Raw genomic sequence first — 263,948 nt, 5'->3', positions numbered from 1 at the left:
GCATCAGCTGTGTATGTTGGAACGGAATCGATACCGGATCATACAAGATTTAAGGTCATGGCGCCAACACTCGGAGGAGAACCCAATAAAAAGTTTAAACGATATGGCCCAGGGTGATGGAAATAGGATTCTGTACTTCCCGATCCAATCATGATACAAACGTGGTTCTTTCTCCGTGACTCTATCGAGTGTCTTTTTCCTCTTTTGATAAGGACTGTTTTCGGTTTCTTGTCTAGCTGCACACGTCTCTGTCAAGGTTCCGATCTTTCGGTCATAATATGATCTCATTTTTTCTGTTTTAATATGCATCATGAGATCCATTGTAGCGATGACTTGATGACTAGATTCAATGCCAAGGTTTAAACTACGGGGCTAACCTCTATGCACTTGATATGAGGGTATTATTTCAAGGTTGGGAATGGAATCACGAGGAAATCCTGCCTATACCACTTCTGGTCCCCGACAATCCTTATCTAGGAACTTCTGCCGTAAGAAATGCCAAGGGGAATAACCAGGGATCTAAATGCGGGGGTATAAGTAGCCCGGAACAGAATACATCTTTGAGATTCCTGCATACCAATCTACTCCCTCGATATATATATATTCACCAGATCAATCCAAGATGACCAACCTCTCAGACTACCGCCTCCTCTGCTTCGACGTCTATGGAACTCTAATAGACTGGGAAAGCGGCATCATCACCGCACTAGGACCAATACTCTCAAAAAGCACCACCCAATTCACCCGCGAACACCTTCTAGAAACCTATCACGACCTCGAAAGTACCCAACAAATCGCAACCCCGGACCTTCCATACTCAGACCTGCTATCGGCAATCCACCCCACCCTCGCCGCACGTCTAGGCCTCGACCCGCCAACCGAGGAGGAAAGCCGCCAATTCGGCAACTCCGTCGGAACCTGGCCAGCCTTTCCAGACACCGTCGACGCCCTGCGTCGACTATCAAAGCATTACAAGCTAGTGGTACTATCGAACGTGGACCGGGCTTCATTCGCCAAGTCCAATGCCGGTAGCTTGCAGGGCGTGCCGTTTGATATGATTCTTACCGCGCAGGACGTTGGCAGTTATAAACCTGATCCGCGGAACTTTGAATACATGTTGAATGCTGTGCAGCGCGAGTTTGGGGTTGACCCTGAACAGGTTCTGCAGACGGCGCAGAGTCAGTTTCATGATCATCAACCTGCGAAGAAGGTTGGCATTAAGTCAGTTTGGATTGAGAGGCCTGGGGCTTTGATGGGGAATCGGGGGGAACCGATCTTTGATTGGCGATTTGAGACGTTGGGGGAAATGGCGGATGCTGTTGAAGCAGAGTAGAGGGGTATGGGTTTGATATCAAAAAACGGGGAGTATGGACGTATTCAATGTCAAGTACTTGGTACTTCTAGATATATGTTGAATGCGGCTTGTAACCAGGTACTGTCTACCCCCACACACGTGGCTGAGTCAGTCAAAACATCCCTGGAGTCTCGTTGCCTGGAGCCTGGATGGCTTCGGCTTGGCAATGCAGAACACCTGGCTGCGTGCGTGGAATGTGGCTTTGACCGCTGGGAATATTGACTTTATATACCACTGTCCTGGTTTTTCGACCCCTTAGCGAGGGCGCTTATTGTTAGTTCCCTGCGGTGCTTCTAGGCCGGCAGTTGGCCCCCGGCAAGAATCATTCTTTGACAATTTGAGCTATTTTTCCTCCTCAAAATTTCCCCCTTAAAATAACAGACTGTGCGATCACCATGAAGCGCTTCCTGGGATCTCTGAGCAGGCGCTCAAGTGAGTGTCTCACCGTCTCCACGTCTCCGGGGCCCGCAACCTCGCTGACAGGTACCTGAACATAGGCTCTAGCGACAGTGTCGAACACCGTGAAGACTCACCAGAAGCCATTGTCCTGAAAGAATTGGTTTGTGTTAATTTCAGAAAAATTAAATTGGACACACTGACATCTTCAGACTGCCTTCTGCGAATCGAATACAAATACAAATGCGAATGGTTCTTCGCGTGACGCGGTATGTGCCTCGGAGATGACAGGAACCCCCTTTTCAAGACTGACAAATCGCATTTGCCCTCCAGCAAGGAAATGAATTCGTCCACCTCCCCAGAATCGTCGAAACTGCCGAGTCGAGCCCCAATGCCGCCAAGCAAGCGGCTCTGCGCATTCGCAAGTATCTCGCAGATCCCGCCGGCACCCCGAACCAGACTCAGTACAATGCGATCATGCTCATGCGCATCCTGGTCGACAACCCGGGCCACACCTTCACCCGCAACTTAGATGCTAAATTTGTGACGACCATCAAAGAGCTGTTGCGCACAGGACGCGATTGGCATGTGCAGAGCTATCTCCGCCAGTATCTAGATCTCCTTGAGCAACAGCGGTCATGGGACCAAGATCTCAAACTGCTGCTGCAGATGTGGTCGAAGGAAAAGATTAAAGCTTTCCGCGGTGTGGTGAGCACATGGTATCTTCGCGCGCCCACCATCCAAGACTAACCTAGCCAGATCGACCCTTTTCCGATGAATACCATCGTCCCACCGCAAGTCCCGCCCAGGCATCTCCAGCAGCAACCATATATCCAGCCCCGCGCGCCGGCAAATACTCTCCCAGATCTGGTAGAACTAGCGGCGCGCATCGAGGAAGCGCGCAATTCGGCAAAGCTGCTAACGCAGTTCGTCCAGTCCACGCCACCGGTAGAGCTGGAAAACAACGATCTCATCAAAGAGTTCATCGACCGCTGCAGGTCCAGTTCGCGTTGTATTCAAGGATACATTCACTCGACCAACCCGGCTCCAGACGAGGACACTATGTTGACGCTTATTGAAACGAACGACGAGATCTCCGTAGCGCTGTCGCAGCAGCAGCGTGCCATGCTGAAGGCACGCAAGATTAGAGGGTCTTCATCGCCGAGTTCGTCCAATTTGAATAGCCCCTCGCCGACATCACCGCCTGTCGCATCAGGCCCTACGACTTTCTCCCCTCCCGCCAGGCCGCCCGTTCGGACTGCAACACGCAGCCCCGAGTCCCCTGCTCCCGTCCCGGCACAGTTGCCTTCGACGGCCACGACCGGTAGCCGCGCACCTGCTTCTAATCCTGCATCGGGATCTGCGACTGCGAGCCGATATGAATACAACGCCGAGGAATTCCAGGTGCGGAATCCTTTCGCTGATGACTATGCTACAAATGACTCGGACCAGGAGAGGCATCGGGGGCATGGTGATTCGCAGCCCCACAGTGATCGTGTGCGCTTGCAGCCCACTGAGCAGGAGCGCTAGGGTTATGCAAGGATTTTGATGTTTCTCTATCATCGCCTATCGCCTGGACTCTTTTTCTTTTTTGCGGTTATATCCAACCCTGCTTGCCGTTTTGTCTATTTTTGCAAGCGTATAGCTTTTGTCTGTTTGTCTTTTGGCTTTCTCTTAGTTTTATTTTCTTGTCTCTTACCTTCCATGATACCTCGCGCCGCACACATACTGTTTAGCTTTTCACTACCCATGTCTTCAGCAACACGTTTGATCTATAGGGGACCGAGTCCGTCTTTCCGCACCCTAGGTACCGTATATACCTACGAGTCTTACACCTTCCGTGGTCCATTGTTGTAGCGTGTGAAGGACATCGTCTAGGTATATACAAGGCCCGCACAAGCAAAAGATCCAATGCTTTGGTAGAAAGTCATAAACAGCTTGAAAGAGTCCAAAAAAGCACAAGGTGCCAATCCACGCTGGTGGATGCCAAAATAAACCGCCAAATATCAGACATCCTCCAACCTGCAAATGCCCGCGCAATAAAAACACCTTCATATCTTCGTTGACCCCAAAAACAGGGGATAATCCAGCCATATCTCGACAGCCGAAACTGACGTATACCACCTTTTACTCCTCAATCTTGATACTAACCTTCTCATCAGTTGCAGCCTGAGACTGGTCCCTCGCTGCAATCTCCTCAGGGAAAGGCTTCCTCGCCCACACACGTCTCCTGTGTAAAAGTCAGCCGGACCCCCAACACTTCCAGAGGAAAAAAAAAAAAAAAAAAAACTCACGCGCGCTCATAAATATGATAGCGAGGATTCTTAAGCTCATTCCTCAGCTTCGCAACATAAACAATAACCTCATCCTGCGACCAAGGCTCCGGAGTCCCGAATTTACAAAGCAACCACATAGCCCAGCCCTCCATACCAGACATCCAATGATGGTAGTTCACAGTGCCGGCCTCTTTATATTTCTGATCACGCGCCCACGGCCCGAGGGGCCACTTGTATTCTTTTTCACAGATATCCACGAACCCGGCCTTGCGGAAGGCGTCTTGCATCATGTCAATTGTTCCAAGCGGGCGGCCCGCACGCTCGCCGCATGCCGATAGCGCTGGTCCCCAGCTACGCAAGATGTTGTCTTCTGGTAGGCTGTTGTCGTCGCATTCGACGTAGGGACTTGCTTCTAGTTGTTCGATCCAACCGCCTGGGCGGATGTTGCTGTGGGTTTGAGTTAGATGAACGGGAGAAGGACGGAAAGGATGATGGCTTACTCGTAGCATTGCTGGTAGAGACGATCCCATTCTTTGTAGTCAAAGGCTCCGATCATAATGCGCATGTGGATCAGGTCTTGAGGTTCGTTCCAGGTCCATTCTTCGGCGATATTGTCGACTTCGAGGACGCAGTTTGGGGGTACCCATGTTACTGGTGGTGGGAAGAGGTCGACTCCGCGCACGCTGGCTGGGGATTTGGTTAATATGTTGATCTGCTATGAGTGAATTGAGTCCGTATTGGGCACTCACCTTCTGGGAACATGTCGGCTACATCGCTAGAACAGGGTGAGTGACGATCCTTTGCAAATAGAGGTGTTTTATCTTCACATACATGGCCCAGTTACCCACACCTGTTCCAAGGTCGAGAATATGTTTAGGATTTTTGACAGGCGCCCGGAAAAGAGGGTTATCGTGGTCTGAGTCCATAACGAGGGCTACTAAGTGGCTGCCATAGTGAGTTATTTGAAAAAAAAAAAAAAAAAAAAAAAAAAAAAAACCATATATAAGAGGATGCATACCCAGCTTCGTATGTCTCGAACTGCTTCTCGTCTGATGGAACCCTGATAGAAAGTAAGCAGGTAGTACCCCTTGCAGGAACCCTATGCGTACAGATATTCTTTGTGGCTCAGTGTTTGATACCGTCGGCCATTCTCCTCTAGCCCTCGATAAAGCGAGGAGCCGATCGAAGTGGTTTCCCTGAGATTGTGTAAGAGATCTTTTTCGTATAGGACAAAAGATAATATTTACGATTGCCAGTCATCCCCGTAAACGGTTGTGACGTGGGTCGTTGGATCCTAATACTAGTTAGAAAAGAAAAAATATCAACATAAAAGTAGATGTACCACGGCGATTTCATCCTCTGGCTCAGTATGTATTTTATCCATAGTTCAGCTCATAGAAAAAGGTGGAAGATGAAGAATCTGAAACCAAAACAGGAATTGGCCATCAGACCCCCCGCTCTGACATCTAGTTTTACTAGTCGAAAGTTAGATGTCAACGGCCATAGAACAAAAGAAACCATAGGCTGTTTTGATATATGTGGGCTTGTGGGGTGGAATCCAATCCCGGTCGCTATGAGCCCTCGGATTGGATGTTGAGGAAGTTGCATGTGAATTTGCAAAAGTACGATGATCTACCAATAAGAACTCTTTTTAAAGTCCATTCTTCACAGAAATGCTGCAGAAATATAGGCCAAAACTAACTTCACCCTCTGGATTATGATCAAAGCTTACCTAGACCTTTCAGACACCATACTCTAATCTAATATCTATCGCTTTTATAGATTTATTTGACCTTATATGGTTATAAACTTATCCACGGCTCTACGGGCATTTATGATTCGGTGTCCGTCCGACACGAGAATACGAAGCTTACATCAGGTTAGTTCTGTTCAAATGTACAACATAGGTACATTCACAGTACTCCCCGTACTCTCCGTATGCTCCGTATACCCCGTAGCTTATGGGGGAAATAGGCTATCAAATAGGCTATGTGGGAACCCAGATGACGCCTCGACATTTGAACTATATAGCCCACATTGCTAACACATTCCTGACCATAAACCATTCAACGCAACATCTCATATTTACAAGTTCCAAACATGTCAAACCTTCCCCTCAAAATGCGCAGCATCATCCAACCAACCGCCTCCTCCAAAACCCTCACCCTAACAAACACCCCTCTCCCAACCCCGAACCACGCACAGGGAGAGCACATAATTCAAATAAAAGCCTGCAGTCCCTGTGCCGGTGAGCTCCTCTGGCCAGCAAACTTCCCCCCGTCCACAGCGCGCACTCTAATCCCATGCCCGGACATGGCGGGAATCGTCACCTCAGCACCGGAAGACTCGCCTTTCCAGCCCGGCGATGAGGTATACGCGCGTACAAACTATGTCCGACCAGGTAATGCGTGCGAGTATTCCATCGCCGTTACGGCTGAGCTGGCACACAAGCCCAGGGGTCTAAGCTGGGTCCAGGCTGCTGCGGTTCCTGTCTCCGCCGAGACGGCTTGGCAGGTTCTTTTTGTTCATGCCCTTGCTGGGGGAAATGGGGAAGAGATCGATATGGACGCCGCCAAACTTGCTTGGAGTGGGAAGAGAGTGCTTGTCACTGGTGCTTCTGGTGGCGTGGGGATTTGGCTTGTGCAGCTGGCGACTTTGCTTGGTGCGGAGGTGGTGGCGACGTGTGGTCCCCGGAATGTGGAGTTTGTGGGGTCACTTGGGGCGAAGGAGGTGCTTGATTATCGGGTTGTGGACTTGAAGGAGTGGGCACAGTTGCCTGCAAATAAGGTGGATGTTGTTGTTGATTGTGTTGGGGGGAAGGCTCTTGGGGATGCGTGGTGGACTGTTAAAGATGGCGGTGTTGTGCTGAGTATCTCCCAGCCACCTTTGCAGGTTTGCCCGGATGACTTCAAGGGCGAAAGCGTAAGAGACTTGTTCTTTATTATGCAACCTGTGAGGAGGCAGTTGGAGGAGATTTCCAAGTTGATTGAGAAGGGGGTGTGTCGTGGGTTGGTGGATAGTGTCTGGCCTCTTGAGCAGTACGAAGAGGCATTCAAGAGACTGGATGGAGGCCATGCGAGGGGGAAGATTGTCTTTGATCTGTCACTGAATCACTAGAACTGTTTCTCTATCTCTCCACTGTCGCAACCCAGATATGAGAAATAGAACATCATAGTCATTCCTGGAGGCCTGATCCCATTGGGGAGTATACGTCAAATATTATTTGCTATTCCATCCAATCATATACAGAATAGAAGACCCCCTATAGACTCTACCAAAGCAGACACTATAAAGTACTTCTAAGCGCTTTCATGGTTGGTGCCATTTTCGGCAAGCGGATGCCGATAGCTTCGAGCTTTATTCATATGATCATTCCTTTCTTGCTTTTAGTGAACATAGAGTACATCAACTCGTATGTTTTTGCGTTTTATCTCCAACAGCAATTTGAATTGCTTCATTCTCCATTTACTGCAATACTTTGAGCTCCATAATTTATAATTGCATACCAAAACCTTGAACTCCTACGGAATTGAGATTGGGCAGTTTAAATTGTCATACTTATACTTCAATATCAGATCATGTTTGGAAGCTCTCTCCTAACTATATGTCTAGTATACTTTTTACTGCACAATTCAACACTTTGGTAACACTTGCGGAGTCTCTCAACAATCATGTAATATGGCGACCTGCCTCTACTCCCTTTCTTCCCTATTCAGGATTCAATGGCATATAGCAACCAATGTAAACGAAATATTCTTTTCTTTTTCTTCCTTATCTTTCTCCCTCTAACAAAACTCAATCATTATGACATAAGCCGTATGCATATCACTAGCGCGGGTCGACTGATCCATTATGTTGTACTTGTAGGGATCAACTGCACCAATGTCCTCGTTAGTACCGTTCCAGCCTGAGATGGGACGCCAATGCATGTGTGATTATTTCTTTGCCAGTAAGGGCTTATACGCTTAAGTTCATATTCCTAGGAAATAAACCACGGATACAATGTGTGGCGATCAGTAGTGATCCGGGCGATCAGCCTGCATATACGCAGTGGTATAAAACTGGGTATAAGGGGGCCAAAAACCCGCTTTTTGTGGAGCATTCTTCATGTCTTCATGTCTTAATCAACGCCCTGTACTGTAGATCATTTATCAATACTAGTATCAATGAAGCTTTTGATCTCTATGCAAATCCAGATATCTCCGTGGGTTCTAAGTCCAAAGTAAAGGGTTTGATCCCATACAAATGCAGATATCTCCATTCTTAGAGGTTCGTAAGTCCATAAAATGATTTATAATACATGTATAGAGCGGTGCTAATTAGGGCAATCAGGCATGAAAAACTCTCCACAAAAAGCGGGTTTTTGGCCCCCTTATACCGCTGCCTATATGCATGCTAATTGACAATGTGATATTGGAAATAGACGTTGTATCGTGCATAATAACGGGGTGCTACGTCAACACGTGTTTCCAGGCAAAACCTATTTAAGACTGCATAGCTCCCAGTCTGTTTCTCATCAAACTCATCATTGTCTTCAATTCCCCAGTCAATCTCATAGAACAAGGTCTCAATCTTGTGAATATTTCATATATCATGCAATTATCCAACATCTTCTTCGTCCTAATGGCCGCCCCTGCCTTGATTATGGCCTCGCCTATCGAAGCCACTGACTCAGGTGTTGCCAAACGTTCCACTCCTCCTGGAGGATATCAAAACGGATCCGGAGTAGGTGATCTGAGGGAGTGAACAGCACATTTTCTAAAACTTTGATATACAGAAGTGCAACGGGACTAGCTGTAACGTGTCCAACAGCTTGATCCACAATAACCAGTGAGTAATCTACTACATTGAGGTGAGCTCTTAGACGAGGCTAACTTTTCAATCAATATAGACCTTGCGATCATGGAAGCGTGAGTCTTTTCCTCTTCTTGCTTCGGTATTTCTGGTAGTTCTATGACAAACTGACCTAACGACATTGGAAATAGTGTGGTGGACGTGGTGGCGGTGATGGAAAACCTTGTGGCTTTGCTAAGGCTAACGGCGAGATGTATTGTCCCGGCAGCTTTTGAAGGAGGTCAACTTGCTTGATTTGAAACGGTCAAAGCCGTTGAATGGGGTCTCTGAGGCGGGGGTTTTTTGTACCGGGGCTATTGGATCTAAATCCAGATGCTTTATTCACCGGGCTATCTAGGCTTATTCCCATTGATGCGTACTGTTTTCCGAGTCGGGCCTGTTTGCGAGGTAGCGGTGGTTTGCCTTTTGATAGCTCAAGCCCCTAAAGGCTCTCAATTCCTAAACCGGCAGGGGCTTGTCTCTGTAACGCCAATATCCCCTGAACCACGATATACCTAGACAGTGTTGCTAGCATATGGAATTCATCCTAGAGAAAGACAAGTCATCTCATCTAGACAGGGGTCTGGATTTTGGAGGGGATTACACAGCGCTTCCACCATCTAGACCTTGAGTGCTGCAGCACCAAGTCTTGGCAGCACCCTCTGGTCTTGCACTGCACTATAAACAATGCGAACACTAAAACGTAACTTGCATAAGTTGGTGACAGAAATATGGCGCAACAATGAAAGACATTTTTAAGTGATATACAACTTTTTGACTAATTATGACAAAAGAAATGCGACTTGGCGCCAATAGTCTTACTAGGCTTCGATACACCCCTTAGATAACACCTTAAATGTCGGTACTAGTTGTCCAGTATGCTCTGACGCCTGGAGTATCAACTCCAGACCGGCTGAAGAACAGCCCAGACGATGATAGGACGTGGTTTTTATCTGTCTCGTACAGGTGGATGCGCGGTGCTCCAGGACGAAATAATCACGCGATGGTATGATAAAGTATCATATACTAAAATGGCATGAGTCTTGTATCACACTGGCTGGGTAAAGATGAGACATACTGGTTGCCAACGCACGCCCTCGAGCCCTTGGAGAAGGCAACAAAGTACTTGTGCATTTCCGCTAGTTGGGTCTCAGATGATTCAAGTCACCGTTCGGGCGAAAAGGATCTTGGAGCTGGGAATACGCCTGGGTCTATGAGCATCCAGTATATGGTCATGCTGACGGGCGTCTGCGCGGCTGATTCTGAGTATTAGCATGTGTCTGACTGGGATGTTTGAGGTATCAACGCACCTTCTTCAGGATTTTCCACCACTTGTAGAACATATCCTGGTCTGGAGAGATGCGTGCTGCTCGACGAAGATTCCCCCCGCCCAATCCAATCTTCAATCATCTAGTCAGCTTTATGTATTCAATACGGAAGCGGCACATACCTAATTTCCTCTTTCATGTAAGCTGAGAGATATGGGATCTTCTCAAGGTCACCCAAAGCGGGAAGACCAACCGAAGCGATTCACGCATTATTTCCTGTTGCTTTTCGTTCATAGCTCTCCGAGCTATGGTGTCCTCTAGTGTGCGATCCAGGTTATGGGGAGCTGCTTACTGTACGGACTGTACATGATTGTTTAGAACAAAAACGGTATTACCTTCCTTGAGTCGAGGTTGAGGTCAAGGATGGGACAAACGGTGTTCGAACTTACCTGGGCAACTTCCCTGGTTAGGTCCGAGCCGAATGACACCTTGGATGTGTTTTCAAGCGACAATTGCCTCTATATTAAACAAACCCCCATAGAAGATCGAATGGGCATTCATTAGACCTAGTAATTTAAATGCTTTTGAGCCTCAGTTCTGCGATAGTCGGATTTTACCCGCACCCCATCAAATATACCACCAACATCACTGATTTACATATAATAAACATCAATAAATAGCTAATTGATCCGGGTATTAGTTGATTCAATATTGGGTGCATACAGGTAGGTAACAATTTCACTATCTGCCAAGGCCTTCCAGCCTCAGGCATCAGTGCCTTCGTAGTATACCGGTGTCACTACGCCGACACCTTTTTCTATAAGGTGCTATTCATCCCACTGGTAGTGGAATATCATCAGCATTCCTAGATATCATTACCCTCTTCTTATTTATCTCCAATTGGGGGGTATACTCAGGATCTTGTACCTCCGCTTCCTTATCCGCTTCCATTCTTATACTTTCAATATCAGATTTTGTTATACGAAGTATCATAAAATCTTAAATTGTTGTATTAAGAGAATATTTTCCTATTTGACTTGACTGTGAACCCCGAACCCCTTGATAGGTGGAATCAAGACGCACCTAGTCAGTTTCATAAAATTTAGTTTGGTTTTCAAACCGAGTGGACCGAGGATAACCCTGGAATGAAATGAGATAAACATCCAACTGCCAAGTCAAGTTTATTCTACGATCTCCACGTTCTTAATCAAATCAAAGTACCCAAATGTCATGTCTTACCTGTCAGCCCCTCCTTGGCAGGTCCCAATCAACGTGAAACTCAGCGCATCCCTGTTCGGCGCGTGGAGCAAGGCTTGGCAACCCTAGCCTCAGGAACGTCGGGCTTGTCTCGGGAGAGCAGATCACCGGCCTAGTTCAATATGCATCCGAGGACCATATTGCCCCGATAGGATCCGATCTAGACTTACGACCAGTCTCACCAGTCGCTTCCCGGTGGGGGAGCGCTGTCCCTTGGGTATATCCGATGTGTTTCAGCGTGCTACGTGCATTTGACCTTACGCGCTGTTTGGTATGTCTCTGATAAGTGTGAATCTAGTGTTTGTGGTTGATTAATGACGCATACAGCTCAGTTAGAGTTTCTTTTGAATGTGCCTACCTACTATATAAGCAGCGACATTCTGGCGCGACACAGGACCAAATGAGCATGCTGGTCAGTCTTTTTTGAATTTTCATTCGCATTCACATTCATTTCCTCCGGTTTGAGACCGTGCAGACTTTCATTCAAGTATACATTCATTCCTCGGTCCGGTTTACCGATTATTTACATTCACTTCCACGACATCCCAACTCAAACATGAAGCATTTCACCCCCGCTCTGGCTTTCGCCAGCATGATCTCCTTGGTTAATGGCCATGGTTTTGTCACCAGCCCCAAAGCTCGACAGCCCGGTACCGAAATGGAAACCGCCTGTGGCAAGCAAGTTGTGTCCAACCAAGGGTCTGACAAGTACGGCAACATCCAAGGCGAGCTGCAAGTTGCCTCTGGCCAGAGCGACTACGAAGCTGCCGCGTGTGATATCTGGCTTTGCAAGGGCTACAAGTTTGCCGACAACAAGGATAATGTCTACTCGTACAAGGCAGGTCAGAAAGTCGACTTCACCGTCGACATCCGCGCCCCGCACACCGGTGTCGCCAATGTCTCTGTCGTCGACACTTCTTCCAACACCGTTATCGGTGCCCCCCTGATCTCTTGGCCTGTCTATGCATCCGTTGCCACCGGTGTCAAAGCCGATGAGACCAGCTTCAGCGTCACTATGCCTGATGATCTCGAAGACCAGTGTGTCACCGCTGGTGACTGTGTGCTGCAGTGGTACTGGTACGCACAGTCAATCGACCAGACATACGAGTCGTGTGTCGACTTCACTCTCGGTGGATCTGGCTCCAGTGGTGTCTCGGCTCCGGCCCCGTCGGCGAAGGCCCCGTCGATCGACAGCTCTACGGAGGCTGCTACTATTGCTACTGCTACTAGTCCGGCCACAACTGTCGCTGCTCAGCCCACTACCACTGTTGCTGCTCAGCCTACTACTTTTGCTACCACTGCCCGTCAATCGACTACTCCTGCCGAGGTGCCAGTCGCTACCACCGCGGCAGCTAACCCCAGTGCCACCGATGCTGCCGGTGCTGCCATGCCTTTCCCCACTGATAGCGCTGCAGATGTCTTGGCCTGGATCCAGGCCATGTTCGGCAACTTGGCGGGTAACTAAATGTGGAGGACGCGAAGAATGACCCACTAAAAAGTGGGCGACGTAATATCGGAAGTACATCGTGTTCAGTTTTGGACCTACCTGTACCTCCTGTATTAGATAGTAGCTAGATATACTGGCAATCAAATGTCAGATTTACCATGCTTTCTCCATCATCCTGGGTTCCAATGCAACGCTGTTAATAGCGATATCGGAGAGATCACCGAGTATCCGATATCGCCACTTCATCCATTCATTCCATTAAATATCAGATATTAATATAAAAACAAGTATTCCCTACACAACCAACATCTCTAGTATTTCAAATTACGCAAACAATGTACTGTCGTCTAAACTTCACAGCGACCAGACTATTGAACCAACCCCTAAGAATCCCTGTCCCACCAGTCTACAGACACTTCACCACAACAATGTCCCAACAAAGCAAAGACTGGAGCGCAAGTCAATACCTCAAATTCGAAGACGAACGCACTCAGCCCGCCCGCGATCTCCTCTCGCGCGTGCCCCTAATGGCCCCCAAAAGAATAATCGACCTAGGTTGCGGCCCTGCCAACTCAACAACAGTCTTGGCAAACCAATACCCGTCAGCAACGATAACAGGTCTAGACTCGTCGTCCGACATGATCGAGCGCGCGAAGAAAGTCCTGCCAGATCGGGACTTTTACATCACAGACCTAAACACTTACACGCCAGACCCCGCCAAGCCAGTCGATCTCTTTTTTTCAAACGCGGTGTTCCAGTGGCTGAAAGCCGATGACCGTATTGCGGTCATTAAGCGACTCCTGCAGCCACAGCAAAAGGGCGCTGTTTTTGCACTCCAGGTCCCGCATAATCTGAGCGAGCCTTCGCATGTACTTATGGGCGAGACTGCTGCTGACGGCCCGTGGGCGGAGAAACTCGCTGGTGTGCAGAGAGATGGGTTCCAGTCGCCGCAGGAACTTTATGATCTGGTTAAGCCGTTTTGTAGTCAAGTTTCGATTTTTGAGACGAGTTATTATCATTCGCTTGAGAGTCATGAGGCTGTTGTTGAGTGGGTGAAGGGGACGGGGTTGAGGCCGTTTTTGGATCTGTTGGAGGGTGATGAGAAGGAGGCTTTCTTGAAGGGTTACTTGAGAAGATTGCAGTCTGCTTATCCTGTTTCTGTTGATGGGAGGGTCTTGTTGAAATATCCGCGGTTGTTTATGGTTGCTGTAAAATGATCTGGCTGAAGGGTTGTCTTTTTGTCTTCGATGGAGCTCTACTTGTGTATATGGTGTACCATGTTGTTACTAGGTCTTTTCGTGTCACGGAGTACATATCGGCAACAGAATCTCCCCTGGGACTTTTAGTGTTTGTACTATCTAGCCTGAAAATCTAGAGATAGAAAAACGTGACATGTACGGATCTATGGAAATGAACGAATTCACATCTACATTGCTACTCAGTAAGCTGCTTGGATACAAAACAGCACCATTTCCCAATGATAGCTTAGACGATTCCTGAAGAAGCAATCTTAATGGTACCGTCAGTCCTTCCAGAGCTATCCAAGCTCTTGCTCTCCATCTTCTGGAGAATATCCTGACCGGAGACAACCTCTCCAAAGACAACGTGAGCGCCATCCAAATGGGGGGTTGCCGTGAACTAATCTAGTCAGGAAACACGTCTTTCATTTATCCTTTGAGCATAATTTCGACTTACGGTAATGAAGAACTGAGAACCGTTGGTGTTGGGTCCAGCATTTGCCATGGATAGTAGGCCGCCTTTGGTGTGCTTGACCTGGAAGTTCTCATCCGCAAACTTCTCGCCGTAGATCGACTTGCCACCCGTTCCCTAAAGAGAGAGTGGAGATTAGCCGGAGCTCGGAGGTTCTGTCAAGAGACCGTGACTGACATTCCCACGAGTAAAATCACCACCCTGGGCCATGAACCTGGCAATCACACGGTGGAATGCTGAGCCTGCATAGCCGAAGCCCATTTCACCCGTCGCGAGGGTGCGGAAGTTTCTCGCAGTCTTGGGAACGACGTCGTCATAAAGTTTGAACTCGATGCGACCCCAGTTTTCCACTGCATGGAGTTAGTGCCTTGTAGTGAGACAAAACAGCAAACTTACCCTGGCCGCCGGCCGAAGTGTATTCAATATCGAAATATGGGTTGGCCATGATGAAGAAGATGGTAAAGAAGTGCAAAGTCAAGGAGGCGGGGTAATAAATGAGAGGGGTTGGATTTATGCAGGAATGAGGTCATACAAGGGGTCCAAGGACGTATTCATTGGTTAGGGTTCTCACTGTACCCGTGACTTCCAGAGGTCTACTGCTTTGGAATATTGTTTGTAATCTGGTTACATTGAAAAAAAAAAGAGAAAGGAATCTCAGATGTCACAGTCATATGTGGAATGAAGTGAAATGAAGTCTTGAGACCAGAGCAACATAGAATGAGAAAATTAAGAACAAACGGACCAGACCGCAGTAAGAATCCCGAAAAGGTGGCCCACCAAGACTCTCATCTAGAGTCTATCATCCTCCGCGTGTGTTGCCACTGAAATCCTCTTTTCATTTACTCAGTTTTGTTCGACTGAGCGGTCTGGACACCCTTCTCATTGGCGTCGTTGATGTCGTCGGATGCATCCGCAGGAGCGTCAGCGGGGTTAGTGGCGGCGATGTACTTCTCAATTCTGGTATTAAGTCGCCAGTACTGCTTTTGGACGGTACCAATGGGCTTTCCCGCATTTTTGGAGACGGCAGCCCAGTCAATCTGTGAAGTCGGTCAGTATATGACATAATCATGTATGGAGAGACACTCACCTTCATGCCGGTGGACATTCGGACACAGTTCCACAAGAACATTAGGTCCTTGTCAAGAGGGGCGCCGGGGCCAGACTTGTTAGGGGTCGCCTTGACAGGGGAGGCCTTGGTAGGAGTCCGCTTCGTGATCCCTCCCTTTGCAGGCTTGGCAGGCTTGGCCTTGGGGGTGGTTGGCGTTGTGGGTGCCATTTTGATGTTAATGAACTTAGGTGATCTGTGTAAGAGAACTCTGGGAGCAGGAGTGGTTTGGAACAATGGTCTGAAATTCGGAGGGAAAAGAAGAAAACAAGAGAGACAAAAGGGAGCAGCTTCCATCCATGGCGGGTGCGGACGCACTTGGGTTGCGTTGGGACTCATCACCCCGACGATTTCTGTTGTCACGACAAACAAATAAGGGAGCAACCGACTTACTATGTAAATATTCAAACGTTGAGCCTACAGCCCTCCCCTAATGTAGAAAATTACCTTATTCTTACTAAGAAATAATCACAAAGAAATAATCACAAGGTGGTGTTCTACATCTACTTATACGTGAACCAGGATGCATGGAATTCAGTACTAATGGCATACATACTAGTACATTATCCAGGTATCCTAAATACGCCTACTCTGTGCCTGAAGTATACATTGTCCCTATACGTACCGGACTTTCCTGGCGGGTGAGAAACTGTCGCCTCCGAGTACTCTTATAATTTCCCACTGTATCTCGCTTTCACCAAGCCTGCGGCGTATAGCTCTGAGGGTAGTGTTTCTTTCATGGCTGTAGCAACAGATGGTGTAGCGACGCTGTAGCGACGCTGGGGGCGCCTGGGAAGTGCTTCATGATAACCGGGCTACCTAGGTGATGGTCGCCGGGGAGCCGAAAGCGAAATATTAGAAATCATTCGGTTCATCCTATGATAAGCGTAATTGCATTTTAATTACTGATCATGAGTAATGATGGATCAAGCTAAGCTTGAACACCACCTGGGTAGGCTATTTGACACCCGAAAGAAGAACAAATGGGATTATGGATGAAGCAAGGTATTCTAACATACAATGATGTAAGGTTCTCTTACAACACTTTATATTACATAGAGCAAAGAGGAAATCTGAATGAACAATGGTCAACTTTACAAGTTTGCTGCTTTGGCCGGAACTCGCAAAATTGACTGTTGTGTCATCGATGCCACTAAATTCCCTGCCTCATCCCACATTTTACTCTCGCTATATGTGCGGCCATGGCCAGCACGGTGATTGATTACCTCCCTCAAGTTCCACTCATCCATTTTGGGCGGTGTGAAGATACGCAGAGCAAAGTCCAAGCTCGAACACGCACTGGCGTCCTCAAAAGACAGGTGATTGTGTGTCAACGGCAAAAATGATAAAAAACCATCCAGAATGAACGCCAAGCCGGCCACTTGCTCTCCTTCTGTCTGCAGAGGGTCTTTGACTCGAAGCCAGTCAGCTGATGACCTTGCTGTTGGAGGCATTGCCTCCTGACTGGTTTGGATGGTCTTGGCCATCCCCATGAGATTTTGGGCGGCAACTCCTTCCGGACACGGGCGGCCTTCGTAGATGTCTCGGGAGAGTCCGAATAGAGTGTTGAAAGTTTTGAACTGTGGCTCTGCTATTTTACCAGCTTTAAGCCAATCTTCCACAAGGCGGTCCCAAGGCATACAGTCCCGCCAGTGACTATAGCTCCGAGTGGGCTGATCCGAGAATGTGAGCAGAGACGGCTCATCCCTGTGAAAGTCGGCTAGGAGCTCCATGCATAGGTGCTGTCGGCCGCTGGACGGGTCATTCTGTTCGACGGCAACGCGGTACGTGACGAAACTCTTCGATTGGCGGAGTTGAACAGGTGTGCATATCAATTTGGCTTTAATATTTACTGCTCGGAGGTAATGTCCAAATGCCGAATATAAGTGAAATCCATCCGGGGCGGTCTTACACGCAGCGTGGATTGCAAGAGCGATGGCGTAGCCTCCGTAGGCGATGGGTGCTAAATTACCCATCTTTTGAGGAAGATGCGTGGAAATATAATGATCATCAATTTTTTGTTGCGATACATGTTCGGCTAAAGTGGTCGCCATGGTTCTGACTGGGATGAAAGTATTTGAAGCGATGTAAGGGTGAACATATCCAACTTATACAGAAATCCCCAAGGTTACAGTGTACCTCGGCTCAAACGGCCTCCTACGGTGGCATATGAGAGCTGAATTTTGTTATATTAGACCCACTTCGGAATATGTCCGGTTAACACGGCCTTTTTATCGGCATATCCTGGTATATCATCCAAACATAATTCTGTTGATCAAAACGAATATAGGCGGAGTGTATGAAAACTTTTGGTCTTTTTTTTACCAATAGTGCTGAGCGGCCTATGCGACCCAACGACGATTTCAAAGAGGAATGAAGGAGAAGCTAAATTTTATTCATTGCTCTCACCCTTGATTTGGCTATTCTTCCTTATTACAATTACATGCCGATTAATAGAGTGATAAGCATTCAGGATTCATTGTATCTTCTTCCTGCTCTGAGGTAGCAATGGAGCATGAATCTAAATGACTACGAGAAAGACATCAAGTTCATGTCAATTGAGATCTAGTAGTCAAAGTTTGAGTAAACTTCACACACAATGACATGTTTTTTCTACTCTCTACCAACGCTAGGAAATTCACATCATTTCACAAAGATATTCGAAGTCCTTTTTCCACATCAAGAGGTCGCGAAAAAATTGGAAGAAAACTAGTAGAAAGACGTTTGAAGGGTAATGAGGAAAAGGAAATCGAAATCGAAAGAATAAATATATGTATCGCTAGCCTTCTAGGTTACTGAGGTGAGGTAACTTGATAGTTTATGCCGGTATACTCCGTACCCCTGGCGCGCCTTAGAAACTGCCACATACGCCAAGAAAGGCCCGCCCCGCCCCCTCCACTTTTCCGGTATATGACGATATCCCGCCAACCCCCAATCCGGGACAGAGTCATGACGGAGGCCAAGAGTCAAATATGAAGATTGTCGCTACATCATGTTTTCATGAACCGAGTTACTTGGCATTGGTCCAGGCAACCACGTTGCTCGGATGTAGTCTGTCACATTTAACCTGACATCTCCCCAAAAGACAAATCACTAGATTTTCTACCACCATACCAACACCCACACAGTATGGATCAGACCTACAAGCCTTCGGAATCGGCGCCCGCCGTACGCATCATGGTCCTAGAGACCGACATACCCCACCCAGACACAGTATCTGCCCGCGGCTCCTTCGGCCAGATATTACACACTCACTTCGCCAAAGCCGGGCGCGCCCACCATCCACCTCTAGAGGTAGAGACAGATCAAGTGTTCGTGGTGACCGAAAAGGGTGGCCGAATGCCAACCGTGAATGAGTTCGACCGCTTCGACGGCCTCCTCATTACGGGGAGTGTGTACGACGCCCACGCGAACAACGAATGGATCCTACAGCTGCTAGACCTCCTTAAAACTCTGTGGATCAAGCGCCCCAACTTCCGCTTCGTGGGGGTTTGCTTCGGTCACCAGCTCCTTGCCCGCCTTCTCGGCGGCTCTGTTGCGCCTGCGCCCTCGCAGGATTGGGAACTCGGCCACTGTCGCATCACGCTTACGCCCACTGGCCAGCGTCTCTTCCGTTCGCGCGACAATCACATTCATCTCCACCAGATGCATCAGGATCAGGTCGTCGCACCGCCTACTTCCGCGTCTGCGGGACCTGATATGCTCCCCTCGAACACCGAGGTTGCTTGCTGGGGCCGTAGTGAACATACACCGGTTCAGGGATTGTATATCCGGAACCGACTATTTACTACGCAGGCGCACCTGGCCTTTGACGAGGATATGGTGAAGCGCCAGATTCAGATTAGGGTGGATAGCGGCGGGATCAAAGACCTCGAGCATGCGGATCGGGCGGCTGAGACGGCACATCTAGAGCATGATGGTGTTGAAGTTGCTAAGGCTGTACTGCGGGTGTTTTCAGATGACCATGACGAATGAGCGAGGGACTACTGCAGTACCTTCACCTCTGATACCGCCACATGACCTACTGTTCCTGTTATTCTTTCATGTACATATAGACGTCGTTAATAGCGCCATGTTCACTCATCCTCGTAATTTCAGTATTAGTGTAAAATTTTGAAGGCTAACAATAGATACCCAAATACACTGGCTATGTACATTAAACTTCAATTGTCATGTCAGTAGCTGACAAGCCCCAAATCGCCAGGCCCATTCTCACAGCGACCCGGGAAAATCACATCCTCGATAGATTGCACCCCTGGTTTCCAGACTCTCTGCCAATCTATCGAGGATGCCTGGAATTGCATTGTTCGTGAACCAGCACAGGGAGACGGCTTACTGTTTGGTGGTGAACGAATTCAAGGAAAGACCTCTTCTCTCTGGGGAATCCGACTTGAATATTGATATGCCTTGAAACTCTTTTATAAGATTATGCAATGATGACACTGGTTTTGACTAGTATGTCTAGGAATATATTTTTTTTAATCGTATCGTGAAATGACCCCATATCAAAAAGCTGGAGAAGTCGTATATCTTATTTGGTAGGTTAAAATGAAAGTAGCTGATAACTACACAGCGTCCTGACCTTTAGTGCAGATCATGTTATGCAATGATGATCACCTGGGCAAGTCAGGGTAGGGATGTGCTGATATGCAGTGATCAAAATGCGCCAAGAGATGAACACTGAGACAGCAGATCTTAAGTACCAGGAATCATCCGGTACCTACATATATGTATATTCGAATGTACATGCAAAATGCACAAAGGATGTGCCAAGGAGCTAAGGTGGGGCAAGATCATCTTGATAAGAGATTAAGTAGTGCACTGCCACAGGGGAATTAATTTCTCTCCTTGCATGAAATTCTTTCATCCTAGCCAATTCAACCCATTCACTCTTCATCTCATTCATCATGGAGGAACATCTGCGCCACAGTCTTTCCAACCATCCTCATGCCTTCCAGAGTTTGCATCATAGTCATAGCAACTCACCGTCACACCGGACCGACAGAATGACTCCGCTTTCTATCAATGAAGGTACCACGACCGCACTTGAACACGAACTCACCACCGTCCAGCAACACCGCAGTGGCAGTTCCAGCGATGAAGAAGGTCAACCCCCACCACGTTATACCCCCGAAACCGATCCGTTCCAGCTTGCCTCGAAGCTGAAGACCGAGGATGAGATTCGGCAAATGAAAGCCAATACCTCGCGGAAACGGGATTCTACTGCAAGCAAAAGCCGGAGAGTGGGATCCATAGTGAAAGACACTGCCCGTATTGGAAAGCAGGCGTTTGTCACCAAGAAGCTGCAGGGATTCTACGAGTCCCAAAATGAAAACATCGAGCGCATGCTGAAGCCTGTCGAGGAGCACCGACGTGCCGCCCGCGAGTTGAGCGTCGACAACCGTCTCAAGTACCGCATCGCTGTGTACGGTAGTTTTGCCGCAAATATCATTCTTTCGGTCATTCAGGTGTACGGTGCCGTGTCCTCCGGATCACTCTCTTTGTTCACCACAATGGCCGACGCCGTCTTTGACCCCATGTCCAACCTGACCCTCCTGCTCTGTAACAAGGCCGTCAACCGCGTTGATCAGCGCAAGTTCCCGGCTGGAAAGGCCCGCATTGAGACCGCGGGCAATATCTGCTTCTGCTTCCTTATGACCGCCGTCTCTTTCATCATCATCGCCTTCTCTATTCGCGAATTGACAGTGGGCTCCGAGGAAGATACCCAGTCTTTCCACCTCCCATCCGTTATTGCCGTCGCCGTCGCCTTTGCCACCAAGTTTGGCCTTTTCCTGTACTGCTGGGCCCTGCGCAACCAGGTCTCACAGATCCGCATTCTGTGGGAGGATCACCGCAACGATCTGTTCATCAATGGGTTCGGTATTCTGACCTCTGTCGGTGGTAGTAAACTGCGTTGGTGGATCGATCCCATGGGTGCTATTATTCTGTCCGTGCTGGTCAGTGTGCTGTGGCTGCATTCCGCCTATGGCGAGTTCCAGTTGCTCGTCGGCGTTACTGCCGACACTAAGATGCAGCAGCTCATCACGTATATCTGTATGTTCATTCCCTTCGGTTCTTCTGGGCTCTTGGTCACAGCATTCACTAACATTCCTATCAGCGATGACCCACTCTCCTGTCATCACTGCCATCGACACCGTCCGTGCATACACCTCTGGTCCTCGCCTGTTGGTCGAGGTGGATGTCGTCATGGATGCGGAGGCTTCTCTGCGTGCCACTCACGATGTTGCCGAGGAGCTCCAGATTAAGCTCGAGTCGCTGCCCGATGTTGAGCGTGCTTATGTGCATGTTGACTACGAGACTACTCACAAGCCTGAGCATTCCCTGAAGAAGGAGCTGTAGGGAGTTTGCTTGACACATGAATTGGACCGGTTTGTTTTATTTTGGATAGCGTTAACTTGAAGCCGACTTATTGCTTCAATTTTCTCAAGTGATATTCTATTGAAAATCACATACATAACTTGAAATATCATGTCTTTTTTTATTGTATTTTCTGTTGCCATTTTACTCTTGTAGTCTCTAGGTAGAGTAAGTAGCTGGCGGCCAATGTCGAGTTTGACTGCCTGAGCCATACGACCGCCAAGTGACTAACTTCCTCGAAGTTGTCGAGTCTTATATTCGGGCTAGAAATGCATACTGGCCTGCTATCAACAATAGACATATGAGTCTGCATGGGGTGCTTTGGGTTTCCCGTTGTAAACTCTGTAATGCTCAACTAGGACGTGCCTTCCCTTTCAAGCACCGGGTGCCTTCCCAATCCACCGGGTTCCTTCCCTTTTGGATACCGGGTGTCTTCCCTATAGATCAAAACTCGTCATCCACTCCAGTGTCCCCTATTACCTGCAGCTACCAAAATATAAATACCTGCCCCTTCCCACTTTCTCTCTTCTTTCTTTTCCCTCCTCAACTCCCCACATGGATCTTTGCTGCGGCACAGGTTAGGCTGACACTAGATGGGGCTTCGGCCCTGTCTAAAGGCACGAAGCATGTTGTGGCCGGGACACAGTCCCCCTACAGCCTCTGTGGATACTGACCGTACTTTCTTGGGTTCTCCATCGACCATCGGGAGTTTCGTAGCCCCCACGCCATTGTAGTCCCCTTGCCCCCATTCTGCCCATACCCCAGTTGCACGGGGCCTGTGTGTAACACCTGAGCAAAACTTGCACCTTTACGTGGTGTTCAGGATAAGTAGCCTTTATGGTGAAACCAAGCAAGTCATTATCCAGTACAATAAAGGATTCATTCAAAACATTCATAGTCTGTATCAAGTTCCCTAGTAAATCGGTAAACATTTCCACTATTCATCCTACTCACCATAGACATCCCTTTATAGCTCAACAACCAAAGCAATATTTCCTACGGTTTACTGTCTACACTGCAAATCACACGATAGACTTCATTCCTGAGCATCGGATCTGTATTGTGTGTCATTGTTTTGAGGTGACATTTATGTCCTCATCTAGCGCTGTAAGTACAGATACATCGACATACGAACATTCTATCCCAGTAATGGCACCTGCGTAAACACCACAGTTAATACACGCTGCAAGTCGCCCGACTTCCGTAGTAAATATGTATTCGACTGTTCACACAGATGCTTGTCACCTATACCCTCAGCAGCCTGTACTCGACGATCGAGAGCCTGACACACCTGTTCAGTGGTGATTGACGGAGATTCAAGCTGGGAGTCAAGGTATTCGTCGTGTTTCTTTCCCATTGTGTCAATAATTTGGCCGAGACAATTGAAGACCGGTACCAAGGACAGCTGTAGTTGTAGTTGGGCTGATGATGATTCGGGCCTGTGGGCCCGGATGGTGGAGCGAGAGTTGGTGCCGGCGGAGCTACCGGGACTCGAGACGAAGAGTGGAGCGGATGGGCGGTGGTCTTGTTGGACGGTGGTTTACCATTTCGTCGCGATCGTCCATACACGCAGTTCCGGCCGTTTTGAGCACAGCGGGAACAGCCGTGCTGCTCTTTGGTGCAGCGCACCTTCGATGCTGCACAGGGGTCGCATGAAGTTCGAAATGGAAGTCATTGGGGCTTCCTGGCATTTCTCTGGTTCTAGTGATGCAGTTGCGTCTGCCTCTCTGTGGAGGGAGTCAGAAACATGATCAAGGTGAAGATGGTCTTTCTCAAGTTCTTCGGGCTTCTTTTCTCTTTTGGGGCCAGCAATGGTCTTCAAAAGATTGGAGATAACCCTTCTCGTGAATCAGCCACAGCTTACGTTGATTCGATTGAATCAAATCCAAAATATCAGATCTGGCGAATAGCATCACAGTATAACAATCACCAATCTCCAAGGAGTCGGTGCTTATTAGTCCCGTCACCGCGTTCTTGGCCCCCTTTCCCTTCTTTTCCTATTTGTTCACGCTCTGCGGAGTGCTCCGTTAGACATCGCTCTACTGACTTTCAACGCCTTGAAAGCCTTGGAGCCTCATCTCATGTCGTAGCCATTTGTGTATAAACGAATTCGAGTTGCATCGACTCGGGAATTTAAGCATACAAGAACCACATGGCTTCGGGTTCCCTAACCCAAAGAATCCAAGATATGCAAGATAGGCTACCATTGGATAGACAATAAGAAGCTCGATTCCATGGCATTGTATATGGTCACATCGTTCACAAAAATGAAGAGAAAGTCTACTAATGATCTCATTCTTGAAACCTAGTCCGGTGGTATCAGGCAGAAGACCGTGTAAATGCAAATCCCGCACGAGGACGAAGTGTCTAGGACGAACATAGGGACAGGAAAGTAGGAAGAGAAAGGGGAGACTGAGTCCCATACAATGATGGGAAAAGTACAAAAAAAGGTAATGGTATTGTTTACATCAAAGAACGAGAACAGTGATAATAGAAATCATTCCAGGGGAAAGGAAAAGGAAAAGGAATCTAAGACTGTTCAAAGAGCGCAATGGTGGAGCAGTAGTTGCTCTTATTTGGTTTTCCAGGGACCAGAGCCTTGCCGTTGGATGAGGTAACCATGTTGACAGCGGCCTTGGTGCTGAGACCGTACAGCTTGACATCCGAACAGTCGACCTCGACCATGTTCTGCTGGCAGTCCTCAGAGTTGAGGCAGGATTGGGCATAATTCTCAAAGAAGCTGTAGAGACCGGCACCGTAGACGAAGACGTCGGAGGATTCGAGAACACGCAGACCCCAGGCCTTGCGACAGGAGTTTGTCTTGCAGTCTGAAAATTCGGGGTCGTTCCAGGATTTTTGCGCGGTGAAGGGAGTCAGCGAGTTAGGGTTGGACTGGTAGTACGGAGTCTCGGTTTGGATCAGGCCCATGAAGACGTTCTTGGCACTGGAAACCTGGTAGTTGTATAGCTGGTGGTGCTCCGAGGCGGTACCCCACAGCCAGACGGGGTTTTGCGACTCGATGAGTACACCGCGGCCGGTGTACACATTGATCTGGTTGTGATCCTTGAGATCCAGCTCGTGATCGGCGGTCCAGAACCAAGTGTTCTCGAGGTACGCGCTACCCTTTTTGGTGATATGCAGGAGCATGAAGGCGGCCATGCACTCCTTCTTGGGGGTGGTCTTCTCCTTGGGGGTCTTGGGGCAAGAGTCACTCTGCAGCTCAGTACCAGCGGCGCCGCCGATGCGGAAGTGAACATCCCACATACCAGCAGAACCCTGGGAAGAACCAGCAACGTTCCACTCCATGAGGATAGCACCAGCCGCGGGACCCTTGGTGGTGATGATGAGGTCGCTCATCTCGACAGAGCCAGTGTCACCCTTTTGGCCGACTTGGAAGACAGGAACAGGTTTATCTTGGTTGGCGAACTTGGGGCCATGTGCCATGAGCATGGGCCAGATCTCACCAGTGATCTTGATATCCTTGGGAACCTTGATGGTGGAGGTAATGACATAGGCACCGTGATCAAAGTAGATAACCTGACCATCCTTGTAGCTGTCGAAGATTTTTTGGATGGCCGCAGTGTCGTCAGTGACTCCGTCACCCTTGGCGCCAGCCGACTTAACGCTGATAAAGGAGGAGGCTGCAAGTTTCTCGTACAGAGGCTTGGAGCGTTCGAAGATAGCGCCACCCTTGAGCAGACTAGCAGGTTTGGAAGCAGTCTTCACAGTGCTTTGTGTACGGGCAGAGGTAACGGCGTGCGCGGCGCCGCAAGTGCCAGTGCTGCTATCACTACCAGACTCGGGGCCCTGACTGACTTCGGAGCCGCTGCCAGTACTCTGAGCAGACGCAGCAGTAGATGTGACCGGTACAGCAGGTTGGTGGGCAGAGACCACACTAGAGGACGAAGAATGAGCAGAGATGGCGGAATTGACAGGGCCCTCACTGGAAGGGGCAGCTGCGGGAGTGGGATCGGGGACCTGGGCGGGCGAAGAAGGCTTAGGGGAGCGATCGGTATCGCTGCTGGTACCGGCACCCGGAGCGGGCGAGGGAGCGGCAGCTGATCCAGCTGATGCAGTCTTTGCAGGAGCAGGGACATCGCCACCCGCAAGGCTGGCGCTGGGAAGGCCGTGGGAAGCACCACAGACTTGAACGGTCTCCGTAACGGTCTCGACAACGGTGACCACCTCAGGCTGAGCCTCGCTGGCACGCTTGTTGATAGTCTTCGACGGGGTGTAAGTGTTACCCTGGACCCAGTTGTCGACGACAGAGCCACCTGCCAGGATGGTGTTGCCACTGATACCAGCCACAGCAACCTTGGAGCCAGAGAAGTCCACGTTATCCAAAATGAGATCACCACCGCCAACGGGGATGCTCTTCTGCGTCCATGCAGTCACGATACCAGTGGGGGTGTTGGTGAGCTTGCTGTCCAGCATCAAGACAGAGCCAACAGTCTGATTGGAAGGCGAGGTGGACATATTCAGACCAACCTCGCAGTTATTGATCTTGACCGACTTGAAAGTCCACGCCCAGTTCCAGTTCATGTAGATGGCAGTCTGGCAGTCGTTGAACACCAAGTTACGGGTAGTGAACTGTTGGTTACCGAGGAACATGCCGTAGTTACCGCCGTTGAAAGTCAAGTCGGACATGAAACCCCCGGATCCGTTGTCCATGAAGATACCCTGCTGCTTGTTGGCTTGACCACCACCCTTGACCATCTCAAAGCGGATGTTTTGCAAGCTCGTGGCCTGGCCGACCTGCCAGTGGATACCAGCACCGGAGCCAGCGGGCATGCTCTTCAGGTCAATGACCAAGTTACGAATGGCGCGGAAGAAGTTGTTCTGGTTAGTGAACCAATTGTCGCCGTTGTCCTCGTAGGGATCAGAGTCAATCACAGCCATACCGGCGAACTTGGGGGAGGCCTTGATGATGGGCAGTTCGACAGCATCACCGACAATCTGGGTATAGTAGTACTGGGTGATGGGCTTGGAGACAACGTAGGTACCAGGTGGGAAGTAGACGATCGCAGGAGTGGTGGTAGAGGAATCACAGCCCTTGCCACAGCGACCTCCAGAAGACATAGCCTTGTTGATAGCGGCTGTGTCGTCGGTGGAGCCATCACCTATGATATAGTCAGCAAGTTGTCCGAGGGTATCGAGTTTGGACGAATAGCTGACCCTTGGCACCATAGTCCTTTACATTTCGGAAGATCTTGTAATCAGGCGTCTTAGCGAAGGGGATGATACCCTGACGCTCAATGTTGGCGACCCAATAGCTCGAGGCAGATGTCTTTTCGGTTGTCGCCAACACGTTGGTGACTGGTACAGCTGCGACCAAAGACGCTGGCAACCCGAGCAAAAGGATGATATGGGCGACGAAGATCGCGATAGAAGTCTGTAGAACGGCCATGATGAAAATGGATAACACTGAACCAGCAGCGTACAAACTCAAAAAGGACTAAAGAATGAAGATAGTTCAGCAAGTGCAGAAATGGAAATAAAAATCGAGTCCAGCGCTTGACCAGCAGCGATATGCAGAGAAGATTTAAAGAGTCAATCTTCAGATGCACTTTCCCAAAGAAAGAAAAAAACAATAGTCGAAACAAAGAGAAGAGGAAAAGGAAAACAAAAGGATAGGAAATAAGACACAATTGAGAGATGGGAATCATACCTATTAAGAAATAGGCGTTTGCACACTTCCCCTTTAACCAACCACGCACACTACAGCCCTGCAGTTCACCAACCCACCAATTAGGTACCCGAAGCTGGCAACCCTGAAGCTTGAAACGTGATAGTCCGGAGTTGAAACGCTGAAGGAGATCGGTGTTGCAGATTGACCCTAATTAGCGCCGGACAATGTTTCGAATTTGCCTTGGGCGATAGGCTTTCAATTCTGTGTAGAAACAGCACAGTTGAAACAGAGTACGGGTCTACGCGCTATATAAATTTCATCCTTAAAAAGGGTATGCTGGATCATCCATTCCAGTCAGTTGGGATACTGTTAGGGAGCATTGCAAACGCGTATCACTAGGCCCTTGGGTGGGTCCCCTTTGCAATAGTATACAATTCAATAGTGCCGATGATAGCTCGCGATTCCCTAGATTTGTCATGTTTGTAGATCGCGAGTTTCTTGCTTTAAACCCCATGTCTGTGTACTGTACTACGCATGTAGCACAAACTCGACGTGTCGAGTCCATGTGTATAGCCCAATATAGAGTGTGCCAAGGTCAGTGGCGTTGTTATGGATGAACATTCCGGAGGGGTTTGAAGGATTCTTAATGACGGAGGATAAGAAGTCAAAATTGTAACACGACCACGTCGCTGTGGAATTCTCCAACTTAAGGGTTAAAGAGAGAAAAGGAAAAAGTGTCAAGGCCAAGCTTTGTCCCCTTACCCAGCCCCCTGAAGAAACCTGAAGAGACCTGAGCAGACCTCGGGATTGGCTTCCCTTGTCGCGCGTCTTATTACCCCTAGAGAGGGATTATAGGTCTTTGAAGCTTAGGTGGCGATGTTGCCCTTTTGACTGATCCAGGGTCCAAAAATAACCCCTGCAAGCGCCCGGTCAACTCAGGCAATATGTTGCCTGTGCAATGCCCCGACGCAGAGCCTCATGTACACTGTACAGTATCCAACTTCGGTTTGTATGAGCAAGGCTACGTTTAAATTGTCTAAATTTTCTACTTCAAAATTTTATACGCCACGCGTCCATAGTGGACACGGTACGGACCGTGCTCTGGAACAGATGGCGCTATGATGTGGCGTCCAAATCCAGCGCATCAATACCTAGTCCTAGGTACGAATCATACGGTGGAGAACACGCGCTAGCCTACGCATTCCCTCGGTCAAGTGTCGTGGCTCTTCCCACGCAAAACACAAACGTAGATGATCCGTAAACCTCTCATCAGTCACCTGAGGGTCCGGGACCTGGAACAGATCACCCGCACACAAACGCAGATTTGCTTCGCTCTGAGCTCGCTGAACTACGTCGGCAGCGAGTAACGGCGCCGGGAGACCAATCCACATGAAATATCCACCGGCTGCGGTGGCAGGTGCTGGGACTGTGACGCCCAGTGGGACGAGATACTCCTGGATTGCCGATAACAAGGTGTGATAGCGCTCGGCGTATTTCGGTTGAAGGACGCCGCGGATGTGGTCTTGGATGATGCCTGTGGGAAACAGCTGGTCAATGATAGCGGCGCAAAGATGGGAAGGAGCGCCGCCCGAACGGGAAGAGCCTCTGTAAGCAATATCGGGTTAGTATGCGATTCGGTATCCGAGAAAGAAAAAAATAAAGGGTGGTCAGTCAAGTCATCCCAGTGCCCCGTACGTTTGTGATAATCCATAGGCAACCTTTTCCGACGCTTCCGCCCAGCCGGTGCGGGCCCCAGGGCCGATCAGCTTGCTGAAACTGCCGTTGCTTAGTGCGTGTCCCCATTCATCCTGTGGACCACCGTCCAAACAACGGTCCACGTCAACAATGCGCGGAACACATGCGCGGTCGCCGAAATTCTTCTCCCCTTCCTTAGGCGACCACTGAAGGAAATCGTACACATCATCCGTAACGATCAGCGCATCGTACTGACGGGCGAGGCGAACGAGAGCTTCGCGTCTACGCAGCGACATAATCTTCCCCGAGGGATTCGCAAACGTCGGCACGGCGTAGATAATATGCTTGTAGATTTTGCGCCAGGGCCTGGGCGGTTTCATTTTCTGCAGGGAAAGAGGGGCAATGTCAGTCCCGGACTCAATAAACGATGGCACAGTGGCATGGCACGGTGACGGTCATATCAGCTCAAACTGCTTATGGGCCTAGGATTATCTTACTGGCTCAGTATTCCCAGCGCGAAGGGCGATATCTTCCGCAGCGCGCAATCCGCTCTCCAGCACCGCTATGTCGACCCCCTCGTCATCTTCGGGGATTCCACGTAGGCGCCCGGCAAAGCCGGCGTCTTCCATAACTCGGGCAGCCAGGTGATATGTCGGTGCGATCATCCATACATTCCGCGTGTAGACCGGGTCTGTAAAGGTTTGCAGCACGCAGGCTAGGTTTTGACTGGCACCGCCGGTGATGCAGATGCGCTGCGATGAGACGGGCTCGCGCGGCTGATAGAAATTGCTTAGCCATGCGGCTATGTGTATGCGCAGTGGCTCGTATCCTTCATCGGGGCCGTAGAGTAGGGCTGGGTTTGCGATTGAGGGATTGGATAGTACGGCTGTGGCGGAGTGGCGGAGGTTGGGCGCGGGGAGGAGCGCGGGGTTGGGCCAACCGATTTGGAGGTCAATGGGCTGGTCGGGGGAAACGGTGAGGGTCATGGCGAGGATATCAATATATAAATATCAGATGCTTATGTACAGGCTGAAAATAGGTTAATACTTAAGAGCTTGGTCTAAGTTAAGATGTGGCGAGGTGGGCACCGAACGCATCCGAGATCGGGAACTGAATGGTTCAGGGGGTCAACACAGGTACAACACGAGATTTGGTTATATTGAGCGATCTATACATACATGTCGTACTCCGTATAGACATTGGAGTTCTATGGAGTATACATTTGTATTAAGTCAACCTTGGGATATATATATCGAGACATGTCATACACAACCTTGATACCAGGTATTGTATCCCCGACTGATCGTGTTTTGTATACGAACTATGGGGGATCGGAAATGCGTATGGGAAGTTAATTTCTACTTCCTATGTATGTAGCAATATCCTTTCCAAGATTTCCTCTACTCCGTACAAAGGAACTGTATATAAATGATGCCTAATAAGTATTTGAATGGGTCCACATCCAAGACATGCACAGGGAACTTACAAGGTTCTTACATGTAGTTCTATTATTGGCATCGCTCCTATTTTTTTTCGTATTATATATCAATGTATTGTAATATATTGAATAAAATCGAGGCTCCGATATTATTTATTTTTAAGTTAACTCCCCCCCCCCCTAATTCTCTTCGATTTTTTTTTTGCTCAGCTTAGCTTCTCTCATTCCCTGGCTGTGAGGTCAGACAAAATTTCCCTGTCATTCTTCCAATCCCTCCTGCCGATCCATTCCGCCCCCTAAACCTCCCCTCACCTGATTCCCATGCGGGATTGACCTTCTCTACCGGGTCTTCCCAACTTATCCTCACAACATATTTATCACCATGTTGTCAGCTCCCGTTAAGTCGGCGAAGCGGATCTCATCACTGTTTTCGTTGGGATCCAAAGATCGGGACTCATCCTCAACCGTGTCTTCGCCAGTTTTGAACTCAGAAAACATTGACAGCCGACGCCGGAGTAACTCAAAACCCACTCGCCATGTCTCGACCCCCAATCCGACCTTCTCTTCGGAGCCCCGAACCATGCCCGATAGGCTCGATATGGAGAGCCTACCTCCGCCACCGTCACTGCTGGCGGTGAACCAAGATTTGGCCAACAGCGCCCCCAGTTCGCCCGTTGGCCGGCCGCAGAGCAGAGGTCGTGATATGAGCAGGCCCTCCAGCTCCGCAGGGTTAGCTATCCCTGGATCGACTCCGGATTCTCGCCCCAGCACACCGTCGAAGCGCAGAAGTTGGATGCCGGGTCGTTCGCGCGCCAGCTCAATCGATAAGCGACCAACACCCATGCTGCCGGCTGCTTGGATCGCAGGGCTGGACCAGAAGGTTGTTTATGATCTGACGCCATTGTCCAGAGGAGAGCAGGTATGCATACAACGAAGTTTCGTGTTAAGGTGCTTTTGAAGTTAATCGTTTTTTTTGTTACTTTCAGATCCAGGAACTATGGAACGAACAAGGTGACACCTATGTGTATATGTTCCCCCAGAATACCGGACGCGCCCCGTCATTCAAGGTCGATTCCACCATATTTGCCGAATCCCCCTCTCTCACCTATCTTGCCCGCGGCACCGATGGCAAGAGCGGCCTCGAGCAGCCAACCCGAACATTATCACTCAACCCAATGTCTCCGCCTATGTCGCCGCTGGACCGTCAGCCCGAAAACGACATTGATAACGACAGTGCGGGAAGCCAAAGAATGGCATTTGAAGATGCACCCGAAGAAGTGCAGGAACTCCATCTCTATCTCCCCATTCCGCTAAACTGCGATGTGTCCAACCCCCAAGCGAGACTCACTCCAGATGACATCGAGACTCTTCTTTTGTTCCGCAACCTTTTCGCATTCCTGCTCGGCCAGTCTTTGATTGCCTCACCTAAATCATCTACTCTTTTCTCTATTTTCATGGATGTGGCGGTCCTTCTGGCCCGTTTCGAATTCTCCAACTTGGACGCGTCCAACTTCGGTGAGACTGCTACCTCCAGTTTCAGCAACTACTGTGAAGAATTGCGCCTTGCAGATGTCCGTCGAAGCAGGGAGAAGACGATCGAGGCCATCGTCTTGGGTGAACGTCTGCGCTACTATCCGCTGTATGTCGAGGGCTTTGTCCATGGTGTTGGAAAGCTCGATGAGCTTAAGCAACTGCGGAGCCCTAAATATACCTTCATTCACCCTATCACGCAGAAACGCATGGAGCGCGCGTTCATTGATCTCGACACCCGTCTGCGCGGTCTTTACGGCAAGCTCGAAGATTTCGATTTCCCCTCTGTATTCTCGGGTATCGCCAACTCGACTACGTCGGAGGAAAGCAAGGTGGTGCGCTTCAAGAACTGGAAGACGGGATTCCAGGAATTCCGCCGCTTTACGATCCAGTACTACCGACAGAAGTACGGCTCGTGGCCGCCCAAGGCTCGGTCGAAGAAGAACGAATTCGAGGAGAACGGACTCAATCGTCTTCTCCTCTTGGATTTGTATCACGACTTCACTGACCTATACGATCTGATGGTGGACCGCACGTCCCTGACGACGCGTACAATTGATATCTCGGGTGCAGGCAGCGAGTCAATAGATTCTTCTGATCCAAAGCAGATGACCGTTCGTGCTTTGCGACAGGTTCTCTCCGAGTATGACCGCAGCACACCACCAGTGCTTCCTCCCATTCCGTTCGATATTCCCCAGATGCCGTCCCTGCAGCCGTTGCATCGGAAACCGCTCGACGCCAAGAAGGAGGCCAAGCAGAGCGGCAAAAAGCTCAAGGACTCCGACATCAACGCTGTCCTAATGGGATCCTATACTCGAGAGGCTATGCGGCCCACTCCTTTTATCGAGAGCTTCATGCAATTCGAGCGTCGCTCCGCGCACGGCAAGAATGTGAATGACATTACTGACCTCCGATGTGGCCAGTGGATCTTCCTATACGCCGTTATCCAAGCCCTCCCCATGCTGGTGGTGGATGTCCCTGATGTCCACTTCAACGATGGCGTGGAGTATTTCCTCTGCATTGCCCCACGTGGCGGTGCTCCCTGGATTCACAACGACACCAAGACTGCTCGCAGCTGGTTCGGAGTTGCAGGTGGTGCTGGTGTTGTTAGCTTGCCATCTGATGTAGTCATCAACGGAGTGGAAGGTGTATACCGCCGCAGTCATTGCTGGCAAGTCGCCGAGCAGTGGGCCGAGGCGGGTGCTCTTCTTGATCCACCTATGGTGGAAGACGCTACATATGACGACGAGGAGTCCTCTATATCATCACCTTACCCGGGTCATCAATCGTCGGCTGGATCTTCTTCCGAACCTTACCCGAACCCTATGATGGTTCCCGGTGGGCTCACCCCGCCTCCTCCAGCCATTCCACGAACCCGTTCGCCTGCCGCTGCCCAGCGATCTGAGCATCGCCACTCATTCTACCCTGGATTGGAAGCTTTGCCCCTTCCTGCGGGAATTGCTCCCATCGAGCCCCCCACACGTCCGATTAGTCGATTCAACCCGAACATGAGTTTCGACGATATTCTCAAGGAAGTTCCGAAGAAGGACAAGAAGAAGCACTAAATACCATCGCCTTGTGTCTTTTCTTTAGGATTAGATTCCATGGCACTACGATACGGCTTGCATATTCAGAATACAAACTTGTTTTGTGACTCTGACTTTCCATACTCTTGACCGTTTCATTTTTCTGTTGATAGGCGCATTGTGTGACGAATTACTGGGCTGGACCGGTGCACAGGGAAGCGAAAACAAAAAGTAAGAACTTTTAATTCATGGGGCATGGAGAAGTACATCATAATTATCAGCATATCGGCATGAACATGTCCGGAGGAGGGGCTTTTCTTTTTTTCACCTTGTCATTTTAATTTTTCTGCTTTCTCTTCGGATTCCCCTGTAGTTTTGAGGATAGAAACATAGATTCTAATAACTGTACATTTCAGTAGTTTCCTTTGCGTAGAGTGTGTTCATAGTAGCCCATTGAGTTGTCCCGGATCCATGGTTCCGACTGGAGTTACCACGTTCTTAATTGTTTACTCTATAATTGAGCCTCTGGACCTTCCATCACATATAGATTTATCTGCACTTTTGCTCCGTACACAAAAGTCCTCTCTTTCAAAATATCTAATCAAGTCGTGAAAACCATGCATGTGCCGAGGCCAAACCCACTAAAGCAGGAAATACGAGAGGGATCAGCCACACAGCCTCTTTTTCCTTGATCGCCGTCGGTTACAGAATCCCCATGGGATTTTGAGCTAATGAAAGGACCTTCACGCCCGCAGATCTCTTCCGGACCAGGAAAAGGGCCATCTGCTGTCGCTTGAGCTTGATTCAAGTCCAGCCTTGTCCAACTTCTCCCAACTATCCATCCCCAAGTCCTTTGTTTATCCTACCGGGGGGAGGGGGTTAAAGGGAAAAATAAAAAAGTCAAAGAAACTCGACAACTCAATAGAACCGCCGACAATGCACTAACGACACTTTATACGCAACCATATATACTTTAATCATCGCAAATCCCTTCATCGCCTCAGCCTCTAATCACCCACCATGCCGCCCTCCCGCTCCAGCGTAACGAGCGACAGCCATGAGCGCCTCGAACCACGACTCCTGCGCGCTGCAGAATCAAACGACGTCGATTCCCTCAAAAAAACAATAGCCCTGGCCCAAGAGCACAACCAATTAACCGACAACTTCCTCCGCATCGGATTGATGCGCAGTGCAGAACGAGCATGTGTCGCCGCAACAGAATGTCTCCTTACCCTCGGCGCAAAAACAGATGTCTCCTCAAACCGCGCCTCACCACTCCTCCGCGCCGTAGAGCATGACCACTACGAAATCGTCCGTCTCCTCCTAGACCACGGCGCCAGCCCAGACTCCGCTGATAAAGAGGGTCGCACAGCCCTCATGACTGCCGCATGGAAGAATCACGCTGATATCCTACATATGCTCATTATGCGCCGCGCGGATGTCAACAAGCATGATCTGCGTCGCCGGAATGCGTTGCATAACCTTGCTGCCGATAAGGCTTGTCGGTGGGGGTGGGGGGACGAGGTTGTGAGGTTGCTGTTGAAGACGAAGTGTGCTCTTGATGGACCTCGGGGGCACGATGAGCTTGGTCGGACGCCTTTACATTGGGCTTGTGCGTCGGGGAATTGGAGATTGGCGGAGATGTTGCTGACGAGGACTGGTGAGGTGGATGGGGAGGCGCAGAAGCCTGCGGAGATCGATGCTGTTGAGTTGCGTGGTAAGACCGCGTTGCATATTGCGACAGCTCATGACCGGGTGGATATCGTGCAACTTCTGCTTGCGCACAAAGCGGCTGTGAATGCTGCTAGTGATGGTGGCTGGACGCCGCTTCATAATGCTTGTGATAAAGGATGTGAAGAGATTGTGCGGATTTTGCTGAGTGAAGGCGCACATATCAATGCACAGCTTTTGAATGGAATTACGCCGCTGCATCTTGCTGCCCAGGGGGGTCATAGTGAGGTGGTGAAGTGTCTTCTCGAGAGGCCGGATCTGAAGCGGAGGGTTAGGGATAATTTTGGCAGTACGCCGTTTCTGCGCGCGGCGCAGTTCAAGCGCAAGGATATTGTGCAGTTGCTTGCGCCGTTTAACAATGTCGAGAGTTTGTCGGATGATGTTAAGGAGGCTTGCGCCGCGTTCGATGCTACTGTTGTTGATTTTGGAAACTTTCATAATGAGAATCGGGTCAAGCGCATGTCGGTGTTTAATTTGCTCTATGGGAGGGACCAGGAGAATCCTAGGAAACAGGCTTTTACCACTGTGCCGGCTGATAGTCGCGCGACAAAATTCCGTTGGATTCACTTGCCGGCGAATAATATGGCATGGGTGGAAGCCCTGCTTACCAAGTCTTTTATCGAGGAAGGGTCCCATGATGTTGATGGATTCAAGGGGTTGGAGAGGTCTTTTAACTATCAACATCGGGGTCAAAGGACTCACTCGCACTTTATGCGGCCGTTATGTCAGAATACACCGCGGACGATGCTGCGGCGATATGAAGAGGGGACTTTAGAGGAGCCTGTATCTGATCAAGGGCAGCCCAAGGACATGGATAGCGCAGCCCGAAAGCAAAAAGGCACAGGCATCAAGCCTGACAAGGCGGATTCTTATTTCCCCGATGAAATACATGGAAAAAAGGGGAAAAACAATCCAAAGCGTGGCAAGTCGGGCAGCGCACCGGGAACTCCCAAGCAGCCTGAGACGAAAGGGAAGTCGCCGTGGGGACAAAGTGAGAAACAAGCGAGGTCATCACCTCTGGCTTCATCAACCTTTTGTAAAGATCCTCATCCTCTGGTCTCTGCATGTAATGTCTGCGTGTTCATGCCATATCTACACTTTGAGACCACGGAGCGCAGACAACAGATGCAGGATGCAATCTCACGAGCAGAAACGCTGGATTTTGTATCCAATGGGATAAAGCGAACGCGCACAAGAGATGTATTGCTCATCGACGCCCATCTATCATCCTCAACGACCTCCCTCCATGTCCGCCGAACACTGGACCAGTTTTTCTACCCAAACATCGACACCAAGAGCCGTGACCAAGATCAAGTGGTGTACCGGTACCAAACACAAAGTCCCGGAATGGGGGCAGATCCCAAGATATTCATGGTTGATCAACTGTGGATGTGGGTTCTAGGCACAAATTTGATTGTAACAGCTTTCCCACAGAGGTGGGATCAGCCCAAGAATGACCCGCTCAACGTCTTGGATGGGATTATCGAGGATATCAATTCCAAAACTCGAGACCCTGTCCAATCCGTCTACGATCTAGCCATGATAATCACTAATAGATGCTCGGGGGTCTTCGATCGACACCGTATGGGCGACGAGGAGTACCAGTTCCTAGATATGTTCGAGTCTTCCATCGGTATTGCTACAGACAAAGAGACCGTGCTTTTTAACCAATTCAACCACGCCTCCGGACAGGCATCAGATTGGCTGAAAAGCCACCGCAAGCTGAACGGCTCCTTTAGCTCTCCGCCAAAATCTGGCAGTGGGATAGACGATGATCAAAGCAGCAACTACTGCGACGAGGACGGCCAGCCACTATTTGTCGACAGACTCCTGGATATCGGACAGGAGACCAATCTTCTTGCTGAGACAAAGGACATCCGAGACGAGCTGAACATGATCCGGACCGTACTGGAGCACCAGCATAACGTACTGCTTGACTTCCAGGAAGTCATCTGCGAGACCTACCAAGGCCAGCACCGATCACAATTCGAGGTTAAGAAACGGTTCAAAGACCAGCAGCGCATGATTGACATGCATCTGAAGGACATTGACCGCATGGATAAACAAGCCGAGCGCATCTACCACTCCATCACGGATTTGCTCGATCTCAAGCAAAAACACGCCAATGCTTTCGAAGCGCGCTTTGCCCGTGATCAGGCCGCCGGTACAACCCGCCAGGGAAAGACAATCATGGTCTTCACCATTGTTACTATCATCTTCCTGCCGCTGTCGTTTATCGCCTCCATGTTCACGATCAACCTGAAAGAATTCGAGAACTTAAGTCTTGGCTATGTGACAAAATTCACCTTTGGTATCGGCTTTGCAATCTCTATCCCACTTGTCTGGCTCGCTCTCACGGTTGACGATATTGGTGGCTTTTTCCGCATGGGAAGCCGGCGCTGGCGGTCTAGCCGAGAGAAGGTACTTGCGAAGAGTGAACGAGGCGACGAAACGCTTCAGGCTTTGGAGATGGAGAAAATTATCAGTTTGTCGCGCATGCGGAGGAGCATCGACGTTGGATATGGTGGTAGTCTGTTACCTGTTTCTTCTCGCGGCACGGGGGCTTCGAGGCGGCCTGATCTATATGTCGGTGGATTAGGCAATGGAGCTGTGCGCAAAAGTTATGATCTGCGGTCTAGTGTAGATCACAGATCACGATGATATGATTTATGGCATCTCATGATTGGATATTTTGTCTTATACCCTGTAATTTTGTCGTCGTTTAGCTGTTTCGATATCGGGCAAAAGTTGGGTATACCCGTCTCTATATAGCGCTAAAAGTAATTGAACTTTTGATAAGAATTGAAGAAGCACTGGAGCAAAACTGAAGACCTTCTGATTAAGTAAATGCGCTAGCTCTAGCACTCATAGAGCTTGGTGTCTATTCAAGTTGCATTCCACCCGAATATTCCTGACTCCCAACTTTTCCATCCCCAATGATCTCAGCGGGGTGGTACAAATTCATCACAGCCATGGCGATAAACATCAGGAGGCCGTCGAAGATGTACATGAAAACCTCATGCGTCATGGTGTACCCATCGTAACCCTCTTTGTATTCAACCAATCGGAACACAGACCGGACCAGAATCAAAAAGCTGACAATGTACAGCGCGATCAGGATGGTAAACCAATTGCGCTGTTTGAAGCCGTCACTGCGGGATTGGTCACGATCTGACTGCGATTTGGAGGTTGGCTGACGCGAGATGCGGAAGTGGAAGACCGTTGTGACAACCACAAAGAAGCCGAAGAAGAGAAGCTGGATGACTAGACCGCCAATTGTGATGTTCGAACCGGTTTCACGCATGGAACCTGCTGTAGCCATGAGGCCACCACCTAAGATGAGATATAGTTAGAATTTATGTTTTTAGTCCATGGCTGGATGTCATGGACTTTACTTACCAGAGCACTGTAAGAGAAAGGAGAACACATCTCCCCCCACAAAGATCTTTGTCATCCATTTGACTGGCACCAGGCTCAGGTGCTCGGCGTGGAGATAGGTCATTGTTCGCCCAAGGATCATGTAGACCGATGCCGCGTACAGCGGTGGTGCGAGCAGGATAAACAGAGACTGCATCGCATATAGAGGGATTCCATAGAAGTTATCATGCGATGCAGCTCGACAGATGTATCCGATCACCTGGACTGATGAGTTGAGAGTCAGTGATGCTTTTACAAGGTCAAACAAGTAGCTTGTGCGGGTGACATACAGATTCCGCCAATCACGAAGGGAATGAAGTACCAGCATCGTGACTTTGTGAGTTGATAGCCATGGTAAGCGGTCGTGATGCCAAAGAGAATGATAAAGATGATAGCGGCAGGAAGAGAGGGGTTGTACCCGTAGATATTGTGCCCTTCAGCCATCTTGCGAGGAGATTAAATGAATGTAAGAAGGTAAGTTCATTTGAGCTGATTGGGGCCAAAATGAGATTTATATCAAACTGGGCAAGAGCCATCAGCTGGGCAACAAACATCGCTAGCATAGCCCATAGCTTTGAACCCGAAAGAGAATTCCTCCGCGATCCACTATAAATTTAGGTAACCTTCTAATTGAATCCATTGATTCGAGCGTTATTCTTATCATTTAGAGAAACGTCTTGGCTTTTGCACAGCTTTGACGCGATGTGGGGGCATAGGAAGCTTTTCGGCGTATTCGTCTCCGTATTCGTCTCCGTATTCGTCTCCGTATTCGTTAACCGTATCCGCATGATTTCTCTTGATCTTTTCTCTTGATCTTTATATCCTTTTGATAATGGGCCCAAGGAGAACACACCGGAAGTCACGAAATGGCTGTCCGCAATGTAAGGCACGAAGACTAAAGGTGCGGCGAACATCCCCGGATTGAGAATTTTCTAACCAGCACAGTGCGATGAGCAATATCCATGTACAAACTGTATTAAACACGCCATTCAATGTTCCTATGTTGATCGGGGTATATCAACTCCGACCGAGACTCCAGCTACTCGGTCAGAGCCATTAGTGCCGTCTTATGTGTCTTCGCCGTTGAACACAGGGTCATACCCGGCAACCCCTGCCGGGAACCCGGCAGCTCTGGGCGACGCCAAGCCCCAGCCAAAGAGTAGATCTGGTCTACTACTATTTTTGTCCGACTCACCAGACGAAATTCCGGCCTTAAACACGGATGACTGGGCGTCAGATCTTGAACTCATGCACCATTACTGCACCGTGGCATGCAACACTCTGACAATCCGCGAAGACGCACGGCATGTCTGGCGCGTTGTTCTCCCCGTGGAGGCATATTCCAATAAATATTTGATGCATGGACTACTGGCTCTGTCGGCTCTGCATCGCGCCTCTCTCTTCCCAACTCAGAAAGAAAAGAACATCAAGGCCTCCGCCTACCACCAGGCAGCTGGGCTAAAAGAGTTTCGGGAGCTCATTTCCTCTCCAGTCGACCCTAGCAATTGGCAGCCTGTTTTTTGCTTTGCTTCTATGATCATGGTGTATGTCTGTGCTTCGCCGATCCGACTGGGAGAGGATCGTTGGCCAGCTCCTATATCGAATATGGTGGAGCTCTTTTCCGTCGTCCAGGGATTGCAGACTCTTATGGAGCCATGGCTACACTCTCTTGGAAAAACCCAGCTCGCACCGCTTGTTAACTGTGTCTGGCTTGAAAGTGAAATGCTCATTGGAAGGTGAGCTTTTGAGTTCTCTTGATTCCACATCGGGGGGGAATGGTAATTGTTGAACAGAAAATAGCTGACCCCGTTCTAGCCCGGCGACCGTACAGCAATCTCTACTTCCTCCCGACATCCAGGTTCGGATAACACAACTCCGCCGATTTATTGATGATTATCCATTTCCTCATACACAACCCCAGTCGCACCAGAACTTGAGCGCCTCGGATGAATCGCCACGTCCTATCGATTACCGAGCAGACTACAAACGCGCGTTGAAATTCTTTGAGAACTCGACTCGTCAGATAGAGCTCGCAGGGCCCCACGTTGAGGTTGGAATGGTCCTGATGTGGGCATACTCACTTTCCAAACAAATCCGAGATGATTTGGAATTATCCCATCCTGCAGCTCTCGTCCTGCTGAGCCACTGGTGTGTGCTGCTGCATCTTATCAACGATGCCTGGTTCATCAAAGGCACTTCACTTCAATTGATGGAGGAGATTGAGAGTAAGATCAACCCCGGCTTTAGGGGGTGGTTGGCATGGCCAAGAAGATGGGTCTGTGGGAAATAATCCTGATCCACATTGTTTAATGATCCTCAAATACATATTTTTAGATTCTCGGCATGGGACTTTGGTCTTTAAAACCCTAAATCACAGAAATTCGACCTGTGCTCACTGCACATGAACCTTGACATACTCTCTCGCTTCACCATCCTCAACGTCGCTCCCTTCAGACTCCACTCGGGTGAGAGTCCTCTCATCCACAACCATGGCGTCTTTCCCATTCTCTAAATCACCATCCTCTACGAAAACTGTTTTCTTCCCAAGCTCAGGATCCTGAACAATCTTCGGCAGTGTAACGTTCAAGATACCATCCTCCAGCTTTGCCGAGATGCCGTCAACAATTACAAAAGCCGGGGCACCACGACTCCCAAGACGAATCTGGCGCTCAAAGACACCAATGTGCTGACCCCGCTCTTCCATAACAAGAGCTTGGTGCAGATCCTCATTGATGCCGGGGCGATAAACCACACCCGCCACACGCAGAACAGACTCATCGGCATCATAGTCAATGCTGAGATCACTCTTCTTGGCTCCGGGCAGTGAGACATGCACAATGTACTTGGCAGGGGTATCGAAGACGTCAACTAAGGGCGTGAAGTCAACACCCTCTGCGGTAGGCCCGTTCATGGGGAAACCAAGCCCTGCACCGAGCTGGCGCAGGAACTCGAACGGATCGCCGAAAGGAGGTCTACCGTGGTGTCTGCCACGGCCACCGGGGCCTCCTTTATGGTGTTGACCCCGTTCACCGGACCCGAAGCCGAAGGGACTGGGGTTGCTGTGATGGGCGGGGAAGTCGCATGAATCAATGCGGGGACCATATTTGTGTCCATGTCCATGCCTACCGTTTCCATCGCGCCCAGGGCCCCCGAAGGCACCGACACCGTGGTGGTGATCGCGGCCGTAATTATGGAACTCGTAAGGTCCAGCGTGAGGGCCATGGCCGTGTTTTCCTTTGCCGCCCTTGCCACGAAATGGGCCTGGGCCGTGGAGGCCATGGCCACCACGCCCCTTGCCCTTGCCCTTACCATGTCCGCAGTGGTCGCAGCGATGGTGGTGGTCGTCTGGGGAGTCAGAGTCCGATGCTGACCTTTCGTCTTTCTCCATGTTCCCGTTGGGCTCAGTAGTTTCGCCTGCTTGGGCATCTCGGGTGGAGTTGTCATTCGGCTGGAGGTTGTTCCATCCACGACATCCACGATGTCCGTGGTGTCCGTGGTGTCCGCGAGGAGCAAAGAAAGGATGGTCCTCTAGATTGCCGTTGACAAAGTCCCAAAACGGATTCGGAGGTTGGTTGAGTTGGTAGATGGACGCCATCTTGAAGTAGTAGATTGAGATAAAATATAAAACCTGCGAGATTGAACGATATATTGGAAGATATCGAAAAGCGAAAGAAAGAAAAGTGAAAGACACTTGTTCTGATACTAATGCGAGAAGCAACAGGTTGCTCTTTATATACAACAGGTTACACACCCAGGCAGTCGTGTTAACAGCCATCCTGCAAGTATACGTACGACAGCCCTGCCTAGCCATGTGCATCATCTTCAAGCCAATTCGCCATCAGGGCTCGGGGCCGAGAATTCGTCCCAATGTAGCAATACATCGGTGATAACTATGTATTACACGATGATCTCCGAGCCTATGAAATACCTAAAATCCAGAGGGGCGAATAAAGATACGATCGATGGGGCTGGAAGTATACCACCGAGACAAAAGATCATCCCGATTAGGCTATCTTCCCCTAAATCCGAGGGTTGAGTTAGATTCGGGCTGCGCCACTCGGGGCTCTTGTATGCGCCACAAGACGCCACGCATGATGTGTCATAACTCCGCGTTATTCATTACCGCCCAGTCCACCGCCTATGAAGTGCAGGCAAAATCTCGAAGCAGGACATGATGATGATCATTGATGAACGGACGAACAAATTCACTTTAGTCTCATGCCATTTCTGTGAAGAATATCGAGACACATATACACCGGAATGGGTTATGACTCAGGCCTCCTTTCGCAGTGCTCAGGGAGTTGGGTGTCAAGACCTCGATCAGGATGGCATCGGAAGACAACACGAGAAAACAATCTGGACCCTAGCATCAAAGCTTCCTGCTAGAATACCTGATATCCTTGAAATAACCTTGGAACTTATTGCATTTATATAATCCATGTGATTTTGCCAAGCTCTAGCTCAACCCTATCATACGACACCCCCCTCGAACTCATAATATCTTTATTTTCTCTTCTTTTCTTCACAACCCCTCAAACAAATTTACAGCTGATAGAGATCTGTCAAAACTCTTCAGTGCCATGTGAACAGCATGTGCCTGAGTCTCCCGACCGTCTCCGATGGCACGTGCAGTCTATTCTCACCGACTGCTCCGAAGGGTTCCGGGTGTTCACGAGCTTGATAACAATGGAGTAGCCACAACAGCTCTTAGGTCTAAACATGTTCACGGAAGCAAGAGTATCCGATTCATTATGGAGCCTACCAAGTGGACTAGGCACAAGATCCGTTCCGAGTATCTCCTTTCCTTATTCTGCCGATGGGTGAAGTCATCGGTGTGTCAGCCAAAGCGTGAACCGTGGAACCTTCGTTATGAGCAATGCCGCATTTAGATAGCAGGCGTTGGTACTAACATGGGATTATATTTTGACCATCTTACCTTCGATCCACTGATACACCGAGTTAGCTCTGCATTGCCATGCAAACCCGGCCATTGAGCGCAATGCTCCCTCTGCGGCACCAGGCCCTACGTATACGGAAGCTGTTCCCTTGCCTTGCCCAGACTCCCAACTCTACATACCTCTCTTCCTCTAGCATCGCGCTGGCAGTCATTGTATCAGGCCGGAGATGCCTCGCCACACACGTTGAACAGCCCGTCGCAGCTCAGCCGTCTGATAATAAAAAAGAACGAGTCGTCATTCTTGGATCCGGCTGGGGCGGATACACTCTTTCGCGCAGGCTTTCTCAAAAGACATATGCACCTCTCATAATCTCACCTCGCTCATACTTCGTCTTCACTCCTCTCCTCACCAATACGGCCAGCGGATCCCTCGATTTCTCCAACATCGTCGAGCCTGTGCGCGATCCACGCGCCAAGGTCGACTTCATCCAAGCAGCCGCGCGTGGAGTTAATCTGAAAAAGAAGACTGTTCTATGTGAAGCAACAGTCGTCAAAAGCGGTGTCACTGAATCACCTCGCACGGCCGAAAATGAGCGAGGAACCGAGGATGGCCCGCAGACCACGAATATGAAGCCTATGCAAGCACAACGTCAATGGGAACAGGGAGAAACATTTGAAGTACCCTACGATAAGCTTGTCATTGCCGTAGGCGCCGTCAGCCAGACGTTTGGAACACCGGGAGTGCGGGAGAATGCAATGTTCTTCAAAGATATCGGAGACGCAAAACGGGTTAAGCGTCGCGTGCGGGAATGCTTCGAGCTGGCTGCGCTGCCATTCACTACCCCAGAGATGCGAAAGTGGCTGCTGAACTTTGCGATTGTCGGAGCTGGTCCAACCGGCATCGAGCTTGCGGCATCGCTGCGCGATTTCATCTACTCCGATCTGATGGCACTATACCCGACTCTTGATGCACTTCCGAAGATCACATTGTACGATGTTGCACCCAAGGTGCTTTCAATGTTCGATGAGTCGCTTTCCCGTTATGCGATGGAGACTATGGAGCGAGAGGGTATTGATATCAAGACCTCTCACCATGTCAAAAGTCTGCGCTGGGGCCAGCCTGGTGCAGCTCCACCGTACCATATGGATCCGAAGCGTTGCCTGACTCTTACAACCGAAGAAGATGGTGAACTGGGCGTCGGCATGTGTGTTTGGGCAACGGGTAATGCCATGCCTAAGTTCATCACCGACTCGCTTGATTCAGTTGACGCATACCCCAGAGACTCCATCCATAGCGTTGAGAGCTCTTCACCTGTAGCGATAGATGTCGAACACGCATCGTGGAAATTCAAGAAAGCACCCAAGCAAGGACCCCTTCTTGTCGATGGACATCTGCGGGTACAGCTGCAAAACGAAACCGGCCAGACAGCCGTTCTTCGGGACGTGTTCGCATTGGGTGACAACGCCATGCCAGAGACCGGTGCCCCTCCCGCAACGGCACAGGCTACCAGCCAAGAGTCCAAGTGGCTAGCTGATCGTTTGAACAAAAATGACCTGGCTCAGACCCCGCCGTTCTCATTCCGTGACCTGGGCACGATGGCGTACATTGGCGACGAGCGGGCATTGATGCAAATACCCCACAAGGCTGGCCGTGGTTCCAACAGTTTTATGCCAGAAGGTATCAAGGGACGTACCGCCTCACTCATCTGGAAGACGGCATACATCGGCATGAGCATCAGCTGGCGCAATAAATTGCGCGTGGCTTTCCGGTGGACGTTGAATAAGTTCTTTGGGCGGGACGTTTCGCGGTTTTGAAGACAATGTAAACTGATCAGAATTGCATAACACACACATGGAACTTATTAGTCTGCCTCATAAACTGTGTGACTACCCTAGATAGCTGTACAAGGAAAGAGGATTTAACCATGTATTCCGTGGCATCTGTCGGACGGCTACTGAACCTCCAAAGCTCAGCCAATGACTTTGTCAAAGAACATGGACGAGAACTCCCACTTTGATTTAGGTGCGGACCTGCATAGACCTCAACAACTTGGTGATGTTGATATGCTTGCGTGTAGGCGAGGCACAGCCACGCGATCTCATGTAGGCTACGAAGAGATGGTGGTCGAGGGTTGGGGAGAGGAAGAAGAGAAGAGGAAGAAAGACGAGAGGTTTATAACCCCACGTACCGTCCTAAAGTGGACAGTCCCCTTGCACCTTCCCAATACATTTCCTTCAGTTCCTTCCAAATCCAGAGTAACAATATAAGTTCAATTTCATTCCAACTACCTATAGAGTATCACTCCTATCCAAATCTAGTCTCAAATGATCATAACTACCCACATTGGCCTCTCACTCGTTACCAACCCACTGGGCACTCTATATCCAAAGCTCAAGTAAATCTATATCCAAGTTAGTATGTAACCCAGAAAGCAGAGAATGAGATGCATACCTCATAACGTAAGGACAGATACTCTCCCCACCATAAGAAGTCCAAATAGCCTGCTCACGAACTGGCGTACCGGTTCGAGCAGCATTAATCATCAACTTATCGTTGATAAAGATACCAACATGGGCAACCTTGTTCTTGCAATCACCACCGGTAGCCCAGAACAAGAGATCACCAGCTTTAGCCTGTGCACGAGGATACCGCTTGCCCATGCTGGAGTCATACTGATCCTGCGCGACACGGGGAATCTTCTTATTCAGTGCCTGGCAAATGGCATACTGCGTCAGACCCGAGCAGTCAAACCCGCCGCCAGAGGGACCCTTACAGCCACCACCGCCCCAGACGTATGGGAGACCTTTCTTCTTCTCGGCTGCAGCGATGATGGCTTTTCCCGTGCCGGTACTGCCACCACTACCGCCGCCGCCGCACTTGGTGGTCACGTAGCCGCTGCTGCCGGTTTTCACATAGTAGTCGGCTACGTAACAACCGTCGGATGTCTTGTCCCAGATATCGTTACCGGAGACTGAGTCTCCAGTGGTTTGGCAGGTGACTTGGACATCGTGCGCCTTTTTGTACGCTTTGACGACCGCATGGCTTGTTCCGGGACCGGAGCGGCAGTTGACGGTCTCGCCGGTGATGGGGTAGGCGCTGACTGCCGTTATGGCAGTCGTGAGGGAGAAGGCAATCAGGGAAATGAAATGCATGACGAATTGTTTGGTTGTTTGCTTTTGTGATAGAGAGTTGTTATTTCTTGGTGTAGAAGGACTGAGTTGAGTTGAAAATGCATCCGAATAGTGATGGACATTGACGCCTTTATAGACAATCCGCTCATGCTATTTTGTGAGAAGCCTTTGACATATTGTTGCATTTTTCGTGTCTATCGAGCTGATCGTCGATTCGTATCTCTCCTGCAGCAGGATGCGACCCTTGACTCGTATTCTGGCCATGGGTCCGACACGATCACCATGGAAATTGCCTTACAGACCCCAACCGACCGTGATCTACAAGGTTGTTGGACAAAAATAACAATTTGAAGGGATCTAGCAGACACTAACTGGAGTTTCGGTTGATCTTTTCTCGTAATTTCGTGTTCCTGCGTTCATACTTCCTTAAGGGCCACTAACAACACAAGGAACACGAGAAGTACTATTTATAGTAGATGCAACCATAATTTAGCCCCAAATTAGATAGCCATTTGCTACTCGTAATTTCATTTCTCCGCATCTTAAGCCAATTGTTCCGTGCTACTTTTGGACCCCAACAATAGAGTATATGTGTTGTTACCCTAACTTTGAATACTCATTTCTCACAGGTAAGTATTGACAATGGTAGTTAGCGATAGATATTTAGTTTATATTCGCTCCATAATCATAGTTGTTTGGACGACGATATGTATGCAGAACAGGATCCTTTGGAGTTTTTTCTTGGATATGAACCCTTATGTGGGTGGGTATTAGCAGTGCCTCACATATTATGCTGTCCTTTTTAGACTGTATTTCTTTTCAACTCTGGAAGGTACTCTTGCATCTCTGGGTTCATCTGGATGCATGGCACTATACGCTTTAGTAGTAGAGCCGTTAAGAGCTTTGTACGAAATAAATCCTTATATTTCTTAGGAGCTCCGAGTTACAGATGTCTGGTATACAACCAGGGCGTGCAACAAGTACCTGCTGGATGATAGGAAGCTGATGGATCGGTTTGTATATTGGATCAAATGGATTGACTAGGAAAAACCTGCAATATGGGAAGCTTGGGTTTCAACAGCTGCTATTTCCTTACTAATTCTTTGATCATGCAGATGCCATCCAGCATATTTCGATGCGACTCGTCTACAACACCCGTCCTTTCCCTTTTCTTCAAGGCCTTGATGTCTCCAGTGCGCAGTTTCCAGATACCAAGGATAAACTATGCTTCTCAGTACATAATGTTTTAACTCCATTCCCTCCGGACCAGCTGAATCGATATGATTTGGTTCATGTTAGGTTCCTTCAACCTCGCCTGAAGGACTGTGATTTTCAGCTTGCCATGACAAATATCTGTTTTATTATTATTAAATATTATGCTCTGCAACAAGCTAGCTCTTACGAGAAGCCCCCTGACACTTGTGATCGGTAGAACCGGCGGGTTATCTACAGTGGGAAGAATAATATTACAGTAGATCATTCCGATTGATGACCAGCATACAACCACAATTCCAAGAAATTGTGGGAGATTATGTTGGCTATGCGAAATTTCATCGTTTTAGCCTTAACGCCCCCGAAACCATTGCAAGACAGGTATAAGCCCAGGCCTCAAGGTGATTAGCAAGACTTGTCACAACACAGCAGATGAGCCGCCCGACCAGCTTTTATTAGATCGTTCTTTCTTCAATCGTTGGAAATGGCGGTTCCAGTTTGCTACCTTGATCAGGGGCTTGCTTATGATGAAGGGGAATGGCAGGCTATGTATGACGGGAAGATCAGCCAAGTAATGAGGCTTTTTGGAGAAGGGCTTGTGCTTGATGATGCTTTCGCATGCATTCTTTGTCAGAAGAGCGTAGCCTTGAATAAAAGAACATTGGTTTCATAGAGATCGGCGAGTACAATACGCCATTGTAAACCATTTCTAAATCCGGTAATGCATAAATTTAGATGGTCTGAAAAGCTTCTTTTGAAGTGACATGCTGGACTAGCGCCATCATAAAACATGAAAAGGTTGTCAAATCACCCATCCGGTCATAATAAGCTATTAAATGACTTTCCCTTAGATAGCCATATTGGCACAAGTAAAGGCAGGCGTGACAGATCCCGAGTAGTCCGCAATAATCGCCTCCACAGCTGCATATAGCCCAGGGCCCAGCAAGAACAATCCAACCATCATGATGAGAACATTGAGCAGAGTCAAAGCAGTCCTTCCCAGACCTTTGAAAAGCGATCCTCGGTTTAGCTGCCAGTATGCGACAGCGAAGTAAATGAACCCGAAGAACGAGTCAAAGGCCGCGCTGAGCAAGGAAAGGAAATCGCCCATGCTGGGAATGATCTCTGCAAAAACAAACCCGAGTAGCCAGATCGCAACCATGATCATTCCCCACACGCTCCATCCAATCACCGTGTGGCTGTGTGAGTGTCGGGACTTGCCGAGGACGCGGGTATAGATGAATTTCCCAGTTACGTTGGCGTAGATCACGCCGATGACTAGGGTGGGGACGATCACGAAGCCGAAGGATGATTTCTTGTAGGAGACCACTCCAAGACTGCCGAAAGCTGGGGCGGTAGCATATTGGCCTAGGTAGCGGAACCCAATGGCCGAAGGGACGATGAATAGGATGGCGGAGATCGCGGCGAGAACGGCTAATGCTTTGGAGAAGTCTTGTGGCCGTTCCATTTCTGAGATGAAGGTTGGAAACAGGATTTGCGGGACCCAGAGATAGGTGATGTTCAGCACAGCGTTCATACACGCGACCCATGTGGTGCCTGGAAGAGGGAAGGCATAGGTTTTCACGGGGCCATCGGTCGGGTAGTTGCCCTTGTATCCGTAGAGGGGGGCTTCTTCGATACCGGCAAAAACGAGAAAGAGCAGAATTGCGATACCCATGCATGCAGCTTTGGGAGTGTCAGGTAGGGCCAGTTGGGAGTTAAGAGAACAATTAGCTACTCACATGAGAACATTGACATGAAGCTAATATGTTGCAAGGTCCGGGGCATGGACATGACGATTCCCACAATAGCCGTGATGATTGAGAAGACGGCAGTGCACAATGAGTGATCTGAGAGGGTATTCAAGACCTTGGCGCCAGTCAAGACGTGAAACCCAATGAGAAGAATATTATTCGCAAGCATCATGAATGCGGAGAAGACGTAGGCAGCTTTGCTCTGTCCAAATACGTGGTATCCGAAGTCGCCTGTAGGTGATTACACTGTTAATTCTTTTATTCGTTGTAAGTAGGAATGGGGATACTTGGACTCACAGATATCCCTGATATGAGGGTGCTTCATGATATACTTGTGCATCGTGATGGAGGTGACCCAGAAGAGGAGTCCGCAAAGGATCATAGTAATAATTCCCGGAACCCACCCGAGGACGCTGAGGGGACCCCTCCTGTCAGCTTCATTGAAACTCCAGTATTCGAAAAACAAGATAGTCACTCACGAGAGAGACCATGACTGTGCCATGATGGCCAAACAGACCTGCTCACCAGCAAGCAAGCAGGCCGTCTTCTGCCACGACATGGTCCGAAGCTTGATATCATGTTCATGGTCTGGACGAAAAGGTAATGTCAGATCAGCGGGACAGGTAACGCAGGGCAATCAGTACCTGCGGCAACCAGAGCAGTGATGGTATCAATGGAGTCTGTTCCATCAGTCTCGGTGCCCAGGACGTAGCCTGGTTCGTTCTTGTCGTCGGACATATTTCCTTTCAGGATCAAGATTAAAGAAGGTAAGATCTAAGGCAGGTACCCTGCATTATAAACAAATGAGAGACAATTTACACGTCGAAGTCTTTTTTTTTTCTCTTCTTTTTGGATTATTTTTTTCGGCCTCTTTTTATGGCCTTGGAACGTGGTATCTTTGAACCCAGAGAAGACAAAAGGATAGTGATGGCGCCATAATTAAGAGCATCGCGATATTGGCTTTAGCTTGTCAGGGCTTAGCCAACCTTGCTTATCGGCCGTTCCGTGGGTCTGGCCTAAGTTTAACCGCTGGAGGCTTTTGATTTTTAATCTGATTGGTCGAATTGGTTGAGTTTCATTAGCCAAAGCATGGAGCCTTGGAAGAGATTACCCTGAATCCTTGGCACGTTGCTTAATATATATTTTCATTTTCTGTCGATGCTAAGGACATGTTCAAATTACAGCTTTGCACTGGTCGAACCTTGCACAGCTCGATCAACAATCTCCATGGCCTGGAAAAGCTGATAATCATGTTGCTTAGGAGTGACAACCTGCACACTGAGAGGTGACCCGAGGTACACGCGACGATCAACTGTTTTCTCGTCCCCTATGAATCGAAGCCAATTAGCGAAGGACCACCGGTATGGGGAAACATCAAAAACTTACACAGCTGCCGATTAGCCTTATCCCAGCTTCCCAACACAGGCGCATCCATTTCCCGCCCAATCTCAAGATCGGATTCCGTGAATGAGCGGACAGGAACCGAGCCAGCCGGGTAGTCGAGCAGCACAAAGGTCGAGGTGTACCCAACAGCATTGTAGCGGTCGAGCTCTGGGACCGGGTGTGGCGCCACAGGGCAAATTATGGCGTCAACGCGTCGAGCAATAGACGAAGCCTGTGATGTCAATGTCCACATTTTCATCATCTCCTCCTCAATCTCGGCACGCTGGGCCTGCAGGTTCGCCAGTTGAATCACCGTCAGCGCTTTGCCGCGCTTCATACGGCCCTGCAGCCACGGAGTGAGCTCCTCGTCCATGCTCTCGATGAGGTCGAGCATATGGGACCCGTCGTCGATCCCCATCAGCCGACCTGCTATGGCCTGGCATTTAGATAGCACCGAGGGAATGGGGATATCAACGACCTCGACGCCCGGGGTACGACGGAGCTTGTTGGCGACTTCGTTCAAAATGCGGGTAATCGGGGGCAAAGGGGTGACGAGGCCATCTGTCTTGAGAACTCCGACAGTGAAGTTGCGTGGAGTAAGAGTGACAGGCACCGACTGTGATGGCCAGGAGCCCGGAATGCAATCTGCGCCGAATAACTCCGCGCGAGGCACGATCTCCGCCATGACGGCGTTGAGATCCGCAACAGAGCGAGCCAACGGACCAGCTACTGCTTGCAACCCTATCCGGCCCTTGCCTTCAATCTGGCCGCTCTGCTGGCCTCCATATGGCACGCGTCCAGTACTCGGCTTGAACCCGTAGATACCCTGGCACATAGCTGGTACACGAATGCTACCCCCGACATCCGTGCCAAAGCCGACCATGGACCCGCGCATGGCGATCAACGCGCCCTCTCCGCCAGTGCTGCCACCGGCAGTCCATTGACGGTTGAGAGGGTTCAGCGTGCGGCCAAAAAGGTGGTTGCAGCTGTCCAATGTTCCGAGTGTCTGTGGTATGTTTGTCTTGGCGATCACTACTGCTCCCAGAGACTGCAACAGGTCTACTAGCGGGGCATTTGCGTTGGCAGGCTTGAATGCCAGGGCAGACAACCCAATGCTGGAGTCCACGCCTTCTATATTAAATGTATCCTTCACTGTCACCGGGAGCCCATGCAAGGGGCCGATCGGGGCGCCCGTGCGCTGGAAGTGATCGTCCAGCTCCCGGGCTCGTTGCAAGGCGCGGTCGAAGAGGGGTTCAGTTAGACAGCGGGTGAGTTGGTGAGCGACAGCTGCCCTCTGCACTTAATCCCAGCTATTAGCAGCTTGATCGGAAATAATTAGTCAATATGGGATCGCACCTTGCAAAACCCTCGCATCACGTCCTCGGCCTTCAATCGACCCTCTGCCATCCCCGCCACAAGGCCCCGCACGTCGTATTTCTCTGTGATTTCCAATTCCTTGTGTGTAAGTATACCACAAGTTCGTGGAATATCCATCACCCCGACTCGTTGATAGCTTTTTGGACCAACGGTGATCGACTCGGAAATTGAGAGCATCCCTTCAGGAATGAGGTGTGCGGGTAGCCGCCATTCGTCAGGGATAGCTGTAGCCAGCTCGGCTTGCTTGCGCTGGGCAACTGCCACATAACGGGGTTCTTGGGAGGCCATCGTGACTGTGTTGAGAAAGACATGGGGAGAGGTGGTTTTTAGTTGCGGGGAGTGTGGAGAACAACAACCTCGGCCCAGACGTTGGGGGTATTCCAAGTTCGACTCCAAAAGGAGACTCAATTGGACGCCCTCAAAACCTATACCTATTTTACGTAACCCCGATCTTAGATAGGTACATATAGACAGGATAATGTCTGACAAGTTTTGGCTTTCCCTTTCCGTTTTAGTGCTCACCCCATGCCGCTTTTTGCTCACTGAGCGTGACTTCAATTGCAGATTCGACTGTGGCTATGTAGCAAGTATACTCCCGCTCGTCTACCTCCTGCTCCCCCAGGCCCTGGCCGAGGATATTCACTTACTCTACCACTTCGTTCCAGAACGAAACTGCATAACTGAGCCGGACGCTTATCTCGAGCGCTAGGCGAAGGACGCTCCTCGAAGGTCAAGTGGCTTCCTGAAGTCTGCGAGTGCTCAGGTATTAGACAAGAGGATGCCGATTAGGTACGCAACAAGCATCAAGGGCAGAAAGAAACCTTGGACAGGGTACAAAAGTCGAGAATGGATTTCCTGCCGCTTCCATCGGGCACTAGGCTTTTCCAGTGCAGTCTTGAAGTCGTCAAGGATGATAGTGTCTCAGAGGCACTTGAACATAAACCTAAAAAATCGTTCTTTCGTTACTCTGTATGGTTGAAGTCTCTGAGATTATCTTCTAGAAGGGGTCGAGGGTCTGCCGAGACTACCTCCATAGGCGCAACCCCGTGCCCGGTCTAGAGCGCCGGGCCATTACAGGGGTACCCCGCTGTCTGGGGTTGCGCCCGGGGGTTGGCTTTTCCTTGGCAAAGGGGATTTTCCGAACTTTCCCCGGAAACGTAGGGGCTTTTTGGGGTGGACAGACGACAGACCGTACCGAAGATCACTCGGCATCACTCTGCAGAATCAATTTTGCATTTTACGCCCAATATTGCAGCGTCGCAGAATTTTGATCGGCAGGTGATGGATGTGCTGCAAATACTAGCCACAAGTAGCGATACGCCCGAAGCACATCCTCAACCTAAGTTTGAATTAATTTGAGAAGTGGTGCATATTTGCTTTGAATTTATGTGGAGAGTTTCAATGCAGCATAACAATACTATAATTGTAAATTACTGTAGATGTTTCCCAGATCATAGTTCACTTCCATCCAACCTTGATGTTTAATATTCAGAGAACTGATATTGCCAAGAGGTGGCGAGGTCACTAAGACAAGCATAGTTGTTTTAATCTTCTTGGGTTTGGGTCTGTGGCAGGATCCTCTTCAGAGACCTATAATGACCTTTGATTGGAAACTAGAACGGGACTTAATCAAACTCAACTTGAGGAAACGGCCAAGCCAGGCAAACTTCCAACGTTGCTTGTTAGACCGAACGACGGAGTAAGAGAAGATCGGCGGGAACAGGTCGACGGCAAGCTTGCTATAAGTCAATGGTAAGTACGGTCTTTTACGCATACAACTAACTAAATACAGATGGGAGCTTCCTCGCTCTTGGCCGAAAGGTATGAAAACCGTGCACGATAGCCCACTCATTGCTGGCTGGTCTTGATGTCGCCAGATGGTAAGCACAAAGAGCGAGTGAAGCGAATGACATCAAAGCACTCGGGAGATGAGAAGAAGGATGCTACATCAGACCCTGGACCCACCCCAAACCATAATGAGAAAAACTCTTTTGAGCGCACTGTTATGTGCATCCTGGCTATCCCGTGCATTCTGTATATGGGCATGCCCGAACAACCCCCCGGCCAAAAAAAAGATGACATTACTATTTGGCTGCGTTTCCACGACGTTTGGGAGCAGGGGTATTACTTGCTATATATACCTCCTTGCTTTCCTATCACTCCTCCATCTTCACACCCTTCGCTCGCGATCGCTTGTACTTAAGACTCATCTATCATTACCACGTTGCTGTGTTTCGTTGCACGCTTCGCAAAGATGCTGGCGTTCCGTGGTTTTTCATTGCTATCACTCGCCTTGTTGGCCAGTACAGTCCCACTTGCTGCCAGCCAAGCCGTGCCTAGCTATCACATTACCCCCGAAACGAAATGGATGAATGACCCCCAACGTCCATTCTTCCTTGGGAATGAATGGCATTTCTATTACCTTTACAATTCCGACTTTGACAGCTCAAACCCCGGTTCAGGTGGGACAGAATGGTATCATGTCACGAGCACCGACATGGTGAACTGGACTCGCCAGGGTGTAGCGATCGAGAAATACAAACCCAATCCTCCCAACGGCGTGAACCTGGGTGACATCGAAACTGGCAGCGCCGTAGTGGATGCGGACAACAAGGCTGGCTTTGGCAAAAATGCCGTCCTGGCCATTCTTACACAGATGGCGGAGGGGGTGCAACAACAGTCTCTCTTCTATTCAACCGACAATGGCGACAGCTTCGCCCCCTACAAGGGCAATCCTGTTCTGCCAAACCCAGATCCGGATACGAAACCTGCGTTTCGAGACCCCAAGATCTTTTGGGATAGTGAAGCAGGCAATTGGGCCATGTCTCTCGCGGAGGGTAACAGGATCGGCTTCTATACCTCCCCGGATCTCAAGACCTGGAAGCATACTTCCTCGTTCACCCCAAACACTGGTGTCAACCTGGACCCCCTCGAGTGCCCAGACCTTTATCAGATCGACCTAGACGGGGATTCTAAGCAGCGCACCTGGATCCTGGCCGCAGGTGCAAAAGGAAGCACCCTCTATTGGATCGGGAAATGGGACGGCAATGGCTTCACGGCCACAGACGCGAAGCCGCAATTGATGGATGATGGGCCCGACTTCTACGCCACGGTCAGCTGGGATAACCCGAAAGATACATACGGCAGTCGCTATGCAATTGCCTGGATGAATAACTGGGAATACGCAGCTTCGCTACCTTATTACGGGGACTTTGCTGGTCAGACCAGTATGGTCCGGGAGGTTAAGCTCAAGACCATCAACAATTCTCCTACCCTTGTTAGCAGCCCAATAAAAGGGTATGAAGGGATTTTTGGCCCTGTCAAATCCGTGAGTAAGAAGACCATTACAAAGGATCCGAAATCTGCATCTCTGCCCAGCGGCCTAACGGGAAATGCGTACGCCATCCGCGCAACGATCTCCAAGGCAGACGGTGACGACGGCAACGAAGTCCGCTTCCGCATCAAATCCGACGGGTCTTTTAGCACGACTCTTGGCTATAACTTCAAGAATTCCCAAGCGTTTTTGGTGAGGGATTCCGACGGTTCCGCGACAGATTCCATGCCATCGGGTCCGAAGAAGGCATACGACACTATAGCTACGGCACCGAATCCTTCAGGAGGCAACACAGTCAAGCTGGAGATATATGTGGACTCGAACTCAGTGGAGGTGTTCGTGGATGACGGTGTGGCTGTGCTATCGGGGCTTATTTATCCGAACAAGGCGGCGGAGGGGGTTCTGGTTGTGTCCGATACGGGAAGCTTGACGTTGACGTCGTTTAGTTATGCTGAGTATGAGGGATAGCTTCTAGCTATGTCAGATACATGAAGCTGGACGTTGGTGTCGTTTAGTTATGCTGGGCATGAGGTGCAGTTTCTAGCTGTTTATACAATGTCTATCCACCATGTGCTGGAGATTTTGTGGAGAATGTTGAGAGATAGTTTAGATGAAATGGTGTGGGTATTGAGTAGTTGGGGGTACTAACCTCGAGACGAACTGGATGGTAATTCAAATTATATGTCATATTGCGAAACTAAAGCGCACCCATACCCTGAGGGTTCGGGGTATATTGATAGAAACAGCGTAATTTCATACATTGCATCTGTCAGAGTAGAAAATACTCAATTTGTTGTGCCGCCAGACCGAGCTAATAGGATTGGAAATCCGTCGAAACCAAGTAGTGATTTCGATTCAAGTCCAGAGTATGTACATGAAAAATATTTAAAAGAGTGAGACTTCTACCGTTGATATTCTGGTGGTTCTTTTCGTATTTAACCACCAATAATATATAAAACGGTGCGGATCCCAGGATATACATGGGGTAGCATTAACCGGCCCTTACTTTTTTTTACATAAGTTACAGACCCTTATACCAGAAATGGAAAGACCCGTCCCAATGAGAAAAGGTTAAAGGCTTTTTCTTTGCATAATATTGGATGCTTGTTCGCCGTGGAGAGACCTCACGCGAGCAATCAATGTGTGAACATTGTGGACAAATGACTGGTGAGCTATCTAATCGACGTGCATGTCGTACGCTTCTTCATGAGATGAGACGCGAAATGTCGAAGCTGCATACTGTCAGTCTTATCCCATCTCAATGGGAGAAACACGAACTGAAGTAGCTTCTCACTAGCTCTTCAACAAAGCGGACTGCATAGCGAGTGAAAAGGACAAGTATAAAGTACAAGGGAGTTGAGTGGAGCTGTCCAGGTTACCGGCAGGCAGCTGCTATGCAGAGGCTGAGACCATACTGAAACCGGGAAAAAAGACATCTATAGGAGAGACACCTGGGAATGGCTGTAGTAGAAATCACATCCCGTTTGGGGTAGGGTAGAAACATGATGATGATCACCTGGGGACAACAAGCTTCTTATATGTCAGAGGAATCGCTACGACAGAACTGGCGTCTCTTTCACAGACCTTGCATGTGTAAGTTCCATTGCTCTAAAAGTTCTATGCAGTATGCAGTATGCAGGCGACAGGGTCTGGAGCCCCCACGGCCCTGGAGATGCATTGTAGATATGGTTCTTAGAATGGAAGGTTTTATTATTCATCAACTTATAGGATCCAGCTAAGCCTCGAAATGGTATGCGTCATGCTTTCTTGTTGACAACTCACACTTTTTGGGATAGCCAGCGGTATCAGGCCCAAGTTGAGGCGATAGTGTAGATGCTGAGTTTGACCTTTTCAGTGGCTCCTCCTGTGGATATCAGGTGGGTGTGAATCGCGTCGCTGCTCGGGAAAATTTGAGCTGTGAGAGTAGTCTCGCCCTGGCCTCCGAAAACTTCAACGCTAGACCGATCGACGAAGATGGTCAGCTTTACTTTGCCATTGACAGCCGATGCAAGGGGTCCGCGGTATATGCTCGCGAAAGTATTGTCGAATGACACATCTCCAGACTTGGTGCGGTCAATGAAGACTTGCTTGTTGACGAAGTCGTAACCGATAAGGGTCTGCTCGGTGGAGTCGGCGGAGGCCCGAACAGCGATGGCAAAATCCGAAGCCGTCGAAGTAGCAGAGAAGCTTAAGTCGATCTTGATGGTCTCTTTATTGCTACCCACATAAACGGAGCCTTGCCTAACAGAATTGTAGGTGTGTGAATAGGCTGGGTGCTTGCTGACGATAGAAGACCATGCTTCCTGGGGCTGCTGAATGAGAGTTATCTTATCCTCGATAGTCTTGAGAGATAGATGTCGAGGAATAGACATAGCGGAGCGCCATGGGCTAGTGGGAATGTTCGGGCCATATTGCCAATTATTCATCCATGCGATGTGAGTGTAGGTGTTCGGGGAGAGGCCATTAAAGCCAGCTGAGGCATAGAAGTCTGGGCCCCAGTCCATCCAGTTGGCGGTCGCGTTTCCGGGATACACAGAATCAGCGTCGGGAGTGAAGGTGGTACCGTCGAAATCACCCAGGAAGTACTGGGTTCCAGAGCCGACCGTGCCGGGGGGCCCACCGGGGTTAAGTCCGCTCACGATGACCCATTTTGTGGACTTCCCACCATCAAGGGGTAACTTGAAAAGACCGGGACACTCCCAGATTCCGCCTTGGGCGTTGTAAGGACCAAACTCACTCGCCAGCGTCCAGTCCTTTAGGTTGTCGGAAGTGTAAATGACGAGCTTGTATATTGTGGCTAGAGAAGTGACGACGACCCACTTGTGAGACTCCTCGTGCCAGAAAACAAAGGGATCACGGAAATTTTGGTACTGGTCTTCGTATGGGGCTGGAGGGTTGTAGATGACCGGGTTGGCGGCATCGTACGTGGTCCAGGTTAGACCATCGTCAACACTGTAGGCGATGGACTGGGATTGCTGGTTCTCCCGGATGGTCTTTCCACTCGGCAGGGTCTGCGCAACAGGGTACTGTGGAAAGAGAGTGAGCTAGTTATCACCACCACGGTATCAATTCGCTCGTGGGTGAGCTTACGGCAGAAGTGTACATGGCGACCATAGGCGGCTTCCCGTCCTTCCCAAAGCCACTGGTATTGTTCACATCAATGACCGCACTTCCGCTGAAGTACATCTCCGTGACTTCGCCACCATATCCCCGAGCAAGAAGGGCGATAGGCTTCTCTTCCCAGTGGGTCAAATCGTTGCTGGTGGCATGGCCCCAGGACATGTTCCCCCACTGCATACCGCCGGGATTATACTGGTAGAACAGATGGTATACCCCATTGTGATACAAGAGACCATTGGGGTCATTCATCCAATGCTCCTGGGGCGAGAAATGGTATTGGCCACGGTAAGGCTGGTCGTAGTTGAAGGCGTTTGCTATGCCGGCAATGCCTGCTAAAAGGCCCGCCGCAAGGGCCTTGGTGAGATAAATCATTGTGAAGGAATAAGTATTTGCCGTGGAAGAATAATGTTTGTGACATGGCGGCACTACACAGTCTTATATATACAAGAGCTTGGTGCCTTGAGCCCTCAGGCAATGGCCCAAATATATCTGGAAATTCTACTAGCACATACTATCCTCCCTATCCATTCTCCATTGAGAGGATACGCTCCACAGACGGTACGCCCAACAGTATGTGAATTTAGCAATACCGATATTGTAGCATCAGGGAGTTTCTTCGGAGGACCTCAAACTCTCACCCCACAAATCGGCCAATGGAGGGATGATATGCATGAGACCAAATGAGCTAGTAATTGGGGCGTTCTTGGGACCTTTTAGAGCTACGTAGGTACGTGTCTCGAGGGAAGGTATAACCCTAGGCAAAGATCTGAATTTCACGTTGCCTCGGCACGCCATCGCACACTAATTACTCCACAGCAAGAACGGTTTGACCACTCAAAAGGGTCGAGGGATACCATGCGAATAAATTCGTATACCGGTGTGTCTCCCCATGGGGTCAAAACGTCTGGGCGTTTCTCAGCCCAGATCAAACTCTATTGCCATGAGGTGCCCTGGTCCTTTTTGCTGGACTGTAAATTCACCGAGCGTGGGGAAACTTCGGATTATTTTCGGGTGTGTCTATTCGGAGATGAGAAATATCCCGCGTTCGGCTAGGCCAAATGCTAACGCTACCCCGTGGGGAACCCGGTGGATCGGCGTTCCGGCTTCGGACTTCTCGGGATACTCGAAACCCTGAATTATCGAGAACAGTTTAAGGACATCGTGTAGATTTGACAAAAAGGGATCTTATTTTCAGGTACTGTTTGTCCGGCGGAAAATCTGCTTACGACTCCAACTGTATTCAGTTTATCTAGATTTCGCTCGGGTATCTTCTGCCAGACCGAAAGATCCTGTTAATAATCCTGTCTCGTGTTTGACCCACACAGCCCGCGGATGAGAGATGGTCGAGGCCAATGCGTTGTGCCCCTGTCTCCGATTCTACATCCGTAATGACCCCCGAAAGTATGCAAAACAAGGAGGTCGCTCTCGGAAGTGGCTGGTCCGACCTGCTAGCTCTCTAGGAAGACTCCCAACCAGCCAACTGAAACTGATTGGCTGTATAAGCAATTTGAAAGTGCGTGTCGGCGAAACCCCGCAGATATCAACTGTCTTGTACCGCTTGGACATTTTAGTTACTCGGCTTCAGTGCCCCAAATTCGTCCCCAAGACTTCCTTTGCTGCTCAGACCCCCAAAGCAACAGAATGTGGCAATCTATTCTACTTCCAGCCGTGTAATCGAACAATAATTGGTCTCTGGATTCACAAAGGTATAAGATGCAACATTTGGCCTCTCGTAGCACACTATACTGACCGAGATTTACGCTTTACACATTCCCGATTTACTCTACTCCATCAAAATCATGGGGGTTTGGCTAAAGAAGCCCGAGAATGTACCCGGAGCATCATGGCCAGCCATTGCTATCTCTAGCTTCGTCGCTTTCGGGGGTATCTTGTTTGGGTATGCTCATCATTTCCACAGGATGATATTTGGATGTACCTAACTTCCCCATCACAAGATATGATACAGGCACCATCAGTGGCATCCTTGCTATGCCGTACTGGCAAGATCTTTTTTCAACCGGCTATAGAGATGCCACCGGACATCTAAACATAACTTCTAGCCAGTCCTCTGCTATTGTCTCCATTCTATCGGCCGGAACATTCTTTGGTGCCCTCTGTGCGGCTCCCCTTGGAGACTCCGTCGGCCGTCGATGGGGCTTGATCGCCTCCAGCTGGGTATTCAATTTCGGCGTGATTTTGCAAACAGCTGCTACTTCCATTCCACTATTCCTTGCGGGAAGGTTCTTTGCTGGATATGGTGTTGGCTTGATTTCCGCGCTGAGTACATACCCCACACTTACAAAGCCCTGATCTTTCTCACTAATTAATGTATCAGTTCCACTATATCAGTCTGAAACGGCGCCAAAGTGGATTCGTGGATTCATTGTCGGTTCTTACCAGCTAGCCATCACCATAGGTCTGCTGTTGGCCTCGGTGGTCAACAAATCCACTCACAGTCGGAATGACACCGGTTCTTACCGCATCCCAATCGCCGTTCAATTTGCATGGGCTATTGTGCTGATAATTGGAATGCTTGTCCTACCTGAGACCCCCCGGTACCTTATCAAACGAGATAACCATGAGAGAGCCACTAAGAATCTTGCGAAGCTTCGACGTCTACCCGAAGACCACATCGCTGTCAGAGAAGAGATTGCCGAGATTCAAGCAAATCACGATTATGAAATGAGTCTTGGCCAGCCCAGCTATCTCGAATGCTTCCAAGGTGACTTGGGAAAGCGTCTGTTGACTGGTTGCGGTCTTCAAGCCCTACAGCAATTGACCGGTATCAATTTTATCTTTTATTACGGCACACAGTTCTTCAAAAACTCGGGATTCGAGAACGAGTTCACTATCAGCCTTATCACAAATTGTGTCAACGTCGTTTCTACTATTCCCGGCCTTTACGCTATTGATAAATGGGGTCGCAGACCCGTTCTCCTATTGGGTGCCGTCGGCATGTGTATCTCTCAGCTTCTGGTCGCTGTCCTGGGAACGACGACCACTGGCCAGGATGCTGCTGGCAACATTATTGTGCACAACGCAGAGGCGCAGAAAGCTGCGATAGCATTCATCTGCATCTTTATCTTCTTCTTCGCTGCATCCTGGGGACCTATTGCTTGGTAAGTCATCACTAGTTTTTTGGCCTTTTAAGGTATCTAATTTGAGAGTAGGGTTGTTACTGGCGAAATTTTCCCTTTGAAGATTCGTGCTAGGAGTCTTTCCATAACCACCGCCACTAATTGGCTGGTTAACTGGGCAATCGCTTATTCTACCCCCTACCTGGTGAATTATGGCTCGGGCAATGCCAATCTGCAGTCAAAAATCTTCTTTATCTGGTTTGGATGCTGCTTCCTTTGCCTTCTTTTCGTTTACTTCATGATCTATGAAACCAAGGGACTTTCATTGGAGGAGGTGGATGAGCTGTACTCTAAAGTCAGCAACGCGCGGGAGTCAGTTGGTTGGAAGCCAACTGTCACCTTCACGCAGATTGTGAACCAAAAGCGAGGCTCGGTCAGCCAGAGCCACCATGATGAGCACGTCGCGGAAGAGAAAGCTTAGGCCACGCGACCGCACCGTTGGAACTGTGTAATGAATCTTGATAGAACAAGCTATGCGGGTCTGAAATGATGGGGCATCTCTGTTGGGAGGGCTGATATGGAATTGAGGAGACTTCGGCGCTGTTTTGCTGTTCCGGATCTTTTGGAAGCCGAGCGCGAGACATGTCCTTGAGCTTCTTTATTCATAACAAGGATGGGATTACACCTAGGTATACTTTCGGTTTATATTAGGATTTAGCAGAAGCGATTTTCCTCCTTGGATGCATTTGCGGTTTCGGATGACAGGCTCTACTTCACAGTGAGCAATCTATGTATTCGAAGTTATCCATTATTCTTCAGCGGTACCCATCGAACTAAGTGCCCCCTCTGTAGTAAGGTGACTAGACGGTGATAATCGCAACAATCCTTAAGCCATATACTGTAAAGTAGAGGTTCAAGTATCGAATTAGACACCACCCATGCAAGTTCCATTCAAGCTTGGACGTTTCGCAGTTTTCGAGCAAACTAGCGAAATATCCGTTTATCTATCGGTTTGTTTGACTTCTTCTAGCTATTACAATATGGCTAGTCCTTATCGGCATTGATTTCCACTTACATTCCCATTCGGCCCGCAACCTCCCCACAAAGCCTGTCATTAATACGGGCCAGCAGCGCGATGTTGAGAATCCAAGACCATCGAAGAGCCCGTTTCTCATTTATGTTCAAGAAACGACTGCAATTAATTATGATGTTCCGACCGTCAACATCTATTAAAAGTTAATTACGGCTGCTCCAGTGTTAGGACACTACTGCAGCCGCCACTTATTTGAGGGCCGCAACTTGCAGATGGGCAACCATACTACACGATAGTCAGGTAATACGAGGAACTCTATCTTAAACACCACCCGCCCCTAAGAAGACAAGAAATATTCTACCCTATACAGATGGGTGAAAGACCGACCTGAGCAGTCCGGAGCACACAAAGTAGCCGTTTCTGGCTTCCTTTTTGCCAACCATGTATTACCTGGCCGGCACAATACTCATTGCACAATATACAAACATACCAAACAGTGGCGCGAATGCCGGAAATCCCGGATTGCCGAGTGAATTCTTGATTGAACCGCAAAGTCAAACGCCAATACAACCGATACAAAACATGCAAACATACAAACACCGGAGCTGAGGCTAGGAGTTCCGAGTCACCGCGCGCTTATTGGTTAAAAACCCTTGAGAAGGCAAACCATGTAAACATGCCAAACAGAAAAAGTTGAATTATTCATAGTTTATAGATGTGAGGATCATACTTCGGAGCACATGAGTTCAAAATATAAATATGCCTCGATTCCTAGGTGAGATCTACCAAGATACACTCTCTCGATAATCAAAGTATTTGCAACCAAAGGTAAATTTCCATCGCTCCTTGCCGTGTTAAACCTCCTGAGAGGCGTCTTTCCATGAACCCAGGTTCCGATCCATATTCTTGATTCCGATCAAACCATTTGTCTAAAATGAATTCATTTAATGGTGCATTTCACTGATTTTTGGTCTCAGAAACTCGGCGAAGAAAAGCGACTTCTATATCCTACCCTTTCAAGAAGACGGAATCACTAGATGTGAGTCAAAATTGAAGCCTTTCGTCTATTCTGTAAGGAAAAAATTAATGTGTTCTTCAAGTGACATCATGTCTCGCCCCCTTTTACAGAGGATGCAGCGATTTGTTGAGTTCATTAATTCGGGCGATGAAACCATAGGACAAGAGGTAGTTTCCGAATCAGCCGTGTTCCACGTTCCGTTTTCGGATACCCCACTAAAAGGATTGCCTGGATATATGCAAATTCTTGGCATGATGCGCTCCGCTTATCCAGATATTCAGTGGACACTTGACGACACAGTGATCGAGGACGATAGAGTTGTAGCGCAGTTCACTTTGCGCGGAACTCATGAAGGTGAATTCTTCGGTGTTCCGGCTTCCGGGAAGAAAATCGAGGCACGAGCTATGAACATCTATCGATTCACAGATGGAATGATTGTGGAGGAGACTGGCTTGCCTGATATTTTTGGGATAATGCTGCAAATTGGGGCTATCAACCCTTCGGTTGCTCATTAGAGTTCCCAGGCAGCTTTGAGAATCTCACTCTGAGATTCAACATTCATCGTGGATCTTGTACAATAAATAATGGGTACCTCATAGTAGGGTGAGAATATATGACGGAAGGCGATATATGACCAACATAAATCAAACCCTATTTCAGGCCCATCAGACGGAGTAGTACAAAGGGTAGATCCTTGGCGAAGAGGCGATAATGTACCTGGGACCCAATACACATAGCGAATTATGTTTAATGCTTCAGACATCTCAAAACACAAGGTCAAATACTCTGGAAGCCCGTCTCAGCTTGAATTAGATATCAGCTGTAGACAGACGCCGGTGATCAATGGAGTGATCGTGTCAGAAGTAGATATTTAGTTATCGAAATATCCAATAGTCAGGCCAGCGTGGCGAAAAGGCCCCCTAGCACTTTCTTCTTTTGCTCCGACCTGATTAATACACCATTCAAGACAGGAGCCAAAGCCTCGGTCGGGGTCTTCTGCATAGTAACTTCAATTACGTCTTATGACGCCTTTGAGCTCTGCAAAAGATCCTTCAATTGGGTTCAGCGAGTACGCAGGCAAATAAACCAATTTGACTCCCGCATCGGCACACATCTGCGAAATCCATTCGGAGTGGTGAAACGATGCATTGTCCATGATAAGAACAAACTTCGGCTCCGGCCATCTTCCACAATGACGAAGAAGCTCATTAATAAAATCTTCGAACATAGCTTGATCTGTCGAACCACAAAAGACACGAGTAAGCAAAATGCCATCTTGGGCATATGCAGGCAGAATTTAATAACGCTCGTCACGATAAAACTATGACACTTGTCGAGGTACTACACCAAAGTGGTAACTAGCCTATCCGTCGGAAACTAACCCGTTTATCACATCCAGACTTATCGACATAAACAAGATGGTATTATTCGAATTCCGACAGATTGTGGAGATAAATTTCGCGTAATTCAGCACTCTGTCTTGTGGTGTTTTTGGGCCAGTCTTGGGATATAAGGGCTCTCCTAATACTAGATGTGGTTACTAGCGACTGAAATTCATCGCATAGAAAGGTAGCCATTTCCTCTAGATACAGGCTTGGCTTTTCTAGCAGGTGGTCACAGAGTGCCTCTATCATCGGTGGTGTTATACTTCGTCTCCAACCGATACGAGTCGGGGGAGCATAAACGTGTCCAAACTGTCGCAAGTTTCTGCGTTCTTCTTTCCTCTTTGGGTTGTTGTCTCAAGCGAGTAGATTGTCTGTTTGTGGTTTGCACAAATCCTGCCATTCCACCAATGCTTTCCTTTCCTCTCTTTCTCCCCTCTGTACTTAGTATTTTCGTTGAATACACTCTTTTTTCATTAAAGAACTAGCTCGTAAGATAATACTAAGTACCATCCTTATTTCTAGAAGCTGTACGACTGTATAGATCATCATTGCGATTGATATTAGTCCCGCTTCGTCCCCACTTCCCGTTCCGTGGCGTCGTATAGCCAAGACCTGAACCGATCCCGAACCGAAATCCGAACCAATCAAAATGGTTCCACCGAAGAAGACCCCTACCAATCGCAGTAAGCACCCCGTCGTTAAGGTGCATGGTGAGCATGAAGATGATGCTCTCGACCCGAATATCCCGACTCCTGATCCCCCGAGACCAGTTAAAACTAATGATGACTACGATGAGGACGGAGAAGGACCCTCTATGCGTGACCGGTTACAGAAGACTCCGACTCGTGAACGTTTCCACGAACTTACTAACGAATATAATGTGAAGGGCTACATTGAATTGATTCAATTGAATGGTGCCTGAATGCTGTTTATCTAAAGCTTGAGGAAATGTAAATACAGGGGCAGTGATGTTGTATCCGCTTGAGGCGGTGAGCCAACGCTGCACGGGCAGAGCCCGGGCTCTAGTAGGGGCAGTGGCCCGATGCCTCCAGCGACCCTCCCGACCCTAAGGGTCGGTTGAGGTGCAAAGCCAGGTCTGCTGAGCTCTCACTGAGCACGCCGCCAATTAGTCATCCTGCACGTGACCGAACCAGAGCATGCTCGCTGAGTCTGAGCCCGTGCTGACATCTACTCACTGACCCTGAGCCTGAGCGCCCTCATAAAGCGGCGGCAGCCCAGATAGGAAAGGCCCCACCTGGCAGACATTATCCTGTCTATATAGGCGCATACTCGTTCTAAGACTTTTAGTCTCAAAAATCAAGATTTGCTAATCGGGGTACAAATTGTATATCTCGTACCATGCTTATAGCTCAATTAGGTTATGTCAAAAGGGAAGGATGATCATCACCGATAACAAATATTAAATCAAAAATTTACAGTCTCCCCTTAAGCACAGCTCCACCATCTGTCGCAATGACCGCTCCATTCAAATGACTCGAAGCTCTAGACCCGAGGAAGACAACCAAACCAGCAATATCCTCAGGTTTGCCAAGCCGACCATTCGGTGAGTACGCCTCAAGATCTTTCATACCACCTTTCGCCTCAATAAGCCCAGAAGCCATCTTCGAGGGATAGAACCCTGGTGCAATAGCATTGGTCAAGACATGACGTGGTCCAAGCTCGACAGCCAAGTTCTTCGCCAGGTGGATAGCAGCCGCCTTGGAAGCGGAGTAGGACGGTGTTGCATTATCGCCGACTGTGCCTATCCCAATACCTGCCACAGAGGCAGTGATAATCACGCGGGATGGATCTGCGATGGTTGCCTTTGCTGTGAGGAGAGGGGTGAATCTAGCTCGATGTCAGAATCGTGTCTCATCCCTTGTTTCGCCAAGCTAGTAACTTACTTCTGGATTGTGTAGAACACGCTCTTTACATTCAAATCCATAACCTTCGAGAACATCTTCTCTGGGTGGGTATCGAACTTCTCACCCCATGTTGCGCCGGCATTCGCGAAGAGGATATCAACACGGTCGGTTGTTTTACCCACTTCAGCGACAAGTCGGTCTAGCTCTTTCATATCTGAGCTGTCGGCCGGCACAGAGATTGCTTGTGCGCCAGGCCGTTTGTTGGGGATGGCATTGAGAGCTGCGACTGCTTCATCGCAGGCTGCCTTCTTGCGGGAGGTGATGTAGACTTTGGAGCAGCCGGCTTGGAGAAGACTGCAGAGGCATGAGAACTTGTACTGGGAATTACTTGACATAGTGCGAGAGATACATACCCTGAGGCAGCATGTAGTCCTAATCCCCGGGAACCACCTGTTACGACGGCAACCTTCCCCTCAAGAGAGAAGATGCTGGAGAAGTTGGAGAGTTTGACTTGTTCGTCGACGGACATTATGGATTTGATTGGGACTCAATTATGTTAAAAGAGTGAGTTGAGGAGAAAGATGTTAGGCTCCCCTAGCTATTTGTATTGGTGTAAGCCGAAATGGCCGAGGCTCATTGACTCTCCCCGCTTGCCCAGGCCCACAGTGAAAGGGGTTATGGCAGTATACTTTGTATGAATATTTTGTACATCTGAATACCCCGATATCACTAATTCGCTCTATTGATTCAAAATCTAAGTCTAATTCTCTGTGCATGATTTCTCTATGCCTGAAGGCCAAGCCACCAAGCCACCCCCAAAACACATAGTAAATGCGGTATTCTACAACCTTATATGGTAGTAACAACATCATTTGGTTTCATCGCCCGATAGCTATTGATAGGGCTTCTAACTACTACCTAGGTAGATAGTTATGTATATATCAATTTTAAGAAAATTGAAAACCTGTATAATGAAAATTACGTCGCTCAAAGGTAGAATTATATGTCAAATACCGGAGCCATATACCCCGGTCGGTTACAGTACTAAAAACCCCCGGATCGGATACAAGGTAATTTTACGTTGGATCTCCACAAACGTCGGTTCCATACAACTGATCAAAGTGCATTATTGACTAGTGATTTTGTCTATTTATACTCGCGCGTTTATGCTGTTTTATTGTTAGTCAGAGAGTTCCAATATACTCAGTTCATACCATACATTTTCATACAGTCAGGTTTCTGTCATCTTGTCTTGTGGTAGCCCTCAATTATTGCTAGCTATGGGTAAAGTGATAGTACCTTAGAAGTCATGGATCCTAGATGGTGCGCCTAGTTTCCCCTAGGTGGTTGACTACCTATTGCCCTAGCGATTTAATGTATTAATCTGCGGCTCCAAAAACGTTAACTGGAACGCACAGGAAGTCCCGATCTGGGACTACTAGTCACACCACTTCACTTTATGAAAGGTGATTCTGGTAATAAGGATATAGGCGATTCAAGACGAGACGTATAGGAAAGGCACAGAGATCCGAGGTGATATAAAAATTGATCAAAGCCCAGAGATGGGGCTCTGTTCTGTAAGAGCGAGAAAAATGATAACACCTGACGAACAGGCAATAGCCAATTTTGTTACAAACATAGCAAACTGAGAGGGTCTAATTGGTCGATACTCCGTAGGCAGCCAAAGGAGGTTGGCTTCGTTATAGGTTATCCAGGAATGATCATCATTCAAACCATACCCGTATTGTTCTGGGAAGTGAGAAGTGGACGTGACAGTAGATGTGAGTCCTATATCAAATGTACCAAATGATGTGTAGAGATGATTCAAATTGACTTTATCAAGATCATCTATTGTGTGCGCCCCCGTAATTAGCGCACTTTCGTTCACTGGGTGTTGCATTCCTCTTGCGTTGGCAGTCCCAAGAGTGATGCTTATCAGCGTAAAAGACGCACCTAGTTTCGTTAGAACAGGTGTTTCCTATATGACCATATTTCTGACAGTTATGGCATTGGCGTATACGCGCAGCACGGTCATATAAGACCGTGGTAAGCACTTCTGAATCCCAGAGAGTCCCAGTGTCGATTGCTTTGTTTGTAGTATGCGGTGAGGTAAATTTGACGATTAGGGACCCGGATTTCTTGCCTTCTGGGAGGACGAGCCATGATATCTAGGTGATTTCTGTATTGTCCCCCCAGTTAAACAGGTTCTCAGTAAGCAATTGCTTTGTAATACTCTGCTTCCGGCCCTACTCTCCGAGTCCAGCCGCTGAATTGATACCGAGAGACCGTACATTAACGTCGTGCATAACCACCCCCCAGCTCGGTAACCGCACTTCCGATCCCTTCCACAAATGCTTTACCCACGTAGTTCGATGGCATCTCATTATCTCCGCTTCCTTCGCAGTGCGAAGGCTGAGCGAGATATCCCCCGATTTCAGTTATCTGGCTGCAATAAATTTGGCCGACGCCACCGTCACCCCATACGTGGCTTTTGCTGCTCTCACACATGCTTTCTCCGCCAGCTTTGTGATCTCGGCAGGGATATATATACGCAATCGCTTGATACCGTCGGAATCACCCAGGTTGACGATGATCTGGCGATCCTGGATAAGATCAGATGGCGTTGCGGGGTTGGTTGACGCTAATCCATGGCTTGACAAAGAGTGCGTCGGCGGCGGCGCATTTTTGACGGCGTTCACGTATGATCTAACCCGGGTACTCGGTCCGGCAAACGCCGAGTGCACAACCCATTCATATCCACATACTAATATATCCATATCCACCAGCTACACCTAATCAGGGCTGTAATACGAACCCTTTCCTTCATTTCAAAAAAGTATATAATTAAAGCACCCATTGCGGCGGTTTACGCTCGTGATTGGACAGTCCCCGCATGTCTAAATTGGGCTTGCTCTGGTTATGATTTATAGATTAGTACTAATTTAGATTTAGTAACAGATTCTTCCTCTAAAGTCCGGGCCGGGCTGAATTCCCCCGAGAGGCGATAATACTTAGCACCTTGGTGATAAGCAATCTTTCTAAAGTCCACTCCGAGGCCTGCGATCAGGGCAAGGAGAGGCTTCGGGTCGAGAGGAAAGTATCTAAAAGTCACTTCACTTCCTCTGTTTGCTCCCAACACTTAGTTTCCAGTGGTGAGATAACTTTCTTCTCTTATTAAGCGATTTTCTAGAGTACGCTAAAGTTGATGGTAGACATTCTATATCATCTCTCTCGGGTTATAAGCGCTGTGACATTGAACCATGTACTTGATTTCCTCTGACATAACTTAGCTTTCCATTTCCGTTTTATTCCTTAAACCTCGCCGGTTTTTTCTCACCGCGTTAATTTGAGCATGCTCCTGGGCGCCCTGGTCTGCTCACTCGATACCCATGTTCTGATCGCCACCTAACTAAATAAAGTATCACGGAATAGACATCGAGATTTAATTCCCTAGCCAGAAGAAATCCAGAACACCAATCTAACTTCTACCGGAGAGGGGTTTCAATCCAAGTAAGATATTTTCGTGTGCAAACCATCACAGATGGCCGCAGCCGTTATTTGCGCCTCTGGGATATTGTGGCTCATATTATCATTAACCACAGCCTTCAAGCCTTTGCTATTTCCCTAGCAGGTATAAGCGATGAGACTTGGGTCAATAATATCGGATTTATTTAATGGGTACGGTTCTCGGGCGGCTCGATGATATCACACAAGACAAAACAAAATAATTCGGGTTCATATTGCCACTAGCAAAGCTGCAAATGATTATAGAGTATTTTTGACACGCTCCATCCCATTTTGCTCAATTTTCTCAACAGTTGATTGCTTAATCCTGACACTGACGCTTCCATACGTGATACCCCGTAACCCTAAGGCGGCCTCGGCACCTCCGCAGTAGATGGTGGCTCATTTGCACTATATTCTCTTAGCCATCCGCTATCATGTTTGGCCATATCTGTTTCTAGAAAAATCGTAGTAGCAGACTTACCAGTCCTGTGATAGAGCTTGGGTTCTCTCCAATACAGGTTCCTTGTCCTGAACAGCACCGAAATGTGCCCCCGAAATTGCAGAATTGTCCCTTCAAAGAGCACCCAGCTCTCGCTTCCAGATCTGGGCCGGCTTCGGCCATTGCGTAGGCAGCAATTGCAAGCAGGACAATGAAAAACTTCATGTTTGAGGAGGTAATTTGTGAATTTTGATTTGATATGTCGGAATTGGAGAGGTAATGTAGAAGGCAAACTCAAGTGTACTGTTAAGTGATTGTTCTATTACTCTGCTGGGCGTCGAGGTTTATATAGGGCCGATTATATGTTGATTATTTCTTTTAAATAGTTTGCAGGTCTTAAATGGTTGGGTGCCTAATAAAACTATGCCTTAGTGGTTCGCAATATAAGAACACATTCCGGGAATTGGATCAATCAAACTGCAGGTCTTCACCTAAACAGTAGAATAACTGGGTTAACCGGCCTTGACATTTTTAGAATGTGAGGGGTTATTCGTGAAAATTATTCCTGCATGATGGATATCATGTACGGAGGAGTTCAATCTCTAAGTATACATATCCTCTTCATTATTTACTCTTATAATTTTAGGACTATTACTACTTAATTGACCAATGTGCTTGATTTCATATCTTAGAATTCCTATTCCATATTAGTGCTCAGGTTTTGCCACTTTTGGCTGAGTATAACCGATAATATGCAGCGGTATAAACACCAGTTGCCAAAAGCCCCAATTTTAGTTAGTTAGTATATCATATGCGAGCTGACCATGTAAGCTGGCCACATCACCTAAAAGTGCCAATTAATTAACCCTTACTTCTTCTACCATCCACTATGCCACCAATTCGCTCCCGATCCTCTAGAAATTCAGCAGAGTAAGAGGGTAGGATTCTATTGGCTATTTAGGCTATAGAATAAAGAAATATCTTCAATTCGTGTTATAAATTTCGTGAAACGATACCCTTTAATATCGCGATACCCTTTAATATCGCGATACCCTTTAATATCGAGTCGATTCTCGAAAAGATATAATCATAAATATACGAAATATGAAGACCCAGAAACTATTTAAGAATGGTTCGATCTTATTTAAAAAAGCAATCCTTTAATTTGGAACCCATGTGTGATCCACTCGCATGTGAACTACGTTAGTTATTTTAATTCTTCTGTCGGTCTTAATTCAGGCCTCCAGGCCAAAGTCAGGCATTAAGGTATCAATATTTTCTAGAAATGGGGGTTTTGGCAGCTGGCGCCTATACCGCTGCGTAACTACCGATATATCACTGCCAAGAAGTATCTATACGTCATAATCTCATGAGATCTCGAACGAAGGAAGCAATACCAATGAGATCGGGAATAATTAGGTAGAGTATGCTTCCTGAGTGTGGTTAGTCGTGTTTGTTCACACCCCCACAATATATTATACCGCTTTCATATTTCAGCTTCTGCTAAATCCTTAGATTATATCTAGATGACATTACCGTGTTAGCTCGAATGCGATCCACATCCACTTGGGAAAGGGAACTACTCTATACAGAGCCTTCAAATTATCAAGATCTACGGTTCTGCAGGATAGTTAATCATCCCATTAGATCTAGTTATGAGATGATGTAACGTATTCCGAGCTGCGCACCCCAGAACACATAGTAAAAGCGATACATTATAACATGACATTTCAATAACTAACCATTTTATTTAATTTCACTATTCTCCGATAGTAATTGATAGGCATTTTTATTATGATGTATTAATTTTGAATAGATTCAGAACTTGCATCATTATGGTATCGAAAAATATATCGCTAAACTCCAGAAACATGAATATCTCAGTCACAAATTTATTAAATCCCCCTAAGCTCTGATAAATGGCTAGATATTATATAAAAAGCATTAAGCTTCAAGGAAAACCCCATAGAAATAACCGTTATTGAAATATTATGCTGTAATCAATCGCTTTTACTATGTGTTCTGGGGTGCGCAGCTCGGTGGTGAAATACCACGCGCTATACCCCGAGGCTATCACCACGTTATACATTCTACAGACTTTGATTCAGCTGGAGGGGATCCATTTTCGGCGTCATTTCGGTCGCCAGTGGAAACGAGGGGAACAACTGTGCAAGTCGAGCGTCAACATCAGAACTGGAGGATGACTAAAAGTGCTGGGTGGGTGCAGAATAGTGTGTTACAGGGTAGTGGGCAGTCAAGGGGCGACTGGACGTCCAAAATTACGGGTGGAAGGCAGCCGTTTCTGGCCTCAAAAGCGGTCATTTTCGGCGTCAATCCCACAGGTCCTCATATTCTAGTTGTAATCATAACACGAGAGATATTATCTAAAGTTCCCAGAGAAGCTATCATCTTAAAAGCACTAAGCTATTAGGAAAACTCCATATTATCGTTGTTGAGAGATTAAGTTATAGTTTATCGCATTTATTATGTATGTGTGTTGGGGTGAAATCCGTTATAGCGGCTTATGGATCGACCAGATTTGTGGGTCTGTAGCCGGCTCCCGATAAAATGGCCTAAAGCCTGGCGTAATCTAGTATTTAGCGACTGTCTCTCGGATAGCACCAGAGAGTGGAAAGGGTACTGCGAGTTCATGTGGGTCGAAGATGAGGTTTTCGACAACCCATACCTCTAGTCCTGTGGCTTTTTCCTTGAGAGATTCAGTCGGAATTTGGATCTAACCTCCGAATCGCTATAGCGGTCAGAGCCCACGGGTACCGGGGGTGACCAGTAATCTCCAAACAATCCATGCTACTACTATAACGTTATGATCTGATATTTGATTATCTGACTGGCGTTGATTCTCCGTCGTTTACTAGATCAAAGACAGTAGAGATTTTGTGTAGGTTCAGATTCAAAATGGCCAATCCTTTTAAGTTCGGGTTTCATGGTTATAAACTGCTGAGCATTCTTGAGTGCATACTTGTATTCAGTGAAATATAATTAATTTTATTCAAAGCGTGAGAATATAGAGAGCGTCAATTTTCCCCGGCTCGTTTCCCCGTCTTTCTCTCCGATAGTAAGATCATTGTATTAATATCATCTAGAGAGAGATTGGACTGCTCTATATAATTTCGAGAAAGGTCTAAAGAGGCAATGAATATGTCACATACAATGTATACCATACAACATTAGAGGTAAAGGAAAGAGAGCAGATTAGAGCAACTTTCACCAAAAATGTGCTCAATCCAACTCCACCTGTGGATATCTACCTTGGTGGCTCTAAGATCCGTGCTATAACGTCACTTAAGAGGGGCATCCAGCTGAGGGACCTTGGTGGTATATCTCTTGTCTACACTCCCGCTCTTCCTCTCACTATTCTCTACACGTTTACATCTACAATTCCACCATGTCTTCTCAAACTCACACTCTGCCTCCTCTCCCCTACGCATACGATGTAAGTCTTATCCGGTCATGAATCTTGAGAGTCTCCTTCCATGAAGCTAACAATGAACAGGCATTGGAGCCTATTATCTCTAAGCAGATAATGGAGCTGCACCATCAAAAGCACCACCAGACATACATCAACAATCTGAACGCGGCACTCTCCGCTCAAGCATCCGCAACTGCATCAAATGACGTCCCCACCTTGATTGCACTGCAGCAGAAGCTCCGCTTCAACGGTGGCGGCCATATTAACCACTCTTTGTTCTGGAAGAACCTGACTCCCCCCTGGCACACTTGGAAATGACATCGGCGGCGCACCCACTCTGCGCGACGCAATCATCTCCCGCTGGGGTTCGTATGAAGACTTCGTCAAGGCTTTTAACGCTGAGCTGCTCGGCCTTCAGGGTAGTGGCTGGGGATGGTTAGTGAGTAAGGGTGGTGCCAAGGGGCGACTTGAGATTGTTACGACTAAGGATCAGGATCCTGTCAATGGACCTGATGTGCCGGTCTTTGGTGTTGATATGTGGGAACATGCCTACTATCTCCAGGTGGGTTGAGTCTTATACTTATGTCCCTTTTTTTGTGTATTTGTCTGCTAATCTGCGTTGGGTATAGTACCTGAACAACAAGGTTGGCTATATCGAGGGAATTTGGAAGATTATCCACTGGGCAGAAGCGGAGAAGCGCTACACTGCTGGCGTAGAGAACCCGCTGAAGCTGTGAGGTCGGTGATGAGCTAAAGATTCCAGTCTCATATGACCCTGTACGCTACTAGGAGTCCTAGTATTTCCAACTCAAACGAAATGATTCATGTCTCCAATTATGTCTATGATGTATGTTTGTAGATAGTAAAATCTCGTCGCGCTAATTGTAACCCACCACTCCAATCCCCATAATCGAACCTCCTTGCTCTCTAACCGTCACCTGTCGGCCAATGACACCCTTCTCCGAGACGCCTAGGTCTAGCCTTTCGGGCAGCTCAAACTCGATCTCTCTCGAATTCGCCGTTTTGGAGCTCTTGTCCTGTTCCATATTCAGGTGGAATTGATGAAGCGGGGAGGTAGGTTGTGATGTAGTAGAGAGATCGCCATATTTCCTGACATGAACTGTAAGCCATTTGTTCATCCAAACAACTCGTAGGATTAAATCCACTCACTCGATGCGCATATCGACATTTTGACATCCCCTAAGTGCGTGGTATGTATCTGCATCTTCAGTTCGGAAGACTGCTCTCGTTTTACAGGTTGTTGCATCCGTTTCACGGAAGAAAAGAGAGTATGATGACATTGAGGCCGTCGACGATGACGATACAAATGAGGATACTGATTCTGGTGACGAGGAAAGTGATGCATCTGAAGCCCTCGAGCTTGGACGAGTCTCTCGAGGGAATATGACGGCAATGGTGCCTCCAAATGTTGGGCGGTTGGTGTCTCCACACATGGTGATCTATAAAAAGTGAAGATGTTGAAATGAGATGAGATGGAAGAGGGTTGATATACAAGTAACTATATTGACTGTAGGTAACAAAGACAAATACGAAAAGACAAGGCAGACCGTCTAAATAGGATTCCCAATAAACCCCCAAGGTGCTCAAGGTGAGAGTGATCGAGCACGAGTGAGCACATTAAGTGGATTTCCTCAAATCTGCTCATGTGGGGCCCCTTTGATGCCTTGCGGCCTTACGGCCTTACTGCCTCAGGGATCAAAAACTGCCCAAGGCACTTTTGTGATCTGTCACTATTTATAAATAGGCCCTAGTATATACTTCGTTTCACTATCAGCGCTTATCCCAGTGTCCAATGCGATCAAAATGGTGAGATGAGAGTCTGGGTAGGGCCGTATTGGGCAACCGTACCCCTCCTCTCCACTACAACATACACAACCCACCATCAACAAAATGGACCAGCCATCTCCTGCCGAGGACTACTATAACCTAGGTGACTACCGTCGCAATGTGACCACAACGAACGAAGATGCCCAACTTTGGTTTAGTCGAGGCTTGATCTGGGCCTACGCCTTCAATCACGAAGAATCTGCCCGATGCTTCGAAAAGGTCGTCGAATTCGACCCCACATGCGCCATGGGATACTGGGGCATTGCCCTCGCCCTGGGTCCCAACTATAACAAGCCATGGCAGATATTTGATGGAGAAGATCTCTCCGCCACCACGACTCGCGCCCATCGCGCGATTCTACAGGCGAAGAAACACGCTCCCGCCGTGACACTTTTGGAAAATGCTCTTATCGATGCACTGCAGCACCGATACCCCCAAGAACAGCCCGTAGAAGACTGCACAGAATGGGATAAGAAATACGCCGACGCAATGACATTAGTGTACAATGACCACCCGGATGACCTCGACGTGACCGCGCTGTACTGCGATGCGCTGATGAACTTGACTCCATGGGGTTTGTGGGACATAAAGACGGGCGAGGCTGCACCAGGGGCAAAAACATTCGAAACAAAAAAAGCGCTAGATAGAGTCTTGGAACGAGACGAAGCCCTCGATCATCCCGGCATCTTACATCTTTACATCCATCTGATGGAAATGTCCCCGACACCTGAAATTGCCCTGCCGATAGCGGAGTACCTGCGCGGCCTTGTGCCTGATGCTGGCCATTTGGAGCACATGCCCTCCCATATCGATGTCTTGTGTGGTGAGTACAAACGCGCGGTCGCGGCGAATACATCTGCAATCCGCGCAGACGATAAGTTCCTCGGCAACCAGCCCCTGGGCCACTTCTATAATTTGTACCGTGCACATGATTACCACTTCCGCATGTATGCTGCTATGCTGGGCGGCCGATCGAAGGTCGCACTTGAGTCTGGGGCCGAGCTCACGCGGATAATCACCGAGCCTCTTCTGCGCATCGAGTCTCCGCCGATGGCAGATTGGCTGGAAGGTTTTGTCGCTATGCAAATGCATGGATTTGTGCGCTTCGGTCGCTGGGAGGAAATCATTGCCACAGAGCTGCCGGAAGATGCAGAGCTGTACTGCGTCACCACTGCAATGATGCACTATGCAAAGGGCGTCGCGTTTGCTGCTACCAGCTGTGTGCCGGAAGCAGAAGAACAGCGAGAGCATTTCCTACGAACAATGAAGCTCGTCCCTGCTTCGCGCACGATCTTCAATAACCGTTGTGTTGACATTCTTGCCGTTGGTGAGGCGATGCTCGATGGCGAGATTGCGTATCGCCGTGGCGAATACAATGCTGCGTTTTCGTATCTCCGGGACGCCGTGCAAAGGGATGATGCATTGCCGTATGATGAGCCTTGGGGCTGGATGCAGCCGGCTAGACACGCACTGGGGGCATTATTGCTGGAACAGGGTCGCGTTGAGGAGGCTGCGGCCGTATATTCTGCGGACCTTGGAGTTGACACATCTCTGCCTCGTGCTTTGAGGCATCCGGGCAATGTATGGGCTTCGCATGGGTATCATGAGTGTTTGGTCAAGATGGGCCGAAAATACGAGGCACGTGCCATGTTGCCGCAACTGAAGATTAATTTAGCCTGGGCGGATGTGCCTATTAAATCGTCGTGTTTCTGTCGGCAGATAACTGAGTGATATCTCTTTCCTATTTGGAGTTATATCTTTGTCTTTTTGAATATTGGTTGAGATGCATTTGTTTGAGGTAGCCGGAATCCACTGTGATTCGTGAGATTGGCGATATCACTGCCGTCTACATCAAACATCTAAATAATTGGCTAGTATGAGGCGCCTGGGTCAGAAACGTGACATCGCAGTTAGAATTGCTGGCTGCCATGGATGCTTCTATTGAGCCATATTGTACCTGTGCAAAATGTGCGGACATTGGAGGATGATGCTTAGAGGTCATTATGGGGTGCCAACTCATAGTCGGCCATACTATAGAGCTCGTATCAGAGTATTCAAATCCGCAGGTTGTCCCTTGTCGACCGGCTTGGACACCGTTGTCAACTGATGTCTCACACTGTTTACGATATTAAATATTATATGGAGCCTTAAAAGTGTTCAAATAACCATGAAAAATTATTGGGAGCTATTTCATAACGTCCTTGCCATCAGACATCCTACCTGGAGGTTCTGTGAAACCGCCAGTAGGGACTAGCTGTGATTAGCTCTACGCTGGACCAGTCTGGCCCTTCGCTTCATGGAGCTTGACATTGTGAATCAAATTTGCTTAATATCAAACCTCATCTGTAGGTTTCCGACAATCGTCCATGTGTAAATGGCGTCGATGCGATGCGTGCCTCTTGCCCAGGCCCCTAACACCAGACGAGCCACCCCCCTTCCTAGCTTTGTACCCAAGAGCTCCTGATACTCTCTAGTACCGTATGTCCAGCACTGTGGCTCGTGGTCATTAAACCAATCCAAATCATGACGAGGGTATAGATGGGTTTCCACGTAGGGCCAGGTGTACAGGTTCTGAACGTTGAGAAAATAAACATACTGGAGCGTATCGATGTGGTTATTGAGCTGGTACTGCGCCAGAGCCACTTGAGCCCAGTATGGCCCAAATCGTCTTGTAATGTTCTCAACGAAGATAGCACCGGGCCCGGTGCGGTGCTGATAAACAGTCCAACCCTCATGGTCATAATTCCAGTGTCCATATCGCCTCAGGTAAACATAACGCCAATCATTCCCCGTCGAGAGCCCGATTGACTCGATCCTGCCCGCTTCCTCCGGTGCTGATCTATTATCGTCTAGATACACTTCGAAGTTGTGATCCTGGAGCGGGTGGTTGATTAAATCTTCCCAGGTGACTCTCGATCGTCGGATTGGACATATTGTTGCGCTTCGACCGGCTATCCACGCTTGGTATTGAGCTCCGATGGCTCGGTAATTGGTGATAGTATCATCCGAAACATATTGGTCCCAGGAGATGTCCGAAGAGGGGAACGGTGGAGGTTGAGAAGAACTCCCATCAGTACGTCGTCTGAATTCTATCGACATGGCGTCCGAGAGTTGCCATCTTCGCGTTCGAGATACACGGGGTGGAGGTGACGCCTGTTGAGATGTTTTGCTATCGGCGCTGCGCCATCGAGTGGATTGGTGAGAATGTGTTTCATCTCTGGTGCTGTGTGTTCGCCTACCACGAGATACTGGGGATGATTGGTAGCCTCCTGGAGCTTCGCCGGGTCCGTCGAGAGAGTAGTGGCGCAGGTCAAAGCTATGGATGCTAGTGTTGGTAACATGTCTCTGACATCTCAGGTGTGAAATCAAGGATTGTTGTGGAGCTATCGGGTTAGCTGTGGTGTTGACATTGTCACTTTCCGATCTGCCTTACCTTGTCTGATCCCGTCTTGGCCAGTCTCGTGTTGGCTGGACTCACCATCACGATGGGAGCGATGCGGGCCTATACGCACTGACAAAAGATGTTGCCGTATCATCTTTAAATCAATTGGAAGGAATTGTCACTTGGGTTGTGCCTTATGATTTGTTGGTGCAAGAGTGTAAGTTTGAAGTGAGCCCTCGACAAGTGATTGACAAAACTGGCGTGGATGCCCTCTATGACATTTTACTTGTTATAAAGAGAACCTCAGACATTGCCTACCTACTGGCTGCCACGCACTTTAAACTAGCAAATGTTCCTCGTGAGTATTTTGAAACTCGCTATATGTCGCCTGAGCGTGGAAATCCCTAGATATCATAGCCTATGAGAGCAATAGGAGTTTTGAATATTCTATAACTTCCTACTCCTCAAACAGCCGTCAATATTCAATCAGGAGCAGACTTCATCCTATCCTTCTTTTGGGCCTGACAAATAAAGGCCACGACAAACTGAATCAAACGAATATATGCAGTAATTTGCAATGTTCTGTATCTCAATTTTACATAGTGTATCTTTCACCTCGAGGTTCGAGGGTTTGAATAACTTCAACAAAGTCGTAGACTTCAAGTTGAGCTAATTTAACGCTCAAAGTTTAATGAAGAATCATTGCGCTACTTGATTCCTTCCTCGATGAGTTCGTTGGTTAGAAAAATGCGACTAAACACTCAGACAAATAGAAGATTGGAGCGAAAGGAAATGGGTAAGACTTTCGCTTTAGCCACTAGTAGGAACTATCAAACGTAAAAACAAACGTATTTATAGAAATAATTCACCTCAAGGCTCGATATGCCACTCCCTTCCTACCCGAGAACGCCAAGCGATGCCAAGACAAACACTTTTGACAGTGAATTACTGGCTGAATGGGTAGAAAAGAGGCTCAGTTTGGCGCCAGAGTGTGGATTGGACCTTGTTTAATTGGCCTGTTCATCGAGTCTACTGGTCCGAACGGAATTTGTGGGGTCGTCTTGTATAGGCCCTTGGCGTTGCCACCGCATCCTGAGGGCTGTGTTAGCATATAAAAGGCAATGATTAGCATGACATATGAACGGTTTTTTTCTAGTTGCATACAAGATATATAAGCGAATCATGGGGATTTCCGCATCGTCTCTTTTTTTTTATCTCGCTATAATCGCCATACCATTTGATATAGTATACCACTCATAACCATGTCTACAGCCTTGAACCATCAACCTTCCCCTTCTTTCTGTATCGAAGCAATACCGAGAAAAGAGAGAAAATGGCTCTCGCTTCTGTCTCTGCGGTTTGGCGCGGTACTATCTACCATGATAGCGATAATCTGCTTTGCCTGGGCCATGGTTCAGCATCGTGAAGGAGTCGTTTCAAGCGATGGACTAGGAGAAGCATGGTCTAGCATGAACCTGGGAACAGTGAGTCTAATAATCCTCATTATGATGTTACTCTCAGGTGTCACAAGGAACGAGTGCTGATGATATTCCTGTCTTGATCAGGCCTCATACGGATTCGTTTGGTCCACTCTCTTCCTCCTCGTCGTCTTTTGCAACTGCGTAGTCCACCCTGGTGTAATAGTCACATTCGACTGCATTGCTTGCATTGCTCAGTTTGTCACAGTCTGCTTTGATTTGCACGAGCTTGCCTATTGGAACCTTGGTGGTTATGGTTACTCCAGTACCCATGATGTCGGCCCGTTGTATGGGGCCGAGTGTTTGGGGTGTTCTATGATGCTTCTTGGAATGTGAGTTTGATATTCCTCCTTTTCTTTAGGCTTTTGTACCTGACAAATGATAATCATTCAGCCTCTTCAACCTCATCCTTTGTGTGCGTGCCTCCATAGCCTGCCATGAGCTGCGGAAGGCTGGAAAGCAGCTAGATTCCAAACCCCCTTTGGACGCATGATGGCCACTGGTGGTTGTTGCTATATGTGCTATGATTTGAAGCAGCTGTACGCCCTATTGACGGTCTGCTACCTGGTGAAGTTTAATGTTTAATGTTCAATTCGTGCTTGAACAATCTTCCTTTCTTTAATGTCTAATACTACTATATATGAACGTTTCACTTTCGGGTTTAGCTTTACTCCATGGTCAAGAAACCTCAATTATTGCTATCAAGTACAGTATGGTCACCAGAACATCTTCATTTCAGGCTCCCCAATCTCGACTATCACGTCAGCAACTTGATATTGGCGGTTGTAGCAGTCAGACTTGTCCGCGCAAGAGACTCCTCATTTGCATCAATAGCTTCAGCAACAAATCTAGCAGAGGAAAACAGCTTAAAAGTTGGCTTCCAAGTAAACACCGTCTCAAACGAATCCCTATCCACTTGACCAACCAGCGTCTTCTTCTGTCCGTTGACATAATAGAATCTCCAAGCCGAAGTCTCCGTGTCCCCATTCCAAGACACATAAAGGTCAACAAGACCAGAGTCTGTTTCCAGCGCAACCAGCGCTGGACTTTCCTTCGGCGTGCCAGTCCAGTGCGCCAAAAAGCCACGGTAGCTGACTGATCCCGTCTGGATAAAAGCATGGTATAGAATCTCATTATCAGCACCAAATTCCGTGAAAGCACCCTCCGATCCCCAGTTAACGAAGATTCGGTCGTTAGAAAGAAGCTGCGCATTTCCCTGAGACTGGGCCTGGAGATCATACGGTGCCGTTGCTTCGCGGATAACCGTCGCCGTGCTATCTGTGTGGTTTACTTGGACAAGCAATGCCCGGGATACCTCGTTGTATGTGATAGTTCCGTCGCCAGAATTGTCGAAGAACGAGATTACCTCAATCCCGGGCTGGCTGAGTTGCGGTTGCCAGTGAGCATCGTGTTGGAATCCGAAGGTCCAGTTGCCAGTTTGTGAGAAGCTGGGGTGCTTGCCGCCGAGCCGCCAGATAATTGAACCGTCCGTGCCGTTGATCTTGAATATCGTGCTCGTATGTCGAGATGAGAGCAGATAGTCTCCTTCTTCGTTTTTATCTAGGCTGTTGATGTGGAAGTAATCCCATGCTTCGGCGGAGGACAGTCCGCTATTGGCCTTCGTGGAACCTAGTGTCACTAGGCTTTCTAGTTGGAGGTTAAGTATGGTCTCTGTCGGGTCAAAGCAAATGATCTTACCAGACGGGTCAACGTGTTCCAAAGCATTCCACTCAAAGATCAACTCCCCCGTGGCAATATTATTTTCTATCAAATAATCGGAATCAGCAAAGTCATCATCCATTTTTCACAACCAACAAACCTTGAAAAATCCCATTCCCCAACCACTTTTGCGAAGAATTTCCACCATAAGCCGACAGATTCGCCGGAGTCGTATAGAAGACCTCAATCAAGGCCGTCTCTCCCTGGATTACATTGAATTCATGAATCGACGCAACACGGTGGTTCCCGGCAGTTGAGGTGGCAACGTGCTGATAACTTTGATCTAGCAGGACATGCTGACCAAACCCTTCACCGTGGGAACTATCCATATTACCCTGAAATGCTTGGAGAACAGGTTTACCCTGGTATGTGGTAGGATGGAAATTACCTACGAAACCGGCGTAGTACCCTGTGCCTGCCCACACCAAGTCGCCGTCTTTGCGGTAGATGTACGGACCGGGCCGCCCGAGGGTTCCACCCATCGAGTAAGGGGCGATAAAGACGTATTCAGGGCCATCGGAGCTTGTGGCGGGGATGGTGATGTTTAAGTGAGGTGGTGAAAGGTCGGGTCGGGAGCGGTAGTAGCTGTCGGTGGTTGGTTGGGGTAAGGACGTTGTTGCTAAGGCTGCTAGGAGGGTTTGCTTTAGGAAAGCCATTTTGGTGATAGCTTTGTTCAGGTTGTCAGTTTTTTACTAACTATTGTATTCCAGAATATTTCATACCCTTCTTATACACAGCGAACAATGAAGCTCTTCGGCATCTACTAGCAAGTTAGCGTTTTCGCGATACACCTCACGGATAGCATCATTATGTCTGTACTAGATTTACGGCCTATCCTAGGGGGCTTATCTATGTTTCATTGGATTTCATTCTGTAGCGACTCATTGTGTCACCGAATCTGCAAATGGCGCAATTTGATGTAGCCGAGCTAAAACCATTTGCCGGACTTCTTTGGTTTTTCCCATAAGAGACATAATGTTTTACCGCTCGAGAATAAATGAGCAATTGGCCAATGTCGCGTTCTCCTCTTTAGGTCCGCGAGTCAGCCACATGGCGTGCGTTCAGCTTTTAATTAGTATAGGCTATCCGGCTTCATCCGTAAATGTCGGGTGCCATTATGTTTAAAACGGCCAATGGAGTTGACAGTGTAGCACAGCGCACTAGTCTGATGCGGCATGTTTTCTTGCGACACCCTAAGTTTAAGGCCTTAGTTTGCAAACTGAGGGATTAGTATTCCTAGGCATGTTGCACATTATATAATAATGATTTTCAAGGCTACAAGATGGACTTTTCTTTCCATCAAATCCAATGACGAAAGATAGTATAGGCTTGACGCATGCACTATATAGTGTAGTGATAACTCAACTATCCTATCCAACAACCTAGGTATGCGCCACACGCACGGGATGGGCCTCAGTGTTGAACACAAACTGGTTCTTTCGGCCCTTCTGGACTTGCCATGGGGCATCTATACCAAATCCCGGCATTAGCAATGCTTTATGGAAAAGAATGATGGCAACTTACCCTCTGCATGTACAAGGTACGCATATTTCAGAACTTCAGCAAAGAGGAAGCTCTCCTCATTGTCGTACTTAGAGCCACCGCCAGCTGCATTCACGTTGCTTACACCAGCAAAGCCAGACCCAGTGCGGCAGGTAGAGTTGATTGCCTTGAAACCGTTCCACACCCAGTCACGGTACTATGTATGAGTCAGTATGGTTTGAAACATTAGCAGAAAAAAAGGAACGACTCACAATTTCATTACCCGTGACGCGGTACGCGTAGTAGAAACTCTCGATCACTTCAGGGCGCAAAACATATGATCCGCTATTGATGTAGAATCCGGCCTTCTCGTAGAAATCCTTTTGGCCGGATGGCACTTTCTTCGGATCCCAGCCCCAGGAGTCTGGTCCAATGCCCGTCAGGGTCTGATTGTAAGTAGCCTCGCAGCCATGCACAAGCTCCAAGCCAAAATCGATAAAGTCTTGCCGGTCCAGCACGGTGCCGCCCAGGATAAAACTGCCGCCGTCGAAGCAGGTCAGATGCTGTGAGCTAAGATCTTGTTGGCCGTTATAGTATGAGGCCAGCCAAGTTATTTCCGGGCGAGGGGCGGGATGCGATTGAAGATGTTTAATTGTCGACTCAGCAGCGAGGACCCAGCGGTCCTTGTATGACTTGAAGCGCTTGGGGTCGTACACATACATCTTAATCAGGTACTCGTAGAACGAGTCATCACCGCCGTTCCACGAGACAGCACCGTCGGTGAAATGGCCATTGGAGATGTTGATGTTGCTTCCTACCAGGCCAGGAAATGGTTCTCCGCTTGATGGGCGAGGATTCAGAAGGTACGACTGGGCCTTCTGGCTTAGCTTAGCATACTCGTCATCACCAGTCAAATCGGACAATCGGGTCCACTCCAGCACCAATGTTCCGGTTACTGCAAGACCATTGGTGCTCGAGCCATCATTTCCCTTGGAAGCGATGTCAAGATTATTATAGGGAACACCGGACGGTGTATCAAAGGCAAACTTCAGGATATCTCCGAGCTTTTTGGACTGAACAAGCAGGGTATCGACTTGAGTTGAATTGACGGCAAGATGCGCCGCAGAGTCCTTGAGCAAATCATAGCCGGACAACATGCCACCAAGGTATCGGATAGTAGTCTCAAACAGGCTGACCTCGTCCTTGGTCTTTGAGAAATCAATAGTTTCAATGTGGTCCAGGATCTTTTGAACGGCCTCTTGGTTACCCATGATAATGGCGGTTGAGAGAGCGTCGACGGCGGAGGCTCCCCATCCATTCCTATCGCGTGTCAATTCACAGCAAGAACTGTCTAATCGGACATGCTCACCTGGAGTCACCATAGCCATTGCTCACAGGATGCAATTCGTCATGAGGGAAAGCGTATTGAACATATCCATTCCATGCATGTTGGAAGGCTTCCTTGACAGCATCGGCTTTGGCCTGTTTGTCCGAGTTGCGGCGCAAGACCACCTCTGATTCATAGTAAGGATAGGCGGCAGTAGACCCAACAAGGCCCAACACTGCCAAAGGAAGTGACAGAGAGGAGATGCGCATGATTACGCGATGGAGGGTTGGGTATAGATATACGGGTTTACGTAGGCAGGATCGGTGCAATCGTAGGAATAAATTCAATTGCGAAACGAGGGACCACCTGAACTGCAACGCAGCAGGTCAATGCAATTGAATATGGGAGTGCCGAATGATATGAGGTTGCAAAAAGAAGGTGAAAGGGGAAGGCATGCGAGCGGACACGCGACCGCGACTTATTTAATATTTTTTCCCCATGTCGCTTGCATTTCTAAAATCACCGAGCTAATAGATTCCATTCCTGGGAAAAAGAAAAGGTCTCAGACAAGATTCAGGGGTTCTTGATCTGCAAGGGCACCACTAATTATTGACGCGCATCGGAGAATGCAAGCATCTTGGTTTTCACATAATTGAGATCTTTCAATGTTGAAGATACCTATTTGATATTCTAGACCTTGGACTCTTACACTTTCGCCAGACCCTACAATATACAGGTGATCGAGCCAGACGACCCCTTGATGTGACAGAAAAACAGTCGAATGCTCTGTGTTCCAGGATATCCTTGACTAGCACAGTCTTGATAAAAAGTGCTGTCACGCTAAGTGCTTTGACATGCAACATACCCCTCAATGTGATGGGTTTTGTCACCAGACTGGAGTGTCTGACCACATGAAATTCTCCTGGTTTTGAGAGTGATGGACTTGGCCCTGTTGGAATGTGTAGTCCGTGCTTGTGAATTTGAACTTCAACTTGTCTCGGAAACATAACCTCGCTGTCTTGTCAACTAGGGTCTGTCCTCAATACAGAAAGTGTTGATATGGCATTACCATATAGTAATCTTAGATTAATGATCACGGTTTAAAAAAATCCATATGTATAGAAGTCTAACTCTTTAACACTTATAGAATACTTAATATTTCTTCCTAAACCTACTATCAAATACGAAGGACTTATTTCACACTATATATGCACTACTATATCTTCCCTATTTTTTTCTAGGAGTGAGAGGTTTCCTATTATACTTATGCTATATTTATGTACCTTTTGTATAGATGTATAAAAGATACCATAACTTCTATAAGGTAATTTCTATATTGTGGGACCCATAAATGGGAAAATACTTAGTAGGCATATCCGATTTGACCTCGAGGGAACCTCCGATTTACCCGTGATACAATCCCAAAGTAATACAGCAGAAACAAGTAGCAGTAGCGCTGCGTTTGTCTAAGGCACAGTTGCGATTCCTATTTTGGGACTATCAAGACTCACAGGCAATGACACCATCTGAATTTACTATGATGATATTTATGCAGTCATTTCATACGGTCCGCTTCGGTGATTTATCCTCGAGACAACATCGGAGTTTGTATCTCCTTCAGGCGCCGTGTATACTGAAGATATCGAGTCGGAATCTGAGTCCGAGGGGTCCCCAACGGTATCTTGAGTACATTCCGAAGGCTCTTCGGGCCTCGAAGTCGGAAACTCACTTTCACGTCGAGGAGGAATTGTTCTAGGAACGCGACTCTCTTGACTATGATCATGTGACTGCACTGGCGTATTTCTAGCGGCAGAGCCTCCAGCCCTAGAGGAGCGAGACGGTATCCCCGAAGGTCTCTGGGGAATTTGAGAGGGAAAGACAGGGGTTTGCCGAGGAATAAAGGTGTCCGACACCGGTGGCTCTTCTCTGGCTGGAGGCTGGCTAAGAATCCTCCTAGCAGGATCCGGCTCGAGTTGACGTATAGGAGATACCGCACGAGAGTCATTGCGAACGGAAGCAATTCGCGCGTTTACTAGCGGTGGCATTTGCTCACTGGGTCGCTTACCAATATGCCACAAGGGGTCGATGGACTGTGGAGGTTCAGTCCGATGGACACGCTCAGGAGTTGTTGAACGACTGCTAGGTAGACCCTGCTCTAGAGTTGAAGGTAGCTCTTGAGGCAAAATGCTTTCGCGGTCTCGTGAATTGCGAGGCTGTGAATATTGAGCCGGATAATTCCCCTGATTCACATTCTGGAGCATACTTGGGGTATAACTTGGAGGCATCCGACCAGAGTTCGCCAAAGCCTGATTGAGAAGTTCTCTCACCCGAGCCTTGCAGTCCTCCGAGATAATGGCATCTGGCGAGAACACAACTGTCTCCGGCATGCGCATGACATCTGAAACATCCATGTCGGATATACTAGTGCGAGCTAAGAGCGCCTGAAGAATATCCAGATGGCCATGATATGCCGCGTAGCGGAAAGGCTGCCAGCCGCCCTCGTCCCTTTTGGATGCCGATGCGCCGCGCTCTAGCAGCAGCAAGACCACGGGTAGATGGCCTGCCATAGCAGCCAAGCATAGAGGAGAGTCACTGCGTGACGTAGCTTGGTCCTTCTGGTAGAGAGGAGATCCTCGATCCAACAGCTTTCGCACTGCAGCCACATGTCCGCAGCGACATGCTACACTTAGCGGCCGATCTCCAGCGCTGTCCCGGGCATCTAAAGAAGCTCCTTTGTCACAAAGAAGATCCACAAGGCGTATTGAGCTCCGCGCTGCTGCGATATGCAAAGGTCTCTGCTGGTTTTGATATTCTGATGCTTCGATGTCAGCGCCTTCTAAGAGTAACAGCGTTGCTATCTCGATACTGTCTGCCATACAGGCATAATGAAGCGGAGTAAGACCTGCTGCACATTGGCTGTTGAGGTTGGCACCCTTGCGTAGTAATGGCTCAACAACAGCAAACTGGGTTTGAATAACCGACAAGTGCAAAGCCGTTCGTCCCATTGCATCAGTCTTAGCCAGAGATCCTTTCTTCTGACTGAGAATTTCCACTGTCTCTTCGTGGCCACAGTAGGCAGCCCAATGCAGGGCAGTCATCCCCTTGTCATCCATACAACTTGATGAAGCCTTTTGTTTGGATTTCAATAGGAATTCGACAGCCTGGGACCGGCCTGCTTCGGCAGCACATATCAATGGTGTCTTGCGATCACGGCCGGCAGCTTCTATATTAGCTTTGTGAGCCAGAAGCACTGCCATGGCTTCGACATGACCTGCTTCGCACGCATAGTGCAATGCCGACATCATGGTAGCATCCTTGGCCTCGATATCAGCGCCGTTTGACACAAGCATGTACACAATTTCCGCATCGCCCTGCTTTGCTGCAGTGTGCAAAGCAGTCATTTGATTCTCAGCACGAGTGTTGACCTTTGCATTATGCATAAGCAGCATTTTTACGGCTTCGTGTTGGCTTCGGTCAACAGCAATTCGCAGTGCTGTACGACCTTGATAGTTTGGAACTTCGGCAATGTTGCCCTCTTCCATGAGTAAGCTTATGACACCGCAATGACCACGCGAAGCTGCAAAATGAAGTGCGGTCCAGCCAGACCCATCCGCCGCATCTAGTCGAGCATGATGTCGAATCAAAAGCTCAACAACATCATCTTTTCCGCAGTGTGAAGCAACAAGCAATGCATTTCGACCTGATGCTTTGTGTCGCTCTTCAATGTTAATGCCATATTCGATGAGCCGTGCTACCTCACCTTGGGAACCAGCTTGGGCAGCTTTCACAATCTGTGGAATAGAGGCAGCATCCGCGCCGGTCAGATCAATGCTGATATGGGAATTTTGCTCTCGTCTAGGCTGCACTCTTGTGGAAGGTGTACCGTTACCTAATTTCGGTGAGCCTTTAAAAGACGAAGAGGCAAGATTTAGACGACTAGAGGTATTCAAGCGAAGTAGAGAAGATATTCTTTCAAGCTTAGAGGGAGATCTCTCAAGTTTCTTCGAGGTCTTAGTATCTGACTTGCTCCGGGGCAAATTTTGCAAGCCTGGACGCGGCGCTTCTTGGTAAGATGTTACCCTCCTGTGCGTTGGATATACCGGCGCCGATGGACTAGTAGGCAAGAGAAGATGATGTTGGTGGGGTGGAGTAGCATCGAATGACGGCCTTGTAACGCTGCTATTGCGCGTAAGGGTGTCTGCATAGCCTTCGTCTGTGAACGAACTTGTGCCATTATTGGTGTCGGTCTGGCTACTAGGGGCCCCGATTGACGGTACAAGTTGCCGGGGTGACCTTCGATATATCGGCATATCTGCGAGGGCGTTGTTGAACTCAAAAACTCGGTCACTGGCTGTGAAACTGCTGTTCTGCGAGATGCTTGCCGCGCTAGATGTAGCCTGACTCCGTGCAGATATTAGTGTTTCGGTGTCGTCGCGAACCCTGCGCATGATGCGACGAGTTGTTGCCTGTCTTAACAAGCGGACCTGCTCTTGTGATGTATGACTTGAAGGTTTATAAGCTTCTGTGTGGTTTCCAGACATGAGGAGATATTCTCACCACTGGCAGACTTGGAGTAATAGCTGCAATGCCATCACTTGCGCATGTAGTTTCTCCTGGTGTCCTTTCATAATATCTTCTTTCCAAATGACTCTAATACGCAATCTGAATCCAACTGTGCCATCGTTGCGACTGTCATGAACCAAAGCCATCACATCCTCAGACAGAACCTCCGTGATGATTTGGCAGCCACCCATGGCTGTAACGAGCTGTTCATTGAATTCCTCCGATACCATCACATTGGAAGAACTGAGCCGATGCCATTCCTTCAGACTCGTGAGTGCTGTCTGGATACAACTAAGCTCCTGAATGAGCGAATGGATTGTAAAATCAGCATCGCTGAACTTCCCATGTAGTTCATAGAGACCATGAATAGTCGAAGTAAGTGCGCCTAGAATCTGAACAATTGCCGAAGCAAACCCGATCGCAGATATCGGGTCCATGGGGGACTCGAGATATGAAGGACAGAGACAATGCGGGGGCTGAGGGGGGCTGAGGGGGGCTGAGATGATTAGCGCCAAATCACGGGCTAATATGATACATCTCCTTTAGGAGATACAGGCACAGACGGGAAATGGCGGCAAACCCTTGTGGTTATTCTAAGGGTTATCTAAGCCTCTTCGGCAACCATGGAACGTGCTAATTTATTGATCTACAAGATATAGTTTATATTGATGATAGTGTATAGCGATAGGGCTATTCAGACCGGCCCGCATAGCCGCAAATACAGCGATGTGAAGGTATCTCATACACAGCCAGAAAGGAAAAGCAAAATAACCGACAGCAAAAAACAGCATGTGTAAGGCCGTGGTTACCTAGCGCCCACGGTTCGGGCATAGACGCTCGCTGCTCTATTTAGGGCACTCAGGACGGATATTCACCCACCTAAATATCCTTCGCTCGAATATTCAGCCCGTACAGCAACCGGTACAGTTTCTATTATGACAAAAAAAGCTACAAGTATCCTTCTTTTCCCCACTTGATGCAAAAGGTGAAGGTCAAGGCTTTATGGGTGCTCGTTTCCCTTTCTCTGATTCCACCGCCATATTCCTGTAAGTGGTAAAATGAGTGTAATTTCTAAAATGAGTAACTTACACAGCTAGATAACTCACTGTGTACTTACAAAGCGTACAAGCACCAGGTGGGTCTTGTAGCTTAGAAGTAAATGCAGTAGATGAGTGAAAAAGATAGGGACATTTCCGGCTGACATAGAACATGTAGGATTAATAAATCCTCCGGTATGTCGGCTTCATTACGCCGGTATCCGTCCCCATGCCAGTCTACCTAGACTGGAACCCCCTTTGAGATAGCACGGATGTATCAGGAGACTGTATCTACAAACCATCCATGCTCATCATTATACAGGTTGTATGGTGTCACTCCAGACAAAACGGGATAGCTTTGCTGCTCGTCTGTCACGGTGCAATTACCTGTTCCCTGCAAGCAATTTGCAATGAATTCGCCCACATATTTGCCTTCGACGTAGGCGCCCTGTAAATAGCCGAAGAATTCCTGACTGGTGGCCTCGCCTGCGAAAAAAAGATTGCCGACATTCGCACGCAGGTTTTGATGCGCTTGTAGAGTAGTGGAGGGAGGCCAGTTGGAGTAGGATCCATACGCCCTAGTGACGTTAGTGATGTTCTAAGTGCCTGGGTAATGTGATGCAAAAACATACCAAGGAGTTTGTGTCCAACGCTTGTACCAAAGATGAGTCGGGTCTGGGATTTCCGGGCCGTACATGTTGCGCAAAACTTCCATGACTTCATCCTGTGTTTCTTCAAAGGATTGCGCCTCTACTCGATAAGACTGGTCATTTACGACCGTCGCGATCATGAGACCTGATCCTTCCAACACACCCGGGAGGTCGAGGGGCTGGAATTCGGGATAGTAGCCTCGAGTTTCGGGATCTGCGTAGATGAGGTATTGCGCGTTATCCCAAAACGGCTCCGGGAATTGCATGAAAATCTTGGTGTATGTTCCGAGCTCGAAGCTATGGATGGCATCTTTCTTCCAAGAAGGGAATTGTGGATTGAATTCCACAACATCCTTCTGAAGAACTCCCAGTGAGAAGGTCATGATAGCGTAATCAGCATCGATGCAACCTTGATTCGTCCACACAGTCACAGAGTCCCTGTTGTAGTCGACGCCCGTGACCTGCGTATTCAAACGTAGACGGCTATCGTTTTCCGCCAGAAATTCCGCCGCTTCCTCCCGAATGATACTCGCAAAGCCACGCTGATCATATACGAAAAGATTTTCCTCGGAGAAATAGTTGAAGGTCGCGTTCTCAGCCACTGAGGTAAAGACTTCAGAGCTCTCACTAGGGCTGTAAATAAACTCGCCATCAAATAACCACCATTCAGCAGTTTGTCGGTAAGAATCGTCTTTGGCTGGGTCCCAGCCATGCAGGCGCAATCCGGCACGAAAAGACCGATCCTGGATGTTGTTCTTTAGGAGCGATCCTGCGTCAATGGTAACTTCGTGCACGGCATCTTGGAACTCGCGAATCGCATAATCATAGTCCGCTGGACCTTTTTCATCAAAATATGTCGTATTATCCTGGTCAGTTTCCCTTTAACAGCCATTAGCAACCCTTTGTCACATCTTTATTACCCAACCTCCATACATACAGGGTTATGATGTTGTTCTTCTTGGCCTATCAGAACGCCGTCAGCTGCATGGAATAGCAATATCCGCGTGGAGTGATTTACCAGAGTGTAAATTGGGTTCTCAGGGCCCTCCCCAGTGACTGTTCCTTGCACCTAATACCGGTAAGTCACCGACAACGCTCTTCAAATGGGCATAGCAAAAGCATACCCAGTTCGCTCCCGCTTCGACTGTATACGGATGGCCGTCTGGTCCGCTGCCGAAGTAGACATCATGCATACGCCCTCCAATGCGGTCTTGGTACTCAACCAGGAGAAAGTCATCAATCCCATTATCCGAGAGCGATTTCTGTTTTGTTCATCCATGAGCATTGAATATGTAACTAGGGAGGGATCTTTGGGATAAGGTCAAACTTACTGCAGCTGTGACTCCAGCCATACCTGCACCCCTGGGAATTGTTAGTCCTAGTTCGTTCCAATGGTCCATGTGGAAGACCTAAACGGTATGATCTTACAGTACAGCAACCTTAGTCCTTTCGCATGTTTGCGTTTCCTTAGCCTGCACAGCTAGTGCGACGAGGCTAAAAGTAACAAGACTTGCCACTCGTTTCATGACTTTATCATAGAGTATAGGTATGATGTGCTGAACAGTGCAGATAGACACAATTTCGTCCTCAGTTGGGGTTCGGTTGGGAGCATGTAGTGCCAACTTGAATTTTGCTTTATATAGCTTCCATCTAGATCTTAAATTATCATAATTATAATTCAGAAGCAAGGACACTCATCCCTTGATTTTCTCAGGTCAAGGGAGACCCTGTCCTACCATCAGGAATTGTTTAATATTCACCATTTTACCTTATTTCATTCTTTTATCTTTTCTAGTCAATTTTAGGCACTATTCCTATCGTGGAAAGGCTTATTTCTATTGGGTTTCTTACTGAGAGATAGTCAATTTGATTGTTCCTCCGATTCATCTTTTGGTTATGGGGTTGAATCAGGAAACTCCAAAGGAATAGATATGTCTCATCCACCAGAGATTGAATCCTAAATGAGATGGTTTGAATTCAACTATGTGTAGGTCGAGGGATCAGCATACACGTGTCTTGTGAAGGTATTGATAGTCAGACAATAAAGCCGTATCAAGTTGAATGGCGTTTATGGGACCAGCTGGACTTTATTTCTTGGTGAAGATCTGTGCAACATGTCTTTCCGGCAATTCCAGGTCGGCGAGAAAATGGATAGCAACTCACTAACCGACCCTTACATAAATTACATAAATTATCTACCCTCGTAAACGAGCGTCCGCTACCTATTTGTAGTATACCGCCCATACGCAATTTTACCTTTTGCTAGACAGACCATACAAAAGGTACAACATAAATGCTGGTTTTTCTCGACTAAATTATATGAAGACTTTCTATCACAAGTGTACAACTAGTTAATTTTCTAATGCTATACCAACGAATGCTTTTATAGAATGTAAAGGCATTCTGGGTTGCCTTTACAGTTAAATAGAGCAGATTGTTATATACCCTAGGTTGTAATAAATTCAAAGACTTTTCATAGTACTAAAAGTCACTATTTATATATGTATATACCTTTTGTATGGTCTGTCTAGCAAAAGGTAAAATTGCGTATGGGCGGTATACTACAAATAGGTAGCGGACGCTCGTTTACGAGGGTCGGTAATTTATGTAATAAATGCAAGGGCTGGTTAATCTACTAGAATCACCTAAATAATTGAACATATCTTCCTATGCGACGCAAGAATGGATAGGCACACACAAAAAAATAATCTTGGAAGCAAAGGGGGGCTACACATTGGATAATCTCTATTGTCTCGTCTTTATGCATCACATTATTCTGCTATACTACTGATCTTAGACGAATATACCTGACAGGAGCTGCACCTGCCGATTACGGAGGACCGTAATATCGTCGTGCTCTAGATACAAAAGGGATATATGGACTATATAGATAGATGATAGTCTAATGTAGTCTTTGCTAATAAAAGTTGTCGCCCCTGTGCCCTATTACAGTATACTGCATTGATTATACCATTATCTATTCACCCAAAGGTCCGGGAAACCTGCACGAGGGGTCTATAAGATTTATTGGTGACTAAAGTAGAGAGACTACGAAGATGGCAAACTAAGTAGGATGGCTAATGAATAATATTGTGTTGCGATCTATTAGAACCACCTAGCAGGATTTATGAAATATTCTCTGTGCCCGAGCAAATGGCCATAGAGGTTAGTTCCTTTACTAGGCTTGATTGGTTTACCGAAGCATTCAAGTTGTTAGAGAATTCTTAGGAAGGGCATGAAGGGGCAAAGTATGTGAACACAAGATGAATGAGGAAATTCCGCTCCCACCTCTCGAGAATTCTACCTCCAACAGGGATACCACGGTGGAAATGATTAGTCTGTCGCACAACCCGGGTCTGAATCGAGATATCCAACTCGGATCCGGACTCAACCCAGGACCTAGGCTGGGCTGGGGCCCCATTGAAACCCCAACTTTGCACAAAACCAAACTCTTGGCGTTCAAAAGCTGCTAAATAATAATATCATTCTCATAAACCTGGCCGGCATCCCCTTCCTATCTGCCCACCGTTAGAGGTTTATTTGGATGGTGGCCTACATTCGGACGCGTAAACCACTCGACACGAGCCCGAGCTCAATCACCGTACAACGGCACCATTGGCTTATTCTCTAATGCGTACTGTACTGCTTTCCTCAAAAATCGACAATATCTAACCCATTGTGGACCTGATAAGCATATAGATGTCTCGGAAAGCTGCCCTCCTTCTATCAGCAAGTAGGCGCTATAAAAGTCGAGAAAGCTAGAATATAGGATCAATTCTATGTAACAGATCCATTTAGTTCGTTATAAAAGAAATTATAAAGGAAATTGACAGAGTTCAAATTTCAAAGACTTCAATCAGAACCTCCCGTGGCAGTGAAACCCAGGAACAATATTTGTGAGTGGGCAGTAAAGTCTCAAAGGTATGGGGCGTTTAGCGTTAGGGGCTGGCAAAAGTACTCGAAAAGGCACCAGTTCCCCGCGAGGTGAGGTGGCCAGACAGGTTTCATGGGTTTTATCTCCAGAACATCGGTTCATGAAGATATTTCTGACATCCTATTCTCATATCGAAATCAGGAATACCAAAATGTTCGCATCACAGACAAATAGGATCAGAAAATGACACCGAACTAAATTGCCTTCCCAAGAACCAGGCCCATGAGCTCGTCGATGAGCTCACGGCCAAGGTCAAGACATTAGAGCGGGAGAATTTGTCCAAAGAGCGAGAGTTCATTACTCAATCACCGTAACCAGATTCTAGAGGAAGAGGTTGAGAAAGCGGAGGCCGCCCTTAAGGAGGCTAAGGATGCTGCTAGCCAGAGCCTTCAGCACGACACCCAGAACGAGGTTCTTGAACTGCTTCTGCTCAATAGAGCTTTGACTTGACTCGATAGCCATCCCTAGCCCCATGGTCTCAACTAAGCTCATGGATAACCCGTCCATTTCCCTTTGACTTGGCATCCATGGACCCAATCTCATGTATAGCATTGTGCTCCGACGACATCTCCAAAGCCTGCCACGCTAAATCACCATCCTGTATTGCAGGCTGCGTTTGTGGGGGTATATACATGGGCGGCGACGAGGCGTGCTCGATATCGACCACCGGGGTCTTAGCACCGCCGCAGCAACCCACGATTCTCTTGCGAAAGATGATGAGCAACACGATAGCGACGGCCGCGAAGGACACGACTACTATTCCAGTTATTGCGCCGCCTGATAGGTGGTAGGTTTTGTCTGTTGCTGTGTCTGGGCTGGAGCGTGGAGTGTGATGGATTTGTGTTCCAACTAACGATTAAAAGTATTGTTAGCAGTTGTTACGAGACACCTGGATGATTCGGCTATTCGTGGGGAGGTTGGTTCTGCCGAGAAGTTGCGTACTAGGTAAGTGGGTTATAGCGGTCGTCGTCGTCATGATGAATGTGTGGAATAGTGTTATTGTTCGAGTTATTAAGACTTGGACAGTTTACACTTAATATCCACAGTGGCAGCCAAGAATCCTAAAGACAGTTACAGCTCGGGTCGGAGATAGTATTAGGGGCTGAGGGTCGAATATGTCAAACCACTTAGGGTCTCTATGGGAGTGGGGCCTCATGGGTATAAGGCGTGCTAATGACTGTGGCAGCCCGTCCACGGTGGGGTTTGGGCCGCCTATTTTCTCAAACTAGCCGCCAGTCTGACCAATCTGGAGGTACAGTGCATCGCTTTCTCTACCCATGAATGATGGAGCCGCCGAGAAGTAGACTGGAGCATTGTAGAGGTGGTTTAGTAGTATCAAGGGACAAGAAATAGGAGCCAAGCGGTGTTTCTTGCCCCTTGCTTTCTCCTGATAAATATCGGGTTAGTAGGGTTTGCGTTCGATCTAATTATCTCCGATCCGACGATTGTGGCTTATACGGTAAGATATATGATATGCCAATTAAACACGAGTCAATGATTGGTTACTTGTTCGCTGCATGGGTCGGAGTTATACTGAGCTTGGCAGGTCTTTAATGGTTTAGACTTTCATTGAGTCTAGTATAAATACAGCCGGTTTTATCCATCGAACAAGACTCTTGGACACCACTTATTCATTTGGAAAATTAAATAAATCTTTAGCTGCCAAGGAGTATAATACCACTGTTTAAATTCTCCCGAATGTGGATAGTCCTGCCCATGGTGATCTATAACTAGTATATTAACCATCTAAGGGACGGCATCCTGTTCAGCAGGTTTTGTGAATGTTATTTTTAACTCGGGATTAAAACCGTCTCAATTCTCCCAGCTGTCTGGTGCTTCTAATTGGATCACCTTCGGCCTTGGCAATAACACTGTGCAAATCCTAATGATGGCTTTTCAGTCCGATGTGAATACGGCCATCTCGATTGTTAATATTGCACCTGCCGTGGCCAATCAATCTAGCGACTGGCTTTCTCAATTCTACACAGCCTATATTTGCCAGGATTTCTTCACTACATAAAGTTTCCATATATATCGACCAACTATTGAAGCAACCCAAGATGAAATAAATGATTTTCGCAATATGTATAACAATAAGCCTTTGTGAGTTACCGAGGTCGCGCCGGGAAATGCGAACCCGCCTTGTTCTTTCAGCTGGAACCAATCGATCGGGTGCATGCAACAGATCTATTCCGGGGGCGAGGCAACTGAATTCATATTTAGGTTATGAGTGTTAGCAATATATCTTTAAACAGACTGAAACTACTTGGTCAAGTACTAACCTAGGATTTAGATGGCATCGGACCCCTCCTGTTCTCCTCTTCTCTCCGCTGAGTGATATTCCGCATATCGACCGGAACCCTGTATACATCATCACAATTGCCATCTTCATTGTCCTGTCGGTCATAGCCGCGATATGCAAAAGGTATGCGGGGTTCCTCGTCGTGCGCTTCCTGCAAGGCGGTCTTTTTTTTCCAGACGACGCTCTTTCTCTGTCAACTGCAATTTGCTCGGTTCCTTAGCTCTTTCCTAAAATCGTCGTTAGGAAAACAAAACAAGATCGTAGGTGCGCAGAATATTAAACCCTGTAAACGACCAATTTTCTTCAAAATGACAGCCGCAAAAAGCCCCAAGTCTGTCGTGGAGTTTCTGCACGAAATTCTTGTGGCCCCCGGTTGGAATGACAGGATCTGGCAAGCTGCCTTTTGTTTGGCGTTTTTGTTCTGTTGGAGCATGACTACTGTGCTTGCAGAGCTGACCCAGGCTTGGACTCTTAGGTAAAGTACTCCTATTGCTCTCGAGATGGCTGTTTCAAGTCTACATATGCATAATTATTGACTGTCTACAGATTTTTAAGCCTGCACGCCCCTTTGAACCCCCCCCCCCTTCAACCTCACCAGCTCCACCAGCCCTACCAGCCCCAGAGTGCTCCGAGATCCTTGTTGTGGCAGACATACCCCCAGTACCCCCAATACCTCACAGGCGCCGCCCCTCAGGCGTCTGGCCGCACCTCTGGCCACCTCCACCTACGCCACTCTCGCAGTACTATGCAGAGTCGGCCGCCACAACAGGTCACACCCGATAATCATTTCGACAGCCTGCCTCAGATGGAGCGAGGATAAGACCGCATTGTAAGTAAAGACTACACTTAAGCATTAACATGATGCAGATATAAAAGCCATTTACTTGCTTATATAAAAGATACATACCAAGGCCCGAACACGGTGAAATTCTTTATCTGCACTTGCCTGTCATTGAAAAGGACGAACATGGTATCTAGGCAGAGTTCGACGAGAGAATGATGCCGGAAGCTGGCAGTGCCAAGAGCCGGTTCTTTTACTTTACTTTTTTCTAACTTTTTGTCACTTTTGTGGCCTTTTTCTCTCTTACCCTTACTTGAATGCAGTATCTATAGCCTTCACTAGGGCTCGTCTTTGACAATATTGTCACATTTTGCTTGCTTCCCGTATCACGGTAGCTCCCTCTCTCCTTTGATGAGAAAAAAAGACAAGGAACCTTGGTAGTATTCACGTCATGCATTCTGATGTGTCTGTTTCTTGTCACTTCTGATAAATAGGTTCACGTGTGTGCCACTCAAAGTTTTATCTTGATGTTGCAGAAGCCTATGTTGCCCGCCACTGGCTTTCAATTTAGCATACGCGTCATCTTGACGATTGCTCTCAACGGGTGATAGATCAGGATAATGACTAGCTGACCTTTTTTGGAGGCGGAACTTTGGCGTTTAGGTTTTTTGCTTTATGAAACTGACATTCCTGGCATTGTCCCCACGGTAAATACGAGGACTCAGCAGATCATCTTTTCGATTCCATATCAACTCCAATCCCGAGGTCCTATACCAGACCCAATATTCTTAAATAAAACGATATTTGAAGATGAGCTATTCCATATGGGGGGACAAACCCGATGAAGAGTTTGAGCTAGAAAATTCTGGAGATATATGTCTTCTCCAAAGATACCGATACGCTAGCTTCGCCGACAAAGCAAACACATGTCAATACCCCACCGATCCAAAGGAGTTATTGCAGACAGAGGTTGCACTTCGGGAGAATACTCAACTTGAGATAGCCTTGAATGGGAAAATAGAGGAACTTGCCAAGGAAGGTATCAGCGGGGCTGTTGTTCAAGATTTACAGGAGGACTTGTCGACACTTTCGAAGGAATATTGGACCTTGGAACGACGTTGGTGGGAAATAAGGTCTTCATTTGAGGACAGCCCGCTGACCAGAGGTATTGATTACTGGCGTTCCCAGCCAAAATGGTACATGCATCAAGTACTTTGGGAAGATTGCGTTGGGAGAGGAGGCTGTTGTGGCAGGGACTGTGGATGCTGTTCTCATCGCCAGTCAGAACGAAAATTTGCAGTTGGTCATTGCACTGTGGAGTGTTCTTGTTGCGAGAAAGCTCGGGGGTTTGCACTCGACCTCGAGCAAAAATCCCAAATACAGGATTCCTTCAAGCTTGATTACAATGGTCCACGTACATGGTATTACATTCGAATAGAAGCCGCTGCTCTGCTAGGCTTGATGGCAGGCAGTTACAAAAACCCTTTGGATCTCATCGTTGATCTGCCGCCAAGATATATACCTCTCTTTGAGGAACCACGAGGGAGCAATTAGAAGAACCATGAGCAAGGATCTTCCTGCTGACGTTTTCCAAGAGTAAGAGCCGGTCAATTGTTTCAGAAAGTTATATTTGTTGTTGCTCTGTTCCCGCTTTGTGTCGCCATTATCATTTGTTAGCTTACGATCCATGGATACAGAGATACTAAGAAGCAATGGAGGAAGATGGAGAAAGTGGAACTGGAAGGTTGAAGAGATATTTACCTGTCATCATTGCTCTACCTAGCTAGCTTTGCTTGTATTGGAAAGTATAGCCACCCAATCCGATTTGACACTTCCTTCGCTGCCGTACGTGTCTCCCACATAGTTCTCCAAGGCCACACGATCCTTATTTAAGTGTGTATCCTGTTGTTCCTCGGTGCGTAGGATGCTCACCTAGGGTGTAAAGTTATTGCCACTATCACCCCAATTTTTCCTACCCAGGCTAATGGGGTTTCATCGCTCCTTCACAGGGAAAGGCATATCGAATGAATGATCGAGTAGATGTATGGCTTAAGTACGGCTGAGCGGACGGGAAGCCCTGTTTTCCACTCCCTATGGTCGTATATTTCATCCTACAAGTGGGAGGGAATTATCCATAGAATAAATATTTATAATCAATCGGCAAGGAATGGGCGTTTTGACTTAGCTTTGCGCGACTTAGTGCGCTACAGACAGGGTGAGAACTAAGGTGAGAATTCCCCTGGATCGCACGTCCACCAGCCACACTATCACCCGTGTGAGGTCTTGGACTCCATGTTAGAGGCCAAAACCCGATTCCTAGCTGAAGATACAGTCTACAAGCGAACACACTCACGACTTGTACCGATTCGAAAGGTGGAATCTAGGCACTGAGAAATCCGACGTATCGGTGTCATCGCCAACATGTACCGTGCGTGTATGTGTATATAGAGTAGGCCATCTCATAGCCTTGACCATCTCATAGCCTTGAAAATCATAGGTATGGATCATATAATCCACGTTGGCAACCTAGAAAAGGATTGTGACAGAACTCTGGCTGTACGAAAAGCATGGTAAAATTCAGTATGGAACTCTCTTGACTAGCAATAAAACAGGACAAAACGTGCGACATTAAACCTTATACGCTGGCTCGACCGACCTTCCATCGACCTTGTTAATATTCAGTTTCCCAATATCAATGTCATGTAGTAGTCGGACCTAATAAACTTAATATTTGCAATACCACATTGGTTATTCGACCTACATTGACGGCAGAGATCGGTGGTGCTCCCTCTTCCAGAATACGGATGAAGCAACTACTTCCGCACTGCCCGCAGAATTGGTGCTTCGACTTGTGCCCGGCAAAGAGATAATCTTTAAGCGTATTGCCTTGTTCGATGGTAAAATCCTTGTTGAATGGGTAGACGAGCAAGTAGCCATTCTTTGTGCAGATGGAACAGTTGCAGTTATTAGTGGGATATTCATACAGAGGCGGGGATAATGTGAAGTTGAACCGCACAGCACCGCAATGGCACTTGCCGGAGTGAGAGCTGCTCTCGCCGGTAGGGGTGGGTGGGAATGACATATTAGAAGTTGATGTTCTTTCTGGGAGTTGACTGGCTTTTTAACAGCCTACGGATAATACAAAGAGATACTTCCAGGGGGATTTCTCCGCACTTAATCGTACACCTCTTAACCCGATATTAATATTAAATTGTTTTTCGGGTATTCTAGGAAGTTTTCACGGAATTCGGAGTTCAAAGTACGGAGTTCTGCTTGCAATCTTATTGTCTACGAGACCCCCGCTTCTACTTATATCAGATTTCGAGATATATGGATGTATACACGTGTGCAAATAACATTGAAATCACTCAAGTCTTCAATACCACTCCGGTAACAGAAGCCTAAATCGGTCAACTTCAGATACCCGGCACTGACGAGCGCAAGTCAAAGGTGTCGTATGTAGGACCTAATGGTATGACCAAGTGGAAAAAGACCCAGTCACCCGACTTACTAGGATGCCCGGGGCGGATACAGTCAATATACACCATCACACATGTGTAAGCCAACTCTTTTCATGGTTTCTGCAGGCATCTCGCAGGGGCAACCACCATTCCGCTTGCTACCATAACAGCGTAGCTCGCCTTGTTAGGGACAGTTTGAACGTCGCTCAAAAATTTAACACACTAGTGCTGGTGCATTGGTATAAGGTGACAGTTGTGAATGCTACTTTTGCTAGAGAATGCGTTGTTCTAGTTCTATAACATCAACGGGCTGATCGAGAATCGTCCGTAGTTGGAGGAATGTCAGGTCAAGACAAACAAGGCTAAAGTCTTCCTTGAATTAGATAATGTCAAGAATTCCAGGAGTACGTAGATAGTAAAATCTCCTATAAAATTGTGTAAATGGAACATATTAGAATGCAAAAATGCAAAAATAGTCACAATTTTATAGACAGAATAGAATCAACATCAAATCCCAGGCACGATAAAGGATCTAATCGGATGATTCAGCGTGCGGGCCGACCCCGGGGGAGAAAAAAGGTTGCAAGGAGTCATCGCTCTCCTCCACAATTTCACCCCAATTATTCAGGGACTTATTTAGGGGGACTCTCCTGTTCAGTCTTTCTTTCTACTCTTTCTTTCTACTACTGCTATACTACAGTTACCCCCATCATGGCGACACCCTTCCTCATCTCCCACCCCTCCTCCCCCACCTCCGGCTCCGGACTTTCGCTCAAGCAGATCGCCTACTTCGGCCGGGTACTGATCAAGGTCTCGAGTCTCGCCCAGGCCGAGCAATTCCTGCGCGAGAACTTCCGCACTCTCGATGTCTTCGTCGATGCAACGGAAATCTCCTCTGCCGGCGATCTCGTCGATATCCTCAACGCCGGTGCCGCCAAGATCTTGATCAACTTGGACCAATTGACCACCCTCTCCGAAGAACAATCCGTGCCCTCGTCCCGTCTGCTCGTCAACGCCCTGTCAGACACTGAATTGGATACTTTCCAGCAATGGATTGCCGTCAATGCCGAGCGCAATGAAGCCAGTGTCTGCACTGTACCTTCCACCGTCCCCGCCGCCGCCGAAAAGTTGAAGATTAGCTCGGACTCCCCACGACTCTTCACCACCTTTGGTACTCAGACAGTATCGGAGGATGCCATTACACAGGTCACAAAGCAGGGTGCGATTGCTATCATTCCCTCACAGGCTTTGACCGTTGAGCGGGATGTGGCTGGCCACATCTCTGCCGCTAAGCTTATTGCGTCGACCGCTGTGACTGACCAGGCTAATGGCCTGTATGCCACTTCTGTCACTGATGAGCGCGGAGCTTGTTTGGGCTTTGTTTGGAGCAGCGACGAGAGCATTATCGAGGCCTTGCGTACTGGCACCGGTGTTTACCAAAGCCGGAAGCGTGGTCTGTGGTACAAGGGCCAGTCCAGCGGGGATGTGCAGGAGTTGATCCGCATTGGCTTCGACTGTGATTCCGACTGTTTGGTCTTTGTTGTCAAGCAAACTGGACGTGGTAAGAACCAGCTATCTACATTGATGGAAGATGTCTGTATACTGACCACGGTGACTCATTAGGATTCTGCCACCTTGGTACTGAAACCTGCTTCGGCCCATCTACTGGTCTGTCTCGTCTCCAAAAGACTCTGGACGCCCGCAAGGCGGATGCTCCCGCAGGATCATACACCGCGCGTTTGTTCAATGAGCCTAAGCTCATCGATGCTAAGATCATGGAGGAGGCTGATGAGTTGTGCCGTGCGGACACCAAGGAGGAGATTGCTTTCGAGGCCGCCGACCTGTTGTACTTTGCCTTGACCAAGTGCACTGCCGCCGGTGTTAGCCTACAGGATATCGAGCGAAACCTTGACCTCAAGAGCTTAAAGGTGAAGCGGAGAAAGGGCGATGCTAAGGGACCTTGGGCTGAGAAGGCCGGCCTGGCCAAGCCTGAGTCGAAGCCTGCCCCTGCCCCTGCCCCCGCCCCTGTCGAGGATCGCACATCTCGAATTGAGATGAAGCGTGTGATCACTGCCTCTACTACTCCCCAGGTAGTCACCGATTACCTCAAGCGTCCTTCCCAGAAATCCAACGAAGCCATTGTCAACCTGGTCAAGCCAATCATCCAGGATGTCCGCGATGGCGGCGACGCTGCAGTGCTCAAATACACCCACAAGTTCGAGAATGCTACATCACTCACCTCCCCCGTTATCCACGCACCCTTCCCCGCTGAACTCATGAAGCTGTCCCCTGATGTCCAGGAGGCAATTGATATCAGCATTGGCAACATCGACCGCTTCCACTCCGCACAGATGGGAAGCAATGAAGCCCTCGAGATGGAGACCATGCCCGGTGTCGTCTGCTCTCGCTTCTCCCGCCCTATCGAGCGTGTCGGTTTGTACATCCCTGGTGGCACCGCTGTACTGCCCTCCACTGCCATGATGCTGGGTGTTCCCGCCATGGTGGCAGGCTGCAAGAAGATCGTCCTGGCCTCGCCTCCTCGCTCCGATGGCAGCATCTCCCCTGAAATCGTCTATGTCGCCCACAAGGTCGGTGCTGAGAGCATTGTCTTGGCTGGCGGTGCCCAGGCTGTAGCCGCCATGGCCTACGGCACCGAGAGCATCACCAAGGTCGACAAGATCCTTGGTCCAGGTAACCAGTTCGTGACGGCCGCAAAGATGTTCGTGTCCAACGATACCTCCGCAGGCGTCAGTATCGACATGCCCGCCGGTCCCAGTGAAGTCCTCGTGATCGCCGACAAGACCGCCAATCCGGCCTTTGTTGCATCCGACTTACTCAGCCAGGCCGAGCACGGCGTCGACTCACAGGTGATCCTCATCGCTGTCGACCTGAACGAGGCCGAGCTGAGTGCAATTGAAGATGAAGTCGATGCCCAGGCCAAGGCCCTGCCTCGCATGGATATCGTCCGCGGCTCCCTTGCGCACTCCGTCACCTTTGTCGTGCGCGATATCAACGAGGCCATGACCCTCAGCAACGACTACGCGCCCGAGCACCTGATCCTGCAGGTCCAGGACGCCGAGTCTCTTGTCAAGGATGTCCAGAATGCCGGTAGTGTCTTCATCGGCGCCTGGACCCCCGAGAGTGTTGGCGATTACTCCGCCGGAGTCAACCACTCGCTGCGTAAGTCTCTCTCTGCAACGACTTTTCCTATATCCTCTTTGATTCATGCTAACATCTCCTTTTACAGCTACCTACGGCTATGCCAAGCAGTACTCGGGTGTCAACCTCGGCTCCTTCCTGAAGCACATCACCAGCTCGAACCTGACCGCCGATGGCCTGCTCGGTCTCGCCAAGACGGTTGAGACCCTCGCCGCTGTGGAGGGCCTGGAGGCACACAAGCGTGCCGTGAGCATTCGTGTTGCTCACATGAAGAACCAGTCATAGGTTAGACCATATATAGATTTTCTCTCTTTTCGGGTTTTATGAAGGGATGTGCCATGAACAGAAGTACATATAAAAAGCAACTCGGTTACCAATGAATTGATGTGCAATTGAAGATTTTGCAAAGTAAATTAATTAAATTAATTCCGGCGGATCAACATCCCACTTATCTGATCCCCCAATGACGTTATGCTCCACTCGAGATTTCTGTCTACAATGAAGATGAAAAAGATGAAAAGATGAAAAGATGAAAAGATGAAAGTAGAACAAGGATATGATCAAATTAAAACCAGACGCCCCTAGCATAATTTTGTATGAAACCCCTCAAAAAAAATCCCAAAATCTCAGAGAAACCCAATGCAAGACCCAATCACCCCACTTTCGTCATGAAAAATTGAAAAGCCCACACTCGTTAAGTAGTTATGTCTCAAAGCTGCGCAACATCATTCAGAATCTGAACCTCCTGGCCAGGCTTAAAGGCAGGAAGACCCATGTAAGGACAGCCGTCACAGCGGAAGGCATCACCCAGAGCACAGCTTCCACAAGAACCGGTCTTGCCCTCAACGGTGAAGTCCAGCTCGGCCAAGTCGCCCGTATCCAGCTTCATCACGTTCAATTCTTTATCTGCGTTTGCGCGACGCTCTTTATCCTCTGCTTCAAGCTTGTCGGCTAGACCACAGGTACAATCTTTGCAGGCGCGTCGCCGACGGCCGGTCTTGGGTTGGCACTCTGGGGCTGCAAATGGTGTTAGATCATATAGGTCTTGTAATGACAATACTTGGAAGGGAGTGACATACGCGGCATTATAGGTCTTGTTAAATCCTCCTCGGAGAGAAGCGTATCTTCATTAATGAGCTCGTCATCATCGTCGCGGTCGTGATTAGTTGGCGCGTCAATCCCCATCGGCGCGGCGAATCCTGTGGGAATACTAGGGACTGCGGTTGGCGCGGTTGGCGCGCTAGCCTTATTCTTCTTCTTCAGACCGAACTTTAAAGGGACAGCGGCGGAGGGATCGAAGTTTGGTTTCTCGAAGCCGTTATCGGACTGCACGAGGCCAGCCAGAATAGCTTCCATGGCTTCGGAGGCATTTAGGGCGGAGTCTTGGGTTTGCAGCTTGGCGCCCGCCTTCATGGCAGGGACTAAAGTGGCGTATACATCTCGGGTGAGAAGTTGCAGCGCCTCGGAGCGCCGTGCGCCGTCTGTGTCGGTGAGAATGAGGACAAGGTCGTAGGTTGATGCGGGGAGGGAGACGACTCTTGAAGAGAGCCGGTCGAGCATTTGTAGGTCTGTGGTTGAGCGGTCGAAGGTGCTAAATAGGCCGCGGAGTTTATCCTCTTGAGTGGCGATGGAGGGGGGTGCCAGTAGGAGGGTGCGCTTGACCTGGACTGGCTTCGAGGAGAAATCCACGTCCATATCGTTTGCGTCAACGGTCACGAATGAAGGAGCCATTGTTAATTGTACCTTTTTTTTTTTGCGAGGTACTACGAAGAAAAGAAGAATTCAGAAGATAACCTCGTTGGAGGGGTGGCAAATGATTATTAAGCCTTGTGGATTTCCGCGGACGATTAGGGAGATTGTCCTATCAGCGATGGTGTGATTACTTGAATGACTCTTAAGTAACTATGTTTTTATCTTTTGAAGACATTAGCAATTGTCGTAATAAGGAGTATCTTGGTATAGGAATAACACACTTTGGCTCTATCATATTATTCCAACTCTTCCTAGGCAATCGCGCCCACCTACGCATATGGGGGATAGCGGGCTTGATCTAAATTTCATTTCCTCTAACTAGTTATCTTTTCAGCTATTAATGCCTTTCGTAATCTAAATTAGGACTCTTTCGAACTATAAAACCTTGAAGGGATGTGTCTAAACCCGAAATATTAAGTAGAAATAATAAGCCCTAACTAATTAGTTTACCAATTTTACCTCATGTTGAGGGGGGCTTCTTTGTAGACAGTTGAATGCGCATCGGCTCCCAAATTAGAAGCGCAAGGAGAAAAAGTTGGATGGTTTTATACTAACAAATATATTGTGAAGCCGATACTCTATGGTTTCGAGGATTGTCTCTGGCTCTGTTATAGATTCAAAAATCAAGACCTACCCTCGAAACTCCTCAGATTTTCGACTAACGGCGAGATGATCAGTTGAAATATCTCATCTTGCATCTGCTCGCTTTCCAGTATAGTTTCTTTGGTGCCAGACCAGAGCAGACATCGTCTCGCTACCTGTTCGTATTCTGCACCGCTTTGCTCCCCCACAAATTGCAAGAGGCAAGTTGCAGTCTTTAAATTCTGAAATACCTCCACGCGATCGTCATCGTCCGGTATACGTAGTGCCTCTAGTGCCCAGCATAAAGAGAGTTCGACCAAAACGAGGCCCAAGGGAAACAGAATCTCGCTCTGAATGAGTGAGAACATTAGTTTACCTTTACACAGGCTCTAGGCATCCAATTCACTGCCTACGTTCCAAAGCACGTATGGCTTATCAATATCCCAAGATGAATTCTTAGTAAACATAATATCGCGTGAGCTCCATTGGCTTTTTAGCCAGCGTCCGTGAAATTGAAGCACGCTGCAGGCGAGATTAACTGCCACGCGGAGACGGTGGCCCCAGGTGAAATGAAAGCTGCCATGATGCGCTTTAAAGATATCACTTGAGGCCGTGGTGAGCTCAGCGAGGGATTGCGATCTCATATTTCCGGCCAGCTTCTGCACATAATACACATTGTGGCGGTGGTTTTCATCAGAGATAAACCCAAGAAGTTCATTTGTCTCGCCATGGCTCCCCAGAGTAGACAACGTCGAACAGATGTCCACAATCGGAGGCACCGAAGACATATCAGACATTATGGATGATTCATCGAGTGCAAACTGCGCTTTGGCCTTCTTTTTCAGGGAGAGAACTTTCTCTTAACTCCCCAAAGGATTCACGCTCGACTGGATAGTATCCGATACGGCCTCAATCTTGCACCATCCATTAGCAAAATTTATGGAGCTACTAGAAGGGAAAATCATTCGAAATCGAGGGCCACGAGAGGGCTTATTAGCATCATTTATGTCCTCCGGTGGATAACTAAGAACAAAATGGATTGAGTGTTGATCCAGGCAAGCGCATTTCCAATATTTGCCCGTATTATTGCATTATGCAGACTGTGAGCTAGTTTCTGTGCTCTTTTCTGGTGCAATAGGGGTCGTTTTGATGTTCTCCGTTTTTGTATTGTGCTTCGATAATCGGACTGCTCCACTAAGGTATTCAGGGCTTTGTTGGCTGCGTCAATACGAGCGAAGAGATCGAGGTAGATGCTTTTCGAGAAAATGTCTTTGGATTTTTTTGATCTCCCTCTTGATAGCAGACTGGTCGACTCGATAATTCTGCAGCATGATCAAGGTGCTGGTTAGCCCTAGAGGTGAATACTAAAGTATGTAATCGTCACTCACCACCGCAACATTCTTGTCCAATCCTAATTTTCGTGACAATTCCTCTAATAGAGTCGCAATCTCTATCATCCTCTGGTCGAAGGGGTAGAAATCTCCCGTTGGGGCGCTGCGGCTGGAAGCTGCGAAGGTAGTTGGAGCTGCTTTTCGAGCTTTGTTGTGTTATTGTATAAGGGAGAGCAGCTGATAGACAACCAAACGTGCAAAGCAATGGGGATCAAGCAACACTCAGAAGTGCTATGTATCGTCCGCCAAACAGACCCTAGTCAAATGAGGAACTCTTCTGATTATGAAAGAGGCCATGAGAGTCATCCGCCTCACGTCCAATCCAAAATTATGGTCAATAAGAGCAAGGAGACCAATCAAAGTTCTCCTGTTCGCGGTGAAACTGAACCCGTATCATTGCCCTTTGTCGCATCACGACACACATCGCCCGCTCCACCTAGCAGCTCACTCCCGTTTCCGCCGGTACTGGAAACACTGGGTACAGCGATGGAGCAAGTGTCTGCCTTGACTGTGTGGTCGGAGCGTGTTATCATCCCAATTTGTGATAATTACGTGGGTCACCCGCCGGCCGATATCAAGAGGCGTGATTTCGAACATAACAAGCTGAGGGAGGCGATCGTTGCAGTGTTGGGCAAAGCGGATGGAATTGATCCAGGCGGCGATGTGACTGCACGCAATGCCCGCAAGTCCCTCATCAAACAATTGGAACATGCTTTAATTCGGGTGGATGAGGCCGCAATAGTATAGCTATATCGTTCATGTCCGGGATTCCCGTCTTCTGTGAGTTTGTAAGTACAGAATTGGACCCTTTGTGAGATCTGTGGTATTTATCACTGAAAGTGAAACCAGTTTTGATATTATTTCAACAACTACATCCAATTTAGGAGCAACACCACACTACTTTATATGGTTAAATCTACCGGTAGATCAGTCTTACAGCTATCGCCTGACACAAGGCTCTTGATGTTAGCGAGCCTTTTCAGGAGTCGATGGCCAAGACTGAAGTGGGTTCCTTGAATGCTACTGTATGCGCCGGACTGCCTCTATGGTGGTTGGTATCAATATGTACAAAAAAGATGATAGCGAGTCATCACTCATAAACTCCGTCGAAAACCAAAACACTCAGCGCTTGCGCTCACGGATCTTCCACTTGATTCCGTCCTTGTTGGTGCCTCCCACGGAATTTTCCATCTTGGCCCGCTGCCAGTCAAGCTCTTGCTCTGCGGTCCGGATTTCGGCGTGTTGCTTGTGCAAGGCAGTCAGCTTGTTCTTACGAGCCTCGATGGTTCGTTTCCGGAGCTTGCGGGCCCGTCGAGCATCCGCAAGAGCTTGCCGCTCAGCCTGAAGCTGCTTTGGTGTTTTGCGGGTCTTGCTTGACGTCTGATCTTCCTCCTCTGAATCCGAAGCAGGTTCTTCTTTTTGTATCCTCTGCTTCTTCATTGCCAATTGATCTTGTCGATCCTCGGCAAACACCATCCTGGTTGGTTTCGGTTGCACCGGGGCTCCGAAATCGAAATCGGAGTCGTCGTCGAACCCGTCATCCTCTTCATCGCTCTCCTCTTCGTTCTTCCCGTCCTTTTTGCCAAGAGCCTTGTTCATACCATCTTGCAATTCCACTTCGCGCTCCAGGCGCTCGATCTCGCGGCGCACCCGCTCGCCAACTGTCCGAAGATAGCCTTTATCTTGCGTCTTGAGCAGCTTGATTGCCTCGTGACTGAGTCCCTGCGCTGCGGCAGAGTCTCGTGCTGTTCCCTTGCCACGTCCGTGCCGACCCTGGGTTCGGTTCTTTTCTCCCATCATACCGAAGGCGAATTCATCGGGGTTGCGATCCCGCACCTTCTCTTCGAGGCGCTTCAGCTTAGCCTTCTTGGCATTGTAATCTTTGGCACGGAGCGAGTAATCCTATCGAAGTTAACACGTTTGTCGTAAAATTAGCATAAAAGAAAGCTTGGGTTATTGGTAAACATTCCAAGAGTTCTTCCACATGAACTGACCTTGTGCTTCTCGAGGAGACCCCATTTCTCGCGGCCCTGAACCTGGCCACGCTCTTTATGGTTCCGCCGTTGGACGGCGTTGCGCATGGACGACATGCTGAGTTTTGGTGTTGATAATTCCCAATACAAGAAGTCTAGTACGAGAAGTTGTAGAAGGAAGAAAAAAATAGAAAACCAAAAAAAAGCGTAGAAGTCTCCGGCAGAAGAGTGTAGTCTGGAGATGCAAAGTCGGAGAACTTTTTTTTCTGATTCTGCCAATAGTAACTTTCTCTCCGCCCGAGCTCGGCTCACTCGCAATCAACACTACCACTTGGTCTCGATCTTCTCTACAAAGCCATTCAGTAGAACCCTCCTGAAACCACTTCTGCCTCTCTTGTTTGCTTTTCCGAGCTTTGGAGCAGCACAGCTTACATCTTGTCCCTCAACAACCGGGACCAATCGCCCTCCAAAGCCAACTATCCGATCGAACTATCCCATACATTCAACCTGGTCAACTTCGATCTCAAAGATCGACATACAGTCCCAATGGCTACATCTTCCACATCTCCCGATACCTCTTCAACAAGTGTACCTAATAGTACACCGAAACAATATAATCTTCGCAACCCGCTTCCGCTCTCAGCCCCTCAGGAGCAAGAAGTGAAACTGCTGTACTACAAGCGAGTACGCGCCCATTGCGCTCCCGAAATTAAAGGTATGCAATTTAAATCGCTTTTTACGCTAAATACATCACCTCCTTTGAACTAATGCATAGCTTTGAACTTGCAAAAGCTGGTCATGAGTTTCAATCGGAGGAGCAAGTCTGACTCTCATGACCATGATCCACTCCCCACACCTCAAAGATGCCTGAAACATCCTACTAACCCAATGATGATATAGCATTCGCCGAGTGCGCCGTTAACCGTACCGTCACTGCAACATGGGTCTGCCGCCAGCAACGTCTCGCAATGAATTCATGCATGCTTGCCCACGCGAAGCCGGAAGAAGAGGACCGCGCACGCGAGGAGTGGTTCGCGGGGTATGAGGAACGGCGACGCGTGCGCGAGGAGGATCTTGCACGTGTTGAGAAGCGCCGTGCGGAAGTCATTCGCATGATGCGCGAGGATGAAGCGCGGACGCGAGCAGCTGGGAAATGATCGGGGATTTTCCTTTCCACTCCATGTATCCCTCCCTCTCTCGCTCTTTTCATTTCTTGTGTGAGTATTTCTTGTCTATATGGGTTTCGGCGTCCTGAGTATTCTGCTTCTTGCGTTTCTCCGAGGTTAGAGGGCGAGGACTTTGTCTTTGGGCTAAGCGTTTGGGGGAAGGGAGCTGTTGGGCTCTTGCCTGACCTAACTGCCTTATTGGCCGAGCCTTGTATGTCCAAAGGTACCAGGCCCTTACTTCACAGTCCCGGCGACCCAGCCTAGTCGTCTTCCCGCTCTCAGTTTGATGGACAGATATCAGACTGGTTCCCGCCGGGCAGATTGGCCTTAGACTTTCTTGGCCAACCCAAACTCGGACTTTTTTATCGTTTTTTTTCTCTCTCTCCTCACGGCGCACAAAGGCAAACAAAGCAGGCGTTTTGCTGGGCATCTTTATTACATTGCATGATCATCCCGAATGCGGAGCGATGGGACGAACTGAATTATGTACAATATACACGCAGACAATTGCAAATCTTGGTTAAATTGACCAGGATGTCTTCTTTACGGGTTTATTTGCCTTTATTGTCAGGCGATGGGACTTTGACCCAAATTTGTAGACACAAATCATGAAATAGATGCTTTCCATGATAGTAAAAACCAGGACCCCGTCCCATGACAGATTAGAGAGAAAGAGGAGAATGATAACACCAAGCGCCAGAAACACCACCAGCCCAAGCCCAACGGCAGAAGAACCCCCGGGCGTAAATGCACTCCCTTAAACATCAGTCATGTTCCGATCCTCATCTCCATCGCCTGCCTCGCCCATAGTGGTATCTTCGCCGAAGATATCCTCCATCTGCCCATCATTATCATCCTCATCTTCATTATCTTCCGCTCCATCACCACCGGCACCCTTCCCAACCCCAGGCTGCTGCATCACATCAGGCAGATCATCTTCCTCGCCCTCACTATCCCACTCATCCTTCATATTCCACCCCATTCCAGTAAGACAGAAGCGCTCAGGAGGCAAGCGCATGCCACCAATGACAACACTCTGATTCGCCGCAGGAACAGCACCATTAGCGCCAGCAGCAGAATCAAAGCCCCGTGATACACCAGGCAAAGCGATACGATTCCTTTCCGACGCGACCTCCATTAGGAACTCCTTCGGCAGACCTGTCTGGAACTGAAAGTGCAAGCGGGAGGCAATGGCGAGCCGCAATGCGGGCAGAGAAACACTATTCACTTCTCCGGAGCCCTTTGCGCCCGGAGTACCGTCTGTTGCTGCGGCATATCCTTCCGTCGCGAGATGCACGGAGTCTTGTAGCACATTGGCGGTGTAACGGTAGGCGAAGTCGAGCAATTGGAGAGGTACCCGGTCTTGGTAAGAAGTTACCCCGAGTGAGGCGAGGAGCATGTGGACCAGCCGCACGTCCCGTGGTCGTCGCGTTTTTCCGCTGTCTTGGGTTGATATGCCGGGCACTGGTGGTGGTTGTGGCATTGTTGTTGAAGGGCCTGTCGCTGGAACATTGGGTTGGGTCTGGGAGCTTGTTGCGGCGGGCGCGGAGGCCCCGTTCGCGGCGGAGGATGATTCGGCGGGTGGAGTGAGAGGTTGTGTTGTGGGTGCTGGGCCCTGTGTTTGGGCTGGGGATGCCATTTTGTCTTGAATTGCTGATCAAAGATCAAGCAGGACGCGAAGAGCGAATTGCGATGTTGCGAAAGCGGTCAAGATGTTGAATTAAATGATGATTAGAAGGCCATAGAAAGGAAATCAGGTAGCATTCCTAGCACGATTCTCAGAGGCTAGGAAACAGCCAAAGATGCGATCAGTGTTCAGTGTGGGGATGGAGAGAGAGAAACTGATGGCTAAATGAAGCCGAAAAGAAGCATGAGCTCCAGGGCTCCGGCCAATATCTCGATTAGGTAATCGCGGTGTCTGCCGGTCCACGGTCATGCCCTGGATCTTGTTACATTCTATTTTACTAATTCCCAGTTAATTTACTAGGTCATTCAGTATGTTTGCGCAAGTCTATTCACTTGTTTAATTCATTACATACTATTCATCTCATGACCCTGTTCAACCCACCAAGTATGTGCGCCATGAATGTACAAAAATAAAACCAGAAACGCCATGATCACCATGAATGCCATGAATTAGAGATAGTTGGGCACAAATGGCCGTGTATAATGCAGTCTCGAACTCCAGGCCTGCATGCAATAGTGTTGAACGTAAATAGATCGCTGGCCAGAGCAGTCTAATGCAGAATCTGACTCGGGAAAGCACTCGCAAGATGGGTATCTATGACGCAAGAAATGCCCAGGGATCGATCCCTTATGAAAGAGGCATAGCGATGAGCGTATGTTCAAAGATTCTGGGGTACCTTGGACCGGATGGGAAGAGAGGTTGTGCTTGGCTCGGCTGCTTCTTGTGATTTCTCGGCGATGGGAGAGAGTTCCTCTTCACCAATAGCCCCCTCTTCGACAATGAGATCCCCTTCCACCGACTCAATTATTGAGCCTGCTGGGTCGGACAAGGCAACCGAGTCCTGCGACATGTAGCTTGCGCCGAGATCCTCCTCGGCCAACTCAACCTCGTCGAGGTACTCGCTGCCTTCACCCTCACTCAACTCTTCATCGTACTCTTCATCTTCGTCTTCTTCGTCCTCTTCAGCCAGGTCTTCATCGGCATCTTCGTCGTCTTCATCTTCATCTTCATCTTCATCCTCGCTGTCGGTTGTCGAGAAGTCTTCGAGCTCATGCGGCGTGTTTCTCCAGTATGTGAAGTCCGTGTAGTCCTCGCCACCGTCGTGCACAAGGAGGCTAGTTGGTGGGAAGAAATGGTCGAGCAGCTCTTGCATGGTCACATAACTGCTCTTGTACTTGTTGAGACTAAGCAAATCCAGAGACACTTCGGCGTTGGAATTGATTGTGAAAATCCGAGTAGACGGAATGTTCACAGAACGGTAACTCAATGCGTCCGTCAACCGATTTCCGAAGCCAGCGTAGAAGGGATTCTCTTTACCGCAGAAGAGGTTGAGAATATCCCGCAGACATGCCATCTTGAAAACTTCGGGTTTTCTTAGATAGATCTCCCGCCGCAGAGCGGCCATCGTGCGATCGGGGCTGCATATCACTGGACCCTTTGGTAGTCTGTATCCATCTTGGCAGATGCCGTGAAGATAGGCCCGTGTGGTATCTGTCTGGCCTACTGACCGACTTGTAAGATACATGATATTGTACCCATTGTTGACAATATCGGTGTACAACTTGGCGACTCCTGCATGTGTCCAATCGCGTCCGATCATATTGAGAACATGTCCCAACGCATCCGACTTGGTGATAGTTCCATCAATATCAGAAATCACGATCGGTGTGTTGCCATTCCACAGATACATATTTGCTGTGCAAATCGCTCTGTTGACGCTGAATGACATTGTGTTGGCGCCGGCCTTCAGTTGCAAGGCCTTAAGTTGATCACTTGTCAAGCGGAGCGTCTTGGCGTAGTTCCGGGTTTCGACGGGGAAATAATCATGCATGGGTGAGTGAGGAGGTGTGGGAAAGCCGGGTTGGACATCTGATTTAGTTCGGTGATGGCGCGTAGTCAATGATGGCTCCGAGACAGCGTGTTCGCCTTCGCTGTGGTATCCCGGGTCGGAGATGGCATCATCGTTCATCCCCATATTTGGCCGCATCGAGTTAAGAGTAGCTCTCCGGTCAGCCAATTCCTTTGACTCTTCACTGCTGTAGATCCATAGATTGCCGTGTTCATCGGCTCCAATCAGTGCACCGATATCATAGCTTCCTTCAAGCTCTTCCGCAAGAATCTTGCGCGCAACAACCTCTGCGCGAAGGGCGTCTTCTTCGTTACTTTTGTACCCGGTCATATCCAACATCAAATCGCCCGTCTCGGTGACATGTGATGGGATATTAGAACCAGACAGCTTCTTTGACAGCGAAATGGCACGAGACACCGCTTCCTGGGGGGACAGAGGAGGGCTACGAGAGCGGTTGTCGGTTTCGCCCTCTGTACCATGTGATTCGTCGTTCCCATTTGCAGAATGCTTGGACAGAGAGAGTATAGGAGGGCGGGTCGAAAGCACATTGTCCGACAGTGTGTGATCAAGTAGCGGTTTAGCGCCCAAGGAGTCGTGCCGTGGACGAGTCACGTCGGATTCGTCGGGAGATCGCGATAAGGGTGTTATTGTCCCTGTTAAAATGGTTAGTACCGAAGGACTTAGATCGAAACCAAGGGTTGGAGATCTGTCCCTACCTAAATCCGTGTTTGCCCGTAGCTGGTTCGATGGCATCGCCATCGCCGGAGGAGTCTTTGCGCCTTCTGACAATGCATCCCCATTTGTTTTGTCGAGGTCAAGGTAATCGGGTTCTTGCAACGAAGGGGGAAGATCCGGCTCGCTCTGGGCTCTCGGGCTGGCTGCTGGAGATACCAACGGTGAGGTCTGTAAGGATGCGGGGATGTCATCGGTCGTTTCAAAGACGAAGAATGCCTCGCCCGCCTCTCCCAGTTTCATGGCATATTCTTGTTTGATTCCATTCACCTTGAACTCCACCTTCTTCTCAAATGGACGTAAGAGCGAAAACTTGCCAAACCGGACATGAAATGGTGAACAAGCGAGGGTGCCTTGAATGAGAAAAGCCAAATTAGTATCATTCGTGAATACCACCTCTCGAAGAAATATAAATACCATCTTCTTGCTCTATGACAATGACATCAATAGCCCCGCTAAGGGTGGCCGGGTTGATAGAATTCCATGTCTTGGAGACGGAACCACTTATAGAGCGATAGAGCTGCATCCCGTCGAATGGTGTCTAGCACCTCTGACAGTGGCTTTGGGTAACGTTTCAGGCCAATCCGAAGCAAATTCTAGATATCAAGAGAGGCAAAAAAAAAAGGTCTAAACGGTCAAATAAGACTGAGACAGGTTTTTGGAGAATCGGGAAGTTAATCCTCTTGGCCCATGTGACTGACACTTTGAGATAAGTGAACGCGGCTACATAACCACCGTCACGGGACAATATCAGCACAATATCAGTGATGAAAATGAAGTTATGGAGTGTAAGTCTGATGAAGGAAATGCATGTAATTTATTCCGCATTACCCCGTACTATCCAACATTTGTTGGTTTCGTCAACATTCAACGCCCAACAATTCTGATTACATCAGCCTGGGGGAATGCCGAGGTCCCTTAGCGGCTGATCTCCATTTCGGCGCTAAACTACTTTTGGGTGGCTAACATTCTAGATCACGTGCTTCTATCCCACCGCCCACTCCAAGCATTGCGGCGATCCTTCGCAATTCTCCTGTATCCCGCTGCCCGCGTCCAATGGGTTACAGACGTTGGGATGTATGAGCCGCTATACTTTTCATTCGACGCTTACCCAGCAGTGGTCCCCCGCGTGAGAGTGCGAGGCGTGATGGCCCTCTTCCTCGCCGTCTCGATATTGTGGGCTTTGATCTGGTTGGTCCCTTGCCTGCTCTAGCGTTTTCTTTGCTCAGCTGACCAATGTATGAAGGCTTCTCTATCGTGCCTGGCAAGTCTGTCAGACTTCAAATGAGGTTCTAGTTGAAAAACTTGGTCTCGACATTCCTCCGCCGCCAGAGGTCACCCTCGAAGAGATCACAGCCCGTGAAATCCGCCTTGCTTGGAAACAGCCCGACTTCCACAACTCAATACATAAGCATATCATTCAGGTTAATAATGTGAAAGGTATACTATAGAATTGCTTCTTTCCTCTCACTGAGCAAAGCACTAACCGTCTATAGTCGGTGAATCCAAACGAGCAGAAACAGCGGTGGAAATATCAAATCTATTACCTGGGAACATCTATCACATTTGTGTTCTTTCCGTTAGTGCCGCCAACTTCCAGACTCCCAGTGCGATCCTCCATGTCCGAACAAAATCTCTTCCGCTATCCGAAGCCCAACAAAATGGCAACGCCGGGGGTCCAATTATCCGCGCCTCGATCCCCAGGTCTACAGTCGGCCTGCCAACGCCATCTGCCCCGATAATGTCACGCGAGCATAGTGCAGGCCAATTACCGGGGAAACGGCCCTCGGCGGGACGGAAAATTTCGCCCGCGACTGGAACCACGGACGTTTCACACGGCAATTTCGAAGAAACATTCAAGAGCAGAGCAAAAACTGCCAAAGATGAGACTTTGGAGCAATTAGCAGACCGCCTGAAGTCGTTACAGCACGAGAACGAGAACGTGGAGAAGCAGGGGGCAGAGGAAGAAGAAGAGCATATTGCAGTGCTGAAGGACCTTGAAAAACAGCGCAGTGAATTGCGGAAGCGCGTCAGGGAGAAGGACGAAGCAAGCGGCGATTTGAAAAAGCATGTCTACAAGTTAGAAAGCGTCAACCGAACTGTGCAGGGTGAAAAGTCTAAGCGCATGAGACTCCTTCAGCAAAAAGAGGCGGAGCGCAAGAAGCGCAAGAATGACATCTTGCGATGGCAGGAGAAGATTTCACGCATGAACTCTGATGCTCTACAGGCGAAGGATGACAAAGCCAGGATTGAAGAAGAAGGGAAAGTGCGCGCAGATGAGGTCCGAGCCAAGATCGCGAAAGAGCAGGGAGAGATGAAAACCATCGATGATGAGATTCAGGATAAAGGAGGACGGGTTAAGAAGCTAGAAGAAGAAAGAATGGGATTACAAGAAGGCGATAGTGAAGACGGCAAGGAGTTGGATCGAATCGACAACGAGCGAGCTCGTCAGTGGGAGCATAAGCTGGGCAATCTACATGCACGTTATGCCACACTTGTGACACTGCACGCGCAAGCCCAGCAACAATATCAAGAAGCCCAAGAACGCCTAAAGTGGCTTACAGCTCAACGACCCGGCAGCTCAGGACCCTTTGCCTTCCCGACCTTGGATCTCGATATGTCGAATACTGCCACCATTCGGCCCCGTCGCCATCGCAGCTCACTAAACAGCAATGTGTCTTCCCCTCTGAACTTCCCGGGTGTCGAAACATTTTCAAGTAGTATCAACTACAACCCGTCCGGTCACTCACCTACATTCGCACCGAGCTCTGCATTTTTCAACATCAATAACGGCATGGCCCTTCCAGGCCTGTCTGATCCCCCGGAGATCATGCGCTCAGATACGGAAGTTGCTTTCAATAACCCGCAAATGAGTCCCCGTGCGGATGCCCTCTTGCCATCTGATCTCCTTGGTGACGAGGAATCGCCAGAATTCCCACGGTCTATAACTCGACCAAGATTTGCAACTATGGAAGCATCCAGTACTCCGCTGGACAGCTTCGGCCACGGGCCAGTGTCGCCTGTTTCTTCGGACAGTCGAGCCGGCAGTATATTTGCCAGCCCATTAGAGAATCAAAATCGACAGGACGAATCCCAAGGTGTCCATTTGTCTGCTGCTGGGGATGCCCCGAAAAGCGCATCCCGAAAGCTTTCTGGACTTTTCGGTTTCCACCGGCCTCGTGGGAAAACCCTGGCGGATGAATCTCCTATGCTGGGTAGTTTGAAACCCGGCCAGAGTCAGTCCTTCCCTCGCAATATTGATGAGCTGGATCCAATCGGTGCACGCCGGCGACGATCAAGCTATACTGGCAACTGGGCAAACCCGATGTCATTGTTCCCTCGAAGCAACACGGCCGGTGTCACCATGGACAGTTCTTCTGATCATGCGCCCTCCCGGCGAGCTGCTTTCTCGAATATCTTCTCATCCAGCAAGTTTGGCTTCGGTGGTGCTGGCACCCATGGGAATGCCGATCTTACCAGTGGATACAATCAATTCAGTCCTCGACATGATCCTATTGATCCATCATCGCTTCTCGGTGGTGTTCGACGGGGTTCTCTGTCCCCCCGACCTTCGTCGACCTCATTTGACACACCGAATCAGCTTCCCCACCCCTCGACGGACAACCGCCATTTCGGGTGGCCATCGACTGAGAATGCTGGGCACCGCAACAGCCCACTTGGATTCGACTGGGCCGCGCCATCCAATTGGTCTCGAGCCCCTTCTCGGCGACCTTCAATCCAGTATGGATCGTCGGGTCATCTTCCTCTCGGCCTAACCGGCGAGCCTGATTTCGTGGAGGACACATTTGACCGCCATCATCGACCCCTCCAGGCGCCGATTGGCACCCGCCCGTCATCTTCTCATCGACCGCTGACTCCAAAACTGAATCCCGCTGCTCCCTCATTCACGGCGGTTTTCACGGACGAGAAGCCGGAGATGGACACAGGCAAGGGCAATGATCCTGGCAGCCCATTTGATCTTCACGAGTACGATGGTTCTCCCTCGGAGTCTCGCACATCTCGCTCCATCTCCCTTTTCACTGGCGATTCATATGAATCATTGGAGCGCATGCCATCGGGGACTTCCATGGACAATGCCTCTAAGGAGTCGTTTATTCGCAAGATCACGCGCAAGGGCAGTTCCAGCAAGTTCAGCTCGTGGAAAGATCGTTCGGGCCTTTTCTCTAAGAAAGGTGAATCCTCGCAAGGTGATATTGACGAGGATGCGGCCAGCGAAGCGCAGCTCGGCAAGAGTGTTGATAGCACAGTCTCAAGTGTGACATCCGCCGACCGCTCAACCCGCAGCAGCCTGGGATTCTTTTCTCGCAAGTCCCGTAAGTCTGACAAGGCCAGCGAGACTAGCGAGCGAGCCAGTGAGACTGGCGATGAAGAGATTCCTGAGGAGATTGAGAAATCATGATTCTCACATGTATCTATAGACCATTTTGGTTCTGTCCTTTCACTTTCATTTCTTAGATTCTACAGCATCTCCCTAAGGGTTTTTGATAGGCATCTCAACAGCATACTGGTTTTTATTTACTTTTGATTCATAGTACCTGAATATCTCTAGATGATGTAGTAGTCTGTGGTCTTTATAGAAAATTATTGTATCATTTTTATCCATCAATCGCTCCCAAGTCCTCAAAATCAAGAATCCCTCCAGTTGGGGCAAATGCGGGCGGGCAGAAATCGCACAAAATGACCCTTCCATTCTCCAGAGCTATTCATCACCTAACGTCAAAGTCTAGTAGATCATACAATGGCGAACTCAAGGTAAGCGTTGAAAAATAAAATAAAATTCAAACTGCCTACTAAAAGAACACAGATTTGAGTACGTCAAGTCCTTCGAGCAGCCGGACGTGCTGCTCCCCAGTACGTGGATTGTGGTCCGCATTGATGGACGAGGATTTCACAAGTGAGTCTTCATCTCTTGTTTCTTGTGGGGACGCCCTATGCATGAGGAATCTTCATGCAGGAAGGGAAAAAACGGCATCTATATGACGGTCTTCCTATGCATAGCTTTCACCAAGATGTGACTGCTCTTCTGGTCCAACAATGCATTTATCTCTACATTCAGAGTCTAACACATACAGACTCTCTGATCACTACGCTTTCAAGAAACCAAATGACCGCCGGGCACTGGATCTGATGAATGCTGCGGCAGTTGAAGTCATGAAAGAGCTTCCAGACCTATGCATCGCCTATGGAGTCAGTGACGAATTTAGGTATGTTTCAACTCGTTTCATCACTATCCTCGCAATCATTAACAGTACTCCCTCAGTTTTGTCTTCCACCCCAACTGCCAACTTTTCGAGCGGCGTAATGGGTGAGTATTTCCTCTTTGCTTCTATCTCCTGTGATATAATTTGCAAGAACAGCCGTTGATAGGACCACGCCATCCAGAAAACTAGTGACTACCATCGTCTCTACATTTACAGCACACTACATTTACAAATGGAGCGAGTACTTCCCTGAAAGACCTCTCTTGCCGCCGTATCTGCCATCTTTTGATGGGCGTGCGGTCATCTACCCAAATAACCGAATTCTCCGCGATTATATGAGCTGGAGACAAGTTGATTGTAAGTGACATTTGTCATGGTGATATGCCTCGCAATGCCCCTGATTTCAAGCCCCATCCGGCTAACCCAAGACGACTAGGTCATATCAATAACCTCTACAACACGACTTTCTGGACAATGGTTCTTCAGGGTGGAATGAGTAACACAGACGCCGAGCAAGAGTTAAAGGTTGGCCATTATTCTTCCAATTTGGAGTACGGGCAATTGACTTGATATCAGGGCACTGTGTCTGCCGACAAGAATGAGATTCTCTTCAAGCGGTTTGGAATCAACTACAACAACGAGCTGGAGATCTATAAAAAGGGCACTGTTCTTTACCGCCAGGTATGTGCCCAGTTTATGCTGTCGTTCTTTCGTCTCGACTCGTTCTAACATTTCTCTCAACAGTACGAGCTGGAGGAACCTAACCCTACAAACCCACCTGCATACGAAGAAACACCGATAGTCGAATCTAAGCAGTCAAGGTCACAGCAAGACAAGATCCGCAAACTGCGCCGGAAAGCACAGGTCGTGGTTGACCATGTCGATATCATCAAAGATGAGTTTTGGGAGAAACGCCCGTGGATTCTATCAGGCAATCCTGGGAAATTACCCGCGTAGCTTAGCTCCAACACAAAAGAGAAAGATAGACATTTACATTTCCTATGGTTGCAATAGGCATGATTTCGCCAAACAAAAAGGGTATCTTGGTTTCTAGATGGCGTAAGAGAAAACAGGTATATGCAGAATTGTGTACATGGTCCTGACATGCATGTGAAGCGCTCCAATATCAAAATAGTCACAAATGGACAACATCAGGCTTTGGCCTCCTTCTTGTCCTTCTTCTCCTTTTTAGACTTCTTTTTTGAGTCACTCCCTGTGCTCCTAGCCTTCTTGCTCTCCTCGTTTTCCTTTTTAGCCGCCTTCTCCTCTAACCGCGCAACAGCCTCATCTGTCTCCGTAGTCTCCGCCCCAGTCTGATCGGATTCCTGGTCAATCGACGTAGGCGTTGGATATTCATCCTCAGAAGCAGTCCGCTTCTTCTCCTTCAAAGCCTTCTTCGCAAGCTTCTCGGCAATCTTCTTCTCCTTCTTCTCGGCCTTCGCAGCTCTCTTCACACGTCTCCCCTCCTTCCTCTCCGCCTTCTCCGCCTTCCGCGCAGCCTTGGCCAGCTTCTTAGCCTTGCGATCAAGGCCATCATCCTCATTCTCGCGCTTACGCTTCGACTTGGAGGTAGAAGTGCCGCTCTCGTCCTTTTTCTCCATCCCCTCAAGCGTACCAGCCAGCCCATCACCCCTCACAAAATGCCGATAAAGTTCACTCGTCAGCGCATTGTTCTCTCGCGCAGAGGTAGCCTCGAAACTGTCGTTCCCGACGCCCTTCAGGGCATCTTCGAACCCGCGCAGCCACCACTGGTTCGTCGGGTCTTTGGTCGTCTTCTTGCCCACGCCGTGGTTGTTGGCTTTGCGCGATACGAGGAGCGGTCGTGTGAGGCCTAGTCCGCTATGTGCACCGGGTCGTTTGTTTGGGTTCAGCGGGTTGCCGGGGCCGGACCAGCCGTGCTTGATTAGGTAGGCTTGGGCGTCCATTTTGTGGTGTGGTGTGTTCGCCCTTGGAGTGGAGGGTTTGGGTGGGCAATGAGGTTTGATTTTTGAATCTTGGATATTGCGGCTGGGATTTTGGTATGTATATTGTGGGATTGGAGGAAAGGTAATTCCAGGAAGTTGGTCCCTTGTGCCTGGAGAAAAGTTTGATACGAAAAAAAATATTAGAGATAAGATTTGACACCTCATGGATCAGGCTGAAATCTAAGGGCTCCCGGTCATCCCGGGCGCGACTACTACATTTTGTTTTATACTCTTCAATTCGAGACAAACAGCTTTGATTTATTTTTGGAGATCCAGAAAGAGAATTCCATCTCGAATCGTGCATGCATAAATTGGGTTCAATTGATATTGGTCAGAATGGAAGTGGTTCAAACTTTTCATATATACCTTAAGAGAGGCCATAGGCTGGAAATATATAACTTACATACTGCCAAACGAACAACCAACGACCAACTTATTCTACACACAACAATTCGAATAATGACGACATAACCTCATATGATTCAAGTAACTATCTATTTTTACCCACACCCCAAACACCGAATGATACACAACAGACTGTCAGCAACAGATGCATTCACCCGTTCACAGTACACAGACTAGTACGGCTTGAACCTATCCTTCTTCTTCTCCTTCGGCCGAGCCTTTGCAGACCCCGACTGGACTGGAGCATCACTTCCTTCAGCAGGCTTCCATGCTCGTACGAAGCCATCCTCACCACAGGTGAAGACTGATTGACTCTGAGGAGGTAGTTGGATTAGCGAGGGTTACAAACAAAAGCCGAAAACAGGCAACCAGATACAAGAAACATTCCCCGAAAGACGTACCTGTTCATCCAAATATACCGAGCGCACAACCTCCTCGCAATGAGCACGGGGCAAGCGCCACAGATTATCCCGGTCCAGCTTCCACGACGGGCTGGAAACGAGTGGGACAAGATCGAGACGGTTGTCACTGCAAGACATTAATTAGCAAACACCCACAAGCTCACAAAAAACCGAGGAAAAAAAACACAAGCACAACAGCACGTGTGTGTGCCATGCCTCCATGCCTCTTCCCAGTACCGAAACGCCAAGAAAAAAAAAAAGATAAACAAGAAACTTACATCTTATTCCCAGCGGCGATATACGGTCCCTGCGCACCGACACACAGCTGCGCAACATACTCGCAGCCCAGCGGGTCGCGCACATCACCGAAGTGCACGGGGTCGGGCTCCTGCGAGGCATCGTCTGGGTCTGTGGCCGGATACACGGAGAAGTGCTCGTCATGGCTGAGGGCGAAGATCGTGCGCTCCGACAGGAACCCGGCATGATGTACGGAGCCATGGTTGATCACTTGCACCAGGGCTTCGTCTTCGTCTGTTACGGTCGTATCGTAGATGTTCACTAGTCCGTCCGTGCTGCCGGAGAGTAAGATGTTGCTGCGCGTCGGGTGATATTGGAGCTGTGTACCACCGGCAACAGGCAAGGTGCCGATGTAATGGTTAGTCTGGCTGGTGCTGCATGTAGGTATTGGATGGTAATGGTGGGGTGTGTTGGGGGGAGTCGGGCTTAGAATGGAGGTACACTTACCTCGGTGATATCGTCGTTGTGGCTCTCCACATATTGGAGGCGGAATTCCTGGGGGGACCGGATATCCCTGTTTGTTGGTTAGTGGGACTGCGATTTGATGATAGAGCACGGCTGTTTTTGTCTTGGGGTTGGAAGACATATCCCAATACAATTATCGAATGATAATGCTGGAGCTATTCAAATTAAAACCGAAGTATAAGATGAAACCTACCAGAATGCAACAACCGCCTGTGAAGAGACCAGCTCCGTTCCCGCAACAATAGCGTTAGTCTCTGGGTTACAAGCCACAGACAGAACAGGCGACTTTTTCGCTAGACACAGAGACCATGTATTAGCAAATATGCATTTGATCAAGGCAAACCCCCAAGCCAGGACCGCCCTTGAATCCAGGCGCCGATAAATTCTCCGAACACCAGTAACAGCCCACCGGAAATGCAGCAGCAAAACCTAGTGTATGGGCCCTTGTCACGGCAGGTTCCCGAAGACAACCCAAACGGGAGATGCATTAAAACCAAAAGGGAAACCCCCCAAAAAAGCTTAACCAAAAGAAACTCACTCGTTTCCATCTCCACAACCGGACTTCCATTCCCAGTCCGAACATCCCAAACCTTCACCTTCCCATCACGACCACCCGTTGCCAGGAGGTGCGACTCGCCCATGGTGAAGCTCCGCAGCACGGTGACACCATTGTGAGCAGCGTTCGAGACCACAGACCCGCGATCGAGATCGGCGGCGTCAAACACACGCAGCGAGTCATCTGACGAGATGGCGGCGAAGGTCCCCGGCGCCGATGGGACGATCGAGTAGATGTAATTATCTGCCGGTAGCGACAGTGTTGATGACGCTACTGTTTTGAGTGTATGCATTGTGGAATTTGGGGGCTGCACCCGTGCGTGGATTTCCCTTTGATACTGAGATATTTGATCTCTGGGGGGTGACGCCGTGGCTGACGCGAGGGGAGGGGCGATTAATTCCGATTAAATGTCCCCGATGAATGTCCCCGATGAATGTCCCCCGATCAATGTCCCCGCGTGTGTTAGAAGATATTTGAGTTTTATGTATGATTGCGCGCGTAACAATTTAATTACTTGAGGTTCGGACATATGGAGCTTGGGAATTTTTTCCAGGTGGGGCTCCCAATATTCGCGATGTACGGTGTACAATGTAAAATGTACGGAGTGGTTTACCAATGTGTCTACCGAACTAGTATATAATAGTTCAGATGTAAACGATCCTCTGTAAAATCCCAAAATCCTAAAGGGGACCTCGGGATTTGTGGAGGAAAAACATTGAATGTACAATGTACGCTAGATGTTTAGTCCCAACAATGCACTGCTAAACCCCCATGAGCTGTCAGTACCGGATATCCCTCGAGTCGGCGACCTTAAACCCCGGAAAATTCAGCGCGGCAAGCGCCAGATCTTGGATATCCAAATATTCAAAATATCCGTCGTATATACAAAGTATGTACCATGCAAGGAGAGACGGGGTTTGCTATGACTATAAAGTACAAAGTAGAACTAGTAGATCCCGAATCCCCGGCGAAATATGTAATATGAATTAACGGGGAAGTAGGAAGCCAACCCTAATGGGAAAAGACCATGGATTATTATTAGGGAATGTTGACACGTATAATGTCATACGGAGTACTCCGTATAAAAAAAGAAAAAAAAGAATAAAATGGCTCCAGTCACGACCCAGCACAATGGTCCGGTGTTAGGGTCATTCTTACATATCACAAAAGACCCAAATGATTAGAGCCAAGGTGCTAAAGTGCCAAGTGGTATCCCACTTGATTCGCTCAACGGTCCAACCCGGGGATTTGGGTTGCGGTGAGAGGATTTTATTTTGGTTTAGACGTAGAATATTGTGTGACGATCGGACATACATATTCCCTAGAGATAACAACACCGTACGCTCTGTACTTCGTACCCGAGAAAAGCCACGATTCTACCCTAGCGCCTTACCAATCTGTTGGGCCTTATCCTTCCCTGGAACTGGCCCAGACGGACCGCATCCCGGGGCGTGGGTCGATGTCCACTCTTCTCTTCAAGTACATCTTATGTTATATACCCAAATCCCTAATTGGTTTAGCTTCCTGGAAATATGCAGGTATATATATATGTATATATATATGATAAAATACAGAGAGATATATAATATAGAATTCTTTTATCAAAAAAGTAAAAAAGCACACTAAATTCCCAGCAGCGCGGTTCGTTTCCCATTTAGTACATCTGCAACTTTCTGCACATCCCCTCTTCCTTGTTTCTCTCTCTCTCTCTCTCTCTCTCTCTCTCTCTCTCTCCCTCACTAACCCCCACTACAGGGAAACAGCTTCACAAACTTAAAAGCCCCTTTACCCCTGGAGCTTTGGTTCGAAGCTATACACCATTTATCCTGTTTGCATTGGAGCGTCTCGGAGATTCTTTTTTATTTGACTGGATCTGGATCATTGATGGCAGATATCAACATGTCTTACAGAGAATCTTCCGGTTCCCTTCCTGTGCCTGACCGCACATCGCTGCCACGAATGTTTAATGGGGATTCTAGGCTACGACATCTGCCTCCCATTACGTCTCCACCCCCACCCAAACGATACAAGTCCGAGTCAACCCCAGCGAGTGACGCCGGTCAATCGCGATACTACTCGCACTCGGTGATGAGTGATCGAGCCCGGTCACGACAGCCGTCTTCCGCGATGGACCTGTACACGCTGATCGATAGAGATCCAATCGATACAGATCCTCGCAGGAACGGTCGCTTTACTAGCCATGGATCGGTAGCCACACAGGCATCCCACACGTCGAATACATCTCAAGTCTCGCGATCATCTCCGGTCGTAATGTCCGATCGCAAGTACGTCACTCCCATACCTCCCATACTCCATACAATGCAAATGACTAACCGTCCGAACAGGATGCCCGAGAAATACCCGAATCACATCGAGAACGGCCGAGTGTACCATGGCTATCGGAAAGGAGTCTACCCGCTTCCGTGCGACGAGGAAGAACAGGACCGTCTCGACATATTTCACAAATTGTTCACGGTGGCACGGGCCGAGGATGGCTTGATATATGCACCACATCCCCCGGGGTCTCGAATTCTCGACTTGGGTTGTGGAACGGGTATCTGGAGCATCGAAGTGGCAAACAAATATCCCAATTCCTTCGTGGTGGGGGTGGACCTGGCGCCCATACAACCGGCCAATTTCCCAAAGAACTGTGATTTCTATGCCCCGTTCGACTTCGAGGCGCCCTGGGCCATGGGAGAGGATTCATGGGACATTATTCATATGCAGATGGGATCTGGCAGTGTTGCAAGTTGGCCCAGTCTCTACCGACGAGTCTTCCAACATCTCCGGCCGGGCGCTTGGTTTGAGCAGGTTGAAATTGATTTCCGGCCTCGCGTCGAGGACAAGGATGGCGAACCGGGACGCGCTATGGCTAGCTGGTACTCGACCTTGAAGCACGCGACCGAAGCTACCATGCGGCCCCTGGCCCACAGCTCGAATGAGACGATCCGGAATTTGCAAGAAGCGGGCTTCACCGAGATCGACCACCAGATTGTGGGACTGCCGATGAACCCATGGCATCCCGATTCCCACGAGCAGAAAGTTGCGCGCTGGTATAATTTAGCTATCTCCGAGAGCGTTCAGCCATTGTGTTTGGCTCCTTTCAGCCGGGTTCTTTCTTGGTCTAGGGAGCAGATTGACCGCATTGCATTCGACGTCAAACAGGAAGCTTTCGACAAAAAGATCAAAACCTACAACCTTTTGCACATTTACCAAGCGCGAAAACCCGAGGAATAAGCTGAATTATACCCACATGGCAGTCGACTAAAAAAAAGGCAGCTCCTTCATTTTCGAAGGTGATGTCGATAATGCCTTTATTGCCCTAAAACTACACCCGCTTGATCCTCAGATTCAAAATAGACCGGGTTTCATAGACTTTGGCTGGCCCAGAGTGTGCACTTGCCACGTTGACGTTGAATGTGCTTCTGCTGCAAGTGCAATTAGATCTCGCTCCAGAGCCAACGAATTTACAGCACAACTTTTATGATTTTTTGTTTTATTCGAGGTCCAGGCATGAGAACTGAGATATCATCTCAAACAGCCGACAGGACTATGAACCTTGTTTTATGACTTCTTAAGAGGTTTGGGGGATTTATGGCCGACACGATGTATGCGCCCACGGCCCTCTCGGGGTCATGACTTTTCTTCTATACTCTACTCTATCCTTTTCCTTTTCTTTTCTCTTTGCATGCTGGACTTTGCATCTTGAGGCGTTTTGGGCTTTCAGCCAAGGATTTCGCTTATATATAAATATACCCAGGTTACCCGTCTTCCTATAGTCTCTGACACTTTCCATTTGCTACCTGCATGTCAAGTCAATATGTTTCTGTGGAATCAACTTTTGCTCCTGGTACTCTTCTTGAATATCTCCCCTACCTCTTTCCTTATTTCTTATACTCATGCCCCCTTGTATTGTTTCAATTTCGCTGAGACGTAGCAGCATTTGGAAGACTGCACACGCAAGTCTAGTTCGACACTATCAGACGTGGATTCTACTTGTTTTTGCAACTACTGCCGTTGAACTTTATATAAAGATAAAATTGAGTCTTAGAACGATATACATGTCTGTTGAATATAGTAGCACCTGGATCATTCTAATCATCATGACCTGTCTGCTTGTGGATGCATTCATTCGCTGCAGCACGAGATCAAACAAAGCCCAGAAGCTTTTGCCCCCAACGCCGGATTGCAGACCATCAGCCCCTAAAATATGAACGCCACCGTATGCAAAATATGCTAGTACAGCCCCCCAACAATGGAGATGCAGGTAGAAAAAGGAAAGTACAGCACACACAAACCAAAAAAAAGAAAGACATGCCTACTATCGTCGCCGATTCCTAGTAGTACCCCTCGAAGCCCCATTAGTCGTAGGCTTGTCCAAATCCCCATTGACACCCTCCCTCCCAGCCCCAGGCGTCCTTCGTCGCATAGTCCCTGGCCCAACAGCAACAACATCCTCACCAGAATCACTGTCCTCAACATTCAGCAAGACAGGTAGATTAAACGGCTCAACGCCATCACCATCCCCATCTCCCTTGACCGAATCAAACGTCAGAGCATCCGGTACTTCATCCTCCTGATCCAGCCGTCGCTGATGTACCTGCTCGGCCGGGTGAACATCGAACTCATCCTCCGCCTCCATGTACTCGACATTCTCCTCAACCTCACCGAAATCAGGCGCCAGCGCCGACCATTTCTGCGGCGACACTATCGACCACGTGTATATGCATCCGGTCTCCAGCCCGCACGCCACAACCATCGGCCTGCTCGGGTGCCACTCCACAACGCCGAGCTCCTCTCGCGGCCCCTCTAGGATCTTGACCAGTGACCCGTGGCTGCGTTCCCACACGTAGATATCAGGGTTCATGAATGTTGTTGCGGTGACGAACTCGCCGGTCGATGAGAATGTTACATGGTTCCAGCTGAGCCGATTGACCACGTCTTGAAACTTGTGCTCCACGTGCAGTTTTATCGCAGATGGTTCCAGGTCGATCCCCAACTGTGATAGGTCTGGCATTAGCACCGTGCGGATTACGCGGTCCGAGCTATTGACTAAGAGGTCGCGCCCATTGCTGGCTAGACGGAGGAGGATCACTACTCCGTTGCAGAGGCGCATTGAGTGGATTGTGGTGCAGGTTTGTGTTTCGATTATGTTGATCCAGCCTTTTGAGGTGCCGGCGATTATGTGGTTACCGAAGGCTGTGAAGATGGTTACGCATGTTGAGTGCTTGGCATCTTGCGCTGCTTGTTTGGCCGCTACGGCTGGGTCGACTTCTTCGTCTTTTGAAGCTTGTGGTCTGAGGGGGGCGGAGGGAAGGATTCGTTTGATTGGTTTTGTACTGGAGACGTCTACCAGTACTGGTTGGTCTTCGAAGAGGGATGCGACGAAAAGGAGACTGGGTAACAGAATAACAGAATAAGTTAGATGATGTGACTTTTGACAGATAGTGGGGGGAATTGTGGTAACTGTACTGGTTGAACGGGTGTAGCTCGGCGATGTACACTGGCGCTTCGAATCGGACTGTGCGGATTCGTGAGCCATCTTTGAGATCCCAAAGAATGCATTTCCAGTCTTGGGATGAGGTGAGGAGGTATCGGCCATCGCGAGACCAGCTGGGTACGAAGTCAGTATTTTGGGAGTTCAATGTAGATCGGTGTGTTTAGTCTGGGGTAATTGTACCTCAGAGATTGGATCTGTCGCGTGTGGCCTTGCAATTTGCGCGCTACGCCATTGGTTTCAATATCGAAGATCACCACTGTGCCATCCACCTAGAGAATTTCTTAGTCTTCAAACCATTATATGTAAATGGCTTTTTGGGTAGTGGGTTCACGAACTCGTCCGGAGGCAAGGTAATCGCCTTTGTGGTTGAAGCTTAAACATGTCGCATGACCGCTGCCTATATCGCGTTGACTCGGTCAGTGTCTTCATTGTCAGCAAGTATGGGTGGTACATACTCAGCTTCTCAGTCAAAGTATCCGGGTATTCCTGCGCCAGGACAAATGGATCGACGAGTGAGAGATTCATCGCGCTAGGTGCTATGGGGATGATAATTTGAATTCAAAGTGAATCCTCAGCCTGTCAGATAGGCCAGGATGATAACTGGTGTTCAAGCATCCAGTGTGAACTCCAGATATAGCTTTTTGCGTAGCGACAATAATCCTATTTCCTTCTGCCGGTATCGATATCCTCAAGAATCTAGAAGGTCCAAGGCGGTGACAAAGCCCATCTAAAACAAACTCAGGTCGATGCCTGATAATGATGCCTGCACCATTCACCGCTTTCATTCACCATAGTGAACTGGTACATTAAATTCTGCCGCTGCCTGCACTTTGGGGAAGGTATCCACCAATTTGCCAAAGCGGTGAGCTCCCGTTTAGACGGCAACCATCGTGCAGGGAAAACTCAAGCCCCATCACAGTGAGGCGATCTCAGAACATCACCCTTTCATCTCCCCGACACGCCCATCCACCCACCGCCTCCACAATCTAGGAGGATCGCGCTTTCCCCATCGCGATACTTCTTTCAAGTTACCGCGACGATCTTCTTTGCCGCGCTCTCCTTCTCCTTCTTTTCTTCTTCGTGACGTTCGGGACCTCTAGGTCGCCGGCGCCCTCGTGGCAAGGGCTGCCCAAGGCCTCAGCCGGCCAGCTGCTTCCACACCACCTTCTTTTCATCGCCGCTACGTGTAAATCTGACTTCTAGCTTGCGAGCAAGTCTGTCACTTTCTTTTTTTCGCGACATTTACGACCCGACATTCGTCGTTTACACCGGTTTTACGACACGCCTACGTGACCGGTCATCTCCGCCTTTTTTTCATCCTCATTTTTTTGTCACTACAACTCCGCCATCATGTCTAACGTGTTTTTCCCTTACTCTAAGGCGCCTTTGCGCACCATTAAGGAAATTCAGTTCGGTCTCTTTGCCCCCGAAGAGATCAAGCGCATGAGTGTGGTTCATATCGAATATCCAGAGACACTGGTGAGTAACTCTCGATTTGTTATCGGCTGCATCATTTTCAGCCATGGTTTTTCCTTCCTGTTCGCGATGACGACTTGATGGCTAAATGAGAATAGGACGATCAACGCCAACGGCCTCGGACTAAGGGTATCAATGACCCTCGCCTGGGTACCATTGACCGTCAATACAACTGCGAGACTTGCGAAGAGGGTCCGAAAGAATGCCCTGGACATTTTGGTCACATTGAGCTCGCGTCTCCAGTGTTCCATATTGGTGCGTAACAGATTTGCCTCGGTTTCCTCCTTTCGTCTTTTCTGTTCCCTGCTGACTTCTTCACCCCACTCTAGGTTTTTTGACTAAAATCAAGAAGCTTTTGGAGACAGTTTGCCACAACTGTGGAAAGATTAAGGCCAACACGGTTAGTCATCCCTACTGGGATGGCAAATCTTGAGTGGTTCACTTTGCTGACATGGATACCAGGCCGATTCCAAGTTTACCGAAGCCCTCCGTTTCCGTGATCCCAAGCGACGTTTCGATTCTATCTGGCGACTCTCCAAGGATGTCCTGGTATGTGAAGCCGACGCGCCTGCTGATGATGAGGAATTTTCGAAAGACTCCCAGAAGGGCCGCTCCCATGGCGGCTGCGGTAACGCCCAGCCCACTGTTCGGAAGGAAGGCATCTGTCTGGTTGGAACATGGAAGCCTAGCAAGGCCATGATGGAGGATGAGATGGCTCAACCGGAGAAGAAAGTCATCACTCCCACAATGGCGCTGAACATCTTCCGAAACATCTCCCTGGAAGATGTCCGCATCATGGGCCTCAGCAACGACTACGCTCGTCCCGAGTGGATGATTCTTACCGTCTTGCCCGTCCCTCCCCCGACCGTCCGCCCTAGCGTTGTAATGGGAGCTACAAGTGGCGCTCGCGGTGAGGATGATTTGACTTATAAGCTTGCGGAAATTGTCCGTGCAAACCAAAACGTTCAACGCTGTGAGCAGGAGGGAGCACCCGAGCACGTTATTCGTGAATTCGAATCTCTCCTTCAGTACCACATTGCCACTTACATGGATAATGACATTGCTGGTCAACCCACGGCGATGCAAAAGGGAAACCGCCCCGTGAAGGCTCTTCGCAGTCGTTTGAAAGGTAAAGAGGGTCGCCTGCGTCAGAACTTGATGGGAAAGCGTGTCGACTTCTCTGCTCGTACCGTTATCACAGGTGACCCCAATTTGAGGTTGGACGAAGTTGGTGTCCCATACTCAACCGCTCGTATTCTCACCTACCCGGAAGTGGTCACACCCTACAATATTGAGAAGCTCCAGAAGTTGGTCGCAAACGGACCCAACATTCACCCTGGTGCGCGATATATTGTTCGTGACAATGGTGAACGTATTGATCTTCGCCACGCTAAGCGCGCAGGTGCTCAGCAACTACTTTACGGTTGGAAGGTCGAGCGCCATCTTGACAATGGTGATTACATTCTGTTCAACCGTCAGCCGTCTTTGCACAAGGAATCCATGATGGGTCACCGTGTCCGTGTTATGCCCTTCTCCACATTCCGAATGAACTTGTCGGTTACCAGTCCCTACAACGCCGATTTCGATGGTGATGAGATGAATTTGCACGTCCCCCAGGGCGAAGAGGCGCGCGCTGAGCTCGCCGAGCTCACTTTGGTACCGAAGAACATTGTTTCTCCGCAGCGTAACGGTCCTCTGATGGGTATTGTGCAGGATACCCTCTGCGGTATCTACAAGATCTGCCGTCGTGACAGCTTCCTCACCAAGGACCAAGTCATGAACCTCATGCTGTGGGTCCCTGACTGGGATGGTGCTATTCCACCCCCCGCAATTATTAAGCCTCGCCCCCGTTGGACGGGAAAGCAGATTATTAGCATGGCCTTCCCCTCAGGCCTCAATCTTCTGCGCGTGGACAAGGACGGCTCGCCTTTGGCTGAGAAGTTCAGTCCTCTCAACGATGGAGGTCTCTTGATTCACGGTGGACAGCTGATGTATGGTATGCTCTCCAAGAAAACGGTCGGTGCCAGTGGAGGTGGTGTCATCCACACCATCTTCAACGAGTACGGTCCTGACACTTGTGTCAAATTCTTCACTGGAGCCCAAACCATTGTTGGGTACTGGTTGCTGCACCACGGTTTCAGTATCGGTATCGGTGACACCATTCCCGATCAAAATACTATCAACAAGATTGAGGAGGCCGTCCGGAACAGAAAACAGGAAGTCGAGGAGATTACGGCCAGTGCCACTGAAAACACACTGGAAGCCCTCCCTGGTATGAATGTGCGTGAGACATTCGAGAGTAAAGTTTCTCGTGCCTTGAACAATGCTCGTGACGAAGCTGGTGATGCCACAGAAAAGAGTCTCAAGGATCTGAACAACGCGATTCAAATGGCGCGGTCCGGTTCTAAGGGTTCGGCAATCAATATCTCGCAGATGACTGCGCTTGTCGGACAACAGTCTGTGGAGGGCAAGCGTATTCCGTTCGGCTTCAAGTATCGTACCCTCCCTCACTTCACCAAGGACGATTACTCCCCCGAGTCGCGTGGATTCGTCGAGAACTCATACCTCCGTGGCTTGACTCCTACTGAATTCTTCTTCCACGCCATGGCTGGTCGTGAAGGTCTGATTGATACTGCTGTCAAGACTGCCGAAACTGGTTACATCCAGCGTAAGCTGGTCAAGGCCCTTGAAGAAGTCATGGTCAAGTATGATGGTACTGTGCGTAACTCCCTTGGAGATATCATTCAGTTCATCTACGGAGAGGATGGTCTCGACGGTGCCCACATCGAGAACCAGCGTGTCGATCACATCAAGTGTTCCGATGCGAAGCTCATCGAACGATTCCGTGTTGATGTTATGGACCCCGAGCGAACTCTCGGCCCAGAGATTTTGGAGCAAGCCAACGAAATCGCCGGCGATATGGAGGTACAGAGATACTTCGACGAAGAATGGGAGGCCATTCTGAAGGATCGTGACTTCCTGCGCACAGTGGTCAAGGAAGATGAGGAGATGATGCAGCTTCCCATTAATGTCCAGCGTATCCTGGAAATGGCCCGAACCACTTTCCGTATTCGTGAGGGCACAATCAGTGACTTGCACCCTGCTGAGGTCATTCCCCAAGTTCAGCAACTCTTGGATCGCCTGGTGATCGTTCGTGGTGATGATCCCATTTCGAAGGAGGCTCAGGTTAATGCAACTTTGCTGTTCAAGGCGCAACTGCGCAGTCGCCTCGCTTTCCGTCGACTTGTCACAGACTATTCGCTCAACAAGCTAGCATTCCAGCACGTATTGGGTGCTGTTGAAAGTCGTTTCGCTCGTGCGGCCGCCAACCCTGGTGAAATGGTTGGTGTTCTTGCAGCTCAGTCTATTGGTGAGCCTGCGACTCAAATGACGCTGAACACTTTCCACTTTGCTGGTGTGTCCTCCAAGAACGTCACGCTTGGTGTTCCACGTCTTAAGGAAATTCTCAACGTTGCCACCAACATCAAGACACCATCCATGACTGTGTACCAAGAAGGTATGATGACCCACGATAAGGAGGGTGCCAAACTCCTTCGAAGTCTCGTGGAGCATACTAGTCTGCGGTCCGTCACGGAGTCGACGGAGATTTACTATGATCCCGATATTCAGTCAACTGTTATCGAAAACGATAGGGATATGGTGGAATCATACTTCATCATTCCTGAGGATAATGCCGACGACGCATCTCAGCAGTCGAAGTGGTTGCTCCGTATTGTTCTCAGTCGCCGCTCCCTCCTTGATAAGGGTCTCACGGTGCAGGACGTTGCTACAAGGATCAAGCAGGCCTATCCCCGTGATATTGCCGTCATCTTCAGTGATAACAACGCCGACGAGCAAGTTATTCGTATCCGTCAAGTCCAAGACTACAAGGATGACGATGATGAAGATGTTGAGTACGATGTAACCTTGAAGAAACTTGAGCAGCACTTACTGGACACTTTGACCCTTCGTGGTGTTCCCGGTGTTGACCGTGCTTTCATCAACGAGAAGGCCAAGGTCCGAGTCATCGAAGATGGTTCGCTCCACACTAGCAAGTCTGATCCGCTTTGCAAGGAATGGGTTCTGGAAACCAGTGGATCTTCTTTGGCTGCTGTTCTTTCGATTCCGGGCGTCGACGCCTCGCGCACCTACTCTAACCAGTTTATTGAGATTTTCGAGGTCTTCGGTATTGAGGCTGCCCGTACAGCTGTGCTTCGCGAATTGACCCTGGTGCTCGCCTTCGACGGTTCTTACGTTAATCACCGTCACTTGGCTCTGCTGGTTGATGTTATGACTGTTCGTGGTTATCTGACTCCTGTTACCCGTCACGGTATCAACCGTGCCGACAATGGTGCCCTCATGCGTTGTTCATTCGAAGAGACAGTTGAAATTCTGCTGGAGGCTGCTGCGTTCGGAGAACTTGACGATTGTCGCGGTGTGTCGGAGAACTTGATCCTTGGACAGATGGCGCCTGCCGGAACGGGTGAGTTTGACGTCTACCTGGACCAGAGCTTGCTCAACACTGTCGTGTCCAACAATGCACGCTACGGCCTTATGGGTGCAGTCGGCGCAAAGGATGCCATTATTTCGGACGGTGCTGCTACTCAGTATGACACCGGTTCTCCTATGCCTAGCTCCCCCTACATGGCCGGTAGCGATCCCGATGCGACGTTCTCGCCTATGCACCAGATTGGCCAGGAGCCGACTGGAGGTCTCACCGAGTACCAGGCTAGCTCGACTTCCTTTGGTGGCTTCAGTCCTGCGGCTCGCAGCCCCGGTGGCTACTCCCCAACAAGTCCCTTCAATACTAGCCCGACGTCTCCTGGATACTCTCCATCTTCGAGCTATTCACCGACATCTCCTGGCATTGGAATGACAAGCCCGCGAATGATGACCTCCCCAGGGTTCTCACCTTCCAGCCCATCGTTCCAGCCGACGTCTCCGGCTTATTCGCCAACCTCGCCCGCGTACGGCCAAGCGTCACCCACCTCTCCTTCATACTCTCCAACTTCGCCTGGGTTCTCGCCGACGTCGCCTAACTATAGCCCGACTTCCCCCAGCTTTAGTCCGGCCTCGCCGGCGTTCAGTCCGACTTCGCCGAGCTACAGTCCCACCAGTCCTGCGATTGGTGGTGCTCGGCACCTGTCTCCAACATCTCCCACCTCTCCCAAGTACACACCAACTTCGCCTGGTTGGTCTCCTACGAGCCCTCAGTCTTACTCGCCGACTTCTCCCAATTTCTCTGGTTCTCCAACGTCGCCTACCTCTCCGGCGTACAGCCCGACATCTCCGGCGTACAGTCCTACGTCGCCGCGCCAGTGAATATCGTGCAAAGATGGCTTGCCTGTCTCAGGGTCGTGCTCCACACCTGTACCATCATCGAATTGAACCCCAACCACTAAACAAAAAAGATCTTTTCGCGCTACAAATCTCGGAAATGATTGATAATTTTTTTTTCACGATATCGGGGATTGCCTCCCATTCATTGTATCTGTTTAGTCTTTTTTTTTTAACCAATTAACCAACAACGCGTGCCCCCCGTTTGGTTTCAGCCGCCATCGTTTTGAGATTGCTTTGCTTTTTTCGGGCGCACTATTCCCCCATCGTGCAAAGACCGCACATGCTTCGATCAGAACCGAGGACAAACTCCATGGATGCTGTGAGATAGGAGTGCGGACTTTGGTTGCCATTGGGGAATTTGTGTACACATCCTTTTTATTGCATGGAAAGCGCACTGGGGATGTATTTTGACTGCTGCTTTCCGTTTTGTACACACCCTCCTCAGGGGACGAGTAGATTCCAACAATGTTCATGACATTCCCAATCCTTTCCCTATAACTCGTAGAAAACAAGAATCTCTGTAGATTCCTAGGATTTGGTGGTTTAGAGAAGTCTAGATTCTGTCCTAGTATCATGTGCGAATCGAAGAACATGTTAAATGAGATAGCCAAGAAGGATCTTGGAATATTATACATCATACATATAGAAAAAATGCCTTACAGATGCATATATGGTACCCAGGTACATCGGTACATACAATGTAATGTAGTGATTGGCCCTCGGCAAAATGAAGCTCCGTCAAGCCAAGTGGCCCGTACTCTGGCAACTACATCATATCACGATCCAGCTCTGTCGCTTTTGTGATTCGCATTGCTCTGAGAGTCGCAATGTGCTTCACACTCCGACATTATATCAGTATTTTGCAGGCATTATGAGGACGCCGTTCTCACTCTTTCTCTCGGCCCTGCGTAAGATTTGCCCGCACCTGCAGGACCGCAACCGTAGCTGACTCCAGTTTCCAGTGCTATCCCAGACGTGTGCAGCCGGGCCTGGTCAGCCGCTCACTGACCAAACAACCACCGGAGCAATCGGCCACGATGCAAATCACGAATTTACGTTCCAGACAGGGGAAGCAGAACCCCGGCCCATGACTCGTGAGTAGAGACAACTTCCGGGCCTCGCGCCTTACCGACTAACGCTTGATACTGACCAACCTTATCGTCTGATAATAGAACGAGTTGAGAATGCCTGGGATACACTTCGCACAACAAAGAACACAGTCCTTCAAGCCGACAAGTCAAGAGGATTACTTGGGACTGCCGTATACTATGGCCGCCAAACGGTCCGACTGCTATTCTTGAATGGCCCTTCCACCGAACAGCCCGAGCGGAAATTGAACAAACATGTTACAGCAGCAGTGGAGGAGCTAAAAACAGCCGCAGACGAAGACCAAGACCCGGATGCGATATTTTTGTTAGCAGAGATGAACTTCTATGGCAACTTCTCCTATCCCCGCGACTTCAAAGAGGCCTTCCGCCGGTACCATGAGCTGGCATGGCTGGACGGGAATAACACAGCGCAGAACATGGTCGGGTTCATGTATGCGACGGGGATCGGCGGTGCGGTCGAACCCGACCAGGCAAAGGCCCTAATGTACCATGAGTTTGCAGCGGAAGCAGGGAACATCCGCTCGGAGATGACACTTGCATATCGGTACCACACTGGCATTGGAACACCGAAGGATTGTGACCACGCGATCCATTACTACAAGAAGGTTGCGGACAAGACGATCGAGTACTACCGCTCAGGCCCTCCGGGTGGTAGGGCTTTGGTTCGAGAATCTTATCGTTGGGCAGATGAAGAAGGTGGTGTATACGGCCCAGGAGCCAGTGTGTCGAGCTCGGGTCAAAATGCGCGGGACTCTGCCAATGCCACCCCTGAGGCCAGCGTGGAAGATATCCTAGAGTACTTGGACCTCATGTCCCGAAAGGGCGAGCTAAAAGCTACGTACACCCTCGGTAAGATGAACTACGAGGGCGCCCGGGGCTTGCCGCGGAATTTCCGACGGGCTATGAGGTATTTCAAGGTTGTTACTAAGAAATATTGGAACAAAGATGGGTCCGTCAACTCAAACCCTCCTGCAGGCCTTGATAAACTGGCATCCAAGGCCGCAGGACATATCGGTCTGATGTACCTCCGCGGAGAGGGGGTTGAGCAACACTACCCGACTGCCCTCACATGGTTCCGACGGGGTATTGCGAACGGCGACTCTCTCTGCCAGCATTGGATGGGTCTAATGTATCTCAAGGGCTATGGGGTTCCACAGGATGGCTTCAAGGCATCTCACTACTTCAAAGCAGCGGCAGAGCAGGATTCTCCGGCATCAGAATCACGATTGGGTGCTCTTTTCTTGGATCAAGGAGACGTGGCAAGCGCAACACGTTACTTTGAGCTTGCAGCCCGCTGGGGGTGGATGGAGGCATACTACTACCTAGCGGAAATGGCCAACTTCGGTATTGGGAGACAGCGGCACTGTGGCGTTGCCGCTGCCTACTACAAAATGGTTGCCGAAAAGGCAGAGATTGTCCATTCAGCCTTCGCAGAGGCAAATACTGCTTACGAATCTGGTGACAAGGAGGGCGCTCTCATCCCATCGATGATGGCAGCAGAGCAGGGTTATGAGAATGCACAGGCGAATGTGGCTTATCTGCTTGATGAGCATCGCTCTGTGCTCTCGCTCAGTTCCATTATTCCGTGGGCGGAGAAGGCTCGCTCCTCCTTGATGCACAATGCGAGACTCGCGTTGATTTACTGGACCCGCTCTTCGAAGCAAGCTAACATCGACTCTTTGGTCAAGATGGGTGACTACTACCTGTCTGGCACGGGCACACCTGTCGATGCGGAAAAGGCCTCGATCTGTTACCACAATGCCGCTGAAGCCCACCACAGTGCACAGGGCTACTGGAATCTGGGCTGGATGCATGAGAATGGCGTGGCAGTGGATCAGGATTTCCACATGGCCAAGCGGTATTATGACCTGGCTCTCGATCTCAGCCCCGAGGCGTATCTGCCAGTCAAGCTCAGCTTGATCAAACTCCGAATTCGAGGATACTGGAATCGCTTCACCAACGGAGATATTAACCCCATCCGCGAGGAGGAAGGTAAGCAACTCATCCCCACTTACCCCGTGGAATCAATCGCGTCTTTCTAGTTTCTTACTTACAATTTCCACCAGACTCGAAGCCCCGTCGTACCTTCAAGGAATGGGTCAAGGCTTTCATCGAGAACGACGAAGAGGGCTATTATGAAGACCTTTACGAACAACAACGAGAGGATGATGAATATCGTGGCTTGGAGTCTGAAGGGCACGAGGACGGCTACTATGATGACCTGGACCTGGATATCGACGAGGGAATGCTCGAGGGTCTCCTCATTGTCGGATTGGCTGCTACGCTGTTGATTTTGGTTTATTTCCGTCAGCAGCAGCAGCGCAACCGACAGAATGAGAACGCTAATCCCAATGCCCAGAATGGAAATGGGAACGCCAACGATCGTGGGGTATTCCCTCGACCTGGCGACCCTGAATTCGGGCAATGGGTAGCAGGAGGAATTGGTCATTGAGAATCTAGTGTATTTCAGCGCGACCTGCGACCTGTAGATAAATTCCATTGCTTATCGATAAGACTGCATCTCCGCATTTCACTTGGCTTCTCCAACTTTTTTTATATTTCTTCTTTTGAACACACATCGAACTTTTGAAGTCTGTATCAAATTGATGATGAACAAGCCTTCTAGTAAACGTCGTCGCATCAGCCCAGCCACGGCTCTCTCAAAGCCGTTCAAGTCTCCGCTACGCAGACCTGGACCAACAAACACCGACGACACACCATCCAAGTCTGTCGCACCCAGGACTCCCGATGACGCAAAAGTTTCAGCGACTGTTACCATTCCTGTAGAGTCCGACTCAATGTTAAATACACCAAGTCCGACAACAACTCCAGTACTTCCTAAGCGCAAACGCACGCTACATCTCTTGTCCCCATTACCCTCACAATCATTCCAAACCTCCGACCCAGAGATCCTAGAACTGCAAAAACAGCACCGAGAGGTCCAGTCAAAGGTTGATGCGCTCATAGCCAAACTCGAACTCGCAACTCAGGCCCGCAACCTCGAGACAAACACTAAATACATGGAGATTCCAAACCTCATTACCAAATGGCGACTCGCTAGCCAGGATGCAGCCGATGAGGTATTTGTCGGTGCCAAGGAAAGGGTTGATCGCATGGGAGGAATGGCGGCCTGGAAAGAGCAGTCGAAGCGTGATGCAACTCGGTGGGAGTTTGACGAGCAGCGTGGTGAGCGGGAGCACATTGACGAGGACGAGGGAGATCTTGACAACTACGACGCCGAGGATTCTTCTGGCCATCTACCAAAGAAGAATAATGGAGAGGAGAGTCAGGCCGAGGTACGTGTAGTGGTATTGCCGTGCTTCTTGGTGGACTCTGCGTGCTGACATTGTCACTTAGGAGTTCACGATGGAGTTCATGCTCAAGAGTCTACATGTTGATCCAAAGTTGATTGGATATGATGCAGAGGCTCAAAAATGGATCAAACGCTGAATGTCGCTGTCGACTCGTTGATCCAGTGAGAGTTCTTAATAGGGCTTGGGGAAACGGGTATGAATGTTATGACCATGGACTTTATTTCCAACCCGACTTGACGATGCTAAGATCTCTTACTGTGTTACATATCTTAACAAGAAGCAGTATATATGGTTAATAAACCATTTCTTATCAACATCGCCTAGACCTTCCTATTATAGCCAGTTAATAAGGAGATATCGCACCGGCGTGGATCAACTCCGTTATCGCAGGTCTCCCCGCATTTCCTCCCACTCCCTATATGTGCCCAATTGCTGCATGTCGCGCCCCCTGAAGCAAAGAGATATAGCATGCGCTCGCTGCTTCCGACACAAGCGGAAATGTGATCATGCGAAACCTTCATGTGGCGAATGTCGTCGCAAGGGTGCTGAATGCTTGCCTGCTCGGTCTCGGAAAACGGGAGATAACATCACAATCCCGCTGGAATATTTGAGACAGCTCGAGAAACGGGTCGCGGAGCTGGATCGTGAGCCCAGTGTTACAGAAACAACAGTGGAAACATGTGATGCTGGTGTCCAGACGGATTTTGAAGACCTAGAACACAAGCGCAATGACTCAGACTACCTGGTGACCGACCAGAATAGTAGCAGAGTAGAGAAAGATGAATCTCTCATACTTCTGTCAGACTTGCAACACAGCAGCCACGGATCACCTCGAACATCTCCACCATCTTTCTCCTCGGATGCGTTTTCTTTATTCCCGGAGACGACTTTCGACGTCCCATGGATCGACTTGGCACCCTCATATCCTTTGACCGATGGCGACTCTCCTTGGCCGAGAGAGCTCTACACAAATGTTTATTTCTCGGTGACTCACCGCGAATGGCCGTTCTTGAATGAAGCAGCTTGGAAATCATGGCATGCCGAAGCAATCCTAGATGGGCAGGATGAATGGAAAGCCTTCTTTCTGCAAATGGTATATGCTATTGGTGCATCCCTTTGCAGTAATCTCCAGCGAGACCCCTCGCACTCCGTCCGGTCAAAGGAATATTATGCCTCGGCCATGAGATATTACCCATATGTTGTCGGACATTCGTCTATGGTCTTACAAATCCAAGCTTCACTGTTCATGATACTTTATGCTATGCATTCTCCTTCTTCAGAGGATATCACAACGAGCGTCTCCTCTGTGTTACCTTTCTGCACAGCTGCCATGACAGAGATTCAAAAGCACGTATCGATATACCGCGACAATGGGTCCATGACCGAGTCTAGTGAAATTTTGTCTGAGAACATGTTCATCACTTGCTATATGCTCAATGAAGTCATTGTCTCTGGGTGGGATCGCCCAGTATCAGCTGCCTACAGGGTTGTTGATGATGACGTGAGTAATCCCAAGAGAAGTTTCTACTTAGCTTCTCTCGGTCACTAATTCTCAACTTAGATGTGCGCTCTGGGAGATACCCTCCAACCAACCCTAAGTACAAACCCCGCCATACGCCACTTGTTCCGACTACGCAAGATCCAAGCCGGCATCAGAAGATCGCGGGAGAACCGGCCCCGCAATCCCCTTGCCAGAGATGGTAAAGGCTACAGCTCCTCATTCAAGTCTGCTCTTGATAAATGGCGACAGGAGATTCCAAACTATGAATCAGACAATGCTCAACACGGGTATCTCCATCCTATATGGATGCGAAAGCTGTATGTTTACAGTCTCTTGATCCTGATAGAAGAGAAACGTGATTTCATCGAGATGGACGGAACGGAGGAAATCCTCGCGACAATTGCGGAAGCCTGTCATAATTTCCGGCTCTTCCAGGAAGAAGGACATGTGATGTGTTATACCTGGTCTGCAGTATGTGTCAAGAGTCCAGTTTCATTTCTATCATGGTACACTCTGAACTAACAATAAATCCATCATTAGCTTGTGTTCCAATTCCGGGCAGGAATCATGATGCTATACATTGTCTGGGCAACAGCTCCTGTTTCTGATATTCGCAATCAACAGCGTATCAGACAAGCTGTTGCTACATGTTCAGCCAACCTGGCTGGCTTTGTCGACCGATGGAAGGACGCAACGCCGTATATGAATGTGCTCGAGTTCATACGACAGAAGATTATGTGGAACACTGGCACATTTGAACCTAATTCTAGTACTCCGGTATCACTTGAAGAGGCTGAATTGCACTTGGAGCAGCTGAAGAAGAATTATTTGCACCGAGCTGTCTTGGGGATGATTGAAGATATGATGTATGGGGGAAGTATACATCAGGACTTGTTAGAGGACGATTTCAAAGAGGTATTGTAAATATGAGAGCTTTTTACTTTATGAGAGTACTACATAATCGAGTAATAAAAAGAAGAGTTGCGTTCATTTTGACGACGCTAGGTCTGTCATAATAAGATCAACTTGCCCGTTGTCGAGCCCGCCTTGGTATAAGCTGTGATAACTACGATAGTCTGTGTTAAAGCAGGACTCGACCACCTCCTCCAGGGTTGGTCACGTTCCGATGCGGGATAGGAAGCCTGGATAAACCATCTATCGCCCTCTATGATTGGCTTGACCACTTGGCCGTTAACATGGCATTCCAAAGACTCCAACTGGGAGTCCTTGAGTACCATTGATCCCTGGATCTGGATCACAACGGTGGAATCGTGAATCTCCTTCACTTGAGTCTCTACCACCAACTCAACGGTCGACGGAGAATCCCATGACTGAGGATCTTGAGCAGCCTTGATGAGATCAGAGTCAAGAGCAGGCACGAGCGATGGCTGAACACGGCCCTTCATTGCCGTCTCAAAGGCAAAGCCATACTTAAGTAGGCTGTTATCATCATATGCCTTTCCAGCAAAGGTAAGATTCACCGGCATCCCCGTATCTTCCATGATACCCATAGGAACGGAGATAGTGGGCACACCAAGATGACGAATAGGCCTATTACCATTGGAGTATTTGGCGCCATTACTCCACGCAAACAACGACGCTGTTTCATCGCAGTCGGCATCAGCAGCTCCGATATCACCATTAGCCGGGAAAACCACAGCATCAAGCCCAAGCCCATCCATCCAGTCCTCAAGAGTCTCTTTGCGCGCATTCTCAAGGGCCTGGATTCCCTGCTGAATGCCGGGGATCTCATAAATAGATGCCGGCCTCCGGTGCGGGTATTTAACCATCTCATCCCACCGCAGCGCATTAGCTGCATCGGGCGCACCCCTCAGAGACCCCGGCGCAAGCGGGAAGATAGTCGTCGGATCAACTTGAGAAAGAGTCTCGAGACCTTTTTGCCCGTTGTTAATCAGGAAGTCATCCCAGATATGTGCGACAAGCTCGCTCCGCTCCAGCGCCGGCCAGCCTTCTGGTAGCCCTGCAACGGTGACAAGCTGACCTTTGTCTGCGTTGGATTCGTAGGTTGTCACGAGGGGGAAGTCCGTTTCGATGACCTCCGCACCGCAGGACTCGAGGGCCTTTCTGGCGTTCTGCCATAGTTTGACTATGGAGGGCCGGGTGTTTACTCTGCTGGCTGGGGATAGAGGAGTATCGTCGCCTCCGATGTACATTGACGGTATACCAATGCGCTTCCCGCGCAAGGATGTGCTATCTTGTAATTCTGAAAAGGACTGTGGTCGGAGTGTATTGATTGAAGGGAGGGATATGAGCTTTTGCTCCTGGTAGAAATCTCCTATCGGGGCTTCGTCGGACACCGCAAGAACGTCTAGGACCTGGAACATATCTGCCATAGTCCTAGTATGAGGGACCAGGACATCACAGGTCAAGTAGAGTGGCCAGACACCACGGAGAGGAAGAAGGCCCTTTGAAGGTGTGTATGCAACAATGGCATTATTTGAGGCCGGCGAGCGACCTGAAGATACAGTCTCGGTGCCTAGAGAAAAGGCACAAAAGTTGGCCGCCGTTGCGACGGCCGATCCATTTGATGAACCAGAGGCATATGCCGCAGCCAGGTATGCAGGATTATACGGACTTTCAGCGCGCCCATAGCACCCACGTTGCATCCCACCGTATGCCATGGCGGGCATGTTCGTTCGGCCGAGGAGCACGGCGCCGGCCTGGCGGAGAAATTGGATACATGCAGCATCTTCGTTGGCAATGAGAGTTTCAAATGCAGGTGATCCGCTCGCAACGGTCATGCCCTTAACCTTAATACTGTCTTTTGCGAGGTACGGAATACCCTCCAATGGACGCGGCGGCAGACCGGCTGCCCGCCGGGCATCAGAGGCGGCTGCTTCGTCGAGAACGAATGGGTTTAGGATTGGGATGGCGGTGAGTTCTAGACTGTTTGCGTCGTAGACGCTGATTCGTCGTAGGTACCGTGATACCAAGCCGACACTAGAGAGCGATCCTGCAGAAAGTGCAGACTGGAGTTCGGAGATACTCGCGTCTAAGAGCGAGAAGTCTTTTGATTGAGCCATGACGATGACCTCGTCAGGAATCTTTTGAACAAGTAGAATGCAAGTAGAATGCAGAAAGTGATAGTAAACAGTAAAAATGTAATAGATGTAGAGATAAGTATACCCCCGTAAAGCGGACTATAGTCCGCCTTCCCCACACTTTTCGGACTATTGACCGCTCTGCTATCTCCAAAGCCATTTTGACCAAAGAGAACTTCACAGATAAAATAATCATGCTTATCTTCTTGGCGCTGATAGGTGTGGATTTATATATAACCAGGACTTCGATATGGGTTCCCAGTTCTATCCAACTTGACCCCTACCTATAATGGACCCCAATACAAAAGTGGATCAGTCCACAGAGAAAAATGCTACTCATGTTGCACTCGGCGAGACTCATGATATCGGAGCAAATCTATATCTAGAGGCAGAGCAGTTTACTGCTGAGGAACTGGAGGTTGAGGGCGCCGAGGTGCTGAGGATTATCGACTGGAGGATTATGCCCATGGTGAGTGACCACTCAGATACGTTGATAAGGGTGATTTCTAACAGTCTGTTATATAGCTCTACCTGACATATGTTATTCAATTCCTTGGTATGCAAAATGGAGTCTCCATCGTTACTCTATAGCTAATATACCTCTCTAGACAAACTATCACTTAATTATGCATCGGCATACTCCTTGATCCCAGACCTCGGTCTCGAAGGCCAACGATACTCATGGGTTGCTGCGATTTTCAATTTCGGTTATCTCTTCTGGGCTCTCCCAGCCAACCTACTAATCCAGCGATTGCCAATCGCCAAATATATGGGTGGTATGCTTTTCGTTTGGAGTGTACTTGTTGTTGCACATGTTGGAGCGAAGAACTACCCAGGAATACTGGTATTGAGATTCCTCTTGGGCATGGCAGAAGCCGGAATCAGTCCGTGCAGTGAGTTTTCCAGAACGCAAACCAAAGACATGAAGAGCACTAACACATTTATTTCGTATCTAGTGATGAACCTGACATCGATGTTCTACAAGCGATCCGAACAACCCTTGCGCATGGCTGTCTGGCTCAGCGCAAATGGCATGGCCACGATGGTAGGAGCACTACTAGGATTCGGCCTGGGCCATTCACACAACACTGCGCTCAAGAGCTGGCAGTTGATTTTCTTAACCATCGGACTGCTCAACTTCCTCTGCGCCTGTCTCTTCCTCTGGCTCATGCCAGACTCGCCCAACTCTGCCCGCTTCCTGACTCACCGACAGCGTGTGATCGCCGTGCAGCGTGTCGCCGAAAACATGATTGGCGTGAAGACCAAGGATATCAAACCACGTCAGGCACTAGAGATTCTCTGGGATATCAGGGTCCTCTGCTGCGCGGGAGTCGGCATCGCCTGTGGTGTGATCAACGGCGGTTCATCGAATTTCGCATCAGCCTTGATCAAAGGCTTTGGTTTCAGCGGGATCTACACTACACTCCTTCAACTACCCACAGGTGCGATTGAGGCAGTGGTGGTTCCAATCTGCGGTATCATTGCTACATACGTTAAAGATTCCCGCTGCATCGTTCTCGCAGTCGTATGTTTGATCCCCTTCGGCGGTCTTCTGGGTATCCGCTTTACTAGTCTCGACCACCCCTGGACGTTAGTTGGATGCACCTGGCTACAGTATCTTGTTGGTGCCCCCGTTATTATCTCGTGGAATCTACTTGCCACCAATGTTGCCGGCCACACCAAGCGTGCGGTGGCTAATGGTCTCTGGTTCTCGCTCTATGCGGCCGGTAATGTTGCGGGAGCGAATATCTTTTTTGCCAACGAGTCCCCCCGCTATTACTCGGGTCTGCTAGGCCTGCTCATTTGCTATGCGGGCATCATTGTGCTAGCATGCGTGGGATATATGTCGATGAAGTGGGAGAATTCAAGGAGGGATGCTGCAATGGTTGCGGCTGATACTGATGAGACCCCGGAGGATATTACCTCTCAGGCTATCTTGGATGGCTTCAAGGATATGACGGATATGGAGTCCAAGAATTTTAGGTATGCGCTTTAAGCTTAGCCTCGCGCTTAGATTTAATTGAATGTATGGATTACTTTGGGAGACAAGGAAACGGCCAATGATCTAAAATTTATTTACTGTGACTAGGACCCCCGTAGTTCTGGGCAATGATAGTTTGTACTAGCCTTCTCATCTCGACGTTCGAGTCATTCAACAATTTGTATTCGGGCCCTCAATCCCAAGCGCAGAACGCAACACAATGATTCTGTACAAAATCTTTCTAGAAAGCTCGCTGAAGCTCTTGGGTACTAGACTCAATGAAAACATATCATGCTTGGTATCGGAGGGATTGTGGATCTGGGATAGACTGGAGCTTGCGCCTCTTGATCAAATGTCCGGATTTGTCTTGTTCGGCTTCTCGTGCCATACTATCTTAGGAGGTGGATAAAAGGAGTTAAGCAGAATAGTAAATGAAATGAAAGTGACTTTATATATGAGAGTGTGTGATATTGACGGGAGATGAAAAGGAAAGGGAGCGAATGTGAGAGTGATGTTGATGAGTGATGGGATAGAAAGGGAACATACTTTGCATACGACTGATGGCGATGTTGACAGATGGAAAGATAAATGGGGGAAGACTGTCGAGGCAATAGAGAGTCATACTCACAAGGCTCTCAAATCAACATTCTTTTTTCATTTAGATATAAAATATTCTGCTGTAGAGCCTTCGGGTTGGTTTGATAAATTTATATAATGAGGGCATATAGGAAGGATGCGAACGAGTAGAAGTATATAGAGAGAACCTGAGGACTGTCTCCATCTACATTAGGTATATGTCACTTGTATACCGATCTGTGGAGTATCCAGGATTGTAATGTATGAACTGCCAACAAACAACATCGTAATAGAGACGATCTATGAGGATAGAAGGGAGAAACGGCTACAACTATATTACAAAACAGAAAACCCCTCTAATGCACCAGGTATATAACATGATCTTCCAAATTCACAATGTGGAACGGCTTCATATCATGGTTTTCTAGCAACAACCACAGTCTCGTATGGTGTTAGTCCAATATGATCTGGAAAACTCAACTCGGAGAATGGAGATTGACAGAAACGCGGCTCATAATCTGGCCAATCGACCCGAGGCCCGAGCCAGACAATGAAATCAACATTTTGATCACCATAGGTATCAATATATTTGGTGATGAGTTTTGGATCGCGTGGGTAGACAAACATCCACGCTGTAGCCTGTTGGGCGGCAGGCCAAAGGCCCCAACCTCCGCCAACGATATTCATATCTTCTTCGGTAATGTACCGATTAATAGTTGAGTCCACCTCAACACCCTCGACGGACACATTCTTGTCGTAATGCACGATGAGACCTTCGAGGAGACCAGATCCGCTGCCGACTGAGATGGTGAATGCGGGTTTTTTGGGGAGGAGCGAAGCAAGATAGGCGATCAAAGTGCTGGAGATGGCCAAGCAGCAGTCTGGGAATCTCTTGGGTTCCGGCAAAAGCCGATTGGAGATTTCGGATATATCCATGATGTTCTTGACGACTTAATTCAAGGTCAATAGATTGTAGCTCTAGAGGAATGGAGAGGATATCTCATTCGGAGGCGGATTTACTTATCCCCCGGGTATCAGAATTCACATCGGTTATGCATGTAGCTTCCAATCACATAGAGGACTAGGCAAAGATTGTTTATATAGCCTAGAGAGTAAAACGATATATTATTAAAGTATTAAGAACCTTCTAGAGGGCAAGTGTATCCTCCGACAGAGATATATTCCTCAGGCACCAACATTGCTCTTTTTGGAAGTATAACAGAAGTGACTGGGCTAAGTCCATCCAGGAACATGTTTGGGCAGTTACCACAAGACTACGCAGCGTTAGACAAGTCAATCTATTGGGTACAGACCATTGATGATGCATTCATGTAGGAAGAACTAATCATCGAAAAATAATCAAATGGGGTAGATTGAATGTTTATATCCTGCTTTCTATCATAACCAAACCCCAGCTCTAATTTCTCCCAGAAAGAAGAATAAGCACAAGCTGACTTATGTTTTATGTAAGTAGAAACGTCGACAGGAGCTATTGGATTAAGGTCATTTCAGAAATTCAAAATAACTGTGCTGGACAAGATCGGTGTCCTATACTGTCCTATAAACCCGGTCTATTCCCGGGACACATTTTGTAAATTATATAGATGATGAAGCCAGAGAGAGATCTTGAAAGGTGGAATCTCTAGAAAAACCGGGGACTAGCTCTATCTATGTACTAGTAAGCATGTAGTTATGACCTGCTTGTGGCGTATCCTCAATCCAGGCAAACATGCCGATGCATGGATCAACAATGACCAAATAAGAGTCCCGATGTCATACCATAGCCAAGAAGCTGGGGTGCACTGCATCGCTCTTCTCACATGATCTCTCAACTCAATATTACGTACCTTCATCCCTGTTTTCTATCTCTCACAACCCTCACAGGGGTTGCTATGCTACAGGGCTCACAGCGTGACTTTAAAAAAAAAAAATCAAATATCATGTGCATTCAAAAACTTCGTACAGAATCCAGGTATCATGGAAATCGCCGGAGTTCACCGGTATAAATATCAATCAGCGCCGCGTCCATCTTAGGCCTTCTCGATCAACCGATCAAAGATCTGACTAATCTCCTTGGCACTCTTCTTTGGAATTCTCTTCTGGTCGTTCTCATAGTCGACAAAGGTAACACCGAAGCGGGTCTCGTAGCCCTCGGCCCATTCAAAGTTGCTGGAAGTAAACAAGTTAGTGGGACTTTATATCAAAATCATCGAGGGAACAAGGTCCAAACATACTCCATAAGACTCCAAGCCATGTAAGCCCGGACATTGACGCCGTCGTGAGTATAGGCGTCAGCCATGGCACCGACATAATCCCGGAAATACTGCACACGGAACTCATCGTTGAGCAACTCCTCAAGCGGCATATCGTTCTCGCCTAGGACACTAGTACCGTTCTCGGTGACATAGATCTTGGGATATCCGTACCGCTCACTGAGCCACTTGAGCAGTTTCCGGAATCCGATAGCAGATGGTCGCAACCAAGGCGATTGTGTAAGAGGGCCGACACTGACGCCGTTCTTGTCTTCTAGCAGGAGCTCCAGGTTACCCGCGATATCGTTGATATCCGCCTCTCCAGTCTTGGCGCGGATGAAGTTCGCGCAGTAGTGGTTCATGCCGTAGAAGTCATTGCTGCCCTTGACAAGGGCAATGTCCTCCGGTGACCAGGTTGGCAAGCGGTCGCCAAGTTGCTTGATCATACTGTCTGGGTATTTGCCGTGGTAGATCGGGTCAGCGAACCATGAGATGGCGAACTCAATCTTGCGGTCACAGGCTTCCACGTCGGCTGGGTTCTCAGCATCCCAGGGCTCGGCCCAGTCACCTATTTGATTGATTTGATTAGTAGAGGCTCTGTATACGTTCCGGGGGAGAATGGGAACATACCGTTTAGCGTAATGCCAATCTCACCACCGTCCCGTTCTTTGAATTCCTCGCGGTAAATCTTCACCGCAGCTCCGTGGGCAACTAGCAAGCTGTGGCTGACAATCCACGGCTCAGTGGAGCTATCTCCCACTGGGCTCTTTGTGCGATCACTGGTGTGACCCGGGGCGAAGGAACCATTGTTGTATCCAAGAACACTGATGCACCAAGGCTCGTTGAAGGTGATCCAGTACTTGACCTTGGATCCAAAGGCCTCGAATACCACGCGGGCATAGTTTGTGAAATCGGCCACGAATTCCTCCTTGTTGAGAGGTCCACCGTAGCGCTTGTGGAGCTCATCCGGCAGATCCCAGTGGAAGAGAGTGATCATGGGAGTAATGCCCGCCTCAATCAGGTCATCCACGAACTTCTGGTAGAACTGTATGCCTTTTTTGTTGATTGGATCGTTCCGACCGCCGAGAGGGATAATGCGGGACCTATAGATTCAGACAAGCCGAAGTTAGCAACCTAAAAGATTGAAGCTCGAAGCAACACGAAAAGAGACGAACCATGACAGAGAGAACCGGTATGCCTGAGCACCGCATTCTTTCAACAAGGCGATATCCTCCTGTGTGTGGTGATAGGAGTCGCAAGCTACATCTCCAGTTCCAGCGCCAGCAATCTTGCCGGGGATCTTGCAGAATGTATCCCAAATTGACGGGGCACGACCATCTTCATTAACACCTCCCTCAATCTGGTATGCGGCTGTTGCAAAGCCCCAGAGGAAATCTGAAGGAAGAGTGGATTGCTCGATGGATCCCATGGTGAAATGAAGTGTCAATCAAATAGCTGTAGAAGCCGTATGCCAACCAAATTTCGAATCCGAGAACACATCGATATTTAAGTAGTTTCAACATTTTTTCATTTTGTTGAACCCAGAGTGTGAGACAACTCTCCAGAGCTTCCTTATCGTGACAGGAACGACCTCCGCGATCCGGAGTTGAGTCCGTGTCAAAAACGTCGAGAGGCTCCACCTCGGCTGATGACGAATGGGCTCACTGCCAACGGTTGGACGGGCCGAAAAAGGAACTTGTATATTCAAAACTTGTTACAGATGCAAAATGTAAATACAGCCGCCAAGAACTCCGGATCATAATGCGTGCCCCATTCGTGTCATGACATCTCCATCCCTTCATCGTCCCCATCAACCTCGGACATCTCATCTGTACTAGATCCCAGCAATCGTGAGCTTTTGTCTCGGTCACTTAGGCAATCTGTCCCGAATGTGACCATCTCCAATTCAGGCCCTGCGAAGATACGACCTTCCGTATCCACTACCTCGCAGAGTTGGATCAGACTCTGGTGGCTGAGGGATTTGAACCCGTCTGTTCGTACCACGCGACCCCAGTATGTCAGGCAAAACTGCGCAGCTCGGCGCATCAACCAATGCTCATTGGTCCGTCCGGCACGCTCCCAGACGATCGCCGCGTTGTCTACATCAAGCTCCTGACTCAGCCTATTGACGCACAGAAGGCGAAGCTTCGGCATGTCGTAAAGATTGGCCATAACGAGCATACCCGCCACATCGATAGCACTCGAGCAATGGTCTGGATGGCCGGTGATACTGTCTGTATACAAGTAATAGAGAAACGCGCGCACGACTGAATAAGGCTCGGGAATGTGCATCCGCTTAGTATGGTACTCCGCCATCTGGGCGGAGTACAGGCGCTTGAAATGTGGCCACCTGAGCTGCAAAATGATTCGGTGGACATGGATGGGATCTGAGGTCCAGGGGTTCTGTTCCACAAAGGTCGGCTGAGCTTGGGTTGGGGAGACGGACGGCGTGTCCCCCATGTCCTCCGATACGGATCCGTCATGATCGTCACAGATAGCAGTGATGACAAAGTCCGTATCACTTCCAGACTCAGGGGTTTGGTCAAAAACAGCGGCTAGATCGGTTCCGAGCCCGGAGACCAGAGACGGGCCCATTTGATGCGACGGCCAAGGCGCACCTTGTTCAGGAGGTTCTGTCGACAGGCCGTTACCTAACAAACCATACTTCTCCAGGTTGATAGTCAAGACTTCGCTCATGTGATTCTCGTCACTACCTCCCGGTACATTCGCGACATCAAGGCTACATCCCAAGAGCCAAGCTTTGGTCCCCGTGTCATTGACAGTGCAGTAGTGCCATCGGTATCCAGGCCGGAAGATCTCTTGGCCATCAGCTAGCCGTTGCCAGCGCAGCGAGTTGAGGTCCAGGGCTGACAGGTTACAATCATGCGACCGTACGGTCTCCGACGGCGTAATCAAGTCGAGCAGGACACCGGATGCAAATGAATGGAAATGAGTGCCAGAAAATAGGGAGGGGACATGAGGACCAGAATCAAACCTAAGACAAGATATGGCACCAGGCGCAACTGGCTTGCGCCGACCCAAATTGCGTACCTGCACACTGCCTGAATTGGCGGCGTAGATTCCGGAGCGGGGAGACATTTGGTGAGTGCTGCTAGATATAGAGTCTGGAGGATGAGCCGTAGAAAGATTGATGTCCAGGGAGTTGACGCTACCTTGGGGAGTAGTGTTTCCGGCCAGCGATGGAGATCCCTTCAGGTCGAGCCACCAGATATCAGTCGTTCGTTCCATGTTCGAACCCAATCCACCAAATATCCACAGTCGTGTGCCCCAAACCCAAGCTGTATGATCGAAGCGAGCAGTGAAGCTCCACGTTCGAGACCAAGTCCATGTTTGTAGATCCAGGTAGGTCAAGTCGTCCAAGATCATATTCTTCTCCCCTGTCACGCCTCCTACACCTGCCACCCCTCCCACAATAAAAAGCTTGTCTTCATGAATGACAGCAGCATGGCGGGCTCGGCCGCGCGGGATCGACCCGCGAATTTCGGGAAGTGCCCAGGTGAAGGTATTGAGATCAAGGATGACGACGTCGGAGAGGTATTCGCGATGCTCATTTTCGCCTCCAAAAACAATCAATTTATCTCCTTGGTATAATGTTGCCGTGTGTCCTATCAAGAAATAAAATTTATAGTTAGAAAATTTATCACTAAACATGAACGAATGAGAAGAGAGAGTACCCATGCGAACTCCGGGGATATCGCCGTAGTTGTCAACGAGCTCCCACTGCAAAGTCTCCAAGTCCAGCCTAAGAACATGGTTGTAAACTAAAAGATTATCAGTGTCATTTCTAGGAGATTATAGGTGAAGGAGGCGTGTCAACCTTCATCGGTAAACTGGTCAAACCCCCCGAACGCATAAATGCGATCATTGCTGCAGTACGTCACCGAGGCATTGACCAGGCAGGCGGGGACATGGCCCTGAGCCCTTTTTATGCTGGGTCGATAATCCGCGCTGGTCCGGCGACCCTGACTGGCAGGTAACAAGTAAGCGTCCTGCATTGCCATAGGAGTACAACAGGATATCGGGTTAGGACCCTCGAAGATCCCCAGGGGAGAAGTGGTGGGTCTCGGTGGAACTGGGTAAAAGAACGTGGTGGGGGGTTGGAAAGAAGAGATTTGCCATTCCAGTGGCGAGAAAAGAAAAAGGGAATCCTTGAATTAGACATGCAAACTAGTAATAAATCACGACATCTTTTCTCATTTGTCTATGAAAGATGATATTCTGTATAGAGAATCTTACCTTTGTTCCTGAATTAGACAATCAGATTTCAATGCCAAGGCGATCGTCACTAAAGAAGGCAAGCGCCATTGTGTTGACACTAGTCCCAATATGGGTTAGCGTATTATGTAGCTGAGGTAACCGTTGCTATGGGGAGAGCCTCATACTTTTCAACGAGTATAGTAACTACCTTCTATTTATTCGGTTTTCTCCTGACCCTCCCTTTCAATTTCTTTCTCCATTTTCTCACTATCCTCAATTGTCTGCATACCTTTCTGTTGGTTAATATTGCATTAACTGTTGTGTCGATTCGTATTGCATCTTCTATTGGGGTTGGTCCCATTACATCTACTCTGATATATTACTATGGCTTCTGTTACTGCCTCAACTCCGGTGAAGAGCCACCATGGGCTCTTCTCCTCCAAGACGGCTGGAGGTCGTATGCCTCTGAGCCCTTCGCCTAATCCCCGCGCAAGCGGCCACTCGTCACCCTTCACTCCTCCTCGCCAGTCTGATGCTGGCCGCAGTCAAGCCAAGTCAGTATATGGTGGAAACCTCTCTGCCCACTTCGCGAAGTCCATCTCGAAAGCTGCCCGCACCACCCACCATAACTCTCCCAAGACAAACAAGTCGAACATTGCCAGCACCCGCACCCGCAAGTCACCCAAGCACTTGGAGCTCGGTGTCTCGGACTGGACTTTGACCGGCACAAGTGCCACAACGGCCAACACTCCTTCCAAGGAGCATGTCCGTCGGGAGATCCCCACCCGGGCTCGTGCCAGCAAGACGACTGTGCGCATCCCCCACAACGCCGGTGACCGTTTTATTCCCAACAGGACCGCAAGTGAAGGTCTAGCCACTAGCGGGGCTGCAAAGCCGGAAGAGAAACAACGCCCTAAGAGTGGTGGGGTTGACGGATCATCAGTCCTCGCCTCGGCGGCCAGCGCTTTTGACATTGGTGCGCGTGGATCGGATGATGACCTTACTGCTGCTTTGGAGAACTTGGGTTTGGATGACAATGAGCCTTCTACCTACACTCGCCCAGCTCCTGATGCCGTGGCCTACAAATCATCTCTGGCTGAAGCTTGTGGAGTGAACATGAATACTCGCATCCTCGCCTTTAAGCCTCCCCCTCCCGAGTCATCGAAGCCTATTGATCTTCGTGCTCAATATAACCGCCCCCTCCGCCCTGCCAAATCGACAGCTGCCCAGTTCCGTCGTCGTGTTCAAACTGCACCTGAACGGGTTTTGGATGCCCCAGGTCTTTTGGATGACTACTATCTCAATTTGCTCGACTGGAGCTCTGGCAACCAGGTCGCCATCGGGCTCGAGCGAAATGTTTATGTCTGGTCTGCTGAGTCTGGTTCTGTCAACTGTCTTTTGGAAACCTCCCCCGACACATATGTGAGCAGTGTGAAGTGGAGTGGTGACGGTGCCTACGTTGGTGTTGGCTTGGGAACCGGTGAGGTCCAGATTTGGGATGTTGAAGAAGGTTCCAAGCTTCGCAGCATGTACGGCCACGACTCTCGCGTCGGTGTTATGGGCTGGAATAAGCACACTCTGTCCACTGGAGCCCGTAGTGGCCTTGTCTACAACCACGACGTTCGTATCGCAGAGCACAAGATCGCTGAGCTGGTCTCCCATACCTCGGAGGTCTGCGGTCTCGAATGGCGCGCTGATGGCGCTCAGCTCGCCACTGGTGGAAACGACAACCTCGTTAACATCTGGGATGCTCGCTCGCTGAGCGCTCCCAAGTTCACCAAGACCAACCACCGTGCCGCCGTCAAAGCTCTGAGCTGGTGCCCTTGGCAATCCAACCTCCTTGCCACTGGAGGTGGTTCCTACGACCGTCACATTCACTTCTGGAACACCACCACCGGTGCCCGTACCAACAGCATTGACACTGGCTCCCAAGTCACTTCTCTGCGTTGGAGCAACCACTACCGTGAGATTGTCAGCTCGAGCGGCTTCCCCGACAACTCTCTCAGTATCTGGAGCTACCCGACTTTGGTTCGCAATGTCGAGATCCCTGCTCACGAGACTCGTGTCCTCCACAGTGCTATCAGCCCTGATGGACAGATGCTGGCCACTACTGCCGCTGACGAGAGCTTGAAGTTCTGGAAGATCTTCGAGCGCAAGGCTGGTAGCAGTGCCTCCTCTGCCCGCGAGGGTGGTGTCGGCAGCAAGGCTCAGATGACAAAGTCTATGACCATTCGTTAGACGCTCTTTGCACAATTTTCTTTTTGTCTGTTTTCTCGTTGGGATACCCTGGTTCATGGTGATATTGAAAGCATTGATGGGCTGGGACATTGATTTCGGTGTAATGGCTAATGGTTCTTTTTTGGATTTCGGTGTTCTGGTGGTGGTTCTCTGTATTTATTTTGCCGTAAGCTGGCTGTACAAATTGTCCAGATGCCATTCTTACGGCTGCATTAATTCATTTTTCTCATCCAACTTCTCTTTCATCTATACCTTTACTCTTTCTCCAATTTACTTCTAAGTTTCTACTTTAAAGTGGGTTGGCCGATGACTAAGCCTCCGGGATACAGTGGGATTTCGACCGCAGAGCCGTGACTTTCACCTTCGCCAACCCATCGGGAAACTCACCGTCTCATTTCCCTCTGACATTTGCACTTGTGTCGGTCTTTCAAAGTATCCCTTCTCTTTTCTATTTGTGTGAAAACTACAGATTCTCAAATTGCTTGATATTGCGTCATTCGTGGTGATCGACCAGCACTTCGGCAACTTGATAGTTGCGACGGAGCACTCTACTAGTCAAGCTATCATCACCTAGTACACTTCAATCACCATATTGCCTGCCCTCTGTTCCTTTCACATAATCATCCACCAGCTTATCAAGGTGTTCTTGCTCAGCAACCATGTCCAACCAGCAAGTGGTAAGTCCCAGCTTCTCTTCTCCGGCAACCCTGTCTATCCCAAGCCGTTGCTCACATAGAGTCTTTACTCTTCATTTATAACCGTGTTCTCCTGATTCATCTTTGGATCTTTTGAAGTTTCTTTGATCCGAGCTGAGAGCTGACACATAAGGCTTCATAGGGTGCGGTTTTCGAGAAAGTCATCCAGGAGGTCTGTGACGCCTCCCAGGTCGACTTTGAGGAAAGCGGTGTCGACCAGCAGACCCTGCATGATCTGCGCGAGGTTAGTACCATTTTCCTTCATCTATATATCTGTGTTGTCAAAGTCTGGTGTGGTTGATTTCCCCAAAAGCGGGGATGGTCGAGGTAGTGCGGGAGGCGGTGCTTATGGGGGGACACGGGCTTATGAGTCTTCCCTTTATATGTGCCGCTGTTACCCGCTTAGGCGCTTTTAGACCGCCAAGATTCTGTGATTATGCAACCTTTGGTAACTTTGGACTAATTATTATATCTACAGACCTGGCAGCATAAGCTTTCTTCTGTGAACGTCGCTCATTTCCCCTGGGATCCCGCTCCTCAGCCTGCTCAGCAGCATTCTGTTCCCCTCCCCGCGGTTACTGTCCCCTCCAACGCTCCCCGACAACCTCCTCCCCAGCCGCAATATGTTCCCCCACCTATGCCCCAAGCTGCGCCCTCGCACCCCATGCCCATGGGTGGCCCTCGCATCAAGACCGAGCCAGGATCTAATGGCCAACCCGGAATGCCGCACATGAATTCACCTATGCCCCCGCATGGTCTCAACCCTCAGTCGGCTCGCGACCGTGCTGCAAATGCGCTTCACCAGAAATACGGCGCTGCAGCCGCCAACTCCGTCCACCAAATGCAAGCCCAGGCCCAAGCTGGACAAGGATACCCGCAGATGCACCCCAATCCCCACGGGCAAATGCCACCAATCAAACAAGAGCAGAACTACCCGCACATGGGTCCTGGACAGACCGATGGTGGAGGTGACAACCCAATGGCCGACTGGAAGGCAGAGGTAGCACGCCGCAGAGCAGCTGCCGAGAGTGGTGAAGGGGACCGACTTCTTCGCGAGCACCTCAAGCAGCGCATGTCTCAGTATGAGGGTGGAGGTCTCCTTCGTCCCTTGGAAGAACATGAGTCCTCTTCCAAGGTCGCTCGCCGTGTGGCTCTCACCGCACCCCTCAGCCAAAGCACTACCGAGTCAACTTCATCTACCCCTCGCGTCACTGGCCAGTTCGATGGCGGAGAAGACGACGTCAAAGAGGAAGATGAAGACGCCATCAATTCGGACCTGGATGATCCAGATGACCTCGTGGCTGACGACCATGACGCAGATGAGTCGGAGGGTCAGGTCATGCTTTGCACATACGACAAGGTCCAGCGGGTGAAGAACAAGTGGAAGTGCACCTTGAAGGATGGCATCCTGACCACTGGTGGCAAAGAGTAAGTTATTTCAGTGTGCCATGCTATGCATATACTAACCCTACTAGGTACGTATTCCACAAGGGCCAAGGTGAATTTGAGTGGTAGTCAAAACGACACGATTACGCCAATCTTTTTTTTTTCTCAATCCGTCTTCCAGTTTCCATTGACGACATCTCTTTCCTCGTTCTGTAACAATTTTTTGCTCATCATGTGCTCTATCTCATGACACAAACGAAAACCAACCCCTACGTCTTTTCAGCCACGCTCTCGAAACGGTTTGTACAAGCGAAATATTTCTCATGATTCTCACTACCCAAATATCGACATGGTCAGCAGGGTCTTTGCTTTTTTTTTTCTTTGATTTTGAGCTTCCAGTGGCTCACGGCGCTTACAAGTGAGGATGGTATTCTGCTTTTTTTTCCCCCTGCCTCTATGCTCCCTGCCATACCTTCAAGGTTGGGTTTGTACTAGATCGAAAGACGGAGATCTTGCTAGTTACAAAACAAGCACAAATGAAAATATGATTCTGAAAAACTCATGGAGTTCCACTAGGCTTATTATCATTTGCAACCATCTGCTTGGAGGTCTAGACAGAAATGCCATTATTTGGGATAGTAGGTACTAAAAAGCCAATTAGTCTACCAAGTCTAAGTCCAGAGCCCGGATCTACAATAACAGACGTAACCGAAAATGAAGTCAAGAAGAATAAATGAATAGCAAGACAAGGGGAAAAAGGAAGATAAATGACAATGGGCAAAAAGAGCCAAATCATATCAAAAAAAAATTCATATCTACAATGATCCGACGCCAAGAAACCGCACTTTTTAAGATTTCCAGATCCCAGATTCAGTCCCTGTCCCATCCCTAGAAGAGATGCAGGGAAGAAGCGAACACCGACTGGGTGTGAAAGATGATGGGAGAAGAGTAACCACCCCAGGTATATCCTACCTCGCACACCATTCCAGTTAAACCCAGCCAATCCCATTTCGCCAACTATTTTGTGCTGTTTGGTTCCAGGCGCTCTCAAGGCTTCTCGGAACTCGCGGGTGGGCGACTGTCTTGGAAGTGCGCACATGAGCGAAGACACTGAGCGAAGACACTGAACGCAATGAGAGAGGAGGGGGGGGGGGGGGGGGGGGGGGGGCACGAACGCGGAAACAAGGCACGAAGCTCATTCTTGCCAGAACGCAGCAAAATAGAGGAATCAGGATGGGGAGAGGAGGGCTAGGGAGATATCCAATACCCCTAGTTTTTCTCCCATAGAAGACGCGAATGCCGTATGAAAAAGCAAAACAAGATGAACACACATACACACACACACACAGAGAGAGAGAGAAAGCAGACAAGTGCAAGCAGTTTCTTCTAGACAGCTCTTTGCTGAGAGAGGGTATTGATCTTGGTCTTGATCGCTCAAGAATTGCTCTATTACCAGGCCAAGCAGATGGTATCTGGAAGTGGCGAGGGATATCAAGCGAGGAGGTAAAACGACCATGCCAGTAGGATCTACCAAACAGCAGAACGAAAAGCAAAAGGGCATCACAAAGCCCAGTCAATAAGTAAACCAGAGAGAACAATTTTTGAAGAGAGAAAAAGAAAAGCAATAACTCCAAAGTGACCGGACCCAATTCAAAATCATGACATCGTGTGTGTAGGAGAGTGCTCTCACCCCCGAAAGCCGTCGAGATCGTTCGCGTCAATTAGCTGGGAATTATGTATGGACATAATGACATATTTGTTCACGGGTTCACAGAAGGCCTTCTTCGCCAATTCCGGGGAGGCCAGCTCCAGCAACGTTGATGTTCTGCCCTTGCATGACTCCACCGCCGAGGGCAAGGTTGCGACCTCCGAGTTGGAAATCCGGGTTGCAGGGTGGTGAGTGCGATTTATGGTACTTGAGTCCGTTCAGATTCTTGTATCGCTTGCCGCACACCTCGCAGCGGTAGGGCTTTTCCTTCTCCATGCCAAGCGTGCCGGGGTATGGTGCTGACGTCTCTGGGTTGACGATCGAGAACGTGCCATCGGCGTTGTCATGAAGTTGTTGGTTATTATGGCCATGCTGGAATGAAAGGAGGGGGTTAGAAATCAAGACAAATGTGTGCGGTATCAAATCAAACTTACAGCTTTGTGGTATTTGAGTCCGTTTTGGTTCTTGTATGCCTTCTCGCAGCCGATAACGGGGCATCGGAACGGCTTGGGCTCTTCGTTGGGAAGAATAACGGTGGTGTCGGGAACACCGGCCAGCAATTGTTGTTCGCGGATCCGTCGTGCAATATCGCTATTCGGGCCATATTGAGCTCCACTGAGCTTAAAGTGGGCGTTGGGCGAACCCATGCCGCCACTGGGGCTGAACAGCCGCTTGGCCGGCTCGTCGATGCAGAGATCGACCATGTCATTATTGTTCCCGTTGAATCGGCCAAACTGATTCTGATTTTGGCCCATGGTGTTATTTTGCATACTGAGATCACCGAATCCACCCATCATGCTTTCGTCAATTTCGGCCGGGGTCCCTGGTCCGGATGAATCGGGTGTATTTCGGAATTGCGAATTTTGGAGCGGGTTGGCCATCAAAGTTGGGGTATTGACAGAAGAGACAGTTGGATTGTTCTGCAGTGAAAGTGGTCGTCCAGATCCGATCGGTGTACCGGGTTGCGAGGGTGTGCTAAATCCTTGGTGGCTTGGAAGCATGCCCAGATTTAACTGCTGCTGGTTGGAGTTACCATATCCGCCCTGTCCACCGTCATGCAGCTGAGAAGAGAACATCTGCGAGCCTGATCCATCTCCGTCTCCTAGGGCGTCGTCCAACTCCATGTCGTCGATTGTGTCTAGATCTGCGTGATGCAATGGGGATGGGTTCTGGCCCAATTTGCGCTGCATGTCCAGCGTCCGGTCGGGCTGCAGGCCACGTCCTTGGCTGCCATGCTGTTGGTTCTGTTGCTGTGCGATTGCGGCAGCCGCCAAGGCAGCTCGATTTTCACCCTGGCTCGGCCGGTGGCCTTGATTGGGTGACTTGGTCGCATGGGCTTCTTCGTAGTGTTGTAATAGGTCATGGAGCGTCGGTAACGTCACACCGCAGCACGAAAAGTCTCGCATAAAATTTGCTTCCAGCTTCGGGAGATACGATGAGGAATGGAAAGATGGCGACTGGAAGGTAAATGGCGAGGTGCCAGTCATTATGATACTGCGGAAATTTTTCCTTGGTCAGCTCTTGATGCAGTGCGACAATAGCAACACACGGTGGGCGATTTCCCCGCGGCTTCTTAGGTCCAGACAGGCCACTCACTCATCACGTATCCAGCTACCGACGGATACACCACCCCAGCTCATACCACCCACCAAGCTCCCTGCGAGGGACTCACGGCGACCTTTGTCGCGGTGAGATCCCGACATGGAAATGGGTTTCGTCCCGTTCCCCCATTGTGCTGTGGCTGCGCCGATCGAGTCCTTACGAGGTGGTGGGGCTTTGAACACGCCGAGCCCGCCTCCAGGAAGATGTGAGAAGCTCCCTGTACGCTCACCGTTGCCCGCTCTTTGCAGCGCCGAGGTCAGATTAGATGCCTGTTGACCCGGGGGCGACACCGAGGTCGTCTGCCGAGTGGAAATATCAATGGGCGTGGAGCCAGTCATGGTGATGAACTTCTAGTAACAATTTTTTGGTCAAAATAATCAGAACTCCCAAGTCGAAGTTAGACGAATCGATATCCTAGTTCCCTGTCCGGTCTTGCGCGATGTCACGCCAAACCCGAGGGGCTTATGGATGACAAGAGTTTCTTCGAGTCCGGCGTTGAAGCGCGAAGCTCACACAGATAAAATCCGAAGAGAATAAAGAATGCGACTTTGAGACAGTCAGTGCCCCTCGGTCAGTGGACTTTTGAGTGGATGGCGGTTTTTGGGCGGGTTCACACGCAGGAGTCCACCCTCGGACGATGTCCCGCTTTGGCAGAAAGTTGTCGAGTCACTTGAAGGAGTGCAGCTCCCCCTTTTTTTATTTGGATGATCTGAAGAGTAGGGTGGAGGGTTCAGGTTAGGGAGAGTAATACCATCGAATAGTGATAAGTCAAGGAACAGCAGAGGCAAGGACTCATGAAGACGGGGTATGAGATGGCAAGGCTTCCGGTTTGGGACAAGCGCTGTTACGGTATTTATCCACGTGACCGTTTTCCTTAGCGGATCTTGGCCCCGACTCCTTAATTATATTTCGATAGTATAGCACTATTTGTAGATCTTTGACTATCACGGGGTTGAGAGCTAAAAACGTTTATATATTCTAAGCAACAACGTTAAGAATGTTCTCTACTACACACCGCTTGCAGGATGCGAACGTCATGATCGGTAATGTACCGAGTTACCTGAAACGGCTAGTGTGTATCTTATGACTAATTTGGCCGGAACCTATAGGTAAGTGGCCGGTATAACCCCCCGAATTGATGATGATATTGGATATTATCTCCTGTTGTTCTCAACAAGTAAGATAGCTGGATTATGTTGCAATGAAACTCCAAGCATCATGTTCGTAAGTGGAGCATAGTGACACCTTCCTCCTACTAATATCGAGCTTTTCTCCCATGGTTTGTGAAGAAAGCATTCTCCACTCTACATCTTCACTCCCTGGAAATGTAAGTCTATGAATGTCAAGAGGTAGAGGCGCTGAATAAACTCAAATACCCTGTAAAATCCGGGGTCATCTGCAAGGGGTGATCTCAGATAAGAGATCTGTTAGCACTTCGTCATTGCACCTTTTAAGTATCCCGGGCTTTGCTACCAATAACGTAGTACTCCATACTCTATATAAATTCTCAGGTTCCCTATTTTATGCCAGATATACCAAAAGATCCGTCGAGGAAACTTGAAAATCACATACATAATCTAAATAAGTGGCGATTCTCAAGTTTCAGTCGGAACACAACGTCTTGGCTTTGGCGCTAGAAACGCGGCAGAAGCAATTGGGCGTTCCACCTCTTTTCGAGTACACCGCCTTTCTTCCTCAAGTTTGAGCTTTTTCAAAGACAATACAGTTAAATTATGTACTCCGTACATCCAACTAGTTCTACCTGGGTAATATATAATATGATAATATTGGAATACCCGCCGGACATGAAACTTCCGAGGTTCGGAGTCCGCCCGTGTCCGTTATAACATGTGTGAAAAGTATACCGTTTTTTTTTTAGTTTAAATATTGACACAGTTTCTATCGGTTCGGGGTTATTTCGGGTGTCAATCATTCAACGGTTTATAAAAAAAAGATTATCGCCACCCGTAACGTGGTCCGAGATCATACCATCGTTTCAATGATTTCAGAGCACCTGTTTTATTGTGCTTTTGAGGTAAAGCTATACTGATGTATTTGCAAAACTAGGTAATTAAAAATAAATATTCTCGGTATAGCCAGTTTAATACAGCATCCCCAAGGACATTATTTCCAAAGTATCGTTCCTCCGTCTTATGTACTATGTATTGTAGGCTGTGTTTCATACCCATTTTTGAGACGTTGCAAATTTGTCAATCGGCACCATAGTTATTGTATGATACATCTCACAATGGTATGATGTGAGTGTAACAACTTTGTCTCAATTCATTGCCAATTGTGCAATCGAAGGTCCCTTTTCCTTGACCAGCATCGGGGCCCATTCCCTGCATTCAGCCCTCATTCGATAACCCTGAGAATTATCATAGGTTAAACCCGACCCGTGTCAAGGATCACAAAATCCCCGCACCCCTTTTATTAAGTCACGGTTACAGCGTCGTACGTGTAGTTTCTAGATCTGCAGTCAGATCCATGCTGATATGATGGCCGAATTTCTTTCGATACCAACAACACCCCGCTTGTCTCGACTGGGAATCGCGGGGTCCGTCGGGCAGTGGCTAAGAATAGCATCTTTCTTGCCAAGATGCGCGATACAAGATAACTTACAATTGAGATTATTGAGATGGCCTGCAGCATCACATACAATATGTTCTGAGTCACTTTATAATACTGTGATTGATTTGATTTATATAGAGACATGGGTGAATTCTCCATGTCCCTTTAGTATTGCGGGAATAACATCAAATTAAATACTTGGATATGGATAGTTTCCAAGACACTACCCTAGACGATGGCAAATACTGCCATTAAAGGTTTAGCCTGAAAATGATCCTTGGATTAATAGCCGCATTTAATAAGTGTGTAACATATTTTCCCCTGGATTCTTCGTAGCTCTTGCTACTGTGGTTAAATCATCCAAGACATCCCAAGCTAACATGTGCCCGATTCACAAACAACGAATCTGACCCCTTATAAGGCATGTAGGAATATTACTTGTCCAAAAAGTCAACAGAAACGGGATTTCATTCTAGTCTCTATGCGTTGGCAACGCCGAAGAAATCAATTATAATATGTGCGCTCTTTCTTCTCTAACAAAATCCCGTTATCACATGTATGTAGACTCGGATGAGATGATGTTGACGTATTATGTCATGGTGTCTCAGCACTTTTGACCACTTTTTTTGAGAGTATATTACTCTATCCAATGAGTTTCCCCTAGACCTGGCGTGCTGTCCTAGGTTGTAGATTGAATGTTCAAAGCAGGATCATCTGGGGGTGTCACTAGTGATCAAGAGAATTATACCAATGTTTTTTTTTCCATTTTAGCTACAAAACTTGTGGGGGCCATAGCTATACATGCAGACAGTGTGAATGTGTGACGGGTAAAGTGGTTTCTTTTGGGACTATCTCGGCAATGCAGTTTTTTGCACGGCAAATGATCCGCTATATGACTGTGAGAGGACTTATGATATATATGATATAATATGGTCATTCGACGCTAAGCCCTAAGCTGCTATATGATAATTACTTGGAAGGGATGCCCAAGGATGGAAGCAGGTTAGGATACTATATGGATGGATGGCGGAAATTGTAAATCTCCATAGTAATCTTCCTTTACAAGAACCAGAGCGGTTCCCCCGCATTGTCGTATGGTTCTAGTAATCTGCCGCAAACGGGAACTGATGTAGCTTTTTTTTTTGTTTTCTTTACAGAGACGCTTGGAACTGGAAAGACGAATTCGATTCTTAAATTCTTTCTGTCGAGTGGCAAGTCTTATATCCGGGGTTTAGATTACTGTTATCGGGGTGCTATTTCTAAGACATCCACAAGACAGAAGTCTTGCGCTTCGCAATGCGACGGACAAGTATGCTTTTAGACAAGCCCTTTTTATGCGCCTGATGTTGGACTAGTAACGAACGCGATCTGTATTTTTCGTAGGGGATCAATGTTTCTGTGTAGTATAGCTTGGATTTTGTCCCTGTTTTTGCTCGGCGTGAGTATGGTCTTGAGTTGTAGAGGTATTTCCCAGAGGAATGTATGTGTAGTGGAGTGACAAGTGGAAAGCCTTGAAGGTGGAGATTTTTTCGGGTAGGAATGTGCCACATTCGAGAGTTAAGTATTTTGGTGCAGATTAAACTCATACTGAGGGCGTTGCAGTGAAGATGAGGTGAAGAATCAAATCATGATTAATCACGGTACCATGAGTGTCCCAGCTATCTGGATGCTTAGGGAGAAAGGATCTGCGACAAGGATCTCGTTACCGCAGAGTGACGGAACAGACATGGCAGACTTCCTGGCACTAACAGTCTTTTCGACTCGAGTTAGAGCATATGAAAATCCTCACTCTAGACGATGGCAAGTGAAAACAATTGGGAAGTTACTCTTAGGTTTGGAAGCGTAAGACTGAGCAGATAACAAAAAGAGACATAATGTCCTCGGGCTATATCTTGAGACACCTATGACAGAGGAGCACAGTCGTTGCCCCTTCCCTAGGAATCAGCAGTCAGAAACTATATATAATATGAACGGATAATATCTTGACAAGCTGAAGTAGGACAGCCCCCACGCAAATTCAAAACAAAGTACGTGTAGTCCACACGGGGCAAAGCATATTAAGAGAGAACGCTACTAAGAGCGAACCACATGGTAGCACAGATCTACTCAGTATTGCACAACTAGTGGTATTAGCAATCAGCCGGTGAGAACCTTGGTGCTAGCCCAAGCCCTAAGTATCTAGGCAGGTACCTATTTGCCAGCTTTGGATTCGAAAACTCGGCTATTTATCCTTTTTACAGAGTCCACCTCGTATAACTTTGGTCATGTGGTTAGAATTAGTTGGTCTAATTGGACACAGGCAATTTAAAGTAGCCGAAACTACCTAGTAGGCTAAATAGTGCACTATAAGCCCGGATTTTTCAGAGAAACGTGTGGGGAAGTAAATAATGAGCCGATGAGGGGTAAAAGGGGCAAGTCTCACCGGGAAAACATAAAGAGAAGAACATCCTGGTAATTGTGGACCATTTTTCTCGACTCAAGCCAATCTAATGCATGAAGCAATCAACGTGCAAGGAGGGAATAAAAAACACAACAATGGACTGATAAGCTCGCAGTAAGATTGGCAACAGGGAGGCTTGGCAAAGTTGGCAATGCCCCAAAATAGGTCATGCATGGGTGTGTACATATCCACGTACAATGTACACTGTTGCCTAGGCCGTGGAACATGGTCCGCGAGAACTCCCTGTCCTCCCGGCCAAGGCGGGAGTATCAGATTGCACAAGGCTTGGCGGGAAATCATCACCTTGGCAGCACTTGGCAAGCATTTAGGGAACCCCCTTGCGTCCGGCGGGATGGGAATCCCTCTACGGAGTACTCCGTATAACCTTGTATTTTGGTCATGCGGGCTAGATGATATGCAAAATGTAGTGGCAAAAGTGGAGTAGGAAAGAATTATACGGGTTTGAAGAGTTCGTTGATTGCTAGCTTGCCGAATGGGGCAATACGTATACTTCCCAGCGAAATAGTAATGTAGACAAATTTTGCATGAAAAGCATGTGGTAATTTCAAAGCGCCAAAAAAAAACACCCCTATTGATTTTCCTGTCCGACCCCATGATGGGGTGGCCCAAACTTCCAGATTGGAGTCGCTCAATTGATTTGAAGGTTGCAAAAGAAAACAGATAAAAAAGCATGATAAGGTCAATGATGTGTCGGTTGCTGTGATAGTAGTATATCGTGAAACATGGATGAGAAAAGAGGATCAAAGTGACTAGGTGGCTCGGTGATGGAGCGCCTAGTTTTGCTTCTTGCCATGACCAAGGTAGAGGAAGCCACTAGGAAGGGTGGCGGTAAGGTCATTCAAGGAGGTTGAAGAGTTGGTAGAAAGAGAGCTATTGGTGCGGGCACGGCTGACAGGAGCCAACACAGGGCTTTCCTCAATTGAGCTGGTCTCAATCTGAGACTCATCTTCCCAGACGCGGGGATCCGGGCCAGATTCAATGGGAGACAAGACGAGGAACTTGTTGGCAGGGTTGTAGGGGCCAGACTCAGTTGCAGAGAGGACCAAGAAACGGTGGGTGGGAGTGTAAGTATACATTCTGATAAAAGGTCGAAGTCTTTGTGTGTGGAAGAAGTAGCTCGGTTACAGACGGGAACTTTGGAGTATTGAAGATAAAGCTGTAGATGGAGGGGTTTGGATGAAAGTGAGAAATCTCAGGGATTTCGACCTGACTTATATAGCCCAGACCGAGATAAGCCAAGAGGAACCTTGGAGAATGAGGGGCATGCTGGATCAGTGATGAGCCCGATTCATGCCGATCCAGCGCATCCAGCACATCATCTCTAGGCCGAGAGGTAGTGGATACGCAGTCATGCAGTCAAGCCACTCCCCGCGATTATCGCCCATTAAACCCATAAAGGAGAATCACAAACATGCTAGAGAGCTTCACATGTCTTGGCCGAAAAAAGGGGGATCAAAGCCAAGAGTTCACTATTGACCGACTATCACCCTTTTGAAAATGCTTCGACTTCGCGTCTCTTGGCCCTGGCATGGTCGCACCAGAGTCTGGGCGTTTGGGCGGCTGACAGTCATTCCCAGCAGCCATGGCAAATATGTTGACTTGGCGAATTAAGCCCTGTGTCATTGTGCAATATGCTTTGCCTAGAGGAACCCGTTACCAGCCGAAACTCAAGGACCTCGGAAGATCAACAGCCAGGATGAGGGGCTGAGATCCAAAAGCTCATGGCTTTCACAGGCTCTCGTATGCATCCACACCTACGCAGTTATGTGTGTTAATAATGGTTTCGGGTGGAAAAGCCTTGGACATTCCGAGTTGTTTCGTCGATAGCTATCTTCGCCAATCAATCCGGCCGCTGCATGGCCGCTAGGACCACCGGTTATGCTGGGGTATATGATTTCCCCGGTCTTTCTCTCAGGGCACCCGATAGCGCACATTTCGCTAGGGGAAAAAAGACACGAAAATGACATCATATTCTAATTTTCCCCAGAATCGAGAATCGAGGTCTAGTTATGTAACCGAAACTGTCTAGATTCGGGTAATTGTCACTCCAGGACATGACATGTGAGTTGTTGTTAACTGATCTGGGTTCGAAAAAAAAAATAGAATTAGACTTAAAATTAATTTTTTGGTTTCCAAGGTTTTCCTTCAAGTTTATTTAACCTTCAAACTGAACCTTGGGAACACGGATCACGTGGTACAACCCTCATGCAGTAAAATTCGAACAATAATGTAGGGATGTATTTTTCATTGTTTTTTTTTTCTAAAATTTTCGTTTCTTTCCCTTCTCTGTAATGCCCAACACTAACCAACAGCGGCAAAACAGATTGCTCGGCGATTGGTCTCGACCTGTCGATTGCTGTGCCTTGCCGCCCCCAACCTAGCGCGTTTCTACTCGCTCGGAGTTAATATCCCGGTGGGCTGGCGGTTCAGCAGGGGGAGAGCCTCAGTCAAACTCATATGAAGCGCTACTGTGCCATGGCTGAGGAACTTGGTGCTTGTCACCAGTCATTAGCGCTCTAGAATCAATTGATAGGTTATCATTGATTTCTTTTTACCCTTGGCCCTGCTGCACGATCGCGCTAGATCAGAGAAAGAACGCCTCTTGGCTAATATCACACTCGGCCAACGCCGACCATACTATACCACAGCACCTCTGAATTTTCTTGGCCTCGGAAATTGTTCTTATCGTTTACTCGCTTAATCTCAAACTTATTAAAAATGCCTTGTCACCATGCAGTCGTTCGCATTTTAATCGCGCAGAATTTGCGGCTATCACCAACTGCGCCATAGAAATGAGCCTTATTCGCCTACGCACACAAGTCGAGGCGCATTGCAATAGAGTCAATGAAGTCACCTCCTGCCATATCAAAATTAATTTGTGGTGGAGATTGGCTTAGAGGGCCGCCTTCTTTGAATTCGGTTGGTTCCTGGTGCTACTTTCAGCGGTCTGCCTATCTAGCCCTACAACGCAACGTCCTGAAGGTCTGGAGCCAAGACTCTTTGAGTCCTGTGCAGGGTCTCAGGGTACTTCTCGGACCTACATTGAATATCCCGGGATACAGAATTAGAGAAGAGTTATCATAATCCCATCGGTCTCATTCAATTATTACACCTCCCGCGCCGTCAACGAAGATCATGAAAAAGCTGTGGCAGGTGCCTTCTTCAAAGGGTGAACCGCGCCTTTAGGGCTATGGATCAGGGTCATAGAGGTTTGTCAGATGGGGCAAAGCATGTTCCTGATCCACGCTTCGGCCGCAGCGTTGGCCCTATGGGGTGCCATCCAGAGAGGGGTCAATGTTGGCGCTCAGAAGATGAGCCCTAACACTGGATGCGGCGCTTTTAGAGTGATGTCAAGTGCCCCCTGCAGCCTGCGGGATTTGGAAACTGCATCGGTAGTCACGCTTAGGGCTTCGGTGACCTTGGCTAACTCCTGCTGCTCGCGAACTCCATATCAATAATCGTGACTCCTCCCGGAGGCACACCACACTCTAGCGGCCCACCTACCACAAACTCTGCTTTCTGTTGGTAAAAGCATATGCCCTGTATATGGCGCATGTGAATACCATTTTCATGCCCTCCATCACCTTCTCTTTGACTGCGCAACAAGTGATCACCGAGTTACTACCTGCATATGGCGCATCTGGATGGGTGAGTTACAGCGCTTGTGGGAGACGGAAGGACCGAACCGTCTCTTCGACAGTCGATGGTGTGTTTAATTTTTTTCTATTGAGTTGCGCAGTCAAATCACTTCAGTTGATGTAGCTATCGAATGTTATAAAGCTGGGCATAGATCCCCTTCTTGCTTCTCATCACATCGATCAACATCTAGAGTTTGAGAACTTCTTTGAACTCAGTGACCTTCAATTCGCAGTACTTGTTTCGAATCCTCTGCAACGTGACCTTTTCACTCAACCCTCAATATGTGTTCCATCTATATCTTTGAATACGCCTGCGGGTGCAAGCACCAAGAACAGGGTGTAGTTGCCTGTGTCCATCAAGGCACTTCTAGGTGTCCAGGTGTTAAGGAGCAGCCTCGTAAACGAGATAACGCTCAGTGCACTCGTCATGGTGGCTAAAGTGGGTTCAAATGTGAGTTACATCTTTCATATTGAGGCGGCTGTCGCTTGCATAGGGTGTGGCTAACAGGAACTATAGGCACCCAATGCCCCCGAGGCTCGTGACCATCCATCGCTTTGTCCTATGGTCATCGCGTGATCGGTTTCCCCGCCCTGTCTGTGTCTGCTTCACGATAGAAGAAGGTACCACTGTATCACATCTGCTATTTGGTGGCATATTATTTGTTGCCTAGCATCGGTCATTTTGGAATCTGGGTGGACGCTTTTCTGTATCTGGCATCTCGGGCTGTCGTTTTGACTTTTTTCTTTTGCATTCTTCATGTCACTATTCGGTGGTGGTTCCCTGTATTGATCTGTTTATCTACGCGTGCTCGGATCTTCCTCTCCTTAGACAAGACTGTCTCGTGGACAAGTCGAGAGACCACAGAACTTAGTTTTTACTACGCTTTGAATGATATTATCCTGGTTTTATCCTATTTTTATTTTTATATTGCCATTTGCCACTCGGTCTAGTTTCAATAGCCGATTGTATGCGGATTCCGATATTAAACAATAATATCAAGAAGTATCTACTTTTGTAGAACTCCGTGGACGAGGGTAACAGGCTCATGGCCCTCAATGATCTACTAGCTTACACGGTTGTCCGTAAGTCCACTGTGTCTTTATCCCTACCTAGTGGGGACTTAAGGCATGTGTTTCTGCTGGCGGCTCTCACGGATTCAAATCATCTACAAGTCAACACCACAGCAGATGGAACTCGGTGTCTTGGCGGTGTCATATTATATTTAGCGTCATCCAAGTCTAAATACGATTGATCGACGTAGAAGATCTTCGGCATGCCGCATTTTCACGAACCTAACACAGCCAATGGTGTGGCTCATCTCCATTGTTGGTGACAAGAAAATTTGTTGGATTATATGACCAATAATACTGGATACTTGAGATATCTATGCGAGGTGGCAGTAGCATGGAGAGGTGCGTGGAAGATGGGGGCCAACGACTAGGATGGCGCATGTCCCGCCACGCTTATCTGGTAACGTAGACGGAACCAGAACCGGCAAATAGTCCAAAGGGCCTTATATCTTTGGAGTGGACGAAACACCATTCCCATCAGCAGGGTATGTTTGCCTTTTAAAGCATCGCAGGACCTTCTTTTGGTCTTTCAGGGAGCACACATAAACGAGATGTCTGCCATGGTGATCTAGCGAGGATGTGACGTTACTGTCGGTAAAGTCGGGCACACATAATTTCCTATTGGCGAGAATGGGCTTTGGTCACGTTTTGCATACGCGAGTCATGTATCCTGTGGTGTTGATCGCTAGATTGTAGGAACGAATGTCCCTTGGGTACCCGTCACATCAAACTTACAAGGGTAAAGGCGCGTGGAAATCGGTTCCGTCCTCTTATCGTAGGACACAAAGTCGAATTCAACCCAGCTCGCAAAATGGAAAAGTCATGGGAGAGGGTAACGCTCCCGAACTGGTGGGTGGTCGGGATCTGAGAGACTTCCAGGGCGAAACCTGGTCAGTACGTTGTAGACCCTGCCAGTAACATAGACGCAGCTGCGATCCCCAAGGTACAAGGGAGGCGATAGGCTGCACAGATACCTCGTGGGTTGTATTAGTCCCGCATCTCATTTGTATCAGCTGATTTTAAGTGTCCAATCGACTAATATCCACAACCCTGGGTTTGTTGGTTTGTTAATAGTCGGTTTCTTGTCGCAGGCCCTGCGTACATCCTTAGTGTTCTATATCTCAGGAGAACGGATAGATACTTACGTAGGACTGGAACTACGCCAGCTCCTAGGATGATATTACACGAAACCGGAGGAAGAAATCGAAGGATTCGATCCGGAGTTGGCAAAATACGGAGAGGTTCGCCCCACGCGGCGCAGACCACATCGAAGCCCATTTGGTCAGTCCGTATTTCTTTTGGCGCTGTACTTGGCTAAATCCAGCGGAGCAAGTGGGGGTATATAATTTGCCCCTTTAGCTTCGAGAGCGACTGGAATCTCAGTCCACGAAGTCAAGTGTGATCTCGACATCATCAACTTGTATTTTACCCCCCCTACCTTGGCCAACCCAGGATGAATTAGGTATCCAGGCGAGAAGCGTTATTGCGTTTCCAAATCCTTACTGTGGTTGCAGAAGTGTCACGGTCTCAACTAAATCGTTGGATGTTCATGGGTATTTCGTCTAGGCCAAAGAAAGTGGCTCTCATGTGTCGTTAGGCCTAGTACATTGTACTACTTCTTCTGTGATCCCACCACGGAAATTGAACCGAACCTTCAATGCCCGAGCATCTCAGTTTCCTGTGTACTATGCCTCTGCCCAGTGGCATTCCGATCCCCTGTGCGTGATCAGACTTGGAGGAATGATGCAGAACAGAAGATCTATGTCTGGAAGACCAGCTTCGACCATACTACTTCTAAGGTTCCCAAGACCGAGTTGCAGCAACTTTCTCGATCCGCTAAGAGTAGTTTCAATTCTGAGGAGATGGATCAGGAGTCCGACTCAGACTATCAACCATCGTCGCCTATATATGTATCCCTTACGGAAGAAGATCGTCGGATGTGTGCCATCCGATGTACACCGTACGGGGTCACCGAACTCATCAGATTCCGATGCGAACCAAGCAGGTCGAAAGCGTCGTATCAGTCAAGTTACATCCTCGTCTTCCCGACAAGAGGATGGAAACGAACGAAGCGCCCACATGATGCGCAATTTTGTACCCAACCGTGTTTACTCGGGCTGCAGACTGGCCATGCTTTAAATGATCATTACCCAAATGTGGACACTCCATCGACAAAGTCAAGATGATCTCGTGCGTTTATTGGAAATAAAACTAGATGAGAATCTTGACAGAAACTGCACGCCTTTTGGAACATGCGGGTCCGACGGTGCACCATAAACTTACATGTGCCGTATATGGTTATACGGCCGTTGGAAAGGGAATAACCAAAGGTCTTTGGACGGAAGTCTCTCACGAAGCACATATTTACCATATTCTTTCAAAAAATCCCAAGGGTCTGCAGTACCTGCTTTTCTCGGTACAATCGATGAGGCACTGATCTACTTCCATAACGCGGGAAACATTTCTCATATGCTAGTTATGGGTTGGGGAGGTGAGAGCAAGGTCAATCTGGAAATTACCTCGTCGCTTCGCCGGAAGGTTCAGCAGTCGATAAAAGAAATTCACGAGCTGAGAGTTATTCACGAGGATCTTCGACGTGCAAATATCCTTATATACCATTATATAGTAATAGCACATAATGCACTGGGACATTTCAGTCCCACATGGATGCGCCAACTGACCAGTCTATGGGCATGTCATTGTATATCACGTGGTGATACTGCGACGGGCTCCACTCCTCAACCTCCGATTCCTCCTACAAACATCAAGAGCTATAGTGTTGCATATGTGATGTCAATTGAAGTCGACTGGGCAGCTGCTACATCCGGCCCGGACGGGGAAGCCCTGGCAGAGCGAATCCGGTCGTTCGTACACGAAAAGTTTCAAGAGATCACCCTACCGCGCTTTATTCGCTCAGTCCAGGTCCACTCCTTCGATTTCGGCACCATCGCCCCAGATCTCGAGATAAAAGACCTCTGCGAACCTTTCGCGGATTTCTACGAGGAAGATGACGACGATGATGCCGATACCTCCGTTGCCTCGGAGGAGCTCATGTCCGAGCTCCACGAATCCCCATACGAAGATGACATGACCTTCAACCCTACCGCGCATAGCCTTCATAACTTCAGTCACCATCCATACCCCGGCGAAGGCTTCCAGCCATCTGCGCTTCGATCCCCACTAGGCGACCACCTTAACCCGCATTTCCTCCCCCGCGCCAGTACACCCGGCATTCCCGGCGGTACGTCGACATTAGGATACCATATGCGGTCACTGGGCGGTCTGTCAGGCACCCAGACACCCCTTGCCGCCGTAGCAGGTGGCACCTCATTTGCGAGCGGATGGTCGGATTCGGGTATGGGTGCTGGTCCCAGGTCCCAGGGCGCCCGCCCTGCGGGTGCACATCACCTGGCAGAGCCAGACCTGGATACCACCAACTCCGCCTCCCGACCCTCAACTGCCAACACACTCCCCTCTCACCCCTCCCTTGGCCGCACCGGTAGCGGCGGGTCAAACCCGCATACCAGCGACCCCATCGACATGCCACAGCCCTCAATAGAGATACCTGACGACCCCGCCGGAGGTCAATCGTTCCCCATCCCGCCGCGCATGCGCGAACGCCGCCCAGAAGACTTTCAGGTGCTGTGCCATGCTAAGTATGCTGGTGACGTGCGCATGTCCCTAACTGCGGAGATCTTGCTTGACTACCCGATGCCTAGCTTTGTGGGGCTGCCGTTGAAATTGAATGTCACAGGCATCACATTTGATGGAGTTGCGGTGGTCGCGTATATCCGCAAGCGAGTGCATTTCTGTTTCCTTTCTGCGGAGGACGCAGATGCCCTGCTTGGATCTGAACAGTCCCAGGGTAGCCAAAATCCCAGTGATGGTGGCCGGCCCCGGTCTGGGAGCGATCAGAAGGAGAAGGATCTGAAGCGGCAGGGTGGGCTATTACAGGAGATCCGGGTGGATAGTGAGATTGGTCGCAAGGAAGATGGGAAGCAGGTACTGAAGAATGTTGGGAAGGTTGAGCGGTTTGTGCTCGCGCAGGTTCGAAGGATCTTTGAGGAGGAGCTCGTATATCCAAGCTTTTGGACATTCCTGGTTTGAATTTTCGACTTATGCTGTCCAGCCGTGATCGGCTGATTCATATACTATGTACATTTACGAATACTTATGATCTCTAGACGTGACGATTATTGTTCTGGACCTTAGCCTTTAATATGCTCTGAACACGCTTGCGGCTACCAAGCCTCACCATAGAGCACCAGAAATCAAGGAGGCAATTGAATATGAAAGGGTAAAATCGAATTGAGTATGACAAGTGCTATAGAATCAGCACTATGGATCCCACCGAAAAATCTTAAAGATATCTGCTAGTACATGGAAAGGAATTGTAGCGAGAGAAAACTCGTACTAACTGCAATTCCCACTTGAGAGGGGGTAGTTATGCACAGTATTTCATCCAGAATGTGTCGAGTGATTTTGTTGCCGAAAGGGTTCCAACTCCCATGACAGGGGAGAAGGCCTCGATCCAAAGCAAACATAAAGATGCGCGAGTGATAGTCTGTCAAAGTTTAGGCTTCGACAGTCTGAATCCAGCGGGATTGAACAATGCAACCCTTTTACAGGTCTTTCTTGTCCTTCTTCTCGTTCCTGTCGCCCTTTTCGTTGGAAATCTGGTCACCCAGGCTGTGGTACTCGCGGGTCAGACCCTCACACTGCTTCTTGAGAGTCTCAATATCCCGATCCTTGGTCTCTATGAGCTCCTTAAGACGACCGATCTCGCCGACTGAGCCAGCCTCCGCGATACGGGCAGAGTCCTTTCCACCGGACTTCTTGTCGCCCTCGAGGAGACGGACGCGGTCCTCAAGGCGAAGAGTCTCGAGAATCATGGTATAGGTGCGGTTGAGGATCAAGGAAAGGAACAAAGTGAATCCACAGAGATACATGTTGCGCTGCGAGTAGAACTTGCGGGCTTGGACCTCCATGCGGTCGGTACCAAGGTGGGCGGCTCTGTTGATGACAGTGGTTAGCCGTTTCCCTAGAATATCTGAGGATTGGCTACTTACCCCATGCCGGGGCCGTCCTTAGTGAAGGCGGACAGTTCCTGCTGCACACGGTACACACGGTTCACGGAGTCGAGGAACAAAATGAGGATAAAGATGAATGTAATCTGGAGGCAAGTTTAGCAGTCTGACAGGAAATTTTAGGTTCCATAATTGGCAATATACCTTCAATCCATATTGCAGCTTGGCGATGATCGGGCTCTCCGAGATGAAGGCAAACAGCTTGCGCTTAATGGTGTGAGGGAGGGGTATGACAAGAGCTAAGAATACAGCCATCTCAAACACCAGAAGGAGAAACACCTATATGAAAGAATTTTGTTAGTCCAACGATAGGGGCAGAAATGCAGGCATGACGTTGGCAGCTTGGGCTGGGTGGGCAGATTCAGGCTGCAGGCTGCAGCGATTCTTGCGCAGCACCACAAGAAGAAACGGGCAAGGAACCTGTCGAACGTACAAGGGAGTAGTAGAGAGTCATTTTGCCGTGTACTATCAATCCAGCGATACTTGAAATCGAAATTCTGGCCTAGTCAAAAGGGGCGGGGTGTCGAGAGCTTCACAAAGGTAGCTTAAGGGGCAATGTAAACAAATGCGAAGCAGCAGCAATTCTGTGGTGAACAAGCACAAACACAGAAATACCAAATAGAAATTCCGATCAAATAGTTGAGGCAATTGAAAGGGAGATCAAGAGACGAGGTGGTCTTATGGAAGTTTTTCAGGTTCGGAGGAAGACGTCATGGCCTCGGAGGATCTGCACGTGATGCTGTCATCAACCCTAATTAGGACAGGATCTATTGACTTCACTCTCGTCCCTGAGACATCTTGACTTGTTGATATGGTGATTTGCTTTGGAATGCTCCAGCTTCTTTAAATGCGTTTAATCATATTTTTGATATGTACAACACTGAAATTTAGTATATGTCGTCATCACGAGATCTACATTGTATGTAACTAATACTGATCAAACCTCAGTATTCGATTAGACCAACATAATTCAGTTAACGGTTCTCCCAAGATGCATATCTCTCGATCAAGTAGAGCCAAGCGATATATGAATATGTACATCGTATTCGGTGAGTCACCGGGGAAGGATTCCCCTCAAGTGGGGAAGTTTCGGCTATTGGGGTAACCCCAAAGCTATCAGCAGTCGAGGAGTCTAGAAATATATATAGTTAAATAGACAACGCTAGACCATATCACTGCACATTGATTGTTTTTACATTTCGTCCCAAAACCATGGCGCACGACAATCTAAGCACCGAAGAGATTGAAAGAGCATCTCAGCTTCTAAGTGCACAAGACAAGGCCGTCGCTCTTTTCAAGGAGATCGAACGCGATTTGATCCGACCGGGAATCACTGAAAAGACCCTAAATGCAGAAATATACCAACTAGGACTTGATCGCTATGGTATCAAGACCCACTGGCACAAACGAGTCATCCGCAGTGGACCAAACACCTTGAGCCCGTTCAACGATAACCCTCCGGATCGTGTGATTCAGCCTGATGATATTTTAGTCATTGACCTGGGCCCAGTCTTTGAAGCCTGGGAAGCTGACTTTGGGCGCACTTTCGTCCTAGGAGATGATCCAAATAAGCTGAAGTTGCGGGACGCCCTTGAACCGATCTGGAACACAGTCAAGGCAAAATATCGCGAGAACCCAGATGTGTCGGGCGACGAGCTATACAACATCTCCTGTCAGGCTGCGAAACAAGAAGGCTGGGATTTTGGCGCGGATATTGCGGGCCATCTCGTTGGGTCGTTCCCTCATGAACGCATTCCGCGGGATAGAATTTCCCTCTATATCACAAAAGGCAATAATGAGTCAATGGGCCTGTCAGGCCGTGATGGGTTCAAGCGTCATTGGATTTTGGAAATTCATCTTCATGATCGCGCACGCGGATTTGGTGGTTTCTACGAGCAACTCTTGACGGTCAATTAGGCTTTCTGAGGTGTTTCTATGCAAGTCACACTAGTTATCGAGGTAGACGGTGGCCACGTACAATGTCTTTGATGACGCAGAGATAGTTCATCAAGAGCTCCTTCTAACGCGTGAAGGAATTGAGCGCCTTGCTAAAATATCTAGACATGCATTCGTGATGATTTTATGTACAATTTTAGGACATGTAAGGTTTATATACTGATCTTTTTTTTAGCCCTCAGCCTCGTAGGAGTTCGACTTGTGCTTGGGCTCGAACTTGAAGGTGTCGGGTGCAGGACCCAGGAACATTTCACTGTAGTATCGATGGACTGTTAGTTAATAAATTCTTTAAAAAGCCGGTGAAAGCAAACTCACGTGATCTTGATCCAGTCTTTGTAGTTGCCACTGCCCATTAGCGTCTCCAACTCATTCCGGCCGCGCCAAGCAGGTGGTCTGTCCTGAATGTTGGGAGGGAGGTACTCTAACAGTCCGATCGGGACATATCGATAGGTAAAGCTCAGCCATTCTAGCAGGAAGCGACGGGTCGTTCCGACGCCATGCTCGTCAGAGCCCCATGCTAGGAGACCGTACTTGACGAACTTCTCGATATAGGCTAGACGCTCGGTCGCGGATTTGTCCAAATACTGGCCGGTCTGGATCTCCTCGAAGATCCATGGCTTGATCAAAGCTCCACGAGCCACCATCACAGAGTCCACACCGGCATTTTTGATGTGGTCGTCGTAGTCGGTATGCGAGTAGCAGTCGCCATTTCCGATGAAATAAGTCTTGCCACCATTGGGCATGTGGCGGGCATCCGGTTCACGGATGGTGTCGCTGAGTGCATCCTGCTTCTTGTTCAGACGCTTGATGAGAGCTGCACAGTCTGAGATGTATCCCCAGTCTGCCTGTCGGGTGTAGCGCTGCTGTCTACTACGTCCGTGCAGGGTGATGGCTGCGGCACCTGGGGGGCCGAGGTCCAGAACACTAGACTCGTATCCACCGAGAACCATGCGCTCCACCAGCTTCTGGGCGGTAGGCTGGTTGTCCTTAGTTCCCATGCGGATCTTGACGGTAATCGGAATCTCCTGCGAGACAGTGTTCATGCCGCGAATAATCTTCTCTAATTTGGAGTGATGGTCAAGAAGAGCTGAGCCAGCTCCATCACGGAATACAAGTTCGATGGGGCAGCCGCAGTTCAAGTCAATGACGCGCAGGTTGGGTGTAAACTTCGACAACACCTCAGTGGCCTTAAGAGCTTGCCAAGGCTTGTTGGCAGCAATTTGGGCGCCGAACCTAGAGTCCTTGGAGTTATCATAGCCCTGAACAATATTGTCGCCCGGGATAACGGTTGGCGATGCCATTTCTGACTCGTGCGCCTTCAACAGGGTCCATTCGGACCTTGAGCCTTGGATCAAAGGCATACTCATAGCCATCTCTGAGTATGTGAACTGCGCGCCCAGGTCTCCACAAAGTCTTCGGAATGGCATGTTGCCTTGGGTTGTGAGAGGTGCCAAAACGGGTGTCTCCGGTCCAAAGTAAATGCGACGCTTCTCTGACGGCATGAAGGGAGGCTCAAGGAATTGAGCACGGTTCTCCTGTATGTCGATCTTCGCTTGTTCATCCGGTTCAACAAGCTCACCCTTCTCGCGGGTGGTGGATCGCGGGTGGATCGCCTTCTCCAATTCTGCAGATACTTCGGTCGCCCATTTGGTGTAGGAATCGGCCCGCGGGGTGTCCTCCCGCCTTCTCATAAGAGCGATTTTATCTTCGTTCGAAATGATGTTGACAATTCCGTCCGGTGTTGCGTTGGCCACACGAGGCCGAGCTTTTTCCATACGTTCTGCGTCCTCCAGTAGAATCAATTCCTTCTTGCCGTCTTCGGTTTCTCTCTCGGTTGAGTGCGAACCAACCATGCGACATTTCCAGCCAGAATAACATTTGCCTAGGGCTTCGTAGGCGGGGCACATGTTGTTCAGGGTCGTAAGATCCTCACGCTTATGGTCTTTCAGGTAAACACGCAAATCATGCTCAAATCGACATTTCTCGCCATATTGGCACTCTTCGGCGGAAAATTCGTTGGCAAACATTCTCGTGCTGCAAAGGCCCTTCGCATCGTTGGATTTACCATAACTGCGATTGGTGTTCTGGCCCTTCTTCTTCTTCTTTCCTTTGTCCTTCTTACCACCATCACGCTCATCACGGGGAGCGGCCTCGGCGGCATCATCGGGACTGGTCTCATCTGCAGGACGAGGCTTTGGTGTGATTTCGATACGGTACCTGAGTAGCAAATTTTAGTATTTTGTGATCGTTGAGGGGCAGCCAGACATACTCTGCTTTGATAGGTGCCACTCCCCTATCGCGCATATCTACCTTGGCGGGTTTAGAGGGTTCTTCCAATCGTGCCTTCTTGGATGGAGGCTCGTCCACGCCCGCGGCGCTAGAATCATTTGCAGCGTCGCGCTTCGGAATCTCCGTGTCTAGCACAGCAACGCTAGCCTCTGAGGCCTGAACCTTTGTAGTTTCGGGCTCCATCGTATTTTAGGGGGAAGAGCGAGCTATTCACTAAACTTCGCAATCGCTGTCAGGAACATTCGGTCAAAATTTCGCATCCAGGGAATATGTTTGCATTGTTTGAATTCGATACAATTGGCTCGGTATGTCTGCGGGTCCCTTTCCTATAAGAGGCAAGCGCAAACACAAATCTGGCCCCTCTCGTTGCATAATAACCGGTCCAATCAATGGTATTCAACTCTCTGTATTGCTGTATCCACTATTCTGACAATTTAGTTAACTAACTAGTTATTTGACACTCTACAGAGTATGTTGCCTGATTCTGCAGGCCAAAATTAGCATCGGGAGATCTGTTAATCCATACATTTCTTGGCCTTGATAGATCTTCGAAAAGCCCTCCATGGGAGGGGATTCATTTTCGACATCGTTTAACACGTAATTGTGTTATGCCTCCCCGCCGAAATCAATCCAAATCCCACCATGGCTGTTTGCAATGCAAGCGACGTAGTGTCAAGGTAGGTAAGAGGATCTCTATCCTGCCTTTCTACGCCATATTAGCTCACTGCCGCACCTCTCTCCGCACAGTGTGACGAGAAACGGCCGAAATGCACTCGCTGTTTCAATCGTCAGTCTGCTTGCCAATACTCAATACTATGCCAGTGGACACGGGAAGATCTGAGTCATCATGGATTGTCAGATATTGAAGGGACTCAGTCAATTGCGCAACATAACTACGTCGCAACTTCACACCAGCGGCCTCAAGAACGAGGTGATTTCAACACGCAGCATTTACGGCTCCTTCTTCAGTGGACAACTACGACGTATCGATCTATCAGCCGAAGTGAGGGTCTAGAGTGGATATGGCAACATACCATCCCGCGACTCTCCCTTTCCCACCCTTTTTTACTCCATGGCGTGTTGGCGTTGGCGGCACTTCATCTTACACTAACCAGCGCCGAGAAAACGGAGCGAGAAGACCTAATTCGAGCCGCCGAGTATCATCAAAGCGAAGCCATTACATTCCTCACTCCAGCTCTGACCAACACGACGTCCTCGACTTGTGACGCCGCGTTTTCATTATCGCTGATATTAGTGATTTTCTCCTTCGGATTTCCGCTCGCAGTAGGGCCAACCTATGGATCAGATTCACTGGATGACATTTATCAGGTGTTTATGTTCACTAAGAAAATGATGACCTTTTCCGTCGGGATCTACGAGAGTGTCAAAAACGGAGAAGTTAGTGGGCTGGCCATCTTAGAGGAGTCGGACTTGGAACCCTCCGACTCTACTCTATCGGCCCTGTCGGCTCTATGCGAGCTAAACAAGCAAGCACGGCGCGCAAATGCTGCTCATGATTATGAAACCATTCAAGAGACGATTCAGTGCCTGGAAGTTCCGTTAGCCAGCTTGAACCATGGAGGAGGACTACCCTCTATCTTTATGTGGATATTTTTAACTCCCACTGCCTTCTTTGAACTGGTATCGAAGCGAGATCCTCTGAGTTTGATTGTCCTTGCTCATTATTGTGTTCCACTACACTATCATCGAGCGAACTGGTGGCTCTCTTCATGGGGTTATCGAGTGCTTGAGATAGTTTATAAAACCTTGGACAGCCATCTTAGGCCTTCGCTTACATGGCCGATACGCGAGATTGGGTACAAGGAAAGCGAGGGCTAATTAAGTTTACAGCATCTAACCTGGTTTCTTCAATGGACGCAGAGCCCTATCATGATCTCTTCAGTTCCTTCGTAGCGAGTTGAACTTTCATCCTGGTTCCATCTACTGGCTTGGCAGTAACCTCCAGCGTCTGTGGAATCGGTCAGTTCCATATTCCATAAGACAGTATTCTGTATCCCAAACTTTGGCGAAGGGAAGGGGTATGGGACTCACATTATATAGAGTAGATTTCACTTCGTACTGTCCTGTAGAGTTCATAATGGGTTCGCCACTCTCATTAAGCTTGATTTCTCCCAATCCCACTTTGACAAAATCATACTGTCTCACCACCGACGCCAGAATGACCCGTGCTTCAATATTAGCCAGCTCCTGCCCAATGCAATTCCGAGGACCACGTTCAAATGGTCGCCAGGCGCTAGGTGGTATTTGTCTGTCAGACCCTTTGGAGCCACCCCCAAGCTTGGATCTTCGTTCGTCTGTATTCTGGTGTCGGTGTTACCAAGCCAGCGCTCAGGCATGAACGTATCCCGTGTTTCGCCAAACACCCTCTCGTCACGCTGTATAATGGTCTCGCAGTTGTATAACACCACACCGTCAAGGCATAAGTCATCCCCACCAGGTAACTTGATTGTAAAGCCTGATCCAGGCTCACAGTAGCGGGCAGTACCCGACGGTGGGTATAAACGAAGGATCTCCTTGATGACGGCCGAGATATATGACATGCGGGAGAGAAGTCTGTCTCCTTGTTCCGATAAAAGCATTTCATGCACATTTTCCGGACTCGAATTCGGTCCGAAGATTTCGTCCAGTTCACGTCGAACGATGTTCATTGCACGCGGGGTGCGGCTGAGCTCGTACAGTGCCCACTGAAGTAAGACACTGGTTGTGTCATGGCCGGCAAAGAGGAAGGTCTTGAGCTGATCACAAACCTGATCGAGGATGTTAGGGGTCAGTTCGTCGATATCCCGCAGACTCAGCGAGAGGATACTCCGAGATTCACTATTCGGTTTGCATCCTGCGCCAGACTGTTCGGTCTTCTCTTCATACGTCCGTTGGATTGTATTCTTGATCAGCACGTCCAATCTGCGAACTAAACGTCGTCGATATCGAATCGTCCAGGGATTAATCCAGATGCCTCCGTTATCGCCCCGACCACGATAAGTTGAACCCAAATCACGGAAGAGACGGATGATCTCATTCTGGTCGCATCTACCTAGCTGCGCACAGAGATCAATGTCCATGGTCACGGTACCTGGTTGTATTTTGATTAGTATTAAGCTTGTGTTTCTTCAATAGAAAGATAGAACGAGATCATTACCAATAATATCAAAGGTAAGGTTCGTGCATAGCTCATGCATTTTGAATTCCTCGCCAGTGGTAGCGTAGTGCTCGAGGATAGCAACAAACCGCCGTGTTTTGTCAACGATACAGGGCAAGAGGCGGACCAGGTGTTTTGAGGCAAACCCAGGATTGAATATTTTACGGAGTGACTTCCATTCTTCGCCCTATGTTGGTCAAAATGAGTGTTTCCCGGGCCTAGTGCAATCTCATCTTGATTTCGGCCTAGACATACCTCCGCGGTGATAATCGATCTGGGACCGAACAAGTCCTCAAACGCTCTTGTTGTTGGTGCCTTGGGGATACTGTACGGAAAAGCCTTGGAAGCCTTGGTGACCTGTTCAGCAATATCATGACTGCAAACCACACATAAGACTGGCGCCACTGGATAGGTATCTAATATGAATATTGGTACGTTGCCCAGCGTTTTGCAGATTTCGGAAAAGACAATATCTGCGTCCAGTGTCAGCGACTTTTAACTACACGACGTTCTCCCGTTGCTCCCTCATAGGCTTAGGACTTACCGATATGCCTCTCTTTGTCACCATTGGAGATAACATCACTCAAAGTCTTGAGATGGCCCAATAGCAATGACGAATGGAGCTGAGGCAAGCTGGCATAGCGACGACGATGCTGGCGAAGTCGGTGAAAGAGATAGACTGACAATAGCGAGATGCCGGCCAGGACGGACTTTTGCAGTACTTTCATCCTCGCATAAAATAATGAAAATGAGACTCTATTGACAATGCCAATCTCAGAAATACCTTTAAATATTCTTCTGGCCTCTCCTTTCCATTCTGCTCTTCTAAAAATTACGAGAATACGTCACGGTAACCGCTCGTAATAAATCCCAAATGTAGTTTAGTGCCTCGTAAAATATATCTTGGGTCCTCCAAACTTTACGAGACAGAGCTACCGAAGTTCAACCGTGACGTTAATGACTAGTTAGTCCAATCGTGTGTCAGCGATGGCAATCAACCAGCCCGCTGGTACCCGCTAAGAAATCTAATTGCGGAAATGTAGCCTACTACCTAGGACGTGATTGGTCAGACCTGCCTCAAGCCGGGATTGATTGTGTCATCCATAATTATTGCGTGCCAGAGAATTATCTATAGTCTGGATCTATGATAAAGTCATGAGAAGAAGCGTCGCAACATGATGAGCTATATAACTAGGTCGCGATCCCTCTGGAAAAATGATTAATCATTCATCATTCTTCCGGTATCTACACTCTTTGACGGAAACATTAAACCACTCAATTTGACCAACATGCCAAACAACCCCACCACCAAAGTTGCCCTTGTTGGGGTATGTTGTCTCGTGGATCCAATATTTATACGTAACTAAACATATCTGACTAGGGCTCCGGGAATCTTGGTCCCGTGATCCTCTCAGAATTATTGGACGCTGGATTCGCCGTCACGGTTCTCACTAGACAAGGGAGCAGCAAGACCTTTGACCCCAGAGCTCAAATTGCGAAAGTAGACTACGAATCTCTTGAACCGCTCAAAGCTGCTTTAGCCGGCAATGATGTCGTCGTTAACACCCTCGGTGTGGGCGCCATCCCCCGCGACATCCACTTACGTCTCGTTGACGCTGCGGTGGCTGCCGGCGTCAAACGCTTCCTCCCATCAGAGTACGGTTCCAACACAACTCACCCTAATATCGCGAAGCTCCCCGTCTTTGGAGACAAGATTGCCGTTCAAGAACATCTCAAGAACGTCTCGCAGCAGTCTGGCCTTAGTTATACAATTCTGATTAATGGACCTTTCCTCGACTGGGGAATTAAGACAGGGTTCCTCCTGGACCTATCTGGTCCTGTCGTTCCCTTGTACGATGGTGGCGATCGAAAGTTCAGTTCCACAACTCTAAGAGGAGTCGGCAAAGCTGTGGTGGGAATTATCAACAACCCCTCCGCTACCGAAAATACCGCTGTCTTTGTTAACGAGGCAAGGGTGTCACAGAAGGAACTTTTGGCCTTGTCGGGTAAGAGTCTTGAGACCAAGACTGTGCAAACATCAGACCTAGAACAGGAAGCCTTCGCCGAGCTTGCTAAACCCACACCAAACCCTGGTGTGGTCGCCTTTGGCTTCCTGCGGAGGGCTATCTTCGGTGAAGGGTATGGGAGCCTCTTCGATCCTGAAAAACTTTCCAACGATTTGTATGATTTGAAGACTTTGTCTGAGGAGGAACTTCGGAGCCTCGTTGCCGAGTGACGCTACACTAGGTTAGTCAACAGACCGCCCACTGCCTTATTTCCGCGCATAAGGCTCGGGTACACGACCGATCTTGTACATAGCCAGACTTTAGTTCCTCAATGACATCGTCTTTGCACCCCTAGGGTTCACAACTATTATAACAGGCTTGACCTTCCGATAAGGGACAAGAATCTGCTGAACTGACTGGTTGTGATCATGCTGACGTTGGATCCGCTAGAGCCTTAAAACGAGGACGAGGGCTCCTGATTCGCATTCAAATGAGTCTTATTTTCAGCCGCATGACCTCGAACCTGGGGATCAAGATTCGCAATATGCCCCCACTCCAGGATACGATGGCCGCACGCCTGCGTCAAGTTATGGGCATAGCCCTTCCCTCGACTATCACTCCCAATACGATCTGGTAGTCCTGTCACAACGGCAACCGCAAATTCCCCGACTACATGTAAACTACTCGGCGTATTCAGTTTCACTGCAGAGGATCCCACTCCTTGGCCTCACTCGTGGTTGCTAATGGATCCGTTTTAATTTAAATTTTGTTCAATTGTCTATTTCAAGTATTTCAGAACAGAGACGACGAGTAAATTACCTTCTATAGCTGTTATAATACGTAGTTTTTCCTGCCGTTTCCTGCCGTTTTGTAATTTCTACGAAAAATGCTTACTTCTCCTATCAGAGAGCAGCATTCACTCCCAGGTAAAACTGGTTTACACTGAGCCCACTGCCATGATGTACTCTGCGAAGACCTCAAATTCTCGCAATCGTGGACTTAGAAATTTGTCGACCCAGTCCCGTCCCCATTCGTGCTCGTACCGATAAGTGTACAGTGCTTTACAGTACTCCCAGTAGTCTGGACACTATCCCGCTTATGCCCAGTCCACGATAGTAATGATTCGAGCTGGTTTACTAGAAGAGATGATGATATTCTCTCGGTGGAGGTCGCCATGGGTAAATTTAATGACTCCACCGTCCGTTGATAAAGAGCTATAGGGGTCGTATATTTCTTCAAAGTAGGAAGCCATATGGTCCCACGGGACTACCTACTCCCACGGGAGTAAATGTGGGAGTTGGCAAGGTCTACTCGCTACATAAAAATCTCGGGGACTGGAGTTTCGTCACTAAAGGTCTGTTTAATCATCTAGAGGCACTGCGCTTCTGCGATCGTGGCATAAGGGCTAAAATTAATTAAAGATCATAGGCTGCGGCTATGGGTTCGTGTGGGTGGCTTTCAACAGAGCCCTTACGCTAGTGTCGGAAGGCTTTTACTGGGCTCTTTAAAGGAAGAGTTAAGAAAGTTTATCTCTCGCATCGACTCATCGAAGAGATTTTCTGTAATTAAAGAGAATTTTGTCACTATGGCTTAGTTGGCTTTGTCAACCTACAAATATGGCATAGTTTTTGTTAATGGTCTAGTGGTAAAATACGCTGTATTTTGTCCAACACCGATCTGAGGAAATTCGTAGAAACTATGTTTTTGCTAATTGTAAATTATCCAATCTTCCAATTTCACCACCCAAGCAGGAAAGCAATGGACAGCAACATTTCACTTCGCTGCCTCCTCTCCCTCAACTTCTCCAAAAAGATAATCCGTATACCCCACACCCTCAGTCCCAGCCTCAACGGTACTCGCATAAACGGTCTCCATGTTCCACTTGGTCAGTCTCTTCCCTAGCCTAAGCTTCTCCACCAGATCCGGGTTACTGATAAACCACCTCCCAAACGTGATCCCATCTACCTCATTCCTTTCCACCTCCTCAAAGCAATTCTCGCCATTATAATTCCCGTTGGTCAATACTGGTGTTGTCTTCAGCACCTCCAAGAAGTGCCTGAGATGGAGATCCTCGACCGTAGCAGTCACTTTCCCCTCCCTGATAGCTGCGTACATGTTTTCGGTCTTAGTTTTCTCTTCGAGTAGAAGATCGGCCCGCGGCTGAGTGAGGCATACGTATGCGACTCCTCGCTTCTCAACTTCGCTCAGCGCATACCGGAAGTTCGCGATGGGATCCGTGTCTAATGGCAACCAAACCGTTCCCCATGGGCTCATTCGGATTGACACCCTGGATGCCCCGACAGCGGCGATCACCGCATCGAGGATTTCGAGTGTGAGTCGAGCTCGGTTCTCCTTGTTGCCGCCGTATTCATCGGTACGGAGGTTGGTGTTAGTATTGAGGAACTGGTCGAGCAGATACCCATTGCCAGACGACTGCGTCCATCAGCTTCCATTATTATTTTTCAAAGGGAGACCGTTACCTACAATCTCAACACAATCAAACCCGGCCTCGATCGCGCATTTAGCAGCATGCACATGGTCATCAATCGTGTCTCTGATATCCTGTAATGTCATCGGCTTGGCTGTCTCATGAGGATATTTGACGCCTCCGCGCGTGTTCCTGTTAACATAGCCAATATTAGTTGCGGAAGAGCTCAGGGGCTGGCGGTCGCCCAGCGAGACTGAGACTGCAAATCGTCCAACCTGATGCAATCTTAAGTCAGTACCTGCAGCTTGAGATTATCACTGAGGTGAACTCACATGCCACAATTGACACGCCATGAAAGCACCCCTGGCGTGCACGGCATCCGTCACCTTCTTCCACTACAGCATAATTAGCACTGATCTCCGTAAACATCGAAAAGCTGAAGCACGATCCCGGGAGTTTTATCAACAGACATGACTCATGATAAACCCCATCCGAGAAATCTAGGGAATAGCTGGGGATCTGCACATACAGCCCTCACATGCTCAGGCGCAAACATGCCTGGTACGCCGTAGAAACCTCCACCCTGCGCCAATGTCAGCCTTCATGCTCTATTCCAAAACGATGTTCCCTAAGTGGATTACACGTTCGGGGCATGGGAACGACAAACCATAAAACTCGGGTGCATGCCTTCAGTGATAAGCAGTCCTCCCTGCGTCGCCCTCTGAGTATAATACTCCGTGACCATCGGAGTCGGCAAACTACCAGGACAGCGCAGGCGCGTCATCGGCGACATGATGACTCGATGTTCGAGATTCATTTTTCCGAGACGGAGTGGCGTGAATAGCTTGCTGCTCTCGCGGGGTGGCGAAGTAGAACCCATCGTGCTGGATGAAGTGTGCTGTACGATTTGTTGCAGGCGGGTTGGGTTACTACTGGGTAATAAGTCTCAAGACTTGTGAAAGGTGGTGAAGATAATGCAACGTCCGTCCTATTCTGTGATTTTATAGCCCGGTATTCCAGGGGTTCTCAACCGTTCCAAAACTCTGAGTCGCAGCCGTATCTCTTCTCCCCCCCCCCAACTCCCCAGTGGTCCCAACAAACCACGATTAGTGATCCCGCAGTTATGAAGAATTGTTGATCTCGGAGTAACGAAGAACCATGTGCCGTCTAGGCGCCAATGCATTTTAGCGGTTTTTTTTTTGGTATATCATCCAATTATGGACTTATTAATGGTTCCACATTCAACCTTTGGTACTGATTTTCTTCATGTTCACTCGCGTCATCTTTATTCCTATTGCATGCCGGATTGCACGGATCGAGGCCGCCTCACCGAGCCGTCCGTCCAACCACTACTAGAAGGGACACGCGTTTTCGCATCTCATACACTAGTATCGTACACTACCACAGTACTGTACTTCGTATTTTTTGCAGGCAAGGAAAACGATACTCAGCATTTAGGAACCCGATTAGACAACTTGCCCTGTTATAGAAGAACTCTCTAGAGGTCGTGACCACAACTACTCCCCGGATCATAGTTTTACTTGATTTAGTACTTAAGGGCTGTGTATCTCTACGTCGGCAACAGCGGAGATTGGGACAGATTCCGCAGGAGCATGGGTAGACACCAGCTGATGTGTGTACTGTATTATAACCCCGGGAATGGTTGACCACTCCGCATTTTTTTGTCGTAACACACTGTTGGGACAACGATTTCACTTTTTTGTCCTGGCGCCCAGAGTACAGTGACGGTCGATAGGCTTGAACACCCGCCCGAACTTACCGCCAGCGCTAACACACCAATGGGCTAGTGCACGCCATATTAGCCTATAGATTCAGAATTCATAAAAGGGTTGAGCCGGCAGAATATTATATCATGATAGTGGTGTGGGGCCAAGGGGTGTCAAAACTTATGGACAGTCACTGTAAAGTGTCTGATAGATAGTAGGAACCTGTTCCGCCATTACACGCAAATAGTCTATGCATTCTCAACCAACCGCAGCCGCCTATACCCTTTGTCTTGCATCGGTTCTGTCAATTATTACAGACATGCTAGGCACCGATGGACGAGAGCAAGCTGCCACTTCTGGCCTTCTCCTTGCTGTACTGAAGAATACCACATAGACCGCCGCAGTCGGTCCGGTGCTGAATAGTAATCACACCGACAGACGGGTATCGGCGTAACCTTTACACCGTCCCCGTCATGAGAGAATCTCCCATTCTCACGGAACGTAGGTAGAGAGTGCAGTTAACTAGTAATTTATAAGTAACCTATTTAGTTAATGTTTACCCCACCAGCAAAACAAAGAAGTTGAAAGCCAATCTCATATCTACTCAGGTTCAAATCTCATTCAAATCCCATCCAACATCAAGGAAGATGGAGAAGATCATTACTATTGTGGGGTTGACGGGTAGTCAGGTACGCACAGACTTGTACTAAGGCCTTGCCAGCACTGGGGAAACTAAGCAATAAAAGGGTGCTTCCGTTGCCGATATCTATATCAAGGAGCAAGGCTGGCATGTCCGCGGCCTCACCCGTGATCCAAGCAAGCCATCAAGCCAAAGTTGGGCTGACAAGGGGGTTGAACTTGTAAAGGCCGACCTGAATGACGTCGCCACGTTGAGAACAGCGTTCGCCGGGTCTAACGTTATCTTTGGCGTCACCGACTTCTGGGGAGTCGTGTGGGATCCCAAAGCACAGACGCTGGCAGAGTCAACTGGCCAACCCATAAACGAACTCGCATACACGGCTGAGGTGCAACAAGCCCGCAACATCATTGACGCTGCAAATTCCACGATTGGCACCTTGAACAGACTCGTGTTTTCAACTCTCTCGCACACCAAGAAGTGGAGCCAGGGAAAGTATACCCAAAACCTACACTTCGACGCGAAGTGGACGGGTGTCGACTATCTGAAGGCCACCTATCCAGCACTGGACAAGAAGACTTCGTACCTACAGGTTGGACTGTATGTGACCAACTGGAAGAAGGGCCTACATATGGCCCGGCCCACTAAGGTAAATCGAAAGCTCCGTGGAATTACTTGAGCACTTTACGTCTACTTCAACGAAGCAAAATGCTGACACACAGGCAGCAAGCTGACGGCACATTTGTGCTGAGTCTTCCCATAGACGGTGATGCCCTGGTTCCCATGGTGGAGGCGCGTCAGGACACGGGTAAGTATGCCGTCCTGTGTATTTGAAGGGAACTTGAGTGGCTAAGATTAAACTCTGGAGGCAAATTTGTCAAGGCGCTTGTTCAGGTCAAACCGGGCAAAAATCTGCTCGGCTATGGAAGCTTCATAAGCTGGAACGAATTTGCGGCTCTGTGGGGGAAAATACATAGCGTAGAGTGTCGTTTCGTAAGAGTCCACCGCGAAGTTCTTGAAAAGGCCATCCCTGGATGCGTTGGCGAGGAACTTGCTGATATGTTTGAGTACATCGGGGAATTTGGGTACGATGGTCATGATCCAAGCGTTGTTCATCCTCAAAGTGTGAGTGCTTCCCTGTCTCAATCTGGAACCCTTTCTCACAAGCATGACAGGTTGGCGTGGATATCCCGGTCTATTCCGTGGAGGAGTACATCAAGGGGGAAAACTGGCCTTAAGTTCAGTAAGCTCTATGCTTAGTGAATGCAGCATAGCATAAGTATGGTAGCAATTGTGTTAAATTTTAAACGAAGACAGTGATAGATGTGATGGCCCAGTCCAGTCCAGCGTGTTGGGTAGCTCGGTACGAAGATATTCAACATGAGTGAGGAGAAAAAAAAAGAGGAGCAGGGTGAATGCACTTATCCCTTCGCTGAACACATGACCAAGTATTGTAGTAGCTGACACAGAAGTGTTGCAGCAATGGTGATCTGACAGTTAAGGGGAACCCCTGGAGGGTCTAGTGAACCCAAAGGCTAAGAGAGTAGATTCCCTGAAACGCACGAGGAACAAAGTAGAACTCAGGAAGTTTCAGGTGCTGGCAGTCCACTAGTAGCTGAGGAAAATTTATATCTATCGAGAATGGCATGGTCCATGTCTTCTGTCAGGCACAGCTCATGAACCCGGAACTGCATGACTATCTGTTACACCTGGGCACTGTTACCATTACCATTATGTGTCAAAGTCCAAGGTCGAATACATGGATTTACAAGGTATTATACCATGATCATGTGATTTCGAGTACCAGGCATACCAGTGCATATTACAGTTAGTCATCTATGTCCGCTCAGATTGTTAAAAAGGGTTTTGTCATTTTTAGCTAGAGTTAGTTAACAGAGTCTTCAATATCTGCCATTTTTTTACCATACATTGTCGTACCGCCAGATTTCCGTCAATATCTACAAGAAAGAAAAAATGGATCAATTAACGCTAGTCATATATACTTTGTACATCATATCATGTCTCTAGACTTCCTAGTTGTCAGAACACCTTAACTAGTTAAAGTTATACCCTCACTAACTATAGTTCTTGACTCTAGTCAGTCCCTACGATATCTACCTGACGGGTTACTCTATTTTTGTTTCAATTGGGCTTGTAACTCAGTGGTACGAGTGCTCGCTTTGCATGCGAGAAGTCCGGTGTTCGATCCACCGCTAGTCCAACTGTTTTTGCTTGCTTCGCCTTGTGATATCTGGAGTATAAAGGGATGTAATTTTGTTTGGGATGGCTAACCTCGTTCTTTTGGGTCACCTGCATAGTTTCTGCATAGTGAAACTGATTTACAATGGACTAAATGAAACAGAGTGAGGTCTTCATCAAAACCGATGTTTGGTAATGTCGGGGTGCGGATATATATCCCATGCACAATATATGAATTACATGCAAATTTGTGATCGAAAAAGCTTCAATATAATCAATTTTGTATCCGTGGGAAATTAAGGAAATTTGGTAAAGAGAAAATCCTTATCACTATGCTGGATTCAATGAAGTGCACCAGTACACGAACCAGTATGTCTCTACTGGGTATTTGTTTGTACTGGTAGGGGGCTGGTGGAAATATAAGTTACGAATTTGAGTCTTTTTGTCACTTTTATATGGACATGCCTAATTTCAAAATTTATTAAGATGGACTTATTCTTGAGTGGGGCGCGCCAGCGAAGAAAACCTTGGGAAGATGTTGAGCGCTTCCAAGGTTGGCGATAAAGGTTATCTTCAAGCTTATCATGTAGCCTAATCTTCCGATCTACTTATCTGATCACATGATCTACATCTAAAACCCCTTTCCATACATGGTTTAACACATAGCTCTCAATACAGCTCCTCATTTTCATGATCTCATCTGATACATATATACATACCCAGTAAAATATTCAAAAACAGGAAATAGAACGTTAAATAGCAGAGACATGAGGGCCTATTGAAAAAAAAGTATTGGCAGCCCTCGTCAGAACTTATTGGCCAAATATTTTTGTATATCATATACATATGTCATATTAGTATTTTTTATCTCCCTCTTAGTAAGAGGGGCGAGGAAATGGATGCTACGTGGTTTGTATGGGCATGCCATATAAAAGGTACCTGGGTTGAGTGGGGTGCACTAACATACAACATAGGGAAGGTGTATGGGGTGCTTGGCACGACTACGGCCCCAAAAGAGAAGCTAAATTATCTCTTTGAGAACATCAATTGCCCAGATTAATTGTCGTATAATTTAGGTGAACCGGATTGTTAGATAAGCAGGCAGACTGCCCACCCCGCCAAGTGTGGCTGGGTTAGAGGTGGCTGTGCTGGTATAGTGTGGCGTAGCACAGCCTCCTTTTGTGGACGGGTCATCAATTATCTAAGCGCTCGGGCATGATCTCACAAGAAACCCCTCCTTGGCTGAGCCCTGTAAATAGATCCATCCCTTTCTGTTTCAACAATTCTGATTCTCTCTTATCCTTCGTTCCCGAGCCTCTTACTACCAGCTTCGTACCAGCCATTGTTACACCCGCGCACGACGTCATAACCGTGTTATCAGCATCTTAAATTGCGGGCAGTCCCCCACTTGTGACAACAACCAACATGGCGAGCGCAGCACACGATCCCCGACTGCTATACAGCGTCAATAATATCCGTGCTTTCCATATCCAAGATGGCGAGGAGCAAGAACTCACGCCGTCCGGCCCTCAAACCCTTTCGTTGCTAATGGTCCCCACCAATACCGCCCCTGCTGGCCCGGGGACAGATTGGCCTGAAGATTCACCGGAAGAGGATTTCTATCTTCACCTATATCTCCCACCCGAGCTCGATATCGCGATCCCGGCGACCACACAGATCTTTCACCAACCTCCCGACAGTTATCTGATTCCCCGCTGGGACATGGGTCCCGATGCTGGTGCTTTCATTCGCATCCAGTTCCCTAGTATTGGCGCGGGCCCCAGTAACGTGTCCCAGGATGATATTGATACATTTGAATCTATCCTTGCGCAGTGCACTGCATTCCTCGAGCGCACTCCGCACCCCAAATCCCAGGACTATACTGCTTATAACCCGGCGGACTACGCACCCGGCGAGGGTTATGTTGGAACCCCAGATACAAAGAAAGCAGATACACAGGGAAGAATTGTACTCGTGGATGAAGAAAACGGCAGTGTGGTTGGTGAGCTAGGCGATGGCTACAATGTAGTTGAGGATGCTGACGTGAAGCCTGGCTCTAAGAGTAAGTGCATTGAATTATGGTCACCTTCAATCAGCAACTGACTAATATATCGCAACAGGACCGGTTGGAATTGAACTTCCTGCAGAAGGCGAAGGCAACCAAGTCAGTGTTAGCAATGTCTCCGAAGAATACCTGGCAATGGCCCGGCACCCGGCGTATAAAAACTCGACACTGGTTCAGAGTTCAGCTACAGCATCTCGACTAATCGTGACTGGCTCCACATATCTAGCAAGTGCTATCGCGAGCGGTGCAGAGAACTTCCAAAAGAAGACGCAGCCGAATGTCAAGCCGCTGAAATTCTCAGACGCTACTCACGCACGCATCCGCAAGGTCGGCACTCTCTCTAACGGAGCAGCGGATCTTTCTGCCCGTACAGTCGGACAAGTCGGAAAGGTTGCACAGAACCTAGGTGCAACATTGGCGCGCAAACACGAATCGGGCCGGAAAGGTTTCGACAAGCGCAACCCACCACCAGAATACAAGCCCGGCGTGCTGAACAAATCGATGATCGCATTCTCAACCTTGGCCGACGGCATTGAGCAGGGAGCCCGGAACATGCTCTTTTCCGGAGCCAGCGCCGCGAGCTCCATGATTGACCACCGTTACGGCAATGAGGCAGGCTCCGTTGCCACCAACCTGACTGGCGGCATCAAGAACGTTGGATTGGTTTACATCGATGCCACCGGTGTCAGTCGCCGCGCTCTCCTGAAATCTGTTGCCAAGGGTATGGTTGTTGGAAAGATGCGCGACGGTCAACAGGTTGTCGTCGGTGGTGGTGACGGTGGCCATGTATCAGCTGAAGCTGCGCAGGCTGCTTCGGGTCCTTCTGGCTTGAGCGCCAGGGACCCTGTTGTGCGGCGTGCATCGCCTAACCCCACACCGCCTCCTGCATATGGTGCATCAGGAACCATGTCCCTCGACGGGACGTCCAAGTCAGGGGGTAAGCGGTAAAAAGTTGGGGGCTGGCGCCCATGGCTACGGTGCTTTCGGGGAACGAGATCTCGTATACGGGGAGATGTTTGGATTATTTCATTTTTGATGACTTCTGATACGGCGGCATTGTTTTTCATTTTTCCAAGCTTTTTAAGGCTTGTCGTTTTACCCTTTTCGATATGTAGTTAGTGAGCTCGCATATCCATAAAGTTCCGACCGCATGTTATGCAGGAGTCGCCACCTTTTGCGACTCTTTTGGGTTCTGGCTAGGTGGCCATAATAGGGAGAGTACAGTAGACCGTCTTTTCTGGTGGCAATTTGTTTTTGATTTGAGGTGGGTGGAAGCATAAACAACGACGATGATAGTCATTGGATAAGGTTGCTCACATTTTACCGCTGGACGATCTATTAGGTGATAGCATATAACGTCGAGGCGAAAACTGCCAACGCATCGCTTTGACAGTTGTTCACGGCCCATCTTGCCCAATCAGGGTGAAATGATAGTGATCCGGTCAAAGGAAAAAACTCCTACAATATAAACAAGAATGGTTGGCTTATGCCTGCCTTAGTACAGTCTTTTCAGATACGTTTAAAGTAAGGCTCGGACTGTTCAGGAACATTACTCGCACATTTATATTCCACCCTTCGAAGTAAAAAAATGAAATCGAACAAGATTTACTTAGGTTGGAATCCAACCATGGTTTTAATGGTTTTAATTATTCCTTACCATGGTTGGGGTTGTGGTCCCAGGGTTCGTGCGGGTAAATCTTTTTTTGGTTCTAGCCCCTATAAGGAAAGGAAGATGTTCAATTTTCAACTCATGTACGGAGTACGGAGTACGGAGTATACCTTTGGAATACAAAGAGTTAAAGCCCGAGTTGGCGCTAATGGTGAAGCTAGGGAGCTGGAGCTACTGCATGCCATTGTGACCTTTGAACATTTGGATCTCAAAAATCCAATTTCAAATTTCAAATCAATTGATCTAATATAAATAGCGTACATTGTGCTAATTAGAAAAAAAGAGATCTGAGCTTCTGTTCTGGGAGAGGTTAATAATGACGATCGTCCCAAGGTGTCCACTTTAGCATTCGAAACACCCCCTATTTTACTTTTTTTTCGCTCTTGAAACCTGGCACTCTTTAGTTGTAGGCGCCTGTTGTTATTTTTGTCAAATCCATCTTAGCATCGGGACTCGAGCCCTTTTTAGTACTGCAAGGGATTCGCGATATATGGTCAATTAATATCGAATCCACTCTCAATATGGACGCGCACCTACTTTGTCCTTGTCGTCACCATGTATCATACCAAAGATGAGTCGTTCATATACATAATGTATATTAGAGGATTCTAAGTAGAAATAAGATACTATCATACTCCAAGCGCTCTGTAGGGTAATCAACTTATATGTAATCAAATAGCATTTCCATGTATCCAAGCGGTCCCAAAGACCCGCCCCCAGACTAAGACTCGTATCTCACCTCCTCTTTTCCTTCTTCACCTTCTCATCCTCTACGCCTTTTTCTTTTTTCTCTTTTAGTTTCTTTGATTCTGTTCTTTGGGGGATATCTTCTTCCCCCTTTTTTGCCATCCGACCGGTGCTTCCCGTTTTCTCTCCCCTCGCGCCCCCTGTCCGCCCCTCCTATCTTCGACCATGTTCAACTGTTGTCGCAATTGAATCAGAGTTCTGTTGATCAGGTTCGCAATTGCGTCTGAGACATTTGCTACCGCGTTTGCTGGATTTCTTGGACAACGTTGTGACCTCAAACCCCCAAGTCGTGGGTCTGGACAAGAGGGGGACTCTGGAGTACTGCAGCGCAGGTATTTTGAGCTTTCCTTTCGTTTTTCGAGAAACTTGTTGTTTTTCGACGCGTCTTTACACTTGAACAAGGTTGCGACCTGGTGTCCTCGGTGATATTTAACCTCCATCCAACGGTTTTGTGCGCGATTGGTCGTAAGCTAGTTTCCCCCCCATTCCTCCGATCGATCGCTGTCAGTTGCCCAACCCCCCATTCCTGGGTAAAAGGCACATTTTTGGCGATTATCGATAAGAATCTGGGGACAAATTGAAGCTAACGAATATCTCAATCCCCATAGATTGCGCCTTGAATCGTCATCTGGCGAGTGCGACCGGTCGCCCCCCGACTTTTTGCCAAACAACTACCCTCCCCCGGAGGACATTGTGCTCCCTCGCGCCAATTGTACCAATTGCAATTGATACCAACACCTTGTCAGTGTCAGCAGAAGCTGCCTCGGACAGTCACACAGCAAGTCTCTTAAGGCTTGGCGCATTTACTAGAGGTATGCCATCGGCCGTGCAAATTGCCTCCCAGCGCGAACCCATTATTCCGCTAAATTATTGCATTCGCTGAATAGCTTGCTAATGTCCTTTAGCCGTTTCTGAGGCCGGTCCCGAACAGCTTTTTTTCGGCTATGAGCACTTCTCATCAGCAGGCCGTGCCACTCCCCGCTCATGCCCCAGCAGTATCGACCAGCACATCATCTCCCGCCCAGAAGAATGCACGCACAGCCTATCCCGACATGTTAGGTACACCACCGGTTCCTCCCCCGAGGACTTCTTCCACCCACCACAGTCGCCGCAGTCCAAATGGAACCTCTACCGAGAAGACGAATAGCTCCCGACAAGGCAAGGGCAGGTCCGATCGAAAAGAAAGCCGTGATCGCACCCGCGAGGACCGAAATGGCAGGCCACGGAGGCACCAGCCCGAGGAGACACCCCGCGAAGTACAATCAAGGGCAGCTCCAGTCGCAAACCCCACCGAGTCGGAAATGGACAGTACCCTTGGCCTGGGAAACTTTGTAAAAGAACCCAACGCGGAGGTCAACTCTGTGCCTATCAGCGACCATGTTACGGACCAAGAGCGAGAACAGGTGCGACAGGCCGGCACAGAAAATGCCTCTTCCTCTGGATTCGGTGGAGCTGGCGTCGACGGTGCGGAAGAGGCTCGTGGGCCTCGAAGTCGCCACGATTACAATAATGGAAACGTGATCAAGCGCAAGGAAACTACGTTTGGCTCGTACATTCTCGGGCAGACCCTCGGCGAGGGCGAGTTTGGAAAGGTTAAGCTGGGGTGGAAGCGCGATGGTAGTATCCAGGTGGCAATCAAGCTCATCCGGAGAGACACATTGGGGACCAACCCTAGCCGACTGCCGAAAATCTACCGTGAAATCGCCATTCTACGTGAGCTGGCGCACCCCAACATTGTGCGCCTTCACGAAATGGTGGAAACTGACCGTCACATTGGAATCATCATGGAATACGCGTCGGGAGGTGAACTATTTGATTATATCTTAAATAATCGATATCTCAAGGATAACTCGGCACGCCGACTGTTTGCTCAGCTGGTTTCCGGGGTTGGTTATCTGCACAAGAAGGGTATTGTGCACCGTGATCTCAAGCTGGAGAACTTGCTACTCGACCGGAATCGCAACATCATCATAACCGACTTCGGATTCGCCAACACCTTCGACCCGGTGGATCCCCTAGACGAGGAAACCGAGTACAACTTGACCAACAAAGAATATGTGAAGCGGAAGCGGCTAGACAGAATTGGTCCAAATGGGATGAGGCGAGGCGATCTTATGCAGACCAGCTGTGGCAGTCCATGCTATGCAGCCCCCGAGCTTGTCGTGAGCGATTCTTTGTACACAGGCCGGAAGGTGGATGTGTGGAGCTGTGGTGTGATTTTGGTGTGTTTCCCCTACAGCCATGAGAATCCGACTTGGAACTAACTTGTGTGTGAAATTTAGTATGCCATGTTGGCGGGATACCTACCGTTCGATGATGACCCAGCGAACCCAGATGGCGACAATATCAATCTTCTTTACAAATATATTGTCACCACTCCTCTCACATTCCCAGAATATGTCACGCCACATGCACGCGATCTATTGAGACGGATACTTGTTCCCGATCCCAGGAAACGTGCAGACCTGTTCGAGGTTGCCCGTCACAGCTGGCTCAGCGAGTTCTCGAACATCGTGTCTCACATCACAAGCAGCACGACAAACGTTGTGGATATTACAAACACAACCATCCCCTCTGGTAAGGACTCGCTTTCTGTAAGCGGTCAAGATTCAAGTTACTCACATAGATCTACAGAAACCCAAAAGGAAGCACCCCCTCTCGTCCGCAGTGCCTCAGTGCGCGAGCCCCCAAAGCCACACCAGAACAGTGCTCCTGCTGTTGGTGGTTTGAACCACCATGCCGGAGACGTTTCTCAAGACCCGCCGTCCGAAAAGTCTAGGACTCCTCGCGATGCCAAGCGGAGGACCGTACAAGTCGAATATGTTGCTCCTCAATCACAAACGACCCGAGGAGAACCTCCGTTCGAACCGTCTGCATCACGCGGCCGAGCGCCGGCCCCATCCGAGGCCCAGATTGCGGCCCCAGCGCAGCACCCGACAGACCCTACACACCAGCCTGCAGATGCACCGGCACTCAACCTCAACAAGCCACTTCCAGGTCACTTCCCGCGCTCGACCTCGGACAACGCAGCACTTACTGGGTCGCAAGCGATTGCGATGTCTCAAGGGCCTCGGCCAGCCACTGGTGGATCTATGAACTCCTTTGGAAACACGGGTCGTTTGCCTTCCCGCGGCTCCTATGGACAGCCGGTGGCTCCTACTGTTACCGCAACTAACACAGAAGGCCGCCTAGCACAGCCTAAGAGCAGGCAGTTTGCTCTTGCACAGGACCCTGCGCAGGTGTCGAGCACATCCATCGGCCGTCCAAGCACCCAGAACCAGCAGTTGCCTGCAACCTTCAACACGACTCCTCGACAAGAACCGCCAAAGGGCCACAAGAGATCCAATACTGTTTCCAGCCTAGGCGAGAAACTTTTCGGTCGTTCTGGTTCCATCTTGGGTGGTCGTACTCAATCCAACACCACTCGTACAAAGCAGGATAAGCGTTACCCACCTGTCAGCATGAAGGAGCCTCTACCGAGAGAAAACTCTAGAATGTCCGTGGACTCCCGCCGCTCCATGCAGTACCCCCATAACCGCAAGGCAAGCGAGTCTGGTACCGAAACCCGTCCTCGTCGATTTTCATTACTCCCGCAATCCTTCTCATTCCGAGGTTTCTCTAATACTCGGGCCCAGACCCCCGAAGAAACCTCGCAGGTCCCTCGTCCTGTCGACCCTGCTGCCCCGCAACGCCCTGCTACGGGTCCTGCGGGTCCGACGCAGGGTCGTTCCCGTGCGACAAGCTATGGCACTCAAGATGCCATGGGAATAGTCGACGAGGGCCCCGGCGAGGATGTTCATACCCAACCCGAGCCGCTTAGCTACGAGGCCCAGATTGATCGACAGTTTGCAGATCTAGGGTCTCAATTTGATCACCAGAGTGATTCCTTTGGAATCCCCTCAGCTGAGCAAGTTTACCAAAACTCTGCAGACCACTCTGGTCACCAAAATCACTCATCTAAGCCAAACTACTACGATGATTACAACGGCCCATATGACAGCGTGCCTAGGCAGTCGATGCAGGTTGGTCGATCAGGGCGTGGGCCGGGTGTTTTGCAGAAAAACCACCGCAAATTTGCTGATGCCTACGAATATGAGCGCGATGGGTCTCACCATTCCGGCAGCTCTGGGGCCGCACGTAAAGTCATGGACTTTTTCCGAAGACGTGCCAAGTCCCGCGCCGGTGATGACCGTTGATTTGCAATTCGACCAATACATAAAAAAGCAATATTCCATCTCAGACCAATAAGATGGATTGATCAAGCACTCGTGCAGTTTAAGCTTTGATCTTAGAAGCAGATTCCAACCCTATCATTCTGATGCTTCTTTTGAGTTGCTTGAAAGAGCAGCGAGGTTGTTTGGATACCCCGTGATACCCTGCTTTGTCCCCTTCTTATGCATGGATTCCTCTTCATCCGTCGGGTGTTTGATTAATTATCTAGCATTTTTTTTATTTCCTTTGTCAGACTACATTTTCCTTGCTTCCTAATGTTTTGCTTTTTCCCCGCTGTTTTCCCGCCGTTTTTACCCCCCATATGTGATTTGCATTCCCTTCTCCTGTTACTATTATCTCTGGCTGTAAAGTGAGACCTCATCCGTGTTCTTCAGAGCATTTTATTATCCTTTTGAACCTATTTTTCGCTTCTCATTGTCCCCTCTTAGCTTTTGTTTGTTCCTCTATGGCAGGCTTTGTCAACGATAATTCAATTGTGACACTATTTACATTCTTCTGTGCATCCTTTTCTTCCTCACCTATGTCTATGTATCTTAATGCGTGGCTTTTTTCTTTAAGGTGGGGTCTTTCTGGCTAGTTGTTCAGGTCTCGTTCCCGTTCTGTTGCGAGTTCTCGGTCTATTTTCCAGGACCAGTAGGGTGGTCAGTACATTGATTTTACTTGGCTCGAAGCAACAATATTATCTCGTTGCCAGGCAAAGGACTGTATATCTACATTGTAGCTGCTCTATAATTAACACATAATGTAACGAGATCAACATGGCAATATCGAATATAACTTTGCTCTTATTGCACGGTAGGCTGCTGTACTTTCAAATGCTCAATATTTACCAGGTCAGCCTCCCTATTCAAACTTTCAATCTCAGCTGTGGCGAAAGGAATGCCCTCTGCCAGTCGTTTCTCCTCGGTAATCATCTCGATCTCTCCAGGGAAGTAGATTCGATCCACACCAGCCATCTTCTCCGAATCAATAACCCGCCGATACAGATAATCCATCCTCTCCTTGAACTCCTCGACAGTCATAAACAAATCAGGCTTAATAGCCACCAAAAAATGGCCCACATCAGCTGGCTTTGACGGATCATATGGGTTGGTAACATGTCCAGCAAAAGCAGACCCAGAAAGCACACCGGAGAAAACATCCATCATAACAGACAGGGCAGACCCTTTCGGCCCGCCCATAGGCAGCATAACACCCTCCAAGGCCTCAGCCGGATCATCTGTCCGTGCCCCATCCTTATCAAGTGCCCAATCCGTCGGAATCTTCTCCCCGCGCCGAAGCGCCTTATAAATCTTTCCGCGGGCCGCAATGGAAGGCGCCATATCCAAGATAAACGGCCTTCCCTCCCCAGCCGGCGCTCCACACGCAATCGGCGACACACCCATTAGCTTCTCTTTCCCGCCCCAGACTGGCAGCGCGGGCGAGCTATTTGTAAACACAAGGGACATCATATCAGCCTCCAGCGCTTGCTGCACTAGCCACGCGGACATGCCGAAGTGATTCGAGTGCTTGACGGAGACCATCCCGATGCCGAAGGTCTGGGCCATCGAGATGGCGAGACTCATTCCCTCATGTGCAGCTACGAAGCCAAACCCGTTGTGCGCGTCGACTTGCGCGACGGCTGGCGTGACTTGGCGGATTGTTGGGACTGCACTTGGGTCAAGTGCGTTTTGTCGGATCCGCTCCATATATGAGGGGATCCGGTTGCTGCCGTGTGTATCTACACCGCGGAGATCGGCGGATACGAGACATTTGGAGACTATTTCAGCGTGTGCTGGTGATGTGTTGTTTGCGATGAGGATTTGCTTGACGAAGTTTTGGAGGTCTGTGGGGTTGATGTTATGCAGTCCTTGTGACTGGTTGGGTTGGTCTGGCATTTTGGAGTTGGGTGTAGTTTTTATTTTTGATATTTTACAAGCAGTTTTAGGGTTGTGTTGACTGAGGTGCTTTTATATGCGGGACGGATGCGTTGCGAACGGGGTGGGGCCGCACATATGGACTGAGTATAGTTCCATTTCAGACTCCGATCGATTTGTTCTCTAATGAATATATGCGATTAGGACAGGATAAAGTATCATAGTTGGCCCTATGTGTGGATGCTCCCATTTAACAATCTTGCAAGGATAGAAAGCTGATCTAGTTTCGTACTCGTCCCCTTCGGATTGAGGTTAAAGAGTTAAGATTGGCCTGAGTCGATATTCTGGGAAACCATCTCATCCTCTGTAACGTATTTATGACTAAATATTGCCTTCATACCCAATATCTCCCAAATTGCCACTGGAAGACTCCAGATATCAGCCGGACATAGAACGTGTGGTTCGAATTTGGCTTCTGGAGGCCGTGCTGCAAGTAGTGGCACTTCTGTCTTCGAATTTCTGATGACGGGGAATATGACTCGCCAAAGTCGTTGAGAAGCCCGAAGATCATAGATTGAACTAAAAATTTGACCCGACGAGAATAGTAGGGGGCTGTGGGCTTGGCGGGTCGAGATTGCCAGGCGACTTTATAAATCCTCGAAGAATGTAAAATATTTCTCACCATCATGGCTCCTCTAAAAATCATAGTCACAGGCAAATCATCCATCACCCATGCCCCAGAACGTGGCACCCTCACGTTCTCAGTAAAGGGAAACGGCTCCGAACAAGAAAAAGTCGCCAAAGAAGTGGCAACATCATCCACCAACCTACAAAATTGGATCACATCAACCTTTAATGCGAATGATCCCGAGTCCCCTCTGACAAACTTTTCATCTACGAGTATCAGAACCTGGACAAAGGCAACGGATAGAGACCCCGTGTCAAACCCACACCATGCCAGCATATCCTTCAAAGCCGTCTTCCGCGACTTCCCCAAGTTGAACTACGCGATCGAAAAATTGTTGGTCTATCCCAAGGTCGAAATCGACGGTCTAGATTGGACTCTCACCGATGAAACTGGGCGACGATTGGCTTCGGATGCGCGCAAATTGGCTCTGCGCGATGCTATCCAACAAGCCGAGGACTATTCGGAAGTGATTGGACGCGATGTTTCCGTAGCGGAAATTGCCGACCATGGGATCAGTCCTTACAGGGCTTGCAACCGTATGGTCGCTGCTAATTACGGTGATCAGCCTGGGGACGACCCCGTGCCGCTGGACCTCACACCTCAGGGTATCGATGTCGAAAGTAATGTCAATGTTACTTTTGAAGCTGAGTGAAATGTGAGATATTTGACTTGATTCCTTCGCCCGTAGCTAGTGGACCATAGACATCCGAACTAAATTGATTGAAGAATCTATTGAGTGATATATCCGAATTATTATATTCCAATCTTCCTTTCTCAGTTAGCATTAAAGACCTCCCACATGAGAGTGTCAAAGTCTGGGGCTCCGCTGAAGTCCATAAAGCCCCCCGGCATGGAATCATGCAGCCAAGTCATAGAGTCAATGTGTGGATCGTAATCATCGATAAAGGAATTCAGCGGCAGGTTTTCAATACCAGAGTCAGTACGAAGTGCAAAAGGCACCTCCATTCCTTCACTGACAGTCTGCAGCCGCTGTGCTCTCGCTCTGCCGCAAGTTGATTGATTTTTGCCCAGTCTGATCGAGCTTGAAGAAGCTTCTAAGTTTCGAATCCTGATAAGTCTCTGAACAGTCGCACCGGATAACTCATGGATGCAATCCCTTGCGCGCTTAGCCTCTGCCCAGTATTCCCCAATGCCGCTTAGTATATTCAGACTGATGCTCGTGTCAGCAACCACCTCATCAATCTGCACTTCGGATGCAACATGGGGCAGTCTCCACAAGCAATGTAGCAATATCAGCGTGCTCAAGAAGACAGAGTGAACAATGAGCCGACTGTATAAGAGGGCTTCCTGTCTGTAAAGCTCTCCAAACCCGCGGAGAAGATCTACGGCATGCTGAAAACATCGCGCAAGCATCTCTTCCGATGGCTCGGGGATACCGGGGCTTGGTTTTAGCACTAGGATCATCATTTCGTGATACTTGGTTTCGCATATTTTCATGATAGCATCACCTTCAGCGCCACGGGGAATGTCTGAAAGCCAAGTCTGAAGGCGTTCGATCATCTCTTTCTGCCACAAATAAATGTCGGGTACCGGTGGGTAAGCATATTGGGGAGGATCTCTGCAGATGCTGTGCATGACATATTTAATCTCAGAATTGATGCGGGCGAGTTTGAACAGATGGATAGAGAATGTCATGTGAGAAGTTGTGCGACTTCCCGAGGTTTCGTCACAAGTTGCCTGGGAAAGATCATCATCAGAGACATCCGAAGGGAGCTGAAGGTACTATTAGCCAAGGTCTATTAGAGAGGCACCCCATATCAAAGCACGTACCCGAAGCTCGCACGCCTCATCTCTCACCCCGATCGGTCGACCCATCATCGTGCCTAATGTACGATCAAAGCTGTATACAACCCAGAAGATGCGAGTCCGCATTTCCTGCTCTAGGAACGAGATGGAGAATGTCGATGATGCGCGAACATCACGCTGAAGACCCAAGTCAATCAGGGAGCCCAAGCATTGGTAGTTCAGGCTCCAGACATTGATATCACACGAGGGATTATGAAGTCCATATACCATTAGCAAAAGCAGACTCTGGAGTCCTTCCAAAGAACCATCGGCACAAGCACGTTCGAAAAAGTGGGTAGCTGCTGTATAATACCCCTCGGCCGGAAGGGGAATTCTGAACCGTCTAGAGAGATCCGAGGCTGCTATTGCGAGCACCATGAAGACGTGAAAGGTATCGGCTGGGCTGGGGGATGCTTCATCGCTATAAATTCTCCCGAGTCTTGTCATGTGCGACGGTTGGTGTAGAAAGGGGTATACGAGATGGACCGAAGAAAAGTACTTTGAAGTAAGCTCCACAGCATCTTCTTTGCGACTTGGGAGCGATGCTGGGCTGTTGAAAAACTCGGATGAAAGCGACATTGGTTTGTCCGCATTGCCATGGTTTCCCGATGGCCCCGTTCGTCGGCCAGCACTTGAAAATATGAGGTTTGCTAGGAAATATCCGCTTGAAGGACCAATGTATCTCGGCTCTCCTGAAGAAAGAGAGACGAGACCAATTTCGTGGGCCGGTCTTGAATGTGTTTGAGACGGTTGCGGGTGCACTGGCCCGGGTTGTACATGAGGTGTTATTGACTGGCGAATGCGGGCGCCCTGTGGAATAGTAGACTCAATTTCGGTGCTTTCTTCCGTAGGTTCGAGTTGTGAGATATCCGATATATGTACTTGCGGGCCATCCTCTAGCTGGACCGTTGGATCTCGTTCCTTCACTAAGGACTCTAACCACTGTACACGCTTTTGTAGATTCGCAATGTACCTTGTCAGCTGTTAGTATCAGAAGCATCAGAGAAGCGGAGGAAGTATCCATGTGACTCGGCGGATAATCATACGTACGTGCGATTAACCTCTTGTTTGCCATCGTTCACACAGGCTACATTGGCCTTTCTACACGAGGCGCAGCGGGGAAGATCTCCATCACAGCGGATTTTCCGTCGCTGACACCTCCGACAGGCGGCGCGGTTCCGAGACCGCCGTGGAGAGTCCATTAAGCTGACAGGGTCCCTGATCAGCGTTGAAGTTGCTTCATTGATCCAAGAAACTCAGAATAAACAAAGTCCCTCAAAATGAACGGTGAAAAGATGTAAAAAGAATACCACTGCTATTGACGAGATTTTGGGTGCGGGAAACTTCCGCCAAGGAACGGATGGCATCCGTCGCCCTATAAAGAGAACTTCCGATTTCAGTCTATAACCTCTACATATGGATTTTTCTTCTTGAAACAAACATTCAAAATGGTTCTTGTTCACATTGGTATAGCTCAATACTCAAGAACAAAGTACTTAATTAACCTCAATAGTTCTGTTCAAATTTCGCGCGAACATCGGAGACGAAGTGCAGCAGGAGTTCCTTTCCCAAATTAAGACACTCAAGTCCTTGCCCTGTGTTAAAAGCCAAAGGCTTGTTGTTGGGGGTCCTTCAATCACAACCCCAGTGGAAAAAAGCAAAGGATTTCAATACGCTCTGGTGAGCTACCACGAGGATCGAGCAGCATTGGCTGAGTATCAAGCTAGCACTGAACATGAACGGTAAGCAAATCCCCTTGAACCCTCAGTTCCCTAGTAACTAATGGCAATTTCATGTTACTTAGAGTCACAAGCACATACTTTATTCCCTATAAGGAGGATCTGGTTCGGTTTGACTTTGAGACAGATCAAGTCGACGAGGCACTGCTTGGGTTTTGATATATCCGATGCCAATGTCAGTTATAGAAGGAAGATTATACAAGATCAAGTTCTACATGTTCTGATGCAGCGGAAGACACTCCGCGCGTCTTACAATGTACCAGGTGAAAACAGGCTATGTGGCCCAAAAGGGAGTCAAAGCGATTGGAGCAGAAAGCATCGTATCACAGCGTCGCATCTTAATGAGCAGGGATTATTGAATTTATTAGTCAAACATGCTTTCTTTTAGCTTGGAAAGGGGCAAAAATATTTGATGTTCTGGAAATTCCTGTGGACACATATCTATCAAAATGAACAGTTGATATATACACGTACGGTGTGTCTCTATTACATTTCTATAAAACTTGTCTTTAAATCCCAAGATGTTTGTTTACCTCCGCAATCACATCTTCTTTATATGTCTCGGCAGCGATCCTTGCTAGGATGTGCTGATCAGGGCGAACCAGAACCCCTCCACCATGGACCAATTCATCAGCAAACCAACTCTGCCTGACGATTTCAAAGTCAACGTCGAGGCGCCAGGTATTAAGAGGTATGCCAATCACGTTACAGTGCTTCTGCAAAAGGGTAATGTTGGGAGTTTGCTGTTCCTGCCCCAGAATCAAGGTCCAAGAGTCAGGGCCACAGAGATCCAGGGTACTCCACTGACACGCCCGAACCTGATCTGCATCAAAATCCTTGATATAGGATACATCGACTGGCTTATGGGGCAGTGAAGAACACCTGGCTGCCTCTGTCTCCGGGGAGAGATGATCTGGGAAGCCAATCCAAGCATGCGGTAAGCGCGCCCCAGGCACAAATTTTGGAGAATAATGTGAAGCATGAGGAGGTGGCTCGGTAGCACCATACACATATCCAATATGAAGCTCCAGCTATGGGAAAAGGTGTGAGAAAGTCCCCGGTCTTTTATGGGAAGTTGCAAGCCACGACGAAGTCACTTACATTATCGAAATGTTCCCTCTGTCCTTCAATACCTGCCTTAACCCGTTTGCGTTGGACCGGATCCGCCAACGCTGCCATCATATTCTTTCGCGCTTGTATAACATCTTCAACACCGGCGGTTTTGAGACTCTGCAACAGGGCAAATATCTCCTTGCCGTTCTTAACACTCTGCTTGGAATAGGAATCCGCAACACCCCGTCGCTCGGCAGTGTATGTCGAAAGTATAGATGGCGTCGCTACCCCCCGGTGAACCAAGGCAATCTTGTAAGCTAAGTTGTGAACATCTGCAAGACCACAATTCAAACCTAGCCCACCAGTTGGGGGGAATGAGTGAGCAGCATCTCCAGCCCTGAATAAAAAAACATTAACAAGGAACCTACAGGGTCAATATCCAACTACAAAGACTCACAGGAAAATATTCCCCTCCTGGAACGTGAAAGCAACCTGGCGACGGAAGACCCAGGGGCGATAGCTCAGGATATCAAACGGAACATCGTCATTACCGATAGCACCACGAATCTTGGCCCTGCACATATCTTCTGTCCACGACTCGACCGGGTGCTCTTCAACGTCTACCTGGCTGATATGTACCTGGATCCCATCGAGATCATAGCCGATGATAAAGCCCGCAGCTACCGGGTCCATTATCCAATACAACATCCCGACACGGTCACCAACGACAGGTCGCAGATTGGCATTGAAATGAATGGTCATCATTGTCTGATCGGAGTCTTCGCTCTCAGACTCAATACCGAGCAGCTCACGGACCTTGCTTCTACGACCATCACAAGCTATGAGGTGACGGGACTTTGTTTGATGGAGTTGTCCAGTTGACCGTTCCTCAATTGTCGCTACAACTTCATTTTCAGTCTGGTTCTCAGTTAACTAAGTTGCTTCATCAATGGCCAAAAAGGGCCGTATACTTACTTGTTCCACAGCATGAATGCTGAATCCCTTGACCAAGGTAACGTTGGGATCTTTTGCAATAAAATTGGACAATTCTTGCTCTAGGGCTGGTTGGGGTATATTATGAATCATCTATTTGTTTCAATTGGTCAGTGCCTTTCCCAGCCTTTTCTCACTATAGAGGACAGTACCTCTGGCGTGTCATCCAAGACTGCAGGATCCATGCGCTCATACGGGAGCCTGCCGATCGCTTCCTCGCAAAGATTTGTCAGAAAGTTGACAGAGGAGCTATCATCTCGCGAAGTGCCTAGCTGGCGCACATGCTTCTCGCCTAGTTCAAATTGACGTAGGATTTCCAAAGAGCGGGGGCTGATCGCGTGAGCTTTGGGGGCAGCCAAACGCTCGGCATAACGCTCAATGATTAATGATCGAACTACAATATGTTAATAAAATGTTCTTGTCGACTTCGTTGCAAAAATACCTCCGAGTCGAGAGAGAAGGAGGGCCTGCAATAACCCAGTCGGGCCTCCGCCCACAATGAGCACTGGCACAGAACTTGGTAAACTGCCATAGCCAGTCTGGTGGGATGCAAAGTCTCGGGATGGAGCCATCTTCATCCGATGGATTTCGACTTAATTTTCTTCCAGAATAACTTGAAGAGCACTGCCCTTCTTAAATACACGACTCTAGGTACATAGATGAAGCTGAGTGGAGGGGAAGTCCCGAAATCGGCCAGAACATGCAATGCTTCACCAATCAAAGAAGTGAGATATATGAGGGGAAGCTGGATGCTTGGGTATTTCTCGGTGGATATCACCCCATGCAAATTTGACTAGTTCAGATGGGAAGCCACAGAATCCACAATATAGTAGCGTGTTTGGGCGGGAGAGCTATTTTTCTTTTGCCACACGCACTCAGCTCTTTATTACGACCGCCATATACATCCCTGCATAGCGCACTGCTAGTTGCCATACTAAACTTATGATTGGTCCTCAAAAATACAGAGATGCGGTGCATGACGCCAAAGGAATGTATCAAAGCCGTTTTGGCTGGATTTCTAGTGCCGAACACTCTACTCTGTACTATCTACTCGATATTGTTTCACTAAAATGCGAATCACGGGTATTAAAAAGGAGATTTCCGCCTTATTCCATGCAACGCAGTGTTCAAAGTCATTCTTTCTCTCCCCTGTTCACAGTTCCTGACACTCGTTCTTATTTTTCTTTAAATTTTGTTCCCCCACCCCTCTTCCCCCCTTGGGCACCTTCAATATGCCCGATAACTCACAACCTGAGTCCGAGAAGAAAGTAGAGTTCCATGCCGCACCTGGAACTGAAATACTATTCGATGGTAGCGACAATGGAAGTATCTCCGAGCGGCTTCACCAGCTCAAGCATCGTGGAACAGGGGATGGACGCATGTTATTGGTCCCGCAACCTTCGATCAACGATCCAAATGATCCTTTAAACTGGTCCACTACGAAGAAAAGCTTGACCTTCTTCAATGGCTGTTGGTTTGCCTTTATGGGGGCTATTACTGGTCCTATCATGGCAGCTGGTATATATTCATCTTCTATTATATGTTGAGCCATTCTGATTAGTACAGGTATGATGCAACTATCCGTCACCTTCGACAAGCCCCTCCAGGAATTGACTTATGCGAACGGAGCTTGCTTGATCAATCAGGGTGTATGGAACTGTGTCTGGATGCCATTTGCCGTGAAGTATGGCCGCCGTCCCATCTACCTCTTCTCAAACTTCCTCATGGCCATCGCCTGTATCTGGCTAGCTGTTGCATCCAATAAAACCTACACCGTTTTCCTGGTTGGGCGTGCTTTCCTGGGCGCGTTCCAGGCGCCCATTGAGTCAATCGTCCCATCAACCGTGACAGATATGTTCTTTTTGCACAACCGCGGAGAGCTTATTGCTATGTATGGCCTGTCTGTCCTGGGAGGCAATGAGCTGGGACCTATGTTCTCCGGATTCATCGTGCAGGCACTTGGAATGGACTGGGCCTTTTGGATTGTGGCCATGTTTGTTGGTGCCAGCTTGATCTCCATGTTTTTCTTCATGCCAGAGACCAAGTTCGACGGACCCCGTCCCGATCTATTCCAGTCCACCAATGTCGATGGAAGTAGAGACCAGGTGCTAGTTCAGGAATCAAGCCCAATTCCCCAAAAGACCTTTGTACAAGAACTCCAGTTCTGGAACGGCGGAGATCCAAATATTAATCTCCTTCATGTCTTCCTGCGCCCATTCGTGCTCGTGGCCTATCCCACCGTCCTCTGGTCTTGTTGCATTTACGGTATGGCCCTTAGCTGGAATGTCATCCTCGGCGCGTCGGTGGCACAGCTCTTTGCACCCCCTCCCTACGCATTCAATTCCAACGGCCAGGGTCTATTCTTCCTATCGCCCTTCATTGGCTCTCTTTTCGGTGTTTTTTTCTCTGGCCCAGGGGGCGACTGGATTGCCAACTTCTTCACCAAACGCAATAACGGCATTCGTGAGCCCGAGATGCGGCTACCGACTTGTCTATTGGCGGCATTTTTCACATTCTTTGGTGCGCTTTGGTTTGGACTTGCCTATGAACACCAAATGCACTGGGCAATGCCTGTTGTGGGGGCGGGTATTCTGTCAGTAGGAAGTCAAATGGGAACCACGCTAGGAATGAACTACGCCCTGGATTGTCACAAAGAGGTAAAACCCCCTTTCAGCTTCGACGCCACTCTACTCGCTAATCGTTTCCATTTTTGGGTTTGTAGCTCTCCGTCGAGATCATGGTGACTATTGCTGCTTTGAAAAGTTGTATCGCGTGGATCTGGACATGGGTGATCAACGACTATATCACTTCCAATGGTGTTTTGAGTGTCTTTATGACAGTTGCGGCTATCAATGTTGTGGTCTACGTGGTCTATATTCCCTTTTATCTGAAGGGCAAGGAGATCCGAATCTGGTTGCACCAGAAGGATTTCCTCCGGGCCGCTGGTATCATCTAGTTAACCCGAATGGGTGGGGCCTTCTAGGGTCCAGGTGTGGGATTACCAAAATTTCCTTCGTATTTAAATATTTAATATAGTATATATATATATCTCTCTATAAATTGCTTCCCCCCACTTCATGGGTCTTAGTTTCCAATTCGAAAGGAAGGAGGCTTTATAAAATTTTACAGCGCGATGGATGTTTCGCTGAAATTCAAGTAAAATGGAGCCCTAAGCCGTGCACGAAGTAACGCGACCGTTTTCTAGTACTTCGTACACAGCCTATAGGGGCGCCACCATATACGCCATGTTTTAATTTATGTTACTTTCGGTTCTCGGTTCGATATTGTGGGTTCCGATGGCTTCCAATGCAAAAAAAAAGGGTCTTTGGGGAAGATACATGTACAAGGCCGTAGCCAGAATGGCATAGTCTTCGATTGCCTAGCCTCAAGGATAAAAGCCTTGGTAGGTTCTTTATGCAATAGAACAATAGAACCACTAGAGTTCATAGGCACGTTTGTAAAAGGGTTCCCAAGGAAATTGTGTCTACGCGTTCAAACGTCGATCATGGTTTGTTCCCATTACCCCATTATATCCCGATGGTTTTATGATTTATGAATCGATCGTCATTCTCTTGTTTTGATCCTTATAATATAATTTCATTTAAAAAGTTCCGTATAGATCGGCATGCTATAAGCCGCACATATTTGTACATCCCTGTTCCTTGGCGCTTGGCTATTCTATGTAACCCATCTCTTGTCCTCCCACTTAGGCTACAAGGATATGCGACAATATAATTCCAATTTATCAAGACCCCTGCTCGAAATACCATACTAATATGCAGAGGCGAAGTTCCGGAACAAAATTCATACATGGTGGAAGGCAATTAACACTCTCGTGCAGCTTTTTAGCTCGTGAGATGGTTTGAACGAATTGCTAGAATTCATCACTCAAGGCTCAGCTTCTGTACTCCGTACCGGCACTTATTAACTCATTAATTTATTGACTTTAATTTATTATGAGCAGATAATAGACGCAGGCCTTTTTAGCGTGTTCTGTGATCCTTTCGTTTGAGCGCCTGATTTGGAGAAAATTTCGCTTCTCCAATGGCAGGCGTCGAGATGATTAAACCCCTGTTCATCGCCAGGGATTTTGCTGGGATTACGGAGCGCCTTTTACCGGGTTCCAAATAGCCTGTAATGATGCCAGTAATAGCAAACATAGTTATGAAGCATAGCAAGCATCCACGTCTGAGGTCACCCTGCACCTTCTCTTGTTTCTGCCTACGGAATACTCTGCGAGACCCTCTAGAGGTATCCCCTCCCCGAAGGCCAAAAATGGCCGGAAACAATTCTACGGTCATCCTCGCAATTTCTTGGACAGAAACATGCATTGGTTTACTCCTTTTCAGTCTTCGGTTCTTAAGTAACTGGAAATTTGTGGGGCGGTTTAGATGGGACTTTGCTGTCGCTGGTTTGACGGTGGTGAGTGTTTGGTCTTGTGAAGGTTCGATTTCATGGCGTAAGCTAATAAATGTGTTTTTCGCAGGCAACCGAGACCACTGCCCAGGTGTTCCTGCAATTTTCAGTCAATGCTGGAATGGGCGATCACTTGGATGAGCTGTCAGACTCGCAGAGAGTTACAGCGCTGCACTGGTCATGGGTGTTCCAGTTACTCGCAATAACCGCGAGTATGCTGGGAAAGCTTGCAATTCTCGCCTTCCTTTTCCAGATTCGTGGTCGTCACGAGACAAAGCCTTGGTTCTTGATTATCCTGGGATTTCTCATTGGAACAATCAACATTGCCGTTCTTGGAACCATTCTGGGACAATGCAAGCCAATGCACAAATTGTGGGATGATAGCGTTGAAGGAACATGCGACCCGGGGCGCAAAATGAATCAGAACTATTCGTTCTTCCAGGCTAGTGAGTTTGCACATCGCATCAACACACAATCAAAGGTTGAGCCGCTGCTGACGAGTTTAGGCTTCAACGCATTTAGCGACGCCTTGTTAGCATCATATCCGATCCACCTCTTTTGGAAGCTCCAGATGAAGCTGCGAATCAAGGTCGCCTTGTCTATTCTCATGGGGTTGGGTTGGATGTAAGTAGTATACCAAATACTTCAGCTTGTCCCAAGCTAACATTTCCCCCAATGCAGAGCGGCAGTTTGCTCCGCTGTCAAGACATATGAGCTCAAGGCGTTGACCGAAACAACTGATATCACCTGCAAGTCAAATCCATAATTCCACCTTTGGGAAAAAGAAAATCCTTTTTTTGGCTAATCATCGTATTCTCAACAGACGCTCAATCATCCCTCCTCATCTGGGCCTCGACGGAAGCTTGGATCGTCATTATCGTTGGCTGCATACCACCCATCCGACCCCTCATGGAAAAAGTGATGCAGCGACTGGGGTTCACCTCAAAGAAAACGTCGACTCCCTACGAGTACCGCAACTCGAGCGGACGTGCAGCATATGGCACGAACAAGTCCAACCTGGCGAGCCACTCACACTTTCAGTCCCACGCATATGGGGGCAGAAAGTCGTTCGACGATGACCCGGACTGGATGGAGCTCACCACATCTGGTGGGACAAATGGAAGTAAGGAACATATTGTCAATGTCCAGAAGGATGTTATGGTTCGAACTGATATTGTGACTCGTTTCGAGGATGTGGAGGGTCAAGGTCCCTTCGTCAGCGGGTAGTAATGTCTCTTCTGAGGATATCCGTGAGCGAAGGGACGTTCAAAAAGTTGTGTAATATTCACTGGTAGTAATATATATAGATGCAAAGCATCATGTATTTTCACATCGGTTCACATACGTTGACACATTTTCCCTTCGTCCCCAAAAGACCTCGGGAAGACATGTGGGGCTCCCCGCGGATCCCCAACACCGCCGATAACCGAGGTTCACCTCGTGATTACCTCTTCCTCCCCTTCTCCCCCTTCACTTCTCTTTCTTACTTCCACCTTCACAATGGCTTCCATTATCCGTGCATTGCGACCTTTGTCGCGTACCCCCTCAGTCCGCTTGGCGGGCAAACGACTCGCTGCCGGCCGGCCCATACAGAGGTACCATCTAATCCAGCGCATGCTATTTAAAGATACCACATTTCCTAACAAACCTCTATTGTAGCGCATATGCATTCTCAACCACCCCCCGCAGGCGGGAGGTCGACCTCTCCGAGCTGACCCCGACGCCGATCACCCTTTTGTCCGAGACCGAAACCCTGATGGCCGACTCGGTATCCAAGTTCGCCGTGGAGCAAATCGGCCCGAAGGTACGGGAAATGGACGAAGCTGAGACCATGGACCCGAAGATCGTAGAGCAGCTCTTTGAACAGGGCTTGATGGGCATTGAGGTCCCAGAGGAGTTCGGCGGCGCGGGGATGAACTTCACCGCGGCGATCGTCGCGATCGAGGAGCTGGCACGCGTCGACCCCAGCGTCAGCGTGCTGGTCGATGTCCACAACACACTTGTCAACACCGCCATCATGAAGTACGGTGATGCCCAGGCTCAGCGTACCTGGCTCCCCAAGCTGACTACCGGCACTGTCGGCTCGTTCTGTCTTTCCGAGCCTGCCTCTGGTTCCGATGCCTTCGCGCTCCAGTGTAAGGCCGAGAAGACCACTGATGGTTATAAGATCAATGGCTCTAAGATGTGGATTACCAACTCTATGGAGGCTGGTATCTTCATCGTCTTTGCCAACATTGACCCCAGCAAGGGCTACAAAGGCATCACTGCTTTCATTGTTGAGAAGGATACCCCCGGCTTCTCAATCGCCAAGAAGGAGAAGAAGCTTGGAATCCGCGCGAGCAGCACTTGCGTGCTCAACTTTGACGACTGTGTCATCCCCAAGAGCAACCTGCTCGGCGAGGAGGGACAGGGATACAAGTATGCCATCAGCGTGTTGAACGAGGGTCGTATTGGCATCGCCGCTCAGATGACCGGTCTGGCTCTCGGAGCATGGGAGAACGCCGCACGGTGAGTTTGCATCTATGATATTCGCCCGAAGATGAATCCGATCAGCTGACCACAACCAAAGATATGTCTGGAACGATCGCCGCCAATTCGGCGAGCTCATCGGGAACTTCCAGGGCATGCAGCACCAGATTGCGCAGGCCTACACCGAGATTGCCGCTGCCCGCGCCCTCGTCTACAATGCCGCCCGTAAGAAGGAGGCCGGCCAGGACTTCGTCCAGGATGCCGCCATGGCTAAACTGTACGCCTCCCAAGTTGCTGGCCGGGTGTCCAGCTCTGCTGTTGAGTGGATGGGTGGTATGGGCTTTGTCCGTGAAGGTATTGCCGAGAAGATGTTCCGTGATAGCAAGATTGGCGCTATCTACGAGGGTACCAGCAACATCCAGCTGCAGACTATTGCCAAGCTTCTCCAGAAGCAGTACACGAACTAGACGAGACGGAGTTGAATGCCTACCTAGATGGCTTTGCTTATAAATAGTTTGATTTCATGCACTCTGCGGCGTATTGTTTATTTGCTTTTGGGTATGTATTCATTGTTCCCTCTGGGGTATACAAAAAATGAAGAGCCATCATGGGTCAATTCGGGATTCACTCTACTGGGATATTTAAATGTCACAGTGTGTATGTAGGAAGAGTAAAGGAGCAGCGCATACAACGGCCCCAGTCATGCCAAGGTGCCCAGCCTGATTTGTGTCCAATTCCAACGAGTATTTTCGGCGTGGAATTCAAGTTGCCAGCTGACCGCTTGAGTCCCGAGGTCGAATGGTGTAGATAGTCCGGAGGTGGGACCGGAGCTTCTCCGACAGGTTGCTTTATTCAGCACGGCTGTTATTTCCGCTATTACTTTTGTGCGAAAAGGAATTTCAATCACGATTTCTGCGACGACTTTCGAGTCCGAAAACAAGTATTGCTGGGAAGTCTAACTATGGCATGAGTCAATATGCATGTTCGTATCGAGATTCTTCGGCGAAACTCACATGCTGTAAGACCGGATGACGGTTCTTCCGGACTGAACTCACAAGGCGTTGTGTTTCCACCGAGAATAAGTGCCCTTGGATTGCCCCGGTTGCCTGGCATATGAATTATTCATGATGGAGGCACCCATGGATACTCGTATGTCGGATCCGCTTGTTGCGATTGAGGCATTGGTTGAGGATATGTTGATGTGGAGGCTTGGTAGACTGGGGCAGGCGCTGGCTGAGGAATAGGACTGGCACTCGACATAGAAAGCGACCGGCTGTTGTAAGTGAATTGGGAGAAAGAGGATCTGGTTTGTTGCTGGGGTGGGCAGATTGATCCTTGACGCATTTGACCATCTATGGGATATGGCTCCATATGATGAGGAAATTCCGGGTTGGAGGTTGCGCCGAGCGACGGCGATCTTGTGGACAAATATGGGTTCTGCCAGTCATGCTGATGAGACGCTCGACGCGGTGCTGAAAGGCCCGAGGGTCTTTGGGTGTGGGATGGTGCAGTGAAGTGTGATGGTAGCAATGACACTGTTGTTGGGCTGCCCGGTAATACACTATTCGAGGCTTCTTCCAAAGACCATCCACTTCGAAGCGGAGCCATCGGTTCGTTATTCGATGCAAACTCCGGTCGCTCAGTCAAAGAAGCAACTTGATGCTTCAACCGGATCACTTCATTCTCCAGAAAGGCATTTTGTTGCATGACTTCATCGAACCGCTCGTTTTGAGACCGGATCTCCGCAATCTGTGACTGGAGGGTGGCGACCTGAGCTTCAAGTTGTTCTATATGCTCCTTAGTGCGTTGACGAATGGACCGCTGAGCCTCTCGATCGTTGGCACGCTTTCGCTCTAGTTGTTCCACTGACAGGGTCGAGACTTTTCTCGTCCCCGATCGAGACTCACGTCTCTTCACAGGCCGTTCATCCTGAGAGGTCATTGCTATTGGTGTGCTGGCAATCCAGCTTCTCTCCGTTGCCCAGAACCTTTCAAGAAGAACCCCCCCCCCACTGGCGACCATGGACCTCTGAACGACTGGAGAGAAGCTAACATGAGGGGAAATGGTGGATTACTTTGCAAAGATCGCGTGTGGGTGGACTATTTCCGAGCCGAGCAGGGATCAAGGCAGAACGTGACAGATCGTGCGAATCAAGGGCTAGATTAGTTTGGACGACTCTACAGGGTAGAAGAAAATAGGACGTTGCGCGAGGTATAGCCTTGCTTTCAGGGGGTGATTGTAACCCTCTCAACAACGGAGTGGTCTTGTTCAGACTATAATATTGCCCGCCCCAAAACGCATTTCGGTTTTCTCCAGATCGGTTAACAAGCCAGGCAAATATCCCGATGATGCGGCGAAAGCGAGACCTTGACCCGACCCCTAAGCGCCCAATAAACGTGGAGAAATAGACGAACTGTGTGGATAGCTACGGGCCATATATAGCCTTCTCTTTTCCAGCCACTATGGTGAGGCGCCCCTACAGGTCCGCTTTTTTTTTTTTCAACTGCCAAGATGAAAATGAGCTGCCACTTAAAGGGTCTGCCCTACGCGCACCGTAATGAGCATTTACTATATACACCTGTTCTTTTGGATGTTGAAGGTAAGGCGAGGGTTCACCAAAGGGGCAACAGAAAAACTAAAAAATACTCTCTGACGCCATTAGACATTCACAAACCCATCGGTCATGATCCGCGTCCCTGTGGAGATGTACGGAGTAAAGGTGGACCGGAATCCTTTGGCCCCCATCTAAACGCTCATTACCGAGGATTAGGCTACACTAGGCATCCAGGGGGCAGAGGGTAACTAGTTTGAGACTATTATCTCTCGTTGCGGTTTTTATGTTTATGATCAGGGGATCTCAACGGGGTTTACTACTGTATTATTCGAGCGCGGTATTCGCGCCAATGTCCGCTCTAACGGCTTTTCGAGAAACAGGACGATCTTACATTTTGATTTTGATCCAATGATCATGTTGATCCTTCATTGCCTGGACATATGGGTTTGAGAATTTAATGCATTAATGATGCGCCTATTCACGTTACTCTGCTATGAGAACAGCATAATTATTTACTGTTAGATGGATGTTGAAAAGTACACAGGTATGTTAATGCCCTATACGCTGTACACCGTAATCGCTATGCGCCATGTGGATGTCTGGAAGTGGAGAATCGGGCACGGTTATTTCGAATGCCCTACGATATAAGAGTTTAACCGGCGTGTGGACGTTCGCATTCTAGACATGGTCCGTGAACCCCGGCCGATCATTATGCTGATCAAGTAAACCGTTTACAGTGAGCATAATCACCCTTGATTTTATGCAGTCCAATGCTGAAATTCAAAATAGAAACACGTCACAAATTTATTCGACTTGATTAGAACTCGCATACGGAGTACACGGGTGGGAATGAGGGTAACCATAATGTATGAAAATGTGATATATGTGGCTGTGTCTATTAAGCGAGGTTGACACCCCTAGGAACATCAGGGATTGTCTACGGAGTAATAACATGGTACAGCACAAGTACCAATGTACCGGTCTTCGCCCCATGTTAGATGATCAACTTTGCCAGGCGAATCATATCAATGGGATATGGCTCCGACACCACCCGCAAGGTGTTTCTGTAGAATGTAAGTTCTGACAGTAGATTGATTTGCACTTGATCCCAGACCATTGTCTGTAAATCACTGCATGTTTTCCAGGCATGCATAATCATAACAGCTAGCGACCTAGTCTGTTATTTGGACTAGAGTCTAGCAGTGACATGAGAAGAAGTTCTCGGGAAAAAGTACTGAGCATCTTAAACATTCAACTGAAAGTATTCCAATAGGGACGGAGATATTTTCACTTCCAAATCAGCGGTTAGAAGGGGAATTACCCTATGTGGTTAGTCTCATCTTTCCAGGAACTGACCCATAATCCACGTGACATCAAGCGAAGGTGGTGGGTCCTCATTAACCAATCAGAGGATACTTACCAGACTTTTGCGACAATCTTAAATGCTTGGCAACAAATCTCTTCTTTGTCAAATATAAACTTCCCCAAGTTGGATTGATTCACATCATTAAGCATCAGTCTGACTTTTGCTAAAAGAAGAAGGATTACACTCACTCACACCATCCTCTTGGTCTTGTTTTATTCACACTTAAAAGAGTCATTTATTTCCGCCACTTCGAGTTTGAATTTTCATTAACTGCAGTTTTCTTGATATAAAGCCAAGCCTTGACCATCATGGAAGGTCTTCAACTCAGCAATGATACTCAGCTGTATTCAACTATGGCTGGGAAGCTTGACTCCAAGCTCCTCAAAGCCCTTGATGTGATGGGATTTACCAACATGACCCCTGTCCAGCAGCGTGTGTTGACCGAGCTTCCAACTTGGCGCAGCGACTGCCTTGTCCAGGCCAAAACTGGAACTGGAAAAACCCTTGCTTTCTTGTTGCCTGCATTGCACTGCCTGCTCCAAGGTGATTCCGCGCCACCCAAAGGCAAGGTCGGCATTTTGATCATTACCCCAACCAGAGAACTCGCCCAGCAAATTGCAAAGGCGTGTGATCAACTAACGTCTCAACTTCCCACTCCTCTGGAGTGCCATGTTGCAGTTGGTGGAACGGCCCGAGCATCTGCTCATTCTCGTTTCATGAAAGGCGCACCATCCATTCTGGTCGCCACCCCGGGACGTCTGTGCGACTACTTATCTCAAACTCCCACCGCTAAGAAGCTGTCTAACATCCAAACTTTGGTTTTGGATGAAGCCGACACGATGCTTGAGAGTGGTTTCATTGCTGATGTGAAGCGAATCCTTCAACTCATCCCACAAAAGAGCACGGGGTGGCAAGGCATGTGCTTCTCCGCCACCGTCCCACCGAAAGTCAAGGATGTGGTCAATATTGTGTTGAAGAGAGACTACACCAGCATCTCCACCATTGATAAGAACGAATCACCAACACATGAGAGAGTCCCCCAGTACCACGTGCTGATGCCGTCTGTGGCAGACACCTTCACTACCCTTGCCTCCCTGCTCAAACTTGAAATCAAGAAAAGCTCGAAAATCATCGTCTTCGGTGTGACTGCCCACATGGTTGCTCTCCTCGCAGGAGTCTTCTGCAAGGGCATGATCCACTTGAAGGTGTTCGAGATCCACTCCAGACTCAACCAGGGTGCTCGCACAAGAACCACGAATCAATTCAAGGAGGCCGAATCTGGAATCCTGTTCGCTTCAGATGTTATTGGCCGTGGTATGGACTTCCCCAACGTCGACTTGGTCATCCAGGTCGGTTTGCCATCAAACGGCGAGCAGTACGTTCACCGTGTCGGTCGTACCGCCCGTGCTGGCGCTGACGGCCGCGCTATCATTCTCCTCACGGAGGGCGAGTCATTCTTCATGAAGCAAAACCGCCACTTGCCAATCAAGCCCCACCCCGATACCGAAGCCATCAATGCTGGTGCTCCTTCATGCTCTAAAGCTGTCTTGCAGGCCATGTACACTATTGAGGAGGAGTCGAAGCAACGTGCCTACTCGTCTTTCATTGGTTTCTTCGCTGGATCGGGTCTTCTGAGACAACTTCGTCTTGACAAGGCTGGCCTTGTTCAACTCGCCAACGAGATGGCAGTCAAGGGCATGGGATGTCCCGAGCCTCCCCCAATGGACAGAAAGGTCATTGGCAAGATGGGTTTGAAGGGCGTTCCAGGGTTCAACTACGCAGACCCAAATGAATTTTCCCGAGGCGGACCCTCTAGACCTCGCAACTCTTCCCGAGGTGGCAAGAGTCGTGATGCACTTAGCCCTGGGGCTGGTCAAGGAGACCGAGGCGGTATTGAGAAGCGCGGAGGAGGCCGCGGAGGCCGTGGAGCACGTCGTGGTGGACGTGGAAAGCCGAGATCATGATTCTTTTGCATATTGATATCAAGCACAGCGTGCTAAAATGTTTTTATTCATAGACACTAGAGACTTACGACCTGCTACACAAAATTCATTAATCGAAACAAAAGTTGTCTGCGAACGGTTGCCAACATCCTAAAGCTGCAAACCCGTAAATCCATAAAGCCACAACCTGAGGAGTTAGCCGTGGTCCCCATTGCTTCGAGTCATCTATAGGAGCAGCCACCTAGGGAATATTCTACTATATTTTGACGTAATTGACACTGTGTCATTATTGAGATCTTGACACTTGTTGGGATTGAAGACTATTGGTCAGGTGATCGCGCCTAAACAGAACATTTAGAGCTTCAACCCTCCACCATTCCACCACGTCAATCTTTAAATTTGACCTTTTGAGGGCGACCAGCTATATTGAGAGAACTGCCCAATATGGATCCGAGCTACAAAGCTCGAAAAGAGGCCTTTGTGTCTAATCTTGCGGGAAGCACAATCCTCGAGATCAATGTAGTCACACTGGTTGCTTCAGTGAGGAACCTCGAGACTTCACCTTGCAATTGACGCATTCTGACCTGTTATCACTCTAGACATCTGTTTTTCTTTGGTCCGCGCTCCAGTCCCGCTTGTCCTTCTTCACACCCTACGGTCCTGCGGCACTCGCGACCGACTTCATCCTCAATGTACTAGCCATCTTATTCGCCACGACTGCATACTCCTCTGCACCGCTTCTTCTCAACATCTTCCTACTCTCGCCGGCGATCCTCCTATTCCTCACCCGAAACGGTCTGCGCACACCCCAAAAAGCCAAACCGCCCCGCAAATCGAAGGCCAAAAATGAGAGCTCCCAGGAAGAACAGCAGGCCTTGCCTATTCACCCCTTCTTGACCACATACCGCGCAGCCATGATGATTGTTACCTGCATAGCTATTCTCGCCGTCGACTTCCGCGCGTTTCCACGTCGTTTTGCCAAGGTGGAGAACTGGGGCACATCTCTAATGGACTTGGGTGTAGGCTCTTTTGTGTTCTCCGCTGGAGTAGTCTCTGCGCGCGCGGTTCTGAAGGGCCGCAACTCGAACTCCCCGAGATTATCTTTACATAAGAGATTGATTGGGTCGGCTCGGCACTCCATTCCTCTGCTTGTGCTAGGCCTCATCCGACTGTGGAGTGTCAAAGGATTGGACTATGCGGAACATGTGACGGAATATGGTGTGCACTGGAACTTTTTCTTTACGCTTGGATTTTTACCTCCTTTCGTGGAGCTATTCGACTCCTTGACTACACTGATCCCTTCCTATGAGGTGCTTGCGCTTGGAATCGCAGTGCTCTACCAAGTCGCTCTGGAGTCGACTGATCTCAAGGGTTACATTCTCGTCTCTCCTCGGGGACCAGATCTGCTGTCCAAGAATCGCGAGGGAGTCTTTTCTTTCATTGGATATTTCGCGATCTTCCTCGCTGGACGGGGTGTTGGAGTCCGCATCATTCCTCGTGGTACCTCGGCCACAAAATCGCCCCAGAAGGCGCGGCGCTCTGTTCTGGTGACCTTGGTTCTCCAGGCAATGTTTTGGTCAACCATGTTCTTCTTCAATTCCACCTACGCATTCGGCTATGGTGCCAATATCCCAGTGTCACGCCGACTGGCTAACATGCCATATGTGCTTTGGGTAGCAGCATTCAATAGTGCCCAGCTTTTCCTATTCTGCTTGACTGAGACTGTGTTCTTCCCCGCGGTCCACCGAGCGACCAGCAAGGAAGGCGAAGTAGAGCAAACGTCCTTTGCGACCAGTCGCATCCTACATGCCTTTAACCGCGTCGGTCTTGCCTTGTTCCTGATTGCGAATCTACTCACTGGAGCAGTGAACTTGAGCATTCCAACATTGGATCTCAACACGCCACAGGCCATGGGTATTCTAATTGTCTATGCGGCAGTGCTAACTGGTGTCGCTCTGGGGATGGACAAGTACAATATTAAGTTGAGCTTGTAGATATAGTACCATAGTTGTTGTATTTATCCAATATGAAACAAAGCATATAACCATTTTGACATTGAGATATATATATATATATATATATATATATATATATCTTTGCATCAACCTTGTACGGAGTACGGAGTAAATAGCCGCGGCATGTGATATCGGAGCAACGTATAAGCCAGCTCCGAGAGCTGCGCCAACCCATTCTGCAACCAACACTATGCCTTCCAACGAACATTCTTTTCTTAATTATCCCCCAGCACATGAGGGTCCCAATGTGCCTTACAAATATGAAGACCAGATCCTTCCCGTCTTCCGCGGCACGCCCCTAGCTATCGGCGCTACATTGTAAGTTACAGGAGAGTTCCATTGATCGCAATATTCATACATGCTAATTCCCTCCTGTTTATGTCAGGATCCATAATATCGGGTTTATCCAAAGCCATTTCTGGCGCAATGCTGGCTTCGGTGTCATTCGTGAAATCTCCCACCTGGGCCAGTACGCCGGCCGCTACGATCCCACCGTCATCCCGGTCGACAATACCGGCCAGGCCGAGTCAGCAGCGAATGTCGCGTCTGCCAATGTGGAGCGCAGAAAGGGAGATCGGGGATACTATACTTCTGCGGACTACCACGCGCTTTACTCGTCGGGGGAGCTGACCCCGACCGCTGTCATCGAGACGCTATTGCCTCTGGTTCGACGTGATACCCAGCCGCCCGGGAAACACTCAACTGCGTTCCTTGAGTCCCAGACTGAGTTGATCCGTGCAGCAGCGGAAAAATCTACGGAACGATACAAGAAGGGCCAGTCGTTGGGGCCACTCGACGGCGTGCCCGTCGCAGTGAAGGATGAGGTGCACCTCACGGGGTATAAGCGCACGCTAGGCTCGAAGCTGGATTTCAAGCACGGTACGGATGCGACTTCGTGGTGTGTGAAGCAATGGCTGGATGCCGGAGCTATAGTCATCGGAAAAACTTCCATGCATGAGCTTGGACTGGGTGAGAGCCCATTGACCATGGTCGAGTTGCAGTATCTAACACCTTTCAGATACAAACAATAACAATCCTAACTATGGAACACCCAGAAACCCCCACAATAAGGAGTATTATTGTGGCGGTTCCTCCGGTGGCTCTGGATATGCTGTCGGAGCGGGCCTTGTATCCATTGCGCTTGGCGCAGACGGCGGAGGCTCAATTCGTATCCCGTCGTCATTTTGTGGTATCTGGGGCCTGAAGCCTTCGCATGGCCGTGTATCCGCCGCGCCATCCCAAAGTCTCGCGCCCACTGTTGGTGTTGTCGGGCCTATGGCTGCCAGTATCGATGACCTCGCCCTTGCCTATCGCATCATGGCCACTCCGGCACCAGCTTCAGAAGACCCGATTTCATCGCAGTTCCCCTATCCTGCTCCCCCGCACCCTGACACTAAGAGGACGAAGACGATTGGTATTGTGCGCGACTGGATTGACCGCGCCGAGGGCCCTGTGCGCGCTGTGTTTGATCGGGCGCTCGACTACTACCGTGAGCAAGGCTACAACGTTATCGATATCACAATTCCTTATCTGCCGGAAAGTCAGCGTGCCCACGCTCTGACCATCATGGCGGAGATCGCATCTGGAGTTGACGCAAGCAAAATCCGGCAGCTCACAGCCCCGAACAAGGTGCTTGTCTCTATGGGGATGTACCAGATCACCGCACAGGACTTGCTCGCCTCCCAGCGGCTGCGCAATCTTCTCATGATGCATCTGGCGCATCTCTTCAAGACCCACCCTGGGCTGCTCATCGTCTCACCTACAACGCCCATCCCTGGATGGCATATTGACGGCGGCCAGGCGGACTTGTCTCACGGTTTGTCGGATAGCAAATCCTCTGTGCGCAATATGGAATATGTTTGGCTCGCCAACTTTACTGGCTGTCCTGCCATCAGTTGTCCTGCTGGTTATACTCTCGATGGCGCTGTGCCTATTGGGGTGATGGCTATGAGTGAATGGGGTAGCGAGGAAGAGCTGATCGCCTTTGCTCGAGATGGAGAGCCGATCTTAGACTTGCCTAATACCAGTTCTTTGCTTGAGGGAAATGGAATTGCCTCGGCAAGTAAGGGTCTGCGAACCCCCTCTGATGACCTCTCTGTGTGGGAAGATATTATTGCACAAGCAAAACAGAATATATCCAAGTAGACAGGTTTAATTGGGGCAGGTTGATGTGGTTTTTCTTTTGGTTTTCTTTTCTTTTTTTTTGCTTTCTTTTTTTTTCAATTATACATATTCCCATGTATCTATCTACATATTATGAGAGATGCTTTCCTTTTATCTATTATATAATTTCACCGTAAACTGCAATGCCAGCATAACCATCGTGGCAAGCAGAAACCCCCAGCTTCTACTCTTTTCCCAACCACCAATTTTGGAGAGTGTGGTTCTCCCGTTGCATCTTATGGCCTTTTGGTTTCATGAGGTTATCAAAGGCTATATATATATCATTGAACATATTAAGCAAAGATGGAATGGATGTATTGGTGATTACCTAGGTGACTATATATGTACATCTATCAACAATTAAAAGATTTGATTAAACCCTATATATTCCATGGGTCTTTTCAATGACCAGCTCTTTCATACCCTCACATGTACCTTAAAGTGGTCCTTTGATTTTCTCATGGGTCACTGTGTCCCGAGAAAGACTTATCTTCAAGCTATGAAGCAAGGAAGTGGATGCAAGAATGTAGATCTATCCTTATATGCTCTGGGACAAAGAGAGAAGTTCTAGTCTGCAAGGCCTTGCCCGAGTTCATGGAAATTTAATAATACACAAACTGGGAAGATGTGGGCTGTACATGTTGAAGTATTCATATAGATCAAATCTGAATATATGTCAAGTGATCAGCATGTAAACCCGAATAATTGGATCTCCCGACTACCCGGATGTAAAAGTAGCGTGGCCAGCTTCCCTGCATACGATCTGCATATATTCTAGAAAATCTCTTCACCTTCGAAATCCCATGTGTTTGTGTTTTTCGGGGAAAGCCAAGTCTACCAAGTAATGTCGGCACCCTAGACATAGACATACTATTCAACACATTATATATATTTAGATACTAATTCCTAGGTAATCTGCATAATAACAAATAGAATACAATATGTTGATACATATGATTCAGGGATTCAGCCCTGAGATTTGGGATCCTCTTGAGATGCCCTCGGGTGTCCCGATCGTACGGATCCATCGGCTATCATGACTAGCGCAGTAAATAGTGATGTGATATCATGCATATTACCAATTTTCTTATTGACCCATTGTCCAATATTCTTGGCAGAATAGTGAATCCATCTGGTTAATGCGCAAAGACTTCCGTTTGGTGGATTCAAAATCCTCGTGATCTCCATTAGAGCCCGATTTGAGATCCCCGAGTATACACGTCTGATCTCTTATTTTTCAATGCCGAGAGTCTAGGTAGTTGCAATGAACTCTGTACAATGTACTACACTGTCTAGACTGTCTCTTTCTAATTTTCTAATATAAAAGGGTGAATGCTACCCCCAACTTCAGATATTCTCTCATACACTTCCCATCAAAACAATCTATCAAACCAAGTCCCAGATCAAAACCTCCTCAACATGCAGGTTGCTCCTAATTTCTCCGCTTGCCCCGCCTCAACCATTCCCTCGGTGTTTGAGACTGTGCAAGGTCACAAAGTCCCAATTTTCTTTTCGCGCTACCCTGCCGGAATCAGCATTGCCGCTCGGGAAGTCGAGGATGCCCTCAGAAAGATCGACGAGCAAGCTTCCGAGGAAGGTACAAGAGAAAGGCGTCAAGCAGTTGTCCGACATGCCAACCCCTACGGTAGCTACTTCACCATTTGTCACTGCTCGGCCTTTCCAGAAAGACTAGTTCTGTTCTCCAGCCTGGCCGAGGTGCTGTGGATCCATGATGGTAAGATACCCATGTGCTCAGCATATGTGAACTACGCTCACAGACTATCTACAGACATGACAGAGGAGATGGAGCATGCTTCGGTAAGAGCGCTGGAAGCTTATCTACAGGGACCGTCTAACAATCTATAGGCATGCCGAGAGCACGATGAGATGGCCAAGGTCCTTCGCCTTGACATTGATCAATCGATGTTTGTGTCGGGAAATTTGCGGCAAAAGTCACTGGCACTTGTGCTTCGAAAGGCAATCGACATTGATCCCGCGCAAGCTCCGACTATGGTCAATATGCTGAGAAAATACCTGGCAACATTCGACAGCGTCGGTGGAGTCTTCACACGAATGGAGGACTATATGCCCTACCGAATCGCCAACAGCGGCTACTGGTAGGTTTTCTTACCTTTTTGGAGATACTTGAACAGTGAAAATCTAATGATCATCCAGGATGTCCTCTTACTTCGTTCGCTGGGGAATGGGTATGAGCCTTAGCGAGGAAGATTACGCCAGTGTCCAGCAATTCGACATTGCAATGGGGAATGTCCTCGGTCTGACCAATGACTACTTCAGTTGGAATATGGAGAGAGACCAGCAGGCAGATCGAATGAGAAATGGAGTGGCGGTTCTGATGAAGGAGCACCACACCACAGCGGAGGCGGCAAAAGTGATGCTTCTTGGTATTATCGTCGAACAAGAGTCTCTAGCTGCAAAGCTCAAGGAGGAAAGACTGAGGACACCTGCTTCCAAGGAGATCATGCAATACTTCGAGGCTATTGAGCTTTATGTGGGTGGAAGCTGCTATTGGCACTCGACCGCGCCTCGGTATCAGGTATTGGGTCTTTGAATTTAGATAGAGGCAGTGGAGTTGTGGATAGTTGATTTTTTCCCCATAGACGAATAGATTTCTTTTACGTTTTCAAAATGGTCATCAAGAGAAACATAAAGGCTACTAAACAGATAGATACACGGGGTGTAAAAGTGATCGTCAGTCATGAAATAAAAAAGAATGCCTACCTTCTACTCTTCATCGGCTAGATCAAGATCAATTGTACAAGAATCTACACCGAATATAAAGATGCACTAAAAGTACTCGTTGGGGCTGATGATAAATGAATACGGGCTAATATATATATATACACATTGATGAATAGGACGTTGCGTCAAAACAAAACAAAAAGCCTTCTCGTAGTGATGTTGTAAGTTTCAAATCCATATTCCCTCAAGAGGATTGGGGATCAGGAATTCACAACCCAAATGGGCTGTTTCACCATGATCCTGGAGTTCCTTCAGAATCTGTTCTCCAGGATGAGGCCCATCAGTAAGATTCTCCTTGATATGAATGATGTAGACCTTTAGTCCTTCCAGAGGAAGAGGAGAAGTGTCAACCCAAGTCTCAGGGTCCGGCTTTCCTAGAACATCTCCAAATTCCACTCTGGGTATCGGAGGAATCTCGAATGACTCGCTCGGATGTGATCGAGGTTCAATAAGCGACTCGGACGTCCTGTCTTTATCGGCAGAGGAGCTTAGCGTCCGTTTGGACTTTGGGCTCACTTGCTCGCTGCCGCTCTCGACGGGGGCTACGGGTTCACGCTTGCGCTTTTTCTCGCCCGTGTTCAAATCCCGCACTTCCATGACTCGGTTGGCTAACATGGTGAGCTCGGATACTAGATGTCGTGGACACATGTGGCCGTACAGGTATGAGTCGTCAGTGCTGTCATTGTAGGAACATTCGATGAAGATCGCTCGTAGTTTGCCCGTGGCAATCTTCGGTGCGGCGGCTTCCCAAACTCGTTTGTTATGAGTTCCCATGGAGACTGAGTCGGGTTCGACGTCACCAAAGACAATGATCTCGCAGCCGGTGTGATGGTCACGCAAGAAGAAGGCGGAACTCTCGACTGTTGCCATTAGTGGCTCTTTGGGATTGGATGGGAGTATACGTGGGGACCGAGCGGGGGAATAGAAACTGGTAATGGTTAAGAAAATTCATCTAAGGACTGCAGACTCTCTAGCTTACCTGCCATCGGTATGGTCCACCGAAATTGCTCTGGAAGGTAGCATCAACTGATGATCAGAAAAGACGGTACTCCCGACTCGATGGTGCGTCCCGCTTTCTGGATGGTATCGCTGCTTGCACCGGCCATGGCTAACACTCAAGCATTTTGTCAATAGGCCATTGCAAGCCCTGACATAGCCTCTACTGTCTCCACGACCGAAACGAGGGTTTCCACCTTCCACCAAGCGCTGATATGTGAGCAACCCAGCCCCGCCATCCTCGTCCGACAGGTTAGGCCAGATGACATCGTTGAACATGTGATTTTTGAGAGCGGATAGCACAGAGGGTAAAGCAGCCACAGGCTTTGGTCCATTACCCGCCTCCAGAATCGGGGTATTAATGGCCAACCCTGAGATATGATCTAGGTGAGGGTGCGTGATAAGAACGGCACCAATGATTTCTCGAAATACATGAGCTGCATTTGCCTGTGCTGTTCTGCAGGGCAGCTCAAGCCCCCGAAAAGGTCCACTTGTCATCATCCCCTGCTCATCCTTGCATTCGGGGATGTATCGCTCCAGTAATCGAATGATGCCTGCAAGAAGGGTACCTGCATCAACGGCTACCACCGAATTTGGAGACCATTTCGTTGCCGTTGACCGGACAAGAATGCCCGTGACGCTATCTTCGCGGGGTCCACCAGTCGGGCCCTAAGGGAGTCAGCATCTAGCAAGAGTAGAGAGTCTCAAGGTGTTCCATCTGCTAGAACCCGCCATCGGGTTCGAGGGCAAAAAAAAAAAAAAGCAGAATATCCAAGCTTGACACATGGCCATGCACGTGATGAATTTTGCAAGAGGAAACAAATTAACGGGTTCTAACTTACCAAGACAATGACTTGGAATGCTGCTTTCTCGGCCATTGTTCCACTTGTCTCGCCCATGGACATGTGAGACACGAACAATAAGTTAGACTACAGCCCAAGAGCCAGTGAAGCTGCCCGAGCGCGTCTGGTCGCCAATAGGCGGGTCTCAGCGATAGAATGTTTCAGGCTCAAATGGATCAAACGGATATGAGAGGCTAATAAAGACCGTGGAAAAAAGAAAAGAAAAAAAAAACCCTCCCGGTCGCGACGTGATGGCACAGGTATTCAGTTCAAAATTAAATATCATACACAGAGTAGGCCTAGGAAGCTGAGTCGAGAGAGAAACAGAAAGAGGCTGGTCACAAAGGGAACTCCGGATTTCGGGAGTTTCCCCTTGGTAGATCAAACAATGCCGATTGGAGGATATTTCGGGACGGTGATGGTTGGAGGGAGAGTGGACTCTAGTGGGGACGGGGCCGCGATCTGATATCAGATCGTGAGATTTGGAGAATAGGATGTTTAGAAGTTGACGTCCACGCTACGATCTTGTATTATACACCTATTTTTATATTACACCGGGACTTGGATTCTGTCGAATTTCAAATGGATATACATATTTAACATAAAAGAGGGTATGCGGTTAAAAAGGGAGCAAAACGATTGTGCCCTACATGAATTCATTCCCAGGGTCAGGGATGATAGGGACACCAAGGCCGTTCCAATCCAGATAGAAAGCCCATAAAAACCCAAGTTGCCTTCGCCAATTATTACAACGCCTTCCGTGCGCCCGCTAAATTAAACAAACAAATGATCAGACAAAGCCCCCCGTGCGCCACGAGGTTATGTGCAAAAGCAAAGGGGGAGGATAGATGTTGCATCAGGACCGATCGTTGGCCTCTGAGTTGTGTTCATTCAAGTCTCTCTCCACCACAGTCTGGTAACTGGGTAGAAATTGACCACCAGAATCCATGGAGTCATTTGAAGGAGAGTGGAGTTCCTCTGAAGCCCGGAAACTAGGTGGGCGGTCAAGAGAGGCATCACTGCCCCTACGACTGCCGTCGGGACTAGAATATTCGGGGGGCGGAGCCTCCTGCTCCTGGTTACTAGGAGCTGCTGCATCATTGCTCTCTGCATCGGCCAAAGCAAAACGGCTGGACCCCTCGCCAGCATCTTCATGAGAAGGAATATGCGTCAGCTGAGCGAGGGAAATGTCAGTGGGTGATCGAGAAGGACCGGGACTGGGCGCCGCAGGAATCCTAACACTTGAGATGGAGGCCGCGTAATTCGCATTTTGGTAGACGCGCTGAGAGATTTGAGCCGCACTCTCCCGGCCTGACTCTAGTAGAATGCTGCCTTGTTCACTGCCATAGGGTGGGGGCGGAGCGAGGCTGCCCGTCATGGGGGCCAACCCCCATTTTTTGACGTTGCCTTCGATGAACACGAATCCCATTTGGCCAAAGTTCACGTGGATAGTGCAAGGCCCATTAGCACCGATGGTGGGGAAGAGGTTTTGTGAGCGATAGTTGTGAGCCACGTCTTCCAATTTTTTGCCGTTGCGTGTGAAGAAGATGGTGCCAGACCGAGGTCGGTAGCCTACACCAACGACATCGCCCTGAAGAAGTGGAGGGCCGTATGGGGTAGGATTAAATGGTTGGTTGAGTCTGCGATGTCCCGTAGATTGGTAGGCAACGGAGGATTTATGGAAGCCTAGCGGTTGTCAGCAGGAATTCCTCGGTAGAAACACTTTTGTTGCAACACCTACCGGGCATTCGAAACAGTGGATATGGTTTCGTAGTCACTCCGATGCCGATCATGGTCGAGTCCGGCTTATCGTATATCTTCGCCTCCCAGTAGTAGACATCGTTCTGCTTCGGGATTGGCAAGTTGGTCTGTACACTACACTCTGAGTCAAAGAACTCAATTTCAGTTCGTCCTTCCACAAAGCAATTTGCAATTTCCAACTCTGGCTGGAATTCCCAGGCAGATACACCTTTTTCTTGGATCGCGAGGAATTGTGATAGGGAGATATCGGTTTGGACGGACTCGGGCGGGTTTCCTTGGACAAAAGCTGTAGATCGTTAGTAAAATGACCAAAACGACTCATACGCAGATTCATCTCCAGTCTTACCTTTTGCTCGCAAGTATTCCGATCGCGCCAAGTCATCCATCGACTCTAGAGCCGCCTCTTCTTCGCGCAAAAACGCTTGCTCGTCGTCATATTCACCGGGCCTGCCAATGCGATCGAGCATAATCCGCCCGGGGCGGGTGTATTTGAAGAAGAAAAAGATCGCTAGAACAACAAATGCGACGGCAGCTGAGCCAAATGCGGACAAGATGCCAATCAAGATGCCTTTGCCGGTCGACCCGGTCGAGTTGCCACTTGCCAGCACACGCTCAGGACGGAACTCCATGGACAAAGAAGAGAGAACATTCTGTAGCTTCGCTTGGATTTGTTGCTGCGAAAGTGATGGATCACTTTGTATGGGTGTTGGTAATGGTAATGAGGAGACAAAGCCAATCGGTGACGTCGTCGGATTGCCTATCAGCGTTCGCAGGGTTGATGGCAGGCCAACGAGCGCATCGGGGCTCGAAGCCTCAGGACGTTGCATCGTTCATGTGTCCAGTGAGTGTACGAGGAAAAAAAAGTCAAGAGAGGTTGGGAAGATGTTGGAGATGGGTGTGTGTGTAAAGAGGAGGTGAGAGTGAGTGAGAGTGAGTGAGATAAGTAGGTGGGCGGATAAAAAGGGTTATCTAAGACGTTTCCGGGTCCTGGAGCTAGAACCCTGTAACAATGCAAGGCAATGTAAAGTTCCTGGATTCAAAAATTCTAAATACTATAGAATATTCTTTCTTATAAAATTTACACGTTTATGTTGTGAAATAACCTGTAATATAGACCGCAGGGTTGGATATGCTGGTCATGTGACCTGTTGTTCACTACCTGTGGTTCCCCAAGGCTTTAGGGGCCTGGTATAATATTGTTACGGACAGATCTGGTCATGCCCAGATCTGGCTATGACCTTTTTGGCCTAGTGGTTAGAACCTGTGTCTTATGTAATAGTATAGGGGGGAGGGGGGGTAGCAACCCTATAACTAACTAGTCAACCCTTGCGGAATTACATACCCGTATACTCCGTACTCCGTAGCTTCTTCTCTCAACCTGAGATGTTTCCATATGCTATAACAATGCTATATCCCTGCTCTCCCCTTCCCCTCCAGGCCTTCTTGTGGCTCCTTACATGAGATCTCTCTCTCATCCCATCATCCCCCCATTCTCATCTTTAACCCTTAGCTTCGAGCACCGGCTCGCTTAAATCGACAATCGACTGACTGCCCAATATCCAACACCTCAAACTCCATATCTACCTCCTTTGACAGCCACTTGCGAATCTCAATAGCTACAAGGGAATAAACGCTATACCTTGAAGAGGGCGTCTCGCTGTCAATCTCGGTGGCAGATATGGCCAATAAATTGGACAATTTCTCAATGATCCCTTCAACCACAATCTGGAGTGCTTTTTCCTGGCGGGCTTTGTCCAATGACCCCTTGATTGATAACTTTGCACCATCCGCAGTATTGCCCTGACTTCCCCTGGATCCACCGAAGCATCAGAGATGGGTGAATAGGGGATAGGACAGGAAGGCAGGCTCTGGCAAGTTGTCTGCATAGAACTGTTCACGAGTACAAAGTCCAACCCCAGTTCGTGGACACACATCTGAGTTTTGCACATTGCAATGGTACTCCAACAGAGCATGGAACTCGTCCTGCGGAACGACTTGGTTCCCTAATACGGCTTCGGAGGGATGCTGTGAATAAATTGTCCATTCGTTCCGCAATAACACCAATGTCAAGCATATGAACTAGGTCAAGCGAGTTACCACCCAGTCCCCGAGATTGAGGGTAGTGAGCTTGGGCGTCTTGGAACGTGTTACCTACGTTGTAGTTGCCTTGGCCACGGTTCCCGATCACACCAGCACATGAAGACAGGAAGAGGGAAAAGTCGAGATCCCGTGGAAGCATCTCGTAGAGGTTCCATGACCCGCGTTCCTTGGTCCTAATACTAGCTTCAAAGAAAATTGATGTCATTGTTTCAAAGGTAGAATCCTGCCAAGAACTATCATCAGTAAAACCGGACACCATGGAGGTTTACGGTATGGGGACTTACCGACAATGTCATCCCACTTTTAATACAACATCGGATAAGGGGCATTGCTTCCGTATGAGCTCTGATCGCTTGATTCAAGGCAACCGAGTCACTAATATCAACCTGCAGGATTTGCTCATAGTACCCGGCGTCTTTCAGTTCGTTAAGTAGGAGCTGTGCATCTGCATTGGGGCCACCGGATCCTGAGAGGAACAGGGAGTGTTTTGCCCCACGAGATGCCACCCACCGCGCTGCACTCCGACCGAGACCACCAAGACCACCGCTGACCAGATATGTCACATTTTCTGGAAAAATTGATATGGCAGCGAGAGCGATGGAAGAGCCTGGACAACACCATCATCACTTATGGCCAATACCACCTTGCCGCTCGCTCTGTTTACTGGGGCTAACGGAACGACATTTCCAACAGGGAGTATTTGAACATTGTGAAAGGAGACGTTGGTCAAAAGACACCATGTTTCCAGAGTTCTACGACCCCTTCAAGAGGAGTATATGCCCGAACGGGTCATGTTGTAGGATGGTGTTAAGATCACAGGCGGCAAAGGTCACACTGTGGAGAAAGGGTGCCATATCAAGGCATCCGTTGTTATTAAGCCGCGTTTACCAATCTCGATAAAGCGACCACATGGGGCCATGCATTCAAATATCATCCGAAGAGCCTCGCCTGCCAACAAGTTCAAGACGACGTCTACTCTACGCTGACTGGTTTGTTGCAGGATCATCTGCGTGAAATCTAGGTTGCGGCTGTAGAAGATATCCTCCTCGCGTACACCGTACTCGAGTAGAATCTTCTTCTTGGATTCAGAAGAAATGGTTGTAAAGACTCGAGCCCCGACGCGGTTGGCGAGCATTAGAACTCCCTGTCCTACGCCGCCTGCTGCTGCATGGATTGAAATCAACTCCCCTTCTTTCAAACGCGTAACCTCGACCAAATAGTGGAACACTGCGGCATAGACAATTGGGAATCCGGCACCATGTTGAAGGCTCACTGTCTCGGGTATGGCAATAGCTAAGCCCTATTCCTAGGCGAGGCTAGACTCGTACCAAGCGCTTCGGCAATCTCGTTTACTTGAGATGGCGTCACAAACATCGGTGCCGCTTGTATCTCTGATCATGGCTTGACATCCCTAACTGGGCCAAGAAGAGCAGCAATTATCAAAGTGCGCTCCGAAATTGCCGTAGTCGCAGAATCACCAATAGAGAGCTCAGCCTCAGAGCAGCCTGACACTTTCAGTATCTCAGACCACCAAGCAGCCGGCTGCAGAGGGTCGGCTTTACGGCTTTCTCCCTTGCTTAACCACCATCCTGGGTTTAGGCCGGAGACGAGCTGGGCAGAGGAGAACATCTATTTTGCACATTTTCACCATAATCAGCTATCCGGACTCCTCTAACAATGGCTCGAGGTTTTGCGAGGCATGACTAGCATCTGGAGCTGCATGGACTACATCTACAGCCACAATAAGGTCAAATGAACACTCCAAATTTTGCCCGGGAGGCCTTGCGTGATATTGGATTTGCGGTACTCAATTGAGTCTGTCCATGCAGCAAGAGCTTTTTCTGCCTTGGCAAATAACGCTGTCGATTTGTCCGTTTAAATGTACCGGCTAGTTGCTAGACCCGGGAGAACGGCCTTGGTACTTGCACTATTATCAGCTCCAACTTCGGAGCCTTCAGCTCTCCTGTTCGATGCCCATAGATGTTGCCGTATGCGAGGAGTAACTCTTTTATGAGCTGAAACGACTGGTATTCCGCGTAGAAGCGATCGAACAGGCCATCCCGAGATAAAAGGTGGAAAAGATCAACCTGGCTATCTATGATCCAGTAGATGGCTTGCAACACATGACATCAGCTCACCTTCCACGGAGGTAGAAGCAGCATGTTGAATTATTATGTCTTGGTTTTGCGAAGAGTCTGGATTTATCAGCAAACGGTGGTGCATCCCTTGAAGCGAGGCAAGGTACTTTCCGAGATGAGGTGGCAAAGAGGAGGAGCTAAGTGCTTGGATACTGGACAGAGCTCTCTGGACAAGGATTACGATCACCTGATCCAACTCATTGACGAATCCTTTACGTTCTCACGCTTGCAGGCTCCATTGTTCTCACAAGCCTGGTGAAGGTAGTCTATGGTTTCCTGCTGTTCCGTCAAATTCACATCTAGTATTCATAACAAAGTCCATGGTTGTCGGTAGCGACGGCCTTTGTATGCGGGTCGTTCTACAAAAACTGTTTGATACTGCCAAATGCGGAATTCTGATATCGTAGCGCCGGCACTCCACGCCATCATGTCGTGGTGGACGGAATTATGTGAAATTCCCTTGTAGACAACCTGGCAATTGATCTCTGCACCGGACTGGTTGGCAATTCTTGGTGCCAGCCGGAGCTCTTTGATTGACTGTGGCAGCATGATCTCAACTAAACTTTCTTGGTTAATCAGGGCAACCGCCACGATCGACAGTTGCGTACAAGAATCCATCATTACCAGATTCATGATATGCATCTCCATTGTCTCGCAAGGCATGCTACCGCGAACATCTAAAATTCGAACAACTCCCAATATCTGGCCTGTTCCGTCACCTCGGGAGGCACTAGAAAGGCCGCTCAAGAATGGGCTGAACACCATGCCAACAGAGCTCAGGTCCGCCCTCACCTTTTCGATGACAACGAGGACAGTGCATTCTTGACTGGCTCTATTCTGAAATCCTCAAAATTTTGCTTGATGGCAACGGATGGGCCCATTACATTGTTCTTATTGTTGCCATGTTCCACGTCTCGTTATAACCACGTCACTAGGTATCGACCGCCGTATAACGTCACTATCTTATCCTCGACAAGGGAGATGTGACATACCTGGCACCTTCGGACTTCCCCTCCCCAGGTTCTTCCCCCATCATTCGCCTCATCTTCCATCTGACAACTGATTGCTCTTGACCATCTCAGACCACCCATAGGCATTCCCACGCGAAATGGACCAAGGAACTCCCAAGGCACGAAGAGAACTATTAAATAATATATATCGACGAGTCATGGCCTGCGAGACATTTTTTCTTGATCCTGATTATCTACAAATGTGTGGAATCCAAGCTTCACAAATCGGTGTTTTAGATGGCATTCTGCAGTTTCAACCATGTTTCTTTCTACCGAACCAAGTGAATATCCTCGAATTTCCGACTGAGGAAGTGATTCCACCGATGGTTACCCCCCTGACCCTCCTTTACTGCCGAAATCTCAAAAAGCATTTTCAGAGCTTACCCTCAAGCTTACGATTATGGAGTATTATTCCGAACTAAAGTCTTTGGACGACTGGTTAGGTAATGCGAGCGACATAATTTGCTACATTGATGAGCAACTCGGCGCCCAGAGAGTTGGTCTACCACATGGTGTCAAGGCAGGCGAGGAGTTAACTCATCTTTGGGGCGGAAGGTAAGCGCGTCGACTTGACTCGACACGATATGGATAAATTTCACGGATGCTCACTTATACTAGGTCAGATATCCGGGAGTCCTACATGGAAGAAAGTCGCCAACCAGAGATTGAGCTCGCATGGGAGCTCGAGGACGTTAGGGAAGACCCATCAGAAAAAGATCTCCCGCACGCGATTGCAATAATGACTGCGGCAGTTCCCGCCAATTTTGCCGACCGAAGCATCACCCTCCATGAAGTCAAATGCCTAGTTGGCCTGATGTGGAGTCGGGAAGCGCGTGGCCCTTTCTGGAGAGATGAGATCCAGCCGGTCAGTAGCATTCTAGACTACACTAGAAAATAGGGCTAACACTGTTTATACTATATGTAGCTGTTGCTGATCTCATACATGGGCCAAAGGCACGGGAGGATCACGCAAGCTACATTCGATGGAGAACGGCTGATTATACAGTATTCTAAACCATTCAGCTTTGAGGACGAGACTGAGGCCTTGGTGGAGCTTTTTCTTCGCTACATAATGAGTCTCCCTGTCGGACTAAGAGGATCGGTTCTTCCATTTCGGGTGCTTAGACATAGTGTCGATGGACACATGGACGTGGATCCACCTATCCTTCCAGAGCTTGTGTAGTGATCTGGCTCTAGATTTAACATTATATTTTCATATTTCAATGTTAAAGATTGCTTTTTGGCTAGTTACGGATTCATGCCACCAAAAGAGTGAGAGAAGTTACGAGCGAAGACGGTGAAGAGATTGATTTAACTACGCTGGTGGAAGGAGCCACCGAGTAGTCGACAAAATCGAATCAGATTTGCCAATGCGTTCGGCTTAAAGGATAAGACTTCCTTCCCTCGCAAGGCCACTGAGAACACGCGTAATATTTCTTTCTTGCTAGACTCTGTCCTCTACAGACACCTGTAACCACCCAGCTTTGCCCTCCTTCCTCCTTCAAGTATCGTATTGATCCACTACCACTCGATATGACTAAAAATATCGCACATAACTTGCCAAAGAACGTGTCGGACTGGAAAATTGCAGCTGAAAAGGAGGGAGTCTTGAGCCTGACCCTCAGCACATTGGACGTGCTGCCTTCAGCTTCAAAAATGTCGATCAGGGAATACCTAGCAATGCGAGTGCTGCGTCCTAGACGTCTGAAGGCAGAGAAGATACCGGTGAAAAAAGCCCTCGAAGATCGCACCGAGAAAATACTGAGTGGTTTTAACGCGTTTGAATCCTATATCGCGTATATCACCGAGTCCAAGAAGAGTGTTGGCAAAGAAGACAGGAACCTTGGGGCCTTCCAGCTGGTGAGAGACTCCCAGCTACAAGCCTTGGGACACAAGGCTAATGTTAGTGATCTGACTCCAACGGCTCCTCCAATTTTCCGACCGCGATCCAGCCAAGACCCATCTTCGCAGCCCGGCTCGCAGAGTCGGCCAGCAGCGGGATCGACTACTCATCTAGCTGTTTCTGGAGCTACAGAGGCACCGAGGCCCACCGCAGCGGCCCCTTCCCCGTGCCAGCTTCCTCTCAGCACCAGTGGTCAGTCGGGGACCGCCACGACCTATGCGTCATGGATAGTCCCATCGAGATCCAAGGATGAACAGATTGTGAACGAGGCGCTGACGGAACTGTTAAGGGCTCTTACCCTCAACATTCCTGATATAGCCTGCCGATGGACCTCCGCTCGAAGACCGTTCGCAACTCTACAGTTTGCACAAAACGAATTGACGGCTTGCACGGATGGCTATCTTGAAGGGATTGTTGTTGATGAAACGTTCGCCATTGTTGAGGCAAAAGCGGCGAGTCGAGACCGAAAGCATCAGCCTTTAGTCCTATGGCAAGAAGCAGCGGAAATGGTTGCGTGGATCATGACGGATACGAATGCCCGACAATGTCCACTTGATAAGTAAGCAAGCTCTCCTTCCGCTTCACTGCTATTCCATATTGCCTTGCTGACTTAAAGAAGACGTTTGTTGGTATCGCAGGATGCAGGAGAGATTTACTTAACGTTGGCCGAATGTGAACAGGCATACGTTGAGTATCTCCAAGCAATAGAGGGCGGGGACCCGGAGCCCACGTCGTTTCTCAAAATGCGAGAATACGGGCCCTGGCGTATTGATGACGCCCAGGACATGCACCATTTCGCCAGAGTCATGGTAAACTTTTGCCTTTCATACAGCGACCAGATTATCAAGGAGCGCAGAAGAGTCCATGGGCCATAAGAATCAAGGTGGATTCTAGATTAGCCCGCGATTTCACCGTCTCTTCAGTATCCACATCTCAACCAGCTCCCACTCTCTGAGCAGAGGTTATAAAGAAACATGATTCCTCATAGGAGCACGGGGCTTCTGGCTATCAATAGCTTTGTCGCGCTCCTTTTTATCTTCCCGTCCTCTCCCATTCCCTGAGCCGACAGTCGAAATGGTATAGCCGACCAAAAGTGCAGTATTGACTAGTGATTTTGCCTATTTATATCCGCGCGTTCATCCTGTTTTTACTGCTAGTCAGAGAGTTCCAATGTACTCATTCATACCATACATTTCACATCGTCAGACTTCTGTCAGATTACAACCGAGGAAGGCATTTTTCAACGCCGGTATACAGTAGACAGGACGTAATTCCTCTGACAGAAACCAGGCATACGAATAACGTATGGTATGAATGGCAGATATTGAAGACTCCAACTAAAATGACAAAACCCGCTTTTTCAATAATCTTTGCGGACATAGATGACTAAATTATGCACTTTTGTATGGTATGTCGAGTACCAATGGCCACATGATTTTCCGGGTAATAATACCTGTCCCAACCACGTAATTTATCGTATTCCGATATCATATTCACCTTCCCGGGCAGCTACTGGTCCTAAATTTATCATCGCAATAGAACTGTATAAAATTTTCGACTAACGGAGCACAGGAAGTTAGGTATATTGGGAGCCCATATACCCGAGCCTGACCCAATCTTCCGCCAATTAAATCGCCATAAATCCATATACCTGGCAGGAATATGTCGTGGAATAGTTACTGTCGAAAGACATCCGATCACATGATCTGGTCGCGGGGACCGTATATGGACTAGCGCATTCAAGGCCTAGGGGAAACACTCGAGTGAACGCGCAGCCTTAAATCTTTTACAATTTCTACTTAAGCAAGTCATACAGCATGGCAAATACAAATGAGCGTGATCAAACACGGGACAAAATTGCGCAGCAACTTTCCCCTACTCCCTTCGCTTGCTCCTCGCTCACGCGCCTGTCCGGAGGTACAGCCAACTTTGTCTATCGAGGCATACTGTCCTCAACTAGACAGTCTATCATCATCAAGCACACCAAAGATCACTCGGCCTCTAACCCAAATTTCAAAATCGATATCACGAGATGCGTTAGTTGCTTTCTTGCACTCCATTGAATGATTTCGCTTCGAATTATACTGATATTAAATTAGCACTTCGAGGAAGCCATTCTTCGAGCTCTCGATGGCCTATCAATGTGTATAAGTGGTAAAATAACCGTTAAATCACCGCGCCTATTGGACTTCAATCGGGACACAGACACCCAGGTGGTCGAAGATCTTCCCAATTCAATCGATCTTAAGAACTTCCTACTTTCAGAGGTTTCTCGTGACTTGCCCGAATCCTTAGGGCGAGACCTAGGCAGCGCCCTTGGATCCTGGTTAAGATCGTTTCATCTTTGGACGACCGAGGAACAGCACACAAAAAAGATTGGCGCGAATAAAGTGATGAAAGATTTGAAGTTCTGGGTGAACTACACTCTACTTCTGGACACCATTGAAAGTTTCCCCGGTATTTTAGAGGAGTATCGTGATATTTTTGAGAAAATTCGTGACCTCGCTGCGACCGAGCTTGAGCGAACGAGCCATGATGATGGATATGGCATTATTCACGGTGACTTCTGGACTGGGAAGTATGCTCTCTTAGATCTGGTCTCTATAGACTAAGTCAGGTTACTAACGTCATTTCTAGTGTTCTTCTTCCAAACGTTCCTCTCAGTCATCAGTCTGAGACGACTATGTTCGTTGTCGATTGGGAGATGTCGCAGATTGGAAGCCGTGCACTAGACTTGGGCCAAATGATTGCTGAGCTGTATGAAACCAAGCTGTTTAAGAATGTGGACGGTGGAGTGTGGATGATTCAAGGGTTCTTGGATGGATATGGGCCCCTTAACGATGAAATGGCATTCCGCACTGCGATTCACGTTGGTGTGCACCTGATTTCCTTGGGAAGCAGAGTCCCTGGATGGGGCAGTCAGAAGCAAATTGAGGAGGTGGTGAAGGTAGGAAGAGATTTGATCGTCCACGGCTGGAGAAAAGATAAGGTCTGGTTCACAAAAGGCACTCTTAGCTGCCTGTTCACAGTTTGATCTTTTATTATTCATATGTTACTTGGTTATGAAATTGCTAGATGCAGACTCAGGGCCCAATCCAAAATTCAGCTATATTACTCGTTTCTAGGCTGCTTTCACTGTTGATTCTTTTGATCCCTTCTCCTTCTCGGTCCCACCGTTGCTAAATAGTATCACACGGCGTAAGATTCCCACATTCATATTCCCTATCGCTGAGCCAGCGATGCGTCATATTCCACCTTTATTTCGCGTGGGTGCGTCGTTCTATCCGGAAGAATTCATCCACTTTTGAATTTTGTGTGTCTATATGGGATGTCCGGGTCTATCTAGTGGCATGATAGACGGCCGAAGCAATCAGACCATTCTATGTTATTAACCGCGATCAGACGTGGCTCGTGTTCGCGATAAATGAAATTATCCTCGTTTTCTTTTTCAAGTCATACTGGAATGCTGAATGACAAATGCGCATTCCAACTCTTGATTTTCGAAATTTTGAATTATTTTGGTATTTTTAGGTTTTTGTACTGTATTGAGACATTTCCCCAAATATTGCCACTGCTCCACCGACCGCAACGCTCTCCCATGCCCGGGAGTTGTTGCAGCCTGTGGAGCGTAATTACTGCTTCTTCTCCACATCGACAAAGACGTGTCCCAGTGGACCGGCCTCATGACTCCATCCCCCATGTCGGACAGTGTACTTGTCGCTCTTATCCAACACCTCAACCAGGTTTGCATATTCTCCACCCCGATTTTCCCAGTGGAGCTCGCAAATCTTGTCATTGTCATGAAATAAGTCGAGGCGGCCCTCACTACCCCGACGTCCGCTAGCGCCGATTTCGCCAACGCCATCGGGGGAGATCTTAATCTCGTCGACCTCCTCTTCAGTGAGCGACTTGCGGCGGTTGTTGGGGTCGATGAATTCGCCACTACCGGATGTTAGTAGAGATCTGGTAAATCCCTAGAAATCATAAATACCCTTCAATGACAGTGTTCTGCACTAGGATCTCGCCATCATTGATATGGTCCCGAATGTGGAACGAGACCCACCGTGAATTGTACTTGTCCATATCGCAAATGAAGTAATGAAGTAATGATAAATGATGGAAAAAAAGGTAGAAGTAAAACTAAAATTCATTTTAGAATATCAACTTCCTTATATATTACCCCAGAATGCCATTCTTGTGGTGATGTAATTCATTTTACCTACGTCGACGGGTTCTTCATGAATGGTACGATCGCCGATTGTGTCCAATGAGCTACCCGAACCAGAGAACTTTTCTGGTCTTTGCGGGGTTTACGTGCCTATAAAACTCGTCTTGCATCATTTGACGTCGCGCGATTTAAGTGGCATGATAATTGGGTAAACGGAACGCATGACAATGTTGCTTTGAACTTGGATGACTCGAGCCACCCTAATGGCCGTACCATAAATATCCCACAATAAGAAGGCAAGACAATAAATAATACCGACAAAATGAGAGAGGTGGGACCAACTCTGTCAGGTGTACAAAATTTCCCCTAAGTGCGCATACATCATCTACCCCAGAGATGGCTAAAGATGCTGCAAATGCCATTTTAAAAAAGGATATCCAGAAGAGAAAATTGTATGGTCCCTGAACAGCTCCAACGCATCGTCCAATGTTGAAATTAATAGCTCCCTCAAGCGGGGCAACATATCAAGAGTCGATCTTCCCAACTTCATTCAGGACTAACATTTAATGACAGCAGCAGATCTAATCTCCCTTCTTCTCCAATCTCTTCCATTCTCTCAGCACTATTTTCTTTCTTTCCATGTTATGTTCCGAGCTTAGATGCCGGCTATCGCTCTACCAATCGCTCTGATCGATGACCGTCATATCCGCTTTCAAAGAAAATGGCCATGCATATCAGTCAACGAGTTCTCCTACAGCTCCTACCAGCAAGCGCAATTTCAAGTGTTCATGGGGTCACTGCGACTAGGTCAGTTCTTTCAATCGGGCTATTCGAGGACGACCGTCTCTCCAAAACTACCTCAGGTAGGGTCGAAAAAAGAGGAAGGTCATCGGTCACCAAACGAATGCTCATTGAGAGAGACGCCCAATTGGATGCCGAAGAAAACGCATCTGGGCAAGAATCAGTTTGGCGGAGTGTTTACAACCTGATGCGTTGCCCATCCTCCTCATGCCACCTTGGCCCACATTGCTGGCAAGACCCACATGGGAAAAAACACTATGGATTGAGGAGCCATCATTTAAAGCGTCTAATTGCCCTTGTGGAGAAAGGCGCCACCTTATAGTCTCATGAGGACGTTCCGGACAATTTTCGTGAAGAGCTATATATGGAGGAGCGGCACAGACTAGAGAGCCAATAATCCAAGAACAACAAGATGATCGGCAGCACAGGAAGCTGTCTTCCTATAAGTATTAATTTCAATGGGATGCAACCTTTCCCTTAATCAGAAGAGTCCAACCTAACCGCGGCCTTAACCATGCCTATACCTCTAAAAGGCCAAGTCATGAATGACCTCATTCTTCCTAGACTGCGAGACGTGGCTATCAGAGACTACAGCATGAAGTAAATATTAGTGATGACAGCTTGAAAGCCTAATCTCGGCAAACATGCAATGTGGCGTTAGCCAATGGCTTAGACCTTAGAATGATCCATGAGGACTAAGATCCGTCATTTTTCATCGATAAAGGGTTTTATGATAGGTATCGCACGCTAATTCGTGAGAGATATTAGCGAATGGGTTAAGTGTGTGAGGGATGTCTCGCCGGTCGACCAAGCTACGCAGGCCGCAGCTTGAACATGCAATAAGGCGTAAGAAGGCGTTAGTATAGACACTAGATTGACTCTTAATCAATTCTATTTGATACAACTTCTTCAGTAGATGATTAGGCCACAAATGTGGGAACACAAAACCTAGAGCTAGCAGGGAATTGAGCAATTTTGGTAACTTTTGGTATATATATATATGGGATTGATAATTACACCCCCCTTGGTTAATCTCACCCCTCCCCCTGCCTGATATTTCAGTCCATAGTTTACCGCCTCCCACATCGCCTTCGTAGTAAACGCTCCATACAATAGTAGTAAAATAGCAAATACTTGCAATTTTGTAACGGATAAAGATCCTCACAACATGGAGGCGGAGTCACCTGACCGCATCGGTCAAGTATCAGGAATGAATCGCCAAGGAATCGTCACATGGCTCCCACGTGAGCGTGGCAGTAGGGGATTCCCCTGAATCCCCTCTTCCTTTTGGCAAGAATTAGTCTTGGCACACACAGACAATCCAATTTCATTCCTCTCTAAGTCATTGTATCTTACCCGGTTGACAGGCGTTACACCTGAAAACTGTATACTCTTACAATTCTAATTCTTCTTTTTCAACTGCCTGAGATATAATGCCTCCCCGCCGCAGCACCAGAAACGATACTGAAACTCCTGAGCATCCACCTCAGATCGGTGACGGATCGGCATAGATTACACGACACTGAGTCTTAAACCCTATAGGAGATACAGACTCTAAAAGAACCTGATTAAACGGAGGAAACCCTCGAAGCTTTATAATAGACTATCCGAGAGCTCACCGAAAAGGCGGAACTATAATAGAGGATCATTTAAGTAGAATTTCTCTACATGTGTGGGGGCTTGTACAGGATGCCTTTGACTCCCAGAAATTAAATTCCTATCACTCTCTTGTCTAGCCTGCAGGTCATACTACACGTCCTGATTTCCCTCCACGACCAGGGAATTTCCCAAGCCTAGTTCACTAACACCCAACAAAGCCACCCATACATGCTTTAGGGCAATCTATGATTTCACACGTTTCGGTGAACAGAATTACGTCAAACCCAAGTTTGTCATAATCTGTTCCCTGGAAGCAATTTTTCATGGCCCACATAATTTGACACTAGAAGCTGATGTTAGTAGCACAAAAATTGATTGAACTGCTAGTTCTTACCTCGCCATCGCAGTCATGCACATTAAGCCCAACAGAAGTACTGGAAAGTTCGCAGAAAGGCAGGTTAAAGCCAGAAAATGATGCCATATTCTGCGCATCGTTGCCCATGTGATCAATCACTCTGTTGGTGTCCCATTCATAGTATGGAGCACCACCATTCACTGAGGCTGCATGCTCGGATGCCTTAACCACAATCTCAATGCTAAGCTTGTAGTCCCCAAGCTTGTCCACGCCCTTGAGATCCTTGAAATTTTCCACGAGGCCATCTTCCCAGGGGTATCTGCGTACACCATTATCCCAGCCGAGTAACAAATAAGCGTTTCCCTCACCGTCGCACCACTTGTTTCCATTGAACATCTTTTCATCTTCACAGGGAGGTATGCTCAAAGAACTCTTATCGTGAGGAACTTTGACGACGCTAGCATGCTCTCCTTTCCAGAGAAGGGAAACTGCAGCGCTAAACAACGACACGTAGATGCCGTCTGGAAGATTTTCCACCGTTCTTGGCTCGGCAAAATCGCCATCTAGAAGGATATTTGGGAGAGATTTAGGATCGTCGACGTAAAAGACTCCATTAGAGCGGTCGTTTGATGGTGTTTCTGTCAGAAGCCACTGAGCATATGTCTCAATGCTGTTTTGCATGGTCTCCGAAGCCTTGGCGATATACTTCGTGATTTCGGTAAAGTCGTTAAACTTAGGTTCCCTATTTGAAATTATCAGACATATTAACAATTCCTAGATTAAGAAAAGGCCAACTTACAACTCGGTCGGCTGTCTATCATTGATAAGCGTGATAATGCCACCTGCGATGGTCGCAAGCCCACTGCCGAAGCCCCCGACCGCAGAGGCTGCGGGTACAATCCCAGCAAGACTACCCAGAATACCAGCAGCTAGGGAAGAGCCGGCAGTGTCGAGAGGCTAGGACTGTAGTTAGAGACTTGCGCATGACTGAGGGTGGCGAGGGTGGTGATGGTTTTAGGGCTTTTACGTACCACGTTCTCCACATTTGTAGAAAATGTGTCGACCAAGGTAGCAGCCAAGCCGTCAGCAACACCAGCTGTGTGGTCAACTGCAGTCAAAAGTGATACCATCCAATTGTTAAGATTGGCGATTGACCACATTAGGAAGTATAGGCGAGGTCGCAAAGGATGTTCTTCGCTGACGCATTGGTCCTTATCGAAGTTCACATCACAGTGGCTCATAGGAGAACAATAAAAGCCGTAGAGGCTCGAGTTATCTCCTTCCCATGACTGTATCGTCTTTTGGATATCTTTTTCGTACTTATCTTCCGCATTGGCTCTAGAATCTTTGTTAGGCATAAAGGCCTAAATCCCCTCGCTCGGATCTTGAAAGGAAAAACATACAAAGCGACGAACCACTCGCCAAGTCCGGATTCCTGCCAGTTTTCTTGAGACTTGCCCTCAATGCCTGAGCAGGTCTTTTCCCAGTCGAAAGATTCTGGCGTTTTCTGTGGTAGAGCGCTTGCTCCCACGACTTGATGCACGCAAATGTTAGCGATATAATTGGGGCATGACTTCAGAAGCGAGGGACAAACTAAGTGTCGCTAGGAAGCCTGAAACAAACCGCATGATGGTAACGGATGGTTTATACTTTGTCAACTTAAAAGCTGACTCGGTGTTTGAAGTTGATATCACCACTATTTTTCCCAAAGATACATGTGCACATGGCCAATTTATAGACCTGAATATGAATGTGCCAGCTTTTGGCGGCTATCCAATTTCTTCTCTTTCTCCGCCCCTAGTACGGGGCTGAAAGGATCCACATCAACAAGATGACATCCAAGAGGGACTAGCCAGCAGCCAAGATCCAACATGGGACATGCCTAGCTAGGCACCTTCCACTTTGAGAGGCATGCCATCTCCACTTTGAGAAAGCCCCCAATCTCCACTTTTTCAAAGGTTTTCTTTGGCTACTGCCATTATGAGCCTCCAAGCTGGGGGTTATGCGTTCCATACTCCCCATAGATATTTATAATATTATCTAGCTTCCTGTGCTGAGGTCGTAAGAACCCCCTTTTCCAATCAGATGTTCTCGGCAAACTTCACTCCTTGTCAAATCTTAAATCATTTTTTTATGCGGTGCCACGTGCGGAGAATCAAGGTGCATGTAGCAAATATAGGAGTTGTTAAGTTATCAGGATGTCAGCTCTGGAGGTCAAGTTTACTTGGCTAGAGCTTCCTAATTAGTTCAACCTAACGTCGACGTTTGGTACCAGGGCCAGTGGGAGGAGGCTGAGTATTTCAGTGTGCAGATGATGAAGACGAGTAAGACAAAGCTCGGTGAGAACTATCCCGACGCCTTAACCAGTATGGCTAATCTCGCTTTCACCTGGAAACTTTCAGCTCACCATGCTGAAGCCATCAATAGACATTGACATGCCTATGGGCTGCCATGATGCTAATTATATAAAGGCCCACTAGAGATGTATAATAACTGCAAATTATTTGTATCTTTAGTTTTAGAGTCGTAATTGTTGGATGATCTCATCTCCCATTGTTTGCTTGCAGACTGAGCGGATTGTTTGTTAGACAGCAGGGTATAAATACTCTGCTCTCTTCTAGATTAAACAACAATTATTCTTCTTTCTGTTTCTCCCCTCTGCTAGTAGCCACAATAGTAATATTACAGAGTACACAAAACTGACTTAATGCTTATATTGAAACAGATGGCTACGGAGGATGTTATATATAGCGAAAGGTCGACAGGCGCGAACCAAGAAATATTCCGACAGCATAGACTCTCTCATTCGCGTCTCCTCGGTTTTCCAGACCGAGAGCTGGCCGTGTGGCGTAATTTGGTTGAATAGTGGACTTAAAGGGATGACATATTTCGGCCTGGGAAGTGAGCCGTAATCTCAGACCATGACATTGCCTCTTTTTCCTTCAGCCGCACTAGCAGCACATTCTCGTCCGACGTGTACGGTCCTAGTTTCCCTAGAATAATCGCCGTGTGGGGTCGAGACAGCATCGGGCTAGGGTCGGGTACGACAGTAAAGAAATATGCCGGTTTCAGGCCAGAATTAGATTCGACCGTGAGGAGAGCACTCCCGCGTACACCCTGGATAGCACTAACTTTATTCCGAACCTTCGACCTGGTACCAGGTCGAAGGTTCAGAATAGAGTTAGGCGCCCACTTGACTTGCATGGATGAGGAATGTAAGGTTTGAAGGCGCCGAAAGCCCTCAAATATCATAGACTAACCCAGATCGTCTGTGCTCTGTATTCGTTTACGACTATGATTCAAGAGCACCTCTTACTTCAATATTCATCGGGTAGCCATGACGTAACACCCGTACCAAGCTGCTCAAAATTGCGGTGTGGACGTTACACACAAGATCAAGCGATGCTCAAGGGATAACCAACATAAGATGTTTACCTGTAGCTACTCACAGAACGCAACAACTTGGAGATCAGGCCTATCAAAGCAAGACTCAGAATACGAAATTTTCATCACAGCCAGCCACATAATTAACGTGGCAGGAGAAAGTGAAGATCGAGCTGGCATCCATCCCAGTCACAAACACAGTTATAAGTAGCCAGTCAAATGAGACCATCTGCCTGTTAGTAGCTTAGAAGGCGTCGTACGTCACCAGGAGAGAGGATAACGTACCTATTACCGATCTTCATTGGGCAGATGTATGTACGCTGCACGCTCCCAAAGAGACACCACTTTATGCGAAGAAAGGGCTGGGTATACTTAGTCAGCTAGTCACATTGCGGAGCCAGGGTATGTTCTAAACTGGTAGATTGGTAGATAGACCTCCACAAGAACAATACCTACCTAACTATTCCATGGTCTGCTCCTCCTGACGGACAGATTTATGATAGATTAATTGGCTAAGCATGGCCAAAGGGTGTCTATCACAAGGAGAAGATCGTCCGCTAGGTTTAAATCTTCCCTGTCTATAATTAAAGCCAGCAGATTCCGAAAATACTTTCAACACTTCCACACTGCTACACACATAATCACTAGATGTTTACAATATAGTTGATATATTTTGGTTTGAAGGGCCTCTTTTCTTCTTAAGGCATCTACAGCTGCGTTGTATTTTATCCCAGGAAGGTGAACGTGTGGCAAGACTGAACTTACGGTGAGGAGCTGCAGGTAAAGCAGTGTAACGTAGCACGACGTGAAAGAGATGAAGATTTGTATTTCATTTCATCGTGGATCTGAAGGCCCTTCTCTAGAAATGGGTGCCCTTGCAAGGTCATATCTCCAGAAATCACATAAAGGTGCTTCGGATGCCCTCAATTCATCTCAATATCATTTCCTCTCCATCATCACTTTTTATTCACGTTGACCAACAAAGGTCAGTGTATGCCAATATGGTTATTGCAAACATCCTGGTTGGACAGGATCTACAGTTCCAAAATCTCCTAGGTTCCGCAGTGAACATCCTGGAGAGTGAGTCCTTTATCCACAGCACCCTATCGACCGCGCTGACGCAGAGACCTAGAGCCTAATGTCTTTGATGTTCAGAGTGTTCTAAACCACAAAAAGGACGAGGTCATAATCAAACTGGCCGAGAAGACCAAGAAGGTCTCCATCCCAGGCATCGCTGAGAAGGTCACGGTCAGAGAAAATGTTGAGATCGTGAGCGGTGGCAATGGAACTACTTCGACAGACATCGAGGTAAACAGTGGGAGCGAATTAAGTAACTCGCTGAAGATGGAGAGAAGCGTAAACGGCAAATATCTCGCAATGACAGTCGAGATGGGCGGTGGCTTCAGCTACGAGAGTACTGTCACCAAAAGTTCGATGTATGCATTGATGGCTATCAACCAGACCCAGTTTTCCACCTTTCTACAGACTCGCCACGACCAGGAAACGGCCAGCTTAAGCCGGGATTTCCTACAAGCTGCCCAGGAACTGCCGAAGTGGCAGGAGACCGATGCTATTAAAGACATATATCAGAAATTCTTTTATCAATGGGGAACACACGTTATTCGGAGGTGCCACTACGGCTGTCGCTTTTCCTTACAAGTGGAGGCGCAGAACGCGCAATTCGAGAACAAAACCGAATTCAAAGCCAATGTCAAGGCTGAATTCGGAGAAAACTTTGGCAGCAGCGCCAGCATTGAAAACAAGAATTCCTACGAAGAGTACCTCAAGAAACGCAGTACAATAGCCAGTGTAACTGGCGGTGACCGGTCGAGTTCTCTAAAGCTCCAGCGAGATCCTGCCAGTAAAGACGCGTTTAAGGACTGGGCGGATTCGATCAACCTTGTTGAAAGCTCGGCCGTGACAGGTCTCGGGGTGGAATCCCTAGGGACCCTCCTCAACCGTTGTGGTGTATCAAAGGGCAACGACATGATTGATGCCCTAAAAAGCCTCACCAAAGAAGGGGACCCGACACCGATTACGGTCCATGGCTACCTGTACAGTTCTGTTCCCAAAGCGAAAGATGTACTTTATGTCACCATGTGGGGGGAAGGCTTTCAAAGCTTTGAGATAAAGCCTTTATACCATGGATACATTCGAGACCCGAATCCGCCCAAACCTCCTGCCAAGGAACTGGTCACAAATGAAATGCCTGCATTAGTTGACAACACGATTCCAGAAGAAGGTTTCGACTGCTATCGTTATGCAGCTCATGTCACAATACATGGGATAACGGGAATGAGATTTGCTGTGGGGCTCTCGCAATCGTCAAGCTATGGTTCGAAAGGAATGCACTTGCGTCTGTTTCCTCCCGGTGGGGTAATTGCGTGTGATTTCACTCATGAACGTGAGTGGAACGCGGTAGAATTTCCCAGCCTTCTTGCATTTGGGCATTATGTGTCGAAAGATTAAGGGTTGTTTGACTGGTACGTCCATACGTATGTGAAAGGGGGGATCATTCGATCTCCCACGCAAAGAATTCGGGGTCTTATTTTGGTAGTGCTTGAACTTGCAATATACACTGTTTACCATGTCTTCATTCTCTCTTCGTTCAGTTCAATCGATGACGGTTAGGAACAAAGCCTGTTGTCAATATAATGATCAGGAACCCTGGATCCGTTCTTTTCATGATCGAATTAAGTGTTGCGTAACCGAATTTAGGGGTTTGGGAAATAAAGTGTGAGCGTCGGTATTGTACTGTATGTAACGAGAGAACTGGAAGTCATTTTCTTGGGCCTACTGTAATGACAGCCGAAGGGTGAATGATAATTCTTTGAGGTTTACACCATCAGGTGACGTTGAGATCATTTTTCGCCTGTAAACAACCGCGAGCTGGTCAAGATGGTCGTTAGCCGCTAATATCAATTGCTAAGATTCACTGGGCCAAAGAGACACCTCCCTATCCCATGGGGGTGGTTGCAGTCTAGTAGACTGGAATTAGGACTTTACCTTCACTATGGTGGATAAAAGTGGGGCCATGAGTAGACTGGAATACTTTTCGTGAGTAGACTGGAAAAGCTTCTCGTACCAGGATGAAGCTCAAAATTTGTAAAGTTCTATTCTATACTATAAAGATTATGGTCACTAAATTTTAGAGTAATTGATCAAGTTCTAAAGGTGTAGTGGCTGATTGAAAATCGGAATTATTTTTGATGGGGTGCGACCGTACGAAGGGCCAGCACTCTTTAACTTTATTTTAAAATATCTATTTTAAGTTAGGATTACTTATAGATTCATATTCTAATCCATAGTATATTTACATGTTATCCTATTATTGATTTTTTCGTATAATTTAAGCTCCAGGTAGGACTAACTCTATTCCAGGACACATACCTGGTAGGTATGTGGATTTTAAGTGGTTTGATTGGCTCCTGGAAAGTGGGGGGGGACCAGGTATTTGGGTCTGATAAATACCTGGTTAGGCGTGCTTCGATTAGTCTGAAAATTTACACAGTTCTATTCTATATATATACGAAGGTGCTATTAAAATTTAGGACCGATAGCTACCCGGGAAGGTGGTTAAACATTAAGTTAAAAATCGATCTTTTTTTTTGGTGGGGTGCGACCGTAGATTACGATACGGGATCCCGTATAATCGGTATCCATCTTATCTTAGCCGCCTAGTAGTAAAAATATGAGACCGTATCCGTATTTACAGCGTCACGTGAATTAGATAGCGGCCACTACGAAAATATATCTTTTTTATGGTTATTCCTAAGGTGATATCGTATTAAATAAAAATATTAAAATATGGTATTATATACAGCAAGAAAAGGGCTATTAAATGCACTATTTCGACTTTACGTAGCTATCCTATAAAGGGAGATATTAGTCGATTTATATAAATTATACAGTATATAAACTCTGATATAGATAACGTATTTCACCACCGAGCCGCCACCACCACCGAGCCGCCACCCCAACCTAACATATTGAATTGAAATGCATATATCTCTACCAAAACACCATTAAATTGAATCAACTAACAACTGGTCTATCTGGACATGTTTCTCTTCTATGCCCTGGCAATCTGCATATTCCACACCCCCGGGGGGCCGCGTACGTGGCTGAATAGTTGATTCTCCAGGCATGCCGGGGCCGGGGGGAGGTGCTTCAATTGCTTCTTGTTGCTGCATAATTAATGCAGAGGCTTCTTGAACTGAAAGGCCTTCTTCGGCGGGTATTTGCCTCCGGGATCTAGTACGCTTTTGCTTCTGCTTCTCGTTAGCGGCGCGTAATTCCTTGTTTTCTTTGGCGAGTAGGATAGCACCTTGCATTGTAAGACGGAAGCCTTTCACAAGCTGGTTTAATGCACGATCTGACGGGCTAGGCGGGCTTCGAGATCTTATACGAAGTAGAGCTTTAATTGACGAAGCCTGCCGACGTAGATCTTTCTCTGTAGCTAGTGTTTTTGGTGTAAAATTTCGACTTAATTCGCTTCCCCGGCTAGGAGGGGGGGTTGGGGTTCGAAGCCGAATATTAAGCTTTGAAATCACTCTTTCCGGGTCAAAAGGGACTAAACCAGCTTCTCCGAAGCTATTCTTAATCGTCTCCGATTTAAAAGCTTTAATTCGTGCGAGAGGGTATACTTCAAGGAAGTCAAGTTTATCAATATGATTGAACCCGTTCCGCATCTTGATTTCAACCATCCGACCGTAGGCACGTTTTAATACCGCAAAATAACCAATATCCAGAGGTTATAAAAGATGAGATGAATGCGCTGGCATACAGATTGGTATCACCTTATTTTACTCATAAATTTCGTCAAATTAAGGCGTTAAATGACTTCCGTGGCCATCAAGAATTAAAAGCCGGTATACCCCCTTCGTACGCGAAGTCGTCGGAATAAAGAGCCTTTCGAGCCACCGAAGTCCAATTTCATCGGAGGTCCATCCATTCGGACTAACTTCAAACCGCCAGTCATCTGGAAGGCCGTCGAACCAAGATTCGAGGAAGACTTTGCCTTTAAAAATCACACACGGAGGAAGGGCCCATCCAGAAGCATTCGTACATTCAACCACTGTCACCCATTCACGATTTCCAGGTTGTAAAACAGGCCTCCGACTATAGTATTCACTCCGCGCAATAACCTTCGCAGTTGCAGTTAATCCCATCGCGAAACCAGTTTCGTCAAAGTTATAGATATCGTCGGGGTCGATTCTAAATTGAAGGATCGTCTTTTGAACCAGATTAAACCACTCCCTAATAATTTTAGGGTCTTCGCATTTCGCACGCTCGTAATTATACCGTTTCGAGAATCGGGGGGAGAGGAGAGGATGTCGTTTTACGAATTTCGTAACCCAATTTTGGCCGACCGAAAGAACCGGGGTAGTTCCACGCTTTTGAAGAAGAAGGTCCGCCATTTCTCGTACCATAGAGGGCCTAGGGGCTGCTCCACTAACTCTATTCCGAACCTTCGACCTGGTAGGTAGAAGATTTTTAAGAGCTCTGATTGGCTAATAATCAATGTGGGGGAACCAGGTAGAACGTGAAATCTTCGACCTGGTCTATCTTCCGTAATGCTGCTTAAAACAGCCTGAAAAAATATAGAGTTCTATTCTTGGTATATATCTAGGTTCTATTAAAGTTTCAGACCCATAGCTCCCTAGGAAGGTGGTTAAATATTAAGTTAAAAATCGATCCTTTTTTTTTGGTGGGGTGCGACCGTAGATTACGATACGGGATCCCGTATAATCGGTATCCGTCTTATCTTAGCCGCCTAGTAGTAAAAATATGGGACCGTATCCGTATTTACGGCGTCACGTGAATTAAATAGCGGCCATCATAGAAATATATTTTTTTTATGGTTATTCCTAAGGTGATATCCTACTAAATAAATATATAAAAATATTAAAATATTATATTATATATAGTAAGAAAAGGGCTATTAAATGCACTATTTAGATTTTCCGTAGCTATTTTAGAAAGGGAGGTATTAGTCGATTTATATGAAATATATGAAATATATACAGTATAAACTCTAATCTATATGTTTTATATCAATAGTAATACTTTATATATATACTATTTACTAGCTAAAATCTACCCCTTCTGTTCTAGATAGTGTTTCGTCCAGCGATCCGACCTATCTACTAGGGGATTACTATATAATATACCACCGGCCATAACGCCTTACTATAATAACGGCCTCTCGATTCGAATAGTATAGCGGTAGTGCGCGGCTAAGTAATAGGCCTAGGTAGGACTCCTAGGGTCTTATACTAATTACGTAGCCTTATATCTATAGCGTATAGAGGCTAATAAGTAATTAGAAGTACCATAGGGTGTCGTATAAGCGGGAGATAGTAGTCGTAGGTAGATAGGGGGGCGATGAGGCGGTAGTAAAACGGAGGGCGTTTAGGATAGAGGGGGCCATAGGCTAGGTCGACCGGGGGGTTATAGAGGGGGCCGAGAGGGGGGGCCTATAGGCTAGTTAGCAGAGTAGTAGCAGAGGGGCTTTTATAGAGGGGGCTAAGAGGGGGGCCTATAGGCTAGTTATAGAGGGGCTTTTACAGAGGAGGGCCAGAGGTGCCTGCAGGCCAGTTAGCAGAGAAGAAGGCCCAGAGGTGCGCCTGCATGCCTTTTGCAGATAGGAGGGCCAGAGGGGGCTTTCAGGCCTTTTGGAAGAGGGACCTTTGTAGAGAGGCGAGCCAGAGGGGGGGCTGCAGGCCAGTTGGCAGACAGGTGGTCGAGAGGAGGACCTGCAGGCCTTTTTATCGAGCAGTTGCAGAGGAGGGCCTAGACCTTGCCAACTCCCATCATTTGGTCCCATGGGACCACTCCCATGGGAGTAGATGGGACTCCCATATGGTCCCATGGGAGTGCCAAGAGATGGGAGTGAGGTGCTAGTCCGCTCCCATGGGACTTTGATGGGACTCCCATGGGACTGTAAACACTGCAAACACGTAGAAAAACGTGACCTGCATAAGATATGCAGAAATGCCCTGTATTAATGGGTATTTAGCTTACAGTGGGAGGTAGCATTGAATGATTCTGGATTAATTCCTCTCAAAAAGTAGTGTAATTATAGTATCCTGTGATTAAACTATCTAGTATACTCGTATAGATCTTCATCCCTACGCCGCTTACGATCTCTTTGGGGGCGTGCCTGACTTGTAGTATCGATGGCAGGCAATGGATGTAGTGCCGAATCATCATCTGACTCCTCAGCGGCCTCCTGATCGGTAACAATCTCTCCTGCTTCATCTGAGTTATCACCGTCCTCACCCTCGCTAATTGCCTCTGGTATACACTCAGGAAGTCCCGCCTCCCTTATCTCATCACCCTCAGTCCTTTCGTCCTGATTTAAGGTAGCCTCAGGTTGGAAATCCTCCCCAGTTTCCTCACTTTCAATATCAAATTTGGATAAACAACGAAGCATCATCAAATCCTGTATTGTTACTTCGTTCAATGAGCCTCGTCGATAATGGCAGATATCGCGAGCAGTACTAAAGAGGCGCTTAACACCGGCGCCAGTAGCTGGGATAGAAAAGACATCCCGTGCAACCGCTGCGAGTATCGGAAATCTATACTCATTCTCTTTCCAGAAATGGCATGGGTTTACTATGCTCCGTTCTATATATAATTAGCTTAGTTAAGTTATAATCATGATCATCTAAACATACCAGTATTAAGATATCCCTTAAGTTCTTCTTGCCACCCAGTCTTCGGCTGCGGTGGTGGCTCTGGTTGATCCTCCTCGAAGAGGCTCATCATTGCATCCGTGCTATGCGAGGAGGACTTTGCCTTTGTAAGCACTTACTTTTTAGGCTGGCGTTTTGAGTAATCCTCCAAATGATTATGAAGAGACTTTTCATATATGTCATGCCAGGAGGAATCCATATTATCGACTTCACCTGCCCACTCTGGTCCTTTAAAGAATTCAAGTTTATGCTGAGGTGCAAGAATTGTACCAATTGCATATAGGCTGCCATGTGCTTGCTCAGTTGCTTTATAGTATACCGAGAGTTTCTTACTTCCGGCCTCAAGAGCCTTAAGCATAGCCTTTTTCCAAGGCACTTTCTTTCGCCGAAGTCGGGCCTGGGCCTGCTCAAAATGGGTAAATAGTCGGTTATAGACCCGGAACACATCATGGATTGTTGTCGCCTTAATCTTTGATAGGCTAACCGTCCATTTGTAGAAAGGCTTTATGATATGGAGCAAGTATTCGATCTGCCGCCATTCGCTTTTACCAAGCCGGAATTCGGGGCGCTGATGCTCTGCGCAATATCTTTGGTAGCTATCTGAAAGGCGATTGGCGCGCTGGAGCATAAGATATGTTGAATTCCACCGAGTGCGTACATCCTGGATCGGGGTAAGCCTCGGTTCTTCGCTTTGAAGATTTAGAAATGCCTCCCGTCGCTGTGGGCTGGCATTAATAAAAACTGCGAAGGCCCGTACCTGGCAGTATAGTAGTTAGTATTAGATAAAATTGTTAAAGGCATTAGTTACTTTACCTTAGCTAGCGTATAAATGATTCCCTTCTGTCTCTTTGCCTGTTGAAGAACACTCCCGTTTTCTTCCGACCATGTTGTTGCTGTCTTGTCGTTTTTTGGATCAGCCTTTATTAGGCTAAGGAGATCTTTCAGACTCAATTGAATCACATGAGCAAGACATGGAATCCGTACAATTTCAGTGAAATTAGGAAGCTCTAACCGTTCGATTGAATCACATAGACTATCGACTAAGGTCTTATTATTTGACGCATTGTCTGTAGTAATCGCAATCACTCGATTGGTAACCTGCTGTTGCTGAAGAACCTCAAGGAGAACGTCTGCTAGATAGGAGCCTGTATGCTGGCCGTGAACTGGCATGAAACCTAGAAGTATCTCATGATAATCCCAATTGATATCCACAAAATAGCCTGTGATTGCCATGAATGCCTGTTAGAAGGGTGAGGTCCAACAATCAAGGGCAATTGATAGCTTCGCTCCGGCTGGGAGAAGAGAAAGGAGCTTTTGCTGCTCTGTATGGACGATTGACTGGAGCCGACGCCGCGCGGTCTTTAGTGATAGAAGGGTGAGTTTTTGTTAAGAAAGCTGAGCCTCTGTAATTAGATCTTTAAAGTCTTTATGCCGGAGGATCTGAAATGGAAGGCGTGAGTTCGCTATAAATTTGACTTGGGCTCTTTCAAATCGTTGTTAGTCAAAGACTTTTCGGGTAGGCGTACGAGTAGACTAAATATAATATAGATATTAGTATCAAATCGATAGAATGTAGAATCGGACGTATATAATACCGCAAGTTCGAGCGATTGCTGTATATCCTGTTGTGTTGAAGCCTTTTTCGAGGTAACTATGCATGCGCGGCTAGATAAATGTGCAGTAAGTGACTTCGAACCATTTAATGTCGAGGATGGGTGCGAGAGCGCTTTTCCACACCTCCGACAGAGTGCCATTGGTTTCCCGGTTTGAAAGTGTGCTACTTGGTCAAAGTGCTCCCAAGTAGCAGAGGTATACCTTGCTTCAAAGTTCACTTTATGAAGCGGAGGGTGTGGGTGAGCACCTGCCGTATGGCGCCACCACTCAACGAAGTCGGTCTTATTCATTGTAGTCCAAAGAACCCAGAACTTTTGATGTTTAGGACCGATACGGCGGAGATTTGGAGGAATCGGATTCGGCTCTATTTAGAGGATTGAGGATTCTGGTCCGCTATAGATTGGCTGCTGGCTAATTGAATGATCTGGCGTAAGGGGGTCATTAATAATGCCAATGCTATAGACTGAAGAAGGTGGAGGAATTCCGGCGTGGGACAATGTGATCTGGGATGAAGGGCCAGCCTCAGCGTATAGTTCGTATTGCGACATACTAGAATAATAATTCTGTTGAACTAGAAGAGGGTTTAAAAAGCATATCTCTAACACCTACCTTTACAGTCGCGAGAGTCACGTTCGGCTACTAGTAGAGTTTAAACGAGTAATAGCGCGAAGATACATCACAAATAGGCTAGTACCCACTTATTATATGTTACTTATTGGTCTGTTCGACGGGACTCCCATGGGGGTCCCGCGGGACTCCCGTGGGACTCCCATGGGACTCCCATATAAAAGGGAAATTGATTAGATTTAGGGGTATCTACAATCCCCCACAACTTTAAGGGGAAAATTCTCACTTTTAAGCCTTCTTTATCCCGAAATTACTCAATAACCACGTAGTATGAATAGTTATTCTAAAGTGAATATAACTAATTTAGAGGTAAGGTTTCTTATGGTGCGGGAATTAAATATAATTTGTTAAAATCTTTGTCAAATTTATACTTTCTAAATAATATGTAGAAAATGTAGTGTAGTACCTCTCTGTAAATATATATTTTGCTTAACCACTTCCTTCTAATACTATGTTTAAATCTCCTTTGCGCCCAAAAGCCACCACAATCTAGTATATGAAGTTTTTTTTTTGAAGATGGATGCTTTTTGATATATACTTGAGTCATTTGTTAACTCTATTATGGACTATGTCATATAACAAAACCATATTGTTAGACATTGAAAGTAGGGACACTCATACGCCTGTAAATAACAGTATTTTATCTGATTACTTTGCAGTTTTGTGCAGCTGAAATAGGAAATCCTTGGCAAAATTATGCTAGCGTGGG

At 48.4% G+C, this 263,948-nt stretch overlaps 109 protein-coding genes across 109 annotated transcripts, besides 2 other annotated features; 58 read left to right on the top strand and 51 right to left on the bottom strand.

Moving 5' to 3' along the window:
• Positions 1 to 622: 622 nt before the first annotated feature.
• Positions 623 to 1,333, top strand: N7447_000111 (Haloacid dehalogenase type II; the record flags this gene model as incomplete). Its single annotated transcript, XM_057224387.1, has 1 exon — positions 623 to 1,333. One exon carries the CDS (start codon positions 623 to 625, stop codon positions 1,331 to 1,333), a length of 711 nt encoding a protein of 236 aa, XP_057088403.1.
• Positions 1,334 to 1,749: 416 nt separating this feature from the next.
• Positions 1,750 to 3,280, top strand: N7447_000110 (GAT domain-containing protein; the record flags this gene model as incomplete). The annotated part of the gene is made up of 5 exons (XM_057224386.1): positions 1,750 to 1,786; positions 1,852 to 1,913; positions 1,963 to 2,019; positions 2,084 to 2,458; positions 2,510 to 3,280. 5 exons carry the CDS (start codon positions 1,750 to 1,752, stop codon positions 3,278 to 3,280), a joined length of 1,302 nt encoding a protein of 433 aa, XP_057088402.1.
• Positions 3,281 to 3,877: 597 nt separating this feature from the next.
• Positions 3,878 to 5,410, bottom strand: N7447_000109 (uncharacterized protein; the record flags this gene model as incomplete). The annotated part of the gene is made up of 9 exons (XM_057224385.1): positions 3,878 to 3,980; positions 4,045 to 4,473; positions 4,527 to 4,713; positions 4,776 to 4,801; positions 4,858 to 4,971; positions 5,045 to 5,086; positions 5,136 to 5,222; positions 5,274 to 5,320; positions 5,369 to 5,410. 9 exons carry the CDS (start codon positions 5,408 to 5,410, stop codon positions 3,878 to 3,880), a joined length of 1,077 nt encoding a protein of 358 aa, XP_057088401.1.
• Positions 5,411 to 6,147: 737 nt separating this feature from the next.
• N7447_000108 (NADP-dependent oxidoreductase) lies at positions 6,148 to 7,143 on the top strand (the record flags this gene model as incomplete). The annotated part of the gene is made up of 1 exon (XM_057224384.1): positions 6,148 to 7,143. The coding sequence occupies one exon, from the start codon at positions 6,148 to 6,150 to the stop codon at positions 7,141 to 7,143; it is 996 nt and encodes a 331-aa protein (XP_057088400.1).
• A 1,506-nt stretch (positions 7,144 to 8,649) lies between these two features.
• Positions 8,650 to 9,095, top strand: N7447_000107 (uncharacterized protein; the record flags this gene model as incomplete). Its single annotated transcript, XM_057224383.1, has 4 exons — positions 8,650 to 8,751; positions 8,804 to 8,856; positions 8,918 to 8,936; positions 9,012 to 9,095. The coding sequence occupies 4 exons, from the start codon at positions 8,650 to 8,652 to the stop codon at positions 9,093 to 9,095; spliced, it is 258 nt and encodes an 85-aa protein (XP_057088399.1).
• Positions 9,096 to 9,895: 800 nt separating this feature from the next.
• N7447_000106 (uncharacterized protein) lies at positions 9,896 to 10,132 on the top strand (the record flags this gene model as incomplete). The annotated part of the gene is made up of 1 exon (XM_057224382.1): positions 9,896 to 10,132. The coding sequence occupies one exon, from the start codon at positions 9,896 to 9,898 to the stop codon at positions 10,130 to 10,132; it is 237 nt and encodes a 78-aa protein (XP_057088398.1).
• Positions 10,133 to 11,940: 1,808 nt separating this feature from the next.
• N7447_000105 (lytic polysaccharide monooxygenase) lies at positions 11,941 to 12,849 on the top strand (the record flags this gene model as incomplete). Its single annotated transcript, XM_057224381.1, has 1 exon — positions 11,941 to 12,849. One exon carries the CDS (start codon positions 11,941 to 11,943, stop codon positions 12,847 to 12,849), a length of 909 nt encoding a protein of 302 aa, XP_057088397.1.
• A 410-nt stretch (positions 12,850 to 13,259) lies between these two features.
• N7447_000104 (Trans-aconitate 2-methyltransferase C-terminal) lies at positions 13,260 to 14,048 on the top strand (the record flags this gene model as incomplete). Its single annotated transcript, XM_057224380.1, has 1 exon — positions 13,260 to 14,048. One exon carries the CDS (start codon positions 13,260 to 13,262, stop codon positions 14,046 to 14,048), a length of 789 nt encoding a protein of 262 aa, XP_057088396.1.
• A 268-nt stretch (positions 14,049 to 14,316) lies between these two features.
• N7447_000103 (Cyclophilin-type peptidyl-prolyl cis-trans isomerase) lies at positions 14,317 to 14,986 on the bottom strand (the record flags this gene model as incomplete). Its single annotated transcript, XM_057224379.1, has 4 exons — positions 14,317 to 14,469; positions 14,527 to 14,658; positions 14,719 to 14,891; positions 14,938 to 14,986. 4 exons carry the CDS (start codon positions 14,984 to 14,986, stop codon positions 14,317 to 14,319), a joined length of 507 nt encoding a protein of 168 aa, XP_057088395.1.
• A 394-nt stretch (positions 14,987 to 15,380) lies between these two features.
• On the bottom strand, positions 15,381 to 15,841 carry N7447_000102 (uncharacterized protein; the record flags this gene model as incomplete). The annotated part of the gene is made up of 2 exons (XM_057224378.1): positions 15,381 to 15,578; positions 15,629 to 15,841. Coding segments are annotated over 2 exons (411 nt in total), but the record flags the coding sequence as incomplete, so codon positions are not given.
• Positions 15,842 to 16,740: 899 nt separating this feature from the next.
• Positions 16,741 to 17,622, bottom strand: N7447_000101 (thioesterase family protein; the record flags this gene model as incomplete). Its single annotated transcript, XM_057224377.1, has 1 exon — positions 16,741 to 17,622. The coding sequence occupies one exon, from the start codon at positions 17,620 to 17,622 to the stop codon at positions 16,741 to 16,743; it is 882 nt and encodes a 293-aa protein (XP_057088393.1).
• A 1,153-nt stretch (positions 17,623 to 18,775) lies between these two features.
• N7447_000100 (type 1 glutamine amidotransferase) lies at positions 18,776 to 19,621 on the top strand (the record flags this gene model as incomplete). The annotated part of the gene is made up of 1 exon (XM_057224376.1): positions 18,776 to 19,621. One exon carries the CDS (start codon positions 18,776 to 18,778, stop codon positions 19,619 to 19,621), a length of 846 nt encoding a protein of 281 aa, XP_057088392.1.
• Positions 19,622 to 20,553: 932 nt separating this feature from the next.
• N7447_000099 (cation diffusion facilitator family transporter) lies at positions 20,554 to 22,006 on the top strand (the record flags this gene model as incomplete). Its single annotated transcript, XM_057224375.1, has 2 exons — positions 20,554 to 21,700; positions 21,765 to 22,006. The coding sequence occupies 2 exons, from the start codon at positions 20,554 to 20,556 to the stop codon at positions 22,004 to 22,006; spliced, it is 1,389 nt and encodes a 462-aa protein (XP_057088391.1).
• A 1,499-nt stretch (positions 22,007 to 23,505) lies between these two features.
• On the bottom strand, positions 23,506 to 23,715 carry N7447_000098 (Ribosomal protein L10e/L16; the record flags this gene model as incomplete). The annotated part of the gene is made up of 1 exon (XM_057224374.1): positions 23,506 to 23,715. One exon carries the CDS (start codon positions 23,713 to 23,715, stop codon positions 23,506 to 23,508), a length of 210 nt encoding a protein of 69 aa, XP_057088390.1.
• Positions 23,716 to 24,553: 838 nt separating this feature from the next.
• On the bottom strand, positions 24,554 to 27,431 carry N7447_000097 (glycoside hydrolase family 55 protein; the record flags this gene model as incomplete). The annotated part of the gene is made up of 2 exons (XM_057224373.1): positions 24,554 to 27,144; positions 27,200 to 27,431. 2 exons carry the CDS (start codon positions 27,429 to 27,431, stop codon positions 24,554 to 24,556), a joined length of 2,823 nt encoding a protein of 940 aa, XP_057088389.1.
• A 1,379-nt stretch (positions 27,432 to 28,810) lies between these two features.
• N7447_000096 (aminotransferase-like domain-containing protein) lies at positions 28,811 to 30,334 on the bottom strand (the record flags this gene model as incomplete). Its single annotated transcript, XM_057224372.1, has 3 exons — positions 28,811 to 29,258; positions 29,349 to 29,731; positions 29,846 to 30,334. 3 exons carry the CDS (start codon positions 30,332 to 30,334, stop codon positions 28,811 to 28,813), a joined length of 1,320 nt encoding a protein of 439 aa, XP_057088388.1.
• An 834-nt stretch (positions 30,335 to 31,168) lies between these two features.
• On the top strand, positions 31,169 to 33,881 carry N7447_000095 (uncharacterized protein; the record flags this gene model as incomplete). Its single annotated transcript, XM_057224371.1, has 2 exons — positions 31,169 to 31,705; positions 31,773 to 33,881. The coding sequence occupies 2 exons, from the start codon at positions 31,169 to 31,171 to the stop codon at positions 33,879 to 33,881; spliced, it is 2,646 nt and encodes an 881-aa protein (XP_057088387.1).
• A 981-nt stretch (positions 33,882 to 34,862) lies between these two features.
• On the top strand, positions 34,863 to 38,234 carry N7447_000094 (ankyrin repeat protein; the record flags this gene model as incomplete). Its single annotated transcript, XM_057224370.1, has 1 exon — positions 34,863 to 38,234. The coding sequence occupies one exon, from the start codon at positions 34,863 to 34,865 to the stop codon at positions 38,232 to 38,234; it is 3,372 nt and encodes a 1,123-aa protein (XP_057088386.1).
• Positions 38,235 to 38,454: 220 nt separating this feature from the next.
• Positions 38,455 to 39,434, bottom strand: N7447_000093 (RTA1 domain-containing protein; the record flags this gene model as incomplete). Its single annotated transcript, XM_057224369.1, has 3 exons — positions 38,455 to 38,906; positions 38,973 to 39,215; positions 39,281 to 39,434. 3 exons carry the CDS (start codon positions 39,432 to 39,434, stop codon positions 38,455 to 38,457), a joined length of 849 nt encoding a protein of 282 aa, XP_057088385.1.
• A 388-nt stretch (positions 39,435 to 39,822) lies between these two features.
• On the top strand, positions 39,823 to 41,280 carry N7447_000092 (Zn(II)2Cys6 transcription factor domain-containing protein; the record flags this gene model as incomplete). The annotated part of the gene is made up of 3 exons (XM_057224368.1): positions 39,823 to 39,891; positions 39,936 to 40,726; positions 40,806 to 41,280. The coding sequence occupies 3 exons, from the start codon at positions 39,823 to 39,825 to the stop codon at positions 41,278 to 41,280; spliced, it is 1,335 nt and encodes a 444-aa protein (XP_057088384.1).
• A 102-nt stretch (positions 41,281 to 41,382) lies between these two features.
• Positions 41,383 to 42,585, bottom strand: N7447_000091 (Hsp20/alpha crystallin family protein; the record flags this gene model as incomplete). Its single annotated transcript, XM_057224367.1, has 1 exon — positions 41,383 to 42,585. One exon carries the CDS (start codon positions 42,583 to 42,585, stop codon positions 41,383 to 41,385), a length of 1,203 nt encoding a protein of 400 aa, XP_057088383.1.
• A 1,380-nt stretch (positions 42,586 to 43,965) lies between these two features.
• Positions 43,966 to 45,702, top strand: N7447_000090 (putative pyridine nucleotide-disulfide oxidoreductase; the record flags this gene model as incomplete). The annotated part of the gene is made up of 1 exon (XM_057224366.1): positions 43,966 to 45,702. One exon carries the CDS (start codon positions 43,966 to 43,968, stop codon positions 45,700 to 45,702), a length of 1,737 nt encoding a protein of 578 aa, XP_057088382.1.
• A 577-nt stretch (positions 45,703 to 46,279) lies between these two features.
• Positions 46,280 to 47,040, bottom strand: N7447_000089 (C40 family peptidase; the record flags this gene model as incomplete). Its single annotated transcript, XM_057224365.1, has 2 exons — positions 46,280 to 46,289; positions 46,340 to 47,040. The coding sequence occupies 2 exons, from the start codon at positions 47,038 to 47,040 to the stop codon at positions 46,280 to 46,282; spliced, it is 711 nt and encodes a 236-aa protein (XP_057088381.1).
• A 2,038-nt stretch (positions 47,041 to 49,078) lies between these two features.
• On the bottom strand, positions 49,079 to 50,723 carry N7447_000088 (uncharacterized protein; the record flags this gene model as incomplete). The annotated part of the gene is made up of 5 exons (XM_057224364.1): positions 49,079 to 49,917; positions 49,974 to 50,216; positions 50,283 to 50,413; positions 50,465 to 50,573; positions 50,630 to 50,723. The coding sequence occupies 5 exons, from the start codon at positions 50,721 to 50,723 to the stop codon at positions 49,079 to 49,081; spliced, it is 1,416 nt and encodes a 471-aa protein (XP_057088380.1).
• Positions 50,724 to 51,163: 440 nt separating this feature from the next.
• Positions 51,164 to 53,033, bottom strand: N7447_000087 (putative general amidase; the record flags this gene model as incomplete). The annotated part of the gene is made up of 3 exons (XM_057224363.1): positions 51,164 to 51,312; positions 51,372 to 52,662; positions 52,725 to 53,033. 3 exons carry the CDS (start codon positions 53,031 to 53,033, stop codon positions 51,164 to 51,166), a joined length of 1,749 nt encoding a protein of 582 aa, XP_057088379.1.
• Positions 53,034 to 54,340: 1,307 nt separating this feature from the next.
• On the top strand, positions 54,341 to 54,613 carry N7447_000086 (uncharacterized protein; the record flags this gene model as incomplete). Its single annotated transcript, XM_057224362.1, has 2 exons — positions 54,341 to 54,444; positions 54,538 to 54,613. The coding sequence occupies 2 exons, from the start codon at positions 54,341 to 54,343 to the stop codon at positions 54,611 to 54,613; spliced, it is 180 nt and encodes a 59-aa protein (XP_057088378.1).
• Positions 54,614 to 54,999: 386 nt separating this feature from the next.
• Positions 55,000 to 56,547, top strand: N7447_000085 (glycoside hydrolase family 32 protein; the record flags this gene model as incomplete). The annotated part of the gene is made up of 1 exon (XM_057224361.1): positions 55,000 to 56,547. The coding sequence occupies one exon, from the start codon at positions 55,000 to 55,002 to the stop codon at positions 56,545 to 56,547; it is 1,548 nt and encodes a 515-aa protein (XP_057088377.1).
• Positions 56,548 to 57,884: 1,337 nt separating this feature from the next.
• Positions 57,885 to 59,571, bottom strand: N7447_000084 (glycoside hydrolase family 32 protein; the record flags this gene model as incomplete). The annotated part of the gene is made up of 2 exons (XM_057224360.1): positions 57,885 to 59,105; positions 59,170 to 59,571. The coding sequence occupies 2 exons, from the start codon at positions 59,569 to 59,571 to the stop codon at positions 57,885 to 57,887; spliced, it is 1,623 nt and encodes a 540-aa protein (XP_057088376.1).
• Positions 59,572 to 60,998: 1,427 nt separating this feature from the next.
• N7447_000083 (sugar porter family MFS transporter) lies at positions 60,999 to 62,757 on the top strand (the record flags this gene model as incomplete). Its single annotated transcript, XM_057224359.1, has 4 exons — positions 60,999 to 61,096; positions 61,155 to 61,480; positions 61,535 to 62,318; positions 62,370 to 62,757. 4 exons carry the CDS (start codon positions 60,999 to 61,001, stop codon positions 62,755 to 62,757), a joined length of 1,596 nt encoding a protein of 531 aa, XP_057088375.1.
• A 1,659-nt stretch (positions 62,758 to 64,416) lies between these two features.
• Positions 64,417 to 64,842, top strand: N7447_000082 (ester cyclase; the record flags this gene model as incomplete). Its single annotated transcript, XM_057224358.1, has 1 exon — positions 64,417 to 64,842. The coding sequence occupies one exon, from the start codon at positions 64,417 to 64,419 to the stop codon at positions 64,840 to 64,842; it is 426 nt and encodes a 141-aa protein (XP_057088374.1).
• Positions 64,843 to 66,361: 1,519 nt separating this feature from the next.
• Positions 66,362 to 66,634, top strand: N7447_000081 (uncharacterized protein; the record flags this gene model as incomplete). Its single annotated transcript, XM_057224357.1, has 1 exon — positions 66,362 to 66,634. The coding sequence occupies one exon, from the start codon at positions 66,362 to 66,364 to the stop codon at positions 66,632 to 66,634; it is 273 nt and encodes a 90-aa protein (XP_057088373.1).
• A 511-nt stretch (positions 66,635 to 67,145) lies between these two features.
• On the bottom strand, positions 67,146 to 68,106 carry N7447_000080 (oxidoreductase, short-chain dehydrogenase/reductase family; the record flags this gene model as incomplete). Its single annotated transcript, XM_057224356.1, has 3 exons — positions 67,146 to 67,560; positions 67,617 to 67,931; positions 67,991 to 68,106. The coding sequence occupies 3 exons, from the start codon at positions 68,104 to 68,106 to the stop codon at positions 67,146 to 67,148; spliced, it is 846 nt and encodes a 281-aa protein (XP_057088372.1).
• A 1,909-nt stretch (positions 68,107 to 70,015) lies between these two features.
• Positions 70,016 to 70,354, bottom strand: N7447_000079 (uncharacterized protein; the record flags this gene model as incomplete). The annotated part of the gene is made up of 1 exon (XM_057224355.1): positions 70,016 to 70,354. One exon carries the CDS (start codon positions 70,352 to 70,354, stop codon positions 70,016 to 70,018), a length of 339 nt encoding a protein of 112 aa, XP_057088371.1.
• A 1,148-nt stretch (positions 70,355 to 71,502) lies between these two features.
• On the bottom strand, positions 71,503 to 71,748 carry N7447_000078 (uncharacterized protein; the record flags this gene model as incomplete). Its single annotated transcript, XM_057224354.1, has 2 exons — positions 71,503 to 71,532; positions 71,566 to 71,748. 2 exons carry the CDS (start codon positions 71,746 to 71,748, stop codon positions 71,503 to 71,505), a joined length of 213 nt encoding a protein of 70 aa, XP_057088370.1.
• A 3,181-nt stretch (positions 71,749 to 74,929) lies between these two features.
• N7447_000077 (superoxide dismutase) lies at positions 74,930 to 76,426 on the top strand (the record flags this gene model as incomplete). The annotated part of the gene is made up of 6 exons (XM_057224353.1): positions 74,930 to 74,977; positions 75,038 to 75,203; positions 75,331 to 75,515; positions 75,583 to 75,686; positions 75,752 to 75,800; positions 76,211 to 76,426. The coding sequence occupies 6 exons, from the start codon at positions 74,930 to 74,932 to the stop codon at positions 76,424 to 76,426; spliced, it is 768 nt and encodes a 255-aa protein (XP_057088369.1).
• Positions 76,427 to 76,864: 438 nt separating this feature from the next.
• On the top strand, positions 76,865 to 78,532 carry N7447_000076 (TPR domain protein; the record flags this gene model as incomplete). The annotated part of the gene is made up of 1 exon (XM_057224352.1): positions 76,865 to 78,532. One exon carries the CDS (start codon positions 76,865 to 76,867, stop codon positions 78,530 to 78,532), a length of 1,668 nt encoding a protein of 555 aa, XP_057088368.1.
• A 585-nt stretch (positions 78,533 to 79,117) lies between these two features.
• Positions 79,118 to 80,282, bottom strand: N7447_000075 (uncharacterized protein; the record flags this gene model as incomplete). The annotated part of the gene is made up of 2 exons (XM_057224351.1): positions 79,118 to 80,146; positions 80,235 to 80,282. The coding sequence occupies 2 exons, from the start codon at positions 80,280 to 80,282 to the stop codon at positions 79,118 to 79,120; spliced, it is 1,077 nt and encodes a 358-aa protein (XP_057088367.1).
• A 1,163-nt stretch (positions 80,283 to 81,445) lies between these two features.
• N7447_000074 (uncharacterized protein) lies at positions 81,446 to 82,154 on the top strand (the record flags this gene model as incomplete). Its single annotated transcript, XM_057224350.1, has 3 exons — positions 81,446 to 81,667; positions 81,749 to 81,993; positions 82,055 to 82,154. The coding sequence occupies 3 exons, from the start codon at positions 81,446 to 81,448 to the stop codon at positions 82,152 to 82,154; spliced, it is 567 nt and encodes a 188-aa protein (XP_057088366.1).
• A 264-nt stretch (positions 82,155 to 82,418) lies between these two features.
• On the bottom strand, positions 82,419 to 84,036 carry N7447_000073 (arylsulfotransferase family protein; the record flags this gene model as incomplete). Its single annotated transcript, XM_057224349.1, has 3 exons — positions 82,419 to 83,308; positions 83,360 to 83,425; positions 83,481 to 84,036. The coding sequence occupies 3 exons, from the start codon at positions 84,034 to 84,036 to the stop codon at positions 82,419 to 82,421; spliced, it is 1,512 nt and encodes a 503-aa protein (XP_057088365.1).
• Positions 84,037 to 84,762: 726 nt separating this feature from the next.
• On the bottom strand, positions 84,763 to 86,458 carry N7447_000072 (glycoside hydrolase family 47 protein; the record flags this gene model as incomplete). The annotated part of the gene is made up of 4 exons (XM_057224348.1): positions 84,763 to 84,848; positions 84,905 to 85,079; positions 85,135 to 86,182; positions 86,232 to 86,458. 4 exons carry the CDS (start codon positions 86,456 to 86,458, stop codon positions 84,763 to 84,765), a joined length of 1,536 nt encoding a protein of 511 aa, XP_057088364.1.
• Positions 86,459 to 87,736: 1,278 nt separating this feature from the next.
• On the bottom strand, positions 87,737 to 91,189 carry N7447_000071 (ankyrin repeat protein; the record flags this gene model as incomplete). Its single annotated transcript, XM_057224347.1, has 2 exons — positions 87,737 to 90,692; positions 90,747 to 91,189. The coding sequence occupies 2 exons, from the start codon at positions 91,187 to 91,189 to the stop codon at positions 87,737 to 87,739; spliced, it is 3,399 nt and encodes a 1,132-aa protein (XP_057088363.1).
• An 877-nt stretch (positions 91,190 to 92,066) lies between these two features.
• On the bottom strand, positions 92,067 to 93,965 carry N7447_000070 (uncharacterized protein; the record flags this gene model as incomplete). Its single annotated transcript, XM_057224346.1, has 7 exons — positions 92,067 to 92,367; positions 92,422 to 93,318; positions 93,377 to 93,402; positions 93,458 to 93,508; positions 93,564 to 93,701; positions 93,771 to 93,801; positions 93,868 to 93,965. 7 exons carry the CDS (start codon positions 93,963 to 93,965, stop codon positions 92,067 to 92,069), a joined length of 1,542 nt encoding a protein of 513 aa, XP_057088362.1.
• Positions 93,966 to 96,851: 2,886 nt separating this feature from the next.
• Positions 96,852 to 97,349, bottom strand: N7447_000069 (uncharacterized protein; the record flags this gene model as incomplete). Its single annotated transcript, XM_057224345.1, has 2 exons — positions 96,852 to 97,222; positions 97,316 to 97,349. The coding sequence occupies 2 exons, from the start codon at positions 97,347 to 97,349 to the stop codon at positions 96,852 to 96,854; spliced, it is 405 nt and encodes a 134-aa protein (XP_057088361.1).
• A 1,634-nt stretch (positions 97,350 to 98,983) lies between these two features.
• On the top strand, positions 98,984 to 99,495 carry N7447_000068 (uncharacterized protein; the record flags this gene model as incomplete). The annotated part of the gene is made up of 2 exons (XM_057224344.1): positions 98,984 to 99,150; positions 99,222 to 99,495. 2 exons carry the CDS (start codon positions 98,984 to 98,986, stop codon positions 99,493 to 99,495), a joined length of 441 nt encoding a protein of 146 aa, XP_057088360.1.
• Positions 99,496 to 100,266: 771 nt separating this feature from the next.
• N7447_000067 (uncharacterized protein) lies at positions 100,267 to 100,894 on the top strand (the record flags this gene model as incomplete). Its single annotated transcript, XM_057224343.1, has 2 exons — positions 100,267 to 100,573; positions 100,620 to 100,894. 2 exons carry the CDS (start codon positions 100,267 to 100,269, stop codon positions 100,892 to 100,894), a joined length of 582 nt encoding a protein of 193 aa, XP_057088359.1.
• Positions 100,895 to 103,628: 2,734 nt separating this feature from the next.
• Positions 103,629 to 106,361, top strand: N7447_000066 (histidine biosynthesis protein HIS4; the record flags this gene model as incomplete). The annotated part of the gene is made up of 3 exons (XM_057224342.1): positions 103,629 to 104,478; positions 104,541 to 106,097; positions 106,165 to 106,361. The coding sequence occupies 3 exons, from the start codon at positions 103,629 to 103,631 to the stop codon at positions 106,359 to 106,361; spliced, it is 2,604 nt and encodes an 867-aa protein (XP_057088358.1).
• Positions 106,362 to 106,785: 424 nt separating this feature from the next.
• N7447_000065 (Cytokine-induced anti-apoptosis inhibitor 1) lies at positions 106,786 to 107,807 on the bottom strand (the record flags this gene model as incomplete). Its single annotated transcript, XM_057224341.1, has 2 exons — positions 106,786 to 107,093; positions 107,156 to 107,807. The coding sequence occupies 2 exons, from the start codon at positions 107,805 to 107,807 to the stop codon at positions 106,786 to 106,788; spliced, it is 960 nt and encodes a 319-aa protein (XP_057088357.1).
• Positions 107,808 to 108,451: 644 nt separating this feature from the next.
• Positions 108,452 to 109,207, bottom strand: N7447_000064 (uncharacterized protein; the record flags this gene model as incomplete). Its single annotated transcript, XM_057224340.1, has 2 exons — positions 108,452 to 108,760; positions 108,824 to 109,207. 2 exons carry the CDS (start codon positions 109,205 to 109,207, stop codon positions 108,452 to 108,454), a joined length of 693 nt encoding a protein of 230 aa, XP_057088356.1.
• An 858-nt stretch (positions 109,208 to 110,065) lies between these two features.
• Positions 110,066 to 110,548, top strand: N7447_000063 (BAG family molecular chaperone regulator; the record flags this gene model as incomplete). The annotated part of the gene is made up of 1 exon (XM_057224339.1): positions 110,066 to 110,548. The coding sequence occupies one exon, from the start codon at positions 110,066 to 110,068 to the stop codon at positions 110,546 to 110,548; it is 483 nt and encodes a 160-aa protein (XP_057088355.1).
• Positions 110,549 to 110,923: 375 nt separating this feature from the next.
• On the bottom strand, positions 110,924 to 111,917 carry N7447_000062 (rRNA-processing protein UTP11; the record flags this gene model as incomplete). Its single annotated transcript, XM_057224338.1, has 2 exons — positions 111,796 to 111,917; positions 110,924 to 111,703 (listed from the first exon to the last, which is right to left on the bottom strand). The coding sequence occupies exons 1-2, from the start codon at positions 111,889 to 111,891 to the stop codon at positions 110,924 to 110,926; spliced, it is 876 nt and encodes a 291-aa protein (XP_057088354.1). The 5' UTR covers positions 111,892 to 111,917.
• Positions 111,918 to 112,320: 403 nt separating this feature from the next.
• N7447_000061 (uncharacterized protein) lies at positions 112,321 to 112,931 on the top strand (the record flags this gene model as incomplete). The annotated part of the gene is made up of 2 exons (XM_057224337.1): positions 112,321 to 112,489; positions 112,675 to 112,931. The coding sequence occupies 2 exons, from the start codon at positions 112,321 to 112,323 to the stop codon at positions 112,929 to 112,931; spliced, it is 426 nt and encodes a 141-aa protein (XP_057088353.1).
• A 766-nt stretch (positions 112,932 to 113,697) lies between these two features.
• Positions 113,698 to 114,579, bottom strand: N7447_000060 (putative transcription initiation factor TFIID, 31kD subunit; the record flags this gene model as incomplete). The annotated part of the gene is made up of 1 exon (XM_057224336.1): positions 113,698 to 114,579. One exon carries the CDS (start codon positions 114,577 to 114,579, stop codon positions 113,698 to 113,700), a length of 882 nt encoding a protein of 293 aa, XP_057088352.1.
• A 706-nt stretch (positions 114,580 to 115,285) lies between these two features.
• N7447_000059 (putative lipin Smp2) lies at positions 115,286 to 117,763 on the bottom strand (the record flags this gene model as incomplete). The annotated part of the gene is made up of 3 exons (XM_057224335.1): positions 117,626 to 117,763; positions 117,193 to 117,561; positions 115,286 to 117,129 (listed from the first exon to the last, which is right to left on the bottom strand). The coding sequence occupies exons 1-3, from the start codon at positions 117,732 to 117,734 to the stop codon at positions 115,286 to 115,288; spliced, it is 2,322 nt and encodes a 773-aa protein (XP_057088351.1). The 5' UTR covers positions 117,735 to 117,763.
• A 226-nt stretch (positions 117,764 to 117,989) lies between these two features.
• On the top strand, positions 117,990 to 121,628 carry N7447_000058 (Fibronectin type III domain protein; the record flags this gene model as incomplete). The annotated part of the gene is made up of 4 exons (XM_057224334.1): positions 117,990 to 117,996; positions 118,183 to 118,399; positions 118,455 to 118,648; positions 118,705 to 121,628. 4 exons carry the CDS (start codon positions 117,990 to 117,992, stop codon positions 121,626 to 121,628), a joined length of 3,342 nt encoding a protein of 1,113 aa, XP_057088350.1.
• A 339-nt stretch (positions 121,629 to 121,967) lies between these two features.
• Positions 121,968 to 123,387, top strand: N7447_000057 (tRNA guanylyltransferase; the record flags this gene model as incomplete). The annotated part of the gene is made up of 8 exons (XM_057224333.1): positions 121,968 to 121,981; positions 122,034 to 122,123; positions 122,302 to 122,433; positions 122,490 to 122,534; positions 122,597 to 122,787; positions 122,867 to 122,955; positions 123,007 to 123,111; positions 123,175 to 123,387. 8 exons carry the CDS (start codon positions 121,968 to 121,970, stop codon positions 123,385 to 123,387), a joined length of 879 nt encoding a protein of 292 aa, XP_057088349.1.
• Positions 123,388 to 123,581: 194 nt separating this feature from the next.
• Positions 123,582 to 124,355, bottom strand: N7447_000056 (uncharacterized protein; the record flags this gene model as incomplete). Its single annotated transcript, XM_057224332.1, has 1 exon — positions 123,582 to 124,355. One exon carries the CDS (start codon positions 124,353 to 124,355, stop codon positions 123,582 to 123,584), a length of 774 nt encoding a protein of 257 aa, XP_057088348.1.
• A 617-nt stretch (positions 124,356 to 124,972) lies between these two features.
• N7447_000055 (WD40 repeat domain-containing protein) lies at positions 124,973 to 126,810 on the bottom strand (the record flags this gene model as incomplete). Its single annotated transcript, XM_057224331.1, has 6 exons — positions 124,973 to 125,113; positions 125,201 to 125,327; positions 125,479 to 125,816; positions 125,945 to 126,011; positions 126,156 to 126,255; positions 126,501 to 126,810. 6 exons carry the CDS (start codon positions 126,808 to 126,810, stop codon positions 124,973 to 124,975), a joined length of 1,083 nt encoding a protein of 360 aa, XP_057088347.1.
• A 1,607-nt stretch (positions 126,811 to 128,417) lies between these two features.
• Positions 128,418 to 129,755, top strand: N7447_000054 (class I SAM-dependent methyltransferase; the record flags this gene model as incomplete). The annotated part of the gene is made up of 2 exons (XM_057224330.1): positions 128,418 to 128,803; positions 128,864 to 129,755. 2 exons carry the CDS (start codon positions 128,418 to 128,420, stop codon positions 129,753 to 129,755), a joined length of 1,278 nt encoding a protein of 425 aa, XP_057088346.1.
• A 1,084-nt stretch (positions 129,756 to 130,839) lies between these two features.
• N7447_000053 (Set1-mediated histone H3-K4 methylation subunit Swd1) lies at positions 130,840 to 132,543 on the bottom strand (the record flags this gene model as incomplete). Its single annotated transcript, XM_057224329.1, has 5 exons — positions 130,840 to 131,914; positions 131,991 to 132,131; positions 132,199 to 132,287; positions 132,354 to 132,415; positions 132,474 to 132,543. 5 exons carry the CDS (start codon positions 132,541 to 132,543, stop codon positions 130,840 to 130,842), a joined length of 1,437 nt encoding a protein of 478 aa, XP_057088345.1.
• Positions 132,544 to 133,368: 825 nt separating this feature from the next.
• N7447_000052 (DNA-directed RNA polymerase II subunit RPB1) lies at positions 133,369 to 138,816 on the top strand (the record flags this gene model as incomplete). Its single annotated transcript, XM_057224328.1, has 4 exons — positions 133,369 to 133,497; positions 133,593 to 133,749; positions 133,824 to 133,894; positions 133,957 to 138,816. 4 exons carry the CDS (start codon positions 133,369 to 133,371, stop codon positions 138,814 to 138,816), a joined length of 5,217 nt encoding a protein of 1,738 aa, XP_057088344.1.
• Positions 138,817 to 139,921: 1,105 nt separating this feature from the next.
• Positions 139,922 to 142,395, top strand: N7447_000051 (ubiquitin ligase complex subunit HRD3; the record flags this gene model as incomplete). The annotated part of the gene is made up of 3 exons (XM_057224327.1): positions 139,922 to 139,928; positions 140,007 to 141,935; positions 142,010 to 142,395. The coding sequence occupies 3 exons, from the start codon at positions 139,922 to 139,924 to the stop codon at positions 142,393 to 142,395; spliced, it is 2,322 nt and encodes a 773-aa protein (XP_057088343.1).
• A 157-nt stretch (positions 142,396 to 142,552) lies between these two features.
• On the top strand, positions 142,553 to 143,393 carry N7447_000050 (putative DNA repair protein Dds20/Mei5; the record flags this gene model as incomplete). Its single annotated transcript, XM_057224326.1, has 2 exons — positions 142,553 to 143,239; positions 143,301 to 143,393. 2 exons carry the CDS (start codon positions 142,553 to 142,555, stop codon positions 143,391 to 143,393), a joined length of 780 nt encoding a protein of 259 aa, XP_057088342.1.
• Positions 143,394 to 143,693: 300 nt separating this feature from the next.
• On the top strand, positions 143,694 to 145,682 carry N7447_000049 (uncharacterized protein; the record flags this gene model as incomplete). Its single annotated transcript, XM_057224325.1, has 3 exons — positions 143,694 to 144,758; positions 144,819 to 145,229; positions 145,299 to 145,682. The coding sequence occupies 3 exons, from the start codon at positions 143,694 to 143,696 to the stop codon at positions 145,680 to 145,682; spliced, it is 1,860 nt and encodes a 619-aa protein (XP_057088341.1).
• An 86-nt stretch (positions 145,683 to 145,768) lies between these two features.
• On the bottom strand, positions 145,769 to 147,802 carry N7447_000048 (amidase family protein; the record flags this gene model as incomplete). The annotated part of the gene is made up of 1 exon (XM_057224324.1): positions 145,769 to 147,802. One exon carries the CDS (start codon positions 147,800 to 147,802, stop codon positions 145,769 to 145,771), a length of 2,034 nt encoding a protein of 677 aa, XP_057088340.1.
• Positions 147,803 to 148,109: 307 nt separating this feature from the next.
• Positions 148,110 to 149,816, top strand: N7447_000047 (putative MFS allantoate transporter; the record flags this gene model as incomplete). The annotated part of the gene is made up of 4 exons (XM_057224323.1): positions 148,110 to 148,289; positions 148,346 to 148,376; positions 148,429 to 148,713; positions 148,777 to 149,816. The coding sequence occupies 4 exons, from the start codon at positions 148,110 to 148,112 to the stop codon at positions 149,814 to 149,816; spliced, it is 1,536 nt and encodes a 511-aa protein (XP_057088339.1).
• A 975-nt stretch (positions 149,817 to 150,791) lies between these two features.
• On the bottom strand, positions 150,792 to 151,313 carry N7447_000046 (uncharacterized protein; the record flags this gene model as incomplete). The annotated part of the gene is made up of 1 exon (XM_057224322.1): positions 150,792 to 151,313. One exon carries the CDS (start codon positions 151,311 to 151,313, stop codon positions 150,792 to 150,794), a length of 522 nt encoding a protein of 173 aa, XP_057088338.1.
• A 1,094-nt stretch (positions 151,314 to 152,407) lies between these two features.
• N7447_000045 (uncharacterized protein) lies at positions 152,408 to 154,058 on the bottom strand (the record flags this gene model as incomplete). Its single annotated transcript, XM_057224321.1, has 4 exons — positions 152,408 to 152,546; positions 152,612 to 153,197; positions 153,260 to 153,732; positions 153,805 to 154,058. The coding sequence occupies 4 exons, from the start codon at positions 154,056 to 154,058 to the stop codon at positions 152,408 to 152,410; spliced, it is 1,452 nt and encodes a 483-aa protein (XP_057088337.1).
• Positions 154,059 to 154,408: 350 nt separating this feature from the next.
• On the bottom strand, positions 154,409 to 156,651 carry N7447_000044 (Kelch motif domain protein; the record flags this gene model as incomplete). Its single annotated transcript, XM_057224320.1, has 3 exons — positions 154,409 to 156,255; positions 156,325 to 156,411; positions 156,468 to 156,651. 3 exons carry the CDS (start codon positions 156,649 to 156,651, stop codon positions 154,409 to 154,411), a joined length of 2,118 nt encoding a protein of 705 aa, XP_057088336.1.
• A 580-nt stretch (positions 156,652 to 157,231) lies between these two features.
• N7447_000043 (WD40 repeat domain-containing protein) lies at positions 157,232 to 159,085 on the top strand (the record flags this gene model as incomplete). The annotated part of the gene is made up of 1 exon (XM_057224319.1): positions 157,232 to 159,085. The coding sequence occupies one exon, from the start codon at positions 157,232 to 157,234 to the stop codon at positions 159,083 to 159,085; it is 1,854 nt and encodes a 617-aa protein (XP_057088335.1).
• A 659-nt stretch (positions 159,086 to 159,744) lies between these two features.
• N7447_000042 (transcription initiation factor IIA large subunit) lies at positions 159,745 to 161,295 on the top strand (the record flags this gene model as incomplete). Its single annotated transcript, XM_057224318.1, has 4 exons — positions 159,745 to 159,762; positions 159,923 to 160,024; positions 160,259 to 161,208; positions 161,256 to 161,295. The coding sequence occupies 4 exons, from the start codon at positions 159,745 to 159,747 to the stop codon at positions 161,293 to 161,295; spliced, it is 1,110 nt and encodes a 369-aa protein (XP_057088334.1).
• A 1,639-nt stretch (positions 161,296 to 162,934) lies between these two features.
• Positions 162,935 to 164,814, bottom strand: N7447_000041 (zinc-coordinating transcription factor SFP1; the record flags this gene model as incomplete). The annotated part of the gene is made up of 3 exons (XM_057224317.1): positions 162,935 to 163,246; positions 163,309 to 164,368; positions 164,471 to 164,814. The coding sequence occupies 3 exons, from the start codon at positions 164,812 to 164,814 to the stop codon at positions 162,935 to 162,937; spliced, it is 1,716 nt and encodes a 571-aa protein (XP_057088333.1).
• A 5,467-nt stretch (positions 164,815 to 170,281) lies between these two features.
• N7447_000040 (uncharacterized protein) lies at positions 170,282 to 170,584 on the bottom strand (the record flags this gene model as incomplete). Its single annotated transcript, XM_057224316.1, has 1 exon — positions 170,282 to 170,584. The coding sequence occupies one exon, from the start codon at positions 170,582 to 170,584 to the stop codon at positions 170,282 to 170,284; it is 303 nt and encodes a 100-aa protein (XP_057088332.1).
• A 2,989-nt stretch (positions 170,585 to 173,573) lies between these two features.
• Positions 173,574 to 173,597: a sequence feature (Short protein (N7447_000039, KAJ5834013.1) was converted to a misc_feature.).
• Positions 173,598 to 173,663: 66 nt separating this feature from the next.
• Positions 173,664 to 173,723: a sequence feature (Short protein (N7447_000039, KAJ5834013.1) was converted to a misc_feature.).
• Positions 173,724 to 176,125: 2,402 nt separating this feature from the next.
• On the top strand, positions 176,126 to 176,356 carry N7447_000038 (uncharacterized protein; the record flags this gene model as incomplete). Its single annotated transcript, XM_057224315.1, has 1 exon — positions 176,126 to 176,356. The coding sequence occupies one exon, from the start codon at positions 176,126 to 176,128 to the stop codon at positions 176,354 to 176,356; it is 231 nt and encodes a 76-aa protein (XP_057088331.1).
• A 528-nt stretch (positions 176,357 to 176,884) lies between these two features.
• On the top strand, positions 176,885 to 178,324 carry mdm12 (ERMES complex subunit MDM12; the record flags this gene model as incomplete). Its single annotated transcript, XM_057224314.1, has 1 exon — positions 176,885 to 178,324. The coding sequence occupies one exon, from the start codon at positions 176,885 to 176,887 to the stop codon at positions 178,322 to 178,324; it is 1,440 nt and encodes a 479-aa protein (XP_057088330.1).
• A 515-nt stretch (positions 178,325 to 178,839) lies between these two features.
• N7447_000036 (putative BAP31 domain protein) lies at positions 178,840 to 179,758 on the bottom strand (the record flags this gene model as incomplete). The annotated part of the gene is made up of 4 exons (XM_057224313.1): positions 178,840 to 179,230; positions 179,287 to 179,390; positions 179,449 to 179,583; positions 179,738 to 179,758. 4 exons carry the CDS (start codon positions 179,756 to 179,758, stop codon positions 178,840 to 178,842), a joined length of 651 nt encoding a protein of 216 aa, XP_057088329.1.
• Positions 179,759 to 180,516: 758 nt separating this feature from the next.
• On the top strand, positions 180,517 to 181,221 carry N7447_000035 (M24 family metallopeptidase; the record flags this gene model as incomplete). The annotated part of the gene is made up of 1 exon (XM_057224312.1): positions 180,517 to 181,221. The coding sequence occupies one exon, from the start codon at positions 180,517 to 180,519 to the stop codon at positions 181,219 to 181,221; it is 705 nt and encodes a 234-aa protein (XP_057088328.1).
• A 210-nt stretch (positions 181,222 to 181,431) lies between these two features.
• On the bottom strand, positions 181,432 to 183,732 carry dus3 (tRNA dihydrouridine synthase DUS3; the record flags this gene model as incomplete). The annotated part of the gene is made up of 3 exons (XM_057224311.1): positions 181,432 to 181,513; positions 181,576 to 183,477; positions 183,530 to 183,732. 3 exons carry the CDS (start codon positions 183,730 to 183,732, stop codon positions 181,432 to 181,434), a joined length of 2,187 nt encoding a protein of 728 aa, XP_057088327.1.
• A 1,167-nt stretch (positions 183,733 to 184,899) lies between these two features.
• N7447_000033 (uncharacterized protein) lies at positions 184,900 to 185,388 on the top strand (the record flags this gene model as incomplete). The annotated part of the gene is made up of 1 exon (XM_057224310.1): positions 184,900 to 185,388. One exon carries the CDS (start codon positions 184,900 to 184,902, stop codon positions 185,386 to 185,388), a length of 489 nt encoding a protein of 162 aa, XP_057088326.1.
• A 49-nt stretch (positions 185,389 to 185,437) lies between these two features.
• Positions 185,438 to 187,434, bottom strand: N7447_000032 (cytochrome P450; the record flags this gene model as incomplete). The annotated part of the gene is made up of 6 exons (XM_057224309.1): positions 185,438 to 185,518; positions 185,602 to 185,828; positions 185,888 to 186,640; positions 186,707 to 186,893; positions 186,962 to 187,179; positions 187,251 to 187,434. The coding sequence occupies 6 exons, from the start codon at positions 187,432 to 187,434 to the stop codon at positions 185,438 to 185,440; spliced, it is 1,650 nt and encodes a 549-aa protein (XP_057088325.1).
• Positions 187,435 to 187,995: 561 nt separating this feature from the next.
• On the top strand, positions 187,996 to 188,942 carry N7447_000031 (aromatic alcohol reductase; the record flags this gene model as incomplete). The annotated part of the gene is made up of 2 exons (XM_057224308.1): positions 187,996 to 188,034; positions 188,088 to 188,942. The coding sequence occupies 2 exons, from the start codon at positions 187,996 to 187,998 to the stop codon at positions 188,940 to 188,942; spliced, it is 894 nt and encodes a 297-aa protein (XP_057088324.1).
• A 1,543-nt stretch (positions 188,943 to 190,485) lies between these two features.
• Positions 190,486 to 192,020, bottom strand: N7447_000030 (alkene reductase; the record flags this gene model as incomplete). The annotated part of the gene is made up of 5 exons (XM_057224307.1): positions 190,486 to 191,145; positions 191,197 to 191,415; positions 191,473 to 191,535; positions 191,670 to 191,723; positions 191,808 to 192,020. The coding sequence occupies 5 exons, from the start codon at positions 192,018 to 192,020 to the stop codon at positions 190,486 to 190,488; spliced, it is 1,209 nt and encodes a 402-aa protein (XP_057088323.1).
• Positions 192,021 to 193,514: 1,494 nt separating this feature from the next.
• On the top strand, positions 193,515 to 194,742 carry N7447_000029 (NmrA/HSCARG family protein; the record flags this gene model as incomplete). Its single annotated transcript, XM_057224306.1, has 5 exons — positions 193,515 to 193,556; positions 193,614 to 194,153; positions 194,231 to 194,312; positions 194,373 to 194,629; positions 194,680 to 194,742. The coding sequence occupies 5 exons, from the start codon at positions 193,515 to 193,517 to the stop codon at positions 194,740 to 194,742; spliced, it is 984 nt and encodes a 327-aa protein (XP_057088322.1).
• Positions 194,743 to 197,128: 2,386 nt separating this feature from the next.
• On the top strand, positions 197,129 to 198,716 carry N7447_000028 (senescence-associated domain-containing protein; the record flags this gene model as incomplete). Its single annotated transcript, XM_057224305.1, has 2 exons — positions 197,129 to 197,765; positions 197,824 to 198,716. 2 exons carry the CDS (start codon positions 197,129 to 197,131, stop codon positions 198,714 to 198,716), a joined length of 1,530 nt encoding a protein of 509 aa, XP_057088321.1.
• A 2,412-nt stretch (positions 198,717 to 201,128) lies between these two features.
• N7447_000027 (putative serine/threonine protein kinase (Kin4)) lies at positions 201,129 to 204,380 on the top strand (the record flags this gene model as incomplete). Its single annotated transcript, XM_057224304.1, has 3 exons — positions 201,129 to 202,406; positions 202,467 to 202,761; positions 202,819 to 204,380. The coding sequence occupies 3 exons, from the start codon at positions 201,129 to 201,131 to the stop codon at positions 204,378 to 204,380; spliced, it is 3,135 nt and encodes a 1,044-aa protein (XP_057088320.1).
• An 822-nt stretch (positions 204,381 to 205,202) lies between these two features.
• On the bottom strand, positions 205,203 to 206,294 carry N7447_000026 (Ldh family oxidoreductase; the record flags this gene model as incomplete). Its single annotated transcript, XM_057224303.1, has 1 exon — positions 205,203 to 206,294. One exon carries the CDS (start codon positions 206,292 to 206,294, stop codon positions 205,203 to 205,205), a length of 1,092 nt encoding a protein of 363 aa, XP_057088319.1.
• A 665-nt stretch (positions 206,295 to 206,959) lies between these two features.
• On the top strand, positions 206,960 to 207,613 carry N7447_000025 (SIMPL domain-containing protein; the record flags this gene model as incomplete). The annotated part of the gene is made up of 1 exon (XM_057224302.1): positions 206,960 to 207,613. The coding sequence occupies one exon, from the start codon at positions 206,960 to 206,962 to the stop codon at positions 207,611 to 207,613; it is 654 nt and encodes a 217-aa protein (XP_057088318.1).
• Positions 207,614 to 207,735: 122 nt separating this feature from the next.
• On the bottom strand, positions 207,736 to 209,969 carry N7447_000024 (Zn(II)2Cys6 transcription factor domain-containing protein; the record flags this gene model as incomplete). Its single annotated transcript, XM_057224301.1, has 3 exons — positions 207,736 to 208,695; positions 208,753 to 209,740; positions 209,818 to 209,969. The coding sequence occupies 3 exons, from the start codon at positions 209,967 to 209,969 to the stop codon at positions 207,736 to 207,738; spliced, it is 2,100 nt and encodes a 699-aa protein (XP_057088317.1).
• A 246-nt stretch (positions 209,970 to 210,215) lies between these two features.
• N7447_000023 (Dabb family protein) lies at positions 210,216 to 210,665 on the top strand (the record flags this gene model as incomplete). The annotated part of the gene is made up of 3 exons (XM_057224300.1): positions 210,216 to 210,234; positions 210,281 to 210,509; positions 210,572 to 210,665. 3 exons carry the CDS (start codon positions 210,216 to 210,218, stop codon positions 210,663 to 210,665), a joined length of 342 nt encoding a protein of 113 aa, XP_057088316.1.
• A 350-nt stretch (positions 210,666 to 211,015) lies between these two features.
• On the bottom strand, positions 211,016 to 213,124 carry N7447_000022 (Monooxygenase FAD-binding; the record flags this gene model as incomplete). The annotated part of the gene is made up of 6 exons (XM_057224299.1): positions 211,016 to 211,537; positions 211,608 to 211,956; positions 212,017 to 212,477; positions 212,535 to 212,645; positions 212,705 to 212,946; positions 212,995 to 213,124. 6 exons carry the CDS (start codon positions 213,122 to 213,124, stop codon positions 211,016 to 211,018), a joined length of 1,815 nt encoding a protein of 604 aa, XP_057088315.1.
• Positions 213,125 to 213,784: 660 nt separating this feature from the next.
• On the top strand, positions 213,785 to 215,508 carry N7447_000021 (Major facilitator superfamily domain general substrate transporter; the record flags this gene model as incomplete). Its single annotated transcript, XM_057224298.1, has 3 exons — positions 213,785 to 214,070; positions 214,119 to 215,209; positions 215,275 to 215,508. The coding sequence occupies 3 exons, from the start codon at positions 213,785 to 213,787 to the stop codon at positions 215,506 to 215,508; spliced, it is 1,611 nt and encodes a 536-aa protein (XP_057088314.1).
• A 1,319-nt stretch (positions 215,509 to 216,827) lies between these two features.
• On the top strand, positions 216,828 to 217,734 carry N7447_000020 (uncharacterized protein; the record flags this gene model as incomplete). The annotated part of the gene is made up of 4 exons (XM_057224297.1): positions 216,828 to 216,974; positions 217,039 to 217,414; positions 217,475 to 217,592; positions 217,650 to 217,734. The coding sequence occupies 4 exons, from the start codon at positions 216,828 to 216,830 to the stop codon at positions 217,732 to 217,734; spliced, it is 726 nt and encodes a 241-aa protein (XP_057088313.1).
• Positions 217,735 to 217,877: 143 nt separating this feature from the next.
• N7447_000019 (uncharacterized protein) lies at positions 217,878 to 218,195 on the top strand (the record flags this gene model as incomplete). The annotated part of the gene is made up of 1 exon (XM_057224296.1): positions 217,878 to 218,195. One exon carries the CDS (start codon positions 217,878 to 217,880, stop codon positions 218,193 to 218,195), a length of 318 nt encoding a protein of 105 aa, XP_057088312.1.
• A 273-nt stretch (positions 218,196 to 218,468) lies between these two features.
• Positions 218,469 to 219,904, top strand: N7447_000018 (acyl-CoA dehydrogenase; the record flags this gene model as incomplete). Its single annotated transcript, XM_057224295.1, has 3 exons — positions 218,469 to 218,563; positions 218,628 to 219,476; positions 219,538 to 219,904. 3 exons carry the CDS (start codon positions 218,469 to 218,471, stop codon positions 219,902 to 219,904), a joined length of 1,311 nt encoding a protein of 436 aa, XP_057088311.1.
• A 655-nt stretch (positions 219,905 to 220,559) lies between these two features.
• On the bottom strand, positions 220,560 to 221,378 carry N7447_000017 (bZIP transcription factor bZIP-1; the record flags this gene model as incomplete). Its single annotated transcript, XM_057224294.1, has 1 exon — positions 220,560 to 221,378. The coding sequence occupies one exon, from the start codon at positions 221,376 to 221,378 to the stop codon at positions 220,560 to 220,562; it is 819 nt and encodes a 272-aa protein (XP_057088310.1).
• A 2,287-nt stretch (positions 221,379 to 223,665) lies between these two features.
• N7447_000016 (DEAD/DEAH box helicase) lies at positions 223,666 to 225,321 on the top strand (the record flags this gene model as incomplete). Its single annotated transcript, XM_057224293.1, has 1 exon — positions 223,666 to 225,321. One exon carries the CDS (start codon positions 223,666 to 223,668, stop codon positions 225,319 to 225,321), a length of 1,656 nt encoding a protein of 551 aa, XP_057088309.1.
• A 423-nt stretch (positions 225,322 to 225,744) lies between these two features.
• gwt1 (putative GPI anchor biosynthesis protein Gwt1) lies at positions 225,745 to 227,294 on the top strand (the record flags this gene model as incomplete). Its single annotated transcript, XM_057224292.1, has 2 exons — positions 225,745 to 225,840; positions 225,900 to 227,294. The coding sequence occupies 2 exons, from the start codon at positions 225,745 to 225,747 to the stop codon at positions 227,292 to 227,294; spliced, it is 1,491 nt and encodes a 496-aa protein (XP_057088308.1).
• Positions 227,295 to 227,505: 211 nt separating this feature from the next.
• On the top strand, positions 227,506 to 229,460 carry N7447_000014 (amidase; the record flags this gene model as incomplete). Its single annotated transcript, XM_057224291.1, has 3 exons — positions 227,506 to 227,633; positions 227,701 to 228,284; positions 228,334 to 229,460. The coding sequence occupies 3 exons, from the start codon at positions 227,506 to 227,508 to the stop codon at positions 229,458 to 229,460; spliced, it is 1,839 nt and encodes a 612-aa protein (XP_057088307.1).
• Positions 229,461 to 230,897: 1,437 nt separating this feature from the next.
• On the top strand, positions 230,898 to 232,050 carry N7447_000013 (terpene synthase family protein; the record flags this gene model as incomplete). Its single annotated transcript, XM_057224290.1, has 4 exons — positions 230,898 to 231,213; positions 231,268 to 231,296; positions 231,345 to 231,595; positions 231,654 to 232,050. 4 exons carry the CDS (start codon positions 230,898 to 230,900, stop codon positions 232,048 to 232,050), a joined length of 993 nt encoding a protein of 330 aa, XP_057088306.1.
• Positions 232,051 to 232,409: 359 nt separating this feature from the next.
• Positions 232,410 to 234,136, bottom strand: pdeA (3',5'-cyclic-nucleotide phosphodiesterase PDE1; the record flags this gene model as incomplete). The annotated part of the gene is made up of 3 exons (XM_057224289.1): positions 232,410 to 233,169; positions 233,221 to 233,906; positions 234,080 to 234,136. 3 exons carry the CDS (start codon positions 234,134 to 234,136, stop codon positions 232,410 to 232,412), a joined length of 1,503 nt encoding a protein of 500 aa, XP_057088305.1.
• Positions 234,137 to 234,935: 799 nt separating this feature from the next.
• N7447_000011 (SSH4 family protein) lies at positions 234,936 to 236,667 on the bottom strand (the record flags this gene model as incomplete). The annotated part of the gene is made up of 3 exons (XM_057224288.1): positions 234,936 to 235,765; positions 235,821 to 236,126; positions 236,187 to 236,667. 3 exons carry the CDS (start codon positions 236,665 to 236,667, stop codon positions 234,936 to 234,938), a joined length of 1,617 nt encoding a protein of 538 aa, XP_057088304.1.
• Positions 236,668 to 237,346: 679 nt separating this feature from the next.
• N7447_000010 (Acyl transferase/acyl hydrolase/lysophospholipase) lies at positions 237,347 to 239,314 on the bottom strand (the record flags this gene model as incomplete). The annotated part of the gene is made up of 6 exons (XM_057224287.1): positions 237,347 to 237,650; positions 237,696 to 237,865; positions 237,996 to 238,163; positions 238,225 to 238,547; positions 238,829 to 239,212; positions 239,269 to 239,314. The coding sequence occupies 6 exons, from the start codon at positions 239,312 to 239,314 to the stop codon at positions 237,347 to 237,349; spliced, it is 1,395 nt and encodes a 464-aa protein (XP_057088303.1).
• Positions 239,315 to 239,335: 21 nt separating this feature from the next.
• On the bottom strand, positions 239,336 to 239,569 carry N7447_000009 (Acyl transferase/acyl hydrolase/lysophospholipase; the record flags this gene model as incomplete). The annotated part of the gene is made up of 1 exon (XM_057224286.1): positions 239,336 to 239,569. The coding sequence occupies one exon, from the start codon at positions 239,567 to 239,569 to the stop codon at positions 239,336 to 239,338; it is 234 nt and encodes a 77-aa protein (XP_057088302.1).
• Positions 239,570 to 241,488: 1,919 nt separating this feature from the next.
• On the top strand, positions 241,489 to 242,271 carry N7447_000008 (uncharacterized protein; the record flags this gene model as incomplete). The annotated part of the gene is made up of 3 exons (XM_057224285.1): positions 241,489 to 241,643; positions 241,707 to 241,953; positions 242,014 to 242,271. 3 exons carry the CDS (start codon positions 241,489 to 241,491, stop codon positions 242,269 to 242,271), a joined length of 660 nt encoding a protein of 219 aa, XP_057088301.1.
• Positions 242,272 to 242,621: 350 nt separating this feature from the next.
• N7447_000007 (uncharacterized protein) lies at positions 242,622 to 243,554 on the top strand (the record flags this gene model as incomplete). The annotated part of the gene is made up of 1 exon (XM_057224284.1): positions 242,622 to 243,554. One exon carries the CDS (start codon positions 242,622 to 242,624, stop codon positions 243,552 to 243,554), a length of 933 nt encoding a protein of 310 aa, XP_057088300.1.
• A 1,254-nt stretch (positions 243,555 to 244,808) lies between these two features.
• Positions 244,809 to 246,025, top strand: N7447_000006 (uncharacterized protein; the record flags this gene model as incomplete). Its single annotated transcript, XM_057224283.1, has 3 exons — positions 244,809 to 245,027; positions 245,091 to 245,569; positions 245,629 to 246,025. The coding sequence occupies 3 exons, from the start codon at positions 244,809 to 244,811 to the stop codon at positions 246,023 to 246,025; spliced, it is 1,095 nt and encodes a 364-aa protein (XP_057088299.1).
• Positions 246,026 to 246,623: 598 nt separating this feature from the next.
• N7447_000005 (aegerolysin family protein) lies at positions 246,624 to 247,074 on the bottom strand (the record flags this gene model as incomplete). Its single annotated transcript, XM_057224282.1, has 2 exons — positions 246,624 to 246,933; positions 246,983 to 247,074. 2 exons carry the CDS (start codon positions 247,072 to 247,074, stop codon positions 246,624 to 246,626), a joined length of 402 nt encoding a protein of 133 aa, XP_057088298.1.
• Positions 247,075 to 249,761: 2,687 nt separating this feature from the next.
• On the bottom strand, positions 249,762 to 251,542 carry N7447_000004 (uncharacterized protein; the record flags this gene model as incomplete). Its single annotated transcript, XM_057224281.1, has 6 exons — positions 249,762 to 249,902; positions 249,954 to 250,656; positions 250,714 to 250,871; positions 250,946 to 251,252; positions 251,318 to 251,447; positions 251,509 to 251,542. 6 exons carry the CDS (start codon positions 251,540 to 251,542, stop codon positions 249,762 to 249,764), a joined length of 1,473 nt encoding a protein of 490 aa, XP_057088297.1.
• A 1,243-nt stretch (positions 251,543 to 252,785) lies between these two features.
• N7447_000003 (uncharacterized protein) lies at positions 252,786 to 253,118 on the bottom strand (the record flags this gene model as incomplete). Its single annotated transcript, XM_057224280.1, has 1 exon — positions 252,786 to 253,118. One exon carries the CDS (start codon positions 253,116 to 253,118, stop codon positions 252,786 to 252,788), a length of 333 nt encoding a protein of 110 aa, XP_057088296.1.
• A 1,181-nt stretch (positions 253,119 to 254,299) lies between these two features.
• Positions 254,300 to 255,767, top strand: N7447_000002 (uncharacterized protein; the record flags this gene model as incomplete). The annotated part of the gene is made up of 2 exons (XM_057224279.1): positions 254,300 to 254,378; positions 254,431 to 255,767. The coding sequence occupies 2 exons, from the start codon at positions 254,300 to 254,302 to the stop codon at positions 255,765 to 255,767; spliced, it is 1,416 nt and encodes a 471-aa protein (XP_057088295.1).
• Positions 255,768 to 263,948: the final 8,181 nt, after the last annotated feature.

This window comes from Penicillium robsamsonii (assembly GCF_028829455.1).
Source record: "Penicillium robsamsonii strain IBT 29466 chromosome Unknown utg000001l_segment0_segment0, whole genome shotgun sequence".
Classification (NCBI taxonomy): domain Eukaryota; kingdom Fungi; phylum Ascomycota; class Eurotiomycetes; order Eurotiales; family Aspergillaceae; genus Penicillium; species Penicillium robsamsonii.
Note: the sequence above shows the minus strand (reverse complement) of the source record. Positions and strands in the feature narration are given on the sequence as shown.